The sequence below is a fragment of the Lepidochelys olivacea genome (assembly GCF_965140295.1).
Source record: "Lepidochelys olivacea isolate rLepOli2 genome assembly, chromosome: 13".
In the NCBI taxonomy this organism is placed as follows: Eukaryota; Metazoa; Chordata; order Testudines; family Cheloniidae; genus Lepidochelys; species Lepidochelys olivacea.
Genome location: NC_140423.1, coordinates 17248379 through 17536736, shown reverse-complemented (window position 1 = coordinate 17536736; position 288358 = coordinate 17248379). Strand labels below are relative to the sequence as shown.

Sequence of the window (288358 nt, the reverse complement as noted above, 5' to 3'; positions counted from 1 at the left end):
ATAATTTTGAAGGAGAGAGAGAAATTCAGGTTTTCCCCCCAGCATGAAAAACAACAACTAAAATAATTAAGCTATTTCTTTTGCCTAAACTGCAAAGTATAGAAAATTGCATATACTGATGGCATACATGGCAGCTTTGCTTATTCTAAGAAAATACAAAACTGCAAAATCTAAAAAAACACCTGACTGACTAACAATCTCTTGAGTCCATGGTTGCTTCTGCTTTCATTTTAGAAAATAAGCATGGCTATTTCTGCCACTGTGGTGAGTTGTATCAGCTGAGAAAAATATTATATAGTAGACTAGTTTGTACAGGTGGTTATTCATTCCTCCCATCTGCATTATTATTACATATTATTTGTATTGCAATAGCACCTGAAGGCCCTGGTCAAGATGAGGGCCTCATGAGGAAGAAATATACCATCTCTTATTTCATTACAGATCCTTAATGCAGTCATGGTTAGAGAAAACAGGGCCCTTTGCTGGCATATTCCCTAGATGAGGTCCTGTTAGTTGTTTCCCACCCTCCCCTCTTCCCACCACCACCACATATGGGCCTGCTCCAAAGCCCCATGGAGTCAATGAGAGTCTTTCTGTTGATTTCAGTGGGTTTTGGAGCAGGGCCTATTTTTTTTTTTTTAAACTCCACAATCTGGTGTAATTTTATGCTGCTACTCAAGGTTGTGCAGATTGCCTAGACTGCATCTGCGGATACTGAATGTACCATAAGCAGCTGCACTTGAACTTCTCTCAGCTACTAGGATTTGAAGACAGGGCGTTCTGTATGTAAGTGGAAAGGTAAATTTCACCTAGATGAGCTCACAGGTTTAATCAACTCCGTGTCACAGCCATCCTTGATCTTCAAGCGGGCAGTGTCCTGGCTGACAAATAAGCATTCAGCTCTTGTGTAGCTCAGCTACGCTTTTATTGATTTACAAAGGTCTGTTGCAGTTCAGGGCAATTGCCTCTGTATTCCCTCTCTGTGGTCCACCCAAGAGCACCCATGTTAGGTTCCCAGCCTTCACCTCTCCTGGGTGAAGACCCATATCTCACACCCTCCTGACTGGGGGTTCCTAAAGGCTGCACAATCCCTGCCTACACTGTGATTTCCCCAGTAACCCAGACTGCCTAAAGGGTCAATGTCTGCCCTTTGCTTTCTCTCCAGAGACTATTTCCAGGGTATGGCCTGCAGTTATATGTTACCACACAGCTTTTTCTAAGCAAGCACACTTATTCCTCCGTATTACAGAGGAAACCCATAAAACCCCATCAAAGTTCCTATTAGCATGCTAATAAGCTTACCAGAGTCACCGGACCGTCTTCTCTGGCCTTGATAGGTCAAGTCCTTCTAACTCTTCTGAAAGGATTAGGGACCTCTGTCTGGACAGAAGGTCCTGTGCATCTTCTGGATCAGAAAGCAGCCCCTGAGTCAGTTTAACCTCAGGCTAATTATCCCAAAGTCTTTTTTTTTGTCTGTTGGTGTCTGGAGAATCCAGCTGGAACTAGTCTAGGCGAGACATGCCAGAATGTGGTGCCTCTCTGTGGGGGCTGCTGCGTCCTGGCTGATTTGCCATCACCACCACCACCAACAACCCCTATGGTTTTTAGTTCCTGGATTTGCTGTGGTAGCCCTTTCCCATGGAGTAGAACACAGTTCTACAGAAACCATTCATTTAAAAGAATGGATCCCAAAGATATTGTCACAGGATCAGCTCCACTAACCAAATGGCCAAAAGAGTCCATTTATAGGATCCAAAGGCTAAAACAAGGGAAGGGAAATGAGCTAGGCCCACCTCAGACGTTCACTGTGAAATTGAGAGTCTGTAACCAGTGTCTAGATATTGTCTTGCTGGTTGCATTACAAATACAGAGAGAGATTACATCAGGGCAGCAGCTGAGAAATGCTGTCAGATGATGGGGGTGAGTCTACAGTCATTCTGGTGGCTACTGTTACAGTGTCCTCTTCAATGAGAGGGTAGCTACAGGAGGCAGAGTGGTTCAGAAGCTAGAGCATGGGCATGGGAATCAGGACTCCTGACCAAGTTTAATCCTAACCCTGCTACAACCATGGGAAGGTCACTTCTCTGCTTTGTGTCCAGACCTGCAAAGGCTTAGACAAGTAGAGACCCAGTAAAGTCCATGGAACTACATGTGTGAATAAGGGCTGCTAGCCAGGGCTGGCCTTACCATGAGGCGAACTAAGGCAGTTGCCTCAGGTGCCAGACTGTGGGGGGCACCACTAGGACCCAGAGTGTAGAAAATTGTATCTGCTGCTGATGCATATGTATTCTCTCTACTCTAGATGCACAGAGATGGTGGAGTGCTGTGCTGGAGGAAGGAGGGCACAAGAGACCTTTCAAAGTTTTGGCCCAAGCGAGGGGGTGTGGGGGCGTCATTTGAGCTCCCTGCCTCAGGTGCCAAAACGTTGTGGGCCAGCCCTGCTGCTAGCATAGTAAAGACTTTGCAGGATTAGGCCCTATTAACACTGTGATGAAACATTTGAAAAGGGTAATTGACATTTAGGAAGCAGGTGTCACCAGAACTGTCTGACTCCTTGAAGCCATGTGCTGCTCCTTTGAGTTAGGTAAACAAACACAGGCAGAGCAAGCTCCTCCCCCTTTGTGGGCTCCACAGGAACTCTGCCTATTAAAGATTAAACCAGGTGCTCTCCTCTGACCTCCTAATTTTACCGAGGAGTTGCACTCTCAGAAGGCCAAAGTAAATATGACTAGACAACCTGGGTGTAACAATAATCCAGCACCACTTGTGCAGCAGGGCCCCAAACAGCATCTAAATGGGCCTGTCCAGGAGAATCAAATCTTTTTGCTACCTTTCCTATTCTATCTGTTTACAAGTTATAACTAAAACCATTGTCAGTTTTTTGGGAGTTCCAGATTTCTCATTCTGTACCTGATTATGAGCTGTTTCCTGAGGGTTTATCATTGCTGGACTGGTGCTTGCTAAGATTCTGTTACACTTCATTTTGCCATTTGACCTGGTTATGTCCTCTACAATTACTGTATTCTTGCTACCCTAGCAAAACTCTGCAGTGAGCACCATTATGTGGGGCCGGGGCTGTGCAAACCACTCTCTAAGAATATGAAACCCTTGACCTTGGAGGATTTTGCTTTTCATTTTGAATTGTCAAAAACTGCGAGAGTTCACTGAAAATCTGACTTCAGCTAGAGTTCTGCATGAATGGCAATTTAGGCCTGATTTAGGATTTAGCCCAGTAAGTGTTCTACAAAAGGTCGTGAATCTTATATACAGGCCTTGTATTAGAAAGAAGAAGATTGGCAAACCCAGAGGAGAGTGAGTCTGTGAAAATCAGGGCTTCCTGGGATTTATTGCAGAAAATTACTTATTTTTAATATATTTTGGGAGGTGAAGAGGAATTAACATTAGATCCATTATTATAATTAATTAATGTTAATGCAGATCCAACTCTCACTGAAGCCCACGTGAGACATCTCATGATGCTAAAAGACCTTTTATCTGATCCTAATTTTGCTATTTTATAAAGGGAAGCTTTTCAGTTCCACAGATGCTAAGAAACTGACATTATTCATTCTGTTTTAAAGTGCGTATTCTACAGTTCGTTGTAATCTACATACATTTGACCAAGTATTTTCAAAACCTTGCCTGGATCAATCAGATATTAATGGCGTGTATCTTTAGTTACCGAATAGCTTTGTTTAAAACCAAGGTTTCTTGCTGGATGTAATTATTTCCCCTGGCAACTTAAAATCAAGGTTGTTTTATTTTAAATGTAATTGCTTTCCTCGGTAGCTCGCATGGCAACCTAATGAGGTTACGGATGATGGCCCTGATGTATCAAAGCATTTAAGCATGTTTTTAAAGTTAAATATGCAATTAAGTGCTATGCTGACCCAGGGCCTGTATGATGATAGGATTGCCTTTGTGTTGATTTTCTTTCCTTGATAATCCGGGGGTGAATATTTGATAAGTTTTATAACTGGGTGAACATAAGGGTTTGAATATATAATGATACCCTCAAATAGTTGTTTCCTGCACTCAGAAACTGGATAAGAAGCTCGGAAGTCTAGAGATCTGTCAAAGCCTGAAGTTGGCAGCTGGAATTTGTGTATGACAGTCCTTTGCACTTGCTACCTTCCGATAAGCCAATTCAGCTGGCCCTGAAAAATCAGTAAATAAACAAATAACTGAATGGCTTCATTAGTTTTGTCTGGACTAATTTATCCTGAAACACACACAGAGGTACAGCTCTAAATCCCAAATAAAGCCCATGCTTCATTCAAGAACCATTTTTCATTGTCTTTTCAGGATAATTCATTGTAAGAAAATCCTGAAGTTTTGCTTAGATTCATAAGTCGTCCTAAAGGAGGGAGATGTTGACTTTTGCATTTTAACCTTATGAATTGTCATATGTCAAAAACATAAAAGGGGCTTGGACATGAGCCAGTGCCAAATTGCAAATATTTCCTTAAAGAGGCCTAGGGTGGCAGATTTGGCTGAGCCATATCTCCTGTCCTAGGTAACTGCCTAGTTTGCCTAGAGCTAGAGTGGCTCCTGGCTGTATATGCACCATAAAAACTGGAATGAGGTGCTGAGGATTATGTGGATGTTAGAGAGGCAAAGCAGAGCAAGTCCATGGAGAGTTCTGAAAACCAGCAGAGTGTTTTTGAATTAGTCTGGGAGATGAATAGGGAGCCTGTGACAGTGACACAGGGGATACTGACTGATCTATTCCCTCTTCCCAAAGGAGTGTGACAGTCAGTGTTCTAGAAAAAAGAAAAGGAGTACATGTGGCACCTTAGAGACTAACCAATTTATTTGAGCATAAGCTTTTGTGAGCTACAGCTCACTTCATCGGTTACTCTGAAAAGTGTTCTAGGGTTATTCTGGGCTCGGAAAAACTCCTTGCTAACGCCTCACAGTGTTGGGTATGACCCAGGAACAGGTAGTGACCCAGTGCTATCCCAGTGTGAGTGTGCAGAAACTCCAGCTTTCACTGGAAAAGTGGCTCTGCCCTTGGCTTTTCCTCCAGTTAGGAGAAAGTAGTTTCTGACCTGGAATGCTCAAGGGGGCAGCACTTTTTAAAGGCAGTTTCCCAGGCTTTTTAATATACAGTAGAACCTCAGAGTTACGAACTGACCAGTCAACCACACACCTCATTTGGAACTGGAAGTACACAATCAGACAGCACAGATGGGGAAAAAAAAGCAAATACAGCACACTGCTGTGTTAAATGTAAATGACTAAAAAAATAAAGGGAAAGCAGCTTTTTTCTTCAGCATAGTACAGTTTCAAAGCTGTAGGAAGTCAATCTTCAGTTGTAAACTTTTGAAAGAACCACCATAAGGTTTTGTTCAGAGTTATGCACATTTCAGAGTTATGAACAACCTCCATTCCCGAGGTGTTTGGAACTCTGAGGTTCTACTGGATTCTTTAGGAGAAACAAAGCAGAAAGCAAAAGCTTTAGTCTGGGTGTGAAATGTGCCAGTTCCAAATAAACAGGTTGCTTCTGGTTTTGTTCTAGTGGGGAGCAAAAGGGGCATCAGAGAAACCACTAAAAGCTTTAAAAATGTGTTTTATTTACTTAAAAATAAACAGTCTGACCACTTTGGACCTGCTCCTGCTTTCATTATAGACCATGGGAGTTTGGCCACTGATTCCGATGGAAGCAGGTTTGACTCTTTTATGTCCAGTGTCACCAATGAATTCCTCCTTCTCTTCCAATTCAGGAACAGAAGACAGAGGAAACTGAACTGAATCAGTGATTTGCTATACAGAGTTCTGCTTCACCAAGCTCTAGCCCTCACCTGTACCATCACTAGTCTAGTGGAGTGTTGTAATTAAGAGAAGAAGAGGCAGAGAGACTGGATAAAACTTGGTATGCTATGGGTGTTCAAGTCTTCATTGCTGGAGTCCAGGGAGAGACAGTCGCTCTGGATTAATGAGCTGGCCATGTGCTTCTCTGGCCAACGTTGATGTTCTCACAGCTGAGAGCAGAGCTGAAATCAGTGAGGGCTGTTTGCTTTCCCTATAAAATTACTTGTGTAACTTGCCTCCACCTGGATGAAGATTCTCTTTGCGGCACCTTGCAGCTCTAAATCCTGAGAATCATAGAATCATAGAATATCAAAGTTGGAAGGGACCTCAGGAGGTCATCTAGTCCAACCCCCTGCTCAAAGCAGGACCAGTCCCCAATGTTTGCCCCAGCTCCCTAAATGGCCCCCTCAAGGATTGAACTCACAACCCTTGGTTTAGCAGGCCAATGCTCAAACCAAGAATAAAACTGTTGACATGCATCCAACTGAACAAATGCACAGATATCGGACCTACCTGATCTTAAAATAGGGCTGCAGAGGTGGCAGCAGGAGTCAACTGTTCTCTTCTCATGACTTGCCCATACCCAGCTATCTTGCAAGCTGATGTGATCTCCTCTCCCTGTTTGCAATAAGGCAGGGGCCACATTCTACAGACATGGTAACGGCACTGGTTCTTCCTTGTCAATACATAGCAGGGCCTGGAGTTCTGTACTGGAGCACAATGCAGCAAGGCCAACAAAAAAAATATTTGTTTCCGGGTGAGAGGCTCTTAGGCCTATGGGGCAATACCCTGCTTAGATATGCTAACCAGATTCCCCTTTAGTGTGAAAAGAGCCACGTTTATTTTTGTTAATTTATACAATTATTTGTGAAGGGTGTTTGTTGCTGATGGTGTTTAGGATTAGATTGTTCAATGATCTTAGCTGGTATAGCAGGAGACAGAGTACCAGAGCTTATGGAACAATAATAAATATGGCAAATCTTATGTGAAACATCTCTGACTTTTGCTCAGTATCAAACCTGACCTGCTTGGTGAAAGCTTTTGCTCCATCTCTTCTCAGAATAAAGGCTCACAGGCAGGTACAGAAAAGGAAATATAATAATTCCATCCAGAGATCCCTTCCATTCCTAGATCTCAACATTACTTAGCAAGGAGTAATGAATCAAGGTTCAGAGTTAGACTCCCCTTTAAGTCAGGCAGAGTTAAACACCCTTAGAGCTTAGAATCCTCTCACATACATTCTGGGTGAACCAGACTGAATAAAATAAGAACTCTCTTGAGCCTTGCCCAAATCACAAGCCTCTTCTGAGACTCAAAAATGTTTTTTCCTCCCTCTCCCACCCCTCCCATCATCACTTTTTTTAATTACAACTTTCCACGCAGGGTGCCTGGGCTAAGAAGGTAGATGGGGATTTTGAGAGAGCAGGAGCAGGTGTGAAAGGAAATTGGCCAACCTCCACTAGTTTTAGGAGAATTATTTTCAGTTTGTCAAAAGAAAAAATAATCTCTTAATTCCTGCTCTTGGATATTTTCTCACACTACATCCTTTTTCTTCTTGGCACTAAGACCTTGTTATCGGCTTGTTCTGAATTTGTTTTCGGCTTGGCCTTGAGGGCATGCATTCATATTGCGAGTGGGTTGCCTGGGAAAGCAAGCCCATCTATTTCTATTGCCGTCAAGGCCAGCAGACAATCTATGGAATGGCTTGAGAGAGAGAGGACAGGGGGAGTTTTAACATGAATATGGTAATTCTATAAAGCTCTTAATAACAGGTCTCTTTGGAATAAAACCTAGGAGCCTTGATACTTAGCCCCAGCTCATACCACAGGACCAAACTGTCTCCTAGGCTCTAGCTCAGGATTAATCAACAGCTCACTTTGGTCAAATCAGTATTGTAACAGCAGTGCAACGTGCAGTGTGCTCTCTCCTTTGTTCTGGGAATGTTAGAGCAGCCCCTGGAAGGGAGGGGAGGGAGAACCCTGTGTGTATCTGGCTCATGCAAGGAATGGCATTGCGCACAGCTCCTTCCAGCAGCTGCCAGAGGGAGGGTTATCACAATGCTGGGTGGCGGAGGGACTGTAAGGAGTATAGGATGCTGAGGGTGGGGTGCGGGCTGGGATTGGGACCCTTCAAAGATTTCCGGCCACTGACCAAAAAAAGCCGTGATCTGCTTTACTCTTTAAACCCAGAACAGTAGAGCAGAGTAACCCTTCTGAAAATGATCAAAAGCTCTTAGACTCATGGCTCTAAAGGAGCCCAGCCCTGACATATGGAGTAGAGCTAACAGAGCATGATCACAGTACTTGCTTTCTCATTCCCCGGAGCTGGATGCTTTTCCCCATCTGACTAGCAGAGGAAAGGAGCTGGGAGGAGAAACCATTCAGTAAATTACAGAGACGGACAAGTGCCACATACACAAAGACCCAGCGGTCCCTTTGGCCTTGGCAAGGAGCCAGCTCTTCCCTATTCTGCCAGGTCAGTGAAGCACACACAGAATTGACTGTGTGAAAGGGAATGTTAGCGAAGTATGGTGTGGAGCTATGTAGTCTCTTTTTTGATTGCTGTTATCCTCCCACCCCCGCTGCACTTTCCCTTTGGCTAGGGCAGACGGGGAGCAGGAGCAAACATCATTACATAGCCACAGTCTTACATTGGTGCCCATGAGCTAAGCAGCAGCACAATCCAAGCCTTGCGTCTGAAAAATTAATCAAGCATTATTTCCAGCATCACAGGAGACCACTGGAGCCTCACTTAGTGCCAGGGGACATCAGCACATGTGGCATCAGCAGAAACAGAGGAATGTGTCTCCATGGACAATGAGATGAAAAGGAAAGAGTTCAAAGATCTTTACTAAGCTCAAACTCAGGAACCAAACTTTGGGGGGTTCAGAATCTATAACAGAATGTTGCAAAGCCCCCCATGTTTATAACAGGCAGAACCAAAGCCCCAGACTCCTCCTTCTTCACCTCTTCTGCCCCAAGAGTCTTCAAAATCCTCACCTGGATCCAAATGTGAATTGAGCTTTACTGCTCTTGTTTGCATTTTCTGATAGACATTTTTAAAGGCACACTGTGAACTTGAATATTTCTAGCACAGCACCCTTTAATAGTAACCCCCTCCCCCGCAATGTTTGCTCTCCTAGGCTCTTAGTTGAAATGAAGTCAGAAATGGTGAAATATTACTAGACCTCTTTGGCATCATGATTATTATTATTTGTAATGCAGTAGCTCCTACAAGCTCCAGTCATGGTCCAGGATTCCATTGTGCTAGGTGCTGTACAAATGTAGAACAAAAAGATGGTCCCTGCCCTAAAGATCTCATGATCTAAATGTAAGACAGAAGAAAGAGATGGGTACAGGCAGAACAGATTGGGGGAACCAAGGAAACAATATTGACCAGCATCATGGGCAGCACTCTCTGCACACCAGTTGCCTAACCATTGTCAAGTTTTTTTGTAGGCATCGTTGCAAAGGAGAGTTTTACGAAGGGATTTGATGACCCTCCTTGCTTGTAGCACAGTGGCTCCAGTTCCACAAGCGGATGCATCCACCTGTAAAGCCACTGATGCTGGGCCAGGGAGAGCAATTAACAGTCCCAAGCGTATCCAGAAGTGAAAGTGAGAAGAAGGGTTCCTTTGTGTCCACCACTTCTAAGGAATGTTTCGTCTGCCAGCATCCTTCTGCCCACGAGTTTAACAAAGGCGGACTGAGAGTGAAAGCATCTGGGAACTGGGTCACTGGCAGCTCCACTGCAGTGCAACTTGCTTAATTAAGGCAGAAAAAATGAACCAGAGGGGAAGGAAATCCCAAGAGGCTGGCAGGAAAGGCAGCTGTGTGCTGAAGGAGCAGATAAAGCCGTTTGCTTGGTCCCAGCGAACAGCCCATTGGTGTTCCCCTTAGCTTGGCAAGCACAGCAGCCAGAGCCAAGAACACCCTGTAGATTCTTCCTGCCTCTGAACTGCTCCCACTTGGCAAAGTGAGCTAGTCATGCTGCCTTGTGATAAAGTGGAAAGGGCAGAGAGCTGGCATGTTCTTGGAATGGGCCTGCTAGGCTTTGCCATGAAATAAAGTGAAGCATTAGGGACAGCTGACTCCAAATAGAGGAATTGTTTCTTTTATGGAGGGAGAATGGATCACATCAACTTCCACATGCCCCTGTCTCTGACCCCCTTCTGCCTCTCACACACCCTCGTTCCCCCCCGCCAACCCTCACACACACATTCTCTCTCATTTTCTGTTCTCTGCTGTTGTCTATTGGCTCCAGCCCTTTCAGAGTGCAATCAACACTAAAACCAACTGGACTCTCTCCATGGACCTAAAGGGACTTGGATCAGGCCTGCTATTCCATTTTCCTGTAGAAAAACATCTGTAACTTTATCTTGTTGGCATCAGAGGAGAAGACAAGCAAAAGGGAGAAGTCAAGCTGTGGGTCAAGTTCTCAGTGTCACAGGTGGTAGGAGCTAGCTCTAGAGGTCACACTGTTTGACTTGACCCTCAGCCACACTCAAGATCAGCTTTGGGTCCCATCTCATGGCCCTGCAGTGAGCTGTATACATTTTGCCCAAGTTGGACAAGGAGCTTTTCCACTCAGGAGACCCAGGCGCGCTGAGGTGCTGCACACCTATGCATTCTGCTGTACAATAAGTTTGCCTGGGCTAAGTCACATGATGTTCTCAAATATGGCCAGTAGGCCCACTTCTAGTGCCTGCAAATTAGGGAGCCTGTTGCCTTGCTGATGGGGTTTCAGCAAGGTTTAGCCAAGGGAAAACATGGCCTGTCTCAATGTGGCCCTTTTCCAACTTCAGAGCAAAACTATTTCAAATGAGAGGTTCACACAAGGCTACTCTCCACCTCGTTCAGAATAAGGGAGAATTAACTCTTGTCCTTTAAAGCTAGTGCTGGGCCCAATCAGCAAAGTTCAGTTTGGGAGCTGGAGGTTAACTATCCCAAAGTTTTTTGGGGGGCTATATTGGGCGAGAAGTCTACCGCAAAGTCTGGATCCTGATCTGAATTTCCTCAAAGTCTGAGGTTTTGGTTTGGGTCCCATAGCTGTATAAAACTAAATTTTTGCTCTGTTGTCTGTGGAACAAGCTTCTGCTAATCCAGCGGGCTGAGCTTTGCTTTTGGTGCTGCTTGTCGAAACAGTCAGTGGAGCCTGTCTTACTTATGGCTTTTGTTAGCTGAACAATGACAATGCCAGGACAGAGTGTTCTTGAGACCAATGGTTGAACAGGAGGAGAGCTGTAGTAGCAGTGCAATGTGAATGTATCCCCTGTGCCCCAGTGTGATGGGGACTAGGAGCACTGAAGAGATAGCAGCATTAGTGCCTGAGACAGAGGAAATCCCTTAGAATTATTCTCCATTGATGCCACTCTGCATAATATGCACAAGACCACTGAGGACCTCTGGCTTTATGTTGATTTATTAGGTAAGGCTTACAGATGAGTAAATGGAGGTATGGAGTGATTAAATGACTTACCCATGGTCACATAGTGAGTCAGTGACAAAGGGAGGAATTAGAGCTTGAGTCCTAAATTCCTGGTCTCTTTCTGTGAGCATTAGACCATGCTGCCTCTTATTTTCCCAGCTCCTTGGCTTCCCCGCATTCCTTTGTCACAGCCACACATGGTCATACATGGAAGATAGTGTTTCTTTTATTTTTTATTCTTTCAGAAGGCCTGCTCCTGGGAGGGGCTAGGCCCCCTGAACTGCCAAGCACTCAGAACCTCACAGTCTGCTCTGTAATAATATTTTCCATGTCTCCAGTGCAGCCTCTCTTAAGTAGCAACTTTATTCCTCTGACCACCATTAGAACTCTAGTCTAATCCCTTGTAACTAGTCAGTGGGTGGGTTTTGCAAACCCCTGCTCAGCACACAGTAAGTAATAACATCTGTTGTGATCAGTATTTAAAGCCAGTTCCTTTGCTAAAAAGCTACAGTAAAACCACCTGATCCCCAGTGAATAGTGCACAGGGATTGCTCTAATGTCTTTAAGCCTCCAGCACTTGAAAGCTAGCAAAACATTCATAGTAAAGTTGTTGCAGTGAGGCAGGGTAGACAGTTGGGTCATGTTTATTACAGGCTGCTGTAGTGAGAATGGTGCAGCCTCAGGTTATAGTGGCATCCTGGAGTTATATCTGGAGTTATATCTGAAAAAATTAGTGTCTTCTAAATGTTTTTTTGGTAGTATTCTTTGTGTCCCTTTTTTGGGGCTTGAGCTGACTAACAGCTGGCAGCCAATGTATACATGTCATACCCTTTAAGTTTCAAAAAGCCACTGTGAGGTTAAAGTCCATACAAAGTGTATTAACATCAAGGACAAATATAAGTATGTTATAGCAAAGAATTAGCCTAATAAAAATACTGTTGTGGTCTATAGCAATGGACTGTGGCAGGGACTGTCTTTTGGTTCTGTGTTTGGCCAGCTCCCTGGTCCATGACTAGGGCTCCCAGGTGCTATGCCATACAGATAACAAATAATAATATGATGTAACATCACCATTGCTAGCTGAAGATCTCTGGAGTGTTACAATAGATTAGAATACTGGCAGGGTTTATTATCTGGCTGAATCGCCATAGCGTGTAGGGTCCCCCGCAACCAAAACCTGGGCCTCACTGCACTAGACATTGCCCACACAAAGGCAGTCTCTGTCCTAGTGCAGTGACTCCCATTGGCCTAAGGCAGGGATCGACAAACTACAGCCCCGGGAACATCCGGTCCTCCAGACATTTTAATCTAGCCCTTGAGCTCCCGCCAGGGAGCAGAGTCTGGGGCTTGCCCTGCACTGGTGCTCCAGCCAGGGAGTGGTATTGGAACTGCAGCCAATGGGAACTTCAGGGGCAGCACCTGCGGACAGGGCAACGTACAGACACGCCTGTCCGTGCCTCTGTGTAGGAGCTGGAGGAGGGACATGCCGCTGCTTCTGGGAGCTGCTTGAGGTAAGCACTTCCCAGAGTCTGCACCTGACACCCTCCCCTGCCCCAACCCCCTGCCCCAGCCTGATCCCCCTCCCACCCTTGGTCCCAGCCCAGAGCAACCTCCTGCACCCCAACCCCTCATCCCCAGCCCTAGCCCTGAGCCCACACCCTCAACCAGAGCCCTCACCCTAGCCCCCAATTTTGTGAACATTCATGTTCCACCATACAATTTCCATATCTAGATGTGGATCTCTGGCCAAAAAGTTTGCTCACCCCTGGCCAAAGGAAACCCGGGGCTACCTGACCCTCATTAGGGGTGTGGGGCTCTTCAGAGGCAGTTTCAGCGCTACTCTTTGGTGTCAAGGGCTGAGGAGAGCAGGACAGCCGGGACCGGGGGAGGGAAGGTGAATGAAATGAGCCCCAGGGCCCCGCCCTGCCGAGCGTTGAGGGGGACTCTGTGGATGAAACTCAGCCACAAGTGTGAGCCGGAGCCTGGGCACGTGTGTCCAAGGGGCGCCAGCGCCGAGCACCGGGGGCTCGCTGGGGGCGGAGCAGGAGGTTCCCGGCCGGTGTGCCAGAACTACCGGCAGCAGGGCAGGCGCCTTGTTCCTTTACATCGCGGGAGCTGGGCTGGGGGTAAGGGAGCCCCGGGATTCGCCCCCTCCCTAAAGCGCAGCCCGTTGCGGGGACGAAGAGTTGAGCAGCCGCTGGCATCACCTGCTCCGCAGCACCTGGGCGCCGCGCCCCTGCGGCGGCGGCCGCCGGGCTCCCCAGGCGGTGCCGGCCCGGCCCGGCCCGCCCCGTCCCGCCTGGGGCTGGGCGCGGCTGCGGCCGGCTTTGCCTTTGCTGCCCTCGCCCCGAGCCGGGCGCGGCGATGGCTCGGGGCCCCGGCTGGCTGGCGGCGGCGGCGCTGCTGTTGCTCCTTCTGGCGCCCAGCTCGGAGGCCGGCTGCGCCGAGCTGGGGCGCTGCTGCCGGGGCAGGGACCTGGCTTGTGTCAGCAGCGGCTGGAGACCGGACCGATCCCACGGCGCCTGCTACTGCGACCAGGCGTGTCCCCGCACCATGGACTGCTGCCACGACTACCCGCAGGCCTGCCCAGGTGGGTGAGCGCCCGCTGCGGCGTGCGGCCAGAGGGGCTGGCCCGGGAAGGAGCCGAGCACCCCCAGGTGCCGCGGGGAGGGGCTGAGCACTCAGCACCCATAAGTCACTTCGAAGGTGCCGCCCTGGCACCCATAGGTGCCATGGGCAGGTGCCATCTGCTCGTCGGTCCCAAGGTGAGGCAGTGAGCACGCACGTGTCTCCTGGAAGCCTCCCCCCAGTGCCTGTGGGGGGCCAGGAAGAGGTGCCAGGCCGCCTCAGGCTCAATATCAGGGTTTGGCTCAATATTTGGTGTTTTGCCCTAGATTTTACTGACTAGGGTTTGTGCTGCTGGGCAGCTCCTGGTCTGATCTGAGAAATCAGTAACAGCCTGGGCAATGCCTCTTCTGGGATAAACTCCTTGTCGTCTCCCTTAGCACCCCCCACCCCCTTTTCTGGTGTTTAGAAATAACCAAGGGAGTTTAAGGGGCACCATCAACTGGAAAGAAATCTAGTCCATTTTAAAAAAAATGGCCCAAGAGCAGTTTCAGATCCCACACCTGCCCCGAGTTCCCTTTCCATTTCACTATCGTGTGTGACCCTACTGTGCGTCTGTTTTCAAAAGCACCCCCTCCCCCCCGTTACTGTGTGTAACCTCCCACCCCAACAACAGAGGGAACTGGCTGTGCAGGAGAAACCCGGAAACAGGCCATCACAAATGCACACGGTACACAGACTGGTTTTCTTGTCATCTCCAGTTATAGGAACCCAGGGCATTACTTGTAAGAAGAGTAGGTAAACCGTTTTGAGGCAGCAGTTCGATGAGAAGTTTATGGTTTGCATGTAAGATTAGGGTTTACTAACCTTCAGGATGTCATGGGGCTACTTAGGTGAGGTTTATTATTTTAATGATGGGTGTATCACCATAGTATTTGAGCACCTCTACAAGTATTAATTACGCTTCAGAAACCTCTGTGGAATAAGGAAGTAACAGCTCCATTTTGCAGAGAGGGAAACTGAGGCCCAAGCTTAAATGACTTGCCCAAGGTCACATAGGAAGTCTGTAACAGAAATGGGGAAAGAACCCAGATCTCTCGAGTCCCAGTCCTGTGCTTAAATCACAAGACCAGCTTTCCTCTCATTAATGAATTGCTAATTCTAGGACAAGAGCCTCTGCTGTTGTCAATCGCTACAGCTCCCGAGAAGTCAGAATGCTCTCAAACTCTGTAAGTGTCTGGTCTGGGTTCGGGCTGGGATTTGAGCTGGCTGGACCCTGAGCCCCAGTCCATGAGCAGCTGTGTTTACATATTGATGTGCAGTTCAGAACAGCAGGGGGGTGGAACAAGCAGTAAAATGCTTTAGAGCAAAGTGCAAATCTTTAATCAGGGAGGTAACTTTTTCCAGAGACGGGTGTAATCACCTGCCTGTTTCCCACAAGCATTTTCCTCAGAGTCAGATGCACACACAGATGGTATTCTGAAGAGGCCTAGTCATGAGCTCCATATTCTTCCTCCATTTGGCTCTGCCCTAACAAAGTTTTTGCCTCACGCAAACATTTCCGTGATCTTTTGGGAGCTCTACTTTATGAGGGAAAGTTCCCTGTGGGAAATGACTTCATTTAATCGCTTTAAATTGAATTTAGTGTTGGTGAAAGGGGCTGGGTTGGCAGTTCTGGAGACTGAAAACTCCTATATACCCAACATGCACAGCATAGATTACAGCAGTGCAAACGACACCTTCATTGTCTCAGCCCTGACCTGGAGTGGTTAACTCCAGGGATGAGAGAAGAGCTCAGTCACTTTTCCGACTTGGTTCCTCTGGGCTGAGGCTGCCAATGAGGGGGTCCGTCCTGTTGGTGCTAGACATCAGGGTGGCTTTTAGTGATGTGGACACTGGCCCACTGGAATCAAACTGTTTCACATGTGGGGAGTGTTTGAAGTACAGACACATCATGATTCCCAGTGACCATGCCCTAGAGCAGGGGTTCTCACAATTTCTCACAAAGTTCTCACCAACTCTTGCTGGTGGCCGCACTGACACTTCTCCCTAAAATTATTTATTTTTCCTAAAGTGAATAAAGTAAGATGCACACATATACATCCAAATCATTGTAATTTATTTATGTAAGATTTTTTTTTTGCAGACTCAATAATAAAAATAATGCACAGTTATCTCTATTCTTTACTGGACCTAACAGAATAGAAATACAAATAAGGTGCCTTGCACGTTCTTGTCTTTTTTATTATTGTTTCTTTTGGTTTTTTTGGTAAAAGTGATTGAACAACAATTTTGAAGTAAATTTAAAAATGCTTTGACATAATAGAAGTCCAAATAATAATGAAAAAACATATCTGCAAATAGGTCAAAATTTTTTATTTCAGAAAGACAAACATATCAATCCAATCTAGTAATACTGATAATAATAACAACAAACATAATACTATTATATTGTGTGTGACAGTAATAGTTCTGGGTTTTACCACATCATTGTGTGGATCAAATTACTTTCAAAAACGCAGAAGCTCTTTGAGAGGAAAGTCTGCAGGATGTTGGGTCTCCTGTGAAATTAGAAGAGGAGCTTCGAGGTTAGCATCAGTGAGGCAGTTTTGGTACTTGTTTTTCAGGAAATGAAGTGCACGGAATACCCTTTCACACAACACAGTAGTAGAAAACAGGGACAAGCAAAGCAACTTTAGCTTGGGGCTTGTAGGTGTCCTACAAAGTACACCTTATTCCAGAACTCCTGTATTGTAACACCAGGCTTACTGAAGTATATTTTCATTCTTGAATCATTGCACATTTTCAGCATGAGGAACTTGAGATTCCTTAAATCCAAAGAGTCAAAGGAAGCTAATCTGTCTTGAAAGGCAGTTTGTTTGTAGCCTAAAAAGATGAACCAGAGTTGTTAAATGGGTCAGTCACAAAGGTGTACTGATGGAAAAAGTTTCCCTCCCTGAAATGATTTTCAAGATCCTCTGAGAGGATACTCAGGTATTCGGTTACAGCTAAGCCGACTTTTTGCTCCACATTCTCATCCTGACAGCTGAGAAATTGACTAAGCTTGTTTTTTAAAAAACAAACAAAACCCCTGAAAAGTCCCATTCCTCTTGTAGGTGCTGGACGATGTCAATGATTGTCATTCTAAATGTATTAATTACCTCAGTGCTATCAAATATTGTTAGCTGTGGTTTCCGAGGCTCCCGGTTCAAGGAAGCAAGCTTTGGTAAAAACTCTTTCAAAAAGAGCAGGCAACCATGTTGTTGTTTTCTGGGACAGTTCTGGTAAAACTTTATTCAAAACCTCAACGAGCTCTTCCCAGAGCTCAAACAGCCTCTGTACATGGTCATTAAAACTAAGCCAGTGAACTGGGTTGTAATTCAGCAGCACCTGTAGGGTCTCTCAGCCCATTTCACACAGAGTTGTGAATCTCCCTTTATTGACGCTGCTGGTGTTGACAGCATTGATATGTTTTTTTCACTATGGATTCAACCTCCTCCATACTTTTCCTTGAAGCCTTGTGAGCAAGTACTACTTGATGGGCAAAATGGTGAACCAAAAAAGTTTGAGTGCACCTTTCTTGGAAGCCGTTCAGTACCCCTACTCGTGCACTTTGCATAGCTGCTGCCCCATCAGCTGTCAAATCGCAGAGATTGTCAAAGCTAACATGGCACTCCTGCATTCTCGCCTGAACACATTTAAAAATGTGTTTGCCAGTAGGCCTATCTCTGAGGCTCACCTGAGCTAAAACACCTTCAGAAAGACCATGGTAATCACAGTCCAGATAGCAAACGCATACGATTACCTTGGGATTCCTCATGACATCAGGGCTCTCATCCAAGCACAGACTGTAGAAAGGGCTTGCTGCGACTTTTCCAGCTATTTCTTTTTGTAGAAAATTCGTCAGATCTCTTGTGCTGCTCTGTAACGTGGCATTGCTCAGTGAGTGGTATCTCTCTGAAAAGCTTATTTTCTGGTTCTACGACCGGAACAATTTTCTTCAGGAGTTCTCCATCGCTGAATGGTTTCCTTGCTTTCCCCCAAAGCACAACTTTAAAAGTAGCTTTATTCAAAAAATCTTTGAGCCGCCACTGTTGTCTTTTGAACTCTGTTTTTGCATCATGTAACAGCTTGCGCCTCTGAAACTCGTTGTGGTAATTCTGTTCAAGTACTCCTGCATGAGTGGTATAGTGATGTTGCAGCGCATAAATTTTTACTTGATGAATCTCTCTTACAAACGTGCTTGGAAATGTGTTTCTGAAGCAATCTGATTCCAAGAAACTGCGATTTCCCGCTGGTCTTGAAACGTTTGTTTTTCTTCCTTCCATGTTCTGCTTTTCTTAGCAGGAGGTGACTGCTGTGGGACCATCTCTGTATCGCATTCAGGGGCACTATCTGGCACTGATTTCTTTTTTGAAAAACTTTCTGATATCCATTTGTTGTCTCTAACTCTTTTGCCTTCTGCCACAAACAAATTTCAGCCTACTCAACACCACACCTTGATCTTGTCCATGATGAGGTTGAATAATGGCTGCTTATGGTGCTACAGTAGTGGGAGTTGTAAACACCGTGTGAATATGTTTTCTGTGATTTGAAAGGAAACCTAATCTATGTAATACAACTCTGCCTGCACTGTAGTAATATTTAGAAGGGAATGAGTCTGCATTATGATTTATGGCATTTACAAGGCAACTTTAAAACTTTACATCTCAGTGATTGTTTGGGTGCTCTGGTGCATAGGAATATTTTGACTTCTGTATTTGGGGGAGCAGGGCGGTGTGGATTTAACCAGGACCAAACAGGGCCTTGTGGGTGGGCAATGTGGACAACTGCCCATGGTCCTGCTGTGGTGCGGGGAACACCATGGACAAGAGGCAAGGAATGGGGCAGGTCTGGGGTGTGAGGCTGCGGAAGGGAGCTTGGGACAATGTGGGGGGAGGCAGTAGGGCCCATAGGTGATGGGGTGGTGGGTGGGGAGCCCGGGAGGCAGTGGGAAATAGTAGTAATCGGGGGCAGTCCTTAATTTGTAATGAAAGGTGTTGGGGTCAAGCTGGGTGGCTGCTGGCGGGTGCCCAGCTCTGAAGGCAGGTGGCATTGGGCTGCTAACTGAGCTGTGAACAGTGATATTTGTATCTTTTTTTTTTTTTTTTAAGATCTCACTTCAGAGCAAGTCCTGGCAAATTGAAACCTGGATGGAGGGGTGGGGCATGAGGCTCTAGATGAGGGGTGCCACCACCACGTGGTCAGGACTGATGGTGCCCTGGGCCACCTGCAGCATTCCAGCACCTGCAGCAGGCGCAGACCCCAACCATGCCCGCTGCTGCATGGCCAGGGCTTGGCCCCCAGGGCCGGCGCTTGGGGTCTGCGCCTGCTGCCGCATGACTGGGGCCAGAGGTTGGTGTCTGGGGCTGGCACCTACCGGAGCCTGCTGCCCTGCAACTGGGGCCAAGGGTTGGTTTCCAGGGCCAGCACCCTCTGGAGTTCACAGCCGGCACCGGAGATCTGCACCTGGAGCTGGCATCCAGGATCGGCGTCCATGGCCAGCCGCCAGGGTGGGCGGTCAGAGCACACAACCCAGGGTCGGCAGCTACTGCTGGGGTGGGGATTTGCGCTTGGGGTCGGCACCTGCTGCCGCTCGGCTGGGGGCAGGGGTCAGCATTGGTGCCCAGGGCCGGCACTCACCAGAGTTCAGGGTGGGCATTCAGGCAGTGGGGAGCTGGAGCCAGTTCGCTAGAACTGGTTGTTAAATTTAGAAGCCCTTTTAGAACCGGTTGTTCCGCAAGGGACAACCGGTTCTAAAAGGGCTTCTAAATTTAACTGGCCAAAAGTGGCACCTTAGGCGCCGACTCCATGGGTGCTCCAGCCCTGGAGCACCCAAGGGAAAAATTTGGTGGGTGCAGAGCACCCACCAGCAGCTCCTCACCCCCAGCTCACCTCTGCCTCTGCCTCCTCCGCTGAACGCTCTACCCCGCTCTGCTTCTCCGCCTCCACTCCGCCCGGCTTCCTGCGAATCAGCTGTTTGCGCGGGAAGCTGGGGCGGGCTCAGAAGCAGGTGGCGGCTTCCCACTCAGGCCCAGGGAGGCGGAGGTGAGCTGGGGCAGGGGGGTGCGAGGAGGGCCGCCCGTGCTGCAGCAGGTAACCCTTGCAGGGGGGGTGCGCAGGGGAACTTCTCTCTGCCCCAGCTCACCTCCGCCACCCTCGGCCTGAGCAGGAAGCCGAGGCCTGCTTCTCAGCCCTCCCCGGCTTCCTGCCGAACAGCTGATTTGCAGGAAGCGGGGGGCGCGGAGAAGAAGAGCGGGGCGGTGCGTTCAGGGGAGGAGGTGGAGGCGGAGCGGAGGTGAGCTGGGGCTGGGCGCGGGAGCTGCCGGTGGGTGCTCCAGCCCCGGAGCACCCAGAGAGTCGGCGCTTAAGGCGCCACTTTTGATGTGATCAGTGAGGGGAGTGGCTGCTCCCCCCGAGCTACGCTCCCCCGCCCTTAGGAGCCAGATGGACCTGCCGGATGCTTCCTGGGAGCTGCCCCAGGTAAGCACCACCGGGACTCCCCACCTTGCCCCCCGGCAGGTGCCTCTGGCTCTTAAGGGTGGGGTGGGCACCCACTACGGTGGCCCATGAGACCCTCCTTCCCAGTTCTGGGGGCAGTCAGGGGACAGGGGAGGGGGATGGGTGGGGCAAGGGCCTGGGGGGGGGCAAGGAACACGGGGGGGTTGGATGGGGCAGGAGTCCCAGGGGGCGGGGGTGGGCAACGACCCCCTCGTGGGGTGAGGAGGGAAGCTGTTAAGATTTTGGCAGCTTATCACTGCATCCAGGGCCGGCGCCCTGGGTCAGCTGCAAGGGTTAGTGGGTCAGAGCGCGTGGCCAGGGGTTGGTGCGCTGTGCGGTCAGAGCTAGGGATTGGAGCCTGCCACCACGCAGCCAGGGGTTGGAGCCTGAAGCCCCATGGCCGAAGGCTGGGGCCGCATGGCCAGAGTTGGGGGTCAGCACTGGAAATCCCTTGGCCTGAACCCTGTGTTGGCACCTAAAGCTCCAGGGCTGGAGCCCTGGTCCGCAGCCAAGCTCCCGAAGTCCCTGCTGCCCAACGACCGCAGGGCTGAACCCCAACCCCCCCGTTAGAGAGCGCCCCTTGCTCCTTCAGCATTGTGTCTCCAGAGAGGTGGTGCAGGGCAGCGCATCCAGGAGCAACAGGGAGGAAGGCGAGGGACTGATGCTTCCCCCCCCCTCGCTGCCCAGGAGGGTGCCACGGCCACAGGGAAACCTCCTGGTGGCTGCATTTGAGAAACGGTGCCCTAGGGTATCACTGGCACTGTTAACTGCTGTAGTTGTGTCATGGACATGCAGGGTCGGAAGGGACCTCAGGAGGTCATCTAGTCCAACCCCCTGCTCAAAGCAGGACCAATCCCCAATTTTTGCCCCAGATCCCTAAATGGCCCCCTCAAGGATTGAACTCTCAACCCTTGGTTTAGCAGGCCAATGCTCAAACCACTGAGCTATCCCTCCCCTGGGTCTTGGAAAAGTTCTGCTATCACTTACCCGGCAAATGCAGACGGGGTGGGTATTTTTCTTTTCTTGCCTGCTAGAAGAAGCTGCTCTAGTCTAGAGAGTCACAAAGTGTGCTTGGAAGATCACCTCTTCTGTACCATTCGATGTGTGAGGGGAGGGGAGAGGAGGCTCCACCACCCACATGAGCAATGTTGGTTTGGACTCAACACAGGGCTGCTAGGTTTTAGGAACTGCCCCTCAGAGGTATCTTTCTCCAGCACCTGCGCTGACCACAGCAGTCAAATATTATTTTCGAGTAGTGCTGAGAGGCCCCAGTGCCATTGTACTAGCCATTTCAGACATGTAACACAGTGCCAGTCCCTGTCCTTAGGAGCTTGCACTCTAGGTAAAGGAGCAATTTCTGAGAGTGAGGGGAAGACCACAAAATATACAGCTCATCTGTCAGTGCTGCTGCAGGATGGAAATCATCTGACAAGCTGGCTGGCTGGAACAGTGAATAAACCTCTAAGAACACATCTAGAGATAACCGCCTAAAGGGATCAAGCTCTTGTTCACTGCTATAGTGCTATAGGTGTGCATGGCAAATAAGGCTATCCATGTCCGACAGTTTATGTTGTAGATTAAATCAAAAACACAATAAATACAATGGGGGTGGGATGCTGTTCAAAGAGACCATTGTTTTTTTTGTGTGTGTGTGTGTGTTAGCATAGGTTTTCTGAGCCTGGGTCTACACTACAGAATTACTTTGGTAGAACTATGTCACTCAGGCTGTGGATAATCCACCCTCCTAAGCAACGTAGTTATACCGACCTAAGCACTGGTGTGGACAGCACTGTGTCAGCAGGAGAGCTGCTTCCACCAGCATAGCGACCGCCTCTCGTGGAGGTAGATTAACTAAGCTGATGGGAGAAGCTCTCTCCATGGGTTTAGAGCATCTTCATTAAAGTGCCATAGCAGTGCAGCTGCACCATTGCAGGATTTTAAGGGTAGACCTGCTGCTGATTTCCTTGGTTAAAGGGACTGCGGGGGGGGGGGGAGAGAAAAACAAAACAAAAAAACCCCTCACTCCCCCTCCCTTTTAAGAAAAAAAAATAACTCTTGCTTTTCTTAGCTTAGATATATCAAGTCATGTCTTCCCTGAAGGCCTCCTTGGAAGACTAGTAACTGAAGTGGAAGATTTCTCAGCCCTCAGTTGAAGAGGCTGGGGGTAGAATTATTAACCAGGAGAAAGAAAAGTAGTACTTGTGGCACCTTAGAGACTAACCAATTTATTAGAGCATAAGCTTTCGTGAGCTACAGCTCACTTCCTCAGATGCATCTGAGGAAGTGAGCTGTAGCTCACGAAAGCTTATGCTCTAATAAATTGGTTAGTCTCTAAGGTGCCACAAGTACTACTTTTCTTTTTGCGAATACAGACTAACACGGCTGCTACTCTGTAACCAGGAGAACTTTCTTCCCAATTGTATGCCAGGTATTGGAGTTACCAAAAACATAATTAGAGAAGGTGGATGACTTATTATTATTTTTTTTAATTGGACCTATTTCTGTTGGTGAAAGAGGCCAGCTTTCAAGCTGCTCAGAGCTCTTCTTCAGGTCTGGGAAAGTTGACATGTTGAGTCACCCTAAATGGAAGGTGGAATGGCTTGTTTAGCATAAGAAGTTAGCATATAAGAGACCATTCAAACTGAAGGGGGCAGTTAACACCTCTGCAGTCATAGGATAACACAGAGGGTTAGTGGGTTAGAGATTGCTATAATGAGTGATAAATCTGACTGCTGAGCTTGAATTAATATACAAACTAGATAAGGTGCCACAAGTACTCCTTTTCTTTTTGCGAATACAGACTAACACGGCTGTTACTCTGAAACTAGATACCATTAACTTGGGTTTGAATAGAGACTGTGCGGATTTGTTCTTGTGCTTTTTCAGGGAGTTTCTTGAGCAAATACTGTATTTATTTTGCTAACCCTCAGTGGGATCAGAGGGGTAATGGCTTGTAGAAAGTGGTGTCCTCATACCTTCTTGTCAACTGTTTAAATGGGCCATCTTGATTATCACTACAAAAGTTTTTTTTTCTCCTGCTGATAATAGCTCATCTTATTTAATTAGCCTCTTACTCCACCTTTTCGTGTTCTCTCTCTCTCTCTCTCTGTGTGTGTGAGTGGGTTGGTGTGTATATATATGTGTATATAAAATCTTCTTACTATATGTTCCATTCTATGCATCCGATGAAGTGAGCTGTAGCTCACAAAAGCTTATGCTCAAATAAATTTGTTAGTCTCTAAGGTGCCACAAGTCGTCCTGTTCTTTTTGCGGATACAGACTAACACGGCTGCTACTCTGAAACCTGTCATAAATCCAGTGTCTTTATTAAGACCATGATTTTTAGTGTCTAACAAAGTCATGAATTTATGCTCCCAGGCTTGTCTTTTGAAGGTGCTGCACAGATTTCCTTTGAGGACAAGGACTGAGAGGTCACATATGGAGTGATCATTTTGTGAAAAGTGCTCACCAACAGATGTCATGGTATTTCTGTGTCTCATCGTTTTTCTCTGTGAGTTCATTTGAGAGCGTAGTGATTCTGACTTCGCCCACACAGGTGGTGTTAGGGCATTTAGTGTACTGGGTAAGGTGTTGTGACAGGCATGTGTAGGACTGACGGATCTTGAAAGGCATGTTGTGGGTGGTGTTGATCATCGTCTCAGTGGAGATATGACTGTAGGTTGTGCATCTGTTGTTCTGGCAAGGGCTGGTGAACTTTGAGAAGCTTGCTTATGATGATCTTGCAAGGTTGGGGGGTTGTTTGAAGGTCACAAGAAGGAGTTTGGGAAGGATTTCTTTCAGGATGTGGTTCCCATCCAAAAAACCCATAATTGACTGTCAATCCTGTTTCTTCTCAGTAAGGTTTCACTCCCAGTGATGGTTAGATTGAGCAGCAATCAGGAATAGCTGATTTTATGTATTTATGAAAAAAAAATCCTGATAATTTGTCTGTGCAATACTTGATGTATGTAACCATGTGATTGCTTTACTATTACCCCTGTACAACCTTCCTCCTTGTCTCCTAATGTTTGTCAAAGTCACTGTTGTGTCTTGTTTTGGATTAGGTTGTGAACTCTTTTTGGGGTTGGGGCACTATGCTTTCTGAAGTGATTATATAGCACCTAACATAATGAGCCCTTGAACATGATTGGAGCCTTCAGATATTACTGAAATCCAAATAATAACAACACTATACTTGTTATATAATGCTCCTTCTAGTTTCCCAGTTGTCTGTGGAGTCTTCCAAGAAAACAAGGAATGATAAATGGCCAAATTTCTCATGTATAAAACTAGCAGGAAAAAAAAATCTTTTCATGCATTGTAAATAAACCAAAAAGGCAAGTACAATTTTCCCCCTTTGTAGGTCACTTTTGCAAAAGCTGCCAAAATTTTCAGCAAACCATCTGTTATGGATACTGCCTATTGTTTATTTATACATCACAATAGTATTTTGAAACAGTACCATCTAGTGGCATATTGTAGATATAACCATGTACTAGCCACTGAATTATGTCAAAAAATACATGGTCACTTTCTGTATACTAATATCTTCTTTGCTCAAAGTTATTTCTTATGGTTCATTTTTACTGGATGCAAGGAACTCAAATATATTTGATATTGAATCATATCTGTAGACTGTTTCTAATAGATTATTTTTCATCACTACAGATTTACTTTATCCAAGTAATATTAAAATGAAATATTTCAAGTGTGGTACTAATATCTGAAGCCAAACTTGGCTGAAAGAACAGGTGATTTCAAAGAGGATTCATTAGAGGATTAATGTTGGCCATTGTCTAAGCCAATAAACATTTAGGGTTTATTGCTGCATCTTCGGAACAGCGTCTCATTTATTTAGCTCATTAATGCTAATTACTGATGTATGGTTACAAAAATGAAAGGTTCAGATTTGTTTATATTATGGATGGTGCCACAGTGGTGTGTGTGTGTGTGTGGTTTTTTAAATACTGAAGACAATACTAGCCGCAGTTTCAAACAAAGTTAATTCAGTAACTAGAGATTATCTGTGTTTTACTGGAGAAGAAGCGGAGGCATTGTGACTACTTTGCGGCTATGTGGCAAATGCCCAGTGTTGCAAGGTGTTGAACACCCTGAACTCTTCATTGATTTGAATAGGAGATGAGATAGTTGGCACCTCTCAAGATTGGGCTCCAACGTCAAGGCGGAGCTGGGATTAGAACTCAGGAGTTCTTCACATTTGAGCCTAGCGTGAAGGGTCTGAGTCTGCCATCCTTATTCATTTGAAGTCGTACTTTATGCCCCAAGTGGTCATGGTGATTTCAGTGGGGGCTACTCCTGGACTGGTGAGCATGCATGCTACAGACTCTGGCCCTAAACTAGTAGACTGCATAGATGCACAGTGAGTGGGACCAAAGCTGAATGGGAACATCGGGACACAGGAATGATTATCACCAGCAGAGAGAAGCAAGTGGTCTGACGAGTCCAGTGGAAAGCCGGGATCTGTCAATAGAACACATGCTGTTGTAGCATGCTATGGCTTTCTATGCAGTTTCTATATAGATGTTTGTAGAAAGCTGTCTCGGAACCTGAGGAAGGTGGATGGAGAGTGAAGAGGTTGATTTTAGGATTATAACGTATGAACCTGAACTTTCTAAAATAGGAAAACAAGATGAAACTGAAATAGAGCAAACTCTCAGATAATATGCGCAATGAATGTCCCAGTTACTATTCTCAGTCCAGCAAGGAAGACTTGAAGTTGGAGGGAGTGTTAATTATAGACAGGATGTGAGGTAGCATGCCTGCACATCCCAGACAGAGAGGAATTACTGCACAGAAGGGCTGGCAGCAGAAAGCTGCTAGGGAAGCCGTCCAGAGGCCTGCCTGGAGAAGCAGAGATGCCGGAATGACCAAGGCTGAAATACTGGATTCCTTTCCTGCTGATTCAGCTGCAGAATAGTCTGGTGTCTGTCAGTCAAATACACTGGGATGAAATAGGAGGACTGCAAGGATATTTTGGGGGGCTGTTCATGAAACATTGTATAATACACTGATTTGCGACTGCAGGGTCTGAGTTTACATCAGGATCATCTTGGAGGGTATTAGTGCAACAAACCGATGCTCAATCTAGCACTGATGTTGCTACTTTCCTATGTAATGGCTCAGTCCTGCAAGATGCGGCATGCCCATTGTCTTCAATGGGACATGAAGGCTCTTAGTCCCTTGCAGAACCTCCAGAAGCAGATACTGATCATGTCTCTTTGAGATTGGGAGTTTAAACCTCGAAACATAATTTTGACAGGTTAGAGTCCTGTCCAGAAAGATGGGGGCCAGGGTGGAGCTGATGAGGGATTCCTGTAATGATGTTCTGTCTGCTCTGGTCTAATGATCTACAGTGGTTCCTTCTGTGAGGAATAAAATCATCATAACCCATTGCAAAGGAGCCCCAAGAACAAGTGGCACTAAGTTGCAACCTCAGCAAAGAGGTCAAGCTTGAAAGGGAAGTGGTGACTGAAAATGGGGTGGGGATGAGGAATCTGTTGATTTCAAACTACGGAGGTGCTGAAAAAATTAGCATCAGGCAAGCAAAAAAAAAAGGTGTGGGGGAGTGGTCTAGTGAGCAAAGCAGGGGAACTGGACTTGAGACGTATTCTTGACTTGTAAACTTGGCGGGGTGGGAAGAGGCAGAGGGGGTGGGGCATTGGGAGAAGGGGTGGAGTGGGACAGGGCCTGGGGCAGAGCGGGGGTCGAGCACCGGGAAAATGAGAAATTCAGTTCCTGTGGTCAGTGTCATTAGCCCCATTTTTACAGATAGGGAAACTGAGGCACAGACCAGGGAGATGGCTCAGGGTCACACGACTGGCTCGGGGCAGAGCCGGGAATAGAACTCGGGACTCCTGAGTCCCAATACAGAGCTGTGTCCCATAGTGTCCTGCCTCTGAGGATCTCAAATTACTCTACAAATGTTGATGAATTTTCACCTCCCAGGAGCTCTTACCTTGTACTCCCTCATGTGTCTGACTGTATCTGCCTGTTGTCTCTTATCTTAGATGGTAAGCTCTTTGGGACAGGCACCATCTTTCTACAGCAAGCTCTCATCCCTGATTGGGGTCTGTAGGTGCTATTACAGTACAAGTAAATTATTAGGATAATACTTATTATCCTATCTCAGTGAGGAAACTGAAGCACAGATATATGCAATGACTTGCCCAAGGTCACATGGGAAACTTGTGGCAGAGCCAGCCAGGGATAGGAAACCAGTTCTCCCAAACCCGATCCTATGCTCTAATCACGCAACAAAATAATCTCTGATACACTGATGGACCTTTTTTTTTTTTTTTTAAAATGTTCCCCCTGCTGCTTAGTCCCGTAACTATTTCAGCTTGTGGTTCCCAAGTAGCCTATGGCAGTGGTTCTCAACCAGGAGTCCGGGGCCCCCTGGGGGGCCGCAAGCATGTTTCAGGGGGTCCGTCAAGCAGGGCCAGCATTAGACTCGCTGCAGCCCAGGACAGAAAGTCGAAGCCCCACTGCATGGAGCTGAAGGCTGGGGCCCTGAGTCCTGCCACCCAGGGTGGAAGCCAAAGCCTGAGCAAAGTAGCTTTGTGTGGGCCCCTGTGGCATGGGGCCACAGGCAGTTGCCCTGCTTCGTTCCCCCTAATGCCAGCCCTGGCTTTTATATGCAGAAAAAAATGGTTTTCTGTGGCACAGGTGGGCCATGAACTTCTTATAGCATTTTCAGGGGGGCCTCGGAAAGAAAAAGGTTGAGACCCCCTGGCTTATGGGCCAGTTTAAGAACCACGCACTTTCAGTCCTGATGGGACCAATGCCCCAGGGTTCTGTTCCAGTCCAAAGGTTGCTTGGTTCCTGAATGAAACTGGATGAGAGGCTCTAGGGAAGATGGAAGCCTTGGTGGTTCTGCCTCAATATTTCCCAAATTAGCAGTAACAGAGGCGGCGAAAGCGTAAACATGCACTGAATAAACCCAGAAATGTTGCTATTTCTAAATATTATTGTAATGGTTGTGTTACTAGAACAAGGCCCAATGACCCCATTCCAGGGACAGACTTCACAGCCTTCTCTACCATGTTTGCTTTGGTGACTGAAAAGGGTAAGGAGGGGTCCTTACCCAGAATAGTATTTTAGATTTCAAATAAATTTAGCTTGTGTGTTGTGTGTGTGGTCTTTTGTTTTGTGTGTGTGTGTGTGTGCGCTCACGCAGGCCCCCGGCCATAAAAAAATAGACCTAACCAAAAACACATCTCTGGGGAGAAGTGAGTGGATAATTCTGCTGGTGACGTATTTTTAAGCAGGGTGTGATTTACTCAAATTTAACTAATCATTGAATCAAAAGGATTTGGCACATTTTTTTCTGCATGCTTTTGGACTCTGGACTGATTGCAAATAGTTTTCTGTGAATGTTTTATACTTACTATTTGAGCCATGTGGGTTAATTGTCACTGGCTAGGTAAGTCATGTGGTATTGTTCCACACTCCTTGTTGATCCTGCAAGTGAATATTCTTGTGTGCTGCTTTTAAGTTCATTTCCTGTGATGCAGTGAAATCTGCTCTTTGCTAAAATTCATGCCAGTGAGACTCGACTCCAGGAATTTTCATGGGAAGAGAACATGAAAAGGGGCCTGAGCTTTGCATAAGTGGTGGTACGGATGTAGTTCAAATGTGGATTCAGTGTGTTGCGAACCTATTGAACCAAGGTGGCAAAGAATGTGAAGAGAAGAAACGTTTCAATGGCACCTTGTACCAATGCTAGGTGTCTGGGTAACAAGCAAGCAAAACTGGTAATTCTCATTGATGGGACAAATGTGAGCAGCTGGCTTTACTGAAACCTGATTGGATAGTTCACCTGATTGGAATGTTAAAATTGTTGGTTATAATCTGTTCAGGAACGATGGAGTGGGTAAAAAAAGGGTGTGTGGGTGTGATGGCACACTATATTAAAGACACCGTTGCCTGTTTTAGAGTTATTGATGACTCAGAAATGCAGGATCTTGAATCCATATAGATCGAAGCGCTAATTCATAAAGCCCAGGATGGGGTTTGAGGGTGGGGAGGAGGAAATCTGTTACAGACCATTGAATCAAACCAGAGGACAGGGTAAGTTACTGCTTAAATCCCGTGTGTAATGTATTGAAAGAACTGTGTTGTAATGGGGGCCTTCAGGACATGTCTTGCAAACTGGAGGTCTCATGCAGCCAGTAGTAAAACATCATTAGAGTTTCCAAAAATTATAGATGATGATTTTCTAACACAAAAGATATTGCAGTCAACATGTGGTAACTGCATTTTGGACCTCATTGTGATGGATAAAGATGAATTAATCACTGGAGTGTAAGTTGGTGGTTGCCTCGGGATCATGTGACTTGATGACATTAAAAATGGGTAGAGGAAAGTCCCAACCAGTAATATATAAACTTGATGCTTCTCAAAAAGGCTAATTTTCCAAAGCCAAGAAACATTGAGTGAAATTGATTGGGAGGAAGAATGTAGACGGTAAAATATGAATGAAAATTGGAGTTATTTAAAAAGTTTACTAGACGGTCAAAGCTGCCGTTTCACAATCAGTTGGGTGGGGGGAAGAAATATATAGCATATGGGGGGAAAAGGGAGAAATAAATAGCAATCAATAAAAGAAGTTACGAAGTGCAGAAAATTGATAAGGGAAGCTAAATACATCAGGGAAAACTCCATGGCTGACAGGCCTAAAGACAAGAAGGAATTTTTAAAGTATATGGGAACAAAAGAAATCCTAGCAATGGTATATAGGCTCATTATTAGATGGAGATGGTCAAATTGTTAATAGTGATGCAGAAAAGGCAGGTATTTGGAAAGAAGCAGGTTCTTATATCCTATGACAATGATGAAGTAGTTTCTGGTGCATTAGTAACTGGGGATGATGTTAGACAACATCTGCTTGGGATAAACACTTAAAATCAGCAGGCCCAGATAAATTGTACCCAATAGTTCTAAAACAAAGGAGTTGGCTGAGGAGATCTCTGGCCCATTGGAGTTAATTTTTAATAAATCTTGCACTACTGGGGAAATTCCAGGAGACTAGAAGAGCGCTAATTTTGTGCCAATATTTAAAAAGGGCAAGTGAGTAACTACAGGCTGGTTAGCCTGACGTCAGTCCTGGGCAACACAATGAAAAAGCAGATGTGGGCTTCACTGGATAAAGAATTAAAGGTTAGGGATATAATTAATGCCAGTCAATATGGTATTATGGAAAATAGATCTTGTCAAACAAATCTGATTTCATTTGTTGATGAAATTACAAGTTTGGCTGATAAAGGTAACCATGTAGATGTAATATAGTTGGACTTATGTCAGGGATTTGACTTAGAGCTGGTCTAGGTGGAGAGCAATGCACATTTATGGTGGCATGATTTCTATGTTCTACAAGGACCAATTAATGTGCAATATGTTGGAGCACTTAAGAAATTTAAAAAAAGAAAAGGAGGACTTGCGGCACCTTAGAGACTAACACATTTATTTGAGCATTAGTCTCTAAGGTGCCACAAGTCCTCCTTTTCTTTTTGTGGATACAGACTAATACGGCTGCTACTCTGAAACCTTTAGAAATTTAGTGTACGTTGCTGTGCTGTGTGGACCAGCCCTTAATACTAAGTAACATTCTGATTTAAAACTAGAATATCAATAAAGCACCTGTTAAATGGATTAAGTGGTTGCTAACTGACATCTCAAAAAGTTATTGCCAGCGAGGAATCATCATCTAATGGGGAGTGTTTCTAGTGCGTTCTGCAGGGATCTGTACTAGGCTTGGCACCATGCAACATTTTCATCAATCATCTGGAACGAAATATAAAATCACTGCTGCTAAAATTTGTGGATGACCGATTGTTGGAGTGGTCAATAATGAGGAAGACAGGGCGGCCATTCAGACAGAATACCATTTAGTACCGCCAAATGCAAAGTTAAGGAGTACTTGTGGCACCTTAGAGACTAACCAATTTATTTGAGGATTAGCTTTCGTGAGCTACAGCTCACTTCATCCGATGAAGTGAGCTGTAGCTCACGAAAGCTCATGCTCAAATAAATTGGTTAGTCTCTAAGGTGGCACAAGTACTCCTTTTCTTTTTGTGAATACAGACTAACACGGCTGTTACTCTGAAATGCAAAGTTGTATATCTAGGAACAAAGATTGTAGGTCATACCTACAGAATGGGGATTGGATGTGGGAAAGCAGAGACTCTGAAAAGGATTTAGAGGTCGTAGTGGAAAAGCAACTTAACATGAGCTTCCAGTCTGATGCTGTGGCAAAAAGCACCAATGCGATCCTTGTATGTATAACCTGGAGAGTAGTGAGTGGAGGTACAGAGGTGATTTTACCTCTGTATATGGTCTTGGTCAGACTGGTGCTGGAATACAGCATGCAGTTCTGGTGTCCACATTTTAAAAAGGTTGTTGAAAAATTTGGAGTGGGCACAGAGAAGAGCCACAAGAATTATTCAGGGACTGGAGGAAAATACCTTGTGGCGAGAGTCCCGGAGATCAATCTGTTTTAGATCACCAAAAAGAAGGTTGAGAGGTGACTTGATTACAAAGTACCTTCCTGGGGAGAAAATACTAGATACTGAAGGGCTCTTTAATCTAGCAGAGAAAGGCATAACAGGAACCAATGGCTGGAAGTCGAAGCCAGATAAAGCCAAATTAGATGTTAGGCACAATTTTTTTTAACAATGAGGGTGGTTAACAATTGGAACGAATTACCCAGGGAAGTGTTGGATTCTTATCTCTTGATGTTTTCAAATGAAGCCTGGATGACTTTTCTGGAAGAGATGCTTTATTCAAACACAAATAAGTGGGCTCAGTGCAAGGGCTAATGGATTACATTTAATGGTCTGTTTTCAGAGTAGCAGCCGTGTTAGTCTGTATTCGCAAAAAGAAAAGGAGTACTTGTGCCACCTTAGAGACTAACAAATTTATTTGAGCATAAGCTTTCGTGATCTACAGCTCACTTCATCGGATGCATTCAGTCTTTAATGGTCTGTGATCTAGAGAAGGTTGGACTAGCTATCTAGTGGTCCCTTCTGGCTTTAAACTCTCAAAATCTATTTAGAAAATCAAAAATTAGTGGAAAATGTATTTGCTATTTACCCCATGGTACTCCACATCGCAAATACACATGGTTCATGCCTTCACACATCCAGAGAGAGTGTATCTTGGGGTTGAGCACACACCCTGCGGGCATGGTATTTGGATAAGAAAGTGGTTTGTTGGTGGGAGAAGGGAAATAAGCAGTTTAAAACATTGCTACGTAGTGGGAGAGATTCTCCTGCTGTTTATGGAGAGACCTATGATGTCTGAATAAAGGATCTGTGGGCTTGTCTACATTAGGGATGTTTGCATGGCTGTAGTTACACCATTGCAACTCTCTCCTCCCACCCTCCCCAGCCAGCGTAGATGTGCTGCACCAGAGTATAAAAAGGGTCTTACACTGGTGTGACTTACTCTGGTTTCAAACTGGACTAAGTGCAGGCACTGTTTTACAGCAGTGCTTCTTTGCTGCAGTGTGGCCACATGGGTGCAAAACCCCCAACACAGATCAGCCTGAGGTTGTTGAAACTTCCTCCAGGGTCAAGCTATCAGTGTATGGGGCCTTCCACTGAAACCATTGGGAAGTGCTCTGTGTGACCAAATACGGCAGGCAGTCTGGGTTGGCTGCAAACTCCGCATCCCGCAGCTTTAGTCAGGGGAAGGTTGCTTTACTGAGCTGAGCCAGAGATCCCAATCCATCTCTGAAGGTGTCACGCACACGATTTCTGCAGTCTACATTGTTGTTTCTCACCCTACTCCCAGAGGTCTCCTGTGCTGTGTCTGAGTGGAGCGACTGGAGTGGCTGTGCAGAGCCTTGCCAAGCAACATACCGAGTTCGGAGGAGACACGTCGTGCAGGAGCCTAGAAATGGAGGTGAGGCGTGTCCTCCTCTGGAGGAGAAGGCTGGCTGTGTGGAGTACTGGAACCAGGAAGGAGCTGAGTGCAAACAGTCCCTTAGTAAGTACATTGAAAACGCAACCTCTTGGGAACATGGCTGAGTCCTGGGCTGAAGAGAGCTTGGTTGAATCCAGGGGCCTGGCCACTAAACCTTCTTTACAGGGTTTGTTGGGCTGGAATTATTTGCAGATAAAGCCTTTGGGCCCAATTCTGCTCTGTTACACCAATGTAAATTTGGAGTTGCCCCAGTGAAGTCAGCGGAGTTACGCTGGATTTACACCAGCGTTACTGAGAACCGAATTTAACCTTTTATATGGGGATCATGGGCATCCTTTCTGGGAAATTTATTTTAAATAGTACATGTTGTTTAGTGGAATCTGGTATGTTTCAAAAGTAACACACCAGGGATCTGATTCTGAGCTCATGTAGGATTGTAAAACTGGAGTAATTCCTGTGAAGTTGATGAGGAAAATTCTTGTAAGTAGGAGGGAAAATTTGGCCTGAGGAGGTGCTGAGCAGTATTTTTATAAATCAGCTGCAACAGTCATGAAGGAATGGCACCCAGTAGAGATAAGGTATCACCTTTCCCCATCCAGTTTCTCTTGCGTGCCAGTATCTGATGTAAATCTGGAGTAAAGGCTGATTTGATCTCGAATACATTGACTTTCCACAGGTGTAATTCCACTGACTACTTCTGTTTTTTTGTTTTTTTTTGTTTTTGCTGATGTCTCTGAGACCGGAATCTGGCTTTGACTTCTTTACTAGTGTGGATTTAAGAGTTCAGGTTTATTTTAAATCGGCTTTCTCAAACATGCCGAGAGTTGGTATTAAATGAACTGTGATTTTGTTCTCCTTTGGTTGGCACGGCTCTGATAAGCAGCCTCCATCTCAGGCAGTAAAAGGGGATGAATATAAATGTATCTCCAATCAAATGCTGGATATTCACTAATAATATGGAATTGTCTTCAGTTTCCTGCCAGAGTAAAAAATATGTGCCGTTAAAGACCATCAAAGCCCCAGTTTTTATTGTTTGACAGGCACAAGTGGCCTCGGTGCAGTAGTGTCACTTACCATGTGTGCAATTTCTCTTTGTGCTCAGTTCCAGCATTAATAACCACAGGAGGTTATGGGAAAGCAAGGAAAAAGAGAGCTGCGTCCAGCGAAAATGAAGGAGCAGGGTAAGTTGGGGGCTGAGTGCTGCAGTGTAATCACACTTCACGCACCTTTTCTTATTGGCTTCAGTGTGTGCAGGATTGCACCCAGGGTCTGCTCTTATCAGAGCAGATGTTCAGCAGGATGGAGACTTCTAGACGATGTCTACACAGCATGCTAAGCCTGGGCTCTGACTCAGATTTGAGCCCAAACCTCCCTTCTGTCCACATATAAATGAGGACCCAGGTCCTATGACCTGGCTTGGGGGGTGGGTCTAAACCTGAGTTCCTCCGTGAAATTTTGCAGTGTGGTCACAGATCAAACTGAAGACCCAAGTCAGAAGGTCTGCGTAGTTCAGTATGGATGCATTAGCACGGTTGTGAGACCCAGGTTCAGTAAGTGTGAACCCAGGTTTACAATTTAGTGTGGATGCTAAAGTGCAGCTTGGAAACACTGAATCTACAAGTCCAGGTCCCACAAACCCTTAAAGCCTGATTCCAGTGCAGCACCAACTTCACAAAATAGAGGGCTTGACTCTGCTTGATGGGGAGAGTTGAGTTGTAGCTGTTTAATAATGTTGCTATTTAGAATCCCGTAAGCAAAGAGCGGTCATTTCAGCCGGTTCCCTTGACCTACTTCTCTCTGGGTCCAGTGCCCTTTTCTCCCATCATCATGTGATGGGCTTGCTGGCAGGGTAGCTTTCAGTCTCACTGTGCTCTTTGCTGTTTATATTGCACCATGAATAGATTTCCAGCATAGACCGTGGCCTAAATAGTCAGAAGAATGTGCGTGTATGCAGTGTTACTGTCATGGTACTTAGAATAAATCAATCACTGATGTTGGAACTTCTTATCTCAACTGTATAGGCCCTTGATGCCTATTAATTGCTGTCAAAGAGGAGAGCATTTGTGGACCCCCTGTTTTTTTTCCTGTGTGTGTGTTATGTTTTTGTTACTTGTTTGCAGTTTAGCATTGATCTTCAGCTTTATAATAGGGATAGCCATTTACACTCCCCTCTTGGGTTACAGTGTGAACCATAGTTATCCTCTGCATTAAAGGGAAAGCATGGACTATAGAGACTCCAGCTCCAGCATGCTGGGAGCTGTAGTCTCTGTGGGCAGCACCTCTGTATTAAAGGTGAAGCCAGGTGCAGCTGGTTCTGTTTTATGCAAATTAGCTTTGCCCTTTGGGTTCCTGGTAAATTGCCCTATTGGGTACCAGCAGAGCAGAGTTTGGGCATCCTTGCTGTGTAGGAGGCAGGTTATTGTACTGGTTGGCTTGATTGCATCAAGAGCTGGAGGGGGTACCTGATATGCTTGGCTCCCTTAAGCTGCTGCTGCGCATTTTCCTCCCAATGTCACTATTACACGGTGCAGGTACTGGTAGACGTCCAGGTTCTGCATATGGCTTTCATGTGCACTTTAAATCCTGCGAGAGACAGATGTGCAAGTGCTGATCAGTTGCCAGGGTGGAGTTCTCAACACAGCCATGAATTTGGCAAACGTTCCTCCTTTATGCTCTGCTTAAAGAACTAAGGTCTGTGAGGGTGCTGACTTTGGCCTTGCCTCCTGCTTCTCGTTCTGGTAGGGGCTGCCGTTGCTGATGCAGGCCCATGTAGCAGATCGCTAAGGGGGATTCCTGCGTGTTTTCCTGTCTCCTGCCTTACTCCGTTTTGCAGGCTGGTGATTCTCTGTGGCATCTTATTTCAAGCTCCTGTGGAGGGGTTTTCTTTGTTGTCACCTGCCATTCTGTAAGTGTCACAGGGAGGATATTGGTGCCTCTCTGGCACCATATGGCAGTTGTGTACTTGCTGGTTCCGCACCCGTGCGCGCACACACGTTTCCGTAATGTACATGCATCCTTCACCCTCATTTAAGCTTCTGCAGGGAAAGAGCTTCTGCTTGTGCAAAACCCCGTTCTGTGATATGTTTGCAGGCAGTTACTACCACCTCAAACTTCCATTCTCCTTCCTGAACAAGGCCAGTTCTTAGCCTTTCCTCTAAGGTTTGGTTAAAAACACCCGTACAGCATGATCTGAGCATGGCACAAATAGAGGACGAAGTCTCACTGCTAGCCCGATAATCCTGATCAGAAAGCTGGCAGCTTCACCCCACTTCCAAGCAAGTACACTGCCATAGAAAGACCTCCAATTACTTGAGACGTGGGTGCTATTATGAATTATTCTATCAGACAGGTCTTAGTCTCCTATGAAGAATTACCATAAATAATCAAAACTAAGCACTGGGAGCAGCACGGTCCAGTGAACTGGGGAACCAGACTAGGAGTCAGCAGACCTGGGCTTTATTCCTGGAGCTATCATTTACTTGCTGTGTGTGCTTCGGTTTCCCTATTTGTAAAAGGGGCGTCAGTGATATCTTCCTTTGAGAAGCACTTTGGTATCTGTAGGTTGAAAGCACCTATATTTTATTGAATAGCAACACTCAGCTCTAACTCATCAGAATAAATGTGCACGGTGTATTTTGTGATGCACTTTCCCTTTTCTTAAAATGATCTTTGTTCACCCAGTCTGCTCTGGGTTGCTCGGTCACTGGTAGGTCTGTAATGCTGCTGTTAAGTTAGCTGAGACTGTCATTTCTGCTGCAGATATTGTGTCGAATTCCAGATCACTGCCATCATGGAAGGCTGTTTGCAGGGGAACAGTTCCTATACTCAGTGGATGCGATATCTCAGCGAGGGGCACACAGTCTGCGTGGAGTGCCAGCACCCGGCCTTGGATTCCAGGAGTCTGCATTGCTACGGGGATGGCAGTGGAAGCAAAAAGTAAGAGCCCTGAATGCTGCTTTGTTAGTGTCTTTTCATATTGGATTTTTCTATTCCTCCCCCTTGAGCTGCTTGGAGAGATTTGTCCCTGTGCTCACCTCTCACTTTATATCTTCAGAGCCCTGTACGTATATTAAGTAATCCTCAGTGCACACTAGGAGTTAGGTAGGCGATATTATAATTGTTTGACAGAGAGAGGGAGACTGAGATGAAAGGTCTTGGCCAAGGTTGCATGGTAAGCCAGTGGCGCAGCCAGAATGGGAACTCGGGACCTCCTGTGCTTAGTCCGTTAAATCTCATTGCCTCCTAATTTAAGTAGCACAGTCATGATTTTTTTTTTAAAGGCTCCCCTGTTGTCTGACCATCCTCCCACCAGCAGGAAAATAAAACCAAATTTGTTCTGCAGGCTGTCACTGGTTGTAAGAACCATTTACTTCACTTGAGTGGACCTATGGCTCATCTAGATCTGTACTGTGTTTCCAAAAGTGAGCTTAACTGGTTGGTTGGTTCAGAATAGTGTGTTTCTCCCTGACCCCAGGCACTGTAAGCTCTGGTGCTGAGGACTGGTAGCCAGTGTAACTGGAGATCAAAACAAATCTTTGCATTATAGCATCTTTCCCCCAGGAATCTCAGATTGCTTCTGCAAGCATTAATCACACTACAGATGGGCCAAAGGAGAGGAGGAAGGACTTGCCCATGGCCACACAGCAAGTTAGTGGAGGAATAGAGTCCTGATTCTCCAGTGCCCTGCTGTAGCTGCTACATAACACTGCCCCTCCACTTTTTTTATCACACAGTTCCCTTCCTAGTTACATCTGTGTAAGAGGTGAAATGTAATTTTGTTTTTAACATTTAAGAACCCACTGTGGAACTGCAGGGCAATCCAGCACTGGAAATGACTGTGTGGCAGGGCTGTGGGTGTTTTGCTGGTAGCTCACTTTAATATTGAAATGAATAGCTCTGTTTTTAGATACTAGCCATAAACAAGGATTATAAAACATGTTATATATTACATACCGACTACCGCACCAGTAATAGCCTTTTTAGGTAGAGGCTGCCCATGGCTTTTAATGAGAACAAGTCAGGTTAGATTCTCTTTCCTCCCCCTCGTCCCCCTGCTTGTTAAGTATGAAGGTTGCAAAGATCTTTAGATAAAGAGCAGTGAACCCAACTGATGCGGTCAGCGGAGGCTAAGAAGTGTAATAAAAATGTAAAAGCTTGAAATAACGTTATTTTGTTGGAAATCCTGGAGCCAGAGAAGAGCATCGCACTAAGTGAAATGAAAAATATCTGCAGCCCACAGTTTCCTTCCCAGGGATGTGGAAAGAGACCCTCCCTCATTTACTAGGCTGTCTGGTGAATAACATCATCTACATTCATAGCTTTATAGAACTGAGTGAAATTTTTTGAACAGTTTAATCATGGAAAAATTCATGGGTTGACCGGAACTATTTGCACATTCAGGACAAACTCAGTGAATAGTTTTGCCGGGGGGGGGATGCCAAAAAGCTAAAATGTTTAATTTCAGTACTTTTGAAGTGACACATTTTGCCTTTTTTTTTTTTCAAACTATGTTTTGCTTAGAAACTTAGCTCGTGGTTTTTTGTTTGTTTTTTTTAAATAAAAAGCCACCTGAAAACAAAAGAAGCAAAACAAAAAAACCCAAAAGTCATTTTGGGTTGAACTAAATGTTTTGTGAATATGGAGTGAAATTCTGCCCCCATTGAAGCCAGTGGGAGTGTGGCTGTTGACTTGAATGGAGTCAAGATTTCACCCATGGTACCTTTCATCTCTAAGGAGCTGGTCTGAATCCTTTCTACTTCAGCAGAGATGGAAATTGTTCCCATCTGTTTGCTGTATAGTGGTGTATGTGAGATGAGTTGCTGAGTTAATCCATTTCCAGGTGCATGAGAAACTGGGAAGTGAAACAGATTATAAAACATAGTGAATTTGACCAGTCTAGCTACCAAGCTGAGTCAAATAAGTCTCATGGGAATTGGCACCAGTTGGCTGCCTTGTCAGGGAGACCAAGGGTTGAATGGGGTACAGACAGTGAATGCCCCTTGCAGCACCAGAGATGGTCCTTCCAGATAGGTCTGGGGCCAGGTGGGGGAAGCTTACACTGCTGCTGCCTATGTGACATCTGTTTTGGGGATAGCCTTCAGGGCTGTCAATCCGGCACCTTCCACCAGCCCTAACATCATTAGGTTATGTCTTCACTGCAGAGGGATCCCGGAGCTCTCACTTATCACAGCGGTAAGGGACCCCGGAGCCCCAGCAGCAGTGGGTGCCAAGCCCACCTTCCCGTTTTGTCAGGGATATTTTTAGTGAATGTCTGGGACAGGTCACAGGCTTCTGTGAATTTTTGTTTATTGCCCACGACCTGATCTCTGACTTTTACTAAAAATATCTGTGACAAAATCTTAGCCTTTATCATGGGCTTTGAGCAAATGGGCTTTCTGAGGTGTGCTGGGGTCACTGATGGCACACATGCCCATTGTCTGCCTCCACGCAGTGCACATGAATATGTAAATCAGAAAGGACACTACTCAATCATTATGCAGACCTTGGTTGACCATGGATAGAGAATCATGGTCACCAACGTGGGACATGCCAGTAGGGTGAATGATGCCGGGTTATTCCGGCGATCTGTCATTTTCAAATTTGGACAAGCTGGGACTTTATTCTGACCCAATATAGCTCTCGGTGAGGTGTCTGTGCCTAATTTTATCTTGGGAGCCTATCTTCTATTGCCTTGGCTCATGAAGCCCTACTCTGATGTGCGAGCACCTGGCAGAAGAAGGCTTAATTACACCCTGATCAGTTTCAGGCTGGTGGTGGAATGTGCAGTTGGCCAACTGAAGGTAAGATGGTGCAGCCTAAAAATCCATTTGGATGCCAGTGTGTATAATGCCATTCCTGTTATGGGGGGTGCAGAGGCTGTGCACTGCAGAGTTGTGATGAAGAGACTAGTGAATAGGAAGCCCTGTAGAGATAGAAAATTTTAAAATTAATTCACCTTTAATCATCTAAAGGGCAAGGCACCACTCTAGCCCTTAATATGGAAAACCATCTGTGATGAAATCCTTAATGGGGGGGAATCTTAATGGGTTGATTACACCAATAAATTTAAAATCCCTGAATGATTAGAATAATCCTAGCCTTGACAGTCATCTTGTTTCCATTCATTTCGTTCCTCTGCTCTCCACCACCTCAATCCTTACATCTCCCACCACAAGTCCCCCTGCTGTTTGAAAGCAAAGAGAATTCCCATCAAGTTTCTGAGCCATTTTAGCTTTTACTTCAGGGTAAGAGATTTTGTTGGTTCTTTTGTTCCTTTCAACTGGATCTGTGGCCTTACATTCTTGAGGGAGTAATGGGAGTTGGATCTCCTTTGGAGTGGTGGGAAGTATTTTTATGATTCACACATTAGATAACAACTCTCCCTAAAGCTACCATGAAATGTTGTGCAAGTTATGGGGGCCGGTTTTATTGATTTCTCTAATTGCTGTCTTGTGTGCAGTTCAAAGTATTTGTAGATGGACCTGAACCATGTTTGGAATGTCTTATATGGGCATGTTTTATGTACTGCGCTGGTGCATGATAGTCCCTTTTCACTTCCTTCCAGAAATAGGCTTTAAGGACTGGCCAAGTAGGATGGAGGCAGGGATAGCATCTGAGGGACATTATGGAGCTGGTAGGCCATGATCTCTGAGAAGGAAGGGGAGCAGGTGGGATGGGAGAAACACGTGTTGGAGAGCATTGCCTCTCCAGTAGAGCAGAGTAGACCTATCAGAGTACTGATTGAGTTTTGAAACATTTTAGGGGAGCTCTTGTCCTGCTAAACTCCTCAGGCCAGAATCTGTGAGCCCTGGTAAAGAGGATGAAGCAGGCAGCGGCAGCTGGCAGGGGGTGGGATACAGCTTTGCAGTATTAGTGAGCACTTGGTCAGATTTACGTAGGCCTCTCCTGCTATACATCCAACCCCCCTTCCCCACAAAGTACACTGGTTTCAAGCTTTAGCCTGTTCCACTTATGCTAATAGGATAAATATGATCAATTTGCCGGTGATCATACAGGCTGAACTATCTGCCACTCCTAGAGGGGGTCACTGCAGCTCCTGGCTGAGGCACATTGCTTGGGCACTGCGAGGGAAACGTGCATAGCTAGTACCTGGGTCACACCCATTCCATTTTGACACTTCAGTCCTCTCATGCTGTTGGTTTGGCAGCTGGCACCAGCATTTAATTCACTTATTGTTCCCAGAATGATTGTCGGGCAGTGAAACATTGGGGAGAGTTTAAAATAAACTCAGCAGCAGTGTTGTACTTTTGAATATTTCCTGCTTGTCTGTCTGTCTCTCTCTCAGCCTAGTCTGGTGCAATTCAAGCATTTGAGTAGCCAGTGCAGACTAACGGGAGATTCTGAAGGCTGCCTATGTAACCTGTTAGCGAGTGGTTCCTTCTCCTTGCCTGACCTGCAGAGAATGTGAATCTGTCATAGTCGCAGCTAGGGAGCCTTGGGTCTTTGACCCAAGATGTAGCATCTCCTGCTTGTAGCTCTGGAGGTCCCCAGTGTGATGGCCAAGTAGCAGCCATCACATAAGTGGGGACACCTGGGATGCTCCAAGGAGTTTGATTGGCCTCCTTGTTCATGGAAGGGTAAGTGGTAAGAAGCGCAACGTGACAGGGCCGCAAAGTTATTCAGCGATCTTAGGACAGGTGGTGGTGGGTAGTTTTGAAATGGTACCAGACCTCGGAACACTGAGTAACAAGCACTGATGTCTGTGATGAGCATGCTCTACAAACTGCTCTGGGGGCCGGTGCCTGGGAGGATTAGCTGTTCTTGATAGTCTTAAGCAAGATGTGGTGATTGCAGCTCACAAACAGCTTAACTCGGGACATCCAGATAGGGAAGTCGGGGAATGTTCCTCTAAACATAACACAGGCTGCGTTTCCTATCGGCAGGGCCAAAGCTGGCAAGTGTGCGTTATGTTGAAAGAATCAAGCCTTTTAAAGATAAAGCTGTGGCCCGGGGAGGAGGAGAACCATACAACATGTGGGACCTGTCCATCTATGTAGCCTGCTCTGTAAGATCTAGGATCTTGATTCTTCCTGTGCAAACCCTGGTGCATTGAAATGACCCAAAGCCAGAAGAGCGAACATTTCGTTTCCCCCCAACCACGTGTGATGTATAAAACTGCACCCTGGAGCATGGCACCTCATTAAACCAGCAGCACTGCTGTCTCTGTACAATTGGCAGTGATAATTCAGGCTTCTAGAGAATTATAAAGTTAACAGGAGCAACAGATCATTCTGGCTACTTTGCTGACAGCTCTTGGCGCCGGAGCAAGGACTGAACGAGCCATTGTGCTTCTCCGAAAGGGCAGGGCTCAGCCCCGTTGGCACGAGGTCATGAATGTGTAATGGGAGAAGAAGTTTGCAATGCTGCTGCCCGTGCCGTACCTTTTTCTATGGCTAAATTTCAAGCTCCCTGCCTGTCTGGCCAGCACCTTTTGTGTAGGCGTTAAGGGTACGCCTACACAAGAGCTAGGGCGTAATTCCCAGCTCATGTTAGACATATTCTTGCTAGCTCTCCTCAAGCTAGCATGCTAAAAATAGCAGCATAGCTTGGGCAGCAGCAAGTGTTGGCACAGGGTAGCTGTGCGGCATACAAGTCTGCCTGAACCCTGTGGGTATGTGCTTGACCTGGCTAGCTTGTGCCGCTGCTTGCCGCTGCCTTGGCTTCGGCGCTATTTTTAGCAAGCTAGTGTGAGTATGTCTAATGTGAGCGGGGACTCACAAAGTCTACATCTACACATCGGGGCAAGTGCTTAAAAGCATTTGTTTAAAATGGAACATTTCTCTAGTCCGTTCAGGATAAACACATTCTGTAACTTGCTGGGAACATTCAGAACCTGGCAGAAAATAGTTTAGAAGGTGACGGTGATGTTTCTGCTCTTTTCCTGCCTTACAAATAGAGCTGTACTCCATGGCTCTGTGTTGTGTAACACGTACTCGTTCAGTGTCTGCAGCGTTCATGGACGACAGTGGGAGCTCTGCCCAAGGAAAGAGGGCAGGATACAGAAGAGACTAGAACTGGGTGAATTTTTTTTTTTTTTTTGCACAAAACTTTTTTTGATGACACCAAAATATTTCGTGAATTCCTGTAGATTTCACCAAATTGTTTTGATTTGGAAAAAAACTTAAACAAAAAAATCAAAACATTTCATGTTGACGTTTTTGAAACAAAAATATTTTTGTTTTTTTTGTTTGAAACAACATTTTGTTTCAGAATTTCCTTCAATTTATTTTAAAAAAAAATCAAAAACATTAAAAAAATGCTAAAAATTGAAACAAAACTTTTTGGTTTGAGGTGTCACAATTATTTTATTCTGTCGGCCGCTCAATTACCAGTGAACCAAAAAATCCCTTATTCGCCCTCTAGTAGAGACTGGTGATGTGCATTGAAGAGGTGAATTTTGCCTGTGGTTTGCAACTATCAATTGCTTCAGTACAAGAGGACTGATTGTGAGCTCACTTTACACTACTTTTGCACTGATGTAACCCCATTGGTATCAATAGAGTTGATACTGATTCTCACCAGTGTTTCATCAGAATCAGGCCCGGTGAATGCAGACTATGTCAAAGACAGAAGCTTCAGGATTTATTGGCTGATCTCAAACCGTGGCTGTGTGACTGGCTGCTTCTAGAAAGCAGCCAGCTTCCTGCTTAGCAGCCTTGCTGGAGTCCCCATTAGTGATGGTGCATTATGCACTCAGGTACTGTCCTTGAAGGAGTTAATACGCTAATTCCCTTCCCCCCACTTTTGCTTTGTTCCTTCCAGGAATCAGATGCTGCACTGGCAGGCCATGGGGAATCCCCAGTGCAGAGGAACCTGGAGGAGAGTTCGCCAGCTGGACACTTGCTCCTGTCCTTCCGTTCACAGCTTCTTGTTCATCTAACCCTTCTGAACTGGCCCAGCGCCTCCAAGCCTGAGCCACATGATCGTGGCTTTGGCACAAAGATTGAAGTAACAACCCCACCCCACCCCACCTGCTGATCAGTCAGTAAGCCCCTCTTGGACTGCTTCAAGGAGGTTGCAACCTGCCAAGGCTGCGGCTGAAAACCCCTTCATATCCACCCATGCTCCTGGCTGTCTGAAGAAGACAAGCTGACAAAGCAATTTCAGTCTTTTTCCCCACACTTCCTTCCATGAATGTCCCCTGTGCCTGAGAGCAGCCACCCTGACTTGGGCCATCAGTCAGTCCCCTTCTCTACTTCCAAGTTCCTCCTTCCCTGAGACTTGCCAGCGAGAAGCCACCAAATAAGAGAATTCAAAAAAGAATTACAATACATGTATTGTTCAAAAACCTAGCTAAGTAGCCAACAAGAGACATGCAAAATGAGTTCACTCAAACTGCCTCCTCTCTGTACAGATAACCCCCCTGCCTGGAGGGCAGTCCATCGCCACCCCTCCCCCCCCATGCTTTTGCTATTTTATGTTGGGGTCCTGGTAGGTACAGCACTGGCCCCTATTGAAATTTGGGGCAAAGCTCTCATTTACTTCAATGAGAGGCGTTTTGAGCCCTTAGGGACTGATCCTGAAGGGTGCTGAGTGCCGCCTGGGTGTTTCTGGGCACCCTCGGCTCCCATTGGGCTGGATCCTGCTTCCATTGAGGTATATATTTATGAGAGGGTTGCTTGCGATAGCAGGGGGCTGGACTCGATGACTCAGGCCATCCCTTCCAGTTCTGTTCATTTGTGCAAAATTTCCATTTCAGGATCAGGCCTGTTGAACCCAATGGGAGTTGAGGGTGCCATGGAGAATGGAGTCCTTTGATTTCAGGCTTCAAGGATCATGGACCATGTTATCTCCACTATCTGTGAAGTCCCTAGAACACCTTTGGGGTGTATAGAAAACGTAGCCATTTCGTGTGCAGCTGGGAGATAACTGTTCCTTTTTGTTTGCACATGGAACTGTTTAAAGTATTTTCTTTATAATGGTTGGGTTTTGTTGTAGAACTTTCTTGTAGTAAATAAAGAGATGCTGGAGACATTCTAATGGTGTTTGTTGATCTGTTTCTATAGAGCCATCATTGAGCAGTTGGCCATTGAGAGCTCAGTCCAGCTAATCTTACTGTCCACTTCTCTACCACAGGATATAGGACAAAGATGGATCTCTCAGATATCCAATCCCTAGTCCATTTAGAACTTCCAAAAAATCCCAAGCACCTTGCATGAATGGCCCCGAGAAGCGGACATGACATTTTTACATACACTTTGTTTTTAAATTTAATTAATCAAAAAAACTAAATATAATAAAATAAAAAGCCCATCTTTCTAGCTTTGCCTTGATAGGATCCCTCATTTGGACAGTCAGAGTGGCACTGATATGCGCTAATGTTCATTTGATGGACCTAAATAACACAGTATACAGTAGAGTTGTATAGGATAAAGGGAAATTCTGTATTTTGCCTGCAGATGGAATGCTCTAGTCTAGTGCAGTGGCTCTCAACCTTTCCAGACTACTGTACCCCTTTCAGGAGTCTGATTTGTCCTGCGTACCCCAAGTTTTACCTTGCTTAAAAACGACTTCTTACAAAATCAGACAAAAATACAAGTGTCACAGCACACTGTTACTGACAAATTGCTGACTTTCTCCTTTTTTACCAGATAATTATAAAATAAATCAATTGGAATATAAATATTGTATTTATATTTCAGTTGATAGTATGTAAACAAGCCATTGTCTGTATGAAATTTTAGTTTGTATTGACTTTGCTAGTGCTTTTTATGTAGCCTGTTGTAAAAGTAAGCAAATATCTAGATGAGTTGATGTACCCCATGGAAGACCTCTGTGTACTTCCAGGGGTACATGTATCACTGCGCTAGTGGTCTACTTCCAGTCTCACAGTAAATGATAACCGAGAAAACTATCCACTGCTTTGGGGCTGTTGAGTTCAGGGGTAGTTATACTCAGTCCTGTGATCTCTGTGGCTATGTCTTCGCTGCTAAAAGAGGTATGTATTTACATCAAGAGAGCTGACTCCAGTTAGCTATATCACTATAAAATCCTAGTGGAGACAAGGCACAGGTACGTCTTTCCTCAGTCGAGCTAGTTGAGGCCAACCCTAAACCTCCTTCCCATCAAGGTAAAAACCACAGTGCCTTTTCTCCACTAGGGTTTCATCGTGAAAGCTATCTCCATGAAAATACACACCTGTTTCTTGCAGTGAAAACAAAGCCTTTGATCTTTACCTTTGGGTCTATTTGAAGCCTCTAGCAGCCCTTCTCTTCCTCTTTTGTTTATGATCTGCCTCCCAAGTCCTGTTTAGAGTCACTCAAACTGGCATGAGGTATTGTTCGGACTTCCCCGCAGTAGTGGGTTTCCCCTTGCCTGCCTTAGGAATTTGCTCTGTTTAACTTCTTTGCGCAGCTGGTGACACAGGAAACTCAGACAGTACAGCAGGCCTCTGCTTTTTAATTGTACATTACAGACTCTCTTAGTGGACTAACGACTCTCAGTGAAATGACCTCATCTCAGTGTAGCAAGGTGGAAAAAAAAATGGCTTATGCGTTGCTGTCTCTGATATCATCCGTGAGTAACTGGCCTTTATGGCCTCCTCAAAGATCCTTTCTGTTTTGTGGACAAAGACGTACTCCTTTTGAGGAATGGCGTATGAATAAATAACCAGAGTGCAGCATTTGTGCTTTTGCAGTGAGGAATTTCTCTGGATATAGAAGTATGTCTCTCTCTTTGGAGATATGTGATAATAGTAACTCTAATTGGAAGGTTTTAAAGAGGCCTAATTCTGCACCATATGGGTCCAAAGGGAGTTTTGCTATTAGCTTCAGTGGCAGCAGGCTCAAGTGCATGTCAGAAGCATTTTTCACTTGCAAATTAGTGTGTCCAGTCCTTTGAGAGACTAAACCTCCACCTCTGCCGGCTGCTGGGAGCCCTCAACTCGCATTGGCTTCAGTGGGTGCAGTAGTGGACTCAGCATTCATTCAATATAAAACTTGTGGCCTAATTAACTTTCTCTACAAAAATTCTATTCAGTCCCAACTTCTAATCTTCCAAAGCACCCCTCCCCTACAAATTCACCCCCCTGCCAACCAAGTGTAAGTAGTCTGTTGCACACAGTTTAGATTATGGTTAGAAAAACGTTAATGAAATGATGTCACTCTATAGTGGCTCCATTTACCAAATGCCCATACGTTAACTGTACTATGTCTGTGTATTAGAATACACATTAAAGAGGTTGTTATAAAACACTCTGTTAAGCATTTATTACTAGAAATCTCGTGTGGGCCAGTGGGCTTTGTTGTGAGACTTTTTCAGGATCTGGTGGTTGCCACATGCCACAGTGACAAGTGACAAGCAAACCTTGATGGACAGAGGCATATAATACCTCCTTGTGTCAGCTATGTGAGAGTAACCATGAGCACAGCTGTCTTGTGGTACCGTGTATTCTGGCAGAGGTGAGGTTGCAAAGAGGTGCTGAGAAATTAAGAACCTGATCCTGCAAGTCCTTCCTCTACGGGACTCCCCCTGGCCTCAATGTGATTCCCTGCATGGAGGGAGGGTTTGCAGGATCAGCCAGTTAAGCAAGTGGGAGGAGCGTGCTGATGGGCTATGGGCCCTTTCAGTTCTATGTTGCTGGTTCAAGTGAAACTCTGGAAGTTGTCACCAGCTGAAAGTCGTTCAGTGGCCTATGTGAAATGAAGTGGGTAGGTGAAGTGTTAGGTGTCTACAGTATGAAACACTACCTGAATGGGCCCAAAGGGGCAGCTTTCTAGGCAGTCTGTGAAGACAGCAATGACTCACGATCCATTGAAGTCTGAATAAATCCTTACCTTCGAGATGGTACCTTCAGCTCATGACTGAGGCACTTTGGTGAGATGATGACTTCAGATCTACAGGGCTGTCAATCTAGCACCACAACACTAACACACACACACAAGGGTTAACCAAGAAGGGACTGTTTCCCATCCTCTGCCCCTGGCTTTCCTCCGTTTTTGAATCTCAAGCAAAGCTACATCGAGGCTACATTCCATAGTGATGGTACCACCGCAAATGCATCAACATGTCCCAGAAGAGGGCAGCACCAGGCACTAGTTTAAATGCTGCCTCTGAGACACTCACTCAAATAAACCCATCGGTGGGGGGAAAGCACAAATATTGAGAGCGAGAGAGAGAGAGAGACAGACATCCCATTAGCAAGAGAGGTTAATGGAGGTGATGGGCCAATTTCCCCAGCAATGACAAATGAATCCCTGGTCCTGCCTGCTGTCCCTGGGGTCTTTATCACCATCCATCATCATAATTTCTGTAACATTTTAGAGCCTGGATCTAAGGGAAGAGAAAGCTACTGGAAAGCCCAGGCTAAATATTGCTGAAAAATGGCTTCAGATGGTAAAAACAGACAGACAGCTTCGTATTGAGCAAAAGGCTGTTTACTAGAGATGACAATTGTTCCCCTGACAACACTGTGAGCCTTTCACCATTGGGTATCAACAGGAAAACAGCTCCTGCAGTGAATGGATGAAACCAAGAACCTTAGCCCAATAGCTCAAATTGTTCTTGAGCAACAAGACAATCAGGAACTGTTTCTTGTGTACGAGTGCAGGGTTCGTGTTTTAGCTACGGGCCTTTGGAGCAACGAATGAAGGGAAAAACCACAAGAATTCAGATAATTTATCAAAGTTAAAAATAAAAGCCTCAGTGACACCTTAAGATGTTTGATTAAAAACCACGTTCTTTTGCCTGTTCCCCAGCTTTTTCCCCTCTGAATTTTCTATGTGCTTGGGCTGAGGGGAATGGGTAGGGGGACATCCTCAGTGGAAGGTTGAGGATGCTTTTCCTTATTGAAAATTTCAGTTTTTCATCAAAATCTTTCCAGCTTTTGGCAACTGGAAACCAAAAATTTAAGGCCAAAAACTGAAAGCTTGTGGCTAAACTGATTCCCCTTCCCTCCGCGCCCCCCTGTCCTTTTGGCCAGAAAAGATTAGCTTTAGTGAAAAGCTAAAAATGTATAAGGGAAGCAGACACTTTGCATGAATACTTTCATGTAATTGAAACTCCCTCACAGTGACAATCCAGGCAAAACCACAGGCCATTTACCAGAGTGGCGTAGAGGCCAGCAGGTTATTTCTATGACAGGGGGGTCTGCAGATAGCAGGTGAGAAAGAGAGGCCCTGGGAATTTGTCATGTGCATTGTGTTCTGGTCTTGTAGCATAGTCTGTGATTTAGCCAGTCTTCTCCAGTATTGAAACACAAAGCAGAGCAGGATCACACCTTACTATGGGGCCTTCATCAGTGTTGCCAACTCTTGTGTGAGTCTCACAATACTTTGTTTTTCTTAATGCCCCAGCGTCTGGATTCATGTGAATGTGAGAAGATCAGCTTTCTTTTAAAGGAAAAAGGTAGGCTTCTAGCCCTGATGGTTGTGGAGAAAAGTTTGAAAATGTGACCCAACTGCAGGCGAAAGGCTCAGAACCTGGAAGGTAAATAAAAAGAACTCCAAATGTATTTTTTTAAAGTAATCTCAAGATTTTTTTTTTTTGAGGGGTGGGGCAGACGGTTGGTAAAGGATAATACTGCTTCATGTGTGGAAAGGTTTCATAATCACTCTGCTAATGCTAGCTTTGAGAATTTGACCCTTTTTTTGTCCTTTAAAACTTTTTGGAAACTTTGTTTTGGATTAAATTTTCCCTCCTAGATTGGGCTTTGTGTTTTGCTAATGAGCCTTGTGGCAGCTGCTCAGGCGATTAATCTCCTGGGTTACTGAAACCTTTAGTTAATGTTATAAAGCACTTTCAAAATGTTAAGCATTACACAAAGTTCTAACTGTTACTGTTAAGGCCTTAGACTCATGTTGTACAATTAGTTGCTGTGGAGATGACTGTCATGTTGCAAACAGAGGATTATAATTTATGAGGATAAGTGTCGGGAGTAGAGGAGATTCCTAACCAACAAAGATTATTTTGTTCTGTAAATATACATCTCTTACAATTAACAACCTCCACCCCCCCCCCACAAAAAAAACCTGACAAAGGAGAAACTAACTCTTTCACTCCCCATTTCCAGACTGAGAGAAATAGACTGATTTCTAAACTGAGTTCAGTGTTTTCTATTAGTCACTGGCTTTTTAAATCTAGGGGAGACCAGGATATTCAGGGATTCGAAGTAGTTAGTCTGTGCTGTCAAGGATAACTTTTGTCCTGTGACATAACCACATAACTCTCAGTGGGACCAGCACATGCATACCAAGGGCAGGATTTGCTTAGCTGCTTGTTAAAAGTGTTCTCCATGCTATAAGAATAGAGGGAAGGCAGGAAGTTGAAAATGTGGTACCATCAATCCACATGCATGTAGTGAATGATCATAACATTATCCAGTTTTTTTTCTTAAATCTAGCTGTGGTATTTGATCTGATGACTTCATGCAGCAGTGAGTTCCAGAGGTCACTCATGCATTGGATAAAGAAGTATGGTGTTTTCCATTACAGGTTGTAAATTTACCACCTCTTTAATTCCACTAAGTGCCCACTTCTGAGTCATCAGGGTAGAAAGGCTGTTTCCACAATGAGGTCTTGCCTCTCAGGTCAGTGATACTATCTTTCAGTGAATTTGGTTTTGCTGTTACTTTCTATGCTTCGTGCGTGTTTACTTGAGTTTTTTTGTGTCTTTTCATACCAATGACTATGTGTGATTGAATTAGGGTGTGGGAGAATGTCTGCGCTAATGGGCTCTAGCTTTCTCTGCTTTTAAACCAATCCTCAGCCCATTTTTCATTTATTCCTTGACTCTGCACTTTAGACCCTGACCCCTGAGGTGGAGCTAATGCTGTCTGCAAAATGCAGGAACAGTACATGGTGCCAAGTGCTCGGCACAGTTGTATTCCCCATAAGTGCTGTTGTTCTGCCACACTGTTTTCTTGTGAAAATCTGTTGAGGGAACTAGACCTACTTAACTGGCACCTCTATGATCTGGACAGAATTTATTGTGTCTTACTAGAGCTGCAAACTCAATCATATGAGGAACCAGAGCTCATGTTTCAGAACATAAGACTCAGTAGGGCTCTTATTTTTCCTCCCTGGAAGTACAGCGTTGAACAACTAGCCATGCACATTCTGGATTTTTTTTTTTAAAACCTTCCTCTGAAGCACAATCTATTATCCACTTCTGGGGGCAGGATATTGGACTGGAGGGTCTGATCTGGTTGGGCAATTCCCATGCTTCTGTAAATAATCTGCCATTCCACTAGAACAAAGCTAGTTCCAAGAGTTCAGTGTATTTTGGATTTTCAAGGATGCTCCTATTTTTCATGTTTGTTTCAACTCAAATCCAATGTGAATCCACCAGGCTTGTACAATACAGAAAGGAACCTGGGTGAAATGCACTAACTGGAATAAGAACAGGAGTACTTGTGGCACCTTAGAGACTAACCAATTTATTTGAGCATAAGAAAGCTTATGCTCAAATAAATTGGTTAGTCTCTAAGGTGCCACAAGTACTCCTGTTCTTTTTGCGAATACAGACTAACATGGCTGCTACTCTGAAACTAATTGGAATGTGATTTGAGGTAGGAATTTAATGCAGAGAGGACAGGTAAATGTGTCGTTTCACTGATGACACTAAAGGCACAGTTGACAACAATAAAATACCTAACCCCTACTCAGCTGCCTAAGTGAGTACAGAAGACTATGTCCATGAGAGAAGAGCTATGATACCCCATCGAAACGTAACGCCGGGAGCACTAAAGGGAAATAACTCCTTGCAATGTGCTTGCTACCTCTGGCAGCACTAGAGTTGCATTCTGCTGAGTTTCTTTGCCACATGTATCCAGCTAAAGATGGGTTCCAAATTGTGAAAGTGCATGGCTTTTGTGTACTAAATTCCTGAGCACTCTGTGTACTAATCTCATCTCCCAATTCTAGGAACAAAGTCAAAAGCTGTTCATTTTCCTAAGGCAGAAGAGCTGAAATATTTCCAAGAAAAGTGCCACTATTTATCACACTGGGCAAACTGGAAAGTCCCAACTGTACAGTGTGCTGCAGGTCTGACAGTGAACCAGACAAAGTGCGTGCATGTGAGCGCACACATGTGGAGACGCACACAGTGAATGAAGAGGAGGGTGAAAATGGTGCTAATCTTTTTTCTGCCTTTAATTGTTAAATCAAATGTCAGGGAGCTGTACTGGAAACTATTCACAAAGGGAACTGGGGGGTGGGGGGAGCATCAGGACTTTAGTCAGACAGGGAGGGTACCCCTAGGAATTAAGTTGTCACCAAGTTGCAGTCTTTGCACTTGGCTCCCTTCAGGATGCTGGTGTCAGGAATGTCCTTGCACAACAAGGGGCCGTCAGCAAAGGGCTCTGAAATGCATGTTAAAACACAAACGTTTCAGGTACATGACATAGTTTATTCCTGGTGGGCTATGATTCTCTCCTTCAGAAACTTCTGACTGCTGGGAAAAATGGACAAAATGAGCCTTTCTGGACTAAAAGGGGCAGTGACTGGCAGGTAACAGAGGAATCCGAAGGAAAGGCTTCCTGGTGTTACACCATTCTTTGAGACAGAAAATGAGCATGCAGAAAAACCAAACCTAATGGAAGAAAATTCACAAAACTTTAATGTTTTCTAACTTTTTGTTGTTGGTGGTGCTAGCGTAGATCTGTTTGGTAAATCCCATAATGAACTGCAGATTCTTTTGTGGTAGCAGATTAAAGTTGCACAATTCCACTCCTAGAGGTCAGGAAGAGACACACGTATGGTCACAACACCTACCAGCAGAGCTGGAGGGATACCCTTCTCCTGAGACCTGGGCAGGAGGTGTGGGGAGGTGCTAGCTAGGGACTGTGGGTGGGGAGCTGCAGAGTAGGGGCTCTCCTGAGCTGCTGAGGTCCAGAGACTGTGAAAGGGGAGGGGGGACTGGGGAAGCAGGGTTAAGCCCCTTCTCTCCCCTAGCCACAGAGGACAGGAGAGGGATAGCCCAGACAGCTAAACTGGCCATGCTGGGGAGAATGAGGCAAGGGCCTGTCTGGGAGGATGCCTGTGGTTTGGGGGTGGTGGGTGCCTGCAGGAGGTGGACAGGCAGGAACATCCCAGTTCATTCTCACCCTCCTCCCCCATGCACACATCTGTCAGGAGTGGGTACCAAGTGCCCAGCCACTCCCTGTTACCTGCCAAACCCAGTGAGATGGGTGGCGCCACCTCTTCCATCAAATCTGGTACTCCTGCAGTGCATGTGCGCAGGGACCACTCCAAGCCAGGCAGCCATGCAGTTTGCCTGATCCGAACAGACTACACCAAAGTGGTTCACACCAGGGTCTACATGGGCAGGTAGAGAATTATACATTAGAGTGCTCTCCCCTTCATGTACCTGTAGACCGCTCTGCAGTGCCACCCAGACAGCTGGCTAGTTTGCCTATAACTAGAGTGGCCTCTGCTTATGGTAGCATGCCCAGCCTTCGCTCTGCCCCTTTGTGTACACATCGTTGCACTTTTCATTACACTATCCCATTATTCATTGCATAATTATTTCTTGAAAGACGGTATCATAGCAGACAATTAGATAGCACTATGTAGCATTCACTAAAACCTATTTATTCTTGTATTCTCCGTCTATATTCATTCTCATAACAGCTCAATAGATCTTTAGTGGCTTAGACATTTTATATGCACTCTTCTCTTTCTAAGGGATGTATTTCAATAATTAAGGCCCCTTATCCTACAGACACTTGTACACATGCTAACTTTACTCATACAAGTAATCCTGTTGGCATCAATGGAACAACTCTCATTAGTAAAGTTATTTGTAGTGTTGTAGCTGTGTTGGTCCCAGAATATTAGAGAGATAAGGTGGGTGAAGTAATTTATTTTATTGGACCAATTTCTATGGGTGAAAAAGGAGCTTTTGAGCTATACAAATTCAGACGACTGCTCAGCACTGGTGCTGAAGTTAAGCATGTATGTCAGTGTTTGCAGGATAGGGGTTTTACTCAGCAACCATGTGCAATTTATTTTATTTTCCAGTCAGCAGCGTAACGTTCTTTAGATGCAGTTCAGGGAATGAGGCAGGTAACCACCAAGTTCATTAGTCTCTACACACATGCACAGCATGGCTCCCTCAGATGCAGCAGTTAACTACCTAAGAATGGTTAGGGGTGATGAGGCAAATTCACTCATGTTGTAACACCTCTCTGTAACACCAGAGAGGTACCACAACCTGGAGAGGCTTGCATGTCCTGCTTCACACTGGATTCTCTAGAGACCAGCAGACAAAGAAAGGACTTTTGGATAAATAGCCTGAGTTTAAACTGACTCAGGGCCTGCTTTCTTTCTAGCAAATGGACAGGACCTTCTGTCAGAGGGAGGCCTCATTCCTTCCTGGGAAGGGTTGGAAGGACTTGAACTAATCATGGAGGGTTCTTGTTCTGAACAAAGGGTGTTCTGAACTTGTAGCCACAGAAAAACCCCTGTTCAGGTTTCAAAGACTGACTCCGACCAGATCCCCTGCTGTAACTAGGTGGGGTTGGGTGAAGGAAAAGTCTCTGGTAAGATTCTCAGCATGTGTGTAGGTTCTTTTATTATTTTAATGTTTTTTCTGTAATGCTTTCACTTTAAGAATAAATGTGCTTGCTTGAAAAGGGCTGTGTGATAACTTAACTGTGGACAATTACAGCTGTTCATAGCCTCTGAGGAGAAGGCAAAGCAGGCCTGCTTAGGCCATCTGGCTTGTTGGAGATATACCAGTATAGACAGGGAACTGTGCAGCTTGGAAAAAAACCTGGTCAGGAGGGAGAGAGAGGTGACTCTCTATCCAAGAGACGTGACAGCTGAGGAGACTGAAGCCAAGAATGGGTGCCCTCAAGGGATCACGATGGGGAAATCCAGGTGCAGTTGTCCTAAACAAACTGACAGTCTGTATATGCCAGTAATTTTTCATTATTTATATTACACTTAATCTGTAGTGTGCTGTGCATAGTTTACTGTGTATTTTTCATACTTACTGTTTTAAATATGCCTACACGAGAGTATTAGATGATTCTACAGTTAAAAACAAAACGTCTTTCTGTACTATTTGAGAAATAGTGTGAGGTCATCTAATTAAAAATTGTCTGGTAGAGCTGGTTGCAAATTTTTGATAAAAATCAGAAAATAAAATTAATTCCCATCCCCCACCTGCTCTATCTCACATGCAGACAGTGGCAGGGCTAAGACGTGTATGAGCTTAACTAGGTCATTTTCTGAATTTTAAATGTGTATTGATGACACCATACTATTCTTTTAACTTCATTTTTTAAACAAATTAAATTTCCTTGTTTGTTTTTAATAAAGACAAAAGATATAAAAAGAAATTCAATAATCTGGAAATACTGAGCTAGACCCTCCCACGCTGCCATGTCCCATGCACTCTGTGTCTGACATACATCTCTTGTGCTCTGAAGGAGCTATGCAGCTTTTTATCTGACAAGATGCTAAATGACCAATTTGCTGCTGCTTCCACTTCGATTATCCAGGGCTTTTTCCATTTATCATAGGCTCTAGAGAGGGAAAAGACCTATTAGATCATCCTGCCCAATGAAGCCGTGTTCCCTGAAGCTCATTTTATTGTGCTTTGTCCAGTTTGGTATTAAATGTTTCAAGTGAGAGGGCTTCCTGGGAAGTCTCTTCCGCTGCCTGCTGTATTTCATTGTCAGGAAATTTCTCCTGTAATTCAGCCTATATTTTCCCCGTCTGAATGTCTTCCTTGTCCTCCTAGTTTATAGCCTCCTCTACCACATGAAATTATTCCTCTCCAACACTGGTGTTTGCAAACTTCAGCCCTTAATCAAACCATACATGATTCTCTCCTTTAATCTCTCCTCACAAAGCAATCCTCCAGTGGCCTGGCTCTTCTCTGAACTCCCTCCAGCTTGTTCAGATCTTTGCAGGCACTTATCCAGGTGTGGTCACCCCAGAGCCATGTAGAGAGGAACTGTTACCTGTCTTTCTAAATGACATGCTCTAATTCCTGGGTTATCAAATTGGTGTGGGACCACCCACCCTTTTCTTATGGCTAGTTGGGATGGTGGGGGAGCAGGGAGGATCCTAAAACTTCTTTATTGTAACATGGGATCACTGTAGAAAAGATTGAGAGCCATCATGCTAGTTCAATCCCGTTATTCGATGGGATGTGGTAATCGCTGGGTTAAGTTTTATGGCCTGCGTTATGCAGGAGATCAGACTCGACGTTCACACTGGCATTTCCTGGCCTTAAAATATACTGGTGAAAAACTCGCAGCCTCTGTGAAGGGAAGGCAAAAGTACCAGCTTTGTACCCTCCTGATTCTGGGCTGCTCTAAAGCCTGAAATGGCCCAGCAGCCCGTCCCCTCCTGCTCATGGATGGCAGCTCATCCAGAATTTCCATAGGGAGGAGGAGGGATAGCTCAGTGGTTTGAGCATTGGCCTGCTAAACCCAGGGTTGTGAGTTCAATCCTTGAGGGGGCCATTTAGGGATCTGGGTCAAAAAAAAATTGGGGATTGTGCCTGCTTTGAGCAGGGAGTTGGACTAGATGATCTCCTGAGGTCCCTTCCAACTCTGATAGTCTATGAGACTAAGTTCATCCCTTTCTACTTCCCACATGCTCGCTCTTGCCTACGGCACACCCCCATGCTGAGGCTTGTGAGGCGGATGTGTAGGACAGCTGTGGCTAACAGGAATTCTCCACTGTTACAGGGTGGGAGTCTCCTTCTAGTACAGTCAAAGGCCAGACAAACACAAACGATGCTCTAGGCTGAAACTGTTTTATTATGTGGATTATAGTTCTACTGGCATAATGTGTCACAGAAAACTATACCTCAAACCTTGGAAGTAGGGAAGTTCCTCTGATCACAGGGCAAGTGTAAATATTCCCTTAGCACACCAGCTGCGTGGCTTGATTTTGTGTCATACAACAAACAGACGGATGGCAGATGGGAGCTTTGGGTTTGAGAATTCATTCAGTTCCATTAGGCTGCTTTTCGACACTCGGAATTGCAATATTAATGGTGGTTAATACAGGTTTCCTGGAAACAAAGATGACAACTTGAAAACAAATACGTGACCTAAATGGATATGTTGGTGGGTGTGAAGAATAATGGAATGAGTACAATAATTGCGAGGAGGATGGAGACAAATATTACTACAAGTATAAAGACAACCGCGCACCCTATGTGTCTTAGGTGGAATCGCAGCCTCGTCCAGTGGCCGTCTTTTGGGAGCAAAGGCTAGGATGGGATTTGAAGCAAATGATTTGATCAAATATTAAATGTTGGGTTAGGACAGCAAAGACCTAGATGTGGCACTTGCTTAGTGTAGGGGAAGGGGCTGATGGTAGGAACAGTAAGATTATTGATAAGAACTGGTGAGAGGCAGAAGCTGGTGAGCAAGCCCTCTTTAAACACAAAACACTTCCATGCCGATGGCCCTTAGGGAAACTTTCTCTGCAGCGAATGCAGAAATAACACAGCTCTCTCCTGGTCTCCCCTTCCCCCCACTCAGAAACTGTCCTTCCATTCACTGAACTCAGTGGGATGGTAAATTGAAATAGGAATATTCAGCAGCACAAGCAGGTAATCACAGCCTGGAAAGCATGCTCTACCTGGACATGGGAAGAATCAGGGACGAGCTGTTACAACAAGGGAGCAGGAATGGTGGACATACACTGAATAGCCAGCCAGATGATCTTAAACACCTAGCTAGTGATGGGTCTGCTAGGAGGCTCCATCCCTGTGGGACTGATCTTGTTGATGAGGAGGAATAGAGGAAGGAAACTGATGACACATTTGTTTATCGACATAACTGTGTTTTAAATCAATAAGTCCAAATGCACTTACATTCAAGATTGCACGTCTCCCCCTAAATGCCTTACTACATAGGGATGTAACAGTTGTACCTACATTTATTTTATTAGGAATGGTTCTTAAACAGTTATCATTCAGCACCCAGCACTACACAGCCATTTGCTTTATATTAATGGTTGCCCATTTCATTGCAAATGGCGTAATGAATGTATTCAAGTCATTTATTGTGAAATGTGGAAGCCCTAGAATTAAGTAAATGCATTTTCCAGAGTTATAATTGTACTGTGCTCTGTACACTCTGTAGACTATTTGTGAGCTGTGTATTCAAACCTGTACACTATTGATAAGAAGCATATTGGTAGAGTATAAATATGGAGCACCCCGATAGATCATGAATATGAAAAATAAAGTTCCTGATAGTTTTCTTCAATCTGGAAAGTAATCTCAGTACACACAAGAAAAATGGCAGATTTGGGCCCTAGAGTTGTAGATAATTTGGTTACACTTTAACACACATGCATAAAGAAAAAAACCCACCTCACACAAACCTAACAACTTCAGCTGCTCTGGAGGGCAAAACAAGGTTAGGGTTCACATGAAAGATCTGGATATTGTTCAGCAGCAAGTCTGACTTCTGTTTACTTGTCTATCTACTCAGTTAATCTATTCAACGTTTTATAGCAGGCCCATGACTGTAGTGTCTTGCAGGTTCCCAGGGTGACCTTGTGGTGGAGGCAGTGGTAAACTGGAAGAGTCTCAGCTGGAGTAGTTGAGACACTTCTTACAGAAGTACCTTTCACAGCAGAACTGTGCTTTAAAGTAATTTTCCATTTTCTGCCAGAAGAGTCCACTGTAGATTCATTTAAAAAGCACTTAAATGAGTTAGGCGCTTAAGTCCAATTTTTGAAAGTGACTCAGACTGGTATTTTCAAAGATGCCAAAGGAATTAGGTGCCAATTCTCATTGGAATTCAATCAAAGCTGAGCATCTAACTTCCTTGGGTGCCTTTGAAAATCCCAGCTTTGGGATTTAGGAGCCTTAGGATATGTCTACACTGCAATAATACCCGTGGCTGACCCATGTCACCTGGCTTGGGTTCATGGGGCTCAGGCTTCAGGGCTATAAAATTGCAGCATAGATGCCCAGGCTTGGACTGAAGCCCAAGCTCTGGGACCCTGTGACTGTGACAGCCTGAGCCCAAACATCTAGTCTGCAATTTTATAGCCCTACAGCCCGAGCCCTGCAAGCCTGAGTCAGTTGACATGGGCCAGCTGCAGGTGTTACTGCAGTGTAGACTTACCCTCAGTCACACAGATATTTTTTTCAATGAGACTTAGGTATCAAAGGGCCAGATTTTTAAAGGTATTTAGGAGCCTAAAGGTACCTAGTGGAATTTTCAAAAACACCTAGGCTCATAACTTCATTGATTTCAATGGACGCCTAGGCACTTTCAAAAATCCAACTAGAGACCTATTTGCATATTTATGTGCCTAAATACCTTTAAATATCGGGCCCTAAGTGCTGAAGTCACTGTTGAAAATGAGATTGACACCTAAATCACTTGGGCACACTTTAAAATCTTATCCCAAATATCTATTAAGAATATAAGAAGACAAGAACGGCCGTAATGGGTCAGACCAAAGATCCATCTAGCCCAGTATCCTGTTTTCCAACAGTGGCCAATGCCAGGTGCCCCAGAGGGGATGAACAGAACAGGTCATCATCAAGTGATCCATCCAGTGGTGAGCTGGAGCTGGTTCGCACCAGTTCACTAGAACCAGTTGTTAAATTTAGAAGCCCTTTTAGAACCGGTTGTTTCGCGAGGGACAACCGGTTCTAAAAGGGCTTCTAAATTTAACCGGCCCAAAGTGGTGCCTTAGGTGCCAACTTCATGGGTGCTCCAGCCGTGGAGCACCCAAGGGGAAAATTTGGTGGGTGCAGAGCACCCACTGGCAGCTCCCTGCCCCACCCCCAGCCCCAGCTCACCTCTGCTCCGCCTCCTCCCCTGAACGCGCCGCCCCGCTCTGCTTCTCCGCCCCCCACAGGCTTCCCGCGAATCAGCTGGGGCAGGCTGAGAAGCAGGGGGCGGCTTTGCACTCAGGCCCAGGGAAGCAGAGGTGAGCTGGGGGGGGGCCACAAGAAGGGCCACCTGCGCCGCAGCAGGTAACCTGGGAAGGGGGCGTGCAGGGGAACCGCTCCCCGCCCCAGCTCACCTCCGCCACCCTCAGCCTGAGTGGGAAGCCACCGCCTGCTTCTCAGCCCTCCCAGGCTTCCTGCCGAACAGCTGATTCATGGGAAGCAGGGGGGTGGGGTGCATTCAGGAGCGGAAGCAGAGTGGAGGTGAGCTGGGTCCGGGCGTGGGGCTGGGAGCTGGGTGCTCCAGACCCAGAGCACCCATGGAGTCAGTGCCTACGGCGCCACTTTTGATGTGATCAGTGGGGGAAGCGGACGCTCCCCCTCAGCTACGCTTCCCAACCCCTAGGATCCAGAGGGACCTGCTGGATGCTTCCTGCGAGCTGCCCCAGGTAAGTACCGCTGGGACTCCCCACCTCGCCCCCCAGCAGGTCCCTTTGGCTCTTAGGGGTGGGGTGGGCACCCACTACGGTTGCCCACGAGATCCTCCTGCCCGGTTCTAGGGGCAGTCAGGGGACAGGAGAGGGAGGTGGATGGGGCAGAGGTCCGGGGGCGGGATCAAGGAACGTGGGGGGTTGGATGGGGCAGGAGTCCCAGAGGATGGGGGTGGGCAACGACCACCTCGTTGGGTGAGGAGGGAACCAGTTGTTAAGATTTTGGCAGTGCATCACTGGATCCATCCCCTGTTGCTCATTCCCACTAACGACTAGGATTTTTTTCCCCTGATAAATGATGAGTCAGCAACAATAGACCTGATGACCCTTGGATGGGGCAGTAACAAACTTGGTAAGGGATTACTAGGGGAGGAGAAAATGGTCTATGAAAATTTGTCTGACTCGTATCTTTTCTAATCGCTGTGGGGCTTTCTGATCTACTCTGTGGGGACCTAGTCACCTAAATAAAGTTAGCATATAAGCGTTTGCAGGTCTAGGCCCTGATTCTCCATACTAAAGTACTATGATTTATTTGCACTGTGTAAGTGCACACAGCACTTCACAAAACGTCCCTACCCCAAAAAACTAACAATGTAACTTGAGGAAACAACAATATACAGACAACTGTTCCAGCACCAGTCAGTGGGGAGACTTTGGTGATGAAGTGAATTAAAATTATTAATATTTTATTTATATTGGGATAGAGCCTACAGGCCTCCGACAGAAGAATTTATGGGAGAAGTTTATTTTGAGGAGGGATTTGGAGGAGAGGATAAGTGCACTGGATCTGATTCACTGAAGCAATGGAGAGACCCTGACGCTGGACTTTCAATGGAGATTAAAGGAATTAAGTGCTCAAATCCCATTGAAATTCAATGGGGGTTGGGTACCTAACTCCCTTAGGCTCCTTTAAAAATCCCAGACCCTCTTGACTAGAATTGTTTTAGGATTTGACTCAGTGCATGGGAAGTGTGAAGCTGATCGGTGCATAGTGGACGCTGTCAAAGAAAAGGTGGAGTCAAGAGTGAGAGAGAAGCACCAACACACACAGTCAGTATCACATAGTCAAATATTTGTTAAAGGTGAGGTAGAAGGCTTTCCAAAATCTAATATGTTTAATATCCCGAACTACTATCTAGCATGTCATCTCTCAAGTCACAGATAAATTCATTTAAAAACAAATAGTTGGAGATTTGGAGATCAGGACTAGTCCTCTATTCACTTGGCCTTTACATCCATTCTTCTGCATGACCTTTGTAATAGAACCAGGTTGAGATGGTCAAGGTTAATATGAGAATTAATTTTAGACAAGATCCCAGGCATGTAGATAGCCATTTACAAGGAAACTATGGTAATAAAGACTCGTCTGATATGCTCCTTGCCTTGATCTTCACATCTATTAATTATTCTGGAACAGTTCTAACTGATAACTCATTGGCGGTTTCTGCTGCTGTTCTGAAATGATAGAATGAGACGGTTGGCAGGATGGGCCCAGACATGCACAGTTAATTGGGTTTTCTCAGAAGGAAATTACACAGTATAATAATGTGCCCAGGGTACCATAGGAAGTGTAATTTCTCATTGCCTTGGTAAATAGGGTTGAGAGGATACCAGTTTAGGATTGCAAATTGCCTTGGAATTTATTCCAAAATTGCAGATGTTTTTAAAAAAAATAACCCCACAGAGGCCGATTCACACCCTCCTCCTTGCACCCCCTCCCAGCCAAAACCATTGTTTTCTCCCTGGCTTTGATGGAATCACAGTTTGTTTTTTCTAATTAACTCAACTGCTTTATCCGTCTGGTCATGCACTTAGAATGTAGCCTTCTTGCTGGGTGGTTCTTCATAGGTTTGACAGAGTTGGATCAGTGGATCATGTTGACTATCTTCATCCTTCCCTCTTTCCATGTGCATGCACTGGGACTAATCCGTTGCTCTTATAACTCAATTGAAATCAGTGAATTACAACAGGGATAACGTTTTGTCTCACTCTTGTTTCCAGCAGAGCTGCTCAAAATTTTATAAATTTAAATTTTTGATGAAAAAATGTCATAGATATTTTAAATAAGAAAAAAGGGATTTTTTTCCCACAATTTCCTGCCCTGTTTATTGACCAGCTCCAATGGGATAGTCATTATGATAGACAGACAGGCAGTATTAGTATTATTGTGGTAGCACTTACAGGCTATCTGCCATCTCTCTTGCTTACATCTTGGACAACCAGAACGTCAAAGAAGAGTTGGATTCCCATGTGGTGCATTTTGGTTCTTATAGTGATAAATCAACTTATCCTGCTTGCCCTTTCCTCAGAAGTGATATACTCTTCCTCTCTTCACTCAGCATCCTTTGCCAGGCTTTCCCACTATCTACAACTCCAGTCTTCTTCACTAAAATCTCCAGGTGGCAACCACTGTGACAGTTCTTGGGGTACCCAGGATACTAAATCAGCCCCCTGCCTCCAGGTGTTAAGGAGCTACCACCATCAGCCTGTTAGCTACTCAAGCACTCTCCTATGGGCGATGCCAGCCCTGACTTAGCCTTGCAGGTTAACAGTAGGTGCACCCCAGTCCCTGAGTCCCATGGAAATGTTCCTCTGTCATATCCAGCCCCTGACATTGGCTACCCACAGAAATCCAGCTCCTCTGCCCCAAAAAGGAACAGGGTACTCCAATTTAACCTTAAATCACCACTCTGTATAATGAATAGCACTTATAATAAAACAAAAAAAGGTTTGTTTAAGAAAGAATAGAGATTCCATTAGAAACAAGACAGAGACTGATGGATACAATACAAAATCCTAAAATGCAAACTAGTGCTTATGCTTATTAATAGTTACCTTTCCTATCTAATAAAGTACACCCCTCCTGCCCCCCTTCAGTCTTTTGCAGAGCTAGCTGGTTGGCTTCACTGGAGCCAGTCTTTCATAAAACACTCTGCTCAACAAGATATATCCTCAGTGAATGGATACAGAGTGCCTCTCCCCACTCTGGGTTATAATAAAACAGTATGTTCATAGACAGGAACTTCCCACTGTCTGTTATAATGTTCCTTTTTAACCCTCCAAGTGGTTTCAATCGTTTGCAGTTGTCTCTGATGGTTTTCTATGACTGCTCTGTGATGGGGCAATGGTAGTCAATAGAACCTGGCATTACATCACCAGCTGAGCAGGGAGGGATGTCAACTCCTGCATGAATAGGCCATCACTGAGTAGTTTACTCCCAACTTTACTGCTATGAAGGCATAAGCTTCAATATAGTTACTTTAGGTCTTAAATATTATTCATACACATATCATGCCATGATTATGAACATCGATAAGTTGCAAGCTTTCAGTAAGTTTTATTACTGAATTATAGTAATGTTAAGAAAGTGCCTTTGTAACTGATCCCACTTGGGTCCTCAGCAGGGTTTGAACCTGGGACTAGAACAGGTCAAAAAATGCTGGGCGAGCAGCCGCAGCTTTAAGTGGCCATTTGTCAACTGGTAGCTTCTGTCTGCAGCCCTCTCTCTCTCTCTCTTCCAGCTAGAGAGTGTCTGTTATGTTAATTCTTTGTTATAGCTGAGGAGGTGGCATGTGCTCACAGGCAGCCTGCCCCACGAATGCCCTGTGACCCCTTTATGCAAGCATCTGCATGCCCTCCCTTGGGCAATACCCTCAGGCAGGAGGCCTCCTACCAGACACACAGACAGCTCTTGGTATCCTCCACCAGAGCCCCTGACATGGGGCATTCTCAGGCATAATGGGAGTGGGCAGGGATCTTTCTGGGAGCGAGAAGAGGTGTGACTGTGTGACAGGTGTCGGTCGGTCCTCCGAGCCCCTAGGGGCGATGGAGAGCTGTGGTCTCCATGGCAGGCCTCAGCCACACCTTCCAGGCGTTGAGGAATTAGCGGGGAAGGTGTGCCGGCACGAGTCAGTAGTGCGCCCCTCAGGCAGGGGAGCGCCGGGGTAGGGGAACGCAGGCCCACCCAACTCCACTGCGTTCCAGCCCAGGGCCCTGACAGTGGTGGGAGGCGAAAGTCCCACTGCTGGGTCAGCGGGGCCGTCCGTGCGCACTGACCAAACACACCCACCCCACGGTGTAGTTCGGCCCCTGGGCTACTTCCTACCCGGTATCTCAGGCGGGCAGCTCCGGTCCCTCCATCTCGTCCGGGTATTCTGCTGCGGGCAGCTCCGGTCCCTCCATCTCGTCCGGGTATTCCGCTGCGGGCAGCTCCGGTCCCTCCATCTCGTCCGGGTATTCCGCTGCGGGCAGCTCCGGTCCCTCCATCTCGTCCGGGTATTCCGCTGCGGGCAGCTCCGGTCCCTCCATCTCGTCCGGGTATTCCGCTGCGGGCAGCTCCGGTCCCTCCATCTCCTCAGGGTATTCCGCTGCGGGCCACTCCCGCTCCCCCTCGGTATCAGACTCATGCTGGCCCGGGCTGCAGTCAGGCCCCTCCAGATCCTCTGGGTATTCAGTGGCTGGCAGCCCTGGTTGCCACAGGCTTTCCTCCCAGTCAGGCTCCTCCTTGGTCAGCAGCAGCATCGCAAGGGAGCAGTCAGCCACCTGTATCTGTCTCCCTCCCTGGTGCTCTCCTCACTGGGCAGAGGACCCTGCCCTTTGTACTTCCTGTCCCACCCTTCCCCTTCCGGGGATTGGCGGAAGCTTTGCCTGGCCCCGCCCAATCAGGCTGAAAGGGTGGCTCTTTACCCTCTGGTTCGGAGGGGAGCCACCCTGGCTCCCTACACTATGGCAGTCTGGCCCCCAGCTATTCCATGACGGTTGCAAGGTCCACAGGGGCCTTGTAGTGCAAGACAAAGATTGCCCAACAAAGACCAGGGGCTGGTTTGGCCCTTGGCAGGACTGTGCTGAGGGAACCCCAGTTGTCTCAGCATCAGCCTCTGCCAGCACAGAGATGAACTCAGCACAGAGATCTAACCCTCCAGCCATCTTGGATTATCCAGTATCTTGGATCTTCCAGTAGCTCTCCAGCTTAGCAGCTCTCCACTCCGTTACACATCAGACCTGAAACCCTTTTGAATGTCTTCCCCTTTCAGTTTCTGTATCTCTTTGTAACTGTGCTGTGCCTTTTAACTCTGTAAGGGCTTTGTCAACATGTTGCACAAAAACCTCCGTACAAACCAAATCTATTTTATATTGTGTTGTATATTCTACCTGAGATCATTCTGTAAACCTGTTGTTGTCAATGGCTGTTCTGCACAAAGACTGTGCACAGAATTACCATGTGTGCCTAGTTCTGGCATAGAAAATGGCTTCATTTTATTCATATTTACTGGCTGACACATTAGAGCTTAAATACATTTAAAAAAAAAAACTTGGCTCAGAGCAGCACTGGCCTGAGCAAACTTGACTTCAGAGCAACTCCTACTGCTTTTTGGTTGTGTTTCAGTACATAAATTTCTTTGCTGCTGCGGTTTTGCTGGAGGCTTATCAGAACAAAGATTGCGTATTGCGCTGTCAGGTGGTGCTGACCATTTGTTCCAAGTGCTTTCTGCAATGGATATTTTATTTAGAAGATCTATGGCTCTGTGGAAGGAATTAGGAATAGGTTAGAGGAACTCCATTACTTTTTTTATTATTTAAGTTAACCGAGATGGCTGATTCTTCCCAAGCAGACGTTGTCTTCATGCCTTCCAGAGCTATGAACCATACAGCCCACACTTGCTTGTGCTCTGAGAGGTCAACTGAGCCACTTGAGAATATCCTACGGGGAACAATTCTGCATGGAATGAGGAGATAGACTAAATGACCTAATAGATCTTTGCTATTTCTCTATGTTTAATTGAATCAGGGTTGGGGAAAGTTACTGTATTGACAGCCCTAAACCTCAGTCGTCTATTTATCCAGATAATAGGAACAGCATTTACTTCTATTTATGCAGACAATAGCTCCTCTCCTGCTGAAATATCCCAAGCATGACCTGCAGGGTGACAGGAGAATTCAGCTTCCACTGACCATTCAATCATTGGATTCTTTTCTGAGGCTGCAATTGAGGGTGCCAGATAGTACCAGGTTTTGTGATATGCACATCTAAGCAGTCTGCCCTCTTAGTATGCCCCTGTTCATTGGGCACTAGAGCGATCCCACCAAACTCATGTCATTTAACCTCCTGAACGCTTAGATGTTAACAGTTTTAATCACCCCGATCTGGGATGGCGTTGAGCTGTCGTCTCAGCGCTGGAAGGATGTTTGTCCCTAATCTCCATAATACACACACTTCGTTGTTGTGGCAAAGAGGGATCCGATGAAGTGGGTATTCACCCACAAAAGCTTATGCTCCAATCCGTCTGTTAGTCTATAAGGTGCCACAGGACTCTTTGCCGTTTTTACAGATCCAGACTAACACGGCGACCCCTCTGATACTTGACACTTTGTTGTTGTTGTGAAGCAGTTAGGGCTGCTACACACACAACATACCTGACACCAACAGTGAAGCAAGGAAAGGTACTGTTAAGCCACATAACAGTGCATACCTTCTACTTGCCTTACTGATACCACAGCCCGCACCCTTAATGGGGCCAGTCTTCAACTGCCTCTGAACCAAACTGTCCCTTCCAAACACATGGCACTGCCCTTCACTGTGCTGTGTCCTCCCTGGTGATGTGAGTTATATGTTGCTGGATGGAGGGGCATGCAACACCCACATCCATGTGCACCGGTGGGAGGGAAGAAGTACCATTATCCCCATTTACCAGGCAGGTTCATGAGGCACAGGCGGATTAAGGGATGTGCTCAAGATCACACAGGAAGCGAACAGCTTGGCCAGCAATTGAACCCAGCTCTCCTGAGTCCCAGGCTGGTGCCTCATCCACAAGGCCATCCTTCTAATCCAGTCGGGGATAGCTGCAATGCAATAAAACAAAGCTTTAGATAGGAGCTAATATTGATTGAAATAATAAAGCAAACACAGGACGCTATTACAACGCCATTTGCCATTTAGTGGAACATCTTGTTAACCCCCTGACCTCACGCGGATTGTAAATTGCCAACACTTAGATATGCTGAGAGGCATTTCTCCACTGCCCTCCGTGCTGCAAGCTGACGCTGTCTTGTTGGCAGCCAGAGAGGAGTGTGAATGCCAGGTCTTCGTCCCATCTGCTAGTCACACACTTGAGCTGGCAAGCAAGTGTCCGCGGTTGTGATCAGATGTGAGGCTGCCGTGAAAACTAAGGAGATGAAAACAGGGTTCTGGTCAAATAAGAACGAGGCTGAATCTTAATCTTTGCTTTGAAGCAACCTACACTGGCACAAGCAGACACCTCCCTACCTTCTCCATGTAACCTCAGCAGGCTCCCAGCCCTTCTGTGAACCAATCCCTGAACAACCCCCGCCCCCCATGTCTAAAATCAAGTGCTTAAATATTTTTGGATGGAAAATAGCTATAAAAATGCAAAGCATACATTTCGTGTATTGATTATTAAAAAGACTCCAGCCTGGCTCCCTCTAACCCTTGTGAGGCCCCAGTAGACCTCTCCCTCCTTCCTGTACCCCTCAACAAGCTCCCGGGATCCTTCCATTTCTATGCCCCACCCTTTCAAACTTCTTTATAATTGAGCACTTGGCATGGCAGCCTGCCGTCTGGTCCCTGCTCCAGGCCTTCTCCATCTTCTCTCCAGAGGAGAGAGCGTTCCCAGGAAGTCCAGGCCAGCAGCCTGCTTCACCCAGCTCTCTGAGCGAGAGTGTGGTGTGCGGTGTGTGTGCGCTGGGACAAGAAGAGCAGAGGGCTGCTAAGCATGCGTGTGCTATGTGCAGGGTGGTCCGAGAGGAAGGGCTGCAGGAAAGGGGCATTTGAGCCAGGCAGCTGTTGACAGGAAATGAGTCTACTCCTTATTCACTTTCCTGACACTCAGCACATTCTTTCAGCAGCCAGGTCCTCCTCTGCTCAGTTACTGTCATGGAGTAGTGAGCTGGAGAGAGCTGTTGAGATGCTTTCTAGGTTTCCAGAATGAGCTTGTTATTGTGGGTTTGGACTCCAGGTAATTCTACCCGCCAGCTTGCCTTCCTTCTGCCATGGAGTTATCCTCCTTCCCCTCCCCCCCGCCCTCCTTTATCGCTCACCTCCTTCACACACCCTCACTCCATTTTCTCAGAGCTCCCCTTTATACAGACACCCCCCTTCCTCCCCCACACACACTCCCTTGCACTCCATGTTTTCTCTCGCGCTATCAGACTTATTGTCAAGGATGCCTGGCTGGGCATGCAGCTCTGACCCATTTCTAACAGACTTTATTGAGGATTAAAATCCACAATTTGAAATGCAGTGTTTAACAAGCACAGGGCTGCTCAAGGCAGGCACACTGGCCCGCGGGGGGGGGGGGGGGATAACTCCACCTGGGATTTGTGCTGGAAATGGCCCAACTTGATGATCACTTTAGATAAGCTATTACCAGCAGGACAGTGGGGTGGGAGGAAGTATTGTTTCATGGTCTCTGTGTGTATATAATGTCTTCTGCAGTTTCCACGGTATGCATCCGATGAAGTGAGCTGTAGCTCACGAAAGCTCATGCTCAAATAAATTGGTTAGTCTCTAAGGTGCCACAAGTACTCCTTTTCTTTCTACTTACAAAAATGCATAAGAAAAGGGGTGCCTGAAGCATGTGAAAACCTGGCCCCAAGTATATACAATTCTTATGTTGTGGCAATAAAACTTAGTCCACAGTCTTTGACCGGAGCTTTGTGTTTGGCTGCCTGGTTATGTTAAATATTTATTTGCAAACCCCATGAAATGTTACAAAAGCATTTTACACTCACTAGATTAAACGGATCAAGTTTCAGAATGTAAAACAATTTCTAGCTGGGAATGGGAAGGAATCTACAAGTGCAGCCTCAGACACAGTACTTCTCACTTCACCAAGGACATTAGAGCTAATTTGCCTGCCTCTGAAGTATCAGATACTGTCCTCTGCCAGAGGAAAGATATCCAAAGAGGTGGACGTGCTCTGATCTGGTCTGGCAGCTCCTATGTTCCAAGGATATTTTACATTTCAAACATTTAGTATAAAAAGCCCATTTTGAAATCCCACTAATGCACTAGTGGATGTTAAGTGGGTCTGTTCTAAATGCACAGGGGCTCAGTACTGCTCTTCCTTACACATATGTAGCTCTACTGAGGTTGCAAGTAGGTGACTGAGATCAGACGGTGGCCTTATCTCTGTAACAGCTGGAATAATAAAATGGATACATGAGGAAGATTGAAGGGATTCCAGTGATGCTAGGATCTCTGCCAAACTGAGAACAAATATACATGACACACTTGTGGATTTCACTAAGAACATGGCTGATGAGGGTTTTTTTTTTCAGTGTTATAATACAATAAAGACTGATGTCTGGGAGCTATTGAAATCCTTATAATTGTCTTATGGAGGAAAGCAAATGTAATTAAAAGAGACAGCAGCAGTTTTTTATATTCAAAGCATAATGCTTTGCATTTGAAGGTTATTTTGGTGGTTAGCACAGATGGTCCAATCCTAGAAATTTAACCTGATCTAATTTTGGTGTCAACTTGCTAAGGGGGAAAAAATTTAGTTCCCCATCTGATGCCATCTGACACATGTGGAGAGCTTAATGGGGGAAATTAGGCAATGGAAGCAAGAAATAGCATTTAGGGATTGAATGGGTGTGCCAGGGAAAACAGAAAGGAACTCAGCAATACACAGTAAAAACCAGGGCCCACTTCAGTATGGCAATCAGCACTCTGGAGAAAGAAAAGGGGATGTTATTATCTTAGGCAAGTCTGTGCATCCATCCTGCTACCTCCCCTTGAGATGGAATGAGATGGGAAAACACAGCATTGAATGACGCAGCCTGCAGATGGCATTTTTGCTGGGCACGAGCTATTCAGCCACATGTTCTCTAGGACAATAAAATCAATCGTGTCCTTTTCTTTCTTTGCTTAAGTGTTGGATCCTCTCTGTGTGCTGTAAGAAGAGGCGTTCCTTTGGTTGGCCAACAGGTGCCAGGATCGAGCTGTGCATTAGGGAGTCTGTTGAGCACAAAGAAGGCAGCTTTGCAGTGGAAATAGGTGGGGGAAGGTCTAACCCTCTGGAGCACCCAGCGTGGCGGTTTCACCTGGTGGTGTCGTGGGATGCAGGCATGATGAGCAAACTGTAGGGCTCTGTTTACATGGCGAGGGAGAGACGGGGCCAGGGCTTGGTGAATGGTGTTAGCAAAAGTCCACAAACTGGACCCTGGGCTGGAGATCTTTTTTTTCTTTTTCTTTTTGATTGGACTAGAACTGGAACCCACCTGATTTGGGGTGGTTTCAGGATCCATTTTACAAAGGCTCAGTCCTTTGGTGTTCTGCAGGGATACCATTCTGAGGGGCTTTCAGAAAAACCCTTTTAGCGTCGTGTACACAGAGCATAATTAGCTTCACGTTCCCCACAGTGCTCAGGAAGGTAAGTATTTGGGGGTAAATAGTTATCTTGGTGGCTAACGAAAGTTGCCATCTTAGGGCATCACAATAAAAATATATCCCTAAACCTCTGACATGTCCCTGGTTTTACTTTAGCCATATCTCCAGACTTTATAGATCAAAAAAGCAGGATGTGATGGGAGGGAAAGCGTTAACAGCAGCAGTAAAACTGCCAATTTTTATTTCATCTCCCGAGATATCAAGGAGGATTTTTGCTGTCACTGACTAATTTCTGAACACACCAGCAGTAGCTACAGGCAACGTTATCTTCATGATTCCCAATGAGCAGGTTTCACTTATTCATTGATTTAAAAATGATGATATAGTGTGGTTTGCAGCAGTTTAAGCCTGATGTGACTTAGGGTTTGAAGGAGGCAAAAAAGAACTATGTTACTGGCAGCTATGGAAGAGTCTCACTTTGATCAAGAAACAGAAGCATATGCAATAATTACTGATGGGTGAACCTCAAATTCTGGGCATGGGGACAGATCCTGCACAAGGCGGTGGTGGCAAATTGTTGTAGCAGAATGATTCTCTAGCAATGAGGAGGTTTAGGATGCTTGATCCACTCAGCAGGAGACACCTCACCAGGGTTTATTTATTTTTCCTTTCATAATAATAATGCACCTGAAATAACTTTTAAAAAGTTTAATTCTATCTTAGATCAAGTGCACTCTGGAAACCGTCTGATCTAAACATCATGGGTGAAATCCTGGCCCCATTGAAATCAATGAGAGTTTTGCTATTGATTTCCGTGGGGCCAGGATTTCATCCTATCTCGCCAACAAATTATATCACTCAACTGAACTTAGATCCAGACTAGAAGCATGAATCTGAGTCCACTGGACCATTGGCTAACCTGGAATCTTGAATTTGAACACCCCCATAAGCGGGAGAGAGAAGGGCTGGAATCCAGACCCACACCTGGATTCTGAGGCTTGTGAATAATTGGGGAGATTAGAATGAAAGAGGCAGTTGTTCTGATTAATTCTCTGACTCTTGGTTGGCAATCCAGGGGTATTGCTAAGAGACTGAGGTATGTGTCATAGGAGAGAAAAAGAGAAGCAGATGGTGGATGGGAGTTATAGTGGGAGGAAAACCCAATTAGAAGTCCCAGCCTGGCTTGTGGCATGGATCTCTATCTTGCACCCTGGCTAACTGTCAGGAAAAGAGAAGGACCCGATTTAGTGCCTGTGGTTGGGTTACGAACATTCTCTTTTCAGTTAGAGACTGATACTGAGGCATCTTCTCAAAACTTCCAAGAGATTCTGTTTGTTGGGAGAAAGGGAGAGAAAGGGAGAGAGACTGAGCAAGAAAAAAGGTAGATTAGAGAGAGAGAGAGAGGTAGATTAGCTGCTTCCATAATAAGGTTTGTTATTTCTATGCAGTTTTTTTCCTGGAAGGATGGTTTTGTAGTTAAGGCACTGGACTGGGATCCTGGAGATCTGTGTTCTACACCCTCTTTCTACCACAGGCTTCTTGGGCAAGTCACTTAAGCCAAAAATTTCCAAAGGGGCCACTCATTTTGGGTGCCTCAGATTTTGGCTGCTCAAACTGAGACACCAGGGACCTGATTTTAAGAGGCTATGAGCACTAACAACTCTAATTGACGTCAGTGAGATGAAGACTCCACACCTCACTTTCCCCATCCACAAAAATGGGGATAGTGACTTTCCTACCTTGCCTGGGTCATGAGACTAAATTCATTGATGTTTTTGAGATGGGCGGATACTCTAGTGCTGAGTACCATAGAAAAGCCAATTAAATAAATAAACTACAATTTGTTTTCAGCATAACTGAAGAGACCTGGCAGGCTAGATCCCATTTGGCATTCAAAAGTGTGACATGAAAGCTGCAAGAGATCCCTCTAGTACAAGGATCTGCAGCATGTGCTGGGAGGAACTATACAGCCAGAATAAATGAAGGACTGGGAGTGTCTGCCATTGTGAGTTCTTTCCTTTTCATACTCATGCTCAAAAGCAAGGAACCTGATTCAAAGGATGAGCTGAGATGGGTTCATCTTGTTGCTGGAAGGATAAATACATTGTTAAGCCCCATCAATAAGTCGTGCCAGGCAGAGTCCCCGGCAGTCCATTTGTCCTCTAGTTATTTAGGGTCAAGTCCTGCCATTCTAACTCAGGGCCAGCCCCTGAGGGGATTTCAGTATCTGCTGAGCATGCAGCTCCAGCTGAAGTAGATGGGAATTACAGGAGTCCAGAACCTTTCAGGAGTGGGCTGTGGTCCTTATTCAGGCATGAAGCCCATGGGAGTTCAGCCTGTGCAAAGATCATAAGCTTTGGCCCCTAATATTTGTCTTTCAGAAGTTGTTGACAGTCTGGTGGGATAATACCTCCTGGATGTGGGTTGGGCAGGGTTTCCCTGGGATTTGGCCCAATTCTGTGAAGTACTGTGCTGAGCATCTTCATTTCCACTGGGAATTGAGGGTGCTCAGTTCCTTGCAAGACTGGGCCTGTTATTGGCACTGACTCCAACTGAGGCAGGGTGAAATATTTGCAACTTGAGTTGGCCTGAAACTGAGTCAACAAAGAGGCGTCTTCTTCACTGCCAGGGATGAATGCTCTAGAACTTGCTGTCTCCTAAGGGTCAGATTAATTCTTTTGCTCAGATACAGACATGTGCCCTTCATTTAAGAGAGTGAGGAGCGGTGTTTGTTCCCTGAAGGTCACAAGCCATGCTGTCTAAGGAATGAACTTTAGCAGCCATCCAAGCTTAAATCAATCTCACCTGTCCAAGAGCTATCACTGCAGCTCAGAGCAACCACCTGTTGGATCGTTGGGCTGTTGTGCACTGCAGGACTGGGGAAGGAGAAAGAGGAGGAGGGGTTCAAGGGAAAATACCTTTGCAGTTTCCTGCAGCAATTTCCTTAGCTGTAATACTGATAGTTTGGTCCCAGAGCGTTCTCTCTCTCTTGGAATCTCATCATTTCTTCATGCTGAAGAATTATTACCGTGGCAGATTCAGCACAAGACCCAAATGTACAACCATGTTTCCCCAATTCTGAGCTGTCCATTTCTCAGTCCTTTGGCTTACTTACTGACCTTTGATTTCCACCCCTGTTCCATAGCACATTAGATTTACATCATATGGTGCCTCTCATTCACTCTGATCCTTAAATATTTTATTCGCTGCGTGTTTAAGGGTCTCTCATCTACTCGTGGAAAGGGGCAGATCTTCTCACCAGCAACATTTTGCACAACAGATTTCAGAAGGGGAAATGAATTGCTCTCCAACTGAAACACTAGCATGAATTTGAGGGAGGCAAAATGCAATAGCGCACATTAGCACGCGACTAGGACCTTATATCTCTCATGTAGTGTTTTGGAAACTTGTGGGATTTTTCATGACCGGGGTGAAGTCCTGGCCCCATTGAAGTCAATGGCAAAATTCTCCTTGACTTCAATAGGCCCAGGGTTTCAACCCATGTCTTTGTAACTGCTTTTAATGTGATTTACTTGCTGCATACAGGGAGGAGGGTCAGCACCAGGTGGAACCAGCTCTCTGTGGAGTGCAAGTGCTTTGCAGGCCACTTGTAGTCTCTGGACCACAGGATAGGAAGTGGTGTAAAAGTCCTTCAAATGGATATTGAACTGCAGCCATGTGGCACAACCTCTTTGCTTCCAGTAGCTGTGACATGGTTGAAGAAAGAAGACTGCCCACTGCATGGAATGCTACACATGCAGTGTTAGGGGATAAACTGGATTTAGAAACAATGGATATTGTCTCTGTAAGAACAGAGGCTCATGATGGGTAGATTTACGTGCCTGGCAAAAGCCTGACCCATGTGCTGGCTGACACTGCCCTTGTTATGTGGGCATCCTGTATCTGACTGGATTGGTTTTCCAGTCGATGGCACACCACAGGTACAGAGAGCTGTCTACTTATTTTAACTGGTTCTACATTTTTTTTTGTTCAGTAGGTTAATCTGGCATTGAGTAACTTTTTCAGCAGTTTTTTTTCCCCCTTATGAGTTCTTCATCTGTGTCCTTGCAAGCCAAGACCGAGAGAACAATGGAAAGGAACAAGCTCCTGCCACAGGAAGGCTTAGGGTCAAAGCAGCAGGTCTATCATACCATGGGAATCCAAGGTCTCCTAAACCACAGCTCTCTGCAAAAACTCATCATTCCCTTTCAGATGGGTCCTGGACGAGCTGCATGCCTTTTCAGTCCAAGATCTGCTTCCAGGGCCTCGTGCTAACCCACAAAACCCTCCTTGACAATATCAGGGAATAAAATTTCCCTCCACAACCCACCATGATAGTTGTGTTTCGGAAGCATTTGGCAGCTGCCAGCCATTTGGGAGGCTTTCACCAGCACCAAAGTATAAGTGTCTGCTCCTACACAGACTTGGAGGGGCTCTGTCCTTTTTCAACAATAATGGCTACTCGGTAAAATCACCCCCATGGATTTCTGATTCTGAAGTTATCAACATTAAGGTCAAGGATAACCTGCTTCCTCCCTATTTCAGAACCACCACAGCATTCACCCATAGTGAGATGACTTGTCACACCATCCCAATGATGCCTTTTTGTCTCATTTTTATAGGGGCACTTGGTAGTGCCCCCTATATTTAGACTGCCCCCTATATTTAGACTGCCTAAACTTTCAATTTCCAAGGATTCTTGGCATCTTTTCTTTCAGAAGTGCTCACTGCTCCATTGTTTGCAGCAGCCCTTTAATATTTGGCAGGGGGAATGTCTTCAAGTTACAGAGGTATTTTTTTTTCTTTTCCCCGTGAAATTCTGTTCACCTTTCGCTGAGATAGGAGCTGTTAAAATCACCATTTCCCTTCTCTCGCTTGTGTCTGTCAAGCAAATTTTGGTTATAGTCCAAATTAATAAGTGAACACTAACATTCTGAAGTGCTGGAGTCACACTGCTGCCAAGGCAAGAGGCTCGCATGTCCAACTCGAGGCTTGAACTCACAACCCTGACATTAAGAGTCTCATACTTTACAACTGAGCTAGCTAGGCTGTCAGCATAAGCTGATGCAATTATTCTGGGAAGACCTGCTGGAGCAGTTGGGTGGGTAAGAAGGCTGAGCTGGGCTCCCCACACCTGGACCGGCCCATAGCCCAAGTGCTGGAGCCCCCCGCCCAACTCCTCAGGGAAAGAGGAAGAGCGAGAGAGAACTGGGCTCAGCTCCCCCAGGACCCAGCACCTGGCCCATGGGATAATATCCTTCTCCTGCTGCTACCTAATGTTTTGAGGCCTACAGCTCAAGCAGTAGCAGTCTGTGCTGAAGGTTCAGGGTTCACATGTTCCTGTTTTTGCATCATGGGGATAGGGAAACTGTTACAGATATGCGCAATGGACTTTTACCTTTTTCCCTTAAAAAAAGCCTAGGAAATTATATACCAAAAAAAAATCCACATAAAATAATATTATTTAAATTGTAAAGTCAAGAACTGAAAAGTTAGCACTGAAATGTCAGATTTTATGGATGTCTGTGCAACCTTAATTTGGTCTCCTTGTGCATGTACATTCTAATACAGTTTTAAATTACAAAATCACATGATATTTTTTCCCACAGGACTTCTGCATCATTCAGGGCACATGATGGATGCACAAGGGGACAGAATCAAGGTTGCATGGACAACCATTAATCTGGCATGTCCTCATTTTCTGTTGTTTGACTTTACAACCTAGATAACAGTCTTTTAACACAGATTTTTTTTGTTTTTAATATAAGACTAGCTTTGCTGGGTGACCTACATACTCAGAGTGTGCAGAACTTCAGCCCACCCACCACAGGCAAAAATTAACAATCTGTAAGGAAATGGCTGGGTGTTCTGGGATCTCTTACAGATTCCACTAAAAAGCTTTGGGAATAAATTAGTGAAAACAATTTCAGAGCAGCATATTGAACCGCAGCAAAAAACTGTAGCAAAAAAGGAGGCTATTTGCATATTTCATTTATTCTTTTATTACTGTAGCCAGTTTTCGATTCTGAAACCAAGAATCTATCTGACACTGCAGTCTTAATAATGCTGAGCACTTTACAGTCTCAAGGACTTACTACATATTAACCAGTTATTCCACACAACACTCCTCTGAAGTAGGTGTGTAGTATTATCCATATTTTACAGCTGGGGAAACTTAGGCAGAAGGGGTAACTAATTTAGCCAAGAAATAATCAAGCAATCACAGAAAATGTTACTGTTAGACATAGGAAGAGAACTCAGGAGTTCTTGGGTTCCAGTGCTTTGCTAAGACTACCAAAGCATTTTTGATCTCTCCTTAGCTGTTGTAACAGTGGATGAATTATGTGACTACCCTTAAAACCCTTTTGCTGTATCCGAAAAGAGAAAATCCTAAAAACTGCTGCTGCTGTACATTCTGTTCATTCTGGAGTTCTGCTGCTGCTGTTCATTCTGGAGTTCCCCTAAAAGCCGCAGTCTCAGCTCCTGGCACAGATGGCAGGGGTTGGAGGACAGAAATGGTGGTTATTTAGGGAACTTGCAAAGCATTGTGGGGCACAGGGCATCCCATGTAAGTGATAGCTAGTCTGTAACCAGTCTCTCTTTTGGGCATGGTCCAGTCAGTACTGTCTCAGATTCCATCCTACAGTTATCACCCATCGAAACAGAATACCAAAATCACTTAGTTAAGAAACAGGTGCCTACAATATATTGCTTTCATTTGCCTTTTAATTTTTGTCACATACATTTTATATTTCTTGGAATGGAGACGTCGAACTTCTGAACACAGTCTGAAATTCCCCCAGATAATGAGCTCATTTATATTAATAAGAATTCAATTCTTCCTCTTATCAGGGCTCCCAGCAGAACAGATAGAGGGGCTACCCCTTTAAAGTGTTGACCTTCACATGCCTTATCGAAGCTCTTTACTCTGTTGAAATGTTGTTTGCTAGGGTATGTTTCACATCAGTGTAAATCAATATTTCCCGATGAGAAATTTTTTAGAGAAAGCCACAGGTGTGCTGGACAGTAGGACCTTCAAGAAATGGGCTTATTTTCTGTGTATCATTGGACAGCCCACTTAGTATCTGTCTTCCAGTGGCCAGCATCATGTATATTTACAGTGCTGTTAGTAAATATTTATCTTTTGGTGTGCTTTTAAAAGTAAATGCTCGTGATTTCTTGATCAGACATTGTAGAATCCTTTCTGTTAACCAAAAATGCGTCTAAACTCTAAGGTTAAAGAGGGTTTTGTTTTGAATAAATGAATGGCTTTGTCATAGTAGGCCTGTACTTTATTATCCACTCTGCTTTACTCTGAACTTTAGCTGATCTGGTGTGCTATCAGTGAGCTGAATTTTACCTGGACGGTCGCATGTTAGTAAATAACGGATTGCGTGGCCTTTTTACTCTATACTCTTGACCCTTAGGGAAATGTCCAGAAAGGAACCACTTGTAACCTACATGGGGCGGGCATGTTCTGTAATTAATAAGATAATAATAATTGAAGGATGCATTTAGCTTATCAGGAATTACTCTAACATTATTTCTGTCAGAATGGCTTGGTTATAAGATATCTTTTGTAATTGATAAAATAGATGGTTGCTCACATGTCTTTAGCTTATCAGTTATATAAATCAGATACCATGAAAGAAGGTTATGAGCAATAGTCCATTTTCTTTGTCTCTTTTCTGTGAACACGTATAGTAGTATATAAAGAGATGCCTTTATTATATATGTATGTTGTATTGGAGAAAATGGTAAACTTGATAAGGGATGCTCTGTAATTGATGAACTTAGTAAATGACAAAATGGACAAGGAACCTGGGGTATAGCAGGTGTGTTCTATAATTAATATATCAGCATGATATTAATGTATGGAGTAATGTCTAAGTATTAAGAGCTAATTGTGATATAGATGGTCCTAGCAGTGATAAATTAGTTGCAAATATCATTGGCTTAGTGATTCAAAATAAGATCAAGATAGAAAGGATTTTTCTTTGTTTTGAACAATATATAAGAGGTGAGTTTTAGGGAGTTAGAAGTGAACTCAGGTAGGCTGCCTCATCTCTCCATTTTCAGATTTGGTAGGTCGGTGTCTTTTTCTGTATTCTGCATAGTTCAGTATTAAGAATTGCTTGATTGTCTTATTTAAGTAAAACTTCAGTTGAGTTAGTTGTTTGACATCGTGAATTATTACATCTGAACATGCAAGAGTGCTATATTAATGATTCATAATGAATAAACAAGGTTAGACTAAACATGCAAATGCTAAATCAGCTTGCTATGAGCAGGGGCATAGGAACTCAGGAATTGCTATATTGGATCGGACCAGTGCTTCTTCTGGTCTTGTGTCTGACAATAGCCAGCACCAGATGTTTCAGGGGAACGGGCAAGAAAACCCACACTGGCCAATTATGGAATTACCTGCCACTAAGGGAAGCTTCTCCCTAAACACTGTCCGTTGATGTTTACCTTGAAGCAATGTACCTTCTAGTTTTTTTCTATTGCATATAACTGTGGATGCTCTTATTATCCACATATATGTCTACTATTTTTTTGAAGCACTTGGGAATGTCCAATCTTTGCCCAGCAGAGGGGCATATTAGCAGCTTCCCAGAAGCCTGATGGCCCACAGAGAACTGGAATAGCCACTTGGAGCTATCTTCACCTTTAAGATGGCACTGAGGCCTGTGAAATTAACAGCCCCCCCCCACGTGGAATATTCCAACACAATCCTGCCAGCGATACTGTAGTTAATTGTAATTGGATCGTATTTTTCATTGCCTAAATGAATGCTCTGAAGAGGGCAGGAATGGATTTTCCTCCCCAACTCACAACCACACAATTACAGCACTGCACAACTGGTGAGATAGGTTATGGGAGAGACTATCACCTTCCTGCTAACTTTGCATCAAGGGGCAGATGCTCAGCTGGGTAAATGGTCATTGGACAAAGTCAATGGCCCTATGACAATCTGCACCACCAGAGGAGCTGCCTCCCAGGTGCTGGGCATTGTCTGAGGCACGATGCCAGACACAATGGATCAATGGGCTGCTATGTAATGTAGCAAATGCTACGTATCTAATACAATAACTCCTCACTTAAAGTCATCCCGGTTAACGTTGTTTCATTGTTACATTGCTGATCAATTAGGGAACATGCTCGTTTAAAATTGTGCAATGCTCCCTTATAACTTCATTTGTCAGCCACCTGCTTTGTCCACTGCTTGCAGGAAGGGCAGCCTGTTGGAATGAGCTGGTGGGGCTTGGAACCTGGGTGGACCGGCAGCCCCCCCTATCAGCTCCCCGTTCCCTTAAGTTCCCTGTGTGGCAGCCACCCAGCAGGCTATCAATTGCCAGGCAGTTCCGCTGTTCCTCCCCCCCCCGCCACTGCCATGTGCTGCTCCTGCCCTCTGCCTTGGAGCTGCTCCCCGGAGCCTCCTGCTTGCTGTGCGGGGTGGGGGAAGAGGAGGGATAATATTAGGGTGTCCCCCTCCCCCCTGCTCCTGTACCCCGCTTACCCCATATCTCCATAGAGTGGGGCGAGGGGACATGACAGGGCTCAGAATGGAGGGAGCTTCCTGGCAGCAACTTCTGTCTCAACTTGCTGATCTACTTAAAAAGGCAGTGAGGTCAGTGTACTTAAAGGGGCAATGCATGTCTCTCTCACACACACAGGGTGTTTATCTCTGTCTCTCTCTGCCATGCTGCCTCCCCTCCCTCTATTCGTGCTGCCTTGTAGAGTGTGAGGCTACATTAACAACAATGAGTTAACCCTTGAGGGCTCAACTGATTGCTAATTCATCATTTAGCAGCCAGGCATTCCCTGGGAAATATCCCCCCTTCTGACTCCACCACCTCAACCAAGCTTCACAATCATCATCGCTGGGTACAGTATTAAATTGTTTGTTTAAAACTTATACCGTGTGTGTGTGTGTGTGTGTGTGTGTGTGTGTGTGTGTATATAATATAGTCTTTTGGTTGGTGAAAAAAATTTCCCTGGATCCTAACCCCCCCCCCATTTACATTAATTCTTATGGGGAAATTGGATTTGTTTAACATCGTTTTGCTTAAAGTCGCATTTTTCAGGAACATAACTACAATGTTAAGCGAGGAGTTACTGTATCTACGAAGGCTGATGTATTAATTACATTTATTAAATCAATCAGTCATGGGTTCAGATACATGCCTGGTGCAATACCATTGAATTGGGCCCACTCTAGCTATGGCTACACTTGGTACATACATTGCATACCCACTAGGAACGGGTATAAATAGCAGTGTAAACCAGTGAGGCACTGGTTTGGTGAATTGAGTACAGCTGGGCCAGTATCTTTGGATGGGTTCCCTACATGGGTCTCTACACACCCAAGCAGTGCCTGCCCCATCTACCCGGCTATTTTTAGCAATGTAGTGTCCTGCTGCCTCCCTGCTGCTAGAACCTTTTCCTGCCTTGGGGAAAGGCTCTGGCAGTGGGGGAAAAGCTCCGATAGGGGGAGGCAGCAGAGAAAGACTCCAACAGCTCCTGTCTGCCTCACCCTGCCAGAGCCTTCACTGCCGCATGTAGCTACACAGTACAGTGTGGACACAGACTGCTTTTGAATGCAGATCTGCAGCTACATGTCCCCTACATGTTGCTACCAGTGTAGACAAGGACTGTGTGTGTCACGGAGAATAAAGCACTGTGTCTAGGCAAGGACAACAGAAGTAGGGTGACCAGATGTCCCGATTTTATAGGGACAGTCCCGATTTTTGGATCTTTTTCTCACATAGGCACCTATTACCCCCCACCTCCTGTCCCGATTTTTGACCTTGCTATCTGGTCAGCCTAAGCAGACGTTTCAGGGATTACTAGTTAGAAATACACACACTGAATAAAGAAAAGGAGTACCTGTGGCACCTTAGAGACTAACAAATTTATTTGAGCATAAGCTTTCGTGAGCTACAGCTCACTTTATCGGATGCATAGTTTTGAGAAGTTAAGCACAGCTCTGCGGATCACAACAAGTGCTTGGCAAGCCCTGCCCTAGGCTCCCACGCTTGAGGGACTTAATTTTTAAGAGCCTTCTGTAGCCTTCTCAACCCCTGGTGGCTCAGATCCCAGTCTTGCCAATTTATTGCATTTATTTGGCTATCAAATGTGTCTGTAAAGAGGAGTAAAACGAGATAGTGAACACAGCCGATGGGAATTCATTTTTATTAAATAATATAAATTTACACTTTATTGTGTCTGGATGAACTTCATCTTAATGCTCCCTCTTCTTCTCTTTACTCTTTTCCTTTAAATGCCGTGCTACAAGTATTTGTAGAGTAATTATTATCAAGGCTTTCAAAAATTATTTTCTATCTATCTTAATACATGTAACATGCTGTTTCATATTTGATTTAAGTATTATTAACAGCATAACTACCTATAAAGTCAAATATAATTAAAAGACAGTAGAAAGCAGCAACACAATGTAGATTGTCTGTGGTAAAGAATGTGGATACATTGTTGAATTAAGTAAGGGGCAAAATTTGCAGCCACATGGTTGACTCACTTTCTGCTTTGATGTTACATTTAGTTCATTGGAACAAATTCTTTGCCTGCTAAACAATTTGCTTCTTGCTTCTCATTTTTATTGCTCTCCTTTGGGATAAGGAAGGAAAAGAAAGAAAGAAGAGTTTCCCATATTAAAAATGCATGCCTCCCACGCCAGCGAGTTCCCCCTCAGGAAAAAATTTGACAATTCTTTTTCGTTGTTGAATAATTTCAGGTTTTCATTAAAAAACAACCACCAAAAAACCCTGGGTTAAAAAAAAAATCAGTTCTTGGCAACCAAACTTTTTTCTGCACAACCAGAAAATTATGTGCGTTTCAGTTGCTAAAAGTTTTCAGGTTGTTGTTTGTCAACAAACCACTCTGCGCCAAAAAAAAAAAAAAAAAAAAAAGTAAAAAAACCCAGACATTGTCTGTGAAAATTTCAGTTCAATGAAAGAAAATTTTTTTTCCCATTGAGAAACCAGTTTGATGGAATTGCCTGCTGATCCAAAGGCCTTTGGTTGGTTTCCATGGCCGTAAGGCGAACCCAAGGATGCTGGACGTTCTGCCACTGCAGACCTCTCTTACTGCAAATGAGAAAGCTCAGTCAGAGTAAAGCCTTCCTGCTCTTCATTCCAGTTCTATGCGCCACCTCAGTCAGGGAGCAAAGGTGCATTCCAAAGAGCCTTTAATCAATGAGTCCCTGTGATGCTAAGGAGTGCGTGGTAGGGTAGAGGCGATTGAGCCAATAACAATGGCCACATGGGCTGGACTGGCTGCTTGGTTCCTCCTGCTAAATAGCTAGTTATTCCTCAAAATGGGGTCCATAGTGCTTCACTTGCATTGTACTGCAACCCCAGGCTCAGGCGCTACAGGCCAAATTCATTCCTGGTGGAAATCACATTGACTGCAGTAGTGGTTTTACACTAAGAGGGTATTTGGCCCTCGTTTAAAAGAAAAAGTAGTACACACCACTTAGGTTATTAAATGCCCCCCTGGCCTCTAGAACTCAGTATTTACCTGCTAGATGGTCTTCCTGCTGTTGCGACCCTTCCGTTGGAAAGCGTGTGCCAGGCCCTGAACCCAGATTAAATTTTTAATGCGTGATTATAATTGCATTATGCAAGACTTTACATAATACAGTCAGACCACAGACCACAGGGATTGCTGGTGGCACCATTACAAGGAGCTTTTATACACTTTAGGCTCTTTCCCCATAGACAGGCTGCCAAAACACTGTACAGCTTTTATTACCATATGTGCTGATTTCTCCCTCCCTCCCTCTGCAATAAATTATGATTAGGAGTAGCTGGCACTGAGCCACGAGTGCTTTGAAGTGGTTCAGTTCACTTGTTTCGTTATGGGTAGGGTTATGTGCTTTGCCTAGCAATAAGCTTCCAGTTTAACGATCCATTTGACAAACGTTGGTGAGTATTGGCAAGATTATCTGTTGCTTGGCTCAGGGGGCGTAACGTGTTCTCTCACGCCTTTGCACTGGTACCACCATGCCAGCACGCTGCGAGGAGCAGACTCGCCAGAGCTGCCATATGCTCACTTAACTGAAGTGTGCTGGAGAGCTGGGAAAGCTCCCGCCCCCCCCCTCCACAATCCCACGCCTCTGGTAGCCTAGTTACATTGGTCTGCCAGGCACAAACCGGGTGTCAGATATAGCCCCAGTGCAATTTAATCTCTCCATGGCGCAATGGGCGGGACAGTGACTCCTCAGGCTAACTTGCTAGTTAACATGTTTAAAAAATGGGCCTTGTATCCTCAGAGGCACCACCCTGGAGCTCAGATGTTATATCAGGAACCCTTCGTACTGCCCCAGTCTTCTAGAGCAAAGGCCCACCCTTCACAAATGAAAGGGGATCCCTCTGCGCCTCACCTTTGAAATATACAGATTCTCTGAAATGCAAGGTTCAGATCCTGGTGGGCTTGACGCAGTCCTTTGATGCAGATGATTATTGGGTGTGTAGCGGGGGAGGCAGTGTTAAGACGTCTTTACCAAGAACCCGTGCTCTTAAAGTGCCAGCAATATCTATGCAGCACAGCAGCGTAGGCTTCAGTTTACACTCTTGCAATGGCCTCAACCAACCATCCCCCCACACTGGTGTGAAGTGCGCCACGCTCTATTTGGTCACCATTCTTTACTTTACAACATCATTTAGCTAGCTCTGTTAGCTCACATGCATAGAAAGCGACCCGTTCCCTTCCCAAAAGAGCTTATAGCTAAGCACAAGACACAGGACAATGGGTCAGGAGTGGGAGGACAGTGAGACTAGTCGTGACGAGAACACGGGAGGCTGGCTTGCCTGGAGAAGTGGGTTTGAGAGAGGCGAGAGCGGGTGCTTGGCAGAGAAAGACAGGGAGAAGAAGAGGGTGCATTCTGTTTGTGCTCTATGTATGAAATATGTAAAGTGCTTTGGGTTCCCTGTAGAGCTGTGAAATCTCTTTCAATCCTGGCCAACATTCCTTTTCTCAGTGCCATTGTCTGAAGCTAGGACTGAGCTATTGCTGAGTGTGTAATGGCTGCTGGTTTTCTGCTGGGATCTAACTCCTTACTTTGTCCATTGCCTTGACATACTGTGGCAAAATTGCCACTGTACCATGCCCTCCTAGTGGCAGTACCTCAGTTTCCCCCATCTAGTTGTTGGCCTATTGGTATCACCTGAGCCTCCAGCCAAGCCAGGTAACAGATGCAACCTTTCACAGGACCTCAAAGTCCTTAATTTACAGAAAATAGCAAAACCCTCTACCCAGGGTTTCATGAAGGTTGCAGTTCTCTGATCGGCTCCTGTCTTCAGTTGGGGGTTCCAACTCAGGGATCAGTGTCCCAGGCTTCAATCATCCCACAGCCCAAGAGCAAAAGCGTCCATCTACCTCTCAGGTGGCTCGCTTCCCTGGCCTTTCTTCCAGCATCCCTTTGCTCCTTCCTTTATGAAGACTCAGTCCCTCCCTAGCAGGTCTGATCACCAACTAGGCCAAACACTCCTCTAGGTGCAGTTTGGTGGGTTAATTGGCCTCTTAGGCCACTTTAACCCTTTTTTCACGTGTGTGTGTGTGTGGGGGGAATATACTACCCATCACACATACGACATACCTAAAATATTGAGAGTGCTTTGAAAGCACCTAAGTCCTTTTGTATGTTAGCCATACGTTTGTGGCCAGCTGAGTGCATGTTGATAAACATAAGACAAGCCTGGGTAAAACTGGCCCTAACAGGACACACACAAGCAGATTGTAATGATCAATGAGCCACAAATTAAATCCGAAGTTCCACAGCCTGCTTACCACCAACAGCTCCTTTGCCTTATGCGCTTTTCAAAGTTGTTCTGGTCTTTTGTGTCAATAGACTGTAATAGGTCTGGCAGCGTTGTGGTCTAGCCTCTGGATTTTGCCAAGCAAAACAAACGATTTCGGTAAATTGGCTTTAACTAGGGTAAAAGAATACTTAGTGCTTCTTATCTTCAAGGACTTGACAAACAATCTGCCCAAACCCCACGAGATAGGCATGCTCCCAATTTGACTGATGTGGAAATTGAGGCAGAGTGAAGACTAGCATAGGATCACAAAACAAGTCAGTTCCAGAGCCCATCTCAGAGCTCAGGCATTCCTGTGCTCAGATTATTAGACAAGAAAGAAAAAAAATCAATGGGAAATGTAGCCAAATTCTGTCAGAATTTTTTTCTTGGAATCAGGGGTTTTATCTGAAATCTGTAAAATTTCTCTTGAGTCCTTAGATCTAATAATGCTAGATATTATCAGCTACTGTGATACTCAAAAGATCATTTAAAAAACTTAAGAGACTTTAAAAACAGAGGGAAGCTATTCAAAAATGCCTATGCACATAATTTGACCAGATTTGACCATTTGTGCATATATGTATCTGATTTACAAATGTGGTAGCTGCATGGATAAATTAGGTGCACAATTGTGTATGTATAGTGTACCTTTTTGCACAAAAATTGTGTATGTGGTTACTGTGAGTGCTTGTGCAGAATGGGGAAATGTATGGCCAATTCTAGTTAAAGTGTGTGCTTTCTTTTCTTTTTTCTTTTTTTTTTTTGAATTTGGTCATCAGTTAAAGTGTTTGAATTAAATAAAGCTAATTGTCTTTAGAAATCAGGAGGTCTGAAGACTCATCTTATATTGGAGTTGCATGCCAATTTAAAAAATATTAGTTTCACCAACTGAATGAAAGAAAAGTACAACTGAGTAGTGCAAAAGGCCCTTTGTTCTGATGTCTTGCACAATTTAACTAACACCCCATTATTTCATTTTCTGGGGAAGAAAAATGCAATTGCTCAATCAGAAAATCCAGGTTCTTGACCCAGTAACTATACATGCAACCTGTTTAGCCAATTTCCATATCCAGAGCTCTTCATCTGACAAACTCTGCTGTCATCCCATCTGCATGTGATCAATCCTAACATCAAGGTCAAGGCTCTCATCATTATGGTCTCCAGTCTGATATCTGTAAATACATCACTGTAGATACATTCAGAACGGAATATTGTTGGGAAGTGTTCTGTTTCACTGAGATGAGTTGTGGCTAAATTTGGTCAATGTATATTTCAATGTACAGTTCTAAAACACTTAAGCCCAGGAAGTTAGGTGCCTAAATACTTTTAAGGATCTGGGCGTTAGGGTTTGATTCAGAAAAAGCATCCTTATTCAGGTAAGCACTTATGCACACATTTAACTTCATGCATATGCTTAAGTCCCTTTGGAGTCAATGGGACATAAATACATGCACTTAAGTGCTTTCCTGAATCAGTGCCCTAGATATGGGAAAATAGGGTACTCTGTAACATCTGCTGTCAGTTACAATGGTTTCAAGTAGCCTGAATCGCTGTGCCAATTGACCATAGTTATTGTAGTGTTGGCCAGTAAATATGACCATAAAACAAACCAACCAAAGGCTCAGTTTTATCCGTACCTTTTTATTTATTTCTGCAGTAGGGGACCATTGCTTTAAAATCTGTAGACATTTGGACATATTTTACAAGACAGTACAGTTTCTGAATGTCACACATTGATCACAGTTTCATAGCACTACATGCATATAAAGACATTGATTTTTTAATTTTTTTTTAAATTATTTTTTACAGAAACAACTGGAGTGATCAATAAACTTCAACGAAGGAGGACTATTTACCAAAAAAACAAAATAAAAACAAGAACGCACCAAACCCTCCCTCTCACCTCCCAAAACGTAAGACTCTAAGTGCACTAGTGTATGGCTAATGGAACATAGTTACCCCAAAACACAAGGGTGTCGAGTAGATATTGCTCAAACGGTGAAAAAACATCTTCTGACATGCTGTCCCTTAGTGTGACCCAATCTAATAGAACAAAGAACACGTGCTGGCCGTGCTGAATCTGCTGGGGCAGCAGGACATGCATGGCAACAACTACCCTTCACTATACATTTTGGGCCTGATTTCCTAGTGCCTCCACTTTCCACAGGTATAAAATGACAAAACACGGTGTAAAGCAGTGGAGCACCAGACTTTATATTTTCTGCCCTTTCTCACTATAATTCCATCCAAATCCGCCAGGAGAGTCCCAGGAATTTTTTCCAGTTTATATTTGGTGTTAAAATACCGGCTTTACTGTTTAAATGCTTTTTAAAACCGGTACCATTTTTATTGCACTAATGTACTGGCTAGTGTATATTCCCCCCCCCCCCCAACCCTCTAATAAATATCATCAGAACTGTTCATCTGTGGCTCATAGGCCCTATATCTCTTACGGAGAGTGTGTTTGCTGACACGATGGAGGCCTGTGCTTCTGGAACAGGAAGGTATTTGTTCTATCCCTGCAGGCACTGTGAAATTCTGAATGGGTCTGATGTATAGCATAGTGAAAGACAGCTGTGACTTCCTGAAATAGTCATAAGTTTGTTACAACACGGTATGTCTTTAAGAGCATAAAGAGAAGCACACCTTTAGATGTTTTCTCTCCATTCCAGAACCACTTCACTGGACTGATTAAAAAGCAGGACTCTTCCATGTTAAAGTTGGGTACAGCAGATCAAAATCTTCTAATTCCAATAATATATAAAAAGGTTGAGATTTGGTGCAATTTAGGACCTGTGGCTGGCCTTTTAGCCTTAGGTATTAAGAATCACTCCTTATCATGGCTTCAAAGTTCAACATAATATGGAGGATCTGCCACAATGACAAACCTGCAGGGAATGTTTTATTGTGAAAGCAGCTCTGTACACCAACCGTAAAAAAGCTGGCAAGGACTGAAAAGTGTCCTATCCCTCAGGGCTCAAACCAACAGAATATAAAACAAAGCTGGTGGTCATAGGAGGCAACATGAACTCAGCAGTACTTCAGAAACAAGATAGAGGAGGATAAAAGACAAGAGACATGTCAGGGGGACAGATCAAAATTGAAATACTGTACAATAACCATGAAGTACCGCGCATAGATCAGAATTGGTGTGTCCTCACATGGTCTTAATTGCAGATTAGCAAGGAGACTGAAAGGTGTGACCCAGTAACTGACACAATATCTGTTGGTAACTACTTGTACAAATCAACAAGTCCTTGTCTAAGGCCCTGATAAATTATAAAAATATGGGGTGAAATCTAGTCCCACTGAAGTCAATGTGAGTTTTATAATTGACTTCAATGGGGCCAGGAGTTCACCCAAGACGATCTTGCACATTTAAAGAGCAATAACATAGAGTGATCATAAACCAACAAATCTGAATGAAATGATTGTCATTCTCTTTCACACACTTCCATCTAATTATTACTGCTTTTCACTTCCCCCTGCCCAGACGGTTTTCAAACAGGTGCAATGGACAGCTGTATTCCATCCCTGAGATCACACAAAGCCTTTAGTCTTCCCTAAAATATATTTGCTGGCATGTCCAAAAGATCTGAATACAGTGGGTCTTTGCTCTGAGTGCAAATTTACTTATTTTGTTTAATGCAGCATAGCTGCAGTGTTATAAGCATTCCTTTAAAATTTCAAATGTTTAGCCTTGCTCAGACCTCCAGAACATCAATATAATAGTATTACTCTCTATTTAAAAATGAAAAGTATTCTTTTCTAAGCTTATAACATGATTTATTGTGCGATGAAGCCAGAATTAAGAAAAGCAAAACTGAGCCATATTTACAGATATGAACAGTTGTGGCACCTGACCATTGGTGTCAAAGGACACTTGGTGGTGGTTTAGGTAACATCAGCAATAAAGGGGAATATGAACTTTTAGCTTTCAGAAGATTTCTTTTGTCTTGCAGAAAAAAAAACCCTTTTCTTTAAGCCCCAAAGCCTAATTATCTTGGTACATGGCTGCAAAACACATGCTGGAAATCAATCACCTTTTAATTGGTGAGATGACTGACATTTGGATGTGTTTTTTCCTAATGCAAGCGAGCTAGCAGCGGGTCAAATGTAACATTGGAATAAGCAAATACAACTTATTGCAGTGGTAAATTTGGTCCATAACATGTTGAGTAAACCAAGTATTTTATTGGTATGCCCTTTTGAAGGGCATTTTATATGACTGGAGATGTCAGATGTGCAGGGTTATTGCGTTGGCTAGTTGGAGGTGTGGCTCCCTTTCAGAAACAGAAACACATTTTCCATTCATTTATTTCCTCACGTGGTAGCTGAGCCTTGCTAATGTATAAATCATTGGCAAAGCAAACTTTGCTGGTCATTACAAGCTTGTTCCTACTGTGATTGCTGATTATTTATACATTTTCAAATGTACAGACTTCTAATTAAATCTTGTTTCAGGTTTGCTCTCTGGGGTTGCAGGCATATAGGAAAATTCCACAAAGAGACCATAGCTGTGTAAATATAGAGCTGGCCTAACAGAAGTTACTGCGCGAGAATTTCAACTCTGGAAAGAAACTGCCCATGTGCAACCAGTCGCCTCTTCTTAATTTTATGTTTAAACATTTGGACCAATTCAAAAAAGAAATATTTATGCATAGATTTAGGGTCAAAGCTATCCAGGCAAACTCCTCATTGACTTCATAGGGCCATGACATGGTATATATCAAGGCATTTGTTTTTCTCTTGTATTTTTTTTTTCATTGTAGGTGACGTAATTGGAGAGCAGCAAAATGATTAAGAAGAACTAAGTACATGGACAAATCTTTGCCTTCACCAAACCCAAATCCAGTCCCTTTCTGAAACTTGTATATTTAGGAATTTGGATAAATAAATGTTCTCCACAATTCCTGGTTTTGCCCAGGACTGAAGGTGGCAATATCAAAATACAACGATTGCTTGACCCTGCAGTCTTTACTTAGGCAAAACTCCCACTGGGCTTGGAATTTCAGTGGGAGCTTTATCTAAATAAAGAATACACCACCAGGTATTCAGGTTGGATAAGAGCCTGAACTTTCAGTTCTGGTGCTGATCTCAACTCCATCCCTAAAACTTTTGTAGTTGACTCCATCACTAATTATTATGGTGATGGTGATTTCCAAATCTAGTCCCTTCTACACACTGGGCAAGATTCTGATCTCAGCTAAATCAACGTAAATCTGGAAAAACTCCACTGAAGTCAAAGGCTGCAGTTAAGGGTTGAAATCAGTGGAGTTCCTCCAAATCTACACCATTGAACCTGAGATCACTGTCTGGCTCATTCTCTCTTTTTTTAAGAAAACACATCTTAGTTTCCGTGTACTGTCCTTGTATTTTGTTTATTTTTAAGGACAACAAGCAGGAAAATACAAATACATAATGACATCAAAGAGATCCTGTGACCTTTCACAGACCTATTTCAGGAGGGGTGTTTCTGGTGTTCTCAGAACAGAGACATAACAAAAAACACTCAGGAAATCAGCTATGTAAATGAACAACAATAGCTGCTAATATATTATTCTGTAATACAAAAAGAAGAAATTTGACTTGTTTGCCCTATTATAAATTTGCTAAAAATACAGATATATATTTATATTTTATATATATAATATTTAAAATCTGAACAGAAAAATAGACTTTTCCATACATCAGATACTTATAGAGCCAACACAATGGCAAACAGACGGTACAGAGAACATCTGTACTTTAATCAAGAATTATTTAAAGCCATATTCTGCCCAACTGGGTGATTCTAAAGCAATCTAAGCTAATGCTTGGTTCATTTTGGTTACCATAAGTGTAATAATTGATAAAATATGAGAGCTTTGCTAAAGAAATAGATATATGGGATTCTCCACCTCCACATTTTGTGGACTGAGCTATATTGTACAATGTAAATGCCATACAGTTTCCATTGTTTCATCACCTTACCCAGGAATTCTACTATTTGCTTAAAATGAGGTGTTTGAGAAGTCTGGTAAAAATGACTGGAGATAATATTATGCGGAACTTATCAACAGAGAGAACCTGGCATTAGCAACCTTGTTTTCGTAATGAGTTTTAAATATCCCAGTTATTTATTATAAACTGTACCAGCCATAATTCTGTCAAAACATAAATATACAATAGATACAAATATTAACAATACATTACAATTTTACAGAAGAGAATACTGTTTTTCATTAAAAATGTTTATCATATTAGCTGCAAGGGAAGAAAAGGCTACAGTTTATCACAGCCATAGTTGCCAAAGAGACCAACCGCGTAGGGTTTGTTTCTACGTGACGTGCACAGATTAATATTCCCCAGGCTTTTGACACAGTATGATCAGAAGGAGAATATGTGTTCCATTGGCATTCTTTCTTCTTCTTCTTTTCTCATATTGATTCTTGAATCTTTCATAAAATGTGGGTTTCACAGGAGAGTCTGTTTTTGTTTTCCCTTAAATGTACTCAGGTGAAGTTTCTAAGAAAAGGCACTGAGAAATCCACTACAATAAATTACTGTTGTTTTCCTTTGTATAAAGCTAAAAGTCAAAAAATCTTTTCCCTCCTGGTTAAGAAAACTGCACCCATTCCTTCCACATATTTTAAAGTTGTAGATTGCGTAAGAGACAAGCAAGAACCCAGACATCATGTGCACACGGTCCTTTCGATTGTGATGCTCTTTGCTGCAGTAGATAAAACTCTATCAGCTTGCTTGACGCATGGTACACAGTAAAGGACCTGAATGCCAGATATTAGCGACTGATCTGCAAACTTTAGTTTGATGCAAGAGATATTACATATTTCCCCTCCAATTTTAGAAGATTAGGGAAACATTTATCAAATGAACTGTAAAATGAAGTTGCCCTTTAAATACCTACGGGATTTGGTGAGCATTACGTTATCAAAGCACTGCCTTTTCTTCTGTAATGAGTACAGACTCTCAGTCTAGCGTAGCTTTTCATTTGACAGTAGATTTCCCAGTGCTTACATATATATATATGTCTTATGTACACACACACACACATATATATAGATATATATTTCTTATTCAGACTTTATTTCGTTAAAATAAGTTACTCATATTTCATTTTTTAACTGGGCACAAAATAAGAGCTACATCTTCACGCACAAATAAGAAAGAAATGCTCTTCAAGCATATTATATGCTTAATTGTACATTATTCTCTTTCTATAAGAAATCTATAGGACTTTGGCCATTAAGACTTAAAAGGTAGAAATTTAATGATACTTTTGACAGCCAGTTCAAAAGCGATTCAATAAAATGCTACTTTAATGGTAAGACTAAATAGATGAGATAAAGTGTGTGTCAGATTCGATCACACAAGGCAGAGAGAGGGCCTTTGGTTACAAGGAGAGTTGCACCAGTTGTTTTTATTAAAAAAATGACAATTATTGATCTATACATTTTTGTCAGTGCCATCTATAAACCAAATACATCACTTTAAATGAATGTGTGGTCAACACTACAGTGTATGGCTATATTTAAATATGATCACTTTCTTGATATGTAAAATATGACTTTTTTTTTACATGAAAGCATCAGCTTTAAAAATATTTAAATTGGAAATCACTATTATTTACTTTATAAAAAAGTTATCTTCCCTGAATTAATTTTTTTATTTAATTTTTTACATTTGTGCTGATGGCAGACATGGCTGATGACTGAAACATCGAGATTATGCCGAGACTGCTCTCTTTAAAATTTCTCGTTTCCACTCTATGGCCTAGCAAACCATAGACTCAATCAATACTTAACGCTTTATCTGCTGGAAAGTCACTTTACTTTCTAATAATTACTCAGTCTTAACAAGTATCTCAGCAACACACTACATTAGTTCCCATAAGTACACTTGTATGTACAATGGGCCAAAGCCTGAAGTCCTTAATCAGGCAAAATGCCCATTCAAATGAATGAGTTTTGTTTGAGTCAAGACTGAGTAAAAACTGACTAATGACCCTCAGGAATTGGCCCTATATAAGTGCTCTGAAGATGCTTCTGTATGGACAGGTACTTTTATTTATTTTGAGTACCTGCTGTGTAACACTTTGCATGGAATGAGGTCTGTTCTCCTGTCACTAGACTAATTCTTGAGGTCCTTACTCAGTTTGTTCTTTCTGTCTTCTCTTTCAGGAAATTTCCCAGGATTCAGCCTTATTAAGAAGTGAGTAAAAACTTTGAGGAAGGACCTCAAGCTTTAACCCAACATGAGGGGAGTAATCTGGATAATTGCTCTGCATACTGAGGGCAGAATAGATCCAAATATGTGTACAGTACTGTTCCAAGTACAGACCTAACAAAGCTATAGTTACAACCCATAACAATTCCTAAAACATACACGTGCTTATTGCTTTCATCTGTACGTGCTGCATTCATTGTTACTGATAGACAGAAGTATAATATAGAGTGGACAGACAGTTACATTCAGGACCAACCAACAGCTATTTTGTAATAGAAAGGAACAAAATGCACCAGACCCAGATAGTTTATCTTCCTAGAGACGTATTCTTTATAAAGTGACACTATGTACCAAGACCTGTTGCATGCAAATAGTTACACATCACAGCAGGTACTCATAAATATGCATCAAACTCTTATTGATATAAGTTATTTACAGTTTAGCTTTACAATAGAAACAGACAACATAAAGTGTTACTATCACAGTTATCACAGGACGGATTGTGTTTTGTTACATGTGTGTAACAAATCACAGCCATAACAGGAGGCACAAATGAAGACAGTGCTTGTTTAAAGTGCTAGATTCTTACACTCTGGTTTGTTATTCCACCTTCACACATAAAAACACCCAAAAATAAAAACAACCCCCCCCAACAGAAAGTGCTTTTTTTTTTTGAATATTACAAATGAAAGAAAAATATTTTCTACACAAGTCAAAATAACTTTATAGAAGGACAATGTTTAAAACCTAAGCTGGTTGCTGTTAGTTGCATTTGTTTAAAATGGTCATTTTTAAGAAAAAGATTGAATATTATTAAGCTGTATGACCTGATTTGCCTCTCACTTATATCTGTTTTATGCTAGTGTAACTTCATTGGTTTCAATGGAGTCACCCCTGATTTCACCATTGGAAGTGACAGCACAATCAGGCCTGTTGTGTATAATTAAATAAGTCCTGTTTTTGCATATTTAGTTAACACTTGCATATCTAGCCATTCAACATCGACTGAGTGCAAAATGCTTCAGACTGACTCGTTCCTCTCCTCCTACTTTATGAGCTAGATTGAAGCTGACCCCTAAGTGACTATGGAAGTCAGAGTGGGAGGGGTACAAGGAGCCATCACTGCCACTCTTTACACTCTGGTGTAGGGGCCAGCTGCAACACAAGGAGTCACAAGCCTAGAATGCCTGGACTCTCCAAACAGGGCAGCTCCTGGGCCCCTGCCTTCTGCACAGAACAGGCAGTATGGGGTACCGGACTCCTAGTAAGAGGGAGCATGTTACACCCTGTAAATGTGTTGAGCTCTCACTCAGGTGCATTCTCCTGCAGAGCCCTGGAAAAATTCTGGCTGAGTCAGCCAAAGCGCCCCTGGAGAGTCTTACTTCTGCACGGTCGCTTCACACTCCCCCAGTGTGGGCTGTGGCTTAGAAGCCCCTCTCTAGCCCCAGATTAGGTATTGGTTTTAGCAGTGGGCAAGTGCAAGTTTCACTACTTTCTAGGGGGCGTTTTAAATTAGATACAAGTGGTGCAACTCACCCTGATTAGATTTCAAAATAAAACATCAGGTCCTACAGTATCTGGAAGAATTAAACACACACAGGGCATATTAATAATTTATTTCTCTCGACCACTGTTATTTTAAATAGACATAAGCTTAGATTTACCCAAGTGTTCCCTGTTACCTTTAGACACTGTATCCATCAGAAAGAAAGATGCAGATGGGGGCTATCTGGAACAGCTGCCCTGAAGCAGCAAGTATTGTGTTTCTAATAACTTTATACCAACCCCAGTAATTTGTTCCGGAGTTCAAATCTGGCTGCCTTTGGTCTCTTCTATGGAAGTAACACAAATCAGATGTTAACACTTCCAAAAGGAGATCCATCGTACAAGGGGAGTGGACATATATATTTGGTCATGCTGACTTCAATGAAGGACATGAAAGGAGATCAAAGCGTGAGCAAGACTTACAATCTTTATTTTCATTGATGTTTGTAGGATGAATTGGGCAACATCCCTATAGTTGTTCCAGAGAAGGATGTTTTCATAAACCCACACCAGGCCTCCCCTCAGACTTTTAGAAACAAGTGGCTTGCTTCAGTCAAAGTTCATGCCATGCAGAAGCTCTCTTTCGTTGTGTTGACTGTAAAGACATTCCTTTTAACGTTCAACAACTTTTTGGAGCACATGTCAGATGCTTTGATCGTGGGTGTTAGCATGTCCTCCACCACCTGGCAATATATGGACCTCAGGTGAAATGTGATTTTCTAGTCTGACAGTCTCCTGATTGCCCTGGGTTTTTCCAGTGATACCTTCCATGGAGTAAATGCAGTTTTGCCCTATAAACTTCGATGAGGTGGGTAAAGCAGCACTCTCTAGATGGTTCTTCTCCATTCTATAAATGTTATCTTTTTGCTTTAGATAAGCACTGTTTGTAATATTGTACTTGGGACTTACATTTCCTGGAGGGGTTGAGTCGTAAAGCAACTGACCTTCATCATCAGTGTCAGCATCTATATATTTATGTATGCTGGCATCATGAAAGTTGAAGGCTATTGCTATCTGCTTCTCTGGCGATGTTGGGGGTGTTCTAGCACTCGCTGTTGTGTAGACAGAGGTTTCTGGACTGACTAAAGATCGATCAGAGAGTAAGGAACTGTCTGCAGCGGCAGCAGCTCCCCTGTCCTTGAGAGCATCTGGATATATTCTGAGTACATTTGATGCTGGTACTAATGTGCTGTTGCCATCTTCCATAAAGTTGACTTTCAGAGATCTTAATTTTAAAGGGTTACTGCCTTTTACGGAACTGTTGGGACTCTCTATGAAAAATGTAGAGCGATGGCTGCCTTCCGGCTTTGGGTTTATCTCCATGAACCTGGTTCCACTTCTCTCTGCCCTGATTTGCTCCTGAATTGGATTAACACCTCCTTTGCAGGGAAGTGTAGCAAGTGGACTGTGGGAGAATTTCCCAGAGTCAGGGAAATCTGTAGCACAACTTATAAAACTGTCAATGCTTGACATGCTCCTCATGTCAATGATCCCGTCAGCACGGGTGGTCAATAAAGGGACCGTAGGGCCAGGAATGGGCTCCATTTCTAGCTCTTCCTTTTGCTTTCCAGGGTGACCTGTGTTTTTAGTGTTGAGGTTTGGCTGTGACTGAGTCTTTGCCATTTTGTTGTACATGTCCTCCAACTGTTGGACATTCAGGTGCTGAGGACTGGAAGAGGACCGGGCCTTTTCTGGAGATCCTTGTTCCCTAGTTTCAAAAGATTTACTGGAGCTAGTTTCAGAGAGTGTTCTCTTGGTCCATTTCCACTTGCTGGGGGACAAATGATTGTCCTGAACTTTATCCTTTTTGCCCGTGCTTTCTCCATTTTTTTCAACCACAATATCCATCAGTTCTACACTACGGGCAAAAGCATCCTTCATATTCATGGAGACAATGCTGCCATTTCTTTTTGCTCTTTCAAGTGCTTCTCTGCGCTTGATGGCTTTCTCCTGCCTCTTCTGCTCTTTGTAGAACTCAGAGAAGTTATTTACTATGATTGGGATGGGAAGAGCAATCACCAGCACTCCAGCAATGCAGCACAACCCTCCAACTATTTTACCTAAGAGAGTTTTGGGGTAGATGTCTCCATAGCCTACTGTTGTCATAGTGATAGTTGCCCACCAGAAGGAAGCTGGGATGCTCTTGAATTTTGTATCATCCTCATCTTTTTCTGCAAAAAAAACTAAGCTGGAAAAGATCATAATGCCCATGGCCAAAAACAAGATGAGTAATCCAAGCTCATTATAGCTCCTCCTTAGTGTAAAACCCAAGGACTGTAAACCAGTTGAGTGCCTGGCAAGCTTTAGAATTCGGAGTATCCTCATGATACGAAATATCTGAACCACCCTGCGTACATTTTGGAACTGAAGTACACTTTTGTTTGATTCTGTGAGGAAGATAGTGACATAATAGGGCAAGATAGCTAGCAAATCAATAGCGTTCAGGGGGCCTTTGAAAAACTTCCATTTCTTAGGCGAGGATAGGAACCGCAAGAGGTATTCCATTGTAAACCATGCAATGCACACTGCCTCCACGTGGGCAAGCTGAGGGTTATCTGTGGTTTGTCCAAATTCATCCGTGCCTTGTAGTTCAGGAAGCGTATTAAGTGACAAGGCTATTGTAGATAATACAATGAACATGATGGAAATGATGGCCAAAATCTGCAAATAAAAGAAAAACTAGTTAGTTCATCTCAAAAGATATGCTCCAATATTTATCATCATTGTTAATAATATACAGGATATTTTCACTGACATATCTCAGGCTAATTCTGCCCTTAGTTATACAAGTACGGCTCCCATAAATGCAACATAAGAAAATATGATCTTAAAAGTGTTCACTCTGCAAACTGTTTTTAAATGTGTCTTGTATACAAAGAAGGTTGAACACAGATACTCCAAACCAGTTTGCTCATCTCTACCTATTCAAGGCACTTGTATCAGATAGCTAAACTATCTGGAGGATTGTGAGATAATTCAGAGGAGTAGCTTTGTGTTAGCCATCCACAAGGTACCCATTAAAGTCCACCTGTAGATGAGAGCCAGATTTCCATCCAGTTTGGGGATGCAATTGTGTACGCAAACTGCGTGTGTAGTAGTGCACCCCATTTAATGTACAGATAACATAATTGTGTTCATTTGGTAACTGCATGTGCATATGGCTAATAATACTCACTTGCACGTGTATGCCACACACCTCCTGGGTGTAGTGCTCTGTCCCCTCTAGTGGCACTGAAACCACTTAGAGATGAATGAATCTGCTACAGCCTTAGCTAAGGGCCATGTGGCTTTTAACTCATGCAGTAGAGGCTCATGCATTTAGCTCCAGAGGTCTCAGGTTTGATCCCACCCGCCGACAGCCGAGGTCTGTTGGCATTACACTGGCACAATTATACCATATATGCCACATTTTGAAGGACTAAAACCTATGGAAAACTGGCCTGACTGATTTGAAAGCTGATAAAACTTTCTCAAGATTTTTAAAAGAGATCTTAGAATTCCAAAATATTCCATATTTTGCTTGATCAGCTATTCGAACTCATCATCATAGCCTGGGGAGACAGCTAACTTGCCTGTGAAAATCAAATTGCACAACTTTGAGGTCATCAGGTCAGGTCCGCACCCACTTCCAGAGAGCACACCAGCCTTTAGAAACCCATTCTTGGGACAGAGTGCAATGAGAAGAAGAAAATGGCATGGGGAAAAAAAAGTCTGTTCCTGAATCACTGATTGTGAAGAGACTAGGAAGTGGTAGAGTGCTGGATTACTCTATGCTCATTACAATCTTAAGATTGTGTATCTGAGCTGTCCACCCATAGCAGTTGTATACAGGCATTAAAATAGATTACATTCACTTTTTTTTGGTTTCCCTGCTTTCAAGATCTGATGACATTTTCTTTTAACTTATTTGTGGGATGCTCTAGAGTTGACAGACTATCTGAGATCCACTTTCTCTTGGTGATGAATTAATTCTGCTGCTTGCTAACTGGGTGAGAGGATATCTTGTTTCTTGGGCTACTGGCAAAATATGGATGTGCATTTAAAACATACATATTGATGACTATTTTTTATTCATTGTGCAGCAAGGTGATCCTTTATGCTTACTTTTCTGCTGCCCTGCTTTAAAAACAACATAAAGTCAAAAGCTGCATTGGCTTAATATACCACAGTATACAATGAATTATAAAATCCCATGGCAGGACTTCAACACAATGAGTTGAAAACATGACAAAGAACTCCCTCCTTCCCTCACCCACCTCCCCCGCCAATTTGACTTGTTAGAAATGTTAGCCTTGCTGACAATGACACTGTTAAACCAGTGTCAATATGAAAGCATCAAGAACTACCATCAGGAGCATTAGAGAAAGAAACAATCACATTTTCAACTGTAAGCAGTGCAAATACCAGAGCAATCAGGATGCCCCAAGCTTTTGAACACATCCACCTGCATGGACAAGAGCTAAAATGGAACACGGTGCAACCCAAACTCTTGCTGCTGTCGCAGAAGCACCCATTTTCAATCGCACACACTGCACCTGGCTGTTATTCAAGGAGTGAAAAGTGGATCTGTTCTGCAATGCTTGGAGGCATTGCATGAGTTGGGCTGATGCAGTACACTTCAGCTGTGGTTTTGGAACAGACGTAGATTACATATGCCTTGAAAATAAACAGGTAAAAGAGACACTGCCAGGTAATTTTGGCTCAAAAATGTAAATTTCTTTGGGATTTTTTTTTTAAGTGTTAAAACATCCTTTTGTAATTTTTAAAAGTTTTCATGACTTTTTGCAAAACAATGTAATGCAAAACATTTTTTTTAAATTGGCTAAAAAAAAAATCTCCCCTGTAAATTTTGTAACCCAGGCAACTACGTGAAATGGAACAAATCAACAGAACAAATGGTGAAAAGTATATTGGATTTTTACAATTCCACCACTATCAGTAACTAAGGTATTACTGGCAACATAGGTAGGAAACGTCCCCTTTCTAAGTATTTCTTTCTACTGTTGTTAAATATCACTTTATTGTTAGAGAAATGGAAATGCATGAGTCACTAGAGACAAACTACCAATAGGAAACAGCTTAGAAGTGAATGTAAATAGGTGTGTGAACTGAGTGCCAGTCAGAGGTAATCAGGAATACAATCAAACCATGAACAACAGAAAAGAAACAAGGAATAGAAAAGAAACAAACTACCCCAACCCATACACAACTAATTTTTTGTTTTGGTGAACAAGGCAGTGACAAGTGGAGGAAAATTTCACAGAAACATTTTGATCAAAAATATTGGCACACTGAATTATCAAAAAATGAACCCTCAGTTGGCGAGAAGATAATGTCTTCAGTGTCAGCTCTGACTTGGCACTACTTGACAGATTTTAAGGCCAGAAGGGACCACTACTAAGGCCATGGCTGAACTACAGATTTTAGCTGATGCAAGTTACTTCAGTGTGCAGAAAGTGCGGTGTGCACCACGGATAGGTAGCCCCACGTGGCATGTGCTGCCATCCAGTGTGATGCCTTTTGGGAACTTTTCTCAATGTGTTGTGAGGTAGAGATGACTCTTATGGGGATCACTGAGCGCTAGGGGTCAAATTCCCAGCCTGCAACTTTCTCCATCCCATCATGCCATCTATGTCCCATAATTTCGGTGCCTTTTTTTAAAATCCCACAAAACCACACAGCACTTCTCAGTGTTCGCCATCTCTGACAGAAGCATGGAGCCCACAGAGCTCTGCACTGTTCTCATTAATGCTGCAAATACAGAATGCATAATTCTCCTGTATTTGTAGCCCTGCACGAAATACCACACCGATGGGGGAGGTGGCAACGTCTTCAAGGACAATTTGCTAAGGGACACAAAAAAATCAAGTCAAGGTGGTTTGTGGCATTCACAGAGTAGCTGCAGATGGTGAGCGCTGCTTCTAGGCCTGAGGAATGAGCACTGACTGGTGGGATTGCATCGTAATGCAGGTTTGCAATGACTAGCAGCGGCCACAGAACTTTCGCCACATTCCCGGATCTGTGCGCCAAGCTTGTCCCAGCCCTCCAGCATAGGGACACCAAAATAAGAGCTGCACTGACAGAGGAGAAGCGAGCGGCGATTACTGTGGACGCCCGAAACTCTGGATTGCTTCCGATCAGCGAGAACTCACTTTGGAGTCAGAAAATCCACTGTAGAGGCCATTGTCATGCAAGAGTTTTGGGCCAATAACGATCTCCTGCTACCCAGGACTGTGACTCTCAGCAATGTGCAGGACAGAGTGGATTGATTTACTGCAGTGGGGTTCCTGAATGGCAGCAGGTGATAGATGGCTCACATGTTCCTATTTTGGCACGGATAACCTTGCCACTGAGTACATGAACAGAGAAGGCTCCTGTTCAGTGGCTATGCAAGCATTGGTGGATCACTGGAGACACTTCACCAATATCATTGTGGACTGGGCTGGTCAAGGAAGATGCACGGTGCTTGCATCTTTAAGAATACAGAACTGTTCAGAAAGCTGCAAGCAGGGAGATCCTTTCCCAACCAGTGGATTACCATTGGCAATATTGAAATGCCAATAGTAATTCTGGGGGACCTCGCCCCTCTGGCTCATGAAGCTGCATATCAGCCACCTCACAGCACCAAGGCAAGATTTAATCTCTGACTAAGCAATTGCAGAACAACTGTTGAATGTACTTGTGGTAGATTGAAGGGACAGTGGCAGTGTTTATTCACTAGATTGGATCTGTGAGAAAAGTATCCCAATAGTTAGCTGCCTGTTGTGCCCTGGATAATATTTGTGAAGCAAAGGGTGCAAAGCTTCTGCAGAGGTGGAGCAGCTGTCTGCTGGCTTTAAACAGCCAGACACAATGGCCACTACAAGAGCCCAGCGTGGAGCTACGCAGTTGAGGGAGCACTTAACAGTCAGTCACGGTAGTGCTCTGTGCTGGAATGTTCGCTGGGCCTGGTGCGTTGGGTGCTGCTAAGAATTGTGTAGTGCTTGCTGTACATTTATAAATATGACATGACTGGGTGTTTTCTTGGAGTTATGAGTTATGTGGTACTTGTTGTACATGTCCACGTACTCTTTGCTTTGAGTACCACTGTGCATTCTGCAATACATGTGGTGAACTAGTAAAGACAATTTTATTCTCTCAAAATAGAACTTTATTGTGTGAAAAAAAAAGCAATGTGCAAAAAACCACAGGTGATGTAATGCAAACTTTTGACATAAATTAATGGAGTGGAACTTTAGAAGTGGAAAGGCAACAAGCATTTCTGTCCATTTCAGTGCACAAATGCAGCAGCTACACAGACACCAGCTGACACTTGAGAAGCAAGTGGTGATCTCACTGTGGAAGCTGTGGTTTTCCTTGCTGTTCCCCAGCACAAAGTACCAGGGATAAAGATGTGGGCCGTGATGCCATGTGGTATTTTGGGGGGCCGGGGGGGTGAGGGCAAAGGGACCAGTGACCATGAAGCTGTCTGAGGCCTGAAAAGGGAAAGGAATTCTGGGATTTTTGGATCTGTAGGTCACCAGGGTCTGCAGCATTTGGGTTTGCTGCCTGAGAAGACCCATTTCCCTCTCCTTGTCCTGCTGGGACTCCTGGACCTTTCTGCTGGCTGCCCTTTCTTTCTCCATGTTGTTGGTCATACTGGCCCCCCGACCCCTTTGTTCATGGTCTGATGCACTAGGTTGCAGGATCTCACTGAACGTGTCCTCCCTAGTACTCCTTTTTCTCCGCCTCATCAGGGTTAAGCATTCTGCAGAGGTGGTGGGGGCACTCCTCAGGGCCACCATGCCAGAAGCTGCTGATAAAAACACAGAGATGTACCACTGGATTTACAGTCACAATGTAAAGGGGAAAATAAGTTTCACACCTCCCTTCTCTTATTCCCATAAACATATTTAATAAGAAATGATTACTGAAACTTTAGCTTTGGAGGGCCTCTCCACAGCACCGGTCTCCAGCTCCCAGCCAGGTGAGTATGGCCTGCTAGAGTTAAGTGCACGGGAAGGATTTTCTGTTTCATGAAGCAATAAAATTTCAGTCCCTATTCCATGGGTGTGAGCACAGGGCAATGGCACTGAATACTGGCACTGTTTTCCACAGCCAGTGGTGATTTGAGCTAATATCTAACTCCTGAGGGCAACAAAGGCACAGAGACCACAGCTACTACTGGCATCCTGAAGCCTCCAAGCCTCAGCTGCCACTAGCCTGTTTATTGCAATGGTGTCTGGCAAACTCATTGCAGAGTGGTATGGGACAGTGTCTTTAAAGGCAGCCATCCCTATGGGAGAGGATTGCAGAGAACCTCCATGGAAGTTTCAATCAACATCTCTCAAGAGGATAAAAGGGACTTCCTTATGTACATAAAAGAAGTGCTCTGCATGCCTCCTTCCCCCAACCACCCTGCCTAATCCAACAGGGAAATGAAAAGCAGATGCCAACTCTGTTTCTGTTTCATGTTTCTGTTTGTTGTACTGCTACTTCTCCTTGTGTGAGTAAAACAATGAACAGTCAATACCCGTGTTTTGTTAACTTGGCGATGGGCTGGGTGCCCTCTTTAAATTTACACATGGTAAGGAAAAATGCGTGCACACAGTTACCCAAGTTCCTTTCTTCTTCATCAGGCTCATACGTGCTCATCTGGTAGGACTGACTAGACTGAGGCAGAGTCTTGAACAGGTCCTAGCTCATGATATGGCTGGAGCCTGCTGCTGCGTCTCCCTGCTCCCCGGCCCCTTGCTGTTCATGGCAGGGATCTCTGTCTTGGGCTTCTCCAGGGTATTCAGGGTGGTCTGTGGGGTGTTAGTGGGATCTTTGTCAAAAACGGCATGCAGTTTGTGATTAAAGCAGCAGGTCCACTGGGCACCAGCACATCCAGTGTTGACCTGCCTGTCCTTGTGGTATGCCTGGTGAAGTTCCTCTGCTTTTACACGCCACTGGTACAGATCCCTGTTGTACCCCTTTGCCAGCATCCCCTGAGCAATCTGTTTGTAGATGTCCACATTTCTACAGCTGCACTGCCTCTTCTTCCCACAGGCCCAGGAAATCCAATATCTCCTGTTTACTCCAGGCAGAAGTGTGTCTAGTGAATGGAGCTGGCATGGTTGGTTGGGCAGTTGAGCACAACAAGGTTGAGTTGGTAAGAATGCTTGCCACGCTGAGCAATCAGGAAAAGGCATTTCTAAAACATGCTGGGGGAGGGGAGGAGCTTAAAAAGGGATGAGCCCCCGAGGCAGTGGAGTTTACAACTGTGATCAGAGTAGTCGCAGTTCCATTGTGGGACAATGTCTGGAGGACTGTTAGGGTCAACCCAGGTCATGCAGTGTTTACAGTCACACCATGTTGACTTCAGTTGGTTGACCATGGTGCCACTTCATTCGGGGTGGTGGTGGTATTACTGTGTCACTGTACCTGGGTGCCTATGTCAGCCAGAGACAGATCTTGCTTTCTGTTGTGATATGCACAAATAGGTTGATGCAAGGTGATTTATGTCGACCTAACTTTGTAGTGTGGACCAGACCTTAGTTTGACCTCCTCTACGATACAGACCTCTAGACTTTCACCTAGTAATACCTGTAGTGGATGAACTATTCTTCTCTTCTCTTCTATATAAATGAAATGTAAGCCCAATAGCTTGTGGGATGAACTAGGACATAACTTTTAGAAAGACTGTGAGCTTCCCAAGTAAGTCAGCTGTAGAGAGCAGAATGGAACCTAGGCATTCTGGATCCTAGTCCCCTACTGCATAAAGAACTGCAGTAAATCATAGCTGGGGAATCTAAGCAAAAGAGCAGTACATGATAGCAATGGGAATGTCCACAAAGGATGGAAGAGGTGCAAAAAAGAGTCAGAGGAAGACCAAAGGGCTGAAGGGGCACAGAGAAGGCTGTGAGAGCACTGAATGAGACCAGGGAAGATTAGGAGAAAGGCATCCATGCAGAGGACTGGTGTACAACAAAAAGTTTGGAAGAATGCTGGGATGAGGAGACACATTCAGAGAGGCATAGTGGAAGCACAGGAAAAAAGCTCAAAGAATTACGGGAGCAGTAGGTTCCAAATTCAGGCTCAAAAGTTGAAGTCAGATATTCCAAGAGGAAATGGAATGAAATCCAGAATTTTACTATTTCAGTATTGTTATTTATTTAGTAAAAGTGCTTTCTCAAAGAGCAAATAAATGGCATTGTAAATCAGTGAATAATTTCAGGTAAGACTGTTTTAATGTTTCTTGTTGTGATTTCTTTGGTTAGACCCAACATTTCTGAATGTGTTTGGGATGTTTTAAATGGTAATTCCTCATTGCTTGATGGGTTTAGTCTCTACCCATTATATACTGAAGGATTTTTTCATAGACCTTGATATGTCTGGTTTGTTTATGTCCTTTACCTTCAATTCAAATATCAATCACTCCACCTTTACTCATTGGATTGCATCCAGCAATAATTAGTGTCACATTTTTATTTCTTTTGATATACTTTCCTGCTTTGAAGATCAAGGCAATGCCAGGTGAATGTTAATTTGAGAAGTAGCGCATTAGGGGGTAGAATTAGTTTTTGGTTTATCGGCTCTGGTCACTGAGCTAAGCAGTAAACAAAAGAAGCCAGTTATCATTTCTCCTGCAAGTCACAGCAAGATGCCACCTGAACTACTAAGCTATATGATTTCCACTTTTTTGATCTACAACCATTCTTTGTCTTTAGGAAGCTCATTAAGCTATGAGCAGCTTTTAAAATTAAAATTGTGTAAGCTCTCCTGAAGTGGGTAAAAGAATGTACATCATGAAATGTACATAGAGCTGTCAGGGATAACATTCTCTCTTCTCTCTCTGATCTGTCACCATGGTATCTGGTTAAGATGGACAACAATTATCAACCAGCGAATGCACCAGGTGAGTGCTAGTTGAGTAATCTCAGATCTAGATTACTATCTACTATTAGATTACTATTGTTTCTACGTATTGTTTCTACGTATTGTTACTACGATTACTATTGTTATTGTTATCAGTTACTGAGGAATGATTGTGTTTGGTGCCATACAGATCTGGTCTCTATTCTGAGGTGATTGCAATCTGAACTTCTGCTATACTACAAAAGTCAACCTGGGAACAGTGATGTATCCCATCACAACTGGAATGGGCTGTTTCAGGGCAGTTTTGAACATGGTCAGGTCCCATCTGTAATGCACGATAGAAGTGTGTCTTGGGTGTGTTGGAGAACAGCTGTGCTGCCATTTGGTTCCTCAGCAGGGCTGAAGAGGGAGGATGGGTTGTGATATGGGAACCATCAGCACTGGGAACAGAGCACAGAACGTGAGCAAAGATGTCAGTGAAGGAACAGGGAGTACATGAGATGGTGTCACAAAGGAAGGGAGAAGCTGCAAAGGAAGCAGTGAGGGTCAAGGACACATCAGAGAGAAGACAGAGGCTGTCGTGGAAGTGGGGAGAAGGTATGAGAAATGGGAGGAGTGGGAAGGGGACCATTAAGAAGGCTCCACTGCTTCCCCCTAACCCTGTGACCATGGATCACATTTTAAACAGCCTGCTGAATCAGTTGTGATAAAGCCCTTCTGGGAGAGGTAGGCATATCTTCAGGAGCTCTTTCTCTAATGGGAAAACCAGGCCTCTGCAACACTGTGTACCTAGGGGCGCTCTGGACTCAAGGCAGCAGTAATTGCCTTTCCATTCCATTCCCAACCCTACCCACCTCCCCTTCCTTCTGCCTTACTCCTCCTTTCAGTGTTCACGGCTGCCTGGCGGCCTTACTACAGGCTGGGAAAAGCCATTAGGTCCAATTGTGACATAAGCAAGAATAATTCCACTGAGGTGAATACAGTTCTAGCTGCGTCAGCCTTTGACGACTGGAGCCCAGTGTCCTTCAGACCTGCTCCTGAGCATTAACCCTCTTACCAACTAGTGAATTGGCTGCATATCTGCATTTCTACAGCCAAAGGGTGTCTCTGTTTCTGTGTGCTACTGACCTGCAGCTTCACTGCTATGGTATTTGAAATCCTTCAAAAAGACTGTGAGTGATTTAGCTCTGGGGAAAGGTCGTGGACTGACAGCCCTGAAACTGAAGTCCTTTGCAGCAGAAATGCAAGCTCTGCCTTCGTTGCACCGACAGCTGGAGAGGTGAGAGGGGATTCTATATCCATGGCCTAGTCAGTTCTCTAGCTCTCGCGGGAACCTGTTTAGTATTATTATTGGTATTACCATAGCACCTAGGAGTGGTGCGTATGGTAGTGCCCAGGGCCGGCTCTACAGTTTTTGCCGCCCCAAGCAGTGAAAAACACTGCCGCCGCGGATGGCAAAGGGGAGAAGCTGCCACTGAACTGCTGCCACGGCCGGCGCCACTGAGGGGCTGCTGCCGAATTGCTGCGGCGGCGGAATCACTGCCGTACTTGGAATGCTGGTGCCTGGAACCAGCCCTGGTAGTGCCAACAGGCTCCAACTAGGATGAGGGCCCCATTGTGCTCGGTGTGGTACAAAACACATCGTCTGAGCTAGTCCCTACTCTGCAGAGCTTACAGTCTAAATACAAGATGGACAAAGGCTGGGAGTGTGAATCAGAGGCATAGGGAGGGGAAGTGACTTGCCCAAGGTTGCACAGCACGTCAGTGGGAGGGCCAAGAATAGAACCCACATGCTCCTGATTCTCTAGCCACTCCCCTAACAGCTAGACCAAGCCATCAGCCCAAACCAGGTGCCCATTAGGGCCAGTTATGGTAGCCCTAACAGTCCAGGTCTGAGTGGATCTGTATCCCCAATACATCCCAACAAGCTCACAAACCCAATTCACATGTGGTTGATATAATGGCAAACACACAATTCCTGCCAGGCAGGGTTTCAAGCCCCTTCAGCTAATTGCACTGGCTCTTAATGATATTGCTGTATTGGAATGTAAGTCACAATAGTTACAGGCAGAATTCCAGGGACACAAGGAGGCAGTAGAATCCAGAAAGCTTTGCCTACACTAAATTGTTCCCACCGCTGCAAAGATTTAAGTGAGCAAGCCTCGGATTGAATGTCTGTGACGGTTAGTGATTAATTAGGGTTCAGTAACCTTGGGGAAAGCAGAGCAAGATTTGTTAACAGATATAAGCACGCAAAATGCATGCCTGTTGTGTATGTGTAATTATCACGTGTGCACATATGGGCTGGTTATGTGCAAATGAGCCTAACAAGCCAACTGTGCACCCAGTCTGTGCATGCAACTGCTGTACCCAGGCCCAAAGATGCACTGGATTCACATCAATGCATGAAACTACTGTAACCATGGGCAAAGATGTTTCACATTCCCATTTGTGCACCATGTTTGTTCTTGAAAATTTGGCATGAGACCCCTCATAAGCCTGTCGTGGTGATCATTCTTGAAACATTCCTTTAGTGCCAATTCCTGCTCACTTCCTGTGAGTAACCGCATGGGATCAGGATCAAGCCCATTGACCTTGTGGAGGGTAGTGATACAGGCAAGATGAGCAGGGCTTGGCCCTTCGACGTGTCCCACCTAGAAGGAAATCTGCTCAAGAATTTCTTGCTTCTCTCTTCCCCTTCCTGGCAGCAAAAGTTTACAGACAGCAAAAATTAGGAGCAAACTCTTTCTTTCAGTATGGAATGGGGGGAGTCTTATGGAGGGAGGGATCTGGTGAGCATTCAGGCCTTGGGATGCTTATCACAGTATTATTGTTTGTTATTTGTATTGCAGGAGCACCTAGAGGCCCCAGCTGAGATCAAAGACCTGAACATTTCAAAGCAACCAACCGAATCTGGATACCCAATTCTCACTAGAAGGAATGGGAGGTGGATGTCCAAATTCCATAGGTGGCTTGAAAAAAATCTCAGCTGAACCTTTTGAGCTTTTTCTGCTAATGCCCCTCACCCCTTTTTTGGGTGTGCGTATATTTAGTAGCAGAGAAGATCCAGCATGGGAGGCGGGGAGAGGGAGAGAACAAGTTAGCATTTGAATATAGATCCAGTATTCTTGGAAATTCTGTGAGAGAATTGTAATGTAATTGACAAACCCAAGAGCGCTTTGGTCTAATGCCTTTTTTTTTTTTAAACTTTTTAAAGCTCCAGAGAGGCCCGCAGAAAAATAAACTTGGCACCAAAAACAAGTTTCATTCTTGAAACCTGACATTCCATTTGCTAAGGGATTTCCCCCCTCAGTCTTCTTAGTTCTTTAAAGAAACAATATACTTTTACTCAGTATAGTCCATAGCTCTATTTCCCCTTTACCGCCATCCCCGACTACAAATAGTTCTCTGTCCACTCTAGAGCTAACCAATCTTTGGAAAATACAGAGCAGTGTGTGGCAGGAGTGACACCATGTGCCATATACATGCCAGGGCTATGTTGTAGATGCAGATGTGCAATCAAAAAGTCCCTGCTGCTAGTTGGTCAGCCAGGGTCCATACAGATTTTGGCTGTGAAAACACACAGGCACTAGCCTGAGACCCCTGCAGTCCCATAGACAGGAGTTAGTGGTTTAAGGACAAGAGCAACTGCTTCAGGGGTCAAATGGGGACAGCTGGTGGCAGTCTGGAGAGCTGATACTTTTCTCCCCGCAGGGGGCCAGCTTGTGCTCAATGGGACTTAAGCACATGGTGAAATGCTTTCCTGAATCAGGATCAAAACAGACTCCCTTTCATAAAGTCGGACAGTTCATCCAAACACTCAAAAGGACTTCACAGCCATTAATGAATGACGTGTCCCAACACCCCTGGGAGGTGTGTAGTACTGTTTTTACCCTTTACGCAGACAGAGGGTAACATGACTTGAACCAGAAGCCAGGAATCCTGACACCCAGTCCCTTGTTCTTAACCACTGCACACACTGCCTCGCAGCTATTTATGGGGCTGGTGACAGGCTTCCACAGCCTTCGAAAATCAAATAAGAACCTCCTACTTGTCTAAATGCAGATATGCAGTCAGTACTTCTCATTCTTACACATCTTTATCCAGATCCTCAACTGGTGTGAATCTGTGTAGCCCCATTAATTTATCCCAATTTACCATCTGGCTCTTTAGTTCTTCAATCGCCCAAATACATAGACTAATTTCTACAAGCCATTAAGTTTGCCCGTGTTGTTCTATGCAGACTAGCACACCCTGATACTGAATGTTACTACATGACATTTCATTGCCTCTTGTGTGATTACAATATTTTCAAAATATTAATGCACAGCTGAGGAAAATGACTGAATTGGGGGCCTAATGCTTGCTAGCCTGATAGCTATGCATATGTAATCTGTATATGTTGCTCTCAGCTAGATTGAATGTCAAACCTGCCTGTACTATCTGTTGCCCGCCGGTGGTTAAATACTTCTACACAAGCTACACTACGGGTATTTCTAAAGTGCGAGTGAGTACATAGGTGCATCTTGTGTAAGGCTGAACCCTTCTACTCATTCACAAGCATGAATGAATCATGGCTTGAATAGCTATAACACCACAAGGCAACTGTTTTTATGATGTTCAATTTTCTGTTCCTCGACACAAGAAGAGGCAAAGCTATGGACCCGCTGTAGAAATGTGGCCATCTATGAGCAGATTGCATGGGGGATGCAGGAGAAGGGGTACTACAGGGATCAGCAGCAATGCCAGGTGAAAGCAAAGGAACTACGGCAGGCACACCAGGAGGCCAGGGAGGACAAAGGTTGCTCTGCTGCTGAGCCACTGACCTGCCGCTTTTACAAAGAGATGCATACCATGCTTGGCAGAGACCCCACACCCCTGCACACCCCTGCACACCCCCCCTGTGGATACCTCCAAGGAGCCTGACTCACAGGCCTCTGGCATGAGCAGCAAGGACGAAGAGGCGGTGAAGGAGGAATAGAAGGACAATGGAGACATGCGACTGGGGGGCTCCAGCTATGCCACAAGCCAGGACCTGTTTGAGACTTGACCGCAGTCCAGCCAGTCCCAGCAGTCGAGAATGGGCAAGCCTGATATAAGGGAAGGAACCTCAGGTAAGTGTGTAAATGATATGCCATTACAATGACGTACTGAGGGCACCGCCAACTTAGCAGGACATAGCTGCTGACTGTTCATTCATTTACTCATACTAGAAGAAGTAGCAGTACCACAAAGAGAGGGGGAGAGCTTGTATCTGCCTTTCATTCCCCTGTAGAGTTGGGGTGGGGGGAAAGTGATGCAGAACAATTGGTTTATGTACACAGGGTGTCTCTTGAATCCTCCTGAGAGATATCGATGAAAATTTCATGGAGGTACTCTGCAATCCTCTCCTCATCCCGGTTTCTGGGGATGGCTGCCTTATTTCTTCCTCCACAGTAGGACATTTTCCCATGCCACTCGGCGATAATGTCAGCAGTAAACAGGCTAGCAGCTTAAGGGCCAGGTGGCTTCAGGACTCCACCAGCAGCTGTGCTCTCTGTGTGTCTGTCACCCTCAGGAGTGAGATATCAGCTAAAATCACCACCGCCTGTGGTAAACGGTGCCATTGGCATATACTCATAGTTTCATGCAACTGAGAAATTCCCCCTCAGTTTCCTCACCCCTGGGCAGGCCATACTCTGCATGAACAAGCACTCTGCAGCAGAAGTGTCAATAAGCAAGTCTTGTGTAAAACTTTAGGGGAGTAAAGGAAGGGACTTTCACTTTCCATTGGGACTATACAGACTGCGGTACCTCTGTGTTTTATTTGTAGCTGCTGACGGTGCGGCCTGGAAGGGTTTCCTCTCCACACCCGTGGAACACTTGAGCCAGATATGGAGGAGAAAGAAGAGGACTTGTTCAAGTGGGCCTGCAAGCCAGTGCTGCATCAGACCATGAGCAGAGGGCCTGGAGGATAAATACTGCAGTCAATAGGGAGAAGGAAAGAGCAGACAGGCAAAAGGCCCAGGAGGCCCAGCAGGAAAAGGAGAGGGAGATGCATCAGGATGTAATGGGCCTTCTCCGGCAGCAGACACAGATGCTGCAGACACTTGTGGTCCATAGAGAGCTCCAGGACAGCACCTCCCTACACCCCCCCACCCCCAACATTCCACATGGCATCAAGGGCTGCAGCCCTACCCCTACCACTCCACACCGGGGGATATTAAGGACAACCACAGCTTCACATACCCTGATCTGTGAGAGCTACGACTGCTGTATGTGTAGCTAAAATGGATGTGAATGTTCCTTCTGCTTCTTTAAACTCTGTTCCATACATTTATTCAGACTGTAGTGTATTTTGCTTTTAACTTGCACAGAACTTCTTTAAGTGTTTCCGTTTCTCAATAAAACAGCAACTTTTCCCCCTTTGCTTCACAGATATTATCCAGGGCACAGCAGGCAGCTATCACCACTGAGATAACCACTGCTCTTGCTGAGCTGGTAGCTGAATCTTTCCTTGGTGCTATCGAGATGGCTGGTGTATGGCTTCATGAGCCAGGGGAGTAATGGGTAGGCGGGGTCCCCTAGGATTACTATTGGCATTTCAATATCGCAAATGGTAAGCTGCTGGTCAGCAAAGGAAGTCCCTGCTTGTTGCTTTCTGAACAGTTCTGTGTTCTTAAAGATGTGAAGAGTCATGCACCTTCCCTGACCAGCCTACGTTGATGTCGGTGAAGCATCCCTGGTGCTGCACCAGGGCTTGCAAAACCACAGAAAAACAGCCCTGACTGTTGATGTACTCTGTGGCAAAATAGGACTATACGTGCTGTCTTTCAGTCCACCACAGGTCAGGAACACCCACTGCAGCAAATCTATCCACTACGTTCTGCACATTGCTGAGAGTCACAGTCCTGCGTAGCAGGAGATGATTAATGGCCCTGCACACTTGCATGACAATTGCCCCCAGCAGTTGATTTTCCAACTCCAAAATGACTTCCCCCGACCTGTAACAATCTGGCATTGCAAGTTTCCACAGGGTGATCACCACGCAACTCTCCACTGTTAGTGTGACTCTCATTCTTGTGTCCCTGCACTGGCGGGCAGGGGCAAGCTTGGCACACAGACCCAGGAACGTGGCCTTGCACATCGGAACATTCTGCAGCCACGGCTCATCAACCCAAGCCTCCATTACGATGCAATCCTATCAGTCACTGCTTGTTTCTCAGGCCCAGAAGCAGTGCTCCACTGTTTGCAGCTGCTTTGTGAACGCCACCAAGAATCTTGAATTTGTTCTTGCTGTGTCTGAAAGCAATCTGCCCACTTTATGCAAAAAGTCTCATTACAAAGCTTGTAATCTACTGAGTGTATTCATCCTATTTGTATGCATGTATCATTCTTGTATCTGAAGCTAGAAATATGAAGGTCCTATTGTAATTGTGCAAAGTGCAGGCCATTAATGGTGGTTTAGAATCTTGATGGCTCCCATTGACTAGAACAATTGGTTGTAAATGGTTTATTTACCTGAAAGTCTTCCTGTATACCTGTAAGCCAGCCCAGGGAGAATGGAGGCTGGGGTCTCACAGGACATGTGGTCATGTCACCTGATACTGGAATCCATCTTAATCTGGTACTTTTCCATTTAGAAGGAGGGGTGGGGACCCAGAGAGACAAAAGATTTCCTGCCTTGTGCCAAAGCTATTAAAGGGGGTGGAAAAGAACAAAGGAGGCTGCAGTCATGAGAACACCCCTGCTTTCCACCAAAGATGTCTGCTGGAACTAACAAGGACTGTACCGGGGAAAGGACTGGGATCAGACTAGGAAGGAGTCTAGTCTGTGAAAGAAGCTTATTGGAACATCTCTGAGGGTGAGATTTTACCTGTAAACAGTTTCTTGATGTAGTAGGCTTAGACTTGCGTGTTTTTGCTTTATTTTGCTTGGTGACTTACTTTGTTCTGTCTGTTATTACTTGAAACTACTTAAATCCTACTTTTTATACTTAATAAAATCACTTTTGTTTATTATTGAACCCAGAGTAAGTGATTAATACCTGGGGGAGCAAACAGCTGTGCATCTCTCTCTATCAGTGATATAGAGGGTGAACAATTTATGAGTTTACCCTGTATAAGTGTTACACAGAGTAAAATGGATTTATTTGGGGTTTGGATCCCATTGGGAGCTAAGTGTCTGGGTGCTGGAGGCAAATAATCTGTTGAGCAGTTTTTGGTTAAAGTCTGCAGCTTTGGGGACATGGACCAGACCTGGGTTTGTGTTGCAGCAGGCTAGCGTATCTGGCTCAACAAGGCAGGCTTCTGGAGTCCCAAGCTGGCAGGTAATCTCAGCACATCAGGTGACAGTCCCAAGGGGGTCTCTGTGACCGAACCTGTCACAATGTGTACCTATAGAGAGACCCTAAAACAAGTTGTCCTGAGGCAGATAATTCAGCCATGAAATGCACAGGGGTTAATATGACAAGGAAGATTAACTCCTTCTGGCTTTACATCCAGCAAAGAGGACCATGCATGCTGTGGGTTCCACTGCCATTGGGACAGCATGTGCAGGGAACTGTGCCGCCTGACTGCTGTGTAGACACACCCTGAATGGAGCATATTTAGACCAGCCCAGTTCTTTAGGCAGTGCACCACACCACACACAAGTGGTAAGGGGATGGTGGTTTAAAGGACTGCTGATAACTTCTAGAGACTTTGCAAAGCATTCTGGGCCAGATTTCTAGAATCTCTCCAATCATGTATTGAATTTGTGGGAGCAGTTCTTGGGCCTTACTGTGCAAATGGTCACTTCTGCCCATCCTTGCACCCATTTCCTTGATTTGGTCCCTGTGGTTTTAGGGTATTTGCCGAAAGACCCCTATCCAATAGGTTTATTTACCTAAATAGTAGAGATGGGCCAGGAGCCAAACCTATGCCAGACATCTATGCCACCAGCTTGGGGGTTTCAAAATCCAGATAAAAAATTTATGTTTGGTGTTCACCTCTGCTGCACAAATTTCAGGATTCAGTCAGTAATGGAAAGAAATAAAGCTGAGACACCAGCCCAGCTCCAGGTTGTGAGGTAGGGAGCAGAAGTAACTTAGACCCCAATACTCAAAGATATTTAGGCCCTAACTCCCATACCTTTGAGGATCTGAGCCTTAGAGTCTAACCAGGGACAGAATTTAGGCAAGGCTGCCAGTATCACTGCATCATGATTTTCGGGGGGAAGGTACTCATTCCATTTTGGATCAAATTCTCAATGGGCCTTCTTAAATGCAGCTGCAGTATTTACAGATGCAGCCGCACTTGTACTTATTCAAACACCAATTTGTTGGTGCAATTCAGAATTTGCACATACAGTCACCAGACCTGCATGAAGTGTGGAGCCAAATATTGCACATGTATACATTTAAGGAAGCCTGATGAAAAATTGGCTATATTTGCACAGGATTAATCAATGTTAAGAATACTTAGCACTTACCTAAGTGTTACAAACATTAGTTAATTATTCACTGCGATCACCTTGTGAATTAGGCGAATATTCTTGCTCATATTACAGATGGGGAAAATGAGACACAGAGGTGAAGTGACTTAGATGAGATCCCACAATGAGTCAATATCAGAGCCTCGTTTTTAGATCTCAGGAGGTTCCTAGCTCCTAGTCTTTTGTTCTGACCCCACCTCGGGTTCTCTCTATCTGCTTCTTTTCTCTCTGTAATTCCTGTATTTATTTTGTGTCTGGCACACAGAGCCTGTATCAGACGTAAAGCCTTTGATTTTTAATCCTGGACACATATTTTCGTGCAATCGTTCCAAGCTGAGGTCCCCAAAGCTTTCATCTCACTCTGCTAGATCATAAAGCCCTTTGTTAGGGTATTGATACCAATGCAAATGAAAGTGTTTTAATCTCAAGCGCAGATGGTTCTTCTCTTTGAAAATACTAACTGCTGGGTGAGATGTCACATATTTAATAAATACCAACAACTGCATACAAACCAAAGCAGCTTAGAGCTAATCCTTGGCAATTAATCATTCATTTTAGCATGAGGCCCTAGTGAGTAATAAATAGAGATAGTAGATATGGAGTCTGTTAAAAGGGGGAAAAATCAAAACAAAACAATTACTTACATCAGCATTTGAACAACAAAGTTTGATAGCACCTCAAATAAACTATTTTGGTGCATTCTACATAGGCATCTAGAAGACGAAAAATAAAGCACTGGCGCTGAATATGTACTGGCTTATTTGTAAGACTCTTAATTGAGCTAAAATACCCTTTTAAGTGTCAGCTGGCAATCTTGAAATCTCTTCACTTGTGTGCTAGCTGACTTCCTATCTTAGTGATGGGAGCAATATTAACGGAATAAATAAGCTCTTCAAAACCACAGGAAATAAACACCTGTTACCTCTGTACAGCCCCTGGCTTCTTGATCTTTTCCAAAACTTTCACAATAGTACTTATCATGTACATCCCAAACAGGGAACTCTCAGACAAAGACCAGCAAAGAAATTAACCTGCTCACACAACAAAAGACAGACACAAGGGCCACTGTGTCAGCCATGAGCAGCCAGTGCTCTGGCCACATCCTCATCCCCAGCATGCTCCATCCAAGAGGGCCTGCAAAATGAGCCAGCAAAGATTCATCTATGCTGGATCTACGTCGGGGGGAGGGGGGGGGGGCGGCCTTATGAGAAGGACATTCCTTTTAGGGCCCCTTTGCCTTACTGGAGACCTGGAGCACAGATTTTATTTCTCTATAGTTGATCTACTGAATTTTATCAGTTAAGACAAAGTCCACTGAAACCTTTTGGTAAACAGGGATGTACCACCTTCTGGTGTGTGGCAGGGGGTGGAGGGAAGATTTTGCTCTGAATGGCAGACTAACATTGCTGCATTGTATATTGTATTATAATTCACACACAGAACAGCAAAGATGAGTGTCTAAGATTAAGGGAGATGATTCACTTCACCAGCTTTCAGAGTATTTTGTATTATTCTTTGTTTGTTACAAGGTAATGTAAGAGGATACCATCCTATGCAGAAATTAATCACAAATGTACCCCTTTGCAAGGTTGATCCTTCTCTCTTTCTTAAAATTGAGCTGGTTTCCAGAGCAGCAGATTTTGGAATAGCAAAGATGAACCTTTCTTGAACTTTGCTGCATTAGAAATGTTTTGTCCCTGCCCCCAAGTCCACAGAGGATAATGCTCAGTATAATTTCTTTAACTAGTGGGGCCTCCTAGTAGCTGTTTGCCAAACTAACATCAACATCATTCCTTGGCTAACAAAGTAACTGGGGGAAGGGTATGTAAAGGAGCCAAAGTTTCTTTTTTCCAAAAATAGAACTTGTCATCTCAGTGATCCACACAATTCTGATGCCTTGGGAAACTTGGAACTGCAGTTCCCTTTCAAATACACTGCTCCTGCATCTGAATGACTAACCAACATGCTAGTCCTGTGCCTGCTGCATAAATGGTTTTGTTATATTTTAAAGAAAAAACAATATTGACTGAAATTCAAGCCCCTTAACCTTTGCATCCAAGGGCTAAAACCAAGGGTCAGGTTTGCAGACTTTGTGTATGCAAAACTGTGGGTGGCTAGAATGCTGCACTGGGACTTAGGAGACCTGAGTTCTAGGCCCAATTCTCCTGCTGGCCTGTTGGGAGATCATGGACACAAGTCATTTTACTCTTGGTGCCTCAGTTTCTCCCTCTGTAAAGTGGGGTATGTGATAATAACCTCCTTTGTTATTGCTTTGAGATTTACTGAGGAGAGCTAGGTATTATTTTGTGCATTTAACTTGTGAATGCAATTACTGTAATTAAAAACAGAAAAATTGTGAAGGTCTTGATCTTTCAGATGACTGGTAGTAGGTTATGAGAGCTTTTCACTTATGGTCGCTGTTTCCAGTACAACTCAGATAGGTGGTGACCAAAAGGTGCCACCATGCTTAGTGGCCTAGGTGGAATGAGTTTTTCTGTCTCAGGGCAAAAAGAAAAGGAGTACTTGTGGCACCTTAGAGACTAACTAATTTATTTGAGCATAAGCTTTTGTGAGCTACAGCTCAGCATCCGATGAAGTGAGCTGTAGCTCACGAAAGCTTATGCTCAAATAAATTGGTTCGTCTCTAAGGTGCCACAAGTACTCCTTTTCTTTTTGCGAATACAGACTAACACGGCTGTTACTCTGAAACTTGTCTCAGGGCAGTTAGCAGTCTATATATGTCTAACTACATATATGGACTTGGTCTGGTTTTGGTTTTGCAAAAGAAAAACCAAGGGAGGATTGGGTTTAGGTTCCATTTTTATTGTTCCCCCAAAGTTTCAGCCAGTTGTTCGGCTAAATGGTTCCATTTTTGACCCACTGCTCTTTCGAATTTCCGAACATGGCTCTTCAATCTGCAGTTACTACTTTTGAATCACAGCAATAAAGCTGCTATAAAGATACTGCAGCTTGGCAAGTCCTTATTATGAGTAACAGCTGTACATCCGAATACACTGGAGAGGGGTGGCGTTTTGTTTAACCCTTGACTGTTAATGGTTCTGTCATCGCAGAAGTCAAATCCCCTCTCCTGAAGCTCTGATGCCCTCAATCAGATAGCTGATCTGGATGGGTCAGAGTCAAAGTATTAATTCCTCTTACAAGGTCAGATAAAAGCCACCCTGTGAGTTTATCTAGCCACTGGATTATGCTCTGTCTACAGTCAGACTGAATTATCCCTAATTAGCACTGTCAGACACTTCAACACTCTGTTCTTCAACCAAGAGAAACTAGTAAAACCCTACCTTCTGGTGGGCAGCATTTAGGTCATTTTTAAGCAAAGTCTATAACTAGTTTGTTTCACTCCTGCTGATTTCTGCTCAGTTGTCGATCCCCAACAGTCAGCTTGTCTGCACAGACATTGTGATAGATCCACAGGGAAGCCCACATTTCAAACAGAGCCTTCTTAACAAGGCACCCACATCCCACATACAGACACTAAATGCCATCTGAGTGCTGATTTGAACAAATTCAGGATTCTCATATGAGCTCACAGACAGATGTTAATACAGAAACCACAGTTAGGAACTTAAAAAATAAAACAGCAGGAGGACTTGACATTAGAACACAGTTCAGATCTAAGGCTTTGGTCAGGGATGTTTCTTGACCTAAATTCAACCGGCTGATGGTCTCAGACTAGTTTGGTGTGGACGAGTGTCCACAGCACATAACTTCTTGAAGGCCGGACATCTCTGCTTGTGAAAGACTACATTTAGAAATAAAAAAGTTGTGGACTCATGCAATTTTATTGTGGGTTTCATGATATTAAGGGTTTTCTTAAAGCTCAAATTCCTGTTGTCATGTGAATATGTGAGACTCTAGTTCATGTGGAGAACTAGAGAAGGTTCAAGGTGGAGAAAGGCTTGAGAACCTTAAAGGCAAACAAAAAAGAGCCCCAATTTTTATATTTTAAAAATCTTTTGATTTCTGAGCCAATCTCATTATTTTTGGAGGGCCTGACTCATGATTTTTGAACATTAGCGGTTGGCAATACTGAAATATGATGAAGGGGAGATGTCCAGCCTGGGATCTTCCTACCGATCAACTCACGCCTCATGATTTGTTGGTAGTTGCTTAAGAACAGGAGATTTTTATATCATGCACAAAGGTACAATTTTAAGTTTGCAAAGACCAAAGGTTGCATATTTGCATGCTTAAATGTAGGCACTCCAAAAGGGCCTGATTTTCAGAGGTGTTGATCACGCTGATGCTAATGGAAGTGCCAGGGACTTGCAGGTGCTCAGGTCCTCTGAAAATGAGGACATTTATAGGAGATGCCTAAATTTGGCTTTGGGACAGATTTTTAAAGCAATTGGAGCTAAGTTTTTAAAAGAGCTCTGCTCCCATTTAGGCACCAAAATGAAGCAGTGAGTGTTTCAGAAGTATCCCACACACAGCAGCTCCCACTGACAACAATGTGGGGTGATGAGCACTTTTGAAAGTCACTTAAGATCCACCCAGATCCTCAAAGGTATTTCGGCTTTGAAGATCTGGGGGTGGGGGCTGCTGGGGGCCGAACTCTTGCTAATCTGGCTGTTAGGCACCTACAGAATTAAAATACTGTAAGTAAGAGGAGCGGCATACCAAGGGGGAAATCATTGTAAGCAGCAAAATAAGAAACAATAGATTCAGTCTAAATTAGGACCCAATGAAAAACCAAGTCTAGCAGAGGACTGGGGTTTAGAGGAATGTCAAAGGGACGCAGCGCCTTCACTGGTTCAAATCTAGCACAGGGGAGAAGTAAGTGAAAGTCACAAACACCTGAGGGCTGTCCTGTATCCTGTGTGAAGTAAATTGGCAGTCACAATCCAGTTCTGAGTGGACAATCCCAGCAGAGAGGCCAATAATAGAATGGGCTTGTTATTCTCCTCTATTTCTTGCAAAAGAAAAGGCTTTATCAGCATAACCCATTTACTCATAGGTGGAGCCGGAGAGCAGTGTGTGCAAATTAGCCTGGCAGCTATAGGAATGCTCCCCCACCTCCCCGCCGCCATTCTCCTGCTTCACCTGTAGAGGAAGCCAAAGAACTACTTGCCCCAACGCTATTTTATGGAGCTGCCTTTACTTCTCCCTCTCTCCATCTCAGGGTTTCTCTTCCTCTCTCTACTGGTTGAGTGCTCACGGCTAGAGGGTATGACTGGCCTCCAAAGCCTAATTTTCTGGTTCCTGAACCCCTGCCTCGTATATCTGACCACTGCCGCTCTTGCAGGGTGGTTTGGAGTCCCACTGTCCCACAGCAGTAAGTGTCTATGAACCAGGACCTGAGAGCTTCCTGTATTCAGTGCACTGGTTCCAGAGCCCCCTTTGGGAAGCACATCTAACTACAAAAGTATTTAAAAATGGAATCACACGAGCTGATATGATAATTTAAGTGTTATGTAGAGATCAGCCTGAGCCACAAAATTCCCATCTGTGTTTTGAACATTCCAGTGGTTGGGAGGTGCTCAAGTCTGGGGTTTAGGGTCAGCCTAGTATAGAGTCAGGGGGTGGCTGTGAAATTGAGGGGTGGGAATGGAATCCCGGGGTTCTCGGGGAAGAGTTCAGATTTATTGGTTCATAGATTTCAAGGTCAGAAGAGACCACTGTGATCACCTAATCTGGCCCCTTGCAAAACACAGGCCATAGAACTTCCCAAAATAATTCCTAGGGCAGATCTTTTAGACAAAGATCTTAAAAATTGCCAGTGATGGACAATCCATGACCCTTGGTAAATTGTTCCTGTATTTAATTCCTGGGGCTTTAGTTCAGCCTCCTCTCTAGTTTTGGAGGAAGGCAGCAATGCTTTGATCCCACCATTTTCTGAGGATTAACCATAATTTGCTGATTGCAAGATGACGCTGTGTAACTTGTAAGAGATAGGGCTGCCAGCACAGATGCTCACGTTACAGTCACATCTGTAAGGCTGAGGGCTGATTTCTATAAGTTTCCATCTGGACTGGAAATCCCTGTAATACTAGGAAGTTTCCACATCACAACTGGTAGATCGGGCAGCAGTTAGGAAAAGTAAAATGAATAAAACTAGACAAGGAGCCCTGAGCACATCTGCCCCATGCTCTTTGCCTTTACACCACTCAGGAGAATATTCTGAGTTCTTAGCATGCGCAAGGCCTGCAGCACAGAGAAGCTGCAATGGAAGCAATATGCTTGGTTGCCTGGAGCGATAATGGAATCACCCACAGTGTACAAGAGGTGAGAACAGCATGCATAGGGATGTGGACTGACAAGGGGCCACTCACACCATATGTGGGTGAGGAGGACCAAGCATGAATTGGGGCCTGAACTGATAATCAAGGGCAGGTGTAGAAGAAGGAACCTGGGACAGAGAACTGGACAACAGCAGCTATACCCGTCCTCTCATCACTGTATCACCAATTAAATCTCCCCAGAGCAAACCTGAGGAGCAAAATTGTGCCTAATTGACAGATTAGAATGGGCTGAGGAGAGTTAAAGCACTAATTAGCCCATTAGCTCAGGGAATAGAAGACAACCACGCAGGAAGGAAGTGGAAGAGGGGAGAGTGACTGTGAGGCAGGCTTTGAGAGCCAGAGTGGTCTCCGAGGGAGAGCTCTCCTCCCTCTCCTGTCCTTGCTCTAAGGGGCTGAGGAATGGAGATAAGGTGCTGCACAATGCTGATGGAGGAACACTGTAAATAAACCCCACACAGTGTTTACAAGCAGAGAGTCTCCAAGCGGTTTGTGTGCACAGAGGAAAACAGGTGTGGAGGGCGTGCCCTGTCATACTCCCCCAAAATATCTCTTCTTTCTAACAATTCCGAATGACAGAAAAAACCCAAATCCCATTTGTTGGACCGAGTTGGAAATGGAGTTAAACAGGGTGGAGCTGCTGCTGCTATAGGAAAAACGATTTATTTTTTTACTTAGCATCTTATTTATTGCTTCCTCGAATATTCCAGAAGGTCATCTTGCTTTTTATAGTGTTTCACTGGCAAAGGCTTGAAGGAGGTAAGACCCTAGCAAGCTACCAGCACCTTTATAACCCTTCTGTGTGGTGATTTAGCTAATGGTTACTACAGTGGAAGTTCTTTGGGGCGGGGAACTATGTTTTTGCTCTGTGTTTGTACAGTGTTAGTACAGTGGGGTCCTGGTCCATGAGCTGTTTGAAATTTCTTGCATGAAACTTCACCTGTTGTTGAAATATTGGCCTTTTTCAGATTTTTTTTTGTGCAATAAACTGTTGACTTTTTCAAACATTTTCATTTTTAACCATTTTTTTCACAACTTTCTTACATTTTTTTAATCAAAACTCTTTTTGAAATGCATCCTTTAGTGTATACCCATTTTTCTGGGGAAAACATTTAATAATTGTTTCAAGAGCAGGTTTGGTAATGTTTATGGGTTCAGAATTTGATTGGAATTTTAAATTAAAAATATTGTGAAACGTTGTGAAACAATGAAAAATGAGTCAGTTTGAACCCCTCTGAAATGGAGACAACTTCAACATTTTCCACAACTTCAGTGTTAAAACTTTCAACCAGCTCTCCTGTTTATCCCAGCACTCAAAAGCAAGCCCCTCCGTACAGAAGACATGGCTTGAAACACTAGCTCTGTTAAACTCAATGGCAAAACTCCCATTGATCTAATAGGAAGAAGATTTCACCCAGGGTCTTTTCTTTCATACTACTTGCCAACGCACAATAAAACTTGCACAATATTGTTTTATTTATGGCAAAATAATGTCTAACACTGACAGCCATAGCTCAAATAGAAAACAAAATGATAGGGTGAAGGTTGATACGTATGGAAAGTATAAAGACTAGAACTAGCAAACTCCAATCTTAAATTTACTGTCCCAGAAATGATTCAGTTTCAGGCCTCAGTGCTCTGACAGTTGGAAGGGCTGTGCATCTGTGCACTGTGAAAACCGAATGCATACACAACTCATCTGCTTTCATTACAAACTCAGCCAAGAATTGCTGAAAGGTCCTACTGGGTCAAATTCCCTGGGAGGGAATAATCCCTAAACTGGTGCCTTCATGTGGTTCACCCAGGCACAATTTGGTAGTTTTGGCTGAGTTTTGTTTCTGTTTGACCCTGAAATGCAAAGGGAAACCATGGAACCATGAATGCATGTGTGGAAGGAATGAATACATCAGAAATCAAAACCAAATCAACCAATGTCCTGTGAGCTGTAACAGCCAAGTTTTACACAGATCTATTTCAGAAGAGAAGGAATTGTTGATATTTAAAGACATTTCAGCCAAAGCCAGTCCCCTTCTCTAATGTTAGATTTTGCTCCACAATCCCTTTGGACAACTCAGGATAACAAGGACCCCAGTTACCGAGGAAGAGGTGAGATAGCGAACAGATGAAGAAATGAAACTGGTAAATAAACACATGGTCCTTGTCTTATTTCACTGCGCAATAGGAGAGCTTTAAAATGCTGTCAGTTTTTTGCATTGAAATTCCAAAGAGACTGCTAGAATATTAACATAAACAGCAACATGCCAGCAGGGGTCTCTTTGCCACTGAGTGGCATCCAACTCTCTATGCTTTACTGCACTGCATCATTTCCTCTGCCACTCTCTCTCGATGGAATACAATCTCTCTCTCTCTCTCTCTCTCTCTCTCTGTAACTATTACAGACTGGCAGAGTAAGGGACAAACCCTTTAGCACCTGTAGGACCATAACGTAAGAGAGGCAAAAATCAAGAACTGTGGTCAAATATGTTGATGTAGTAACTCTGTGCTAGTATCAGCCACAGTGAAAGGATGAGCCTTGGCTAAACGAACAATTTTCAGGGATTTAAACAACACCCCCCCCCCAACCCACAAGGAAATGAAGCTCTTAAATGTACTATTGAAAAAAATATCAGAATACCACACTGTTCACAATAATGGCCCAAGGAACTGTTATATCTCTAATGTAAGTGGTAGCAGATGGGATCATGTGGTAATAATACATTTTATTAAGGGAAGGTTGGCAAGAGGTTTAGTAAGGGCAGGTTGCTCTGGCTTAAGTCAACCTGTAATGTATAGGAACTAGGTAGTATTTCTTTAAATAGTTTGCAAAAAGAAAAGGAGGACTTGTGGCACCCTAGAGACTAACAAATTTATTTGAGCATAATAGTTTGTGAGCCCTCTAATGACTCTCCCTGTCTTCTCTGTCTCAGAAGCCACCACACTCCTGCCAGAGCTGCAGCATATATCTGCAGCTAGGCCATGGACGTTGTATAGAGTTATTAAATAGAGTTATTTGGACCCAACTGTGCCCCTGTGGTGTCTTTGTAAAGAGCACACAGCACCCCCAAAAGACAGCCTTGTTCCAGGTGACCTCCTGCAATGAAGCTCAGATCCTTTGCCGGAGCAACTGCTCCTCATGCTGGATCTTCCCTCATCCCAGGCTCTGTAGCACCATGATGCCATTCCACGAGGAATTCTCTTTTAAGGACCCCCATCCGACTTATTGGATCTCCTGGACTATCTCTCTCGGGTCACCAAGCTCTTGGAATCCTGCTCATCCTTTCATGAGGGACCACACTAATTCTCATGCCAAGGAAGCCACTGCAGCAGCAGAGCCAAAGCAAGATTTACCTTTGAGGTGTTTAGTTAAAGGTGGATGGTCATCTAGAATTGTGGGTCCAATTTTTTTCCATGAGCCCCTTTGACAGGAATTCTAGATCCTACATTTGGATGGGCTTGTAAGACAGAAACTGGACCATGCATGACACAAAATGGCTGTGCACAGAAAACATGTAAAAAATTCAAATTTTCTCCATATAAAAATAACCATTTCTTCACAAGAGGGAGAAAAATGAAATATGACAGTTACACATTTGCACAAAGAGAAAGGGCAAAGGCTTTTGCAAATACCCTCCCCCCCGCCCCCCCAGGAGCCTGCATTGCAAATTGGTGCCATTAGTCTGATGCTCTTTGGGGGGATTTAAGTCAGACTCTTGCTGTCACTGTCTTGGTGTTTTTGGCTTCGTTTCTGTTTTCGTATTTTATTATTTTGGAGAAAATAGTCAATTATGGCTTTCCCCACCAATATAGTAGCCCAGTGGATGGACTCTAGGTGACTGGGTTCTGTGTCATCATGAGGTCAGCTGTATTATCAACAGGATATCCCACACCTTCTGAAAAGATTAAGTGGTGGGCATATTCCCATGTTGGCTATGCTATCTGGGTCTCTAATCACAGGAATGTTAGCCTGCTGGGCCCCAATACTGCAACTGGATCCACACAGGTGACCACACACACTGTGGTTGGGCCCATTTTCTTCACTGGGTTTCCACAGTGAACCTGGGGTCTGGCCATGCTGTTCCATTTGCAGGATCACAGCCTTAGGGATCTGTGAGATTTTTAATGCCCATTCTGTCCCAGGAGGTCTACTTCAAAATCTGGCTTCATACTGTTATTTAGGATGATGCTAGCTCCTTTCCTGACTTTTCCCCTGAAGAGCCTTACTCCGTATTATGTCCACCACATGGGGTTAAAAAGAGTGCCAGACACACAATTAAGAGACCCAAATACCCCACCCGTCCACCCCATAACAATAATGAGGAAGAAGAGCAGATTTAGTTGGGTGAATCCAAAACCCTTGTGTCTTTGCTAGTTTGACACTATTGATAACCTGAGGTTTGACTTCAACGTTTGGATTTAATGCCGCAGAAGCCTTCATACGTGCTCTTGTATGGGTATTAGCCACATGGAGACTGGACAGATTTTTCTTCACTGAATCTAGATATTGACCAGTCTACATTTTTTTCCAATGCCAGAAAAGCCCAGTCCTTATTGTGCACTAATGACCTGTGACATTTCCCTGTAAAAAATGGAGCTTTCTCACAAAAAGAACCTAACACAAATGCTTACCCTGAACAGGTGCTTAGTATTATTGTCCCCTCAGCCCCAGCATTTGCATGCACAGGGGAGCATTAGGTGTGCAAACTGGGCAATTGCACACATTTGTTTGTGCATTGCAAATGCAAGATCTGAATACCCAACAGATGCCCAGGTAACTTTTGCAAGTGCACTTTAGATGCTTGCACTTAAGAGTGTGACACTAGCTGTGCAAGGTGTTTTTTCACGTCTGTAAATTAAAAATGTCCAAACATATTTTTAAGAAACCCTGTAAAATAATGTGCTGCCAGGGCAAGTGCTTCTGGTTAATTATATACCCATGAAAATCACAGTGTGCAAAGGGAAATGCTGAAGGCTGGCAGAGCCCTAATTATGGCAGCATCAGTAGGCGATACTGTAATAGTACTGTAGGGTCTTGTCAAGTTGGCACTTTAAGGTCACCATTTGATGATGAATATTTTGCACACATTCTTTTGAACTGTGTTGCTGGTAAAACAGATCTACAAGTTGATTTCTAGTTTTTAAAAGAAATGTTTTTTTTAAATGACAAAACACACAGTTCTCGTGTCAGGTTTTTTTACATTGTTTTCTGAGTAGGCTATTTAAAAATATACAAAAAAATCTTTCCTGCTCCATGTTCCTAGTCGCTGGCCCTTTGTGAACAATATATTGTAAAATACATAGCTCTTGTGCCACTCATTCTCAAGTCTCCAGTTTGCAGTTTAAAACTAACGAACCTCTCCCCTCTCCCCGACACATCATTTCAGACAAAGCCAGAAGTCTCAGAAATCTTGCTGCCGCCTTGTTTATGATCTGGGCAAATGGTTTAAACATTATGATGTAGGAGGAGTGAGGAGCCTCTGCCACTGACAAATGTTGGACTAACAGGGTGATCTGTAAACCCAAGTAGCTTCTAACAGACAGGATATGGCAGAGTATGTAGGCTTAGACAAAACAGTGTCCCTGCTCTGACTTATAGTTTGATTTATACAAATGGAGATAATTTTGCTGCTGAAAGAAAATTTCAACACAGCTTCTCCCTTAAAGGTTCTGTTGTTTATAGAAGAGTCACAGAGCTGTACACTGAAGATGCTGACCAGCCTTTAACATGTACTATGTCTATCAGGTATTTATAGGGCTCCCCTATTGTACAATCTGATTACCTTTCAACTATTAATGAAATTATCTTCACAGTGGCCCTGGGAGGCAGGGAAATATTGTTACCCACAATCTACACATGGGAAACTGAGGCACAGAGAAATTAAGTGACTTGCTTAAGAGCTCACCAGGATGCTGAGCTGGGAGTTGAACCCAGATCTCCTGAGTCTGGCTCCAATGCTTCAACCACAAGACACTGGAATCCAGCTAGCATGCAACAAAGCATGGGTTTATCAATGTCTGCCAACACCTTGGTACCATGTCCTTCTGCTGGAAGCTATTGACAGAGACCTGCTCCTAACACTATAGATGGAGTCACGTTTACCAATAGGGATGTCTGAAACTGCTCTCAGGATCAGCCAAACTGATCAGAAAAATCACACTGCATTTTCCATTTGCTAAACATTTGGTGAAGGCTGTTTGAGTTTCTATGAAAAGTGCCATTTCACCGGAAAGCTCAGGTGAAAAAAAGGGATGTTTCATGCAATGGAAAATTCATGACTTTGATCACGTGTGTCATGTTTCACCATGGCGGTGGTAACAAAGCTTTGTATGTTCACCAGCAGAGTCAGGGCAATTACTCACAGGATAAAATGCCCAATTCTTGTGAAAGTTTCTGGTGATGCACACAAAAAGTCACAAGGCAAAAATAGATAATCTGTGTGGCTTTGTTTTTCACTGCTCCTTACCGTGAGTCTGCATCATCTTTTGTTACTCGCCTGCCTTTACCTTGTTTTCTGGGAGTTATGCAAAATAAGTCAAATTAACAGAAAAGTGACGATTTATTATAACCTATGGTCAGACGACAGTGGTTTGGCCAAATTCTACCAGGGTTTATATAATCCAAAGGATAACTTCACAAGTGCTACTGGAGAACAGTACTCACAGTGATTGTAATGCCACTGTGCTTTTGATGGATTTGCTATAGTTCTAAATCCTATAGGAGCTCAGCCAGGGATAAAAGAAAAAACCCAGCTCATTAGTGCCATTTTGGATTGAGATAGTGTGTAAAATCAATCTATAGGACTAAATCTAGGAATTCAAAACTGTACGCATTAGGAACATTCAGAGGTTTGTAAAGATTAAGAACAGCATGTGTGTGTGCGTGTGTGTGTCTGGGTGTGTGTGTGTGTGTAGGTATAAGTCCTGATTGTTCTATCAGTGAAGTTCCTACTACTTTACAGAAAACAAAAACAGAGGTAAGAAAACCATTGTGAATCTGCCTGTTGGAAGGAGCATTAGTGGGATTATTCCCTCGCAGCTGAGATCTGTGTCCTTTTAACCTGCCTGATGTGACATTATCTCAGTGCAGTGCAGGCTGAGCCCTCTGGTGTCTATATTCTGAGGAGGGCTCAGGAACAGCACTAAAGCCATGACACCAACTAAACTCAAACTGAAAGCCACATTATTGTTACTAAAGAAATAGTGATAATTAGACTTTATGCTTCTATATCTCCATTCAAGCAAAGACATAGATTAAATGTCAAAGCTCTCTGGTGGGGTACGTATTATCATCCCCATTTTACAGAAAGGAAAACCCAGGCACAGACAGGATAACTGAGCTGTCCATTACCACACAAAGAGTAAGAGTCAGGAACAGAACCCAGGAGACCTGGCATTCTGTTCTTGCCTCTGACCATCCCAGAATACTCCCTCCCATTTTCTACAATGACAAAAGTTCACACATCCCTCCTTCATCTCAAATATGTGCATTATTTTAGAGGAAAGGAAAGGCTACTAACCAGGGACCAATGAACCCAACAAGCACTCACAGCTCCTAAAATGTATTGTGTCTTCTCTATATTCTTAACTATTGTTTTAATCCCAGAGCTCAGTGGTCGAAATGGTGGCAGGACTCCTATGTTGTGGCAGCTAGTTCTCTCCATGCATCCAGCTCTGCTCAGCCAGCTTTGCAGTTCCTGTTCTGGCCTCCTTCCTCTTCCCTGTGTTGGCCAACACAACGGCAGCTGCTAAATGCATATTAGCCATCCAGTCACTCCATAGGGTCCTTCTGCCTCCTGTTCTCCCCTCACTACTGCTTGTTCATGTATCTGCCTGGTGTCCTGTTTAAAAAGGCACCTCCAAAATTTCTGAACCTCTGGCATGAGCCTCTTGTTCTAGTCTAGACTTGTGCAATTAGTCTGCACTTCTACACTGGGATTTTCAAAAGTGCCTAGCTCTAGCTCTGTGCTGCCTTTAGAGTAAGGAGTAGAACTCCCACTGACTTCAGTGGGAGCAGAGTTAGGACAATGCTGAGTGCTTTTGAAAATCCCATCCTTTTGTTTTACTCTAGTTTGGCACAATCTAGACTCACCGCTTTTTTTCCCATTCCTCACCAGTATTTGCCACAATCTACTGTAGTCACTGCTGATTAGTAACAAAGAAAACACTTGAAGCTGAGTGTTGATGTTAGCTGTTTCTTTGAAGGTCCAGGATTTGCAAAGCACTAGCTCCAGTATATTCTAGCACCATGGCTCACCTGTATGCACAGGACACAATTCAATCCTATGCCAACTGACCAAGCTATTCATCAGATAACAGAAACCCACTCTTGCCTTGTAGTTCAGTGAATCCCATGACCCGCTCCAGCTGGTGGGAAGACAGCTGCTCCTAAGCAGTTGGATTTGGCTGGCAATCTACAATATGGCGAGGTTCCACATGGGATAAAATTCAAAAGGGGTCACATGGCTGAAGGGAGCAGCCGGAGTGACTTCTCGTGTACACAGCTAACTGGAAGTTACCAACATTTCAGCACAAAGAAGACAATGAATGTATCCTAGCAAGATAGCGTAGTCATAAATTTCAATTTCAGGACCATGGGAAGCTATTAGAGAGCAAACAATGTGGCTAACCCAGTTTGTGATCTGGAATATATATTATTTATAGGCTCTTGATCTGGAAGGAGGGGTTGTTACTGAAAATCATACATTAAGGAAGTGTATTTCCCCCCTAAAAGTTTATAGCGTGCATAACTGTGCAGTAAATAAAAAGCATCCTTTGAAAAGATTTTCCTGCTGGGTAAAGGCCCATTAGGAGGACTTCCTGGCTTACACAGCTGTATATAGCAACTGTAATCCTATTATGCTGATCCTAAACTGTCCTCCACCAAACAGTGAAATAAACTTTACAGAACTCTGAAAGCTTAATTAAGCCTTCCAGGCTGTTATGAAAAGCACAGTTCTACCTCTTTTTAACTGCACAATCATGTTATCCTGGAAAACATAAATGATATACTTGCACCATATTCATACTGTATATTGTTTTACCCTCTTCCATCAGCTTGTTTTTAATCTATACAAGGAGAGTCCTTTGTAGGAAGGATCATCCTATTATTTCTATATTAAGAAGGGCCGATTCTGCACACACTAACACATGTGAGTAATTTTATTCTCCTAAGTAGTTACATTGAGATTACAGCAGTAAAATTACTCGTATGCATGCATGTTTGCAGTATTGGGCTGTAAACTCTTCAGAGGCAAAGACTGTTTTTACTTATTTCTGCCAGGTGCCTCAGTCTTTTGGCTACTGAAAATGAATCTTAATAATCAGCTAGTGATTCCCTAGACCTGGCCCCTATGTTTGTTTCTGAAGAGCTTTAAAGAAGACCTCGTCCTTATACTTTCCTCTTTCACTATGATGTGATTTTCAGAGCTTTGGCCTGAATCATCTTTTTAACACCAGTGTAGAATGTAGAGGAGAACAGCTGCATCAATCTTTGCTGCTGGTGGTCACAGACATTTATTTGTCCTGGGCGTTTAATTTCAATTGTGTACATTTAAGAACAAAGCCACATTTTTCCTGACTCTCTGATCACTGTGTTTACACTATATACTCTTTTAAAGAAGGAAATATGTCCAGGTAAAGTTCCCAGGCAGAAAACATGGGACCTGGCTATCCAGGCAGCCATTTATATTTTCCCTGGGTGAAGCCTCCATCTACAGGATAGTGTAGCAATGACTGTAGGCCAAATGAATGAAACTTGAATGAGTTTTCACTTGGGTCACAACCCTCCATGCTCACACTTCTCTGTCCCTCCCCTCTGTGTACCTGCCTACCCATTACCGCCACATAAGGCACATATCAGCGGTGACTGACTTCAGCCCACTGCACAACAGCTGTTATATATTTTTGACATGACACAGAAAATTGACGCTATTTCTCCCTGCTAATCCATGGGGCTATTCAAACCTTACGTTGTGTGCACTGTCATCTCTCTCTCTCGGACGCTGCCATCTACTTTGAAATGCTCATGATATGAACGGGGATTACGCACACACATGCAGGTGAGATAGCATGGTTGGGTTTGCCTAGTTCAGAGTTCACCTTAGGCCTGTGACAAGTATGCTTAGGGCTGGGGGGTGGGAGGGGTTGCTTTCCCCTCTCATTGTGCGTTTTCTCCATCTATGATCCTACCACAGCCTTGAAAGATGAACAATAGGGTCCAGCTTCCTCAGTTGCCAAATCCCTCCCTATCAAGCTGATGAAACCCTTCAGGTTCTCCCAGTAACAACATATGCCGGGGTGGCCAACCTGCACCTGAGAAGGAGCCAGAATTTACCCATGTACATTGCCACAGCGCTACAGCGATACGTCAGCAGCCCCCGATCAGCTCCCCCCCGCCTGACAGCAGCCCTGCTGATCAGCGCTGCCCCCTGCTTCCCCATGCCTCCTGTGGCATGGAGGAGGCTCTGGGGGGAGGGAGAGGAGCGAGGGCGTGGCAGGCTCAGGGAACGGCGTAGGAAGGAGCGGGGGCCTTGGGGGAAGGGGTGGAGCAGGGGGCAGGGCCTGCACAGAGCCAGGGGTTGAGCAGTGAGCACCCCCCGGCACATTGGAAAGTTGGCTCCAGCCCCGGAGTCGGTGCCTATACAAGGAGCCGCATATTAACTTCTGAAGAGCCGCGTGTGGCTCCGGAGCCACAGGTTGGCCACCCCTGACATACACTTTCATTTGTCACTCCCGGTTATTAGAACCCTCATGCCTTCCTGTCATGACAAGCATCCCTGACCTGCCAGCTGTCAGAGTCTCCCAGATGTGCTATGTGGGTTATGAATGTCTCTCTGAAGCCCTGTACATATTATTCTCCCTCAAACCTTGGGCAAGCCCTATGCTTTCCCCTGAGCAGGTTCTCATCCACTTCTCAGAGACGGGCAGCACTGCAGTTATCTTCCATATGCATGGCGTTGTAGATATGCCGCAGCCAGACAGAGGAGACACAAACTGTTACATTGAAACCACAGGAAAATGTGAGTGCTGATGCCAAATAGCAGCAGGGGTACATGACTCTTGGGCATTATGGGCCCAATCCTGCAGATGCAAAATCCCCTCGACTCCCATTGCGGAGAGACTTTCCGGTATGCACCCAGCACCCTTGCAGGATTGGACTTTATGTCACTACCCCTGCAATATGTAGGACAGCTGATATTACCAAATGTATGTTCAGCAACAGCTGTATCAGGACCAATAGCACCTAAGCACCAACACATACTGGTTTTGGTAACATTTATACAAGGACTGAAATCAAACTAAGAGGAGACAGTTATGGAAGGAAGAGCAGAAACCTCTAGAGTACAGCAATGTATCTTGCCCAAGGTTGCTGCAGACAGCGGTTCACAGAAGAAACCTTCAGTTGCTTAGTTGTTCTAGTCTGGGGGGTGGCAAGCGGGTCTTGGCATTGCCTTTTATATTAAGTAGCAGGTTATGCAGCTGTATTTCCCTGCCTCACTCACTCTTCCTTGAAGAATGGCTCCATGGTTTCCTGCTAGAAACAAATATATTTAGATGGCTGCCATTTGGTGTCATGGACGATGGAAGACTATATTTATATTTTGTGTTCTTGCCTTGCCCTGCTGCTAACCCAGATATTATTAGTGAAGCACAACTGGGTCATTCAAATTAATATTAGCATCTGCATTAGTTGCCTTATTTACATCACTGTAGCTGTCAAAAGTAGTCGGTGGGTTTATCTGACTGCAGTTATTCATGTTGACACTTCCAGTGATATAGTGAGATTACCCAGGGCTGGCTCCACCATACCACAGAACAGGCACCCCCCTCTGGAGAAATAAAATACTAAGGGATAGCCAAACGTTGAGCAAATTGTCTAGTGTGTTGCTAATTATGGGGCTGTGAGGCACAGGGATTTGCCAGTTTGCACAGGCCAGCAGAAGACCCTACAAACAGGACTTAGACTAATTATTATTATTACTTATACAGTCCTCAAAATGTTCAAAGTGTTTTACAAATAAAGAAGAAGATGAGGAACCCAATTTTCAAGGGATTGCAGCTTCCATTTAGTCACCAAAATACACACCAATAGTTCTTCTGAAAATCTGCCCCCAAATGCCACAATAGAAGATGTCGGGCTCTGGGCACTTCTGAATAACTGGCTCTTCTCAAGGAGCCCAGCTCCAATAGAAAAATTGGGCACCACCTGTGGATGCTGGGCACTTGACAACCTGGCCCTGGCCTCCTTTGTCAATGTGGCCGCAGCTCCCTGCATTGAGGAGTTTACAGCCTCTACAGCCTATGAGAAGATGAGGGATGGGTAATGTGAGGGAAGAAAACAAGTGACAGAATGAGGGGTGAGGCTCAGCATGTGGCTTGTGCTGGTTTTCCTACGCTCTCTGTGCTTTGATCCCTCACAGGGAGCTGCTGATCTCAGAAGTGCAATGCTTGGTGGCCTGTGTGAAAATGAATCAGAAAGCCTTTACTCCAGTTCCCAGTGGGCATGTGTCCATATCACACCACCACCAAAGCTGGCATTAACTCGTCCCCTGGATGACTATCAGGACAGAGAGGCCAAGGAGTGGGCCATGGAAACAGATTAACCATCTCCCTCCTCACAGTGACTCCTCCCAGTCTGGACAGAGGCGTATTTATGGAGCTGTGTGGAGCCGCTTGAATAACCCATTGGTGAGTGTGTTACAGGTCCCGCTCTGTGCTGATTCACAGGAGATATGAGTTTGGTAGAGTCCCCAGCAACAGACTCTCTTTAACTTATGTCTCTTTAACTTATGCTTTTAGCTCCAGAGGCCCCAAGTTCAGCCCCTGTTCTGTTGACCAAGATGGCAGCTGTCACACTTGCCCTGCTGATACCTATGCTGCACCTAGTCTGATTGTAAGCCGAAGACCTCAGTATATTTATAATGACACATCACAGTCCACAAAGTCTTCAGTGTTACAGCAATGACCCGTGCCTAATCACCATCTATGCTGTGTGTGATTGGTGCAAGCAGATTCATTTACCTGAAGAAATGCTATTAGTTAATTATAGGTCCTGCACATTTGAGATTAGTGGTAAAAATAATAATAATTGGTGCCAGTGTAGCTTATCTGGAAGTTTAATGCTGATCAGAAACTGAAAAAGAATTAATACAGAGGCTAGAACTGGAGAATGGGAGTCAGGACTCCAGATTCTACTCCCAACTCTGACACTAAGGGCTTATCTACATAGCAAGTTATTGTGTGGCAAACCAGAGTGTGAATCTACAGTAACGCTCCTTGTGGTCACTACCACAGTGCAGTAAGAGTTCCAGAGTATCACTTGGCTTATGATATCACAAATCGTAGCACAGCAAGCTGCACTGGGACCTTTAGTACACTTTAGCAGTGTCCACATGGGACGTTACTATACAGTAAGCTGGTGCACTGCAGATTCATACTCCAGCTTGCCGCACAGTAACTTGCTGTGTAGACAAGTCCCAAAGCAATGTGTGATACTTGGAAAGTCACATGAACTGCTCTGTACTTCAGTTTCCCTACTTACCTAATTCAAAGAAGTGGTTTCATTAATAAATTTTTCTGTAGCATTCTGAGAGCCTTTGGGATGAAGACAGGGAACAGAGGGGGTTGGATAGGGGGTGGGGTCCCAGGGGGTCGGGGGGGACAGGGAGCAGGGAGGGTTGGATAGGGGTTGGGGTCCTGGGGGAGAAGTTAGGAACGGGGGTTCCGGGGGCAGTTAGGGACAGGTCCTGGGGGGGCAGTCAGAGGACAGGGAGCGGGGGGAGGGGGGATGGATAGGTGTGGGAGTCCTGGGTGGGAGCTGTCAGGGGGCAGGGGTGTGGATAGGAGTCGGGGAAGTCAAGGGACAGGGAGAAGGGGGGTTGGATAGGGGATGGGGTCCCGGGGGGGCAGTTAGGGGCAGGGGGGGTCCCAGGAGGGGCGGTCAGGGGACAAGGAGCGGGGCGGTTGGATTGGTCGGGGTTTCTGAGGGGGGCAGTCAGGGGGCAGGAAGTGGGAAGGGGTGTATAGGGGGAGGGGGCCATGCTGTTTGGAGAGGCACAGCCTTCCCTACCCGGCCCTCCATAAAGTTTCGCAACCCCAATGTGGCCCTCAGGCCAAAATGTTTGCCCACCCCCGTTTTATAGTCTCATGATGGAAGAAAACATTTGTAATGGTTGGGTTTCTCTTGGGAAGTACTGGCAGGTATTTAGATTGTAAAATCCTTTTCTGAGTGTGTAAAGCACCTAGCACAATGGGGCCCCATCCCCAACCCCTAACTTGGGCCTCCCGTCACTATCAGAATACAATAACAAATAGTTACATGGGTCTGAGAAAACAGCAACAAGAGTGTAAAATACTCCAACACTTTGTTTTAAAGTTCTAGTCTATCCTAATGGTAATCAAGAAATGATTTATTCAAAATTAGAAATCCCCACATCACGCAAACTGATCAATAAGCAAACACAGTAAATGAGCAACTAGGCTGCCATGGAAAGGAGGCATTTCTGACTATAGTGTTGCCAACTCTCATGATATTTGGTGTTTTTCCTTAAAGATCCAGCTCCTCGAGTCATGTGATTACATGAAAACATCAGCTTTCCTGTAAAAAAAAAAAAAAGAAGTTTCTAGATCTAATGGTTGTGGAGAAAAATTTGAAAACATGAACCCCACAGGCTCAAAACCCAGAGGCAAATGAACCCAAAATATACGTTTATTTAAAAAAAAACAATCACATGATTGTTAAGCCAATTTTAAAATGTTGTGGCCTGACTCATGAGTTTTGAATGCTTGGGGTTGGCAATGTTGCTATGAAAAGGGAAACATGCAAAAAATATAGTCTCCTTTGACTACAGTTCAGCTCTCAAATGTATCTCAATGATTCATGCATATTTGCATATGAAACAAGCACCTAAAGTTCTAATTGCCTTAAGATATTTAGTCAAGTCAGCACACTTTAAAATATTCATATTTTCCACCTGTTTTCTTATGTGCATCAGTGGGCTTTTTCAATTACTCTTTTATTGTTCTATTTGTACAGGGCGTGTAAACCTACAGGGCCCAGTTTTGTCACCCTTCCTCACACTGAGCAGCCCAGTGCTGTACTACGGGCCAGATTCAGCCAGCCCTACTCATGCTGAGTTGTACCTTACTCCTCGACTAGTTCCATTACAGATCCAGATGCTGATACCCTTCTTTATGGTGAATAGCACTTTATTCTAGGAATTGCCCCAGTCAATAGCAATGGGTCTGCTTGTGGAGAGAGAGGTGCTACTCAAGGACAGTAAAGGTAGTAGAAGCTGGTCCCGTGCCAGTGATCCTGTGAGGAAGGAGGCTGGAAAAAGGCCCTTTGGTATGACATCAGATCACACCATGGATTCTGTATTTTTTCATAATTTTAGGACCTGTGGGCATAATCCTAACAATGGATGTTTTGCCAGGGCCTTAAATGGGTGCAAAGTCAGAACCTATCCTGCACTTCTGCCTCGTCTGTGGTTGCTGACAGTTTGGATGATCTTCAGTTCTGAATCTAAAACTGCAATGATAAAGCAGGGCTCAGAGGGTGCCTTGGGAAAGCCCTGTTCCTCAGAAAGGCAATTCCTCCTGGGGCTCCTCTGTTCTGCTGGGGGGAGGAGGGGAAGTATGTAGAACAACCCTTCTTTGGGGTGTAGCATACACCCAGTCAGCTTTGCTTAGTAGGTACCTGGGATAATGGAGAGGAGCCAGGAGTCAACTGACTCTATGTCCTTCCCTGTCCACTTGCTCTCATGGGGAACACCTTGAGTGCAGCCCTGTGCTCCCATGAGCTCCAGCAGCTATGATCTGGAAAGCCCTTGTGAAGCCTGCAAATTATAGAGAATCCTCACTGCCCTCTATTCCCCCCATGTGGCTGTGTTAGGGCTAGGGACAATCTAGCCATTTAATTGGAGAAAGAAGGTCTGATTTTGTCTTGCAAAATGCTTCTAAATGGGGAATCTACACTGGAAAATGTGGAAATATAGTGTTCTCCCCCCGAAATCAGTGGGTTTTGGGTCTCAAATGTCAATGATATGCATATTAAAGAGCCTGGTACCCAATGAACTGTCCAAGGCAGAGTGATGGAGATTGCTGTGAAGATACAATAATCCTCCTATATGAACCAAGAAAACTTATTTTAGAACCCTCTTATATTTTTGTCTCCCTTCGCTTTATAGGGGCAAATCCTAAAATCTTCCCGAGATCACAAAGGCAACATATATTTTTTAAAATCAAATATGTATATTTAAAAATGTGATGGTCAAAGAGCCCAGAGGTATTTTTCCCAGCGGGGTTGTGATATTAACAACTGATAAGGTTCTTTGTGCTTCAGGAAATGCACAAGAGCCATCTGGAAGCTCTGTCAACACATGAAGATTATGTACTTATTAAATAAAAGCAGAAATCTGTCCAAGAGAAAGCAAGGCTGAACATATGGAAGCCAAACTGGACCAACAAAAATTCTGCCCTACTGGTAATTGGCAGTGTGTGAATGAGAAGAAAGATTATAGATAAAGCCCTAAAATTAGAATCAGAGGGGAAAGACCAACTGTATTTCATCTGTAGTGGGTATTGTCTGTATCATGTGCAGTCTTTGCACTGAAGTTGTTGGTTCTGCTACAAACACATGATTCAAGACTATTGGACAAGAATGGCATAGTCTATCTCAACTATTATGGGCCAGAATCTGTTAACCTTACTCACATTGCATATAGCTAACTCTGTGAATATTCCCAATGAAATCTATGGGGGCTATTGTGAATTTAGTTTTGGCAAGTGGATTTAGTGTTGGCAAGAGGTCCTGACAGTGCTGGAGACTTTCTGTTTACCTCCAGAACAAGGACAGCAGAAGCTGGAGTATGATCTTCCTTCACATTACACCACATAGCAGTGGAAGGAGGGTGCCAGGAGAGTGCAAACAAGTAGGAAGTCCCCTGTAGATTTAAGCCATCCCTGACTCCAAAAGAAATTTCCAGTGTTGAGCTAACTGAATTACTCAAGTGGCCCCTCAGCCTCTTTCAGAAATCTGTCTGGTTTCCCTTGCATTCCAAATTTCTGTAACATGTTTTCCATATACTTGAAGAATTCTTTACTGTATTAAATTCAGGCCATGTCTACTTCCTGGGGATCAATGCTGCTGCTGCCATCGATACAGCGGGGGTCTACCGCAGAGCACTCACCAGTCTACTCCGCTACTCCATCGGAACGAGAAGATTACGGTAAGTCAACGGGAGAGCATCTCCCGTCGACGCAGCACAGTGTAGACACTGCAGTTAGTCAACCTAAGCTACGTCGACTCCAGCTATATGAATAACATAGCTGGAGTCGGCGTAACTTAGGTCAACTTAGCCCCATAATGTAGACAAGGCCTAAGGCATAGATCTTTAATGGGAAGCACATGCAATTGCACATGTACGTTTTCATGCACCTAACTTATGCCAGCAAATACTTGACATATGCATCCAAAAGCAGGTATCTGTGCATGAGTAACTGGTTCTTGTCCTTGAGCACCGACACACCAGTTATTTATATGAAAGTGGAAGATGTGCACACTTATTGGTATGCAATTGCATGTGACTAACTTTGGAAATATGTCCCTAAATGCACACTGCTCTTCACACTGAGCCTTTTCTTAAATGGTTTCAGTTGGAATTATTAATAATGTTTAGAAATTATTTTTATTGATCACCAAACACCAATTTAACCATAAATTCCTTTTTTAAATCCAAAGGCCAAATGGTATTTTTATGCATTTGCTCTAACCATGTCTAATTGTCTAAAAACAAGCAGTCACTACATCCAATACAATAACAAAGTATTCATAAGCATGTGATCAGTATACTTACAAAGAGGCCAGACCTAGAGATGACCATCTCATTCTCACATACTTCAGCATAATTAGATAGGGTCTGAAAAAGAACCCTTCCAATTCATAACTCTTTAAACCATTCAACAAACAAATGATGTTATTGCCAATTACTAACTTCAGCTAAAAAACAATTTGAGACAGGTCACCCTTATTTCCAGTCAGTCAAGGTAAGGTTTGCATTCTCCTTTCTTCACAAGGCCTTTCCTCTCCTCCTTCTTGCCGACCAACAGTTTTTGTACCTGGGTTCACACAGGCCCTAAATTTTGAGATAATACTGGTGTGTGGGTTGGGAAGGCCATGTTGTCTCATTTTAAGACAGATTTATTTTGCCTTATTTAAAGCCATTTGCAGTCACCTCTATTGGTCAGAGGCATTCTTTTTAGACATTTCCCCTTATTGCATTCGTTATTTTTGTGAACTAGACATCCTCCCTGTGTCATTCCTTCTGGCCTTTTAACTCATTTATTTAAAAAGGCCTGACTTCTACTTGCAAGCCAGGGCCTTTCTTTACAATGTATATATTTCCTTAACCAAACTTAACACTAACTCTAATTCTTTAATTTTATTTGTATCCAATAGTTTCCAAGCTACCATGCTTTTAATTCTTCTTCCAGTGCTTGTCTGCCCTTTTCTATTACCACAGCTCCTGACTGCATAAAACCCCACACTCGTTCACATAAAGGGGGAGGGAGATTACCCTTAACTACAGCTGGTTGGGAATTTTTAGACAAAATATTATTTTGCTGGAAAATGCCGATCCGTGGACATTGAAAACTTTCATGGTAAAAGGTCAGATTTGACAAATTTTCTGTTTTGAACAAAACTTCTGAAGTTTTCGAAACAAGGCGTTCCAACATTTTTAAATGAAAAGTTCCGTTTTTCTGTTTGAAATGACTTTTCGTTTTGAAATTAGTTAATTTGTAGGTTTTTTAAAGGTCAAAATCAAAATGAAGCATTTAGAAATGATCAAAACAAAACATTTCAGTGGCCCGATCTGATATTTTTTCTTCACCTTTTTGCTTTTGGGAAAATTCTGGAGATTTTGTCTTTTCATCCCAATTCATGACAGGAAAAGTTTTGAAAATCTTGAAAATTCTCATGGGATGGGAAGCCCATTTCCTGCCAGTCTCTACTTGTATCTTTCTTACACAGGCTCGTTCTGTGTCCACTGCTAGATGTCTGCACCACCGATTGGCTTTGGAGTCTCTTCCTAATTCAGTAACCTCATATTATCCAGAAACGTATCAGTGGCTTTTAATCACCTAGAAACCAACAATTTGGATGACACAAATATACATCAACTTTACAAGCCTTTAGAAACAACTGTTGATAGCCCTGTATCCCTGTTTTTATTACTTACAGCTTGTGAGGAGAGCCAGGAGTCCTCCTAAATCACTGGGATTTAGATTTTCCCCTTTAGCTTCTTAGCACTGGTACCCAGGGCAGTTATGTCATATTCTGAGATGCCTATTGGCTATCCTGCTATATAATTGGAATCACATATACTTTAGGATTCCTATAAGTTTGTTGTCACGGTCAGTTTGAAACCCCTTTTTACCGCACTGATAAGAAAGATGCAGGTTTTCCCCAGTTTCCTACTTGTTCCCCCATCAGCCATTACAACTAGCAATAGAATTTAGCTGCCCTCTCCCTGTCTTGAATTAAATCTAGGCATTTACCTTCCAGCCCTAGGTCGATTTCCATCTCTGATCCCTGAGGAGAGCCGAAGTGAGCTGTAGCTCACGAAAGCTTATGCTCTAATAAATTGGTTAGTCTCTAAGGTGCCACAAGTACTCCTTTTCTTTTTGCGAATACAGACTAACACGGCTGTTACTCTGAAACCTGAAATAATTATAAAACTGTACTTATGTTAGCAGATTTAACTGGCCTCAGCCCAGCTCTTTGGGTTCTGTCTCGCCATCTGTCATTTCTACTTTGCAGAGGCAGAACTATTAAAAGTTACCTCACCTTGTCTGAAGTCCCACAGAGGATTTCCTAACAGCTCACCAGCACAACTCTTGAGATTTGATAGCTGTGCATTTTTCACCAGTAGCCTGAAAGCTCACTTTTGAGTGATCAACTATTCGTCACTTATGGCTGATACCAGTGTCCCCTTTCTGCTGAGCAGTAGCCAAATTCCAGAGTCTTTCAGGCCAACTTCCCACAAGAGGCGAAATCAGTGATGTGGTGGCTGGGTGAATTCTCAGTGAATTCTCAGTGTAACTTTATTTACACATATACACTAGACTGGTAACAGAGCAGTTTGCAGTTTGCAGGATCTTTTTCATCCCAGGTGTGATCTGGGATGAAAAATCCTGCTTTGAACCAGGCAGAGCAGGAAATTGAACCCAGGTCTCCTACATCCTAGGCTACATCCTAACCACCAGACTATAGAGAGTAAGTCAATCTTGGGCTTGTCAAAAGTGCTTGGAGACCCCTGGACCTAACCCCTCAGTCCCAGATTAAAAAGCTCAGGTTCTGATCTGAAAAGAGACACCTCAGCACAATGCTGTTTTCACGAAAATGTTCAGAAGGTTTTGTTCCAAAGCAGGACAAAAACAAATTCCAAAAACTTGAAGGTTGCTGCGAAACGGAACTGTCACCCTCAAGCTAGCTCTAGCGGTGACCTAAAGGCCGTGCTGCGGGGAGGACAGGAGGCCACACTACATATCTACCCAGGCTTTTGGAGAGAAAGGGACATGTGTAACCCACACACCTTCTGGGTGTGGTGTTCTGTCCCATCTAGTAGCACTGAGACCACATAAAGAGAGAGTTAAATGAGTCTGTTCTGCAGCCTTAGCTAAGAGCCAGCTGGCTTTTAGCTCATGTGGTAGAGGCTCATGCATTAAGCTCCAGAAGTCCCAGGTTTGATCCCACCTGCTGACGACCGGGGTCTGTCGGTGTTACACATGCACAATGGAAGCTCTCTGTGTTGGGGAGAGGAGCCAACTGAGATTGGTTATTTTTGACAGAGAGCTGTGGAGTGGACACTGGCCTTACTTCTGTTAATTGGATTTTTAAATTTTGGCAAGGATGCATGGAGCCCAGGAGGGGAGCATCTCTGTATATGTCATTATAAATCAAAATTAATATAATAAGTAAAATAAGCGCAGAAAAAAATATGACATACTGACTGTATCTGCCAGTCATAGATTCTCCATCACCATTTTAAAATCAAGATTGGATGTTTTTCTATAAGATCTGCACTAGGAATTATTTGGGGGAAATTCTATGGCCTGTGCTAACATGATGCCACACTAGATGAACACAATGGCCTTAGAGTCTATAAGTTGTGACAAAGTTCCTCCTCTACCTTGGTGGGTCTTGCGCTTGTTGGTGGATGGAGCTTCACGGTAGCCCTCAGTTTGGCCGTTTTCGTGAACCAACAGTCCACATCAACTCCTCCTGTGTCTGATCAGGAATTGGGAGGTTTGGGGGGAACCCGGGCCCGCCCTCTACTCCGGGTTTCAGCCCAGGGCCCTGTGGAATGCAGCTGTTGAGAGTGCCTCCTGGAACAGCTGTGCAACAGCTACAACTCCCAGGGCTACTTCCCCATGGCCTCCTCCCGATACCTTCTTTATCCTCACCATAGGATCTTCCTCCTGGTGTCTGATAGTGCTTGTACTCCTCAGTCCTCCAACAGTACGCATTCTTACTCTCAGCTCCTAGCGCCTCTTGCTCCCAGCTCCTTACATGCACACCACAAACTGAAGTGAGCTCCTTTTTTAAACCCTGGTGCCCTGATTAGCCTGCCTTAATTGATTCTAGCATCTTCTTGATTGGCTGCAGGTGTTCTAATCAGCCTGTCTGTCTTAATTGTCTCCAGAAGGTTCCTGATTGTTCTGGAACTTTCCCTATTACCTTACCCAGGGAAAAGGGACCTACTTAACCTGGGGCTAATATATCTGCCTTCTATTACTCTCCTGTAGCCATCTGGCCCGACCCTGTCACAAAGTCTATGAATATACCTAAGACCCATAGCCTGTGAATCACCACTTGAATAAAAAGGCATCTCTCTAAATGCTGTAATTCTTGGGAGCAGCAAGAGATGAATACATTAGACATTATTAGTTCAAACCTGTATCCTCTGAATGCAAGATTTAAAGAATTGCAGAGTGGACACAAGGATTCCGGTTTTTTACATCGCTTGTATTCAACTCAGTTAAAATGCCTTGCAGTCTATATCTATTGCACCATAATGTCCAAACTGAAGAAAAGTCATTGAATGAGGACTTGAACTTCTCCTCAGATCCACAGGTACTGGGTACCTGTTGGACTGATGCTTGGAAATTCACAAGAATCATAGAATCATAGAATATCAGGGTTGGAAGGGACCTCAGGAGGTCATCTAGTCCAACCCCCTGCTCAAAGCAGGACCAATCCCCAATTAAATCATCCCAGCCAGGGCTTTGTCAAGCCTGACCTTAAAAACTTCTAAGGAAGGAGATTCTACCACCTCCCTAGGTAACGCATTCCAGTGTTTCACCACCGTCCTAGTGAAAAAGTTTTTCCTAATATCCAACCTAAACCTCTCCCACTGCAACTTGAGACCATTACTCCTTGTCCTGTCATCTTCTACCACTGAGAATAGTCTAGAACCATCCTCTTTGGAACCACCTCTCAGGTAGTTGAAAGCAGCTATCAAATCCCCCCTCATTCTTCTCTTCTGCAGACTAAACAATCCCAGTTTCCTCAGCCTCTCCTCATAAGTCATGTGTTCCAGACCCCTAATCATTTTTGTTGCCCTTCGTTGGACTCTCTCCAATTTTTCCACATCCTTCTTGTAGTGTGGGGCCCAAAACTGGACACAGTACTCCAGATGAGGCCTCACCAATGTCGAACAGAGGGCAACGATCACGTCCCTCGATCTGCTGGCTATGCCCCTACTTATACATCCCAAAATGCCATTGGCCTTCTTGGCAACAAGGGCACACTGTTGATTCGTATCCAGCTTCTCATCCACTGTCACCCCTAGGTCCTTTTCCGCAGAACTGCTGCCTAGCCATTCGGTCCCTAGTCTGTAGCGGTGCATTGGATTCTTCCGTCCAAAGTGCAGGACCCTGCACTTATTTTTGTTGAACCTCATCAGATTTCTTTTGGCCCAATCCTCCAATTTGTCTAGGTCCCTCTGTATCCTATCCCTACCTGCCACCTTATCTACCACCGTATCTGCCACCGTATCACCTGTGCAAGATAATTTCAGGCTGCCTCTCTGTGAGATATCAATGTCTCACAACAACAACTCAGGATGATTCTATAGCACCTTTCAGCTAGACCATTCCCATACTGCTTTCAAGGTCATACATCCTTGACTATGGATCACTTTATCACCTCTGGTTTGGAATGTTAATTTTTAAATGATAATAGCAACAGGAAATTTTCCTGGAGATTAATGATTCGCTGTAGTGGTCCCTGAGCTGTATTTCAGGACAATCAATTACTCCCAGCAAGATGTTAATCCTCAAGGAATGCCCTGAGCTTCTGTTACTATTGTTTAAGTAGAACAAAATATAAGAGGTAGGCACCTCAGTGCACTAATAAAAAAACAAGTCCTGGCTATTTCTGCTCTCTAACAATGCAGTTAGGGCAGGGGCGGGCAAACTTTTTGGCCTGAGGGCTGCATCGGGTTTCCAAAATTGTATGGAGGGCCAGTTAGGGGAGGCTGTGTCTCCCCAAACAGCGAGGCATGGCCTGGCCCCCGCCCCCGCCTCCGACCCGACCCCCCTGCTTCTCGCCCCCTGATGGCCCCCCCTCCGAGACTCCTGCCCCATCCAACCCCCCCTGTTCCTTGATGGGCCCACAGGGACTCCTGCCCCATCCACTCATCCACCCCTACTCTCGGTCCCCTGACCGCCCCCAGACCCTCCGCCCCTAACTGCCCCTCGCCGCCCCATCCAACCACCCCTCTCCTTCGTGACTGCCTTCCCAGGACCCCTGCCCCCCCAGGACCCCTGCCCCATCCACCCCCCCGCTCCCTGTCCCCTGACCGCCCCCTGCTGCCCCATCCAACCCCTCCTCTCCTTCCTGACTGCCCCCCGGGACCTCTGCCCCCATTCAACCCCCGTTCCCCGCCCCGACCCCTATCCACGCCCCTGACCACCCCCTGAACTCCCCTGCCCTCAATCCAACCCCCTCCCCGCTCCCTTACCACACTGCCTGGAGCACCAGTGACTGGCAGTGCAGATGCACCATGACAGGAAGCCGCACCGCACAGCACAGTGCACTGGGTCAGGCTGGGCTCTGCAGCCCCGCTGCCCAGAGCATTGCGTGCGGCAGCAGGGCTGCAGGGGAGGGGGGACAGCATCCCAGGCCTGGAGCTTAGGGGCCGGGCAGGATGGTCCTGCGGGCCGGATGTTACTCGCAGGCCGTAGTTTGCCCACCTCTGAGTTAGGGTGTACTAGAAACTCACTGATTGCACTTCATCTGCAGAGTGGCTTCTCTTGCTGCCCAGATTTCATTAAGTGGATTCACAGAAGAAGCATTTTTGAGATGCACTGTTCTTTTCTTTACTGTTTTCCAAGGAAATTGAACATACTTCTAAGACAGGGGTGGCCCTTCGACGTTTTAATCTGGTCCTTGAGCTCCCGCCGGGGAGCGGGATCCGGAGCTTGCCCCACTCCAGCACTCCAGCCGGGGAGCGGGGTTGGGAACTTACCCTGCTCCGCGTGGCTCCCAGAAGCAGCAACATGTCTCCGCCTCCGGCTGCTATGCATAAGGGCAGCCAGGGGCTCTACACTCTGTCTCTGCCCCAAACACCGCCCCCGCAGCTCCCATTGGCAGGGAACCAGGGCCAATGGGAGCTGCAGGGATGGCGCCTGGGGATGTGACAGCACACCAAGCCTCCTGGCTGCACCTCCACGTAGGAGCCAGAGAGGGGACATATTGCTGCTTCCAGGAGCTGCTTGAGGTAAGCGCCGCCGGGAGCCTGCACCCCTGGCCCCCTTCTGTGCCCCAACCCCCTGCTTCAGCCCTGATACCCCTCCTGCCCTCAAACCCTCAGTACCAGCCCAGAGCACCCTTCTGTACCCTCAGCCCCAACCCCACCCCGGAGCCCATACCCTCAGCTGGAACCCTCATCCCCCCCGCACTCCAACCCCCTGCTGCAGCCCAGAGCCCTGAACTCATTTCTGGCCCCACTCCAGAGCCCACACCCCCAGCCAGAGCCCTCACCCCCTCCCGTACCCCAACCCCATATTTCATGAGCATTCATGGCCCGCCATACAATTTCCACACCCAGATGTGGCCCTCAGGCCAAAAAGTTTGCCCACCCCTCAGGCCAAAAAGTTTCTAAGACTTCATCAAAGCCTGAGGAGTCGGTTGTTTCCCCCCCCCCACATTTTTTCTTAGGTGCTGTATATTCATTTTATTTGGGATTGGGATAATAAAATATGAAATCATGTGAATTTGTCTGTGAGTTCATCTTCCATCCACTTTGCGTATGGTTAAATGAGGCAAACATGTTTAAGGTATGTGAAGGGCACGGGGAGGTTGCAACATTTCACCAGCTGTTCATATGATTTTTTTGTCAGCTTGCAAGATGTCATAATCATTCCTAATGTGTATACAGATGGTTCTCAAAAGCAATGGAGAAACCCTGTCATCCCTGAACATTTCCACTGGGTTTTGTGTGACTTATGCACTTGATCCTACAATTTAAAGGAAATATCCCACCCATTTTGTGCCCAGGAGTCTGTATGTCCATAGGACTGTGGTAATTCAGAGAAGTGGCCTGCATTGTATAGGAGGTCAGACTAGATCAGTGATCTCAAACTCGAATCACCACGAGGGCCACATGAGGACTAGTACATTGGCCCGAGGGCTGCATCACTGACCCCTCCCCCGCGCTGCCCCCGGCACAGCCCCCACTTCACCCCTTCCATGAAGTCCTGCCTCTGCCCTGCCTCTTCCCACCCCTTCCCCACCCCCATTCCATTCCAACCCCTTCCCCAAATCCCCGCCCCTGCCCCACCTCTTCTCCGCCTCCTCCCCTAAGCGCGTGGCTCCCCGCTCCTCCCCCATTCCTCCTGGAAAGTGCTAAGTGCCACCAAACAGCTGTTTGGTGGCAGGAAGCACTTGCAGGTACACAGAGGAGCGGGGATGCGGTGCGCTGTGGGGAAGGGGAGTGGGAGGAGGGGAGCCTGGGGAGGCCACAGGAAATAACTCCGAGGGTGTGGGGAGCTTGGCGGGCCGCAGGAAATAACCCCGGGGGTGCAGGGAGCTTGGCAGGCAGCAGGAAATAACTCTGCTGGCTGCATGCGGGCCAGGTGTTTGACACCCCTGAACTAGATCATGTTGGTCCCTTCTGGCCTTAGACTGTATGAATACCTCTTAGAATCATAGAAGATTAGGGTTGGAAGAGACCTCAGGAGGTCCTCTAGTCCAACCCCCTTCTCAAAGCAGGACCAACCCCAACTAAAGCATCCCAGCCAGGGCTTTCTCAAGCCGAGCCTTAAAAGCCTCTAAGGATGGAGTTTCTACCATCTCCCTAGGTAACCCATTCCAGAGCTTCACCACCCTCCTAGTGAAATAGTTTTTCCTAATATCTAACCCTACTTCAACACATCCTTTCTGCAGTGGGGGGCCCAAAACTGAACACAGTACTCCAGATGTGGCCTCACCAGTGCCGAATAGAGTGGATTAATCACTTCCCTCCATCGGCTGGCTATGCTTCCACTAATGCAGCCCAATATGCCATTAGCCTTCTTGGCAACAAGGGCACACTGCTGACTTATATCCAGCTTATTGTCCACTGTAATCCCCAGGTCCTTTTCTGCAGAACTGCTGCAGTCGGTCCCCAGCCTGTAGCAGTGCATGGGATTCTTCCGTTCTAAGTGCAGGACTCTGCACTTGTCCTTGTTGAACCTCATCAGATTTCTTTTGGCCCAATCCTGCAATTTGTCTAGATCTGTCTGGACCCTATCCCTACCCTCCAGTGTATCTACCTCTTCCCCCAGCTTAGTGTCAACCGCATACTTGCTGAGGGTGCTATCTATCCCATCATCCAGATCATTCCTCTTACTGACTGCAAAATGGGTTTGAAAGTAAAGTTTGTCATTATTGTATATTTGGCATTTTAAACTTCTTGCTGGAGGTAGCTGTCTTGCTGAAAGATATTATTTGTGACCCTGGAAGTGTGGGATATAAGAGTATGATTGCAAATCAATTTGCACCCTGCTTTAATACTGGTAGGAGAGAAGAAACACTGCCAGGTTTAATATTTCATTAAAATTTTTAATTTTTAAACACTGAAGCTCTCGCTCTCTCTCACTCTCTCTCTCCTCTTTAATGAGAATTAAATCAAAATGGGGAAATATTTACAGCATGAAACAGTATTGCATCCAAAAAAGCTAAAAAAAAGTTGTATCTCCCACCCATCACAGGATTAGCTTAAAAATCATAAGTTTAAAAAAAAGCCAGTAAATTCTGGATTCTTTTTATTTGCCTTCTGGTATTTAGGGTTCACATGTTCAAGCTTTTCTCTGGAACCATGGTCCATGAGGACTAGAAACTTGCTTTTTTTTTAAAATGAAAGCTGAGATTCTAATGAAATCATATGACTCCAGAAGCTGGGACTTTAAGAAAACAAAAACAAAACAAAATGCAAGATACCATGAGAGTTGGAAACACTGCTGAACCTCGGGCTTCCTACTTCAACTGGGCCCAAATTCAGAGGTGACCTATGCAACAGTAACCACTAGAGCTAGTGGATAATGAATCCTGTCTTGTGAATGGCTACTGTTATCATGTATATATAGGACCTCTTACTGTATTTTAGTGCTTTTACCTCACTTCCTCTGCCAGGTACATTTCTGCTAACTCCCTCTTGTGCCCTCCAATTGTGTAACTTATACCAACGTTAATATCACCTTGGAATTTCACCCTTAACATCATTTTTCAGAAAGACTCATTAATGGTGATTTTCATTTACCCTACACATGATTTTGTATGCATTGAATATTATTATATTGGTTTGGTAGCACCCTTGCTTAGATTCACATAGGTTACTGAGGGTGGAAAAAAACATTTTGGACATGTATGATCTTGTAATATTTACAATAAAAGTAATTTTAAAAAACAACCCACATTTGGTTCTACTTTATAAATGAGCTGCACAAAGCAGGCAGCATTTGCTTGGAATGGGCATATGCAGCACGTTAAATTTTTAAATGAACAAGCCACCTGGACTGACTCATGAGATTCCAATTAATAGGAAAGCTATTTCTTGATGTCTGATCCAAGAATATCACATTAAACTGGTTTGATGATGCTAGCTGAGAACAAAACTCGATGGCTTTCTCAGTGAAGACCAGTCAGCATGGGGAGCCTAAGGATATTTTGAAAGGAAAAAAAAAAAAAGAGTGTCTCTTGCCTTTTCAGTCACACCAACCACAAGTAGATGCGAAAAGCTCACAGTGATGCCATGTCTGCAGCTGATTGAAAATTTTCAATTTTCATTTTTTGGATGAAAATATTCAAATTTCAGTGAGTCCACCCCATCAAAATTTGCAAAAAAGATTCTTTAAATTTTTTAAATGTATAATGTTTTTGAAAAACTAGGGAAAAAATCAACAAAATATTCATGAAAATTGATAATTTTCCCCTACCATCACTAGTCATGTCTACCTAGGCTCAGATCCTCAAACATAATAGGCACCTAACTCCCACTGAAAACAGTGGAAATCATGTGACTAATTACCTCTGAGGATCGGGGCCTAGCAGTCAGTGTGACTACAATGCAGCAGCTTGTTGATAGCCCCAAGAAGGACAGAGACAGCTACTTTGGCACAGAACATCCAAGCATCCTCCATGAGGATGCCAGGGCATGCACAGGCAGCAAGAGCTTGCCGGACTGCATTCCCGGCATGAGGAATCCATTATGATGCATTGCCCTGCACAGACCATTAGAACCTGCATTGTCCTATAGCAGAGGTTGGGCATCTCCACTACAATGCTGGGCACTAAGGCTGCAGCTGCACTGAATTTTCAGAAATTCTTCCATTGTTCGGGTAGCACCAACGCAGCGCTGGCAATTGCTGGAATGTGCACAAGTGTTTTAACCCTATGTCATCTATTCCTGCTTGCAGTGGGTCTAGATTGTCTCAGCAGTTAGGCCGAGCATTCTACAAGCCAGGCAGACTGAATTTCCCTTTCACTTAGGACGGGAGGAAACTCGTACTGCCATGACCTGTGCTGTGACTGTTCTGTGGAGAAACAGGGGGCTTCTGTCTGTAGAGCTGTAATAATTTGCATACCTCTGGATGTCTCAATGTGTGACATGCTGTTGTCATTGAACCTGAGCACCACCCATGTACTGTGAACTGAGTTCTGCCCTGGACAGCTTTCTGAGCATGTGTGTTCTTCACATGAGTTCCATCTTGCAGGTGCTCCTTCTGGAAGTTTTACATTGTGTACCTATCACCTTCATCCTGTCCCTGTTTCTTCATTTGTTGTTGTCATGGAGTCACCGGGCTGATGCTCTGAAACTACTCCAGATGAAGCCAGTCAGGACTCTGGGGTAGCATGCCTCCTCTCTCTGAGCATACTGTCGCCAGGGCAAGAAGCTTACACAGCTTCGACCTTCCCTGGCTCTGACCTCGGTGCATTCAGCATCCCCTTTCACACCATGCACTTCCTGCAGTGAGTCCGCCCAGGCGGGGATCCTGGGGAAGCCAGAGTGCCCTGCACCCCAACTCCGCAGTCAGCAATGACTCTCAGCCAGCCAGTAAAACAGAAGGTTTATTAGTCGACAGGAACACAGCGTAGGACAGAACTTGTTAGCACAGAAATCAGTGACTTTCAGCCAAGTCCATCTTGGGGAGTTCTGGGCCAGAAGCCCTGGCCTCCTTCTCTTCCAGTCCCCCCAAGCAGACTGCCAGCTTCCAGCGACCTGACCTCAGACACCTTTTTGTTGCTCCCCCTTGTCTTTGTCTCCCTTCTCGGGCAAAGAGTCACCTGGCCATCACTTGGTTTCATCCCCCTCCTGGGTCTCAGGTTACGAAGGACACCAGTCATAGCATATGTGCAGGCAGCTGGAGCAACTTCACCTGCCCCAGAGGGCTCAGCCAAAGTCACACACCCCTATTCCCCCCACCGAGGTACTGGTGCAGCACACAGGGAAACTAGGCACACACAGTATGCGTGCAAAACGGTAAGACTCACATACAACGTAACAAGGGAAAATCCCCACTTTGTCACAGTTGTCCCCAGTGCTTCGCTGACTCCTGAGACCTGTGGTCCCTCCTTTATCCAATCAGGCAGGCCTTTTGTTATTCTGGTACACTCTGCCCCCATTCCAGGAATTAAATAGGCGGCCGCCTTTCTTGTACATTAATTCATGTATATTTTTGCTACAGGGAAAAGGATGCTGAAAAACTTCTGTGGTTCATTAATATGTTTTATTTCCTGCTAAAGAATGCTTCCTGGTAATGTGATGCATTTACCCTCAAACCATGGCAGTATATATCATTTATTCTATCCTGGGACTAGCCTTTTCCAGTTAATACAACAGGGAGTTAAAATTAAATCAGATCCCAGTGATCCCCATTTCGATGCCTTATCTCCCTTTGACACTTTCAAACTTGATTACAGATAAAAGGAATTGGTTGAAGGTCCTGAGAATAATCAAGACTAGCTCCTCTATTGACTAGGCAGCTAGAAGGAATACAGGATCAAAAGATTCCAGTGCATCCATAGAATGAATTCATCTCAGCCAGCATTTAGGGTTGATGAAATAATCAGTCCCACTCCTCTGAGGAACAAACAGTCATAACCCTACAGTTATTAAAGGCTAAGAAACCGTGCTCTCTTCAGTAGTTAGTTTAGCAAAATGAAACTTTGAGTGCAAATTAATATAATTGGATGCAGTAGGCTCATAAAGAATCAAATATAAAAAGTTTTGATTTGCCAGATATGGTGCTAAAGCAAAACAACTAGTTGTATATGTACTGTAGTACTGCTAAGTTGTAAAACAGGAAATAACACCGATACGAGAACAGGGGAGTCAGGGCGAGGGGTGCCATGAGTGACTAACCCAGGAGTTTAGAGGGAAAAGTAAATCCCAATTAGGGGATGAAGCTTGGTCTTGTGGCTAAAGAACAAGGAGTTAGGAAAAGGACCCAGATCTCCTGACTCTGCCATCACGGACTTGCTCTGTGACCACTTACTCTCCTGGTGCCTAACTTTCTCCATCTGTACAATAAGGATAATAGCTAGTGCACACGAATGTTGCAAGCGGTGAGAGTCAGGACAGAATTTGGCTCTTAATATGTTTGTAAAACGCTAGGAGAGCTTCAAGTGGAAGACACTATAGAAGTCAAAAGTATGTATAATTACTATTCCCTTTAGCCAAGGCTTACCTCTGTCGCCAGGTTCAAAGCTAGCCAGAAGAGATTTGCAGACCATAACCACAATATCTTAATAATTTACATATAACACCATGTCTGGTTTCTACTTCAGTCCTGTCTAGTTTACTTTCATCTCAATGTAAAGCAGAGCAATATGAAATCTGACAGATTTAAAGGCACAGGCAGTGAAGAATGCATATTCTTTCCATGATGGATGGCAAACCATAATTTAATCTAATGCTGCCTTAATTTTTTTTCTTGATAAACCAGTGCCATGGTGTTGTTTTGCAAGCCAGGCCGTAGGAATAACAGCAATAGGCTAGACCAGCCCTGCTACACAGAAAATCCTTTCTACGCCGATAGAAAGTACAGCAGGAACATTTAAACATTTCCCAACTGAGAGTCACTTTGGAAGCTTGCCAGGAGCCTGAGGGCCAGGCCAAATTGCATGGAGTGGAGCAGCTTGCATCTGTCCATATTTTTAATCCCTGGCATGTTGAAAGTACAGGTCCCACCACACAATGCTGCTTCTTGATCTGAGCACCATGGGTTCCACCACAAAACCTCAGCTTGTGTATTTGGCACATGGACAACAGTTCGGCCAGAGCTGAAGTAAAGGATTAATGAGCTAGTGTCTCTGCAGCCCTTTTACGATATAACAAGGCAACTAAGCGTGAAGGACCAGAGTGCTCTATCAGTTACTCCAATATAAATCTGGAGTAAAAAATAAACTACTAAAATTTTCTGTTCTGAGAACAGAATTTGGCCCCAGAATTTGGCAGTCAGAAAACTTTCCCTCTGTTTAACTGGCAAACTTCAAATATTCAAATACTAGGCGATTTTACATTGTCTCTCGTTCCTTTTGGTATTGCGAACACACCAGAGTCTCATGCAGTAGATCCCTTGAGATCTTCTACCTTCAGAAGCATAAAGTTATTTGCCTGATGTTTCTAATGAGGCACCTATTTCATTCACATTACATGAGGCTGCACCAAGTCACGTACTGTAAATTCTGCTAGTCACAGAGAATATTTTTGAGATCCAGGGCTCTCTTGTCACTTCTGACGAGAGAGCGGACAGGACCAAATTCCATTTAGTGAAAACATTTACAAGGTTTTGTGTTCGTTCCAATGTGGGATGAAACCCAATTTCAAAATTTCAGAAGAGGATTGTCCTCCTCCAGCCAGTTCTACTTTCCACTACACTGAAATGCAGAAATCACTATAGTGACTGAGATATCTAGGATCTGCAAGCAGCAAGTGATCTGTCCTGGAAGATATTGCATAGTATTTCTCTAAGCACTATTTATTGAGGATGATAAAGTAACCACTCCATTCCATTGCAGACGGTCTGTGTGGGAGCTGGCTTTATGGACTGCTAAGGTGAACAATAAGCCAGCATGGACAGCAGATCAGTTCTGACTGTTATACACAAAGGAACAGGGTTGTTACATTTTTAGTGTCTTGCTTAGATTTCTCTCTGTGTGCAGTGTGTTTTTACCCCCCAAGAGTTGCATGTGCTTTAAAAAAGTATATAACATTTTAAGAGCTTTCCATGACAGATTTTATTAGTGATAATTAATAGCTCACCCTGGCATGACATGAGTAATTCACATCATCAGTACTGCATTTAATTACATTTACAATCAAAAGCAAAGTTTTGGAGCTGCTGCCAGGCGCATTCCCTGAGCTGTAAATATTTTGGTTGTCAACCAGGAAGTGAGCGAGGAGTCAAATCAGCCCATACTCAGACCCAATTGCAGCAGGAAATAAATGGATGTTTTCACAAAGACCTGAGTGGTTCAGGCATCACAACACTGGCAGGAACATCCTAAAGCGGATGATGCCAAGGCAGAATGAGTCATGCTCCTATGACCCTCTGCACTGGCATTTTAACCAGAATTATGGAGATGGTTCTCTTAGTGTAAGTGCAGTCAGAGAGAAAGAGAGAGAGAGAGAGAGAGAGACACTGTTGAGAGGGAGAAATTCTAATGAAGAATTCTGCCTGCTTTGCACCTTTGTTCACTCTGGAATAAATTTTTCAAGCATGGGTGCCTGGGTCATGCCCACACAATGTAGGCACAAAGCAGATAATTGTACACATAGAACATGTTTTTATGTGCTCAGGATCCTGGTGTGCACCTGCTCTTTGAACATCTATGGGTATATTTTATAGGTCCACCTTACACATGTATATTTGGAGCACAGTCCCCTTCATTCCACTCAAGTCCATAGAATGGGCTCAGCAGTATGCTACCTTTCTCGGTGGAGAACCATGTACACTACCAAAGCTACTATAATACGGGATTCATGTGATAACATGGTAGTTCCCTGAGTGTGGAATAGCACACGTGGGTCTCGTCTGTACACATGTATAGAGCTGGGGTGGCTCAGCGTCTATGAAAATGAAATCGGACCACTTTTATTCAGGTGCCTACATTTGGATTTTGGCACCTAACTTTAGGTGCTCCAGTCTAAAAAAATTAATCTACGGCCATTTACTATATGATAATTTGGCTATTAGCATATATTTGGGGCTATTTATCACCGATTCTACGTCATTGCTAAGTGATGGACAGGATGTGGAAATAAAAATCTGCAATCCCTTCAAGTGCATCGTCATGCTGTGTATTGTAACTAAAACTGGGTATTCATGGAGCAATGGTATTACAGGGATCAGAGGAAAAAGTAGACAGAATTTCTTTCCTTTATTTCACCAGGTCTGACTGCCAAAATCAAGAAGTGGCAAGGAGATTGAACCCAGAACCATGGGTATGAGACACATATCACAGCACCTGGGGAAAGGTCTGCTTATTGTAGTGTGGTCAACAGTTGTGACGGGGCAAGGCCAGATGGCTCTAGGAAAGTAGTCTTATTGGGATCCAGGAAGTGGGCGGGTAAAGCCCGCCCACTGCTAAAGGATTCCCCCCCAGCCTAAGGGGGGGGGTCCACAGGACCTGGAAAACCAAATAATTATGGGGGACAACTAATGAACAACAGGGACAGGAGTGCAGTCAAAGGGTCAAAAGAAGGGAACCTGACGGGGACACTGAGCAGAGAACTCCGGACAGCGCCCACTGCTCCTCAAAGGCGTCAAGGGAGTCAGTGGACTATAGGAAAGTAGTGGGAGATAGATATATTAGCTCCAGGCTAAACAAATCCCTGGTACCAGGATAAGTGAAATGGCAGCTGCTCCAGGTCAATGAAGACACCTGGGGCCAATTAAGAACTTTCCAGCAGGCAGGGAGAATGCTAGGTTGATTGGGACACCTGAAGCCAATCAGGGGCTGGCTGAAACTAGTTAAAAGCTTCCCAGTCAGTCAGGTGGGGGTGCATGTCAGGAGCTGTGGGAGGAAGTTGTGCTGTTGGAGAGACTGAGTAGTACACACCATATCAGGCACAAGGAAGGAAGCCCTGAGGTAAGGGTGAAGTGGAGCTTGAGGAAGTGAGGGCTGCTGTGGGGGAAGTAGCCCAGGGAATTGTACATGTCATGTTTCTAAAAGGTCAGCTAACATAGCTGATATTATTAGGGTCCCTGGGCTGGAGTAGAGGGTGGGCCTGGGCTCCCCCCCTTTGCTCCCTGATTAATCACTGAGACTGGGAGACAACAGAGACTATGCAAGGAAGAATAGCTTCTGCTCACCTCCCTTGCTGGCTTATGATGAGAATGACTCAGTAGACTGTGACCCTTGTCTCTAGAGAGAGAAGGGTTACGTGGAGGGTCACAGTGAGCCTCTGAGGCTAGCGAAATCTGCCAGAAAACGTGGGACCCACGGAGGCAAGGACAGAGCTTTGTCACACAGTCTATCCCCTGACTGCTCTGCCTAGGCCAGGTTTCAGACTGTGTGGAAACAGTCATGCCAGACTGTGTGGTAACACAGTCAATATGAGAGTTAAGAAACAGAACGACAGGATCTGTCTATGTCCAGCAGCTTCAGTAAGTCATTTCAGCTATGTCTTATCTCTCCACTGCAAGAGATATTACAATCATGTGGTCAGTAGCAACATTTATTGTCTGATGGAAGTAGAGCCATAAAATATATGCTCTTCTTTTACTGAGCAACAGCGTAAATGCAGGTGGCAAGCTTGCTTAATGTGATGGGACATAAATCACCGGTATATCTACAGGCTAAAGTCACTTGTGCATTCCATCCCCTGTTTTTCCATCAATTTCATTTATTTTAAAGCTTTTTTTAAAGTCAGAGCTAGGGCTGCATCTTTGGTCTGCTAGCTGCACTATCAAAATCGAGCAACCCTTAGGTACAAACAGAGAAGACTCCACTCAGACAGAGGTAAAGGACAAGTAAGGAAGCCCAAAAGCAAATCTTGCAAACAGTTAAAAAGAAAAAAAAAAGGTCCTGTTATTTTAAGACAAGGAATATTTGGAAAAGTACCAAACAATTTCTTAGGAAAAGGACTTTATCAATAGACATGAAGAACAACTATTGAAGGTCTGATTACTGTGGAATTACACTGCATAATACAGATTACAAGTAGCTTCATTATTCCCATTAGAACCTTTTTATCAGGGTTTAATCATATTTATCAGTTTTTAACAAACTTCATATGCCTATTAGTTTGGATTATATACTAGGAAAGGCTTTTATTGATTGAGAAAACAGAGCCAGTATTGTTGAATCATCTAGATACAGAGACATGAAGGAAAGTGTCTTATTTACATTGGTTTGCAATGTGAGCACTACACTTCATTCAGTATCACTTACTGTAATAAGCCTTTGCAAATGGGAGTAATTCTAATGTGCCTTTGAATAATAGACAGTGATAAGGATGGGCAATGCCAGCCTATTCACCCCAGTGGCAATTACTGCATAACATCATTAAAGAAAGATTAAAAAAAAATTCCCCAGTTAATGATGTTTAATTCATTATTAAATGCAGCTCATTATTGTTGGAAAGAAGACCATTTAGCAGCCATCAGTTTTGCTAATGTTTGCAGTTTTTCTGTATTGGACAGAAAGTGGCAGTGAAGAAAGAATTTTTGGATATGTTTTTATTCTCCCCCCGCCCCCCCACTACCCACCCATACACATGCATACACTTTCCTGACAGAGTTTTGAGACAAAATCATGTAACTAACAACCAAAATCTTCATTTCATCATAAAACTAGGGCCCTAAGTTCTTTGCTTCGGGAAGTAACATCTCCTTCTCCTCGTGAGATTTTTAAGTACTAGAGTCCTGATTCAGGAAACTATCCCTATTCAGGACAGGACTGCTTACATCCCATTCAGTTCTGTGGGACTTAACCTTGTGCTTAAGTTAAGTACGTGTGAAAGTGCTTTCCTGAATTGGGGTCTATATTTGCCACTGAATTTGCAGAATCCCCAAAATGTTACCGCTTCAGTTGTTTTAACTTTCTCTACTAGGACTGAAATACAGAGGAGAATATGGAACCTAGCAAGAGAGAAGGGACTTTAAAGCCCCAATATTTAACCTTATGACTACAATGGGGGGTATATTGTACATCTTGGTTGCAGGATGTTGCATCCTTGAGGTATTTAAGGTGATACTATAAAGTGCTCCACTTTAGAAACTCCTCAGTTGAAGGTGTTTGGGGACTCGGTGTATAATACCACATTAATGTTCTTCTGAGCTCTCTGGCTGGAGTTCCAGTTTAGGCCTCGGTTTTGTTTTTATTTAATCCACATTGTTTCCAGCGTGAATTTCCCTCAGGTAATGAAAGGAATTGCTGCCAAAGTTAAGAAAAGGGGGGGAGGGGAAGGGTGCCATTCACTGTTGGTATGTCGCCGGCATGTTAATACTGTTGGACACATTTGCATTCTACTGGCTAGCCTAGAAAAGATGCTGCAGTAGCTTATCCAGAGATCCCAATAATAAGATCTAAAACCAAGACATAAAGGCAACCAAACATGTGAACCGAAAACCTGTCTGCTCTCTGAATTCCCCGTTTTCTGACTGACTCATCAGTTTGCCTGTGTGTGATATTGCCACAAAGTGTCACTGTTCATTAAAAGGGAAGATGAAGTACAGGGACTAGGTGTCAGAAGGCTTGGGTTCTGTTACCTGTTATGCCACTGACCTTTCGTGTGATCTTGGATAAGACACATCGAGCTGTGCCTTAGTTTCCCCATCTGACAATGGAGATAATGGTATGACTTGCCTCCCTTTGTAAAACACATTGAGATGGAGAGACGCAAAGTGCTAAATCAGTGCTGGATATTATTATATGTAGTAACCTTGTTGTTGATGCAGTACATAGCAGGATGCAGTCTATTTATTAACAACACTTTTATTTGGGGATTTCTAATTATTTAAATTAAGTAAGCCTCAGAAAACTCCCAGGAGGGAAATGAGTAACGTTTTTACCATAGACATACACAGATGGGCAGCTGATTAATCACTAGTTCAAACACACACAGCGAGACAATGGCAAAGGGTTTATAAGGTGCCCAACAATGTAATGTGTAGGTACGTGGTGTCTGACTCCTAGCCTACTCCTCTCACTACTGGACCACATTAAGGGTATGTCTAGACTGCAGTCACTGGGCATGACTTCAGCTCGAGCTTTAATCTCACTAGCTCAAGTCCCAAAGTGTGTAGTCTGAATTTCAGTGAGGGCTACACAAGCCCGCCCAGAATCCTGTGTAGTTACTCATGGAGCCAGCCTGAGCTGAAGTATATGCTGCCACGGTTTCACTGCTCTGGGACTCAAGCTAGTGACATTAAAGTTAGCTTGGGTATGTCGTCCTGAGCTGCAATCACACCGTGATTGCAGTCTAGACCCTTTGAATGTATTTGAATATGTTCAGCTCATCTCTATATGATCTTTGGTGCATTTCCCCTCCCACCCCCACTGAACTTACGGAACATAAGATAAGGAACTCTGCCACCACAAGATAGCATTTGAGTTGCCTAGGGAATGCAGATACACCGTTTCTATTAATATTAATGAGAACTGGACATTCACAGCTGTTAGACAGCTCTGAAAAATCTCAGCCTTTAGCTCTTTTCTCCAACTCTCTCTCCTCCTATGACTTGAAAAGAATAGACTGAACTGAAAAAAAAAGTGCATTTCTGGCTCCAGTGTGGAATTCCTCAACATTTATTTGTTCAACCTTTACATTTAAAACAATGCTGTCACATCTAAACCTGCATCATACCACCAGTCTGCTCTCCTTGCTGGTCCATCAGCACAGCCCCTGCTGTGTGCTGGCTCTGGGCCAGCAGGGCCCCATCCCCCATCCTGTTTCTGGCCGGCACTGGCTGCATTGACTGGTGAGTGCGGGTGGGCACCAGGTGGGCAGGTGAGGGTGGGCAGGCACCAGGTGGCGGCTGGTTAAGTGTCACCTCTTCTGCCCACCCATTGGGCTTTTATGTGCTTCCCCTCTTGCTGTCCTCTTCCTGCTTTTCTCCTTCACCTCCTAACCCTGCTGCTCCTCCATATCCCCCCCTACACGTGGCACGTCCTGCTCTCAGCGCTGTGTGGAGAACCGGCCCCGGTCAGCACGCTCAGCTCACCAACAGCCTGGCCAGCAGGCTTCTTCCTTCCCCCCACTGCCTCTGGTTGGGCTGACGCTCTGGAAAAGCCCAAGACCCTGTGGCCTGGGGTGCCAGCCAGGAGGAGCTGAGCCCTGCATTTCTGAAAGCCCTGCACAGTGCTGGCACAGGGGAGCCTCTCCGCCCCTCAGCTACACTCGGGGGAAGTGTATCAGGAAGATGCGGTATCAGGTACTAGGAGAAGCGGGTCTGTGCCAGGGGTCCAGCCAGGCATAGAGGGTGGAGGGAGCCGGGCAAGCCACATCGGTCCATCACCCCCCAACCACAACCACCATGTGAGAAAGGTGTACGGGCGTGTGTGTGTCACCTCTCTCTGTGTGAAACCCTAAAGCCTAAGAAGGTAAATAAAAAGAATCCAACTATGCAGTATTTCTTTTTAACAGGGGCTCAGTCAACTTGATGTTAATCTGAACATTTGTACGGCATCGTTCTGATTGATTGCTGTTGAACTCGCTTGAATATGAGTAATTTTACCAGGTGTCCTATATTCAGCATTGGGAAATCTGGCCATCCTAAACACGCGATATACCTCATCCGGTGCACTGCATGCCTCAATAGCAACTATCACTACGTTCTGGAATGAGCTCACAGAGGAAAATGATAAAAGACAAAAACACTGTATCTGTGGGTGAGCACTTTTCACAAAGCGATCTCTCTATCTCTGACCTCTCAGTCCTCATCCTCAAAGGAAACCAGCACAACACTTTCAAAAGACAAGCCTGGGAGCTTAAATCCATAACTTTGCTAGACACTAAAAATCATGGACTGAATAGAGACACTAGATTTATGGCTTATTACAACCATCTATAACCCACTAACGATCCCCACCTTCACTTCCTTTTCTCACTATGACTGGAGAGGTATTAACGGGTATGCCACTTCACCTTGAATGGTCCCTTGAAATATGTGTTAACTACTTATGCTAAACAATCTGTTCCTCCTTGTGTTCAGCTGTGACACAAGTTTCCCAGACCTGAACAAGAGCTTTGAGTAAGCTTGAAAGCTTGTCTCTTTCCAACAGAAGTTGGTCCAATAAAAGGACCATGCCTCTCTAATATCCTGGAACCAACACAGCTGCAACAACACTGCATACAACAGTGCAGTGATTAGTTGCAATCTATTCCACCTACAGCCCTATCGTGTTCATTGCAGAGAACCTGTCAGCTTTAAAACATAACTTATTCCCAGTCATTATGGCCAACTTGACAATAGAGGCTTGGGAAGTATAAATGCAGTTAAGGCTAATAGAACAATTATTAACAGTTATAATGAGTGAGGAGAGGATTAGAGCCAATATTAGAGCCAAAAGTTTGCAATACAGTGATATAATCACCTGAAATATTCACACAGGGATCCCAGAGAGAGCATGAAGGAACTGTGCTGTTGTGGGAAAGACTGGCTTTATCTGATACAATGAGACAAACCCTGAATTCCTTGCTCCGTTTTTCATTCTGCCCTTATTCAGCCAAAGCTGTCATCAAAGTCACTGGGAGCTGAGGTGCTAAGCAGTTCTCAGGATTTGGCCTAATGTGATTTCACAATTATTGAGCTAAAGAAATTGTGCCGGGTGATGACAGATTATAAAACAGGCCCTTGATTTGCCTTGCTTTAATTAAGATAATGAGACACGGAAGGATGATGCGCTGTGGTTCCAAACAGCAAAAAAGAAAGATGAAAAGTAATTGCATTTGGAACAGAAGAGATTCTACAGAATTAGGGGTTTGGGGAATAAGACCTGGCAAAGGTAACATGTACACTCTATTTATCAGAATCAAAAATAGATAGAAGAGGATTGGATGGCTTCAAATTTTCCATGGCATACAGAGCCTTATGCATCTACATCACAGATTCCAATCTAGCCTGTCATTCCCATCTGATAGCTGTTTGGGAGCTTGTGTGAAATGAGCTAACAGATCTCAGTTCAGTTCCTAGGGGATACTTCTCTCAGATCAAAATCCACCATCATAACCAGCACTTATTGGTAGTGGTAGTGAGGTTGAGGACTGAATAAACCATAGAGATCAAGCTCTCCACTTGGTCTGCACCATAGCACATTGTCCATAGAATTTTTTTTTTCTTTTTCTGAGCCTAGGCTGAGCTGTGCAACCAGTGGGGCTGTTCAGATCTTAAGACAGATGTTATCCGTGACACTGGGTCCTGAGAAAAAATGTATGGAACATCCTTAACAATGGATCAGTTGAAAATATTCATGGATTCTACCAAGTGTCTACATGTGGAATGTGCAAACTCACAGGAATCCAGAGATCTAATTCTAATGCCACAGTACTACAAAGATACTGACTGCTGAAAATATGATGCCCATCATTCTCATGTGATAAGAGTAGTTCTGAGGCATTTAATGAGGGGAAGTATTGTGATTAGTGGTTAAAAACAAGAAACTGATGAGTTGGGAGACCTGGGGTGAAACCTGGCCCCACTGAAGTCAATGGGAATTTTTCCATCAACTTCAATAGGGCCAGGATTTCATCCATGGGTTCTATTTCTGAGTTAGCAATTGATTTACTATGCAAGATCTTGAGTAAATCTCTTAGGCCCCAATTCAAGAAGGCACTGGAGCACATGCCAAACTTTAAGAGTGTGAGTAATCCCATTCTTATTCAACAAAGTGTTTAAGCATCTGTTTTTGTCCGTCTGATTATAATTGAACTTAAACACATGCTTAACTTTAAGCCTATGTGTAAATGCTCTGCTGACTCAGGCCTTAATCTCTCTGTTACTCCCAGGAGAATACTCCTTACCTACCTTTGTACCAATGCAGCTGCGCCGCTGTAAGATCTCTCCTGTAGCCGCTCTATGCTGACAGGAGAGAGCTCTTCCATAATTAAAGCACCCCCAATAATTGGCAGTAGCTACTGTTGGCAGGAGAAGCTCTCCCGCTGACATAGCACTGTGCACACTACCACTTATGCTGTCAAAATGCTTGTTGCTTGGGGGGTGGTGTTTTTTTCACACCCCTGAGCGATGTAAGTTTTGCCGACATAAGTGCTAGTGTAGACATGGCCTTAGTGTAGACACTTACATAGTTAGATCGACGTAAGCTGCCTTGTGTTGACGTAACTCTGTAGCGTAGACCAGGCCTTAGGCTCTTGAAAGCCCAAGTAAAATGCATGCCTAGTTCCAAAAGTGCAGTGATTCTCAAAGTTTTTTACTGGTACCCCTTTCACATAGCAAGCCTCTGAGTGTGACCCCCCCCCACCATCAATTATAAATGCTTTTAAATATATTTAACACCATTATAAATGCCAGAGGCAAAGCGGGGTTTGGGGTGGAGGCTGACAGCTCACGACCCCCCATGTAAGACCCTTGCGACCCCTTGAGGGGTCCTGACCCCCAGTTTGAGAACCCCTGTAATAGTGCCTTTGAACACCTCCTCCCTCCCTTTACACTGTACCTCAATTCCCCATCTGCAAAATAGGGATCATAACTAGGGCCCTTCCAAATTCACAATCCATTTTGGTCAATTTCATGGTCATGGGATTTAAAAAATCATAAATTTCATGATTTCAGATATTTAAATCTGAAATTTCACAGTATTGTAGCTGTAGGGGTCTTAACCTAAAAGGTCGTTGTGGGGGGGTTGCTAGGTTATTGTAGGGGGCCGTTTCCGGTGTTGCCACCCTTACTGCTGGAGGCGGCACGGCCTTCAGAGCTGGGTGGCCGGAGAGCGGCAGTCGTTGGCCGGGAGCCCAGCTCTGAAGGCAGAGCCACTGCCAGCAGCAACGCAGAAGTAAGGATGGCACGGTGTGGTATTGCCACCCTTGGTTCTGCGCTGCTGCCTTCAGAGCTGGGCTGTTGGCCAGCAGCTGCCACTCTCCAGCCACCCAGCTCTGAAGGCAGTGCAGAAGTAAGGATGGCATGGTCATAGGCGCTGACTCCGTGGGTGCTCCGGGGCTGGAGCACCGACGGGGAAAATTGGTGGGTGCTCTGCACCCACTGGCAGCTCCCTGCCCCAGCTCACTTCTGCTCCACCTCCTCCCCTGAGCTCTCTGTGCCCCACTTCTCCCCTAGCTCCCAGTGCTTATTGCTGCGAAACACCTGTTTCGCTGTGGCAAGCGCTGGGAGGGAGGGGGGAGGAGGGGAAACGCGGCGCGCTTCGGGAAGAGGCGGGGCTGGGGCAGGGATTTGGGGAAGGAGTCCAATAGGGGCAGGGAGGGGGCAGAGTTGGGGCAGGGACTTTAGGGAAGGGGTTGGAATGGGGTGGGGCAGGGGCGGGAGGGGGCAGGGCAGGGGTGGAGTCGGTGCGGGCCAAGGGAAAAGCACCCTCTGGCACCGGGAAAAGTTAGCTCCTATAGGCATGGTATGGTATTGCCACCCATTCTTCTGCGCTGCTGCTGGCAGGGCGTTGCCTTCAGTGCTGGACACCTGGCCAGCAGCCACTGCTCTCTGGCCACCCAATTCTGAAGGCAGAGCAGAAGTAAGAGTGGCAATACCACGACCCCCGTACAATAACCTTGCGACCCTCCCACAATCCCCTTTTGGGTCGGGACCCCTGTTTAAGAAACACTGGTCTTCCCCATGCAATCTGTACAGTATGGGGTAAAAGTACAAAAAAGACCATATTTCGGGGGGGGGGGGGGGGGAGATGAGATTTCATGGTCCGTGACGGGTTTTTCATGGCCGTGAATTTGGTAGGGCCCTAATCATACCGGTTCCCTACCTAACACGGTGTTGTGAGGACAAGTACAGTAAAGAATGTGAGGCACTCAGATATTGTGTGATGAGGGCCAAAATAAGTACCTAAGACAGATGCATATTATAACAACCCATCATCCTTGGCTCACTTAAATCCACCCCAAAGACTCTCTTCTTTCCCAAGCTCCCCAAACTACAATAAATTAATAAACAAACGTTTACAATTATTTAAGGTCACACCTCCCTCTGAGTCTCCTAGTGTGTCATGCCTCATCTGGACTTCTTCTAAATGTGAGCTTTTCAGGCCATGGTCTTCAAGACCCTGTCTTGTATAGCTCTAAGAATATTGTTGATGCTTCCCTAAAAATAATATATTGGAAAGGAATTGGTGTTTCTGCATTTACCATATTGCAACAAACACTGGCTACTTTCCCTTTATCTTTTTCAATAACACTTCTTTGGATAAATAGACTCATTAATCACATACTTTCTCTCTCTGCAAAATTGTTTCAATGGTAGCACCACAGAAAAATTTATTCAAGGAAATCCAAATGCTATGCTAGAATATAAATGAAGGTAAATTCCAAATGGGTCTTTACACATATGCTGCATAATTTAGCAGTGCTATAATTAATTCAGATAGCTTAGTTTCACAAGGAGTCCTTTAGCAATGTAATTAAACCTATCAGTGATCAAATCTGGTCTGACTTCAACATTAGAACTAAACTCAGATACAGTCTCAATAACAACAGGTGGAAAAGCAAGAGAGAGTTTAGATGAGAGAGGTGAACCAAAACTCAGCATATGCCTCCTTAATAAATATGCATTTAGCTTCTATTCCAGTGTGACAGTCTTACTTACTTGTCTGATATTGTATTTCTATGCGGTTTTTATAGGCTGAATCCCAAGGCCATAATTTATTGACATCACTTAATAAATCTTTAAAAGGCCAAGGGAGACCAACTTAATAAGAAAGAAGCACTTCCTCTTTATTTGGCTTTGTTTGAAATCAGTTGCTTTATGCTTGATAAAATTTAAATGACTAATTATTACTTGATTTCCCCTTTCCCTTTGATTTGTAATCAGTGCTTTCAGCTAATGAAATTCCCGTTCTCCAAGTACCATTACAGACTCAATCCTATTCACATGAATAGCCCTTATTTATGCAAGTAGCCCTGTTGACTTCAGAGCAGAGCTAAATGTTTATTCATTAAAAAATTTATCTGACAAAGTTGCCTTTTTTCTGTTGCAAACTGCCTATAGACAGATCAGAAAATCCCCAAATATGTTCATTCTTCAGAATTATTTGTGAATTTTGTCAGTGAATAATTCTTGGCTTGCAGATTGAATATATGCAATGAAACAGTTTGTTAACACATTTTGCTGTGCTGGCTAGTTAATTAAATCACAAGGCATTCCTTTTGTTCTCCAGGTGAATGATTTAGGTAACTAACCAACACCACCGTGAAGCGAGAATTTTAATTTCAAATGTGCACTTTGAAATTTGCTTCTGGAGGCTATTTGAACATTCAGGCTTGAAATTCTGTTTCCACAAAAATTCCATGAAGAGTCCTTAAATGCTTGAATGTTTTACTTGAGGGCATTCTGTGCCAAAAAAATAAAAAAATTATGCGCCAAAAATTTAAAATTCTGTGCACAATATTTTAAAATTCTGAAAAATTCTGCAAATTTTACTTGTCAAATAAATGTGGACGTTACAGCGTGGCATTGGGGAGCACAGGCCCCTGGCTGCACAGAGGTGAGAGATCACTGTGCAGCTCCTCTCCCCCGGGACATGGACTCAGCGGTGAGGCTGCACCCAACCCTGATACAGTGCAAGGATGGGGCCTGCCCCAGAAACACCCCAGGGCCCTGCCCCTCCATGCCAGATGCACCAGGTGTGGACAGGCAGGCTCAGCAAGGCGGGATCCAAGTATGGAAGGCTTAGCATGGGGAGATCCAGGTGTGGGTTGAGAGAGTTCTGTGTGGGGCAATCTGGGTGCAGGCAGCTCAGTGGAGGATCTGGGTGGGGAGGGTATCTGGATGCACAGGGGCTTGTTGAGGGGTTCTGAGTGCAATGGTCATTGGACTTTGTACGGGGGGCCAGGTGAAGGTGGTTGGAGCTCAGTGTCAGGGGGTCTGGGTATGGAGGGGGGATACAGCTCAGCAGGGGGTCTAGGTATGGGGGGTCCAAATGCTGGGGGAGAGGGGCTCAGTGTGGGGGGGATCCAGGTGTGTCTAGGTGGGGTGGGGTTCCAGGTGGCTCGTCAGGGTGGTCCAGGTGCAGGGAGAGTGGGAGCTCATCAGGGGGATTTCTGAGAGCAGGGGGGTGAGTCTTGACAGGAGGGTCTGAGTATGAGGGGGTCTGGATGCACGGGGGTTGGACAGATGGGGGAGCAGCTCCCTGTACAGAGATCCCTCCCCCTGCAGCTGAGGAGCAGTGGGCGCAGGCAGCGGGGATGGGGGAGTTTGCAGAGCTTTCTGCAGCCAGGAACAGAAATTTGTGGGTGGGTCTGACCCAGCCCTGGATGCTGTGCAGGGGAAGAGGAAGTCCCATCCTCCTCAGCCCAGATTAGCAGCTGAGCCCGGCACATGACTGCTCTTGTGGCTTCCCTTTAGAGTGTCATTCTGCAGGAAATCAAAGAAATTTGTGGGGGACATAAATTCTGCTCATGCACAGTGGTGCAAAATTCCTCCAGGAGTAATGTTTACAGAAAGCCATCGGATACAGTTGCAGATGTAGCCAAGTTGTGATCTGTAGCGTTATCAACAGTAAATATTTCCTACAATTTGCTCAGCTCCCTCAAATATAGTTTGCCTCTCAATCCCTGCATGCAGCTAACTGTGAAGCTAAGTCCCTTTGTATGTAGTCTGATGCCACTCTAGTCATTTTGCATTGTCTTTAATTACTTATACATGAGCCCAGACACTTTATGATGGATGCATGTAAAAATTAAAATAAATGCACAGATCCATCCTTTATACACCAGGGTCACAAAATGCCCAACCAACCATGGTTTAAGTCAAAGGTGCCACATAAATTCAAAGTATTATTCCTGCATTCACACTCATTTCTCCTGGAGCCCACTCCATCAATTCCTTGGGTTACTTAATGATTGGAATTTTAAGTAGCCAGTGTAACCCTTCATCTTCCTGAAAGGATTTCAGCAGGTAATGTATCCTGATGAACATCTACCATCAAAGAGCTTACACCTCTCTGAAATGTTGAACAAGCAGCCAAAGTGTTGTTTAGTAAGGCAAGTGCATACCTCAAGCTCCAGTGCCATGGTTTTGATGCCAGAATTTTCAATAGTTGTGGAAAAGGCACCTATCTGAGGTATTTCTAAGGTGGTGTTTTCACTGCTAAAAAGGTGTCTTTTTTTTTACCTCAGGGTAACAAACACGTATGAGCTATAGTTTGCCAGAAGCTGGGAATGAGCGACAGGGGATAGATCACTTGATGATTACCTGTTCTGTTCATTCCCTCTGGAGCACCTGGCATTGGCCACTGTCAGAAGAAAGGATACTGGGCTAGATGGACCATTGGTCTGACCCAGTATGACCGTTCTGATGTTCTATCTTGAGGTAAAAACACCGTGGAGACCAGGCACTTTCATTTTACAAGGTAAACTCACTGAGATCAGCCCTTGGGGGACAGTTTATCTCGCAGTAAAACTAAAGTGTCTGGTCTTCACTATGTTTTACCCAGGGAAAACTCATGCATTTTAACTACCCCAAGGCAAAACTAAATAAAATAAAAAGCACCTTTTTCAGCAGTGAAGAGAAGGCCCTAGGCTCCCCGGCATTGGTATCCCCAGAATCTCTCCCTCTCTCCGAACTATGACACTGCAATCAGAAGTAACTTGTTTTCGGAGTGCTGGTTCCCTTTTGGAGAGAGTTGTACACAAAAGGCAACTCATGATCATTTCCACACAAATAAAGTTCTTTATCCCTCTCCGCGTACACAACTGAGTAGACAAAGAAAACCAAATCCCATAAAGAGAGCCCTCTTTGCTGAGATGATTCCAATTTGTCTGGTGAGGTATTTACAACTATTGATGAAAGAGGGCACCATTATGAGCCACGCTAGCAACCAGAAATAGGTCTGAAACCCCAAATCCAAATACCTTCAAACGTGATGAAAATTCTTGGTAGGGACTGGAGCCACCCTTGACCATCTCTGCTTGAAATCTTACTGAACACATCAGGAAGACAGGTGCAGTCAAGGGATTTGAAGACAGGCCTAGGAGACAGGAATTCTGAGCTCTGATCCTGGTCTGGACATTTAATTTCTCTGTGATGCTGGGCAGGTTGCCTAACCTCTCTGCTAAGTTTGCCCGTATGTCAAATGGGAAGAATAGCCCTAACCCTTAATGCCTAGACCCAGACTCTTCTTGCTCAGCACTGCAACACCTAACCTGTTGGCGGCCTGCTGCCCCAGACAAGGTGTCCAGGCTCCCCGTACAATGCATAGGGAGAGTTATGTGCCTAAGGATGGGATTTTTAGAAGCTAGCAAGCTGAGTGTGAGACTGCCTAAGCTAGTCAGGACCGATATGCTGAGGAGAGGGGCTTAGGACTTGGTGTGCCCAGCTGACAGGGCAGAGATAGACACCTGTTCTGCTCAGGATCCTCAGCTATGAATTAGGCACAGGAGCCAGGTCAACTGCTTAGATAACCCATGTTCTAGCACCCGAAACCATCTCTTTCTCTCTCTGCCTCCTGCTCGACACCTTTCTCACACTCAGCTTACATTTCCCTGTGCTTCCAGCTGTCTTTTTTGTGGGTGCTGTGCTACCCCCCTCACCTAGCAGTGGTCTGCCTCTGGCCCTCTTGCAGCAGGGTCTGACAGATATCATGTCTTACATATGCTCAGAGCACACCTATAGGACTGGACTCCGCAGATGAGCTAGGTGTTCCCTTGGCCTAGTTTGAGATTCCTGCCTCTGGGGTCTTTGGCGTGATCTAGGACTCCAAGCTGCTTGTTAGCTGTGGGATGGCAGCAGCACTTAGGCAGCTTTGCAAATGCTGACCAGTGAAAATTTGGCACCCATGGGGCTACAGAAACCAGAAAAATCTGCCACTGGCCCATGCCAACCGACTCGGGCTGGGGCTGTGTAGACTTCTGGGTTCGGGCTGCAGCCTGAACTCTGGGACCCTCTGACCTTGCAGGATCCTAGAGACCAGGCTCCAGCCCAAGCCCAGAAGTCTGCCCAGAAATGAAATAGCCCTGCAGCTCAAGTCCGAGTCGCTGGCATGGACCAGCCACGGGAGTTTAGTTGCTGTGTAGCCACATCCTTAGACACCTAGAGGGGACAGGCTGCAGCTGAACAGCAGCTCTGAAAATGACAATGGATCCTAAATGGAAGACTTAGCATGTCCACACATTGAGCTGCGGTCTATTTCCTAGCTCAAGGAGACATCAGCTAATATCTGTAAAGTGCTATGCAGATGGACAGCACATCAGTGTTAGCAGTCGTCGCCATCATAATAAGAATGTTATGTTAGTATTACTATCATATGAGAGCTAAGATTTCCGAGTCCTGATGAACAACAGATTTTATTCAGGACAGGTCACTGTGAACATTTTTCTATTGAGGATTTCTCCACCCTTTGCACTAAATATTAAATGAAATGGAACCGAGTCATCTCTTGAGAGGCCTCATCCAGTATCGGGGGATAGGGGTAGAGGGAAGGAAGTCTGTGGATCAGTAGAAGGAAGTCTGTGGATCATGCATGAAGAGATGCTATATCTACCCAATAGGGTGAGTCCCACTTCACGTAAAATCCTTGAGAGATTCTCTGCTTCTAAGTGCATTGATGGCAAATATAAATTCATCTTGTATAAGTGAAATCTGGCTCTCTGAACTCTGGTCCTTGCTGGTTGCTATGAGAAATGGACAGATGAAAAACAGAAACCGTTTAAAAACGAATTGAAATTGAAATTTTACATGTAGAACCTGGTTCATCAGCCTGGCTTTGATAAGAAGGATAGTAATGTTTCCTTGCTGGTACAGCTATTAAATAATTGAACAGCATTATTGATCAGCCATGCATTATAATACAAATTGTTTTAAATATGGTTTAGATGAATGCAGGGAGTGTGGTGAATGTAAATTTGATTAGTGCCAGGGTCTGCTCTGCATTGATAGCAGTGGGTTCCAGTTCAGACTGAAAGGGATGCTAGCACCTTTTAATTACATTTTGAGACAGTATGATATTAGCACTTGAGCTTGTCAAATCAAAAGGTCATTCTGAGTCTATTTAGGAAGCATAAAGCAGCTTTGCCAGGCACCAGTTTGCCAGGGATTGTTTTTTAAATAGCTGTTTTATGGTAAATCAACATCCACTGGACAAGGACAACAAAGATGATAACATGACAAAATAGATGCTGCAGCTGCTCTAACCTGGGCAGTGGGCCAAACCAGTGTCCAAGAAGAGGGTGATGGTAGTAGAAAGGGGGCTTAACCCACCTCTGTCCCCTCCAATGCCCCACCCCAGTAGCACCAAGGGCTGCTCCAGTGACGTTGTGAATCTAGGCCATGAAGCAGAACTACAGCAGGGAAGGATGGTCTTTGCTGAACATGGAAGAAGTGTGACCTCGTGATGAAACCAAAAGACTAGGGGTCAGGATTCCTGGGTTCTATTCCTGCCTCTGCCCCTGCATGTGACCTTGTCCTTGGGCAAGTCACTTCTCTGACCCTAAGTTTACCTGCATGAAACTAGGACTAATAATACTTCCCTTCATAGTGGGGAGGAGGCTTGTAAGGCTTCATTAGTGTTTGTAAATGGCTTTGCAACCATCAAATGAAAAGTGCTCTAGAAAGGCTGATGATGTTATCACATCCCTGACCAAAGCTTCACTTAGCAACTATCGCCACATTTTTTTAAAAGTAGATGCCCATTAGGCAAGAAATAACCTTGTTGCCATGACAGCAGATACTTTTAAAGGCACTAAGAGCAGCATGAGCTTTCAGTAAATGACAACTGACACTGTTCACAAATTGAGTCTCCCAGGGAAACCAGGTGAAGAAGTTCAAGTCATTTGCCAAAGGGCAAAGAAGATAGATTCCCCCCCACCCCGAACACAATAGATATTTCATCATCATTTCATCTACAACAGACCAACATCTGAAGAGTAGGTTCCACTATATAGCGTGTAATACAGCCCCTGCCAATGATAGAAAATATACAGTTCACTATAATGCACGGAGCATATGCAGTACGATGTAGTATATGCAGTGGATAGTATATACCTGGGCTGTACAGTGTCTGAACGACATACAGAACTGTACAATGCAATCATTGCCCCATATGTAATACAGAGACAAAACTTGAAGACTGGACACAGGGAAACTTCAAATTGACTTCATGTTGCCTTTCTCAGGACTCCGGGATTTGGTTCTTCGTGCAGTCCAGTATAGTATATGCCAGTGAAGCTGTTGATCACAGGAACATAGGAAATTGCCATACCAGATCAAAACTAGTGGTCCATCTAGTTCATCATCCTGTTTCCAGTGGTCACCAACACCTGGTGGTTCTCAGAAAGATACACGAGACCCCTGAGAAGGAAGATGTAATATATATCCCATGAAGGTCTCATCCTAACAGCTAATAGAGACTGGTTTCAGCCCTAAAGCTTGAGGTTTAATATCCTTTCCAAAACTCTTTTGGAAGCATTAACAATTGTTCCCCATATGAATATTCAGTCCCTCTTTGGGTGTGTCTACACTTTTAGTGGCATGCAGAGTACAGGCATTGCATGCCCAGCTAGCAAGGGTATAATAGCAATGTAGACCGTGAGGCACAACTTAGGTTAGTGCAGTAGAGCAGAGTGGCCTACCAGCCTCAGTCCCCTGTGTCTATACCTTACAGGGGCTTGTTACCTGCTCAGGCAGAGCCTCCCATGCCTGCACTGTTATTTTCAGCTGTGCAGCGTCCTTCTACTTCCCTGCTGCTGAAGCCTTGCACAGTAAAAGGCTCTGGTAGCAGGGAGGCAGCAGGGAAAGGCTCCAGAGTAGCTGCAGTGTCTTTCCCCACTGCCTCCTTAGCACTGGAGCCTTCCACTGCAGCAAGTAGCTACATGTATATAGCGCCTATACTCTACATGCAGCCATAAGTGTAGAGATAACCTTTGAATCTAGCTAAATTCTCAGCCTCTGTGACATTCTGTGGCAATGAGTTCCACAGTCTAACCACCTGTATTTCCTTTTATCTGTTTTAAATTTGCTGCCTTACATTGAATAATCCCTTGTTCTTGTATTATGAGAGAGGGAGAACAGAGTCTCCTGGTCAAAGTGCATGGGGGATGTGGCCAATCAGAATGGAGTGCCTCTTGGCAGAACATGCCCTGATGACTAATCTCAACCTAACAGACAAAGAACGATGGGCCTCTGAGACCGAAATGAGTCCAGCCAGTGACCTGTGAACCTTGGCAGTTTGGGAGTTCCATATTTTTCCATCCTTTTGCTGTCTGACCAGTTATTTTTAGGGAGTCCAGGACTGGACCCTCCCACCACAGAATGCAAGTGTCTCCTATGGAAGTCAGTCAGAGTTACCCGTATCTTGTGGAAAGAGAATTGGGTCCCAGTAGCATATGTGTGTGAGTGGGAGGGGGGGAGAAGGGGTTGTTTTTTTTACTCTGCTACATACATTGGGGGGAAAAGTTTAGAACAAGAGATATTGACTCAATAGGACAGAATATTGCTCGGGCTGGAATTAGATTGTGAGCTGCACAAACCATCTTGGCCCTGATTGTCCCTTATTAAAAAGCCTAATGAAAACATGGCAGTGGTTTTGTGCAAGTCCCTTCCAGTGTTTGGAGATACTCAGCCATCTAAAATAGTAACACAGCACCCAAATATGTGTGCTCCTGACATATCAGATTTCTCTTCTCCCTATTGCACAGGTACCATCTCCAGATGTCCATTTAAAAAGTTTAGAATCCCTGATGATTATTTTAAAAAACTCAGACAGAGAAGAAAACAGGCAGAAATAAACAAAGAAACAAAAAATAAAACTCTCCTCCTCTTTACTGTCCTTTGTATTCTGTTTTAGGGTATGCCAACACTTACAACACTGCGGCAATCGATCCACCAGAGGTCAATTTAGTGGGTCAAGTGAAGACCTGCTAAGTCGACCGCAGAGCACTCTCCTGTCAACTCTGGTCCTCAACTGGAACGAGAAGCATCAGGGAGAGTTTCTCCTGTCGACCCAGCACGGTGTAGACAGCACAGTAAGTTGACTTAAGCTACGTTGACTCCAGCTACATTATTCACGTAGTTGGAGTTGCGTAATTTAGGTCGACTTAATCCCGTTTGACATGACATGCATCTGACGAAGTGGGTATTCACCCACGAAAGCTTATGCTCCAATACGTCTGTTAGTCTATAAGGTGCCACAGGACTCTTTGCCGCTTTTACAGATCCAGACTAACATGGCGACCCCTCTTTGATACTTAATCCCGTACTGTAGACCTGCCCTTTGGGACTGACCCCAAGTGCAAGGTGCAGCACAGCTCATCTACATCCTGATTTTAAGACTCAGTTTACTTAGAGTCTTGGACTCCTAACTTTGTGGGGCACTTTATAAGGACTTATCTCCATGGGGTGTTAGTCTGCACTGCAAGGATATAAGCTCTAGTGCTCACTAATGTGTCGTGCGCTAAAACTGGCCCACATGGTCTCTGCCACTTCTTCCAACCTCCTAATCTCCCAGTGAGTGCTTCTGAAAATGTTTCATTCTGCAGACCAGGAGGAAAGACTCTCCATGGAGCTCCCTTTAACAACTGCTGTGATTACTAGGGTTGGTCAAAAATTTGCCGTAGAAAAATAAGATTTTGGCCTAAACAAAGTTCTTCCACAGGAAGAGTTGGAAAATTTTGACTTTTCATTGAAAAACCAAACACTCAAAGAATGGAACCTTTCTGCTGAAAACCAAAATTTTGATTCAGAAATGTTGTCCCAGTACCTCACGAGAGTTGTAGTCAGCTGCCTCCTGTTCCCATTCTCCTCTACAGGCTGGGCCTCGTGGCTGGACTACATCTTACATGATGCACCACACTACCTCAGCAAGAGAGGAGACCATGGGAAACTAAGAAACGTGGGTCAAAAAGCTTGACCCATAGAGAAGAATGGGGGCAAGACCTACAGCTCCCACGAAGCCCTGTGGGGGCATGTCCAAATCAAAATTTGAGGTTTTCAACCTAAAGTTTTGAAACCCCCCCGCTCCCCTCAAATTTTTGTTTTCCACCAACAAGTCTATATTTTACATGGGGGGAAAAAAAACATTTTCCATTCAGCTCAAGTTATAACCCGTATACCCCATTATTTAATAGGATACCCCATTGATATTATACTGTAAGGCTAGTGCTGCAAAACTTGTTTTAGTGCACGTTATCACCCTGACTGAACAAGGCATTTGAGCATAGGCCTAACTTTAAGCACGTGAGCAGTCAGTGACACTACTCTCGGGGTTAGGGACCTTGATGGAATCAGAGTCTAAAAGAGCATGTTGCCTTCATGTCACCATGTGAAGATGGGGATGGCCCAAGTGGTTGATCCTATTCCACCTCTTTCTAGAAGAGAGATGTTCATGCATATGAAGCTTTAAAGGGACTTTCCATTCTTCACTTATTTAAGAAAAACTGATTAAAACAACTTCAAATATCAGATCTCCAGGATGCTTCATATAAAATTAATTCCCACTTGTATAGTAACCTTGTTACAGCCAAAAATAAGTGGCCCCCTCATAGTGCTGTCTTGTTCATGTTTCTCAGTAAGAATAAGAAGATTAATGTATACGTCTGCATTTCTGTTGGAATAAGCAGCTTAGATATTATTGAAGGTCACTCTGTATAATAACTCTGTGTAATTATATACAGTTCTGCTGTGAGTAATGAAGTGGACGAGTTTTTTCCGGACTATAGCCGAGGTTTTTGATGCATCTCCTGGTTAAGGTTAGACGTGGTCCAAACTTGGAATTTACATTTGACAGGAAATTCTGACATTTCAGAGTCTGTTTTCATTGCACACCAGAACAAAACCAAAGCATTTAGAAATTTCCTGCAAAACAAAATTATAATGTAATATAAGATTTTTTAAAAGTAAAAATCAGAACAAAACATTTCAATTTTATCAAAATGGAATGTTTTGATGGACTCAAAATGATTGGGTCAATCCAAATGTTCTGTTTCAATAAAATGGAAATATTTTGTGCTGATTTTGATATTTTAAAATTTTTATATTACATAACAACATATAACACAAAATAAAATAAATTTAGAAACAAAAAGTCACTTCAAAATGAAAAACTGAAGTGTTCCATTTTCACCGTATCAAAATGATATTTTTCCATTTTTTCTAACCAAAACTTCATCAAAATTGATGCATTCCCATGGAAAGTTTTGATTTCAATGAAACATCATTTTCTGATAGAAAAATGTTTTGTTGGGAAATTTTTGACCAGCTCTAGTTAAGTCTCTGGCATAATCTTTAGTTTTTAATTATCTAGCTAATAGCAGGAACAGTTCCTAAAAAGTGTTGTTCCCTTTTCAAGCTACATGAGCCTGCTTGAAATTCTGTGATGATACACTGTCCCGAACAGTCAGCAGAATTCTACAGGGTATCTCCATTAAAAATGCAGTGTCCTCCCCAGAGAATTTTGCCTGTATTATGTACTGACTACTTATGGCCATTTTCACATACAGCTGTGTACTGTTGTACTTTAAAACTCAGGCCCGAGAAGCTTGGAATCCAACAAAGACTGTAGACTGTAGACTGTAGTCTTTTCAACATGAGACACATTGACCAGAACCATTTTTACACCTCAAAAACTTCCGCTTCTGGCCGTGCAATCTAGTTTATTACAAGCCTGAGTTAGGTAAGATTCAGGTCGGGGGGGACGGGGGGGGAGTGAAAGCAGCTGTCCACACAGCTCAGGTCAGTGAAATCAGTTAAAATGCCTGTCCTTTTTTTCCCGGAGTTCCCCAGTTACCTCGCCAGTAATAAAGGTGGAGTCGCTAAATATTACATTACACCTCAATTTCTGAAGCATGTTATTACACTGTATGTATGAAAGTGTTTCATGTCTATGTTTGTATCACACAGTAACATTGCCAGCACAGGGCTGGGACACAGCAAGATGCATTAGAAAACAGGTCAGCGTATTGCTTACTGAATTTGTCAAGGAAGAGATGTTTCAACATTACTTCACTCAACAGATAACAGCATCCCATTCTGCTAAACTGAAAATTAATGGGACCCAGGGCCTGATCCTTCAAACAGTTAGTAATGTGAAGTAAAGAGTTGCAAAATCAGACCCCAATCTTATTGGTAAATAAGAGATTATCAATAGAAGGTATCCCTCAGCTCCTTGTTGAATGGAGTAGATGAATAGTGTATTTCTTATACATTGTAGTGGTTTTGAATGTATAGGAATTTCAGTGCTGTTTTCTGGTTTTGGGAACTGAGTCTGTGCTCCTAAATACATTACTTACATATGTATTTTTGCACCTGTTGTTAATTGTAGGCAAAAACCGAAAAGATCAGGTGCTCAACTATCTGATTTGCAGGCCAAGTCATGACACTCAATGCATAACTAATATTTGCACCCACAGTTAATTGCAATTGTATGTAACTATGGGCACAAAATTAAGCCTTTGGAAATGAATGGAGATTCTCCTTTCCCACATCCCACCCACTAAATGCCACTCCAGAAGGGGATGTGTAGGAGGCAGGAGGAATATATCCACACTGCATGCTGCTACAAAGATTCAGCGCTGTGGAGGTGGCCCTCAGAGGCTGCCATAAATTACAGAACCCTTGAGGCTGCTCTAACTTATGTTGGGGGTGACATGCTGATGCCAAGCCTCTGTGCTGTGCCTTCTATTCTGTGCTTCCCAGAGGAATAGCACTGACGTGGTCTCAGGGATCAGGGCAAGGGCCATCTGGAAGTCTTGCCCTTAATCAATACTGTGAAATGGAGCTTCTCTTTTGTAGTTCAGGTTAAATACTGCTCAGATTTCTCACTTGCTACCTTCTATGCAATCAAGCAGAAATTGGGGTTTGGCTAGTCTAGCTGAATTGCAGCGGTAAGGACCTTTCAGTGGCTGGAAAAGAAAAGCCACTCAAAGAACTGTATAGAGGCAGGTTAATGGATATATGATGTTGCTCTCCCCGATGCCTCGGTGTAATGACTTCACAGGGAACCTCTAATGAACCATAGGTTTGAGAAACTTCCTCCCCTGACAAAGCAAGCCACCACAGTTGAAATCAGATAGGGTGTCTGAGTGAAGAGTTCCTACATTTCAAGAAAATAGCCTTTAAAGCATCAACATTATTCAAAAGTCAGCAGGAACAGGCTGGGGATCAATTGCCTCGGTGCTATGAATATTGGCCTTGGCCCTGGATCTTTTTATCATTATCATTGCTGGTTGCTCTGGGATGCTTTGCCAGCACCACAGCATACAGTAGTTGTGACTTGACATTGCTTCATTGCTTTGACAAATACAGGGAACAGGAGAGCTAGCATTAAACCGCTAGAAACACGGGATGCTTCAGTTCTGCCTTTCCAAAGACCGTTGATTTTCCTGTTTTACTAAATAGAAAATTAGTCAAACATCTGCTAAGAGACTCATTACATGTGGATCACTGATGTACAGTCCTGAGATAGGATTTCAGGTTAGGCCTTAGGGCCCGTTCCTCCAGGGTGATGAGCACTTTCAATTCCTACTGAGTTTGACTGCAGAAGTCAATGAGAGTTAAGGTTTCTGAGCACCTTGATGGACCCAGAAATGGACAATTGAGGCAAAACCACTTAGGGTTTCATCTGTAAAGATACTAGGAAAGGAAACAGACCTATATATTTGTGTCAACCAGGCTATTTTACTGTCCGGAGATGAGATTGATTGGCTCCGGGGAGTGGTGAATAGTATAGAGAGCCTTTCACCTCCAAGTAAATGGCCTGATGGCAGCTTGGTGACCCATGTGAAATATAGTGGTGATTTCAGCCTGTTTTCTTGTGGACAGGTGTCTATATCACACCAACCTCTACCCCGGTTGGCACTAATTGCTCCCCACCTGCTGCTAGCGTCAGCAGAGAGGACAAGGATTGAGTGGACCATATGAACTTCCCTCTCGCCATAAGCAGGTCAGGGTGTGTCTACACTGCAGCTTGGAGCGAGCCTCTGAGCCGGGGTAGACAGACTGGTGTTTGCAGTGCTTGTCTTAGCATGCTAAAAATAGCGGTGTCGACATTGCCGCATTGCCAGCGGCTTGGGCCAACCACCCAAACTTGGACCCACCCTACCTCCTGGGTCAAGCTCAGGTGGCTGGCCCAAGCCTCTGCCAGTACAGCAACACCCACACCGCTAGTTTTAGCATGTCAACGTGAGCCTCTCTAACACCAGTCTGACTACTAGGGCTGGGGGGCTCATTCCGAGCCGCAGCCTAGACGTACCCTCAAGGTCTGAGGCATTTTAGCTGGGGAAGATGTGGGCAGAAGCTTGCAGTACTACTGCCTAGGCTGAATGTGTTCCAGGGCACTTAGTCTTTGGGGCTGTAAATCTAGCACTTAAAAACAAATAACTTCCCCTGTGCTTTTCAAGATGAACTGCTCTGAAGCTCAGACAATCTTCAGTACAAATACACTCATTTATGTATCGTACCAAGATGCTGCCTTTTGAAACTGAGAACTTAATTGTGACCTCCTTTTTGTTACCAGCTGATGGAAGTTTTAGAAAGCTCTTTGATGATAATAATTCTCAGCACAACAGAAGGAAACCACATTTTTCTTCCTTTCCCCCCTCAATGATGACTTATTCTTCTAAGCACTGTCTGTCAACTCTCTCCTCTGTAAATCAGTTATTAATGCCAGGACCGATTAGGCACAACACACTTCAGCACGTCATATTCTTGCTGGGTAGAGATGGGAATTAGATCAAAGTCTGAGCATTAAAAATATGGATCAATGTCAAATGGCGATTCAAACTGAAAAACGTGTATCTTATGTTCTTAATCTCACGAGACGGAAGAACAAAAGGTGACTACAATTCTCATTTACTGAGAGTTCCTAGTCCTGCTCATTCCTCCCACCTATGCATTGCTCTCTTTGCTATATTTTGGAGCAAATAGGTTGCATCCAAATTTTCCATCTCAATATCCTTTTCCATTGATCTCCCAGGCAGGAGTTCCATCAAGATGTCTGACTGAAACAAACAGGGCCAGGCTTACCTCTGCGCGACTGAGCTCTGGTGGCTCTTGAAGACCCCCAGAGACTGCAATAGGGATATTCAGCCACCTCCTGCTCTCCTGAGCCTTGCATCTGCTTGGTCCAACCCTGCTCACTTTCAGGCTGCTACCGGTAGCCTGGCTTTCTGTTGCTGCTGCAAGGTCTGTGCTAATGTCCACCGCAATGAAAGTTAGTAGAGACCCTGGGGTGAATCTGGCTCTATCACAAGAACGGCATTTTTATAGGCCATTTAGGGATCTAGGGCAAAAATTGGGGATTGGTCCTGCTTTGAGCAAGGGTTGGACTAGATGACCTCCTGAGGTCCCTTGCAACCCTGTTTCTCTATGATTCTATGAACAGCCTCCATACCCATACTGTCCTGATAAGAGTCACTGTGATATTTCTATACTGTAAGTTCATCTCTTCATGGGATACCCAGAATGCAGTGCTTTACCATTTGACCTTGAGTTCACCAGGCTGGTTCAAGGCAATGAGATTAGAGCAGGGCAGCTGGATTTTTATCACAGCTAGAGGCTCTGAGGAAGATCTAAGTATGAGAGGAGAGGAGGTCAGCTCAGGGTGGCAGCTGGCTTTGGGGGAGGGACAGCTGAGTGTAGAGAATGCACCCAGACCTGCTGTGGGGCAGTGTGCATTGAGAAGGAGAATGTGTCATTTAGGGGGAGAAAGAAAGGGGAAAGGAAATTGTTTTTTCTCAGTATTTTTATCTGAGGCAAACCTTTCATAAGGATTGAGATCAGCCTAGATAGAAGGAAGGACTAGCACTGATGCAGTGAAATGCCAGTTTGCACTGGGGCGGGGACAGTCTGGACATAGCAGAAGACTAACATAGGCTAAGGGAGGGCTGATGCAAAATTAATCACAACCTTGATTAGAGAGGCGTTCACACATGGGCATTGTTATTCTAGCCTTACAAAATTGTGAGGAAAATGTACCAGCCCAGACATAAGACTCTACTCTCCATCTCTCAGCATCATGAGATTAATATAAGAAAAGAGAGGGTATTTTACACACCTGTCAAAAACATCTAAAAAGAAATCATTCCTACTCGCAGGTCAGCAGGTGACTACGCTGAGTGAATCTGAACACCAAGGCAAGGGCATGAAAAGGTTCGAATGGGTTTGGTATGCACCTTCCCCCATCAGGAGAGCTCTGGGTTCTCATTCTAACCTTTCCAATGTGTTTTCCTTGAGACTTGAGGCCCGTTGTCTTTACCAGGACTTTCTTTCCTGTATGACTCACTTGTGGCTGGGTTTGTTTTGGCTGAAGTTCAATATTTTGGCGACACATATATAGCACACACTCCCCCTTTTGGCTGCCTGTCTCCTGCCTTTTTGAAAGACCAAGACCTCTGCACCTCACAGACGACTGTCCCTTCCCTTCAGGGACAGGAAGCTCAGGAACATTTCAGTCCACCCCAGCCCATAAAGTAGCTGCTGAATTGAAAACTGCCGAGAAAAAATCCCAGTGGGTAACTGTATGGTGGGAAACTATTGGGCTAACTGCAGGCCAGATCATATTGGATCTAGGGGACTTCACAAGATAACGCTAAGGTAGAAAGAATTTGCACAGAGCCTAGCATAATGGGGTCCTGGCCCATGACTGGGGCTCCTAGGCACTACGTAATGGCAGACAAGCATCACTGAAGTCTTCCAGTGAGAGCCTCCAATAGAGGGAAAAGAGCTACGCCCATGGTGTTAGTGAGGCATTCATGCAAAGTGTGTTATCCTTCTCCTCATCCATCCATGGCTGCTCTCGCAGAAGCAGACAAACAAGGATTACAGATTGAAAACTCACTGGGTATTAGAGCTGAAGAAAATATTCCTTCTGAGTGTGACTTTGTTGGAATAAGGTGATGTGTGAGCAGGAGAATGACAGCAAAGTGCAAAGCACTTTCAGCAGCCCAGGGGACATCACAGGGGGATTCCATCCCCACTGCTTAGTCAGGTGGAGGCCGGGAGGGGACTTGTAAGTGCTGTGAAATGCAACAAAAAAAGAGGAAGATAAGCAAGCCCAGAAGATCAGGCAGGCACATGCGTCCTCTCCCATATAAAACTGTGTTTAAGGGGAGCGCTGTGCTCCAGAAATGCTCTTCCTTTGGAAAACCAGGGGGCTGCTGCACTGCCCCCTAGCATCTGGCAGGCTCTCTGCAGTATGGGAGTTGGGCCTATAAATCCAGTATAGGATGGCGGGAATGGAAGTGAAAAGAAGACCCCAGGGATCTCAGGCCACAGAGGGGTCCTCACAGGATTGATGCGGCTGCTGGCCCCTTTCCACATGACAATGCAGGCATGGCTCACAAAGGTGCCCTGCGGCAACTGGTGAGCTCATTGCTGATCCCATGCTTATGCTCTCTGCTTGGTGGAGTGGCATCAGGATGGATATTACTGCTCCTCAGAGCAGCAATGCAAACAAATCTGCATCACGGAGGGAGGCCCTGCCCTGAGAAAAGAACATGCCATGTAAAACTTTTGTTCTCCCAGCTCTTCCCCATCCTGCTGGTCATGCACATCAAGCAGTGGCTCTGTAGGTGGATGGGTTTGTTCATTACTTATTTAGCCACCTCCCCACTGTGTTCTATCCCCAAGTGCATATTTACAGCCTGCCTTGCACAAATACACACACGTTCTGGAGTCTAGAAAAACTTGGTTCAAATAGCAGAAAAGCTCCATCTCCTATTACTTGCAACACTACAGGTAACTGAGGCTGTGCCAGGGGAATGTGGTTTGTGTGATGGTATCCTACAGATGGCCAGTAATTCTCCAAGTTGCAAAGACAGAGCTCAAGAGAGAATAAAGCAATTCCAAACAGACCGTCTGATGGCAAATTCTTAGCTTTTATGGCCCTGCCATTCCTGTCTTCTCCCGTATTCGTTCCTCGAGCTCTTCAGACACATCTCTGGCTATAATTTTTGCAGGAACTGGATTTTAAAAAATTAGCATTAATTGTATTGCACAATCTTAGGGCCCAGTCCTGTGTTCCCAAGCAGGGACATCCCCCTGAAGTCAATGGGACCACTGCATGCATGCGGGGCATGGGATCAGCCCAACTAAATCAAACAACAGTGGCTGCCCCTGGGAACGACTAAAAAGTTAGTTCTAATTCCCTGCAGAGAAACGCCTTCCTTCTGCAGGAGGTCAGTGGTTTGCAGCTTGAGAAGCGCTACAGCAGACAGCAGTGCTGTGGCTGCCTGTGCCAAAAACGGGTACTTTTCATGTCACTCCACCGGCGGCTATGCACCAGCTGTGCCCCTTTGTTCTTTCTTCCGCCATGGTTACAGCACGTGAACTGAACATAAGTCATGCCAAAATGCACCTTACTCTTCTCAGCAGCATGGTCCAATGGATAGAGTCATCTTACCAGGAGCCAAGAGACTAGGGTTCTGTTCTGGATTGCCTACTGACTCGCTTTGTGACTCTGGGCAAATCACTTGATTTATCTGTGCCTCAGTTTCCCCATCTGTAACATGGGGATAATGATGCCCATCTTTGTAAAGTGCTTTGAGATGCAGGGATGAAAAGTGCTATGTAAGTTTTCGGTATTATTAATACAGTAGCTACTTTTTCTCTATATGCCAACACCTCTAGAAGCTGCACCAGGAATGGATGGGACAGCAAGACACTCCATATAGAGATCAAGCATTATCACCTTCATTTTGTGGATCATATGGCACAGAAGACTCTGAAGTGAATGCCATTGAGTCATTTGTAATATCTCTTCCTTTTGAGGCCATATTTCCCAAGGCCTTCTTACTTAGCATCCTAAAACCTCCACTGCTTTTCATGCAACCCTACTCCTATCTGCAAGCCCACAATCACTAAACGATAGCAAATAGTGATGGAAAAGCCCCATCATGTCATCTAACCCATTCTTCGGCTAGTGCTGTCATGTTCCCTACAGCACAATTTCTATTCTGATTTTTAAACATTCATACTAGGAGCACTCATCCCATGCTCTGAGTGTCCATGCCAACCTATAAAAGAATTGCAGTGAATCACTAAATTCTATTGTGGACCACCTATACAATCATAATTCATTCCCACACACCACTCCATTATCTTGCAATTAACAACTGCTAGCCCCTCATCCACCTTCCATCCCATCTTCTTCCCCATTTCAGATTCAAGGGTCCATCACCTTGCATTTCCTTCCCTCTGTACCAAGGGAGAGCTAGATTGGATGCCTCTACTGTACATTTGCAGATCCCCCTTGAAAACTGGGCCCCAAATGTTACAATACACCTGAAAGATACTGCTGAACTGAACTGAAGAATAATGCAGCCCAAGCAATCAGTCACTCCAGAAATTCCTCACTGATGGCTCGGAGGTCTCCAAAGTTCTATTATTTCCTTCACTTGAAATGGCTTTGGTAATCAAAAGTCTTGTTTGGAAATTTCCATTTGTACCTTGTACAATTGTAGATTCTAATGTATGCTAAAATCTCACTTTAATTATGCATTAAATGTATGTCTTGGGCTTTTAGGGGCAGTGGAGACAGGCTCATCTTAGGAGTCACTGAGATTTATTTTGGCCTGGAGTCAAGAATCTGCAGTCCTATTTTTGTTTCAGGTTACTTTTTGAATGCAAGAAATTGTTTGATGTGGGCCCATTAAAAAAAAAGGAAAAATAGAAAAAAAAAAAAAAAGAATGTTGTTGTTTTTCTGCCAAATTCTCCCTCCATGCTGTTCCAAAAAGAGAAAATCTATTTCATTTTCTGTGTAGAGGTGTTTCCCCATCTCCAGAAATGGCAACATATGGGAAACAGGTGCATTGGGAGTTAGGCACCAAGGCACTTTAGGAAATCCCACTAGGCATGTAGCTATGTCTTAGGGTACCTAAATACCTTTAACAATCTGGCCCTAAATGTGTAGGTCACTTTTGAAAATTGGGCTTAGGCTCCTAAAACACTTAAGAGCTTTTGAAAATTTTAGCCCTGGTTTTCAGTCAGAAATTATGCACCTTCTGTGCACATGCAAACTACCATATGTGTTTGGGGGAATGTCCAACCTGCAAAGGCATGCTCAGAGTAGGCACACAACTCCAGATATACCATTGCATGCACAATTTCTGCTTGAAAAACAGGCCCAGCCATTTTGGAACCTTCTTCATGCTGAGGTTTTCTGAACCCTACTTTCCTATGGTTTGGCCCTGGGTCTGCTTGGATACTCATGGCTAGGGTTTGATGGATTCACAAATATTTGTATGTGTTCACTGCTAAATTGGAAATGGAAGTGTGGGGTTACTGACCATACATTGCGACTTGTTACTTTATACCAGTGAACATAGGTTAAATGTGCCTATGATCAGCTACCTCAAAGAGTTTGCAGATATCCAAAAAAGAGCAGAAAAAAAAATCCAGTTGGTTCTTGGTTCTCAGACACACAAAAAAGTTATAAGGAACCATATCTGGTTTTCAAACCTAGATCACCCTAACCAAGGATGATCCTGGATGATCTCCACGAGTCCTGATCCCAATCTTCTGTTCTTACCATGCCAGACATCTACTCTGCCAGTTCCTTTTCTCTGCCCCCATTTTACTTCTATTGTTTTCTTCTTAAACTGATAGATAAGAAACCTCGGTGGCCTCCTGCCTTGCTTTCTACACACACAGCAAGTTCTCCTAATAGCATGTTGACCAAACCCTGGCAGTATAGGGGTAACCCTCAAAAATATTTTCCCTGAGTCCTGAATTTTTTAATTCTTGATATGGAATGGAGATCATGAACTGGGGGATTTGGCCCCATTATATTTCCCAGCTCACGAAACTCTCATCCCAAAGGGCTGTTAATCCATAATGCATTATAACAGTACTGCAACGGGATGTGGAAGTGGTTTATATAGCTGAGAGTCCACAGCTGGGAAGTTCCCCTGTGGCATATATAACAGTGGAATTGTTATGAGTGAATTTGGTTTTGGTGAATTGCATTTTAAAAATACATCGCTAGGGGCCTGCTCTCAGCAGACAGCAGCTGCCAGTTTCTGAGGTAGGCAGACTGGATGGAGCATGTTACAAAGGAGAGATGCTGTCCTCTCCCACAGAGACCTCACTTTTATTTTTGGTTTGTTATTTCCTCTTAATCTAAAATAAGAATCATTCAGACGGAAAGCATGTGGTGGCTCTCTGTGTGTGGAGAATCATAACAGCTAATACAACCTCTAGGTCCTTCAGCCATACGGCCAGATTCTGATCCCCATATTTGTGTGGAGTCGCACCTGATGACTTCCACTGGCTACAGTGGGAGCATTTGTGGAGGAAGGTACTAACTATCCAATGTGAGCGAGTTTTCAGAACGTGGCCCTGGAGGAGTTATAACAGGCTGACATGGCAGTTTCCCACATCTGGTCCCTTTCTCACCAGCTTCTGGAAAGAAGACTAACAAATACTGGCAGTGTGGTCAGTGGATAGGGTACTACCTGGGGAGTTAGGAGACCAAGGTTCTATTCCTGACTCTGCCAGTGGCCTGCTGTGCGACCGTGGGCAAATTACCGTTCCTCTGTTTCCCCTCCAACTCTCTGGCTATCTTGTCAATTTAGATGGTTAATTATTTGGGGCAAGGGCTGTTTCTCACTACATGTTTGTACAGCACCTAGCACAATGAGGCCCTGACCTTGGTTGGGACCTCTATGTACGACCACAATGGAAATAATAATGATGTAGTTATACAGAAATGGGCTGAGCCAAATACACAGCTTGCTTCACTAAAGGAGGAAAAAAAAGACAATAAATCAAGTACCACCTTTCACTACTGAAAATGTCTTGATAAAAGTCTTGCTACCTGACTTCTGGGCCCTACAAATGCTGTCTATTTGCAGATTGTGCGTTTGAGGAAGAGAAAACAATATGAAGCTGCCATGATATATTTAACAATGAGTCATCCTCTTAAAAATTATCAGCTGTGAAAGGCTTTCACCACTCTGGGGATACAGCAGTGATGTATTTCATGTGAATCACAGCAGAGTGTATCCATGGTAACTCAAACCCAGCAGTTTGCCAGCAGTTGGGGTAACTGGACCGAAAGAGTTGCAGAAAACAACACTACATGTTATGGGCTTTTAAAGAAAGAATCAGTGCCATTTGGAATTACAAATGGCTCTTCTGTATATTCAGTTCAAGCTTGTTTGACTGGCACATTGTGAGAATCTAATTGGATGTAGTTATCTGGAGATGCCTTCATTGTGTCATATCAACACCAATTCCCCCTTCAGAGGGAACCGAACATCTGAGGGCTGCTTCCTTTGCAGTGTTCAAAAATGTCACACAAGTCATGCAGCGATAATGATCACAGTTTCAAATGAGATCGTGATACATTCACAAAGAAGTGCAGGAGCCTGGAGCTTTCTGTATAAGCCAAACTAACCTAGATACCAAGTTCTGGGAGCTACTTAACTGAAAACACTGAGACTCTGCAGGTACCTAATGAGAATACCCAATTCTTAGAGTGTTCTTTTATCCATAGATCTCAAAGTGCTTTATAAAGCAGGTCAGTATCATTATCCCCAGATGGGGAAACTGAGGCACAGAGCAGTTAAAAATAGAACTGAGGTCTCCTGGATCCTAGTCACTGCTCTACCCATTAGACCACACATAAACAGGAGATTTATTGATCCTGGGTATACTTCACTTAAGTCCCATACTCAAAATTGATGTAGGCACTAAAGAGCCTAAGTTTCAATGACTTTTAAATTGCATGTAGGCTTCTAAGTCATTCAGGCATTTTTGAATATGTTACCCCTTGTCTATGTTACCCCTTGTCTATAATGCATGGGACATCTACACAGCACTGACTATACTCCCAGCCTGCAATGTGCTAACTGTAAAGTCTGGGATGAATTCTCTGGGGGTGGTTCCAAAATTCTGGTTAGGAATCTAGAAGGCGTGGGGCTACTTCCTGGACATTACAATCTTATTTGGAACAATATTCCAGACCTAATTGCTATTTTGTCTTGTATATAGTTAAACTTCCCTCATGGCTTTGCAGGCACCCCATAGAACTACATACTCCAGAACAGCATCCTTCTACACAAGATAGAATTATGAGAACTTTGAAGCTAAGAGATCAGTTATCTTAATTATGAAACTAATACACAACATTTGTTCCAACATTAAGAAGTTCTCTATCGGACTTAAGAACACACCTAATTAATCAGAAAATTGTTATTTTTTAAGCTGGAATCCAATTCAATTGGATACAGTTGGAACAACTTCTATGAGAAACACCGTAGCCATGATCTGAGACTGCATCTATCCTTTGGGCACATTGTTATTCTTAGTGTGGGACTTTGCTATATTTAGGAACCTCAGAGCTGACAGAAATGTGCGAAACTCTACAAATTAACAGTTCTGTCCATATTTTTGTACATGTATTAAAAGCAGCACATGGGCAAAACTGAGCCTTTCAAAATCTGGGCCTTACATGCAAAAACTAACTGCAATAGCCAGAAGTTCCTGTAAAACAACATCTCTAGGATTGCTTGAGAATTGGATTTAGACAGTTGAAAAGCTGTTTTTGTCCTGCACTGCACACTGGTTTTGCCTTACTGAAGCTGTCAAAGCAAAATATGCTCCATTCTGCTCTTTATGGGGCTGTTACAACCATATCGGACCCTCTGCTAGGTTTGATTATGCTAATATAACCAAAAGAAAAACTGGAATTGTTCTTAATAATAACAGGATTCATGTGGAGCTGCCTCAAACTAGCATCCTGCAAAGGTGTGAGGTGACATTTTTAATAGCGATCAGCCTATGTTCTGTTTTAAAAAGGTATTTCCTTTAGCCCAAACCGTTTTTAATCCCTTCATAAACTCCTCCCCACAGTGAAGCACCCCCCTCCCCAAAGGCCATACACAGCAGCACTGCAGATACAGATACAGTTTATCTTTAGGGAATGAAGGGGCCTTATTGCCACTAAGCGATTGGGAGGAGCAGACTGCTCTGGATATGCCACAGAGCATGTGAATAAACGTGGTCAATTTTAGAGGTCAGTAGCAAGGGATAGGCCTGAGCTGCAAATTACAGATGTAGCTCTGACCTGGAATTGTCCCAAAGTGGGGGTAGAAGGCAATGGCATATCCAGGCTTGGGGCTCAGGCCCATCTCTAGTGTTAAGACAAAGGTTGCATCTGCAGGTTGATCTGGAGGTGTAATTTCCTGCTGGAGAAGGCAGATCCATGCTAGCTCTGATGGAGATAGTGGGCTAGAAAATAGAGGTGTAGTTAGGATGACCATATTTCCCAAAGGGCAAAAGGGACACTGCATGGGGCTAGCCCAAACCCCCTCCTCGCCCCACACTTGGGGCTGGCCCGAACTCCCCCCGGCTGGCCCGAGTCACTTGCCCAAGCCCCACTCCCTGCATGAGGCTGGGACTGGTGTCACTGTTCACCTGGGCCCTGCCTCCCTTCCACCCAAGTCCTGCCTCCCCCACACATGGGGTTTGCATTGCTGATTGCCTCTCTCCCTCCCGGCATGTTCCTCCACACCCCACCTTTTGGGCATTAATCCTGTTTCTTCTTGGCAAAAAAGTGGGACAGCCAGGACAGAGCTTAAAAAAAGGGACGGTCCTGGCCAAAATGGGATGTATGGTCACCGCAAATGTAATCATGGTGGTGAGAGTGGTGGGAGGGACTAGTTGCCTGAATAAGTACCTAGTATCTTGGTGAGGCTTGGACTCGGGGTGGCTGGCCCCTCCTGCCGCTCATGCTGCGGGGGCCATACTCTGATTTTTCATGTGCTAGTTTAGTCAGAGCTAGTGCGGGTTTGTTTCCTCGAGCTGGAATTTACATCTCCAGCTCAAAGTGTAGACCTACCCTAAGAGTACCGTAGATAGTACATGCGTATGTTATACAAGGGCTCTTGCTTGTTAGAGGGCTCCTAACTGTGACATGTACAGGGCAGCAGGAGTTATCAGCTCTCCGCTTTCCTCCACCTACAACACCCTACCATTCTCCCACACATGTTGAGCTCATTCTGGCAAGTCCCCCAATTCAGCCAAGCATTTAAGTACACACTTAATTTTAAGTGCATGTTTAAGTCTCATTGAAATCAACGGGAGTTGTGTCTGCAGAGGGCTTGCAGAATTCATTTCCTAGGAGAGCTGGGGCTAGAACCCAGATCTGGTAGTATGGCATCATCCACAAAACCATGCTGGTCCATCCAGGCTGTATGCTGCCTGCTTCACAGGACTTCAGGGTCCACTTACCAGAAGGGGGTGCTCCAATACCCTGAAAAGGAGCCAAAGTCTATTGGTCTTCCAAGGTAAGACCTCCCCATCCACATGCTTTATCATGGGAAGATGAGTAGATGGGCCCTATAAAACCACACAGTTTAGCTGTTGAGGGACTTGCTGACAGTGCATAAATACCGGCATCACCTCTCTGTAACATATTGTATGTCTAGTTCATCTATCTTTTGTGCAAAATGCCTAGAAAACCGCATCCATGCACAGCATACCAAGGGCCAACAAGCAGTGCCAATAAAAATTCTAATCACAAGAAGATAGATCTCTCTCTCTGACTACTGTTATAAAAGATGCTGAAGTGGCAGACTCATTTTTCATCTCTCCAGCTCCCTGTTCCAGTTACGGTGTCTTATGTTAATACATATAAAGTGCATACATTTATCTGTGTATTTCTCACTCAGCCTGTGCACGAAAAGAGACACTGCCTCTATGTAATGGATTACGTGAGTCCAGTCCTTGAGGTCTGAAGAGGATAATACTAAAATGTGCGTGGGTCCAACCTGTAAATTCAGAATCCAGATCCAGATCTGAACCACCCTCAAGCAATCGGCATTGGGTCCAGAGTCTTGGCTGGGGTCTCCATATGCATTGCAGAGGGTGCTTTTATTACCTCCCTCTCACAGACTGGCAGGAAGCACATCAGTAGGAGGCTTCTGTATTAGGACAGTCCTTCATGGTACTTTGCGCCCTCCACTGCTTGTGCTTCTGCTCTGCTCTGGCAGCTCCCATCTGTTTCTCTCTCAGTGTCTCTCTGCTGTTACTCATGTTTTATTGATAAAAACTCTTGGTGACTTCCTGCTGTGCATCACTCAACAAGGCTTGCTTGGAAAGGAAGTTTTTTCCCCATGACTATATTTGACTTCTGCCAGCAGCCTGCTCTTCTCCAGCAGGTTCCCTTTATGCAAGTCGATTTCAGTTTCAGCTGGTTAGACCACTCAGCTGTGTTTGGTTATGTTAATAACCAGCAGATAATACGAATCACTCTAGTTAATAGGATTTGCAAAATGTTGACTATAATTAGCATTGTACAAACACCTGAAGGCAGCTGTTTCAGCAGAAATGCCTAACAGGATGAGTTCACCCAAAATGGACACGTGTTCACTACCCGCATCTGCTCAAACAATCTTGCAATCTTCTTGGAAACAACAATATATATGCAATGTATGAAACAGTGCAATGAATTTCTGCAGGATTAGAGGAACTCACTGTGGTTTTCCCAGTCCCATTGCCTCTCTGGAGATATGGAGGTACTATCAGAACAATATTATATAAAAAAAAAAGCACAGCAACATGAATAATAATTTTACAATTAGTGACTCTTCATCACATATGATATAATAGATACTTATTTTTAGATAAAAGGTATATTCTAAGGCTCTGATTCTGCATGGGGTTCTGCTAGCACAGACCCTGGCAATATTGCAGAGTCCCATTGAGTTTAATAGGACTCTGCACAAGTGGATCCCAATGCAGGATCAAGGCCTATATTGCTATTTGCAATGCTTTGTTGCTATAGAGTTCATGCTGGATTTCCAGAAGTGCATTTCTGTGTATGTCCAATTTGCATGCTTGTAGCCCCCTATGTGCATGCTAAAGTTATTTTCTGAAAATATGGCCCTAAATTTTCTCCCGAGAGCTAGAGAATTGCAATTTTCCTTGAAGAACAAACTATGAAATGAATACTTTTGATTGGTTGTCACAATAATATTGTCCTATTTTGTAGCATCTTATGTTCTAAAGTGATACAAGCTGAGCTGGAAAATGAAGTAACCCAAAAAAGACATCAGGAGTGTAAATATACATGGTTGCTAGGACAACTGGGATGCTTTGTTTAGATAAGAGTAAGTGGCCTAGAGGTGAGAATAAAAGATTGTGCACAAAAAATGTAACTCTGCATTTTATTTTATTTTTTGGCTCATTTATTTATCATTTCCACTGGCCATAAAATAAAATGCACACAGCAAGATTAAGCTGAGAGTCCCCAGCTTGCCACCAGCTGAAAACCAGCAGTAAACACAAATTATGATTACAGCACAGATGCTATTGGGAAGGATATTTAATTGCTTTGTTAGCCTTGTAATCAAGTAAATGCAGGTCTGCTTCATGAATAACGCCTTGAACATTCTAGAGGCTGGGATCCTTCTTCAATGATTTAGTTGGGGTTGGTCCTGTTTGAGCAGGAGGTTGGACTAGAGGACCACCTGATGTCTCTTCTAACCCTAATCTTCTTTGGGTCTATGATTCAATCCTCTTTGCACTGCTTAAAATTGCTAAGATACCACGTGAAGACTGGGACCCCTGGTATAGGGGGCATTCTGGGTGGGCTTCAATATGTAGGGTACATGTCAGGGGGCAGGAGGGGTTGGTCCAGGGACCCTGGCTGGGAGGATAGCTGTTACCCAGCACTGCATAAGTTCAGGGCTGCTGTTACTTGGCTGGGACTTGGTTTGGACCCAAGCAACCCTAGAATCACGGGGTGGAAAAGTGGTAGAGCGCACCTGTGCCTTGCCTTAAGCCACCAACTGGGCCAAATGCTGCTTGGGTGAATTTGGGCTACTAATCCAAGGTATTATTGCTAATAAAATTACTAACTATTATATACAGATAACAGCAGCACATCAGGAGAAATGTGAAGTAAGTACGTGAATGCTAGCCAAAGCCATGCCTAACACATTGGGACAAATCATTGCATGTTGTAAGTAAAGATATGGAGCTCTCTGATCTCACTTACAGGAGGCAAATCTGTGGCTACCCCATTAGTCTCAAATTTAAACCCACGTCCCTGAGATCAGCACGTCCAACCTTTTTATTAATTTGTTTGTTTTCATTTTGAAGCCCCAACAGTAACCTCCGTTTCTCACAGAGAGCAGCAGATCTACATGAGGGCTCTTGATATTTCCAGATACTGGGATTCGCATGAGAAAGACAAGCCCTTTCCCTGACTGAAATGTGGGCGATTGTAACTCTGAACACACTGCTGCATGCAGAGGACTCAGCATGAGCAAACAACAATTGCTCAGCTGCTGTCATGCCACCCTGATGCCACACAAAACCACACAAGCAGAATCTAATAGGCCTGGCTCCTGGTCCATGATTCTAGTGTGACTGTTCTTGCTTCATTTTCCACTGAACAAGCAGGGTTACAAAGTCACGGCAGCTTCAGTGGTTCATGCCTCCCCACATCATACAAGCCTTAAAGTGGTGCTGGGTTTTTATGAGATCGTGTGACAGGGTGCTAAGCAGAAAACTGCTTTGCCAACCCTCTGTCACTCCAGCTCCAATTAATGGAGGTGAATTGGAGCTGGGTGGACCACCTGGCCCTGATTGGGGAAGCTGGAACAGCTGCTGCCTCATCAGGCTGCGGCTGGATAAAAGCCCCAGCGGAAGAGCTAGAAGGAAGGCTGTGAGCTGCACTAGAGGAGAAGCAGAGAGAGATAGCTTGCCCCCTCTCTCCTGCTGGTAGACTGTAAGAAGGAGACTGTGTATGGTGGAAAGGTGGTGGGAACACAACCTGTAAATAAAAGCACCAGGTGAGCACTGCACCAAGGTCTCTGTGTGACTTTCTCAGCTCAGCGGGGGCAGGAGCCAGGAGGGCCCTGCAGGGACCCCGTTAGAGATCCATATTCTCCACAAACAGAGAGGCAATCATCATCTCTGATTTCAGTAAATAGAACAAGGAGAGAATAATAGAAAAGCCAGTCAGCATCTTTCTTGGACAACGCTGATATGAGCTGTGAAATTAAGCCATGGCAGTGGAGTTTATGAAGAGGAAGGTGATGCAGCTTTGGAAAGCCATGGGGAAAGATACAGCTTTTACTAAGTGGAAATGATGACATAATTTAGTTAGTTTGGAACCAAGTACCATTCCCTGACAGAATGCAAAGTATAGCCCCCAAAGCATCAAACTGGGCCATGCATTTGTTACTTCATACTTGTAATCGCGCCCTCCAATGATGAGCAATGTTATGCACAGCAGAAGAATCTCAATAGTCTCAACTCAGTTGTTGTACCTACCACATCTATGTGGAATTTAGTAGAACTGGCCAGAAAATGGAATCACCATTTTGCGAGGAACTGAATTGCCTTTAGAAAACCTGTTTACATTCTGAATCTAAACAAAAAGCTGAAATTTTGTAATTACTTAAGAAATGGAAATTCCTAAAATGTTTTATTTGGAACCATCAAAATATTGTTTCAAGAATGTTGACTCATTTTGGAAATGTCAAAACAAGATAATCTTAAATATATAAAATATAACTTTAAAATTAGTATTTTACTATAATAGAAAAGACCACATTTAATCAAACAAATGATAAAGTAAAAACAAAACATTTTACTTTATAAAAACAAATGTTTCAATATTATCAAAACAAAAACAAGAAAGTCTAAATGATTTGACTTTTTACCTGTTGAAATTTTTGCTGAAACCAACACACTTAAGCAGAAAGTGTGATTTTGACAAAACTGTAATTTCAGAAGGAGACTATGTCAATAATTTTTCAACCAGCTCTGGTATTCAGGTTTTCAGAATCCAAACTATTCTCTGTGTAACTACATGGAAATTACAATATGGTTCTATATTATATAATATAACCAATGGTCTAACACACAAAATGAGCTCCGCTTTTCCTTCTCAGGAAGATTTGCACACAGTGGAATGATAGAACTAGAACTTAACTGGGCTGCAGAAAGAAACCTAGCTGATTTCAGAGGTTAGGTAATTTCCTGTCCCATGTTTCTGTGGCAACAGAACCAATCAAGAGAGTGCAGGGAGGCAATGAAGTATTACAGAAATAGAGTTCATCATGTCCCCATCTGCTGCATATGAAAAGTTTTGGTTCTATGTAGCCATCAGATGGCTTGTTGGACAATGGTACCTTGATTGGCCCTCTTTGTAAAATGAATCTGGTTTCCAGCTTTTGCAAGCAGGGAGAAAATCCTGTATTGCTTTGGTGACCCCTGTGTTCCTCCCCCGCCACACACACACTTGCTTCGATTCTGAAAACCCTTAAATATTTCCCCAGAGGTCCATGTCAATCACACCAGAGCGGTGCATGGGCATAGTACATGCACACGGACCTATGCTGGTGTGACATACATGGCATTTGCCTCCATAAAATGATTACCCATGAGGTGGTGCCTTGTGTGACAGCTCCAGGTGGCATTCCAGAGGTTGCTGGGATTGGTGGCTCAAAACCTGACATGTTCTGTTTACAAGGTATTTTGAAGCACAAGTTGTCTGTGTATTCTTAGGTTCTGCCCTGCATGGTACCGAGCATTAATTCAAGGGCAGCTGAGAGTACTCAGCACCTTCTAAGTCTGGACCCTGAGGATACTAACATCAGAATCAACAGTTTTCACACTATATTCCATATACCCCTTGTGGAGAACTCCCTCACAAGTGAATAGGGATGAAACTTGTAGAAATGAATTGGGGTTCTATAGGAATTAGTCTACAAACCTGTAGATTTTAATAGTTATACAGAATTTTTAAACCATCTTCATGATTCAATAGAGAATCATATCTCGGCTATATAACTCTACAGGGTGGTTTTAGGGAGTATATTATTTTTTAATAAATTCTATAGGACCTTTCCAAAGGAGACTGTTGAGGTGAAAAGTACACTATATTTTTCAAGTGCTTAATTTGGAACAGGAAATACATTTTAACTAGAGCAAATTAGCAAACATACAAATGGAATTCCAAATGGAATCTCCTAAATACCTGAATATTTTTACATATAGTTTTCCCACTGTGAATGGAATAACATCAGGCATGCATTGTAAAAGTCATTATAAAGACAAAGGATGTTATTGCAAAATATAAAAAAAAATTGATATTTCCAGCTTTGTCCTTTAATATTCTAGGGAAGAAAGATGGTAATTCCTAATTTTTGTGTTTTGATTTCAGGGACCGTGTTTATTACCTGTTTATAAAGCAGTGTCTGCACCAAGCAATTATTTAAACATTAAAACAAAGACAGCATCTGTGATTCAGTTTGGATACTTCCCTACCTTTGCTACTGGAGACAATTTCCCTTCTTGCCCTGGGGCTTTTTTGTTGACTTATCCAGACACTGAAAAACAGCTGAACCAAAAGTGATTTGCTAAACCTCTTCTAGCCAATTCAGCCACAGGTGAGGTTAGGAAAACCCTCTTGAAAACAATTCTGTCACACAAGCCAAGGCATCATAGAATCATAGAATATCAGGGTTGGAAGGGACCTCAGGAGGTCATCTAGTCCAACCCCCTGCTCAAAGCAGGACCAATCCCCAATTAAATCATCCCAGCCAGGGCTTTGTCAAGCCTGACCTTAAAAACTTCTAAGGAAGGAGATTCTACCACCTCTCTAGGTAACGCATTCCAGTGTTTCACCACCCTCCTAGTGAAAAAGTTTTTCCTAATATCCAACCTAAACCTCCCCCACTGCAATTTGAGACCATTACTCCTTGTCCTGTCCTCTTCTACCACTGAGAATAGTCTAGAACCATCCTCTCTGGAACCACCTCTCAGGTAGTTGAAAGCAGCTATCAAATCCCCCCTCATTCTTCTCTTCTGCAGAACTGGGAACAATCCCAGTTCCCTCAGCCTCTCCTCATAAGTCATGTGTTCCAGACCCCTAATCATTTTTGTTGCCCTTCGCTGGAATCTTTCCAATTTATCCACATCCTTCTTGTAGTGTGGGGCCCAAAACTGGACACAGTACTCCAGATGAGGCCTCACCAATGTCAAATAGAGGGGAACGATCACGTCCCTCGATCTGCTTGCTATGCCCCTACTTATACATCCCAAAATGCCATTGGCCTTCTTGGCAACAAGGGCACACTGCTGACTCATATCCAGCTTCTCGTCCACTGTCATCCCTAGGTCCTTTTCCGCAGAACTGCTGCCTAGCCATTCGGTCCCTAGTCTGTAGCTGTGCATTGGGTTCTTCCGTCCTAAGTGCAGGACCCTGCACTTATCCTTATTGAACCTCATCAGATTTCTTTTGGCCCAATCCTCCAATTTGTCTAGGTCCCTCTGTATCCTATCCCTGCCCTCCAGCATATCTACCACTCCTCCCAGTTTAGTATCATCCGCAAATTTGCTGAGAGTGCAATCCACACCATCCTCCAGATCATTTATGAAGATATTGAACAAAACCAGCCCAAGGACCGACCCCTGGGGCACTCCACTTGACACTGGCTGCCAACAAGACATGGAGCCATTGATCACCACCCGTTGAGCCTGACAATCTAGCCAACTTTCTACCCACCTTATAGTGCATTCATCCAGCCCATACTTCTTTAACTTGCTGACAAGAACACTGTGGGAGACCGTGTCAAAAACTTTGCTAAAGTCAAGAAACAATACATCCACTGCTTTCCCTTCATCCACAGAACCAGTAATCTCATCATAGAAGGCGATTAGATTAGTCAGGCATGACCTTCCCTTGGTGAATCCATGCTGACTGTTCCTGATCACTTTCCTCTCATGTAAGTGCTTCAGGATTGATTCTTTGAGGACCTGCTCCATGATTTTTCCGGGGACTGAGGTGAGGCTGACTGGCCTGTAGTTCCCAGGATCCTCCTTCTTCCCTTTTTTAAAGATTGGCACTACATCAGATCAGGTGATCAGTCAACAGATCCACCGGCACAGTAGATGGATATTAGTAAATACCTGCGCAGAGCATAGTCCAACTAAAGCATCACCGTTCATATCAATACCTTGGGTAAGTACTGCAACAGAAAACAGGGGGTACATGTTACTATAATCATGGCTCACCTTAGGTGAAGTTAAGGCACATGGCCAAAGTGTTCTGAACAAACAAAAGGTGGGATCTGTGTAATAATAATATTTAGCTATTACGTAGCACTTTTCATCTGTAGTTTTCACAGCACTTTACACAGGAAGGTAAGTTTCCTTATGTCCATTTTACAGAAGGGAAACTGAGACACAGAAAGGTGAGATGACTTGCTAAAAGTCACATAGCAGACCAGTAGTATAGTCAAGAACTGAACACAGATTGTGTAACTCCCAGTTGAGTGCCTATGCACTATGCTAAAGCCTTGGAGAATGCTCCTGTTTTAGTTTAGTTTAGTTTATTTCAGCTTGTTCGCCTCATTTGCTAATCCATTGCATCTACCATTTTGGATTTCTTTTCTGCAATTGTGTTTAAGGCTTTGGTTTCTTTACAGAATACAGATACCTAGTGTACATGGGTCGTGTTGGTTTCACCATGATACTACTAAAAAGATATTACATAAATATGGCACTGTTGGATTTGAAACCTGAAAAAAATGTCTAGAGAAATCCATCTCTTCTTGGATGGCTGGATGGATGAGCCTGGAGTCCATCAGATAAACATACTGTGCAACATAACTACAGAACTCTGATCTCTTGTCCCGCATCTAGATAGACCTGATCAGCTTTGTCTACATAGCAGTGGGGCAGTGTAATTCCCAGTTTTAGGCAGACATACATGCATTAGCTCTGCTTGAGCCTAAAAGGCCTAGTGTTGCTGCAGCAGCATAAGCAGCAGCCCGGGCTAGCTGTGCAAATATGTAGCCAGGGTGTGAGGCAGGACTGAGCTGCCTCCCGAGCTGTGGCGGCTACACCGTTTACTTTCAGATTCTAGCTCAAGCACAACTTGTGTGCACATCTCTCTGAGTGGGGAATTGCACTTCCCAGCAGCTGTGCAGACATACCCAGAGTGAATGTTCAGTGGTTTTCCTAATGAGTGTAAACATATTTTTACCACTTCTACAGGTGCAGGGTTATACAGAAAAAATTTAAAACTAGACTAAACTCTAAAACTTTAAAGTAATTAGGAAAGATTAGAAGCAAAACAAAACAAAGAAACAAAAAAGCCCAAATGGACTTGAACCAAAGTGCTGAACTGGAACCAACCCTGAATTTTGGGGTTTCAAAATCTGAACCCTGATCCAGACCAAATATTTTTGCTGGACCCATCTCTCCAATAAAAGCTGAACCAGGCCTCCAAATTCAAACAAACCTGAACTTTGAGGGTTTAAAAATCCAGATACAAATTTTGCAATTAAGGCCAAGATTTAAAATAAAGGTTTATTGTTCATGGATCTCAAATTTTTATTAAAAATGTACATACCCACCCACTCCCTACTCTAACTGCAAGAGGTTTTAATGTAAAATTTTATCTAGGCCAGAATGAGACCAGATTGTGAGAGAATCACTAGCTTGAACCATTTGTTGCTACTGTAGTTAGTTGGTTAGTACCCCCAATATACTGTGAGTTTTTGCTACTTTTTTGGAAGCGAATAAATGGCCTTTGTCAGAGATTCTCAAACATTTTCACACCTTCATAGAGAAATTATCTCATGAACACGTCTCTTCCTCGGTTATGTCTTCACTGCAAAAAGAGGTGTGATTTTATGTTGAGATTACGAACTCAAGATGTCTCCAAGAGGATTGTACATTAAGATAGCTAAGGCACAGGTAGTTTTTACCTCAGTGTTGCTAGTCAAGGTCAACCCCAGGTGGAGAGTAAAGGCTTGACCTTAACTAGCTACACTGAGGTAAAAAAACGACATGTTCCTTGTTTCCACTAAGATTTTAATTCAGAGAGCTATTCTGAGTAGCTCACTGAGAAGTGAGATAATAGCTGGTTTGGTTATTAAGATGGAAAAAAAGAACAACAAAAACCCAGTTAGTTTGGAACCAAAACTGAATTTGTCTTTTGCTGCCAAAATGAAAAACCATAACAGTTCAGGTTGACTCAAAATGATATTTTCAAAACAAAATGTCAAATCGATTCATCTTGAACATTTTGTAAATTTTGAAAGTGTCATTTTGAAGTGACATTTTCAAAACCATGCATTGCAACATTTCCCAAATTTTTGTTTTCCTTTTTTTGGGGCCAAAACTATTCACCAAATTTGACCCAAGTTCACAAATAGTGTCTGTGTCCTGAAAAATACATTTTTGACAAATTTACTGTTCACCGAAAAATTTCACCCAGCTCTAATCCTGAGTTTATATCAATGTAAAAACACACCTTTTTACAGTGTTAGCCAAAGTCCCAATCATGATAGCATGGGCAACTTAATCCTCCTACTGGCATTCAAATAAAAGCCCCTTGGTGGCTACAGCAATAGCTTACATAGGAAGGTAATACTCGGAAAAAACTGAATGTGTTTTTTGATTCTTTTAATGCAATTTAACAGCTGAAAAAATAGTACGAGAAAGCACCATGTGACCAGCCAACATTCTGAGAATTCCAACCAAATCTCCATGATGTACTGGGCAATGTCAGATCAATTAGGGAACAGTTTTATAGAGAAAAATAAAGTGGCTCATTTTCCCAAATCTCCCCATAGTTATTGCAAGTTAAATTTGAAAGCTGTTGCTTTTTAAAAATTTCATTCTGAGTTTCTGCCAGCAATGCCCCTCTGCCATGTACACTGGCCAAACCAGACAGTCTCTACGCAGAAGAATAAATGGACACAAATCTGACATCAGGAATTATAACATTCAAAAACCAGTTGGAGAACACTTCAATCTCCCTGGTCACTCAATAACAGACCTAAAAGTGGCAATTCTTCAACCAAACAACTTCAAAAACAGACTCCAACGTGAAACTGCAGAACTAGAATTAATTTGCAAACTGGACACCATCAGATTAGGCCTGAATAAAGACTGGGAGTGGTTGGGTCATTACAAAACCTAAACCTAATTTCCCCCATACTAATTTCCCCCTACTGTTACTCACACCTTCTTGTCAACTGTTTGCAATGGGCCACTCTCATTATTACTACAGAAGTGATTTTTCCTTCCAGTGGTAGCCTACTGTTAATTGAATTGTCTCATTAGACTGACCTCCCACTTGATAAGGCAACTCCCATCCTTTCATGTGCTGTGTATTTAGACCTGCTCCTGTATTTTCCACTCCATGCATCTGATGAAGTGGATTCTAGCCCACGAAAGCTTATGCCCAAATAAATTTGTTAGTCTTTAAGGTGCCACAAGGACTCCTCATTGTTTTTGCCGATACAAACTAACATGGCTACCACTCTGAAACCTGTCACCATGCAAGATATAGACAAGACTTTCAGGTAAATTATAACAATGGGCAAGATCCTTGTTAGATTCTACTCTCAGTTATAGTGCCGCAACCCCATGACTCAATAGGACTGCGCTGGCATAATTGACAGTAGAATTTATGCAAGTGTCTGATCTCTCACAGTAGTTAGTCACAGGTTAAAGCAATTCCACACATTTTGCATATTAGACACAGAATTGCCTGGTCACAAGCACTCAGATACTGTGGTGATGAATGCTGGTATAGAAGATAAATAAATAGAAAGAGAGACAGATGGTGCTTAACCATGCATCAAAAATTCAGGAGTAGGCATGGATTCTGGGTAATCGACTATCTTCCCTGATGATAACTTACAGTTATATAATACCTTCCATTACAAAGTATCTCAGAGCAATTGAATAGACTATAACCAGACTATGTTCATTGTTATATACATCATATATATATAGGAATCACTTTATCCAGCAATTTAAATTCAACCACCTCTGAGGTGAAGGGCATAACTTCAAAATAAAGTCAAGCATCTCTACATAGCAGATTAGGACAGGAACTGAAGAAGAACTTAAGGAGCAGGAGAACATAAGAACCAAAGAGCTGGTCCATCTAGCCCAGTATCCTGTCTGAGTTTCAGGGAATTATACAGAACAGGGCAGTTGGAGAAATCCACCCCTGTCTTCCCCATCTGGCAGTCAGAGGTTTAGGGTCTCCCCAAGCATGGGGTTGCATCTCTGATCATCTTGGCTAATAGCCACTGATCAACCTATCTTCCATGAACTTGTCTAATTCTTTTTCGAACCTAGTTACACCATTATAACATCCCATGGAAATGAGTTCCACAGATTGACTGTGGTGTGTGAAGAAGTACTTCCTCGTGTTTATTTTAAACCTGCTGCCTGTTAATTTCATTGGGTGACCCCCAGTTCTTGTGTTATGTGAAGGGGTAAGTAACACTTCCCTAGTCACTTTCTTCCCACCCTTCATCATTGCACAGATTTCTATCATGTCACCCCCTAGTTATTTATTTTCTACACCGAACAGCCCTTATATTTTTTTCTCTCCCCTCATATGGAAACTGTTCCAAACCCTTGATCATCTTTGCTACTCTTCTCTGAACCTTTCCCAGTTCCACTATATGCTTTTTGTGATGGGGCCACCAGAACTGGACACAGTGTTGAAGGTGTGGGAGTACTATGGATTCATATAGTACAGTGTTTCTCAAACTGGATGTTGGGGATCCCGTGGGTCCATGAGGGTACTCTAGGGGGTCCGCATGCCCCACTGATCAACTCCTCCCCCTCCCTCCCAGTGTATCCTGCACACCAGGGAACAGTTGTTCAGCGGTGTGCAGCAGGTCCTGGGAGGGAGAGGGAGAAGTGGGGATGGAGCATGATCAGGGGAGGGGCACATTGATCAACTCCTCCCTCTCCCTCCCAGTGTCTTCTGCATGCTGGGGAATAGCGGTTCAGTGGCATGCAGGAGGTGCTGGGAGGGAGGAGGAGGAGCAGGGACCAGGTGCGCTTGGGGGAGGGGGTGGGAAGAGGAGGGGCAGGGGTGGAGCAGGGGCAGGAAGAGGTGGGGTGGGGTATGGCCTTAGGGGAAAGCATGGAGTGGGGGCGAGGCCTGGGGCTGAGCAGGAGGCTTGGGGGTCTGTGAAAAAAATTAAATCAAAATGTGGGTCCTTGGGTTGCTAAAGTTTGAGAACCGCTGGTATAGTGACATTATGATATTTTCTGTTTTACTATCTATTCCTTTCCTAATAGTTAGCCCTTTTGCCCACTGCTGTACATTGACATTAAGTTTTCAGAGAACTATCCACAGTGACTCCAAAATCTCTTCCTTGGGTGGTAACTGTTTATTTAGAACCCATCATTATATGTATGTAGTTGTATTATTTTCTTCAAATGTGCATTACTTTGCACTTATTGGTGGTGTTTTTCATCTACCTGTCACCCATTTTTGTGAGATCCCCCTGTAACTCTTCACAGTTGGCTTTGGACTTAACTATTTTGTATCATCTGCAAACGTTGCCACTTCACCATTCATGCCCCTTTCCAGATCATTAATGAATATATTGAATAGCACAGCATCCCGCTACAGATCCTTGAAGGACCCCTCTGTTTACCTCTCTCCACTGTGAAAACTGACATTTATTTCTACCCTTTGTTTCCTATCTTACTGATCCCTAAGAGGACCATCCTTCTTATCTCATGACTACTTAGTTTCCTAAAGAGCCTTTTGTGAGAGACAATGTCAAAAGCTTTCTGAAAGTAAGTACACTATATCGACATAGTCACCCTCAGAGAATTCTAATAGATTGGTGAGGCATGACTTCCCTTTACACAAATCATGTTGACTTTTCTCCAACAAATTATATTTATATATGTATCTGTAATTCTGTTCTTTGCTATAATTTCCATCAATTTGCCCAGCACACAGGCTAGGCTCACCAGCATTTAATTGCCAGGATCACATCTGGAGCCCCTTGAGAGATTGGATGATCTAAGAGGGTAGAATATCCAATGTACTTTTTAAATGTGTGATCGGGAAATATAATGCAAAGATGAAAGAGAAAACACTTAATGTCTCATTCACAGATGGTAGATGGATCCTACACAAATATGAAATAAAACTACATGTTTGCATTATAGAGTTCTTTTAAGTCCTGACAGGAATATGGGACTAATTTTCAAAGAGGCATGTACAAAAATGCATGCCTGACTGAAGCATGCAAATAGTTCCATGCCTGAACCCAAATGCTGATTTGTAAACACATTCCATATCAGGGTATTTGCTGGACAGGTAGGATGGTCTCCTGGTTAAGGAACAGGACTAGGACTCAGGAGGAGATCTAGGTTTGATTCTAGGCTGTAGTCTAGAATCCCTGGGCAAAGTCACAAGGAATCAGGCTGTCAACAGAGTCAAGCATATTGGGTCCTTGAGAATCTGGCCCCAGCTGTAAGTGCTGACCACTTAAAAATCTGGCCCTTAGTACTTCATCTAAGGCCCACTGTAGTCAATGGACGGGCTTCTTTTGCTTCGGTGGTTTTGGACTGGGCCCCTAGTAGCTGTAGCTCAGTTCCTCATCTGTATAATGGGGATAAAGATAAAGATACTTCCTTTCTCCGACCCACTGTCCTTCTTGTCTATTTAAATTGTTTTAAGTTGTTTGGGGTAAGCAGTATCTCACTATATGTAGATGTAGATGCAACGCCTAGCACAGTGGAGCCCTCATCTTGAATGGGACCTATAAGTGCTACTATAATAACAATAAAATAAAATAAAATAAAATAAAATAACTGGCATGCCTAACCTAGGCATGTGCAGAAGTGAGTGGTCCATACTATCTAAACTATCCATGTTATTAGTTCACACGAAGTCAGCTACCACCAAATGACCCAGTTGGGAATCTTCCGAACTAAAAGCATGAGCTGCTATAGCTTGAGCTGAAGAGCAGTGGGATAACTGGCCCGGTAACAGACTCACATCCTTTGCAGATTGGGCACGGAGGGGTCCTGCAACACATGCTCACCAGTGGGTTACACCAACTCCCCCAGTAATACAGAAGGGACATATGAGATCTACATTAATGTTAACAGTATTAATGCACAGACTCCCATTCGTCAAGAGGAGAGAAAAGCCAGGTGTATACGACATGTATACATGTACACGATTAGATCTTCAGCTGGTGTAAATTAGCCTAACTCAATTCATTTCAATGGAGTTATGCTGAGTTACATTAACAAAGTAGCTGGCCTATTATTTGTTAAAAATAGAGTTATTTGAGTCATACATTAACTTTGTAGCGATGCATCAATCTTACCTCACTGTTTGTTTGATGTGACATATGAGACAATAAGATATAAGTAACAGACCATGGCTATTAATAACTGTTAATCTGCAGCTACAAAAACATCTGACAAAACAATACCTACATGGATTCTTTAAAAATAGATTTGGCACCTTCACCAAAACAAATCTAGCTGTAAAAGATGAAGACCAGCTCTCACATAGAAATGCAGTTCAAACATGGAAATTCTCACCACATGGGAAGAATGCAGCACAAATCCCATAGGGTGCACTCAGAAACAAAACATCCTGATCCAGACCCTGAAACTTGGCTCATGCATTTCACTGGCCCCTTTTCCTCCCAGTGGGACAGCTGAGGAGAAGAGCTGATCCATCCACTCAATAAAGTTCATACCCTCTGCAGTGCTTAATTTGTGCCAGGGCTTGCCAGGGCTGAGCCCGGCACCTCTAGGCTTGGCAGTTCATAGCTCCAGCACCTCTGGGCTTGCTGCATCAGTTTTGAATGTAAAAAAATTGCTCAAGTCCCAGCAACTAATTGCTTGAGCCCCGGCACCTCTTTCCTTACAAATTAAGCCCGGATCCTTTGAGAAATCAGTAGTTTCTCTAGCATAATTTAGCGGACATGTCAACAGTAAAAATGTATCAGGACTGACGCTAGCAATGCTCTGAAAACATTTCTGTTCTAGATAGGTGGACAGATCACTGAAAGGAAGGGTCATTCAACTATGTCCACGTAGTAAAACACAACTCTCCAAATAACCATTGATAGGAACGCAGCCAACGCTATCTGAATCTTCCACCTATTCAGCATCAGGCCCAAATAACCAGTCTCTAGCTCTGTGTCTCCTGTGAATTCCTACCTAAACAAAGCTTAGTTCTGATTTAGCACCTTTCATCTATACATCTCAAAGAACTTTGAAGACAAGTGAGTGTCATTAGCCCCGTTCTACAGGTGAGGTGACTTTAATAATGGAGGGCGACTTGCCCAGGGTCACATGGCAGGTCAGTGGCAGTGCTGGGAAGAGACCCCAGTCCACTGTCCTTTCCACTGGACCCTGTCCCCTTTCTAGGGGCAGTGGAAATTTGGCAGCAATGCAATTTGTTCACTTAACACTCCAACCAAACCCAAAACTTTGTTGCAGTTTGGAAATGTTTGGTTCATTTTTGTTTTTAATTTCCATGCAGTTTCAAACTTCCTGGTCTGAGCTGAATCACCGTCATTAATACATGCTGTTCTCATAGCTTTTCTGACCTGGCTTTAAAAAAATAGGAACGTTGGAAATCACATGGGAAAAAATCTTATTTTATAAGAATCCCAGTTCCAAGAGATGAGTTCGGACAAGCTTCTGGGAAACATCTTTTGGGTGATTTTCAGAATGGAGCTTCTGAGCAGAATGGAGTTGTTGGAGCCAATGGAGGGCCTGATCCAAAGCCCATTAAAGGCAATGGAAAGAATTCCATTGACCACAACAGGCTTTGGATCAAGCCCTAACTGACCCTGGTATAACTTGCACTGGCCTAAAACAGGAGTGATTCCACTGAAGTCACCAGAATGACACTGGTGTAAAATGGGTGTGAAGTGAGGTCAGAATCATTGCTACATAACAGACTCCACTAGTGTCCTGATTTCATTTTATGAAACATGAACCATGACGGGGTGGAGGGGAATTTAATATCTGGAAAAGCCAAGATTAAAACAAACAGCAAACATTCTCACAAGGATAAAGACATTTATTCTTCCTTTGAGTCAACTCAAAAGAGGAGGGAAACATCCAGAATAATTAGCCCAAATAATGTCGTTAATCCTAAACAGAAAGAATGCATTTGTTATGATTAGATCCCTAGAGGAGGCTGAGAACATTTATTTTTTCTACGTAGTATAATGATTTTCCTTGCTTACTTGTTGCACTTTGTCTGTTTCTGCCTTCACGAGCAGCACTCATTACCAGTAGCATTTCAGCAGAGTCTAGTTATTGCCTAAGTATTTCACATTATATTCACTGCTACTTCAGAGCCAAAATGCTGTAAATAATACACCTCTAGAACTCATTACTGTCTCTATTGCCAAGGCTAGCTGCTCTTGCTGTTTAGCACTAGTTTTAAATGAAAAGCTGGAAGTGATAATGGGCTTGGTTCTTCTCTCATGTACACGGGGCGGGTGGGGGGGGGGAATCAGGAGTAACTCTGTTGAAGCCGAGTTGTACGGATGTAAACCTTGTATAAGTGAGAGGGGAATTACTGTTATTTGATTGCTTGTATTAAAGCACCAATCAAGTTTGCAGTCCCGCTGTGCTGGGTGCAGTACAGACATGATCCTTGCTAATAATCTAATTAGAATCAGGCACATCTTATATTTTTCTCTCTACCGATTTGCTCCATGATCTTGGCTTCTCGTCTTGGACAGGCAGGTGGGTCCGCTGACACGCTGTGCAATGCTGCTCAAATCTTAGACAAGGTGCTGACCCAACACTCACAGCGAGGGCTTTATACACTTGCACATGTGTTCATCACCCAGACTGCTGTTTAGGTGGTTAGAAGTCAAACTGTTTTGCTTCTTTACCTATTAATTCCAATTGTAAAAACACTGCCTGCAGGCAAGGCCCTGGGCACATGTACAATAAAAGCCATCAGTCATTCAGAATTAAGGGGATTCACCTCCCACTCCCTCTTGAGAAGCCCGGGAGAACAGACAGTGTGCTAGAAGGTGGGCAGACGACAGCTCTGTCAGACGAGGAAGGGAAATGTGTTCCAAAACCACAGGCTCCCTCACTGGGAAAGCCCTGCCAGCTGCCCCCTCTCTTTGAAACCCTGGGACTGTTAGCTTGAGCAACTCGGCTGACCTCCACTGCCAAGATCTTAAACAAGAGGAAACATGGCTAGGTCACAAACTACTCAAGGCTCTCGGGTGAAAACTCAGTGCCTTGAATTGCTCCTGGAAAATGAACTGGAAGCCAGTGGATAACATGTGGTCAGGTAGGGAGAGGGTTTATATTTCTGTTTTCAAATACTACAAAGTCAGCACACAGAGGGATTAGGACTCAGAGTGATGAGAATCTTTGGCTCTCTGAGCATTTGCAGCCATGGCTGAAACTGTGCTCGACGACACCCATCCTTTCACATCTTCCTTAAAAGAAATTCTCATTAGTCTGACGGCCTTTCGCCCTCAGCAGAGCTCTTGATCTCACCATACAATTTCAGGCACTAAGTTGGACGTAAAGACTTAGCAAAACTTTTAATGGAGATCTCTCAAATATCTTCAACCTCCCATTTCCCTAATTTCTGTGTAAATGAGACAGACAGCCAGTTCAGGTCGGAAACAGGGGCGCTAGCTTCTCACCTGTGAATCATCAGGAGAGCTAAGAAATAGCCTTGAATCTCTGCCATTTGGAAGAGTTGTGCAAGGACTGCACACGCTGCATTTTCAGCTGCAAACTTTCACAACCCAATGACTTTATGTAGTTGCTGCCTCTTCTCTGTGTTCCTTCATTACTGCTAAGCGATGACCCTTCCACCATGTTCCCGTTTCTCACTGCATTTGGTCTTCGCTGTTGGTTTGGAAGCAGCAAGGCAGGACTTGCTGCATGCAGGGAAAAGGCTAGCAGACTAACAGCCTTGTTCTAACATTACTTAAGGCCCAGGGTATCTTCTCCTCATGCACTTTTCCCCTGAAGAGGCTTAGAGGTGCATATTAAGCTCCTTCAACATCTCGTGCAGCAGGGATATAATGTATATTTCGCATAGGCTGTAGGAGGGGTTTAGGTCGAGGTGCCTTATGGCTAAGCCTGCGATTCTGTCACAGAGGTCACGGATTCTGTGACTTTCCGTGACCTCTGCAACTTCCCTAGCTGCAGTGGCCAGTGTGGCTGACCCCAGCGCTGCCCAAGCTGGAGCAGCCCTGACCCTGGGGCCAGCTGCACTGGCCGCTGCTCAGGCAGTCCCTGGGGCCAGCTTCCCGGGGCTGCCTGAGCAGCGACCAGTGCGGCAGGCTCTGTGACTGCTCCAGCAACAGGCAATGTGGCTTGCCCCAGGGAGCGCCTGAGCAGTGGTGGCCCTAGAGGCCATCGGGAGAGCAGTCCCCGGAGGCCTTGTTGCAGGGGGGCTGCCAGGGTCAGTCAGCCCTCACTGCTGGAGCAGGGCCCCCCCAGAGCAGCGTGGCCCCAGGAGCAGAGTTTTAGTCGTGATGGGTATTTGTAGTAAAAGTCAGGGACAGGTCACGGGCTGTGAATTTTTGTCTATTGCCCATGACCTGTCCATGACTTTTACTAAAAATACCAATGACTAAATCTTAGCCTTCATTATGGCACACTTTTCACAGGCATTTAGTACCACCTCCTTTTCAACAAAGGAAGGAAATGGCAAATATACTTGCAAAGGTTTGAACAAGCCCTTATCCTGCTCCCTGGAAATGTGTCACCAACAGATCATTTAGAAATGTTAAGTCATGCATCATCCAAGCGGATGTTAGTGTTCGCAGGCCCGCAGTGGCATTTCTAGGACCTAGCATTTGGGATGACAAAGAGTTTGTGAATGGGGTGAGTCACTGCCCTGACGATACCTCCGTGCTTACAGCAGGGATTGTTCATGCAGTGCACTTCAGATGAGGCAATGAGATACATTTAGTCCTAATATTATTTTAATATCTCTGAAATACACATATAATATACACAGTACACTGCGGCCTGTGCTGTCCCACGTGTGTGACGGGACCGCTCAGGGCTATCAATCCAGAAACTTTCACCAGCAGTTAATTCACTAAAAATACAGTTTGGGGTTTTCTTTAAAACCACATGCATTTTGGCACCCATTCAGTCCATGCCTTTCCTGCTGTGCAGGCCTGATCCAAAGCCCACTGAAGTTAGTGACAGTCTTTCCAGTCACCTAAATGGGCTTTGGATCAGACCCTATGTTACCCAGGAAGTGGGAACTGAAAATAGCAGCGTGTGTTACATCATCCTCTAGAACTCAACCAGCCAAGAGAGAGGGGATACCTGAAGTCCTGAGGTCAAGGCTGTCGCCAAACAACCAAATATGGTACCACCAAGTTGCCATGCTGGCCCATGCATCAGACCTTACACCAAGGGGGTTTTGCTAGTTTCCTTGTGGGCAGTTCCAGAGAGGATCTGCTGGAAGTGAGTGCTAGGTTCCAGGAGTAAGTGCTGGCCCTGCTGTGCATTTTCACCTTTGCTAACAGGCATAACATTCGCATATACTGCCACCTAGACATTTGTGAGAAGCTCGGTGCTGCTTAGCTAACCCCTCTTGCTACTTCCTGGCTGCCTCAGACACGAGTAGGAGGCAGGGTAAAGCTGAAATTTGAAGCTGGTCACGATTTCTATCCATTTTAAAATTAGACATTCACATCACCACAGAGCAGAGATTCTTGTCTTGACATTTCAGTGTCTGTGCCTGAAGTCCTGCCAGAAGAATTCTTTGAGGTGAGCTCTTAGGATTTGTTCCGAGTTTCTGAGACAGGGAACTATATGATCTTTCTTCTTCTTAAAACGAAAGCAGCATATTTCCCCCGCCCTTGTCCCTCCCAAAATATTTTCTGTCTTGGCACAAAGAGGGCCCTGAGACGTACGAAGGTAAATTCCACTTCCATGCTACCACTCTCATAAATAGTTAAACTCATTTGTGCTTGTGAGATGCTACAAACTGTATATATAAGCTGCCACAGAACTATGCAATTGGAGTAGGCCAATACCATACATGGCTGGGAGTCCTGGGAGTTTTAGGAAAGCTTTTACACAGACAACGGACACCAGACGAGTAGGAAGAGTGCAATTTAGACACTGCAGTAAAACCCTGAATTGTTGTTCCTAAAGATCAGCCTGTGGCAGGACTAGCGTCCCCACAGCCAGAATAAACTCAGCAGGAGTCTCAGGTTAAACAGTTTTTTTAAACAGTGGTTTTTGGAGGGGGGTGAGGGAGTGAGAGAACCTGGATTTATGCAGGAAATGGCCCACCTTGATTATCATACACATTGTGAAGAGAGTGGTCACTTTGGATGGGCTATTACCAGCCGGAGAGTGAGTTTGTGTGTTGGGGGGGGGGGGGCGGAGGGTGAGTAAACCTGGATTTGTGCTGGAAATGGCCCAACTTAATGATCACTTTAGATAAGCTATTACCAGCAGGACAGTGGGGTGGGAGGAGGTATTGTTTCATGGTCTCTGTGTGTATATAATGTCTTCTGCAGTTTCCACGGTATGCATCCGGTGAAGTGAGCTATAGCTCACGAAAGCTCACGCTCAAATAAATTGGTTAGTCTCTAAGGTGCCACAAGTACTCCTTTTCTTTTTGCGAATACAGACTAACACGGCTGTTACTCTGAAACAGGTTAAACAGTAAATCTCCTCTCTGGGGTCTCAGGTTTATTTACAGATTTCCCCCCAGTGCAGCCAAAATACCACAAAAGTTAGCAAAGTCCCTGGACACATTCCCCTCAGGTAGTTTAACAGTCTTTAAATGCCTGAAACAAACTATATAAACAGAGCAGCAATTATGGATCCAGAGCCCCTTGTCTTGGCTCCTAGTTAGGAAATCCTTTTCTTTATCCCAATTCTGAAAGGAACTGAGACTCTAAGCCCAGCTAGACTCAGCAGCATCCATCCATTTATCAGCATAGGTATGGTACCTAGTGACCTGATTACCTCTGGTATGGGTAAGAAGGGCGTTTTCTAGTTACTGAGGTTCAGAAAGGCACTCCAAGGTGGTACGAAAAAAAACAGAGCTGGGATTTAACCCACAGACCGCCACACCAGTGCGTGACTTGACAGGACTACAGTGTATCTTCCTTGCACCCACATGGATATGTGCACCTCATTATACAGTCCACAAGAGATAATCCTGAAAAACAGAGCCATGAACCATAGCCTCAAAGCAGAAATATTCTTTCATTTTAAGGAGATGTAGGCCCTCTCACTCGAGCACACAAATGTCTACTCTATAATCAAATCAGGTGCAAACAGTCAGTTCTTGATGTCAGAATAGCAAATATGATATGCAGACTCTTTAGACAAACCTTGGAGTCAGAATCAGTTTTACAAAATAATTCTACTGACTTTCTGGCCTAGAAATAGAAAGCTAAATCTGTTTTTGGGTGTACTAAATCAAGGTCAGAACAAGTCTAAATTTTCTATTTCTCTTCATAGAACCTACAAAATAACTATATGCCAGCAACTCCCATAACTTTCCTTGCGTAGTAAGGAAATGGGTTCACCTCACCCTGCTGCACTGTTTAAAAATGAAAACATTCAGGATCGCTCTGACCTAATTTCTTCCTAGCACAAGAAAGAGAGATTGGGGAAGAGGGGAATCACAGCCATGGACTTTCCGATTTCTTTGTTCTAGTTTCACTAACCCCTTTGTAATTGATTTACTACTTCAACAGTGCTATAGGCACCAGCCTCCCACAAGACACTATGTACCACTACCTAATAATGGGGAGAGAGTCCAACAAAGTACATTGGTGCTCTTAACTCCTGTCAACAATAAATATAGCAGCTGACAGACAACGTGAGACACATAGGCTGGTCCTCAGGGTCAGATGATGTCATAAATTGAGGACAGATACTAAAATCCTGTTTATTTTTTAGTCTGTTTGAGGCTTGTAAGGTTTTCCATAGGAAAAATGTCCCATATGTCACTGAACCAACATACCTGCCTGTGCAGCTATGGGTTTTGCCTACTTCCAGCAATCAGGGGTGGCCTTACTATGAGGCGAACTGAGGCAGCCGCCTCAGGTGCTAGACTGTGGGGGGCGCCACTAGGACACAGAGTTTCAAAGTTTTGGCCCAAACGAGAGGGCATGGGGGCGTCATTTGAGCTCTCTGCCCCAGGTGCCAAAATGTTGTGGGCTGGCCCTGCCAGCAATGGAGAAGAAAATAACTAGTGGAACTTTACCAGAAGAAAGATGGCCTTGTGGTTAGTTTATCAGACAGAGGCTCAAGAGTTCTGGATTCCAGTCATTTAACCTCTCTCTGTCTCAGTCCCTCCTCATGTGTAAAATGGGGATAATGTTTCCTTATCTCACAGGGCTGCTGTGAGGCTTTGATTCATTGATATGTGAGAGGGGGATACTATAGGGGTCCTATAGGGCCACACATAGAGCTTATCATAGCAACTGAATATATTTTCAGGGCAATGGTCAGTCCTGAGCTGGGCTTACTCCTCTCATTCCCCTCTCTCTGCTCTGTTGTGTAAGGAGGCACAATCTAGCACTTAATGGATGCTGTTTCAGCCATAATAATTGGAAACCTCTAGTGGAGCCTCTGCTGGGTTGACACTTTATCATCTCTGCAGCTGACAGCTCGTACTTCAGCAGCTTTCTTTGATGCTTAATGAAAACACACACACACCTTTTCTAGACTATGGGCAGAAAACTGCCTTTAAAAATACAGCAGTGAACGATGATCTCCACATGGAATTAATGGCCTAAGAACGTTTCTGAATTTTCTTGCCACAGTGATGTATTTGCAGTGGCAAGAACCAATAAATATAGTGGATAAATGGTTAACGTTCCCCTGCAGATGTTCACAGCTTATTACTATTGTTATATTATTATTATTATCATCATAATTCAGAGACTGGCAGAAAAAAACTTGATTAGCAGCCAAAAATCTCTTGGATCTGAGACTTGCCTTTCCACCTCACCGGAATCTTATCCCCCCCGCATGATAACTAGTGACTGGGTCAAAGAACCTCCTAAACTGCACCTGTACCACCTGCACGTGTACCCATTTGCACACGCATGGGCACTTTTGTGGGCAATTACCCCTTCTGAGCTCTCGAGGGCCTGTGCCCAGGCAAAAATGGCTATCATACAATGTTTTCATGTGCAATGTTATAAGCTCCTTTGGAAGTCTGACCTGGGGTGGGGTGGGAGGTGGGGTCTTTGGAAGACTTGGGAGTGCACTATGATCCTGTCCAATTTAAGTCAAGGAGCTGAAGGCACTTGGCCCCTTTGGACAAGCATCCAAACATTACATCTACACAAAGAAAAGATTCCTGGTTGTTTTTAAGCTCATAAGTAGGTCTGAAGTCAGTTCAGTTGTTGTTCTTGCCCACAAGCATCATGTTTCCCAGCATGATTTCAAACACAGGAACTGCTGGGCACAAGTAGCTTGACTGCTACATTTTTCATTTTAAAAAACACATGTATTTTAAGATGGCCTTTAAAAAACAACACATTGCTTCGTTGTGGAGAGAATGAAATACCAACATTGGGGATTGTCCCAGTTCTTTGTTCTTCTTCAACCTGACATTACTGTGGGCCTGACGCAAAGTCAATGCAGGTCTTTCAGTTCAGGCGATTAGAGGCCAGATGAAATACAGTGCTATTATCTCTGTCACACAGATGGGGAAACTGAGGTACAGGGCAATGACACGACTTACACAAAGTCACTTAGGAAGTCTGTGGAATAAAACCTGAATTTCTCATTTACCAGGCCAATGTCTTAGCCACAAGTCCATCTTTTGTAAAGGGAAATCATGCCTCATCAATCAATTAGAATTCTTCGAGGACATCAATGAACATGTGGATAAGGGTGCCCTACTGGATATAGTGTACTTGGACTTTCAAAAAGCCTTGACAAGGCCCCACACCAAAAGGCTCTTATGCAAAGTAGGCAATCATGGGATAAGAAGGAAGGTCCTCTCATGGGTCAGTAACAGGTTAAATGATAGGAAACAAAGGGTAATCATAAATGGTCAGTGTTCACAGTGAAGAGAGTTAAATAACAGGGCCCCACCAAGGATCTGTACTGGGACCAGTCCTATTCAACATATTCAAAAGGGGTGAACACTGAGGTGGCAAAATTTGCAGATGATACAGAATTACTCAAGATAGGTAAGTCTACAGCTAACTGTGAAGAGTCACAAAGGGATCTCACTAAACTGGGTGTTTGGGCAACAAAATGGCAGATGAAATTCAATGTTGATAAATGCAAAGTTAGTGCACATTGAAAAACATAATCCCAATTATACATGAATGATGGTGTCTAAATTACGACGCAAGAAAGATCTTGGAGTCACCGTGGACAATTCTCTGAAAACATCTGCTCAGCATACAGCAGCAGTCAAAAAGATAACAGAATGTTAGGAAAAGTTAGGAAAGGGATAGATAAGAAGACAGTAAATATCATAATGCCACTAGATAAACCCAAGGTACACCCACACCTTGAATATTGCGTGCAGTTCTTGTTGCCCCTTCTTAAAAAAAGATATTATAATTGGGAAAAGTACTGAGAAGGGCAACAAAACTGATTAGGGGTAGAGAGCAGCTTTCATATAAGGAGAAAATAAAAAGACAGAGATTGTTTAGTTTGGAAGAAAGTCAACTAATGGGAGATACGACAGGGGTTTATAAAGTCATGAATGGTGTGGAGAAAATGAATAGGGAAGTGTTATTTACCTCTTCACATAACACAAGAACCAGGGGTCACCCAATGAAATTAATAGGCAGCACATTTAAAACAAAGGGAAGAACTTCTTCACACAATGCACAGTCAACCCATGGAACTTGTTGCCAGGGAATGTTCTGAAGGCCAGAAGCATAACTGGGTGCAAAGAAGAATTAAATAAATTCATGGAGAACAGGTCCATTAATGGCTATTAGCCAAAATGGTCAGAGATGCAACCCCATGCTCTGGGTGTCCCTAAACCACTGACTGCCAGAGGCCGAGACTGGATGACAGGGGATGGATTACTTGATAAATTGTCCTGTTCTGTTCATTCCCTCTGAAGCAGCTGGCACTTGCTATTGTCAGAAGCCTGGATACTGGACAAGATGGACCAATGGTCTGACCCAGAATGGCCATTCCTATGTTCCTATGAGATATATGAAAAATATTCACAATCAAATTATTTGAGGATATATAATAACTGGAGTAGAACCATCATTTGCTTAAATCTAGAATTTGCTACAACTCCTAGCTTTTTATGACTGGTAAAACATTGTAAAGTTATCACATAATAAATTACTTACAACTGACCTATTTTTATTTAGAGCAAGTAAAGAAAAGCTCTTTTCAAGAGTGCAGATGGACTGTAGGAGACAAGAAGATCAGAGAATGTTTATTAAATCTAGAGGAAGTCAAGTCTTTTGAACAAAAGACCCAGAGAAGAGGATGATCAGTTTCTTTCTCCACAATGAATTTTATAAGAGTAAGGACAGGGATGAGAAAACAGGATTTCAGAAGCACAGATTGAAAAGAAACTTAAATTAGGAAAACCAACATGGAAGAAAGCACTCTGAATCTGGCTGCCTTCCTAACCACGGTCCTGACTCAGCAAGACTCTACTCGTCTATGTAACTTTAAGCATGAGATTAGTCCCATAAACGTCAAGGGGAGTACTTATGTGAGGGAAGGCAGTGTAACAAAGTGACATGAGTACCGGACTGAGACTCGGGAGATATGGGTTCAAGTCCCAGCTCTGAAACTACTTTGCCAGTGACCTTGGACAAGTCACTTCTCCACTGTGTGCCTCAGTTTCCCTATATGTGAAATAGGGGTAATGATACTGACCTCCTTTGTAAACCACTTTGAGATCTATGGATGAAAAACAACATACAAGAAGTTGGTAATATTATAAAAAATTACACATGCTTAAGTACCATGATGATTCTGGGTCTTTGGGAGGATGCCAAAGATTGATGGCAGTATTGCCAACCCTAAACATTCAAAATTCATGAGAGTGGCATAAAAATGATACTTTAGAGGATTCTTTTTATTTGCCTTCTCTTTTTTCAACCTTTAGGTTTCACATTTTCAAGCTTTCCTCTGTAACCATGAGGGCTAGAGACTGAGGGCGCATCTACATGGCCCTGCTGTTCGGACTACAAGGGTGTGAATTGCAGGATGCACTGTGCTGTAATACCTCTGTGTATATGCTGCAGATGTGGACTCGGAGGTACCTAGTTCATGTTTTCGCTAAACAGGGCTAAGTTAAGGTGAACGAGTTACCCCTTAGCTTGCAGAGGAGTTATAGCACAGCACGTTAGTGTGTGCTGCTGCAATTCACAGACCCCTAATTGGAACTGTGGTGCGTGTAGACATAGCCTTAGTTTTTTCCCAGAAAGTGAAATCTGAGATTCTCATGTAATCACTTGACTCCAGGAGCTGAGGCTTTAAGAAAAAGCATTAGATATCATGAGACTTATGATAAAAATCATGAGTGCATCTTGTGCAGGTTTCAGTATAGTTCAAAGAGTTATTTTTGTCATAATTTGGTAGGCTACTCTACAGCTGTAAAAGCCAAACTTGTCTGTAGTAAGTAATATACATAGACCAGAGTCTTAAAACTTGTTCTGGTATTCTCTCCCAGATATATACATGTATTTTTCTGGATCCCATGATATTAAGCAACCATACACTAAACAGTTACCACAGGAAGCCCCAGTAATAAATTATTCCTCATTTACGCAAACAAACAGTGGAGTTGTTTTCCTTTCTTTTATTATTCAGACCAAAGCAGAATTTCACTGAAGATTTTCCAAATATCCTAAAATTAATATTGCTGCAGTATTCACACATACAACACTTTAATCATTTGTTGCTGCTTCTGTAAACTGGCTTTGCTCAAGATCAGGAGTGCAATCCTGACTCCATGGAAGTCAAAGACAAAATTCCCATTGACTTAAATGAGGCCAGGACTTCACCCCAGGTGTCTGTTCTGCTAAATCAACAAGAGCTGCTTCAATATTAGAGCTGGTCAGGAATATTCCATTGGAATAATTTTCCAACATAGAGTGCTCTTTTCACAAAACTGAAATTATCTGCAAGGAAATTTCAGATTTTCCTGAAAAATTTCAATTTTCTGTTAGGAAAAATTAATATGACAGCTCCCCAGCAAAAGGTGAAATTGACAAGAGCCTTCCAGGCAGGCAGTCAAGCAAACCACAAAATTCTATGTCTGTTCTCCCAAAACAGAATTTTTCTGCAAACCCCTTCCTGCAAAAATCTTTGCATTTTTGACTTTTCATCCTGATTTGGGATGGAAAAATTCTCCAAACCATAAACTTTTTCAGAGGAATGGATTTCCATTTGCTATCCAGTTCTATTCAACACAAACAAATAAATGGGTTGTCCGGATAATTTTCGCAATGCAATGCATCACACCACATTATATCATCAAGCAATAGCCTAAAATGATGGGATGCACTAACACAACTTGTTTCATTGGTAAGTGACATAACATGACATAGCTTGCCGTGAAAGTACTACATCAGAAAGCTGATGCTTGAATAATAAAAAAAAATAGATACCATCTTCTTTCAAAAAAAATACAAAAACAAAAAAAAACCCCAACAATCCTGACACTTAGCAGACAGCAAGGGACACCTTGCCAATGCCTGGCCTCCAGTTCTGCAAGCACTGTCATTTACGCATTAGCAAAATCTCTTTATCAATTGTTGCACACAGTGCATAACCCTGTTATTAATGATGATAATGCACTAGAATTAGATGTGCCCTTCTTTGCAGCTTTTTTTTTTTTTTTACTATCGTGTATTTATAGCCTCCTTCAATCCAGATAAGGTGGCTGACAAAGCAGGATTGACTTGATTAGCTTGTAAGTAAATGTAAGGGGACTGTTGCCCCCTTACTAACATTCAGAGGGGGTGTTTTAGTTGCTAGTTCCCAGTACTAAAAAGGGGGAAGGGTCAATGGGGAATCAGGACCCTGAGACTGACAGCCCCCAGGTACAATGGGGAGAGGCCAATGCTCCAGGTCAGCCTGAATGACAGGGTGAGCAGGCTAATCAGAGAGTCAGGAGGCCAGGGAGGTCCCGTCCTCCCTGTAAGCTGGAATTGCCTGGGTCAGACAGAGTGGGGCCGAGCTAAGGAGAGAGTGGGGCCCAAGCTAAGCTGGGGAGCAGAGCTGGGCCAGATCCAGAGGGACCAGACCCTGTCCTGGGAGCAGAGCTGCAGCCCCAAAGCCAGAGGCACAGCCCAGAGAGAGCAGACTTGCCCTGGGAGCAGAGCTGCAGCAACCAGAGCCAGAGGGGCCAAAGAAGCAGCCCAGGGAGCTGGAGGCAGAGCAGCAGCAGTAGTGCAGAGACCGAGTGGTTGAGCTGGGGCTGGAGCAGTCTGGAGCTGGGTGCGGTGAGCCGCTGGGGAGACCGAGGGGGACCCTGGGCAGCAGACCAGCACAGGGAGACGCCTCAGCCAAGAGGCTCTGCAGGCCAGGCTTGGATCGTAACCCCGACAGGGCGAGGGCGACAATGGGAAGAAGGGTCCTACCACTTAGAGCCTGAGAGTGTGTGGCCACCACTAAAGCAAGTGTCCAACCCACAGCACCCCTGCAGCACAGCCAGGGCCTGAGAAGAAGGCCTGGGACTTACAAGAACAGACTGTGAACTGCCCTGACGTTCCAGAGACACTGTTTGTGATGTTCCCTGCCACAGAGCGGGGTGATGTGTTTCCTTTCACCTTTCCCATTTTCCTTATTCTTTTTAAATTTAATGGTTGATTAAATAACTTGCATTTGCTTTAACTTGTACATAATGGTCAGTGGGTCAGAGAAGTACCCAGTGCAGAGAGAGTACCCCGGAGTGGGGACACCCTAGCCCCTGTCCTAGGTGACCACAGCAGGGTTGGGGGTCGAGCCCCCCAGGAATCCTGGGCCCAGCCTTGTTGGGGTTACGAGGACTCTGCCGGACAGGAGAGTGGAAGGGGAGTCCTCAAGGGCAGGGAGGCCACTGGGTAAAGGAAGTGGGAGCGAGGACTCAGATCCTTTCGCTAGCCCACTTCACCAGGGTAGTGCAGAAGCCAGGAAAGTTCCCCACAAGAACGGGACTATTCCCCCGCTTACATAATGTCCAATTGCTGCTACTTGCTTGTCTGTTATGGTTAGTTTGGATGGGATTCCTGCCTACCTTTTCTATTGACATCTTGTTTGTTGCATTTACAGAAGAGCTAGATGAGTAATGCAAACAAACTATTGCACCGGAATTTGAAAGAGAATATCAAGTTGCTTGTTTTTGCAACTCTTCCAGGTTCACTTTCCACGAAACTGTAACTGCTGAGCATCATGGTCTAATCTGAAGCCAAATCCATCGAAGTCGATCGAACTGAACCCATTTACATTGACAGAGAATTTGGCCCACGTATTACTACTATTGCTACTTTTTCTTTGGATAAATACTATCATTAGTTCCAAGTATCAGAGGGGCAGCTGTGTTAGTCTGTATCCACAAAAATAACGAGGAGTCCGGTGGCACCTTCGAGACTGACAAATTTAGTTGGGCATAAACTTTTGTGGTTAGAAGAAGTGGGGTTTTTTACCCACTAAAGCTTATGCCCAAATAAATCTGTTAGTCTTTAAGGTGCCACCGGACTCCTCGTTGTTTTTGTCAATATCATTAGTTGGATATATTAGGATGTGTGGAGGTTCAGAATGAATCAGTACCCCAGAAATTCAGGTAACTGTACTATCCATTTTCTTTGGTCAACAAAACTAAGCAAGAAATCTCATGAGAACAGGTTCTTGTCTCAGGATTTCCAGAACTGATTTGCTGCTTCTAGCTGGGCCACAGACAGCAGCAAGAACATCCTCCCACAGTATTTCAGCAGTTACAACAAAGACCTTCTCTACCCTGGAATTTTCAGTTTCTTTGTGGAATGGAAATGGCAGAGGCCAGTAAACAAACATTCACAAAAGTAAACGGAGCTTTCCTGACACTCTGCATAGCTCAAAAACTTGTCTCTTTCGCTCACAGAAGTTGGGTCAATACAAGATATTATCTTACCCAGCTTGTTACTCAAAAGTATACTCATTTTGGGTTTCACTTCAAGTGATGGCTGAAAGCATGGTCTGGTTTTGCATGTAGAGTTATGAAAATCTAGAGCACAATGTGTAGGAAGAAGATATACATGGAGGAAACACTATTCCACACCCTGTTGTACTCTGGAAACAGCGGATTGGCAAAGGAAGTATCTAACTGAGACTAACATGCCTTGGTTCTACTAAAAGTCGAGATAGAGTAGCTTTCAAGACTCCTGGCTCTCAAACCACAAGATCATGCTGTCTCTCAAGTAAATTAAATTATTTCTTGCCTGCTTAGGCATGATGCTTATTTGATCTAATCTGGGTGTACGGATTGATGAGAGACAGTCTGAAAAGGAAAACTAGCCCCTGCCTCAGCTGCTCCTTTGTAAGTGCTACCAAACATCAGAGAAAAAGGTTGACTTGCTGGAGCAAATGAGCAATCTTTTCAAGCCAGTTGTGCCTAATTCAGGGTTGGAGAGAGAGGGTAGGACACCAGTTCTGACTGTACTCTCCCCTCACTGCAGTGTGGAATGCAACTGCTTCTCAGTGGAACCTGCCAACTTGATTCTGACCTACAAAACCCTCCCTCTCCCAGTGGAAGGGAGGGGACGTTGAACTTTGCAGCCAACACCCTTGCTCATGAAGAAATGCTGCCTCAGCTGCTGGAACTGGCTCACTTTGCAGGGGTTCTGCTTGTTCCTTCTGGTTAGGTACCAGCAAGGGGTGACATTTGACACGCAAGGCAAGTCACAGCAAGTAAAGGGAGAGAGAAGGAGCGCAAGCTCCTGCAACTATATGTTTGCAATGTAACTGTGCAGTGCCCAGATACTACAGCCACAGGCATTACAGATAAAGAGGTTCTAGATGGGTTATAGAAGTAATTGATCCTTTATGTTTGCAGAGGTTAAAATTGGGGTCTCCAGAATAAAATAAACAAACCCTCATCCAAACATGCTCTCCCAGTCTCCTGTCAATTAAAGTTATAGGGCTATTTTTAGCTCCCTCTGGCAGGGAAGCATACATCTTCTGGGTTTTGTTCTAAACAGTAGAAAAGGAGTACTTGTGGCACCTTAGAGACTAACCAATTTATTTGAGCATGAGCTTTCGTGAGCTACAGCTCACGAAAGCTCATGCTCAAATAAATTGGTTAGTCTCTAAGGTGCCACAAGTACTCCTTTTCTTTTTGCGAATACAGACTAACACGGCTGTTACTCTGAAACCTGTTCTAAACAGTAACAGTCAGAAGTCTGAACTATGACAGCGAAAGGTACTCAGCAATAAGCATGTAACTGATGACATAATGTGAGAAATCCATGATACAGACTGCAAGGTAAAACTGAACATCAAATAAATCACCATCATCATCCCTGTAAGACTTTTTAAAAAATGAGCAACAGCTCCATTCAAACCAAGCTAGAGTTAGCTGCTAAATGGCAGGACTGATTCTGGATATATCTATATCTCTGTGTGTGTGTGAGTGTGTGTGTGAGAGAGAGAGAGACATTTTTGCTTTCCCCACAGTTACAAAGTTTGGTTCTGGTGGTAAGATGCTACTATGGTAGCTACTTTGCCATTTATATATTGTACTCCTGTGGGGATTCTGCAGCAGTGTACAAGTGTTGAATTAATGTCCTCCACAGATTCCCCTTCCCCCTCGAATAATTGAGTCTGACACAGAAGCTGCAATTATACCTTTCGCTCACCAGGGGCTCTCACAGGCTGGAGCAGCCAGCCCTCGAGAGGGAGGGGGCAAAGGGGGCCTTCCTCACAGTGCCCTGCCTGCAGGGCCAGGTGAGGAGGCACAGGATATGGTGGGGACGGAGAGAGTGGGACACATGGGACTGCTGGGTGGTGTCACAGACTGGGGCTCAAAAGGGCTAGTGGGAGGACAACATTGAGCCAGTGGCTGAATGTGAATGGGGGTGCAGAGCCACATGGAGATGGGGGAGGGAGGTGTAGGTACACATGGGGACATGGTCAGCTATGCTGGCTGTATGGTGAGTGGGGGAGCAGGGACACATGGAGATAGGGGCAGATGTGCCTGACTGAATGGGAGAGACTAGGGGTGAGCCAGGGTCTGCATGGGAGAGGCTCCCCAACTTCCTAACATAACAATGCCTCCCCGCCATAAAAACTGTTCCACATTTCTCTTACCCAAAACCAGCAACCCTCCAGGTTCACTTCCAGGCTCCTTTCCAGCAATCACTTCCCTCTCCCTCAGCTTCTCCATTACCTCTAACTCCCCCAAGCCTTTGCAGTGCTTCTGAGGGGTGCAGGAAATATATTTCTGTATTGTAGTTAAATGAATTATTACTCAAAGTTCTGTATTAATATGCCTAGTAAGGAATCTGTTTGTCAAAAAACATTTTTTTGGATTTTTGTTGTTGTCTCTATTGTTAGACATACTTGCTCACAAGTATTTTGAAATAAATTACCAAAATAATTGAAATTGGGATGATTATATTGTGTTATTTTGACAAATAAAATATGCAAAATTATAAATTATCGTGCACGGAATTTTTAACTTTTTGGCACAGAATTCCCCCAGGAGTAATATAGGTGGCAATAAGCAAAAAGGGCTTGATTCTTGTTTACACTAAGGCCCCTTTAGACTGCCAGAGAGGTGCAAAGGGACTTTAAGGCCCAAGCTCTGAAGATCAACTGTCATGGTGACTTGTTACTCCTCTATCATCCTTGGAAAGGAGGAAACTGCTTGCTAGTTGCATGACACTCTGCATCCTAGCCTGACTAATTGGAGATTTGTTCTGTCATCCTGTATAGGCAACAAAGGGTTTTCCCCATACAGTTCGCAAATTAGCTGAGGCACTTGGTACAAAATAACTCTTAATAAGCTAGACCCTTGGTCTTCCTGGAATAGAAGGGGAATCAATGAGAATTGATTTTCTTTTTCTGTTTGAGCACCAGGCTTTTGTCATGGCATTGGGACTGCCCAATGTGATGCTTGTTTTGTCTATCAAGACAACAGTCAGGCTGTTTCTCAAATAAAAAAGTACAAAGAATAAGCATAGCTCATTTCAGACCAAAAATCCCCTTTCAGATCAAAATCTCACACATGGAAAGTGTAGGTCTTACAAAGCAGCTATTCTGCTCTGATCTTCCCTGGCCAGTTTCAGAGAAGGATGGCTTTACTGATAGTCAGACCATGATCTCGTAATGGTTTTGAACCACTGTGACTATTTTCATTCATTCATCTCAACAAAGCATACTAATTAACTGTGCACCGCTGCCTAAGAAACACACACGACTTCGCCAGTTGATTTCATCCTGGCCACCAGTTCCTTTTAAAAATTCTTCCCACCCTCAACCCCAGCCTTAAGAGGTTGGATCACTTTGGAAAACTCATTTTCCAAAATTAGGGCAAAAGTGGGGGTGACTCCTCTGAGTTCTTCATTCCCAGAAGCCATGGGATGAGCCCATGAAAAATTAGACAGCCAGGCAGCCAGGAGGGGAACAAAGGGTTAAGGTCAGTCTTTTCCTTTTTCCAGATATACAAAACTATATTAACAGTGCAGCTGGTCAGGAAATGGAATCTCCATTCCTTGGGAAATTCTGATATTTCAAAATTTGTTTTGGTTCCAAGTAGGAAAAAAAAAACCTGAAATTTTGAAATTTATCATGGAACAGAAATTCCAAAAAGTTTTGATTTGGAAACATCAAAATGTTTTGTTTTGATAAGGTAAAAATATTTCTTTTTGATAATGGTAATACAAAATATTACAATATCATAATTCTAGTATACAAATATAGTAAAATTAATATTTCAATATAATTTAAAAGTCTAAACAAAATTAATCAAAATCATAAGTCAAATTAAAAAACATTTTAACCTTATTGAAACATTTCAACATTATTGAAATAAGACAAGAAAGCTTAAACAATTTGCTTTGGGTATTTTCCTGCCAAAAATTTCAATGAAATAGACCTTTTCCCATGAAATGTGTCAATTTTGATTAAATTTGTGTTTTCCAACAGAAAACTGTTTCATCAAAAAATTTTCAACCAGCTCTGATAACTTGTTTCCTTACTGTCTCAGGTGGAAGAGATGAAGCAAAGTCTGATCCAATGATTAGAGCTCTAGGATTTGGCTGGGAGACCTGAGAGCCATTGCCTACTCTGCCACAGACTTCTTATGTGACCTTGGCCAAGTCACTTAGTCTCACTGTGCCTCAATTCCCATCCATAAAACGGAGATGATAGTACTTATGAAGATAAAAGCAATTAATGATTGTAAGATCCTCAGCTAATATGTTGGTTAGGTTCAGATGACGAACCTAAAATCTCACCTTCCATATCTATCTAAGAAACAGGGCTTCCACAAGGACAACAGGTATTTACAAACTAACACCCCAGAGGACTACACCAGGGATTGTGCAGCAGGATCTCCGTCAATCCAGATTTCTCTCTTGATGAAGGTCAGTTTGCATCAAGCACACAAGAAATGTCGAGGTTCTTCTTTTTTCATGGAAATGTCATGAATTATGAAGATTCTGGGGGGAAAGTGGCCTGGAATGAGTGAGGTCATGAGCAACTCCACAGTGGTCTTCAGTACGTTCCTCACCCATTGTTTGCAATGGGAGTTGCTGGTGCTGAGCACTTCTGAGTACATGGCCTGAAGTGGAGATTTTTTTCATGAAACTTGGCAAATTATTTGTGGTCCCTATGGCAAAGCTCTAGGGAGGAACTGTCCAAAGCACTTAGCATTGGACAAACTCTGTTCCCATTGATGTTAATGGGGATTTTTATCACTGACTTCAATGGAAGGTTTTGAAAATCCCACAATAGCTTGTGCAGAACCACCCAGGTGCATAAACTGTGCCAGGCTGTGGACTCCAGCCTATATTTTAAATGTTCCATAACACCATTGTTTGGGATAGGCACTGGAGTTGTACCTTTCATGTTACATTTCAGCACTGAAGCCCTGCAGTGTAATACATCAGAAATTATGGATGCTGACACATCAGTATTTATCTCATAATGAAATTTATCAGATGAATCTCACTTTAAGTTAGAATGCAGACTCGCAGGCTTCACAGCAGGATTATATTATACAAAGGAAAGCACCAGCCAAAGAAGGTGTAATGTCACTTTCCCTCAATTAGAATTTTGTTAGCATCTCCATCTACAGATGGGCAATATTGTACTGTCAGCTGCATTCTGACACTCTGCAGTATTTTGAGAGGAACTATTTCCAACATTAATTTACATTGGAGGGAAAGACTAAGACCCATATTTGCAAAAGCAGCTTCTGCATTTGTGATGTCATTTCCCCCCATGCATTTATTTCTGAGCTCATGTAAATTTGATTTTGTGCATGCACAATCTGCATCTGCACATGCAAAGTAAACAGTTGGTAGTCTGACTTTATTAACTCAGATAAAACTCAGGGTGTGCAGATGTCTGCCTAGTTTGCACATATACATCTGGATACAAGGGTGCAAATCGCTTGTCTGCACATACATGGCAATACTTGTCTGCTTTATGCACATAATGCCGTGATTTGCACATGTATGTGGTTGTGTGCACACTGAACCATGTGCAGACATATATCCAATTGTGCACGTACAAAATAAATGCATCTTTGTATGTGCAGAAGTGCATGCCAGCCTAAACACTGAAAACAAAACCCAAACTCAAGACAGTTTTTTCAGATAAACATTATTCTCTTTTCTCCTCCAGAATCTTTTCTCTTCCCCTTTCAGCAGTACTTGTGCCACTAACTCCCTTAGATGCTTTTGAAAACCTCCCCCAAAAGGTTTAATATGATTGCACTGTATGACAGGGAGACGTTGCAGTAGTATACACAGGCTTAGAATGACTAGATTTTTGTTGGTAAATGTTTATTTGACATTTGACATTATTTGGCACACAAAGTGATGAAAAAATATTTCTGTCAATAATAATCAAAATTTACAGATAGGCAAAGAAAGAAAAATCCTGCTACAGAACTTCTTAGAGTCTGATTTAAAGATATTTACTTCATATACTATTTTGACAAATTGTGTTTTAATGGTTATAAAACCTGTAACTTTTTGAATCTTAACATCTACTGTCATTAATTGTCTTATCCCCTAAAAAATTCCCCAAACTGTAAAAATGTAAATTGATAAAAAGTGAAAAAAATGATTAAAAAATAAATATTGGTAATATCCGTTGAAATTGTTTTAAAAAGATCAAATTCTGCCAAGCCTAAGTATATATCAGGATGCAAGCACAGACACAGAATGTTTGGGCAATGCACAGTTCCGTCTCTCTTACTACATGCTATTTTTATCCATTATGCTGGAGATCGAAAAAAAAAGATGATTTTTAAGGGACTTGCGGGAAAAGGATAAACTGGATGAATCTTTTTGTAAGTTTTGGGTAATTTCCAGAAGCCAAGCCCCTCTCTCCACAACCTTGGACACCCCACATCGCTTGTTCCCCCGCGCCCTCACCCGATAAAAGGCTTCACATTGTAGCTATCTTTTGTGTTAGTTGTTTGTTTGCCTGTCACAAGCCACGAATCCCTTCTTCCATGGTTGGTGCTATCAGCGTGTCCCTGTGCTGCTTGCCATTTTTGGCAGTCAAGCCCAGAAATATGCATGAGACATAAATAATTCCTTTTTAGAATTTGGTCAAAAGGACACAGCACTGCCTCTTGCCAGAGGAACACTATAACTCAGGCCGAAAACTGCCGGCTCTGGGATGGGAGGGGGAAGACAATGAGTGAAGTTAACTGATCAACTTTAGGCTTTGGGAAACACAAAAGATAGCTGCTTTAGAAGAAAATGGGTATGTGCTGATGTCTCCATATGTGGGTGTGGGTGAGAGACAAACACACACACACAACGCAAAGGGAAGCGCAATGATACCGTGAGGAATTATGCAAGGAATCTTGTATAATTCAGCATTAAAGTTAGGAGAGACATGGTTTACTGAATCACCGATTCTGCTCCCTTTCAGGTATGAATGGAGAGGAGAGAAAAATTGATCTGATTAACTCCCTGATTTTGCGAAACAAAACACTTTACAAATTATTATTATTATTCATTGTTATTGTGGAAGCACCTGCAAGCCCCTGTCATGGGCCAGACCCTATTGTGCTAAGAGCTGTACAAACACAGAACAAAAATATGGTCCCTACCCAAAAAGCTTACAGTCATCCATGTCAGATTTTTAGGATTCTCTGTCCTTCCCTACCACCTCATTGGAGTGTCTCTCAGAGTAGAGAAGAAATAGGAGTTGGCTGTAATGACGATCTAGAAGATCCTTTATTGAGGCTGCTGGACCCAGAAATAGCCTGTGGTTTTCTTGGGTTCGCTAAGTAATCATAAGCCATGGCTGCCCAGTTTCACCAGACAGGCTGTCCCCTAAGCCCTGGTCCAAACAAGACAATTGTGGAAGAGAGTGCCAATTCCACTCTGTCTGCCAGAGCAGTGGGAAAGGGCTATGTGTTGGCCCTCCCTGCCCAAAGTCCAAGTAAGATTGGCCAATAAGATGACATACTGGTTCAATTCACATAGCTGCTTCATGCAGCAGGCAGATGCTCGTGGAATCAAGCTGGGTCAGGAGGTACAAAGACTCAGAGAAGTGTTATGCCATCCCTCCTAATAGCACCACAGCATGCTGCTCTGATCCCCCTCTGGTAGTGGCTGGGCCACAGATAGAGGTTGATGAGCCTGCTGCAGCCTGGGCTAAAAGAGATGAGTAATTTGGTCTAGGAAGAATGCATTTAGCTCCAGAGATCCAAGGTTCAGTTCCTCCCGTTGACAGCCGACCCAAGGGCATGGCATTACAGACATGTCCCCACCTGTCACTTGCCTCTTTCTCAGAGGCCAGTCTGTGTCAGATGCAAGATCTGATGTGTTATAAAGCCGTTAAAAAATAAATGAGTGTGATTAGAAATCTGTACAGGATGTAGCATCTCTACAGCGTGGGCCAAGCAAGCGAAAGGACAGCCAGATTGCAGCACTGCCGCCCTCTACAGGTGAGATGCTGCCCTGATCAGTGCCAGGGTCACCTGTTCTTGAAATCTGTGATAGTGAAAGGTGCCTTTATGGCATCAGAGCTAAAAGTTCCCTTTATATGCACGAGATGTGTATAGCTTGACCATATTGCCCATGTTGAAGGACCACTATTGGGCATGCAAGGCAAATTCAGTTTCCATGGTCCATTCAATCCTTACTCTCTCTGTTGCTACTGCCAACAAGGGGACAACTCAGCGTTGGCTCTGATGGGTATATTTTGATGTGGACACATGTCTATTAGGAAAATGAACTGAAGCCAGCTCATTTTTGATCCACATGATGATCTTGCTAAGGACTCTCAGGGTGGGATTTAAGATTGCTGTCCATCTCTGAATATGCAAGATAGTCCCAATTTCCATGGCTATACTCTAGGTCTAGCATACAGAACAACCAAAGAGTTCTGAATTCAATTCTGTAGACACTTTGAACTTGCTTGCACATGTCATAAGGGCTTGTCAATTCATGATAACAACACACCCCCACAAAACATCACAACATTGTGCACTGATGCAATGTCATGATTTGAATGCACAACATTACAACACTCTGATTTCATCTTTGTGGACAAATAAGTAGCTAAGAATTCAATCTATATGAAGAGCTTGCTTGTCCAATGCCCAATGATGGAATTTCATGCATTTGCAACAGAGTTTTAGGGCTGGGGCAGTGTGGTTAAATACATTTGTAGAAAGCATTTGCGGTGGGATAACTCTGCTCCCACTGAAGTCAATTGATGTTTCATCATCCACTCCCATGGGAGCAGAAGTAGGTCAATGTTGAGTGCTTTGGAAAATCCCACCTTTCAAGTTATACTAAATGGAATCAGAGTGGATGCTGTGACCCTCAGAGCACCTCATTGCTCACTCACAAAGGGTTCACTATCATGTAACAGCAACTCTCAGGGTTTAAACTCAGCCAGAGCTGTCTGGAGCAGAGCTCCAATACATATTTTAACCCCCCTAAGGTTGAGGGTGGGGGGGTCTCCGGGAAATACTCTGAGAATTTAACCCCTGGCAACTCCTATCAGGCTTGACAAACTCACTATACCTAACACATTGCTGTCATGGTATTTATCTATCAAAAATGTTGTGGATCAAATGCAAACGTATCATAATGGGGTTGTCATCATCAGTGTGTGACGTCTGTATGGGTAACAATTAAGAACTTGTATGTGTACCCTGAAAAGATGTTTAAACCAAGCAAACTAGGCAGGGTTGATGAACAATCCAAGGGATGTTGATTTACCTGCCTGCCTAGGTCTCCAATGTACATTGACAATGGGAAAAGTCAACACAAAGCAAACTTTGCGTGCGTGTCAAGTCAACAGAATTTACAGAAGGTTGAGGAAAAACCAGCCTAGGCAACAGCATGGTCTGTGCACACCAGCAGGGGAGAAGACCTTTGTTTGGGGGCATATGTCACAAGAATACATTTCAGAGCTTTGCTTGACGATAAGAAGAAGGAGAAGGAACCCTCTGGGAAGACGCCTGGTGGAGGGGAATGATTCATGGAAAATCTGGATCCTGATTTGACTGAAAAAAAATCATCAAACTTTTCCAAAGGACTCTGAGGGTGAGAAAACTGCTGTAATCAAAAGATTGTCACTTGCTAGAGTCATGTTTTGCCTCTTAGAAGCGAGTTTTACTTTTGTTTCATTTGTAACCATATCTGTTTCTACTAACCTGGCTCAGTATCACTTGAATTTCTATCTTTGTTAACAACATTTTGTTTGTGTGATCATAAGTACATCTCACTGCTTTAGTATTAAGTAAAGTGGGCATCCTCAGCTGAGCTAACGGGCTGCTGTGTATACTATATCTCTTTGAAGAGGGCAGACTTCGTCATTTCTGTGAGTGTATGGACAGAGGGGCTGGTACTGCAGGGGAACGCTCCTCAATGCACCAGGATTTACGCTGGTAGGCAAAGTAAGGGCTGGTATAGTTCTGAAGTTTGTCTGGGGTGGCTAACAGATGGAGGTGACAGGGAGCTGTCATTCACTTTAGCACCAGCAAATCTCCCTTTTGCTTAGGCAGAGGGGTATCAAGGTCACCCAAAGTTCTGGGTGCCCTGAGAAAGTCTCATAGATGCCCTGGTGAAAGTGTGGATTTGCCAGCTGAGATGCTGTTGCAGCCCACTCAGAAGGTAGAGAGCAATAGACCCTGAGCAACAACACAGCAGAGTCTGACAGTGTGCTGATTCCCAGCTGGTCAGGGGCCAAATCCAAGAGCTAAGAACAGCACAAGATGGAGAGAAATGAACCCAGGATATCTATTTCCAACCTGAAATGCACACAACTCCCATTCCCAGAACTGGTAGCCCCATTCAGTGCTTAAGGACACTAGGACTAGAAAGATCATGTTTGGGGCAGTCAGAGACATATGAGAAAATTGCCTTGTGGTGGGCCCCCTGTTGGATTAGGGACACTGCTTCAGACTCAGTCAGCCCCTGCCTCCTGGCCCACTAGACAACTCTGCTGCTGGGTCTGTCTTGCCAAACACCAAACCACCCAGTCCCTCCCCTACCCCCGCTTTCAGATCCTTCATATACGACAATGCTGGTGTGACAAACTCATCCCCCCCAAACAACCTCCTCTTGTGTAAGAGGACACACTCCCAGGCAGTTTCCAAAAAAAAAGGAAGAAAAGGAAAAAAAGAATCCCAGGCTCCCTGTGTTATTGGGTTACAGCTGCTTAATTCACCAGTTCTGCCTTTCTTCCTTCCTAAAACACACAGACACACGAACGGAGCCAGCGAGGCAGTAGGCTGGCGGCGATAAATGATTCATGAGCAGGGTTCAGAGAGGCATTTGCGACACACAAGATTTCCTGCCCTCACCCACAAACAAGCAAGAGGGTTTGACCATCATGGTAATAGGGAAGATTTCTGTCACATCCCCCTCCCCCTCCCCCTTCCCTTCCCTTTCCCTCTGCTGTTTCAGATACTCCAGGAATACTCCTCCTTGCTGGCAAGCGTCCGGAAAACCACCCCAAAACCTCATCCATGCTTCTGGTTACAGACCCTGGAAACTTCACGTTGTTCCAAAGCGGCTTGGCGTAATGTCAGGCTGTGGAATAATCAACCCTACGATATGGCACAAGTGACTCTGCCTCAAAGGGTATGGCGGCACTGCAATCACAGGGTGTGACTGCAGCACACGTAGACATGCCTGAGCTAGCTTTAATCTCGCTAGCGCGTGGCGGCTTCAATGGCACTGACGCTGCAGCCTGGCTGGCTCCTCCCTTGGGTGCCTCGCCCACGCTCAAGTCTGTGCTGTCGCAGCTTTGCTATTACTGGTACCCAAACTAGCTGGGTTAACACTAGCTCAGGTATGCCGACCCATGCTGCATTCACACCTCCAGCTGCAAGGTAGACACACCCTGAGAAATGAATGCCCAGTGCAGTCCTCAGCACTGCGAATGCTTCCTTTATGCAAGTATTTATTTCAATTCCTGAGGTCATGTCTCAGAAAAAGCTTAAATGTCCTACTGGTGCCCTGAAAAAGCAGAGACTTGGGTTTTCAGTGCCATGGGACAGATCCTCAGCTAATGTAAATACGCACTGACTTCAATGGAGCACCGATGATTTACACCAACTGAGGAACAGGCCCATGTGTGCAAATACCATGATTATGCAATAGCATTAAATACATTCGCTCCCTGCTACTAGCAAATGGCATGTCAGAACAACCCAGTACCGCTGCCTTTTCTTAAGGTTTCAAGGACACACATCCTATCCAATACCAGACACACCACTAACACATAAAAGCAAAAACATCTCTGTGTGTCTGATGTAACCACCGGGGTGAGACAGATGGCGTGGAAGTAACAGGGTTACTCTCATTGCGTCAAACTCACTGCGTGTGTTAGCACGTGCAAGCCACTGAAATCAAAGGAGTTGCACCAGCAACTTGTTTGGCCCGTTCCCTGTCAAGGCCTCAAGGGGACTCTTTTACTTCCCGCCCGCCAGGCAGCTGTGTGTGGCGAATTTCAGATTCCCTGTGCCCGGAGGGGCTCTGAGCTGGTTGTTTGCTTGCTTTATGCGAACCAGCAATCAAGGTTTCTTTATGTTGCAGAAACACTATGAAGAAGAAGAAATCTGAAGTTAACTCACTGTAAAGAATGTATTTGCTATAGGGGCTGTTTTACCAAATAATGAGTGACTAAGGATGCCCCCGTGACCCCAGTAATTCATTGCCCCTTCACATTCACATTCAGTGCTTCCTTTTTTCACAGTAAGCTCCGTTAATCACTAGATATCAACTGAACTGACAACTTGCCTTAAATCATCCAATACAAATTACGCATGGAATGTACGCCACCCATTTAATAAACAATTAGTTAATAATTTAGCACCTCTTAGAATGGCAGAGCTCTCTCTAGATATGACTCTGCAGGGATGCTCAATGCGATCCTTTCAAAGCACCTTTTCACCTAATAGACCCTTAAGAGTTTCCCCTGGCTGTAGATTCCGAGCATGTGACATGTTTCTTTAAAGCAGGGGTTCTCATTGTACCGCGACCCCTTTCTGACCACAGAATTACTACACTCCTCAAGGAGGGAGGACTGAAGCCTGAGACCACCCAAGTCCCGCCTCCCAGATGGGGATCCAAAGCCTGAGGCCCACTGCCCTGGGCCGGGGTGTCAAGCCAAAGCCCAACGGCCTCAGCCCCAGGCAAGGGGCCTGTAATCTGAGCCCTGTTACCCAGGGCTGAAGCCCTCAAGCTTCAACTTTGGCCCCGGGCGGTAGGGCTTGGGCCCTAGCAAGTCTAAGGCCAGCCCTGGTGACCCCATTAAAACAGGGTTGTGACCCACTTTGGGATCCCGACCCACAGCTTGAGAACTGCTGGTTTAGCGGAACAGTGCCCCCTGCCTTAGTGCAGAGTGATGGCAGAGAGAAATTCTCAGTCTGCACTAGGGGGAGGGATAGCTCAGTGGTTTGAGCATTGGCCTGCTGAACCCTGGGTTGTGAGTTCAATCCTTGAAGGGGCCATTTGAGATCTTGGGCAAAAAAAATTGGGGATTGTGCCTGCTTTGAGCAGGGGGTTGGACTTAGATGATCTCCTGAGGTCCCTTCCAACCCTGATATTCTATGATTCTATGACCTTTCCCTGTTTGAACTGGATACAAATTCAGGCAGAGACTGGCTGGTCATTGGCAGCTCTATAATCAGAAGTAGGCAGGGAGCTGAGAACCAACTGGGGTCTGTGTCCTGCAAATCCCACAAGATAGCAAACATGAAAGATATTTGTATTTTTCTTTTCGTTATTTTAATTATCCCTAGTCACAGCTCTCAACTCCCAGACTGGGAATCAGCTGCCATGGAAACCTTGCAAGTGCCCTTTTCTCATAGTTACTTCCTAAAACACAGTTGAAGATCATCTCCTAGCAGCTCAGCAAGAAATAATGATTCTGAAATTACCCCTCCCGGTCACTGTGGAATTCTTTTTCTGGCTGCAATATTAACACAAATGGTTTAGAAACCTACTGTGAAGTGAATCAGCCACAAATGGTGATGGATACAAAAGGATAAGCATCCAAAAATGCAGATTTATACCATTATATTTTAATCCTGTACTGGGTTAACAGGATTCCATTAAGCAAATACAACCAAAGTGCAGGGTATTTCCTGGAACGGTGCTATTACTATTATAAAGCTCATAAGAAAAAAAGAATATCGAGCAGGTATATGGATTTTTAAAACAACAGTAATATCACACCTGGGTAGCCTCTTTCATTAAAGCATCACAAAGCACTTTACAACCTTCATTAAGCCTCAGGACACTCAGGTGAGGAAGGCAAATATTATACCTACGGGTAAACCAAGGCACCGAGAGATTATAGGCTAAATCATGCCTCCTAAGAGGCTGAGTTCCAATGGGGGGCAGAGAGGGGGAGTATTAAGCCTTTAAAAGCCTGAGGCCTCCTGGGTGCTTGTGGTCGCATGGATCGGTCAGAACATGTAGCAAACACACCGCCCATTCCCCACCTTGAAGTGGTTGGCGCTGCAGGCAGCCTCACTCCCTCCCCATTCTAAGGCATAATTTATCCCTAAGGGCCAGGGTTTCCAACGTGTTCAGGTGATTAAAGATGCAGGCAGGCATCCAGTGGGATTTTCAAAAGTGCCTAAGCAGGTTAGGTGCCTGAATCCTCTTAAAATCAATGGGATTCACCACCTGGGAGAGAGAGAAGAGGGTTCCTGTCCTTGCTCCAGAATACAGATTCAAAGCTGGGTCTCTCACATCCCAGGTGAGTGCTCTAACCACTGGGCTACTGGGATGGCTGCCTTACACCCTTTTATGCGACTCAAAATGTTTCATTTAGATAATGTCAAAACAGCTCATTTGGACACATCTGGGTTTTCCCTTTTTTAAATTTTTGCTAAAACCATTTGCCAAAAATGGAGATGAATTCACGGAATGTTTCGGTCAACCCAAATCTGCATTTTTTGGCAAAAAAGCTTCACCTGAAAAATTTCACTCGGCTCTCTTTTTGGGTATTTCACAGTCAAGAACAAAGCCAAGGTGCACATCCAAAGAGCTGTCTAACTACACTGCACAGAGATGGGTGATGGGACACTAAAATAAAGCAAGAGTCTCAGTGTTGCCAATTCTCATGAGTCTCAAGATAATTATTCGCAAAAAGAAAAGGAGTACTTGTGGCACCTTAGAGACTAACCAATTTATTTGAGCATAATTGCTCAAATAAATTGGTTAGTCTCTAAGGTGCCACAAGTACTCCTTTTCTTTTTGCGAATACAGACTAACACGGCTGTTACTCTAAAAGATAATTATTGTTTTCCTTAAAGTCCCATCTCCTGGAGTCAAAGTGGATATGTGATGATTCCAGCCTTCACTCTTAAAGAAAAGTAAGTTTCTAGTTCTCGTCGTTGTGGTGAGAGCTTCAAAATGTGACCCCACTGCACCCTAAAGGCTCAAAAAGCAGAAGGCAAATAAAAATCTATTATTTTTACATAATCTCATGATTTTTGAACACTTGGGGTTGGCAATACCGCAAGACACAGAGCGATGATGTTTACCACCTGGCATAGTGTTATCTCCAGGTTTCTTTAATTTAGTTTTGCTTGGGAGGCTCCAAGACTTTTTTGCCATCTGTTTAGTTCACACTGGTTTGAAGAGAGGAGTAGAGTTTTACAAACTACCCAAGAAAAGTTTGTTTTAATGGGTGGATGGAAATAAAGGAGCAGTGAGAGGTGGAGGAGGGGGAAGCTAGTCAGTGAGGACACATGAATGAAGGTGCAGGAATGGAAAGAGGACATTAAAGGGGTGATGAGATGGGCACATCGGCAGAGAAGAGAGTTTGGAAGGGATCTGGAGACAGATTTTCTAAAAAGCTCATGATTCATTTAATTTTTCTTATTATCCCAGGTGTGTGGTGCAAGTATTTAAACAATTCTTCCCTGACCATTATGAGGAACTGTTGTATGGCAACAGTTAATCAGTTCTAGATATCTCCTTGTCATCTGCTGTTTTGTTCACTTGTTGTGCTTGGCTGATCTGTCTTTAATCATTTCCAATTATCTACCATTCAACCAACATGCCAGTTATAGACTTAAATTGCATAGCTCCTACCATTTTTTGTTGTTGCAAAGCCCTTTTGCTGTCAATCAGAAATGGTCCCTTGTTGTAAGATAACAACACTTAATTTGTCTATACAGAAGAAGAGACCTTGAATGCAGTTAGCATCTAATTACTGGGGAAATACAAGAAATGGGTAATATCTTCATCAAAATACTGTACAATGTGTTCAACATATAAAATAACCAAAGCTGAAAGCATGGCTTTGTCATACACTTTCCAAACGCTCAGCTCAATTCTATTATGTTCACATAACTCACCCTATGGGTGGAAAATCTGTGCATTCTCATTAATTTACTCAAGTACCAGGGTGATAGATGCATATAATAGATATATGTAAGGGAGGGACAGCATGTTCTATGGGTTAGAACAAAACACCAGGAGTCAGGAGACCTGGTTTTTGTTCCTGATTCTATCACGAGGTCTATTGTGTAAGTCAAAAGCCTTTGGCAAGTCACATGCACTCTCTGCACCTTAATTTCCCCATCTATGAAATAGGCATAATAAAAAGGCCTACAACAAAACTTTGCCCAAGTCTGGGTGCATAATTACAGTGATTGCAAGTACAAATTACCTAATCAATTAGCCATTTCTGCATGCAGTTATCCAATTTGCATGTACAATCAAGGTACGTAGTGTGTGCAAATTAGCAACGCAATTGGGTACCTAATTTTTCCGAAAATCTGGCTCTGAGTTTGTCTTGGAGATTATTGTCTGTAAACAGGGAGTGTCAAACTGGTTATATTTAAAAGCTCTCTGACTTTGCATTTCCCCCCTCTCATCTTTGTTGTGCTATACATGACCAGACTCATGTTGAACTCAGTAATGCTGCAAACTGCTTAAACTTAAAGGCTATATTTCTCTACTTGCCAACTTCCAAAAATGAAAGTACCGGCAATAAAGTGTCATTGGCAGCGGGATAGACAAGATTTCACTGCTGAGAAGACCTTAAAAGATGGTTTATTTTAACTAATTTGAGGTTTCCAGCTCAAAGAGAAGCAAAGATATTTTCCCCCTAAGTTCCCCCATCTGATGTTGCTTAAAAGAGGAGTCAGGGCTGTGTGAGGGAGCGTCTCCTGCTGAAACAGGAGAGCAGAGGAGGAGTATATAAAATGCTAGAATCTGAAGAAAAGCAGAACCCTTTTGTGAAAGAGTACAGAGTCAGGCAGATCAGGGAGGTCAGACCTCCCTCCCAGTGGAAATCAAGCCTTTGGAGATATTTAAGAGGATTCCATTGGCCTCTTCTCTATTCAATAAATTTAAAAAAAAAAATCAACTTCCACCTTTTAAGCGGTGATGTCATTTCTTTTCTTTTCAGGACTAAAGTATCTTTTGCAGGTATCAGTTCTTAACTGATCATTTCCATAACTGAATATGTATGCACCAACACAAGGTGTGAACCAACCAATATGCATGAGTGGTATTTCCAAACAACCACCTGTCAATGTACTGCGACGGCTACATTACATTGAAGACCCTGTCTTTTAAATATGTTTCAGGTGTGCAAATGTGTGCCAAATCTGGGCACAGACTTACAACTGCAAATTTGGTGTAACAGCACATTCAAGTAGCTGATTATTGTCGTTTGTACACTCCATTACCCAATTTGCATGCACAATTGATACTCAGATTCCATGGTGATGGGCAGCATAGGAACGCTTATAAATTAATAACATTGGGGTAAATGTGTGTACAAATGCAATGTACAACTGCATGCTCATTTTGCATGCACAATTGCTCGGGTAGACTCTTTACAAATCTGGCTCTGACGATTTAAAATAAACCAGCTATTACTATGTCAGAATTTGACTACGTTGCAGAATATGCAGAGTTGGTAGCACCAGACTATACCAACCCTCTTCAAGCAACCACACTTCTGCCCATCCTCGTTATCTTGATGGCTTGCAGCTCAGCTCCATCTAATAATTTATGTTGACAAGTCCTAATTGGGTTTCAGATACGGTTTGATGTGGGTGGCAGCAGGAGGCTTTTGAAGACCGGAAAGGTGCCATAGCTACAAAGCTGGCACTTCTCTCAGCAGGGGAGAGGCATGTCTAAGAAATCGTGCAGTGGCGAAAAGTTGCTTATTTGAAGAGACTCTGCTGTAAGTGGGAGAAAGAGATGGAACCATTAGAAGGCTTTGAAATTCAAACGTTTGTTGAAAGTGGAACCAAAGTTAAAGCTTCTAATCTAATTGAAAAACAAAACTGCTAAAGCTTTTCTCAGATTTATGGTTATTTGAAACCAACGCCAAATATTTTCTAAATTGCTGCTTTAATAAAGCCAAACAAAAGCCCTGCGTACAGATTTTACTGGAGAGAAGAAGTGATGTATTTGTAGTTTAACTTTCCCATTGTCTTTTATGGAGTGTGAGATATTCCCCTTTGGTCCAGTTCAGCTGGAATTTATTCAAAGCAGCAGTGCACCAGGTGGGAAAAAAAAAAAGCCTTTTTGGATGTCAACACATTCAGCCTTCAGAATTCTTTGCCCACAGATTTACATACTTCTTTGATAACAACAAGACTGTCCAGTTATTCAATCTCTTCGCAAGTGTTTCTTGCTTAGAGTTTCTGTAGATAAAATGTCTTTTGGAAATGCACACAGAGTATGTCTATACAGAAGATGAAGGTATGACTAGCATGGATAGACATGCCATAGGATAGCTGTGATCTAGTTAGCACGAGTAACAATAGCAGTGTAGACGTCGTGGCATGGACTTCAGCGCTGTCTAGCTACCAGACTACGCGTCCAGGGTTCCTGCCGGGCTTCTACTGGGGCAGCTAGCCTGCGCTGAAGCCCCTACCACTTCCTCTTCGCTACTGTTAAAAGAAAAGGAGGACCTGTGGCACTTTAGAGACTAACTAATAAATTGGTTAGTCTCTAAGGTGCCACAAGTCCTCCTTTTCTTTTTGCGGATACAGACTGACACGGCTGCTACTCTGAAACCGTTCACTACTGTTGTTATTCATGTTAGCTAGATTGAAGGTAGAGCAGGTATGCCTACTCACACTGCAATCACACCTTTGTTTGCTGCCTAGACAAATCCACAGTCAGGATCTAAAATTTGGAAAGAAAAAAAACTTTTTAAAAAAATGTATTTCAAACATTAGGGTTTTAGGGCCAAATGAGATCTCGGCTCCCATTTAGTCATCTAAATGATTTTCAAAGGCACTCAGCATGAAGTAGTTCCCATTGCTGTCAACAAAAGCCATGGAGCATGGAACAATTTTGTCTCTTAATCTCTTTGGGATATTTCTCAAGTGTCTTCAGTTTATGGTGCCTTCCCCCGTCCAATTTTTTGGACATTTTGGGTGGAAAGGAAACAAACCACCATCACCATGTGGACCTGTTACTTCAGAAGTTTTACTCTCCAGTCAAGGGCAGAGAAGTCCTATCTAGAAGCAGATCTTTTCCCCTCCCAGCTATTATGGGGCAAATGAGAAGGACAGTCAAAAGGTATGGAGCAATGAAATGCTCTGAAAATTGTTACATGTGGTTTCAGGAGTAAGTGGGTTGATTTCAACTTGGAAATAGTGGTGGCCTCTTGCCAATGCTACATGAAAATTTGAAGTACATTTTAAAACCCTACCTTCCACTCATACATGGTCAAATTTGCACATTCATATAAATGTGCATATGACAGGCTGCATTTGCCTTTGGTACTGCATAGTGGGTAGGCCTAGGGTCATGACATCCTCTATGCTACTAGAAGATTCCCCTACCTCAGGGTAATCCTCTCATGGCTGGCCCCACCAGCTTTAATGTAACTTTGCAATAGTGGAATGGTATCAAGCAACCTAAATTCAGGAGAGTGTCTGGGCCATTACATGTATGTATCTCATTTCATGTCATTCAGAATTCACAGCAGAATGGCAAAACGTTATATGGAATGATGTTTAGGAATCAATAGTAATGGGATGAACATGGAATATCCTACAGGCTAACACTGTGAAGCTTTGCATTACATCTGGCCTATACGAGGACAACAGAAGTCTACCTTTCTTGTTACCAATTGGTGAGTGAGCATTACAGGTCTTCTTCCTCTGTGCTCGATCTGCAAAAGATACTGGTTAGGAGTTTCATAATGCGGAACCATAAGCCAAAAAGGTCCTGCCTTTGCCCCCTGATTGACACTTCTCTGCTGGTGGCAGTGTCATGGAGCTTTACAGATACAGAATTAAGATGAGGTCCTCATCCCGGGGCTCTTACAACCTAATTTATACACAAATCACACAGGGCCAGATTCTGATTGCCTTACTAATGTCCAGTACCACTTTACTTCATTGACATCAGTAAGATCACTCATGGAGTAAGGTGCTATTCAACTTCAGAATCTGGCCCATAATTATTCTAAACACCAAATCATAAGGGTTTGGATTAGGAAGAAAAGTGGGAACAACTGGATGGCTCTTGATAGACCCTTTATAAAAGAAAATTGGCCTACTTAAGCTCACAGTCATTTGAGTTTTCATGTTATATTAATTTCTCTTTTAATTGTTTTCTTTCATAACACAGTAAGGTGCAGCAACACCAAGATGGGGACCCCCCCACAAGTGGGGAATAATGGTGTAAAAGTAGCCAAAATAAGGGAACGTGGAAGAAGGATTTGAAGGCAAGTGAGGTGCATGAGAGGACATCAGTTGTAGTTATTAGCTAATGATTGTTGGCCAATCCTAAAACGCTGCAAATATGGAATAAAAATGGAAACACTAATAAGTTTTGAGCACATAAGCACTGCTCTGATATTTGCTAACAAATGTAGTATTGCTAGGCTGTGACAATAGATGGTCAAAAAATAGCTTTTTCTCCCGTCCTCAAGAAAAGTTTGACTTTTAGGTGAAAACTCATTCATGATTTTATAGACCTCTCTCATATCTCCCCTGAGTCGTCTCTTTTCCAAGCTGAAAGTCCCAGTCTTTTTAATCTCTCCTCATACAGAAGCTGTTCCATCCCCCAATCACTTTTGTTGCCCTTCTCTGGACTTTTTCCAATTCTAATATGTCTTTTTTTTGAGATGGGGTAACCAGAACTGCATGCAGTATTCAAGATGTGGGTGTATCATGGGTTTATAGAGTAGAATTACGATATTTTTTGTCTGATGTATCCTATTCCTAATGGTTCCTAACATTCTGTTTGCTTTTTTCATTGCCACTGCACATTGGGCAGATGTTTTCAGAGAACTAACCACAACGACTCCAAGATCTCCTTCTTGATTTAGATCCCATTATTTCGTATGTATAGTTGGGATGATGTTTTCCAATGGGCATTACTTTGCATTTATCAACTTTGAATTTCATCTGCCATTTTGTTGCCCAGTCACAAAAGGAATTCTAGGAAGAGATGCTATAAATATTACCAATTTATACAGCACTTCATTTTATCCACAAGATTCTCTCTTAGCAGAACTCATGACCACAACTAGCCTCTGCCTAACTATCCATTAACAAGTAACAATTATGTACTCTCAGTTTTAGAGAGTCAAGTAATGAATATTTTATCTCCCTTTCCCTCTCATTAGATTGTAGCAGTTCTCAGGGCACATGTGAGAGGCAGCCTGTCTGCTGTATGGGGTAGCCAGGAGCCATGCCTCCTACCTGTGTAGGATCCCTCCCTATTTCCAGTGATGAGCTGCCAAAATCTTAACAACTGGTTCCCTCCCCACCCCACAACGGGGTCGTTGCCCACCCCTGCCCCCTGGGACTCCTACCCCATCCAACCCCCCACGTTCCTTGATGCCCCACCCAGGACCTCTGCCCCATCCACTCCCCTCCCCTGTCTGCCCCCAGAACTGGGCAGGAGGGTCTCGTGGGCCACCGTAGTAGGTGCCCACCCCACTCCTAAGAGCCAGAGGGACCTGCCAGGGGGCGAGGTGGGGAGTCCCGGTGGTGCTTACCTGGAGCAGCTCCCAGGAAGCATCTGGCAGCATCCCTCTGGCTCCTAAGGGTGGAATAGCATAGCTAGGGGGGAGCAGGGGGAGTGGCCGCTCCCCCCACTGATCACATCAAAAGTGGTGCCTTAAGCGCCGACTCCACGGGTGCTCCAGGGCTGGAACAACCACGGGGAAAATTTGGTGGGTGCAGAGCACCCACCGGCAGCTCCCCAGCCCGCACCCGGCCCCAGCTCACATCACCTCCACTCCACCTCCTCCCCTGAACGCACCGCCCCACTTGCTTCTCCGCCCCCCTCCCCGGTTGATAACTGGGCCTTCAATGTTTGTTTGTTAGTTAGTTATTTGGGACACAGCTTTGACTGTGTACTTTCTTCATATTATTTTTGTTGTGTAAAGAGCAAAAGACACAACAGATTTCATTGGGACAAGTAAGGCCATCAGGATATAGCTCCTGGTGATAAATCATGCAACCAAAGCAAACAGATTGCACCAGGCACGGGAGAGTGGACAGCTAGCCAGAGACCTGTTTTGATGGGGAGACACCAAACTGTTCTCTATAGTAAAACACACTTAGAATCAGCCAGAGAACTGAAGTGTCAAAAGAAAAAAGTTACATACAAAATTCATGGAAAATCTGCTCTTTTAGGCCCAAATCATGAAGAACCCCAGTCTGAGAAGCTGAGCTATGCACAGGGGAGTTCCTTGGAGGTTGGGAGGAAGGAATCCTTCCCTGTAGGCCTCGGAGCAGCCATAGAACCACTCCATAGATATTATTGCAGCCTCAAGGTATGTGCATTTACTTGCCGAGTGTAGTCCTGGATCCACTGGCCCTAGCTCCAGGCCTGCCCTGCTGCCAAGTTCATGCTACACTGGAGGAGGTGGGTTCCACTAAACACAAGAAGTATGGATGCCCTGAATATATTCTGCAACACTGCGCCCTCTCCCCCACCCACTTTGCTGAGGGCAGGACCTTCCTCAGACATGGAGAATGGTGTGTGATTTGTCCTGTATACAGCTAGACAGACTACTATAACTAGAAGTCTGACAAAGCCCTGGCTGGGATGATTTAACTGGGAATTGGTCCTGCTTTGAGCAGGGGGTTGGACTAGATGACCTTCTGGGGTCCCTTCCAACCCTGATATTCTATGATTCTATGATTCTATGAAGTAACAAGCTCCTAGCCAGCATACTGAAGAACATTCAACAGTGAACAATCCTGAATTGGCTGGGCTTGGACAAACGAACCCAATAGGTTGTTTCAATTGCTAATTTCTCTGATACTTCAGGAAAGTATTAAGAAAGAGCCCTTCCTTTGTGGTGGCAGCCCGCTAAAGTCAAGTGAGACTGGATTAGTTAGCAGGGTGTTGGTTTTTTTTCTTCCTGGTAACTTTAGACTCCTGATATAACATTCCCTTTCAATACAACCCAGATTCTGTAGCTCACTAAATTACTGTTACTGTTTACTTGTCCTAGAGTGGTGTCTAAAAGGCCCAACTGAGGTGCTGTAGAAACACACGATAAAAGACAGTCTGTCCTGGAGAGCTTACAGTCTAACTAGACAAAGATAAAATAAATAAATAAAGAGGGAAGTACAGAGGCACAGAGTGGGGGGAGGTGATTTGCCCAAGGTCATCCAGCAAATCAGTGGCACAGCCAGGAATTGATGCCAAGTCACCTATGTCTAGTGACCCATCCACTGAACTACACCATCATCAGCCCCTTTCCAAGTTACAGCAAGCAAGGCAATTGCTGTATAATAAAATACCTGCCTAACACACACAGCCTCAGTACATGAATAACTGGACCTCCTCCTATGATTGGAATCAATCGCTCCACGTGCACAGTTAGGGTGACCAGACAGCAAGTGTGAAAAATCAGGACGGGGGTGGGGGGTAATAGGTGCCTATGTAAGAAACAGCTCCAAAAATCGTGACTGTCCCTTTAAAATCGGGACATCTGGTCACCCTATGCACAGTTGACACATAATATAACGTTAGCTTTCAACTTTTTAACATGCATTATTTCAACCCATTTCCTCCCTTATCCCCACTCAAATATGGCAGCTAGAGACATTTCTTGCTTCCATAAGCAGAGCCTCATAATTTTATAGCGAAGCTCAAAAGTGCATCAAAAATACATCAAAATAGCTCGCTCACACTGACGGGCAGCATAAAGTTTGTAATTAACATTTCAAAGCTCTGATCGGGCATGCAGGGAAAAAGCAAAAGAGGAGACAGGCATAAACTGTCAATTACACTTTATTATTTCAAAGGGGTTGGTGAGAGCCCCTTTGAAATCATCATGTTGGGCCAAGCTCATTCCTGGTGTAACATCATTGAAGTCTTGCTTGTTTTTTTTCCCTGCATTCTCTTTTCCTTACCTATTTATGTAAAAAGCTTTAGTAACCCAGTATCCTGCCATTGGCCAGCATTTTCATGCATTAGCTTAACATGACTGCCTGGCTAAGAACACATCTGTCCAGTTAACCATTTCCAAATTAAATAAATTCCACTGCAAGGAACAAGAAGTTGTCTGCAGACCCAAAGAATGGAAGTAGACAGCTAAAGAGACATGCAAAATACATAAACAAACAAACATCACTCATCAAAGTAGACAATATTACAGGACATTAAACAGGAAAGGTATGTGAATGAGGATATCACACATGAATAAGGCTGGGAGCTATGCATTTGTCCTGCATTTGACCCTTTCTTTTGAAGGGCAATCTTTTCAGTTCCATTTTCTGTGGATTTTTTTCCTAACGTCAAGTCAATTGTGGTTATCATGTGCTTTTTCTAACTGATTCATTATTTTATTTGTATCAAGTTAGGCCACTGTCTTCATTAGGCCAGAGATTCCCAGTGATTTTTTGCATAAATAATGAGTACCAGATCCCACTTTGTAGTAATTAATCTTGGAGATACTGCATATATCCTCCAATGCTGGGGGCATTTGTCTTTTTCCTAATAAAGAATCTACGTTACTAGAGAAAAGTTTTATTCTACATCAGTAGAAAAGGAGAATGAGATGTACTCATATCATGCTAACCTGCTCTATCTTTAACATACTTCTGGAGAACTATGGTACACATTGTTTGTAGCACGCTGTGCGCGCAATATAAATCCATCTCTATAAAAAGGCAGACTATGAAGTGGGTGCTCATTTGATTTGGAGGTAAATTGATTTAAATAGCTATGATCTGAATAAATAGCTATTTAGCCTTATTTTTTGAGGATTTTTTCCTCCCCAAATCAGAATTTTTTCCCCTAAGTGAATTTTGTTTAGAGCGAATGATTCTGGATTGACAGCCACACTAAATCCTCTCTTTGTCCCTGAAGAAACCTGGCAGGAACAGAGGTGGTGCAAGTTTCCCCAAGATTGCCCTGTTGGTGTGTGCTTTGCCTCTGACCTGGAAGGACCAACTTTAGGGTAAAGCAGGTAATTCAGCCTCTATTGTTGTGACAGAATATACCTGTGTTCACACCCCACACACTCTTGTAATAATTTGTGTAGAAGGTATATCTTGTACGATATCATTTGAAAACTCATACTTTGCTGGTCAGTATCAACCTGATGAAATGTATGTGGCAACACTGCATGATAAGATTTCCCTGTATGATGTGAACACCACATGCTTCACACCTCACAGCCATGCCCAAACAGAAGTCAGCAAACAGGTCTGTCCTAGACAAAGGAATATGTGCTTGCCTTAATTTGCATTTAAGCAATAAACAGAGTCATCAAGAAGGGAGGGAAACAAACAAAGCTCAAACAGATGAGAAAAAGACAGCAGAGAACATCCTTCCACATAGGCTCTCTGTTTCCTAGTGCCCAACTGGAAATGATTTTCAAGAGGAGGACTGAAACTATAAAAAAGGACAAACATTTCAAACATTTCAAGGCACCCCTCTTTCTCTCCCTGTCTGTTGCATTCACTGCACCTGAAGAGAAAAGGAATTGGACTCTGGGCGAGGGGTCCGGATCCACAGAGTTTGGTCAGTAAAACTGAAGGAAGCATGTGGTGAGAAACTTTTCTTCAATTCGATATAGTTTGTTAAGTTAGGCATTAGTAAATATCTTATCTTTTTTTCTTATAACCATTTCTGACTTTTATGCCTCATTCCTTGTACTCACTTAACATATCTTTGTAGTTAATAAAATTGTTTTACTATTTTATCTAATCCAGTGTGTTGACATTGAATTGATAATAAAAGGGCATATTATTCCCTTTAAGGAATAATAGACAAAGTATTTGTATTGTCTAGGAGAGGGTGGGCAGTACAGGACATACATTTCTGGGGGGAAATCTGAGACTGGAGGTGTATTGGGGTCACAATGCATAAACAAGGCTGGTGAGAACCAGAGTGTAACCCAAGTGTGGCTGGCAGGATGCAGTTAGACACAGATACTCAGGTTGTGGCTTGCATGCTGAATGGCTGTTTGTGAGTGGCCCAGGTGGGAGCTACTACAACAAGGCATTGTAAGGCACCCAAGGTTGCAGGGCAGGGGTGACACAGCCCCCTGCTGTTCTGGACTGTACCCTGGTATGTCACAATTGTCCATTTTCATCCATTAGCCTCTCTGCTGAGAATGCCAGTTCCAGGAGCTAATTAGTGCCAGCTGAAGTGACAAGTTTTGTGTTGAACATCTGTACTCTAGTAACTAGCTTAAAACCCATCAACTCTTGTTATGTCTGTTACCAAACAACCACCAGATGACAATGACTTTCAGGCACATAGATCCTTGATGGTCCCTGGAGACTTCCAGTCATCTACCAGGGTATGTTATAATTTCTAACTCTTCTTTGCAGTGATGCCTATAAAATCTTGGCAACAGTTAGGCAGCTGGTGTCCTGACATCACTCCCTATCAATAGTATTGTCTCATTGTTTTGTTGTATTTTCCCTGTCTGCCTGTATCCACCTGTTATCTCTTTCCTTACACTTACAGTGTAAACTCTTTGGGTTAGGGACCATCTTTTTGTTTTATGTTTGTACAGTACCTACTGCTACGGGATCCTGGTCAATCACTGGGGCTCCTAGGCACCACCACAATACAAATAATAAATAATATCTTTGAGTTTGGCAATTGATGCCACAAACATTTGTGTGTGTGATTTATACATCTGAGTCATCCCCTGAAACTATTCAGTGAGTACAGCACCGCATAAGCGTAAGGAACTGAATTATACATAATTAAATTAACTGCCGCGGGAAGAATAATTTCAGTTGCTACAAAGAGCAAATTTAGTAACTGTTGATTGAGTTTAAGTGCTGGCAGAAAATTATTTTTATCCATAACCTTGAACCATTTGCCTTTGTCATGGAAAATAATACCAAACAAGTTATTTCCAGATCCTCAGCTGGTATAAACCGGCATAGTGCCATTGAACACAATAGAGCTAGGCCCATTTAGACTAGCTAATCTCTGGATGCTACATAACTAAAATAATCTTTGAGTCCACAACATTTCCCAGGCCAGCACTATTATTAATATTAAAGTCACTTTTGCCACATTTGCTTTTTTTCCCATTAAAATAGCCTAATTTTTTACAATCAAAATGACTGATACTGTAGTAGTAGATAGTCTATACAAAAAACAAAGACAGTGGACCAGATTCTTATCTGGTGTAAATCAGCATAGCTCCATTGACTCCAATGCAGTTAGACCAATTTATACCAGCTGAGGCTCTGAGCCAATAAGGAGATGACTCAGTGAGCTAGTTTCTTGTAGGGGCCCCAAAAGTTCTTCAGAGGGTAATAGCCTTCTGACCAGTTCAGGAAGGGCATCCCATGCAAAGGGGACGAAAGCATGTAGGCAGCTGTGAGAAAAGTGAACAACTCATCACTAAAGCCCTACCACACAAAGGCTTAAAGAGAAAATCAGAAGGGAACTATGGGCCAACACTAAGATAATTATGGTTTAAAGGCGTGAGCTTTGCCATCAGTGGAATCCAAGTTGATACGTGTATCAAAGGGGGGACTCTGCTCCTCTTTTCCTTGCCCCTTGTCTGTGCTGTAGTAATGTGGTTACACTGGACACAGAGTATACGGTAGCTCAGCACAGCCTTTTTGATTACACAGCTGCTTGCTTAATGATCCGTTGCAGCACTGTCTACAATTTTTCTAAGGGTGTCCCTTAGGCAATGGAAACATTAATTGTAATGGTATCACACCAGTGGTTGTGCATTCGTAAGCAAGGTCTATTAAAGGGACTATTAAAAACTATTAAAAAAAAGAGAGAGGGCGAGGTGTGTTGTGTGAACAAGTCTGTAGCAAGCTACAAGGCAATGGGCAAAACTTCCCTTGTTTCAAGGGAGCAGACACATAACTGAGTGAGACAAACAAACCACATGCAAACAAATCTATGTTGTTTGTAAGAGATGGGAACCCACTGGAGGGACTCGAAGAGGAAAATGACATGGTAGGAGCACTGGGAGAGGAACACAACTTTAACAGCAGTGTTTTGAAAAGACCGAAGAGGGGGGCATCGGGAGGTAGTGCGGCCAGACAGGAGAAGGCTAGTAAAATCAAGGTGAGAAATGACCAGTGGATGGACAAGGATTTTTGCAGTAGTGACAGTAGGAAAGACCAAATCTTGGTGCTAGTAAGGAGAACAAAGCAACTGGAGTTAGCTAGCTCAGGCAGGATGTGGGGCTGGTGGATGGGGAGTATAGAAAGAGGAGTCAAAGATAACATTAAGAAAAATACATACTGTCATGTATGCATCCGATGAAGTGAGCTGTAGCTCACGAAAGCTTATGCTCAAATAAATTGGTTAGTCTCTAAGGTGCCACAAGTACTCCTTTTCTTTTTGCGAATACAGACTAACACGGCTGTTACTCTGAAAAAAGATAACATTGCGATTACATGCCTGTGAGACAAGAAAGATAGTGGAGTTGTCAATGGAGATTGTGAGCTAATCTCCCTGCACCATCATTACACACTATAAAGTAATTTAATACAACAAAGCCACATGGATTCCAGGTAACCAGCACCCAAATACTTCTAATCAGATCAGGCCAAATGATTCAATGCAGAAAGCAGGTCCTATAAGGGCCTATTATCTCTCTGCAGTATCATCAACAGCTCCGAAGTCAATGAGACCAAAAAAGAAAAGAAAAGAAAAAAGCATTAGACTGGAATTGATTTCATTGAATTGTTGTAGGCTTTGGATGGCATTGTAACAATTCAGAATGCATCACCCTTCATTTAGAATATTTCCAAGCCAATTGCTGACTGCACACATGCAGACACCACTTGCTCTCATTATGCTGGATATTTCAGCTGTCACTTCAGAACTTTTTGCTGGGAAAACCTAAATATATTTGTTCTCCGAGAGACAAAAATCAAACACAGGAAGACAAGCTGTTGTGTTTTTCTCTCTAATAAGGTTCTTATGGTGAACCATAAGGGGAATTAATGAAACAAATAAAGTGGTGTAAATTTAACAGAAAAATTATATGCTTCTGGGTATGTGTTATATTTTAGGGATTAATTTAGGAATGATGTATTCCCCAATTTCATCCAGCTCCAATATTCCTCTGGAAAAATCTGTCCTTGTCACTCGTGTGTTAACCACTTCCGTGAAAGTTCAGAGTAAGATCTAGTCAGCCATAGACATGTCTCCTTTGGAAGTTTTTGTAAGTGCAATTTGCTTGTGGAATTTTTTTAATTTATTTTTTCTGTACAAAGATCCACAATGGGATGGATGAAATGTCAACAGCGCCTCAGGAAACCGATAGTTGAAGCAAGCTCTTGCTCTCCAGAGAGTCACTCAAGGATTGAGTGACCAAACCTCGTCAACTTCATTTGTAAAGTCCCTGTATTTACTAACTGGCCTTTCTTCATGAGATACTCGATTGTTCTGAACCCTAATGCAGCCAACAAGGGCGTAAGGAGTTCCCTTGGGCCTTCCCAGGTGGCCATGTCAGGGCTGCCCTGATTGTTGCAGTGGGCATGGGGACATGAGGGAGGAGAGAATGGACTTTGTGCCCAAAACCGTCCCCCCATGAGAAGCAAGCTGGCAAGAAGTAGGTGGAGCCATGGCATGTGTGAGGGGAGCAGTATGCTGCACCATATATATAATGATCAAAAGATTAGAAAACATGCCTTATAGAGACAGACTCAAGGAGCTCAATCTATTTAGCTTAACAAAGAGAAGGTTAAGGGTGACTTAGTTATAGTCTATAAGTACCTACATGGGGAACAAATATTTAATAATGGGCTCTCAATCCAGCAGAGAAAGGTAAAACCAATGGCTGAATGTTGAAGCTAGACAAATTCAGACTGGAGATAAAGGTTAATTTTTTAACAGTGAGAGTAATTAACCATTGGATCAACTTACCAAGGGTTGTGGTGGATTTTTCATCACTAAATTTTAAAATCAAGATTGGATTGGCTTTTTAAAAAGATCTGCTCTAAGAATTATTTGGGGGTTATTTTCCCAACTCTTTAGTGCAAGAGGGGAGCATTGAGAAGACAAGGGTGTCTCCGAAGCACAATGGCTTCTGTGGGGACTTTTGAGGTGGCACCATTTATGCTTGCTCAGGCCACAGTCTAGTCCTTAAAGAGAAAATCTGATGAATACCAAAGTACAGAACACAGGTGCCCAGGGAGAGGGGTGCTGCACCACCTTGGGAAAAATACAGTGCTTGAAAGCACACTATCGAATAAGGATACTGTCCTGTACACAACTCTATGTGAGCCTAGGAAATACATTCAGGGAAGGGAAAGCTACTAAAAAAAGGCATTTTCACAATTCAAAAATGAACCTGTTTTACCAAAACATACACCTCAGCCATCTGTTTCTGTTATTTACGAAGTTCCCCCTCCCCAGTTCCCAATGCAAATTAACAGTGGGTCCAAGCTGTGAACTTCAGATGTGTATCCAGAACAAAAACATCCTCCTGGTTCACAAGGTGGGGATTGGGGCTGGGTTTACACCCAGGCCCAGCTCTGGTGAACACAAGCCCATTTCCAGGGGAAACTGTCACTTTTTGAGCAAAAGGCAGCTTTTGAAATTCCAAATACTCTATGACTGAACCAGACATATTTGGGTTAGTTTGCTGAAACGGGCTGAAAAACAAAATCAGGAGAGCAAAAATGTAGAGCACAATTTCATAGAGAAATTTCCCCCCAATTTTACAGAGTTCTAACCACTCTGGACAGCGAGTATGTATGATAGGGTTACCATACGTCCGTATTTTCCCGGACATGTCTGGCTTTTTGGTTCTTAAATCACCGTCCGGGAGAAACTTTTAAATATCTAAAAACATCCAGGATTTTGCCATTATTATTTTTCCCCAAAGAAGAGTTGATCACTCGAGAAAGAGAGTGAATGCTGATCACTCGAGAGAATGCCCGCTTTCCCCCCCTAGCTTCCAGCGCTTGCGCCACGAAACAGCAGTTTGGGGAAGGGGTTGGAATGGGGGCGGGGAAGGGGTGGAGCCGGGGGGGCGTGAGCAAATACCACTCCCCCCCCCCCCCGTGGAGTGTCCTCTTTTTTGAGTGTTCAAATATGGTAACCCTAATGTATGAGTGTATAGATGGGTGCACAAATGCATGTGGTTTAAATGACAGGCTTCCCTTCCATTGAGGGGAAAATATAAGCACAGTCAGATTTGTTTCAGCACGTTGAGAGCTTTACAGGAAACTGACTTTGAGCCCTGACGGCACATTTTGTTTCTTAGTTAATATTTATACGGCTCTGTATTTGAACAGTGTTTTACAACAGGAAGAATACTGAGCACATAAAATAGTAGTAACCCCATATCCCTTACCCATGCAAGCCGTTCTTACACCTGTACGTTTGAAGTCAATAAGATTATTCACATACAGCCTATTTGTATGGATAAGGGATTTGTAGGATGGGTCCATAAAGACGGTAACCAGTACAAACAAAGAATGTGATGAGGGCCACATTTTTTAGAACTCTGCCTGATCAACTGAGTCCACAATTTGCAAGCCCAGCTGCACACTTAAAGGATCAAATCTTCATCTGAAGTAAATCTGTATGGCTCTATTGACTTCAGTGGAGCTATGCAGATTTACACCAGCTGAAAACCTGCTTCAAACACTTTTAAAAATCTGTCTCGAGATTAATTTTTTTGGAACCAAGCAAAGAAAAAGAACTTTGTGCAGAGACTTTTAAAAGATTTTCCCCTCAATGGAAGGGAAGCCTGTCATTTAAACCACAGTACATAATACACAGACTTTTAGAAAACTCTGACTAGCTTTGCAAGTGTCAAAATGGTCTGTTTTAAATAAAATAAGAGAACACGCTTTTCCTCTAGAAGACTTTTCCAAGATGTGCCTGGAGCAGTATTAGATAAATCTAAATGAAGTAGCCATCTCATGACTCACACTTTCCAATCTCCATAATCTCTGTCCGTAAGTTCCAGACTCGAGAGTTTTTCGCTCTCTACAGTTTTGCCATAATTTATGCACCTACCTTTGAAAGAGTCAATGAAAGTTTGACAGCAAAGAAACAAGCCGTTTTTAGATATATGACAGAGGGTGTAAATAATTCCCTGCTGAATTCTAGATTACCAGGAAAATTGCTTGTCTTCTGTGTGACTAACTTTCTATCAGGCTCATAGTAAGCTTAGTAATCAAAAATAAACTACTAGTAATCCTGTCAGAACAAGTGCAGAGTTTAAATTAAAGAATAAGCAGTTCAATTCAGTCAGAGGTGTGTGTCTGACATACTAAACAGAGGAAATTGCTTGTTTTCAATATACATTTATGAATTACTTGCTAGCTTGCACATAAGGGCCTGATTCAGCACACCCTGAAATCATCCAGTCGGTGTTGGCTAGGGCCCTACAAGACTCCCAAATATAATATGCATATCATTTTAGAAAATGTGTATTTACTTATCCCAATTGTACTGTGTCTTATAACAGTTAATCCATTTTCTTTAAAACCATTATAGAATCGCAAGTTAATACTTTGAGTTTGCAGATCATGACCCTTTTCTTCTGAAACACTAGGGTGAAATTTTGGTCCCATTAAAAGGTTATTCAGTGTTTTGCCATTGACTTGGGGCCAGGATTTCACTCCAGTCTGTGTTGGCGTTCTCGACTTAATCACTGTATTTGTTCTTCATACATTCCTCTCCAGTCTGTCCCCAACACAACAACTGAAGTCACCTTCTTCTACCTCTCCAAACATGGTAGTTCCCCTTGAAGCCATTATCTGGCTTCTCCAAATGCCAGAACTTAAGCGTCAAAGATGTCTCAAGAATGTCTAAACAGACTCAAGGATGTCTAAACTGCTCAACCTCCACTTTTGTATCAGCTCTTGTCTCCTGCTGTACCTCTGTGTGTTATCGCATCAGAGAAAATGTAGGTTAGATAGTCTCATTGACTTCAGTGGGGGCGACTGGCATCTGAGGGAAGATTTTATCCCTTGTAAGCTGTGGCTCCCATCCTTCAAAAAGAATGACATGGGCAGACCCATACATTGGTCTGGGCTCTCACTGAAGTGAGTGGAGGTGTGGGCAGGAGCAGGGGTCTGCCTGTATGTCTTTCTTTGCAAGACCGGGACCTAGAACATTGCTCAATAAAACAAGCTGACAAGGAAGTTTGTGTAACTGCAATGACTGGGAGATACTCAAGCCTAGACTTTATTTGTTATAACTCAATGACTGGACACCAATCCGTGAGTTAGGGATAATGCAATAAATACTGGAGGGTAATATCTGATGAACCACTAACGGTCCCTCTCACCTATATGATTCCATATCTATAACATCAGGGAAAAATGTATCAGCAATATTAATGATATTCTCTAGTTCACTAGTCACAACAACATGACACAAATAAATGAACAAACACATCACATTTTTATCCACAATGCATGAAGAAGGAGCTTCCTGATCATATAGCTAGGTCTTTTTCTGTAGAACTGCTGCCTACCCGTTCGGTCCCTAGTCTGTAGCAGTGCATGGGATTCTTCCATCCTAAGTGCAGGACTCTGCACTTGTCCTCATTGAACCTCATCAGATTTCTTTTGGTCCAATCCTCTAATTTGTCTAGGTCCCTCTGTATCCTATCCCTACCCTCCAGTGCATCTACCTCTCCTCCCAATTTAGTGTCATCTGCAAACTTGCTGAGGGTGCAATCCACGCCATCCTCCAGATCATTAATGAAGATATTGAACAAAACTGGCCCCAGGACTGACCCTTGGGGCACTCCACTTGATACCGGCTGCCAACTAGCATTGGAGCCATTGATCCCTACCTGTTGAGCCTGACAATCTAGCCAGCTTTCTATCCACCTTATAGTCCATTCATCCAGCCCATACTTCTTTAACTTGCAGGCAAGAATATTGTGGGAGACCGTGTCAAAAGCTTTGCTAAAGTCAAGGAATAACATGTCCACTGCTTTCCCCTCATCCACAGAGCCAGTCATCTTGTCATAGAAGGCAATTAGGTTAGTCAGGCATGACTTGCCCTTGGTGAATCCATGTTGACTGTTCCTGATCACTTTCCTCTCCTCTAAGTGCTTCAGAATTGATTCCTTGAGGACCTGCTCCATGATTTTTCCAGGGACTGAGGTGAGGCTGACTGGCCTGTAGTTCCCCGGATCCACCTCCTTCCCTTTTTTAAAGATGGGCACTAAAGATGTTCTAGAGCCTGATCCAAAGCCTATCAAAATAAATGGAAATACTCCAACAACATGTGCTGCTGTTGTTTTGGATAAACTTCCAGGCCTATCTGTTTATTCAGCTTTTTTTTCCCCTAAGTGTTGAGTTGAGTGGAGAACGCAGTATGATGAATGGAACTGGAGAAAGAGGGTTGGGTTTTTAGAAGGGAACCAGTTTGGTATGACACCACGTGTTAGGCGTGCAAGCTGGCAGTCAGTCTGTCATCAGACACACACAGGCCTCTTATCATGTAAACATTGGCCTCTCTGCCTTCTCCGAAAAATCTTTCCTAAAACTCTGCCTGGTTCCCCCATGATTTATTGCTAACGAAACAAGGAGACTTCCCCTTGGTTGGTGAAGTTCATTTAGTGTGAGTTTTGATATTCTGTTGTCCTAGATCATTGTTGTGTATTTTTAACATTTCTTTCATTGTTCCATTCACTAAGAGAGGGGCTGGTAGGTGCATTGTATAAATTGGAAAAATAAATACTTCTAGCTCTACCACCAAATTGCTGAAGGCTTTTGGTAAATAATTGTACCTGTTTCTAAGTTCACCCAATTCTAAAATGTCTAGAATACCTACCTACCCCATGGGGCATGAGACTTTAATTAGAAAAGTGTTTAGAGTTTTAGTGTTGTTTGTAAAGTATTTTTTTTGTGCATCAGATGTAAGGTGCTATATGTGGAAATGATTATTTCTGCTGTTTGGTAGAACTAAAGGATATGTGAACAACAGATGCAGGCCTCCTGAAAGTAGATCAGTTTATCAGCTCTATTTCTAAAAAGTCACATTACCCAGTATACAGCATATAAATTATGTCAAATAGCCAGGGTGCCGAGCTATGTCAGGATATTAGAAACCTCAGTGACGATATCATAGAACTCCCGGGATTGATTCATTTGTTGGTAATCCCCTATATTATTCTATAGCAAATGAATGACTGTCCTTGAAATGCTTAATATTCTTTATTGTCCATGAACTCAATGACTGCAAATATTTCTTTAGGAGTGAGAGCTTTGGGAATTATTTGGCCACTGGAAAAGTGCAAGAGAATTTAAAAACACATCCTTCTATGGAACTCCCTTCCCTGGCATTTGACTTTCAGACCTTCGATGCTTTAAGACTAAAAATATGAATAATGTAAAGGGCACGTTGGTGCCAGCAGGGACAGGCTCACAAGAGGGTGACTGCTCTACATTAGCAGGACATTTGTAAATAGGAGCCCAGCCTCAGACGTTGCCATGTTGTGTGTGACCTTGACAATTATTGCTGGTTTGAATAAATTGCTTTGTATAAAGCTTGTTGTCTCATAAAGAAATAAAAAAGGAGCAAAACTGGTCAATTTGCCACTTCTTCCCCCTTCCCCCCCCCCCCCCGCAGTGGTTCAGTATTAGCTTGGAAACCTCACTTATAGCACAGCTGTCAGTTCTATAATTAGATCAGTTAGGTCATTTTTAATGCAATGTGTGTTATTCACTTCAAACAAATAATACCCTGCAGTAACCTGTATGCTTTGTGCACCTTCCCAAAGGCTTGGAAACACACACATTCAGTTCTTGACGTGCTGCTCAGTATTATAGTGTGCAGCTCTGATGCCTGCTAAATCATCATGTAGCTTGTAGCATACCTGGCCTCCAGCTCAGCCCAGATTTAATTAGCTATCCCACAGGTGAAAGAAAAAGATTGATTTTGTCACTTCTTTCTCAGCATGGAGCCCTGTATTAAAGGATTTAATCAAATCTTGTTGACATTCAAGACAGGCAGCCTGGGTACTGGGTAGCAGCAGCCCTGTGGGTGACTGCACAAAAAACCTGTGATGAGTGCAGTGTTTTCATCTTCTGTCATCGAGTGCTTTTGCAATCACACAAAATGACAGTCAGCATCAAATCACTGTGTTCCCTCCTGTTGGATTCGCTCCTTTAATCATCTAACATCAAATCTTGCAGATCACCTCAGATCACTGTAAAGTTACAGGGGAAACAAACACCAAAACATATAGTTTTAATCCTTAACTCTTGGTATGTCAATTTATAATAAGAGCTGAGGAAATCTGTTCATGGAAATAGTCGATTTGTCAAAAAATGCAGTTTTGGTGAGCTCAAAACTATTTGTGAATTTGCCAGAAGTTCGCTAAATAGTTTCGGACAGGATTTCCCCTCCACTCCACCCCACCCCACCCCATTCACAAAATCGCTGAAGGGAGAGGTTTGGGCAGCCCACTGATATGTGGGAGACCCAGGTTCGAATTAGCATTCTGGAGCAGCAATTTGAATCCAGACCTTCTCAATTCACTGAAATATTCTGAAATGTTTGGATTCACGTCAAACTGAATTTTTTAATTTTCTTTTTTTCCAGAACTGATAGCAATCAGGAAAATCAGCTATTTGCCTGGTTCTATTTGCCTGATTCTACTTATGACCCTATCCGAGGAATACTTTGGCGGGTGATATAGGCTATTCAATGGCAACCATCTTTCAGATTCTGACATCCATTTGTTCAATTCACCTTCTGTACCTTACTCTGAAAACCAGAAGAAATGACATGCTATTGTACCTGAATTTCACTGTTTGGCCTAACAGAGTCCAAAATGTATAACTAGTGATAGGGAAATCTAAAAGAGGATTAGAGTTGAGATTTGGTTTGGATAAAATGTGGATATTTTCCTAAACCTTAACTGAATCAACCAAATCTGCAAAAATTTGCTAAAAAAATCATAGAGCAACAGGCTTTTGCTCAAGATTTATGGCACTTCCTACTTTCTGTCAAAGTAGAAGCACCAGGAAAAACATTTCTCTTGCAGTATTTCTGCATTTCTGGTTCTGACCCTAGACAGAAAAATAAAGGGAAAAGGTACCTCAGTATCTGAGAGCCTTCAGAACATTTGAGAACCTTCAAAAACTAAAGATGGGCATTGAGCCGAAACCAACAACTGACATCAGAACACCTTCAAACTCTGAGGAGAGGTGGTGTTTGAAGTCTAAATTCAGAGACAAATTGTGCTTACGGCACGTATTTTTATAAGGTGTGGAACCAGAATCTCTAGATCCAAACACCCTCCAAACTTTGACAGGTTTTTTTTTTTTTAAAACAAGATCTGAATTTTGGGTTCATATCCATTCCCCTCAAATCTCTATCGCAGGCTATCCACTCTAAGTAAAAATAACCCTACCCAGGAAAAGGTGCACAGACACACAACTATAGGACAGCAATTGCACTGATATTAGGAATGTGTAGTCATATTCAACAGGAGCGGACTTTTTTTTTTTTTTTAAACTCTACTTTCCTTTTACCCAGTTCCTATGTAATTTTTGTCTTTTATGTTACCCTGTGAGTAAATTAAGTGCTTGTGAAAGGCACTGGGTTGGCAGCTGTGGGGGAAGGAGGAGTTGTATGTCATTTTCAACATAGCTACACTGCCAAGTTAACAGCTAACCAGTCCTTTGCTAACATGCTGCTTGCCTGATCGAATATGAACACTTGCTGTTTAGAAAAAGACATAATTGAACCAAAGCACTTAAATCTAATCAAACAGTATTGTGGATTTCGTTAAGTCCTATGATCACTGGACTCCTGAAATATGTTTTCCAAACTGTACAGGAATAGAGGTATCGGGTTACCAGCATAGCTAATAATTCATCAGAACATCAGCATTCATTTCACTTTGAAAAAATATGGAAGCTGACATACTGGATTTTTATATACACTGTACATTTCCTCCCACTGGACAATCATTCATTGCAAAATGTTCCCTGTCATCATATAATCAGATACATTTTAATACTCCAGGAGGGTGCATATTTTTCCTTAAGGGGGAATGCAAAGTGCCAAGTTCACCTGTAGAAATGTGGAGGAACACTGCAGCTGAATATATTGGGAGGAATGAGGAGGATGGTCTTGGAAAGAGATGATATTATTACCCATGGGACAGAGAAGAGAAAGACTTTGTTTTTGGAAGTAGTTTCCGGGAGAAGGGTTGTTGGGTGAGAAGTGAATGCGCAATGAGGGCATGGCTAGGGCCGGATAAAGGCATAGGCACTACAGAGCAGTGGTTAAGGCCCCCAACTAATGGGATCACATAATGCGGGCATAATCTCAGCTTTCTGTAAAAAACAAAAAAAGGTTTCTAGCCCAAGCAGTTGCACAGAAAAGCTTGAAAACATGACCTGAGTGTAACTGATGCAGCAAGGTCTACCTATGTCTTCAGACAGCTTGAAACAGTAGCTGTAAGAGGTGTGACCTGCCCCATTCATCTTGATTGGGTGTGAACTTCAAAACCTACTGCTCTGGGGGGTTGCCAATACCATTCCAACAAAGGACATGGTGTGTAGCAGGGGGAAAGGGGTAAAATGGGCTAGGCCCAACTACTCAAGCCCATACACCACATTTGCTGAGGTAAATTCTGAGGCACCCATTATTATCATGGCTGCCTCTCTGGGATGCTACCAATTCAAGGGGAGCCTGTTACATGGGGATAAGGAGATCCTACGTCATCCCTGCATCTCTGGGAGAGGAAGAGAGCCCCTGCCACTGCCACTCCAGCTGGCGGGTGGCGGGGGAATATAGGACAATGGTATTGGGGTGGGGCCATGGAAACGGAGCTATGGTGACATGTGTCATGGTGTTCCTATGGCCCCAGATTGCCTTAATCCAACCCTGCTTAGTGATAACTTGGGTTTGATTCAGGAAAGTACTTAAGCACATGCCTATGTACTGTTTATTTCAATGAAGGTTAAGCAGGTACTTAAAGTGAAGCACGTGCTTAAGTGCTCTCCTGAACTGGGGTTTGGAAGAGGTTAGTGGAGGAGGAATTGCTTCACTTTGTTTTTAAATAGAAATAATAATTATATATTTAGACCTAGACACTGTAGCTGTGACTCTTTAAAAATTCCACAGCTCAGAGAGAGAGAGAGAGAGAGAGGTCACCATTAAATGTCAACAGATCTTACACAGTCATGGTGGTAGTCCCCTATTCAAAGACTTTGTCCACACTAGCAAGCGTTTGCTGGTATAGCTCCACTCCTAGAGTTTTGATGGCAAAACTTCTGCCGGGAGATGCAATTTACACCTGAAAGAGAGTTCTTTTGCCAGTGGAGTTTATACCTGAATGGAATAAGCTATACTGACTAAAGGACCTTTTTTTTGCCGGTATAACTGTGACTACTCTAGAGCTTTCATTGGTGTTTGTTGGCCAGGGATGTGGATTTTTCACACTCCTAGCCAACAGAACTAAGCCCGAGGGGAAAGTACACCAGAGTGCAGTAATGTCTGGCAAATATTGAATTTTTTTAAATAACCACTGTGTGTAGATTAATTGGAGATTTTGGCCATTTTGTATCTGTTGAGCAACAGCTTGCTGGTAATCCTCAGTACAGTATCTGGGAGTCTATAACACAAGAGTCTATTTCTGTGAAGCCAGCAGACCTTCACCTTACAGTATAATAGGAAAGCACATGAGTGTACATTATCCAGAGAGAAAGCAGAGCATGAGTTGCACATTAATCTCTTGTGGCATACAGGCCAGACAAGGTTGCTACTCCATAATCAAGTGATAAATCTGTCCAAATAGGATTCTGAGTAGGTCTCCCTTGTTTATACTGCAGAACTTTGTGACCATGTGATTCTTCACCTACAGAGGAATAGTGTCAGTGTAGCCAGTTAATGATTGAGATGGATCATTTGATATAAAATGACCTCAGAGGCTGCCTGCGTCCATGTCCCAGAGACTTACTCCCTGTTGGCTAGCTGTTGCTCAGAATATTCTGATGGTCTGACACAGATGTTACAAAACTTCCCCAAAAGTATAAGGTGAAAATAAAGGGAATGGTTGACTCATCTGTTACCAACGTGGAGGGCCCGTTACTAGGGATGGTTTAAAAATGGGAACAGAAGTGTTATCCTTTTTTCATTGAAAAGTTTCAAAATTAAAATTTTTTGACCAGCTCTATTTGTTATAAAAACATATATTGTCCAGGATCATTGCTCTAACTGTCCCTCTTGCCCATGTGAAAAATCTGCACTGCATATTTATGCACTTGGGATATTATTCTGTCTTTGACAGCTCTGTTAGCACACAGAATTCTGACAGTTTCCAGACCATCTATCCTAAAATGGGACAATACTAATTTCCTTTGTAAAGTTTATTATCATCCTATAACTGCTTAGGAAGGTATGGATATATATATCCACAAGAACCAAAAGGTAAAAGTTGTGGTGAGATCTTCAGTTTGTAATCTCAGAAAACAGAGTTGAACATGAGCACTGCTAAAGCAGGGTGTGTGTCTCCCAGTTCTAGGCTGCACACTGTAGGCTTTATTTTGTGATTTTCCCAAGAAAACTGAGAAGGCTCCAAAAGGTATAAAACACTTCTGTAGATCCACTCCTAGGCACTATGGTAATACAAATAGTAATAATAAAATAAAATAATAATAATGAGGATCCACAATGGCTTCTTGATAATTATATAACAAATTGATTTTTAAACACCTTTAGTGATGGATACAATGGCAGCAGAGGGCCATCCCCTGAGGGCCTCAGCTAATGTAAATTGGCATGGCTTCACTGAAATCAATATACATACACTGATTTACACTACCTGAGGCTCTGGTTTCCTGCGTCTAAATGCTTCACCAAGCTATTCAAAACTTAATTAAGTTGCACTCTTTTACACCAGTGGGGAAATTGGCCCCTAAAAAGCAGCTATGTGGTTTTCAGTTTTTCTGCAGTCCAGATAAGCGCACTTCTGAATGAGATCCAAAAGGCATTTGGATCTTTTCACCTCAGATTGAAAGACCCTCTGTCTAGTTTGCAGCACTCTACCATAGCTGAACTGGTTCTTCAGTATTAACGTAACCAAAATACTTTTTACCACGAAAGTGAAAGGATACGACTTGAATGCTAATTAGAAAACAGATCGGCTGAGTAAACAGGTGACTTTTATTTTTATCCTAACCACACTTCAAAGTTCTAGGATTCAGTCCTGTCCCCAGTGAGTTAGTGGAGGCTTTCCCATTGACTTCAGTGGGAGCTGTAAGGAAGAATAGAAAACTTTCTTTGGAAGACAAGTATCTTATAGGAGGTGATTGGGCAAGACTGTTGTTCCTTTTCTTTTACTTCATCACCTCTAGCTTAATTACAGGTATTAGTATGAGCTATTTTTCATGCGCTGTGCTCATACAGCACTGAGGACCAAGTTGAAACCACTTTACCCATATGAATAGTCCCATTGCTTTCCTTGCGGTTACTTGTGACCAAGGCTAGCATATTGTGACCCTAAAAGAGCAGTCAGATCCCCACATGCCATGTAAGGTCTCCTGTATGGCAGCTATTTGATATGAGGCTTTTATGGAAGGGAGTGGTTAGAGCTGTGACTTAGGAGGCATGGGTTCGGTTCCCCACTCTGCCATTGCCCTGCTAGGTGACCTTGGGCCAGTCACTGCCCCTCTTCGTGCCTCAGTTTTCCCATTTGTAAAACGAGGATGGTGTGTAAAGTGCTTTGAGATCTACTGATGAAAATCTACCTCATAAGTGTTACCACTGTTATGAAGAGTCAATATATGACAGTGCTCCACAAGTACAGGGTGCTTATGTATTTTTCAATTCTGCAATTGGCCACAAGTGTCCAAATCAAAAAGGAATATGGATGCCTGAACATCTGCTCCAGACAAGAGATCTCTCCAGGCTCTTTGGATGTTACAGATGACAAATTACCCTCAAACATTTTTCAAGAATTTTAATTTAAGGAGGGAGAATTTCTTATCTTCCATAGTAATTTAGAGCCTGGATGTTCTCACCACTCTTGATTAAATGAGCAGTCTATTAAATGTCCTAATTCACAAAACACTTGCTTAACTTTACAATCTTATTGACTTCAACTGGACTACTCACATGCTTATAGTTAAACACATGTCCAAGTGCTTTGCTGAATTAGGATATTAGAGGGCTGTTAATTTCAGCAACAGTGGTAGAACCATCCAGAGGGTCAGACAAGATTTGAGCAACATGTATACTTTGGTAAAATTGATCATATCCTTATGCCCAATCTGCTTTGATATTAGCAATTTTTGGGGAAAATAATGATCCAACCATTTTTGTTCTCAGGTGAAAATATTTCACATCTCTAAAGTCTCCGTTTTCTCCAGTGAATATGGATTATTTTAAATATCTTCTAGAGTTTTTAATCCATTACATACCAGAATTTCGCAGGTCTCTAATGAACAAAACAAATGTACAGCACTTAAAAAAAAATTAAATAAAAATCAGAACGGGTATCACGGCTGGAACTTTGCCACATTTGTTCTGTATACTTTGGAATATTTTATTATTTTACTCTGAAAGTATTGAGACATCAGAACAGTTTAAGTAGCCAGTCAGACAGGAAAGTAGGTGGAACTTGAAACTAATTCCTAGTGATGAGTCATTAAGGACCCTTTGTCCCTAAGTTACCAATAGGATACTTGACCCAGCTAAGGTTTATATGTATTATTTTAACAGCGCAGATGCATATTGTATGTATGCACAGAGAAGTAAAAGGGCAACATCATTATTTGTTTTTACAGTAGCACCAAGAGGCCTGAACTGAGATCAGGGCTCCGGTGCGCTAGGTGCTGTACATATGCCTGGCAAGAGGCCGTCCCTGCCTGAAAGAGCTTACACTTTAAGTAGACAAGACATACAAAGGGTGGGAGAAAGGAAGTATTATCCTCACTTTACAGATGGGTAACAGAGGCAGAAAGAGATTAAATGACTTGACCAAGGTCACACAGGAAGCCAGTGGCAGAGTTGGGACCTGAATCCTTATCTGTTGAATACGTTAACCACAAGGCCATCCTTCCTCTCAATAATTCCTTGACCCAAATGGGATTGTATAGGACACACCATCAATCAGGGCAGAATTTTGTCAAATGGCTTTGACCCTGAGAATTTACAGTTTAATTCAGATGTAAATGATACACAGTTGAAGTGATTCTGGTGAAGGGAAGCAGCAAGGAAATCAGCACTGAAAGGCTCTTATTGAAAGGGAGGTCACTTTACGCATAGGAGGAAGTGGGCAGTACCAAGTTTAGGGCATGGTGTGGGGAAGGGGAAACCTGTGCAGCCAATGGAAAGAAAGAAACAAGAAGGTAGCAGCGGGGCTCAGTAGGAGACAGTAGAGAGACCACAGGAAATGAGCACAGAGATGTAGGCAGAGTGGAGTTAGGTAACACCTTGATGGGAAAGAAAACAAGATTGAATAAAACTAAGAAAGGAGATTTATTTAATTTTTTCTTAGGATATAACAGGATCGGGACCATTCAGATACACAACTTCACAATTAAACATCTAATTTGCACACAGAGTCATCCTGTTTTTTCACATGCAGATTTTGTAACACAGTACTTATGTAAACTGTCAAGTATATTTGCATATTTCAATTACCTGATTTGCATGCTAAATCCCAGTAATTGATTGTACAAATTAGGCAACTCATTTCTTTTTGCACAAAAATGCATAAGTAACTCATCCTAAATGAGGGACCTAGGTTTTGTCTACACAAAAAGTAGCAGTTACAAACCAAATTAGTAAAACCTATGCAAAAACCTTGTGGTGGATGCTCTTAAATTGGTTTAAACCTGGATTACGTCAATTTAGTTTAAACCGATTCCTTACTGAATGAAGCTAAATCAATATGCAATAAATGAGTATCCACACAGGGGTTTGCACCAGTATAACTAAATGGTTTTAAAACACACACCTTTACCTGTAGGCCAGGCCTTCCAGATCTCTAGTCTTTTCACAATTATCATGTTAGAGAACCTGCTGATACAAGTTCTCCACTCAAAACAATAAAAATATGGTGGTGGATGAAAGAACAGATAGGATTTTAGGTATCTACTAGATAACAAACTTCAGTGAAAGAGACCAACTTTAAGTTGGGTTATGCTTAAAGGAATCTAATTATCTTTTCAATAGAAGATTTTTTTAAACGTCTATTATTTATTATTTGTATTGCCCTAGTGCCCAGTAGCCCTGAATCAGGACTCAGTTGTGTTATGTGCTGTACAAACACAGAACAAAAAAGACGACCCCTGCCACAAAGATCTTGCAATCCAAGTAAACTTTTACATGACTTCTGCAAGAGGTACTGTCCATGCCCAAGTTATCTATAACTGTGTAACAAGTTTTCCACTCCAAAGAACGGTGTTGACTAATAGGCATTTGAAGCCAATGTAGAACTCGACAAGCAGCATTTTTAAAGACAATAATTCAATAAATCAAGGGGGATGCATTTGTGCACTACCCAGAAGTCAAAAATCCCTAATTCATTCTGCAGTTTAATGGGCACACAGAAATATGGAATTATATATGCCCCAGTGATTAGCTAAGACTGAATTGGAGTCAGTTGTCACTCAAGTGAGAGACCAGATGTGTTTAACTGGCATGATAAAAAAGTCTTATATTTCACTAGGTGAATTGAACATCCTAAAGTGGCTATTGGCCAGTGTTAGAAACGTTTAACGAGATCACATTTCACTTGCCTTCACTGACATTGGTGTGAGTCTTAAATTACTCCTATAAAACAACCTTCTATGTGTAAACATAGATAAGGAATACACTGTACATGTCAATCAACAAAATGAGATCCATTACTTCAGTTGATTTAAAATGCAGCACACTTATCATAGTGGAGAAATATCTTTGTACCTTGACAGCAAGGTGAGGATACAGGCACCCTTAACCATACAGAAAGGCTTGGAAGCACTGGCTATTCAAAAGCAGTATAGCAATTACTGGCATTGTCAACGCCTAGGGAGAGACCCTGCAGCCCTTGCTTTTGCCAGTCTTCCACTGAAATTAAAAGGAGCTCTGCTTTGACAAGGTCCACAGTGTTAGACCCCAAATCAGTGGGAGTTTTACCACCGGATTGACTAAAAATTAAATAAGGACTTCAAGATCGGGCCCTATAGGAGTAACCCACCTGATTCAAATTTAGCTTTGAAAACCAAAGTAAAAAATATAAAATCCAATTTAATGTTAGTCAGTTATCGATCTTAAGAGTTCATTGTCAAAATAATAAGTTAATTGCCAGACATGCCATTCAGCACCAAAGACCTGATCTCAGAATTTCAGTCCTCTCCTGTAGCATCAATATAATCTGCCTTGATACATTGCAAAAGCAGACAGACATGCTCTTGGTATAGTCTACAAAAGCAGCAATTGTCTCAGCATTCCTTCCCAATGGTAACAGGTACAATAGTCTACAGTCAGGGCTCTTGGTAGTTGAATGCTGCAGCACCTGCAGAGATCAATCAGAAGTTTATGTGAGAAAGATTAGAGATTAAAAATAGCCATATGCTGAATGACCTAAATTTAATTAGTCTTGCTGGCAACATGTGTGAGGGGGGAGGTATTTGAGGACACTTGCTGACAGAATCATATTTGATATTTTTTGTTTCTTTAATTCTGTTGTTTTCTGATTAAAAAAACAGCATAAAAATCTAAACTATACAAGAGGAAATGCCTATTCAAGAACCAGCCCACCCCAAAAAGAGACTTGGTGAAGATAACAACAACCCATACACCCACCCATCCAACCCACATACACAGACAAGCTTTGAAGTGCGCCCTAAGGAATAACAAATCTATTGGAGCAAGGATGGTAAATTCCAGAGTTGAACGTCCTTTTAAAAAAAACAAAAAACAAAAAACCAAAACCCTGCTGACAGCCTCCTTCCTTTTAAATCAAGGAGCTGCTAGATTCAGTTCTGCTGCCAATTGCAATGGTCCTCATGCCGGCAATGATAATATTCCCTAGGTCTAGAAAAATATAGAATACCGAGTCCATCTTGGGCCTGGGTCTGAATTTAGTCATACCCCAGCATGTCGGCGCCTAGAGAGTACAGGGATAGGCAGATTAGACAAGACAAACTTTAAATGAAATACAACTTCAAAATTATAGGAGAAAATATTCTCTTTTTTTAGATTTTTAGGCCAGGTTTGCTATTGTTTGTCTGAATCCTGAAGAGGATTTTTCTAGTTACTATTTCCTCTAAATTGCCATTTTTAAAAGTAGACTGATAACAACAGATACCGATATCAGCAGGGAGTTGTGAGGCTTGGTTAATTAATATATTCAAAGCACTTTAAGATCCTTCGATGAAAGAAGCTAAGAAGTACATAGTATAATTAGTATGTATTATTAATAAACCTCTGGCACACTGATGGGAGAAGAGAGACTTTTGTCCCCCAAAAGTTCTTACGTTTGATATGAAAGACAGAATTAAGACAAAATTTAAAAAGCAAGCAAACAAAAATGTGGAACTCTTTATTCCACAGTAGGTTGCAAGTTCTTCTGATAAGAGAATCTAGAACCATCACACTACTTTTCTCTCAGCTTTTTGAGGAATACACAGAATGGAATATGATAAGATACAAGGGGTGTTATTTTGCTCTCTGTCATTGGGGCGAGTGAATAGAACTACTCTGAGAAGTTGTAAACAGATCTTATTAAATGCATGATCCTCAGTAAGGTTAAAAACCACATGGTGTCAGAGAAAAAGTGCTCAAAGCAATGGCTGGATGCTTTGATACAAACAGGAACATTAAAAAGAAAGTATGAGTCACTAGGTTTAAACCCTGTGCATGCCCAGTAGGATCTAGATATTTTGAGAGGTCTGAAGATACTCAGTCTGTGGTGGATTCTCACACAATTTTATAGAAATGCTAAGCTCTCTTTTCTGACAAACCTACCTCCTGAGTGCTCATGGGTAGGATCCTGCATCACTGGAGAGGAAGGATGTTCCAGTGACTAGCGTGCTACCCAGGGATTTAGGAGATTATATGGTGATGGGGGCCATATAATAGATGGCCATTGAAGTCAACGGCCATTGGATCAGGACATATACCGCCATATTTAAATGGATGTTTTAAACCCAAATACACCCACTTCTCTATGTTTCCATTACTGATTTAAAAAAATGTGAGTGAATCAGTTACTTCAATGGAGCTATGCTGATTTACTCCAACTGAGGATCTGGCCTACTGTATTTACAAGAAACAAATAATTCCCCAGGAACGTGGAAGATTTGCAAGTTCTTACTTAGATTTTTGCTTTATTGTTATTGCTCTCTTGATCTTAAGATGAGAAGTCTTGAAAAAACAATGTCAGAGAAATGTGAAAACATGTCTGGAATCCAGCTTGGCAATCACAGAAACCTAGATTCTACCGTGCTCAGGGCAGAGCCATGATAAAGTTTGGAAGTTTTGTAATCAGTTGCCGATAAAGTCAAGCATGTATACGAGACTTCACATGTCATGAAATTTCCAGTGGAAGTTCTAAAGCTAGTCCTATAATCTAATGCCTGTATTTCAAAAGCCTTTGTAGAAAGGCTTAGACAGGGAAATCTTTGATAAATTATTCAACTTACTCTTTTAGCAGAATGATTATTTTAAAAAAATGTAGCCACAAGGTATCTTAATTATAGACACCAATATTTATTTTAGTGTTGTACTTTGAAACGGTTTCACTAATCATTGCCAATCAAAAAATATATTTGGCATTTATTCTATTTACATAACACAAATGACACTTAGAAATCCAATTTGTTAGAAGATGAGGGATGACAGAAATTAGTGACAGTTTGTGAATGGGAAAAAAAGTTAATTTACAACAAATATTATTCACAATAAATCAACCAACCAGCTCTTACATCTCCAGTGGTAATATTAATTTTTCTACACTCTCTGTATCAGTTCTGGCTGGGATAAAGAATCAAAGTCAACCTTTGTGTGGCTGGATGCAACTTCAGAGACTGCTGAATGAAATAATCTGGTCACCCTGTATTCAGCCTATCAAGCCACATACACTGCAACTGTTGAGCATCCTTCTAATTCATATGAAGGATATTTTATCAAAATAAATGCTCTCGGTGGTATAGGGAGACGTTATTCCCGCTTAACAGACCAACTCACTGGAAAGGCCTTTTGATAACAGTATCATAGGTAGGCTTTATCTGTAGAGTCTGAATGTCAAATAATATGAAAATATATTGACTGTATTATAAAACAAAGCTGTGGCCTTTGAGTTTTTTTTACTGTATTTGGAGAAAGGGATGGGAGGAAAGCAGCTTGCTACTATTATAAAAAAATGTTCTTAGTTAAGTGTAATTACCTTAACTGTGTAACACCTTCCTTGAACAGGTTAATGGATTTCAGTGTTTGATAAGAGCTTCCATATGGAAAAAAAAATCCTGTAGAAATTAATGGTACATAAGAATATTTCCACCAAATTTTTGAATTATTCTACAGGATTTAATCAAGAATTATATCCCTATAATAGAATTCCATAGGATGGTTGTGAAAATCTATCAGTATAGAAAGGATTTGGTTCTAAATTAAATGCAATAGGCTTTTAGAGTAACTTCTGTACAACCCTATTAAATTTCTATACAACCTTTCATTCCCTATTAAGTTCTACAAGATTTCTCCATAAGGGCTGGAATCCTTAAACTAGGTACAGCTACATGAAGACAAAGATGGGCTTAAACTGCCTCCCCAGAGTAAGGACATTCAGAGGGCAGCAAACTATAATGTCATCTTTGGTACATCATCTAATGTCTTAGTATTGCAGAATACAGATTAGGTAAAATTTGGTACCTGGAAAACTTGTCTATACTAACAACAAAATCATGCCATGGGCAATGTGGTGTAGTAGTTACAACAAGGCACTGCGTGGCAGAATTCCTGGCTTCTCGTCCTGGCTCTGCCACTGATTTGCCATATACCTTTGGAAAGCCACCTAATCTTTTGGTTCACTTTATAAATGTATAAAATGAGATAATTGCATGCCACAGCTATGTTTCAAGGCATAAGCATCCAATCTTTTCAAAGCACTTTCAGAGCTTTGGTTGATAAGTGCAGACATTATTATAGTAAAAATGAACTGTTCCAGTTAAACTCAATGGGTGTTTTACCTTCAAAGAGTCGGGTTTGGACCCTTGGCTGATACCATAAGAGATAAGGAACTACCATGCTTTGACTATCTCTATATTAGCATTTACTATGGCTATGTCTACACTACTGTGGTAAATTAACCTAAATTACGCTATTCCAGCTACGTGAAGAGAGAGAGAGAGTGAGTGTGTGTGTGTAAGTAATGAAGAAAACTCAAAGGCCCTGCATAGGAATGTCTGGCTCTTTTGTGGAGTTTCTCTAGACTCGGGAGCTAAATCCCTGCATTCAGATTCAGGATGAGTACTGCTGAGTCATTCTGGTAGATATATCCAGTAAGCTCCAGCAGGTTTCAGAGGAAACAGAGAAAACTAGGACACAGGAGGACCTGGGGGGAAAACCACAGGAACAGCCAAGCTTCGGGAAGATTAGGCTGAGGTTTGTGTTGTGTTATTGTACTGAGTTACCAATAAAGGGAAACCCCAGGGAAGGAGGGAGTTTGGACACTACCTGAGCTCAGAGTAGCAGCCATGTTAGTCTGTATCCGCAAAAAGAAAAGGAGTACTTGTGGCACCTTAGAGACTAGCTGGGTGCAGGGTACAAAAGTTAAGAGATACCAGAAACCTAGACATCTGAAATAGAAGTGACCTATTCGACCATGTAGCCTGCCTGTGCTGAAAGAGGTATGTTTCCTGTCTCCCTTGGTCAGAATACAATTTTTATCCATTGAATTTAGTGGGAGCAAGAGATACCAGCTTCTTTAGACAGGACTAATATTAACGTGTTAACCATACTGACTGGCCACATTTGCTTCTACTGCCAGGTACCTCCATAGAGTAAATCATATTGACTGTGTTTATTATAAGAACTAAATGATCAGCTGTGAACTTTCACAGACATAAATATTTTGCCATTAGTAATAACAAATAGCATACTCTTGTAATTGTGAAAGTAGCACTGAATTATTCTGCTTCACAAGTTAGGAGAAACGTAAAGGCCACCCTGAATCAAACGAATGGACAATAGAAGCATCTGATAATTAGGTGCCAAGTTTATTCCTAACAACCAATGGTGGGGACATTTATCCCAGCAAATAAAATGAATTAAATTAAAGTAGTTGTTTTGAATGGACAGAAACTGATTTCTACACAGTTTAGGGGTGCAATTGCATACTCCATTTGGCATACAGCTACAAATACGAGCATGCACAAATCAAATAATCACATAGTCTGCTGACCAGAACTGACAATCACTGCATGCAATTGTCTGGTTTGCATTTGTAATTGCTCTAATTGCATGCACAGATTATGTGCATCCGATGATGTAGCTCACAAAAGTTTATGCTCAAATAATTTTGTTAGTCTCTAAATTGCCACACGTACTCCTTTTCTTTTTGCGGATACAGACTAACATGTCTGCTACTCTGAAACCAGATTATGTGCATAACTGCATGCCTAAATTCTTTGAAAATCTAGCCCAAAATTCTTCTCATGAACAACAATCAGTGATAAACATCTGCAGTTAGAGCTGGGCAAAATTTGGAATTTCTATGCCCCAGGGAATTTTGACATTAACAGATTTTTATCCCAAATTGGGATTAAAAATTGAAATTTTTCATGGAATAGAAATTCTGAGTTGGAAATGTCAAAAGTTTTCATGTTGCCATTTTTGATCAAAATATTTTGACATTCCCAAAATCAAAATGTTTTCATTTGTTGAACTAACCCCAAATGCTTCATTTTGCGTCAGTTCAACATTAAACCGCATTTTCCTATGGCTGAGCATTGCCTTGTGGGAGCTGTAGCTCGGGAACTGGAGACCTCCATTCTCCCCTATGGCCATACTCCTTTGCTGGAGCGTCATATGACTTCGTGATGCACCACACGGAACTTGGTCAGCAGGAAATCTGCATTACATCATGGGAATACAGGGAGGTCAGCCCATAGGATGGAACGCAACTCCCAGAAGGCAATGCACTGATAGGGAAATGCAGTTTAATGTTTTACTGAACTCATTCTATATGGAACATTTCAAATCTGTTCAACAAAACAAAATGTTCTAATTCAAATAAAATTGACCCAAAACATTTAACTTTCATTTTCCTCATGGAAAATATATTTTAAAAAAGATCTGCAAAATTGAGGTTTTCCCCACAGAAAATGTTTATTTAACAGAAACTGCATTTTCCACCGGAAAATAATTCTAATGGAAAATTCCTGATTGACTGCAGATAGAGCCATTTTCACTTATGCCAAAATGCAAATTATTCATTCAAATACAACTCTGATGGAAGGGGCATAACCCCCTTGAACTCACCAGGGTTGAATTTGGCTCACTGAGTGTAAGATAGGCTTCCCACAGGAGACTAAACTCCTCACAGCAGGAAACAGACCTTTGGTGCATGTATGTTTTGCCCAGCACGGAGCACGTTCCTGGCATATAACAATAAGTACATTTAAATAAAGACCCCATTTTTATAAACATGGCTACTTGGCTCTGGCACTAAAGGTCAGGTTCCCCGCTGCTGAAGGAATGAAACCAGAGTCTGGGAACCAGCTGAGTGAGTTTCTAAATGGGGCTGTTGAAAGCACAGGAGACAGTAAAATATAGCAAACAGTGACTGGGCAAATGATAAGGATAAGGAAGGGAGAAAGCTTAGTGCAGTGAAGAATGAAACAACATTTATGGGAGAGGAGGAGTACTTGTGGCACCTTAGAGACTAACAAATTTATTTGAGCATAAGCTTTCGTGAGCTACAGCTCACTTCATCGGATGCATTCAGTAGAAAATACAGTGGGGAGATTTATATACACAGAGAACATGAAACAATGGGTGTTACCATACACACTGTAAGGAGAATGATCAGGTAAGGTGAGCTATTACCAGCAGGACAGTGGGGTGGGAGGAGGTATTTTTTCATATTCTCTGTGTATAAATAAAGTCTGCTGCAGTTTCCACGGCATGCATCCGATGAAGTGAGCTGTAGCTCACGAAAGCTCATGCTCAAATAAATTGGTTAGTCTCTAAGGTGCCACAAGTACTCCTTTTCTTTTTGCGAATACAGACTAACACGGCTGCTACTCTGAAATCAATCTCTTTGGTCACTCGATTATAGACCTAAAAGTGGCAATTCTTCAACAAAAAAACCTTCAAAAACAGACTCCAATGAGAGACTGCTGAATTGGAATTAATTTGCAAACTGAATACAATTAATTTAGGCTTGAATAAAGACTGGGAGTGGATGGGTCATTACACAAAGTAAAACTATTTCCCCATGTTTATTTCCCCCCCCCCACTGTTCCTCAGACATTCTTGTCAGCTGAGATTGAAAAAGAGATTGAAAAGAGATTGAAGTATTCTCTGACTGGTTTTTGAATGTTATAATTCTTGATGTCTGATTTGTGTCCATTTATTCTTTTACGTAAAGACTGTCAATTTGGCCAATGTACATGGCAGAGGGGCATTGCTGGCACATGATGGCATATATCACATTGGTAGATGTGCAGGTGAACGAGACCTTACCTGATCATTCTCGTTACAGTGTGTATGGTAACACCCATTGTTTCATGTACTCTGTGTATATAAATCTCCCCACTGTATTTTCCACTAAGTGCATCCGGTGAAGTGAGCTGTAGCTCACGAAAGCTTATGCTCAAATAAATTGGTTAGTCTCTAAGGTGCCACAAGAACTCCTTTTCTTTTTGCGGACACAGACTAACACAGCTGCTACTCTGAAACCTGTCATTTATGGGAGAGATTTTCAAAGGCACAAATGGGAGTTGGTGCCTAAAAGCCCCTCATGATTTGAAATTTTCAGCCCTGAATATTTTGCACTTCTATACCACCTGTTATCTAAGAAACTCAGCATTAGCAAATGAGCTTCACAATCCCCTCCTGAGACAGACGCTCTCATACAGATGTGAACCCAGAGAAGTTAAGTGACTTGCTCAGCAAGGAGTAGAACCAAGGAGTCCTGCTGTCCATTCCCCTGCTCTGACAGCTAACCACACTCCCTGTAAACAAGGTGAGTGTTGGCTGCAAACATGTAGGATTCAGATTGCACTGACGAACGCTAGTGAGGAAGCTATGAAGCAAAAGCAGAAGAGAAACGTAGCTAGCAGCGCATCTCATTTGCTGGTTCAGTTACATATGCACATCAGGTAGTTTCACAAACAAATAACTAATTAGATGTATTTGCATGTGCAATTGCAGTCATTTCACAACCAAATTAGACACGCAATTGCACAATTATCCTGACATAAAAATGTGGCTTATAATGTGAAAAGAGACTGAGTTAATAGCATGCATGACCAGACAGAGGGCTCTAGTGAGGCAAGAGAAAAAATTTTTGGTGCCCATCAACTGAAACATTTCATTTTGATTTCAACATCTTTTTTTTTTCTTCAAGTCTAATTAGCTTAGATTTCAAAACAAAAACATGTTTCAAATGGAAAACCCAGAACGTTTTGTTACAAAAAATGTCAAAACAAAACTTTTTGGCAACTCCAAACCTCTTTTCTAACTTTTTTGAGTTGGGAGATTCACTGACCTTGTTTCATAAACACTTTTGTTTTTCAAAAATCAGCAGTTTTCAACCCAAAAAGTTTAATGGAAAAATACCAGACCAGCTCAATTCTGGGGATTGCAATTCGAGGAACTCTGGGAACTGTAGGCACAGTAAGGCATTCTGCGAAGGTTCCCGGGGCTGGGGGGAAAATATAAGCTGCAGAGAACAGGGCATATTGTTGGCTCTCCCCAGGATAAGGGTCTAAGTGGGGTTTAGGAAGAGCCTGGGAACAGACCTAGAGATACAACTGAAGGACTGGGAAATGTACCCGAGGAAGGAGTGATGTTTGGGGCTAGAATAACCAGCAACTGGGAGGAGACATGGAGAGGGCAGCAGCTGCTTATGTGTCTCCACCAAATTGCTGTGGAAGAAGCCCAGTGACAAGACTGTCAATGGCCCAAAAAGGAGGTGAATCCACGCACCAAGAGGTAAAGGCTTTGGACTGATGTTAGATTTCTGTTTACCTTGGAAGGGGAGGAGTTTACTTTGGTTTGATGAAGAGCTAAATTAACCTCAGAGAAGGGGAAACAAGGCAGTAGCCATGTTGGACAAGCGAAGAAGGTAAACCACAGCTACAAGCCTTCAGCTGAGCAAAACTTAGCCAGGCTTGCTTTAATGGAATGAGCAGGCATATCACCTGGCAACCTGGCTAAGAGATAGGAGATAAATTATGGGAGTGGGAAGGGGAGAATCTGATATACTGCTCGCTGCTGGTAGAGGTGGTGAATTCATACATAAAATGTTGAAGATGAATGAGAAATGGATCTTGTATCGTAATTTGAAGACATTTATAACTAGTTGTGTGTAAAAGCAGAATGTTAAAAAATCCATCTGAGATGCTACTTCCGTAACTATTATTTTTGTTACTATTATAACAAGGAAAAAAGAGAATTTATGGAGGAACCTCATTAATACCAATGTAAGGCATTTTGAGATTAACAGCATAGAGCAATGGGTAGCTGAAAGAAAAAAGCTGCTGTATAAATTCTAGAGGCATGCATAATAGGATTACTGAATTGGAGCTGCAGGTTTTCAAGGATAAATCTGATATTACTGCAACAGCAGAAACATGGTTGAAACAGGGAAATACATGGAAATTTAGCACACCAGAATGGAGAGATTTATACTCCTAATAAAGCAAAAGGGAAGGAGAGCATAAGAGAAGGATAAATATTACAATATGCAGAGAAGCTTTTTACAGGCAGGGGGATGTGGGTACTCTAGGCCTGCAGGGCAGTAAAAAAAAAGATAAAATCAAGTCATGCTCCAGGAAAGTCTATGAGAAGATCAGAGGTTTATATTTTTTCCCATGGGACACTAATTGTTCTGATATTGATCACGGTATGAATTTATGAAAACTAAATAAAAAAGTCCTTTCTTTTTTAAGAGGCAGGAAGACTCATAGATACATATATATTAAGGTCAGAAGGGACCATTATGATCATCTAGTCTGACCTCCTGCACAATGCAGGGCACAGAATCTCACCCACCCACTCCTGCAATAAACCATTCACCTATGTCTGAGCTATGGAAGTCCTCAAATCACGGTTTAAAGACTTCAAGGTGCAGAGAATCCTCCAGCAAGTGACCCGTGCCCCATGCTACAGAGGAAGGCGAAAAACCCTCAGGGCCTCTTCCAATCTGCCCTGGAGGAAAATTCCTTCCCGACCCCAAATATGGCAAATCAACTGAACCCTGAGCATGAGGGCAAGATTCACCAGCCAGATATCCAGGAAAGAATTCTCTGTAGTAACTCAGATCCCACCCCAGCTAACATCCCATAACAGGCCATTGGGTCTATTTACCATGAATAATTAAAGATCAATTAATTGCCAAAATCATGTTATCCCATCATACCATCTCCTCCATAAACTTATAGAGTTTAATCTTGAAGCCAGATAGGTCTTTTGCCCCCACTGCTTCCCTTGGAAGGCTATTCCAGAACTTCACTCCTCTGATGGTTAGAAACCTTCGTTTAATTTCAAGTCTGAACTTCCCAATGACCAGTTTATATCCATTTGTTCTTGTGTCCACATTGGTACTGAGCTTAAATAATTCCTCTCCCTCTCTAGTATTTATCCCTCTAATATATTTATAGAGAGCAATCGTATCTCCCCTCAACCTTCTTTCGGTTAGGCTAAACAAGCCAAGCTCCTTGAGTCTCCTTTCATAAGACAGGTTTTCCTTCTCTGTTCCAGTTTGAATAATTCCTTCTTAAACATGGGAGATCAGAACTGCACACAGTATTCCAGATGAGGTCTCACCAGTGCCTTGTATAATGGTACTAACACCTCCTTATCTCTACTGGCAATACCTTGCCTGATGCATCCCAAGACCCGCATTAGCCTTTTTCCCAGCCATATCATATTGGTGGCTCATAGTCAACCTGTGGTCAACCTCCTCCGTTACTTCTAATTGATGTGTCCCCAGCTTATAACTAAAATTCTTGTTATTAATCCCTAAATGCATGACCTTACACTTCTCACTATTATATTTCATCCTATTACTATTACTCCAGTTTACAAGATCATCCGATCCTCCTGTATGATATCCCGGTCCTTCTCTAAATTGGCAATACATCTCAGCTTTGTGTCAACCGCAAACTTTATTAGCACACTCCCACTTTTTGTGCCGAGGTCAGTAATAAAAAGATTAAATAAGATTGGTCCCAAAACCAATCCCTGAGGAACTCCACTGGTAACCTCCCTCCAGTCTGACAGTTTACCTTTCAGTATGACCCACTGTAGTCTCCCTTTTAACCAATTCCTTATACACCTTTCAATTTTCATATTGATCCCCATCTTTTCTAATTTAACTAATAATTCCCCATATAGGACTGTTTCTTATAGAGTTGTTTGAAAGGTCTAGATAGTCAGAGAATTTTCAGGTCGTAATCTCTAGTAAAACAAACCATGTATGCTACTTAAACTTTAGCTGGTTTGTTTTGTAAATTTATTTATTTATTTATTTAGTCAAGCTCAGACCAAATGCAGCCTCTGGTTTCCAGGGAAGTCCTAGTATCTAGACGGTTTTATGGGTTGGCAGACTGAGACCCCAAGAGAATGAATATTGGGCAGAGGTCACGGAGTGAGAGAATGGATCAGCTGAGATTTAATCCCCAGGACCTCAACACCAGGGAACTGCCAGACTCGAAGGATGCCAATATCTGATACACTCATGAGGTTCAAGTCCTGGAAAAGCAACATTCCCATCTGATTATTGGAAGGCTGCTTTTAGAGAACTGCAAGTGAAACCAACCTTTAGTCCCTTTAGAAAAAGAAAGGGCTATTTAAGAAAGACCACAACTCGGTTGCATCCAGGTTAAATTCAAACAGAAGCAAGGGCAACAGAGGACAACGTGGTTAAGTAGGGATGTAGTGGGCGGTCCTCTGTATAAGTAGAAGGCTTTTAAAAAATATAGACAAACTGGTAAGGAAGATTGGGAGATCCATAAAAATAAGCTGATGTAAGCTACAAGGATAATCAGAGGAGCAGAAGGAAACATTGACTAAAATTACAGTGAATATTTCAGCTAACAGTAAAAGATTCTGCAAGTATAGTCACAACAGTCAGAAGAAATTGATCCAGTAAAGGAACCAGTAGGAATTAGAGGCAAGAGATCAAGGAAAAATAGAAGACTTTGTTATACAGGTTTGTTTGTGGGATGGAGAGTAGTCTAAGGCTCTGACTCTGCAAATACTTATGAACAGGCTTAACTTTATGCACGTGAATAGTCCCTTTGAACACAACTGGACTAAACTGAGCTCAGTGGAACTACTCATACATATAAAGTTAAATACCTGCGTAGTTCTTTGTAGGACCGGGGCCCAATGCTGCAATTGTATTACAGTATCGTGGGGAGGAGTGTAATGTGCATGGAAGAGTGGAAATGGAGAGTATTTATAATATACATCTCTATAGCTCCCATTATTAGAGGACGTGGTTGCTGGGAGGAGGGGCAGACAGCCCTTCTTGAGGCAAACAAAGTGTTAAGAAAAGGTAGTACACATTTCTCAAGTCTTAAAGAAAATGCCATCAATAATTAGTGAGACAAAAACTGCTGTTTTGAAAAGTTCTCTGATATCAGCTCCGATATTTGAAGGCTCTGAGGGGACAGGATATTAGCAAATCTAATAATATTATTCCTATTTTATTTAGGTACTAATATTGCTCAGCATTGTAAAAGACAAAGTAGACATTCCTTGCCCTGAGGAGGTTACAGCATAAAAGCCAATCAAAGATTCAACATGATGTATGGAGAAACCCAGAGGAGATGTTAATTTAATATGTTTATTTTTAGTTCATTCATGCAGTCTCTCTCTCTCTCTTTTTTAAATTTAGTAAAGATCCCACTTCTTCCCTCATATACCTACCTCTTCCTTTAATGGTGTTGGGAGCAGGGCAAAACTGGGCCCAACATGTCTATCAGATATATTGCAGAAAGTTATTCTAGATTTGTTAGGTTAGGTGTTGTGGAGAAAATATTAAAATAGAAACAATGAGGAGAGATTTAGTTAGGGAACCTGCCTTGAAAAACTTAATCCGATTAGAACTTGTTCCTTATCATCTAACTGAGAGATGGGGCAAAGCTGACAAAGGCAAAGCATGCAGAGGCTAGAAGGAGGGTTAATGGCTTGTTGACAAAGTCCGGCATTGGCTTATACAAAGGCTCATGGTGCAGAAAGTACAATAGTTTGTTGAATTATTTTAAAAATTGCTTGAGCAGGAAACTGCAACCCGTTTATGTATATGACATTTAATTGGAAAGAATCTTCTACTGAGGAGCCACAAATCCAGAGACTGGAAAGAGTAACTAGCACAGATGAGAATTCTACTGACTAAGACGGAGATTTTGGGTAGAGAGGAGAGAACTAGAAAGAGGTTGTCTAAGTATTTCAGTCTAGCCCAACTGTAAAATGGGAAGGGAAGAGGGATGAGACAGGAAATGCTGGTTTGTACCAGTTGAAGGACACTTTGTTGATAACTACTGGAATAGATTACTATGGTCCCCTTTCCATGGGAAAGGTTTGAATGTCCTGGAGAGGGCACGATGCTGACAAAAGCAGAAATAGTCTCATTTTAAGAGGAAATGTGAAAGAGGGTGATGCTGGCAGAAGAATTACTTGAAGGTCACCTACTCTATTAGAAGGACTTACATGTATGCAATAGCTGGATGAGGTGAGGCAGTGAGTCCAGATTCAGAGAATGCAGTCTTAAAGTGATGATAACTGGGCACAACTGTTTGATTCTGATAATGGGTCAGACCCCCAAATCCTTACTCAGTCCTTTCCATGGTCAGCTGCCCAGTGACTTCAGTCAGACCTTGGCCTGTGTCAGGATTGGGCCCAATAAATACAATAGATGGATGAGCTCTCAAGGAAGGTTATCAAAGCAAAGAGTACACTGTCTACAAACCCAAGAGCAGCGAGTGGAGAAGTATCCACAAGCAAAGAGGCAAAGGTTTCACTAGACCTAGTGGCCTTTTTCTGCCTAATCTAATCATCTCTCTTTTCCTTGCTACAGTTAAAGTGACTAGAATCTGTATTTGTCTTCAAATATTCCAGCAGTTCCCAGGCAAATTACATCATCACATCAATTGTAATAGTGAAACATCAGGGGGGTAGTTTAACATGGGAAAGGCAATAATGCATTTGCAATTCACTCTAGATTAGTCCAAAGTCTGCCATGCTGAATGCACTTACTCTGAGAAAATTCTCAGAAGATAAACCTAGAGCGTATTTCACTTATAAATCCCAACAGACACTTATTTGGCAAGAGTGACTCCCTGCTCATATACAATAAATCGTGAGCTTCAACAGTCCCTAGTGGATTTTGACTCAGTGCCATAGATAGCTAAGCACGAGGCCTCTGGTTCAGGATTCCATAGCTGTGCCAAAGGATGCCTATGCATTATTAACATCTTCAGCACAGTGTTATCTGTGCCATTTGAAATAAAAAAGACCTTCTGGGTCCCCGCCTGTCATTAAAAAAGCGATAACCAATTCATCAAAGCAACCCCACACTTTTCCTTTTCCCTGCCAGAATAAATCACTTATCCCACACACACTCTCTTCAAACTATCTTCTCAGAACTTTAAAGACACTTTTGTTTATACCTGCAATGCTGCAATAGAAACAAACCCATTTTTCAAAATCAGAAAACAAAACAAAACATAATACACTTGCTACAGGGACAAAGTTCCAGTTTGCATGTAGAAATGTACATCAAGCAGAAAAATATACATTTCCAGAAAAATAGCTCTGCTTTCATTTTGCTATGCAGCAGTATTGCAGGAGTACTGGTCCCAGAAATGTCAAGCGTTCAATCCTTTAACGTTCAGTCTCCAATCCTTAATACTGCATTTCCACCTCTTTTAACCTTTATTTTTATCTCCCCAGTTACAAAATAGCCATGTTTGTTTGCAGATGTTTCATCGTTAATGAAAATGTGCAGTTGCAAGGATATTCTCTAATGCGGAGCAGCTAATTAGCCATCAACTATGACACTAATTTCTCAAAACTATGATGTTCTTTTCAAAGTGTACTAAAATAGAACTGCTGGATCCAAGTGTAACAACTTCAAACCAAGCAGCATGTCAATCATTTATTAACAGCCAAGGAATTTCAATCGCATTGTATAGAGGGGAAAATTAAAATCTGCCAGAAGCAGGTAAGAAACAGATCTAAAACACTGTCCTCAGTAAAGCTGAAGACTAAAAGTGCATGGTACTTCCTTGGGGTGTTTGCATTTTACCCTGAAAAGTTAAGATAAGCCTTGAAAGGCAGCATTTATTAGTACAGCCATCCTTGCTTACCACTAGCTAGTTAGAAATTATTCTGAGTAGCCCTATACTGAGTGATACACACCATTATATTTTTACTAGTTAAATTCAAGCTAGTAAAACTCATAGAAAACTTTATACAGATCATTACAGTTTTGGACCAAGATTGGACATCTACTATGACAGTGCATCAAAACAAGACCTAGGACAAGCAGTAAATAAACCTTAACTGCTTCTCAGAGAACTTGAAAAACCTAGGTAAAACAGCCCATGCTTTAGATAAACTAATGAGGTTACACTTCTCACTGTAATTGTGCATCTGTTCCAACTGGCCTCTGAGGGCTGGATGGCTTCTGATGTTTATTTCCCTTTCCTCAACTCTTTCATCTACCCATAGATAATAATAACAAATAGAAAATCTTTCCCTGTTTTGCATGAGGCCCTCCCAGGCTCCCAGCCCTCCTCCCCCAATAAAAACCTTATCCAGGAAAGTAGAAGAGCCATAGATTCCATGAAGTCCACTAGGGACTTGGCTATTGTTAATCAGTGTTACATTGAAGGCGCTCAAACCCTGGGCACCAGTACAAATCTTTAAAGGCACATACATCAAACAAACGTCCCCGTTGGGGGGGGATATGACAGCTTATGACAGTTGGCTGCCAGGGACCCATTTCAGCCCCCACAGGCAATACTTATGGATGGCAAACATTGAGCAGTAATTTGAGAACTTACCTTGGCAGCTACTGAAGAGTTGGGCTTCTCTAGAAGATCCCAGAGTTTTTTCCTCTTGTCCGCGCAGCAGGTGTTATCAAATTCCTCCCCTTCCCTTTCCCTCAGCGTCTCGGCTTCCCTCTTCAGCTCCTCGTTCATCTGCTCTTTTTTCTGGTGGTACCTGGCCTGGCAGCAGGACTCCAGGTAGATCTCGTCGATCCCCCAGTAGTCTAGTTCTTGGCTGAAGGACAAGGCGCACATCTCCTCCATCATGTGCAGCTTGCCCGTGCGGTAGAAGTTCAAGATGGAAGTGAATGCCCCCGGGTGCCGGTCAAAGAAATACTCGTTCTCCTCCAGGTTATAGTCGTCACAGATCTCCATGAGGGACTCGTGCGTGTTGCAGTCCCTCAGCTTGCCCAGCCTGGTCCGGGGCAGCCTGTCCAGGGTTCGCCAGAGAACTTCGTGCGCCAGGCCCCCCACGTTGAGTTTGACCCTCCGGGAGCAGGTCTTGCTCCTAACGATCTCCATGGGGTCTGGAGGCAAAGAGGTAGAAGACCGAGATCCATGCTTGTTCATGCCCGCGGGCATCGCTGCCTCTGGAAGGCTCCGCGGGGCCGGGCACTCACGCTTCAGAGCCGGCGGGCTTCACCTGTTCTCCTTCCCCTCCATGCCGAAGAGCTGCAAGAGAGAAGCCAAAGCCGCACGGGTCATTCCCCCTGCCCGCCGGCTGCGGGCGTCAATCAGAGCGGCCGACAGCTCGGTTCATCGGCTCCAGCGCGGCGCCCGGCTGTGGGAACGCGCTGGCCGCTGTTCGGCCCCGTGGTGCTGAAACCGGCCCGCGCCGGAGAGGGGGAAGAGCCGCTGTGCCCCCGGGGGAGCCGGCCGCAGGGGCAGGGGGCGCCAGGCGCTGGGCACGCCCCGGGGCGGGGAGGGGGCCGAGACTCGCGGGGTAACACGCGCCTTTTCCAGGGCTACAGCCAGCCTGGGAGAGGGGCCGCAGGCGAAGGGAAGGCGCTGGACGCGGCTCTGCCTTGGTTTGTGGCGGGCTGCGAGGAGTAAGAAACACAGAGCGGGGCAATCCCCCCTCCCCCCCCCCCCAGCGGCTTTAGCCGGACTTGCGGAAGCCAGGAGCATTATTCGAGGCTCCAGGGGGCCATGGCAGAGTGCTGGCCACACAGACACTAAGCCCTGGGGGGACACGCACAGTTCCCCCGCACCGTGCGCACAGCACACGCTCCTGTGGGGACAGGCCCCCAGGCTAGCCACGCAAGAAGCGAGGGATGTTTACTCAGCTCTAAAGTCATTACAGGAGCTAGGCTTTCGCTTGGCTTTCGATTGCCTCTCCCCCTTCCCCCGAGCCTCCAGTTTTCTTTGGTTAAACCCAGGTTAAGGAACCGTGAACTTCCAAAAAAAGAAAGTGGAGCGGGTGCTGAGAGCGCGTCCAAACCAGGAGACAGGGCTTCTTGCCACGAAGGGTGGGCGCCCTCCTCCCACGCCCCCCAAGATGCAGGGACGGGATTATGCACGTAGGGTCAGGGGGAACACTGTTCCCAGCTACGGGCTGCCTGCCTGCCTGCCTCCTTCTCTCGCTCAGCCCCAGATGCTTTTTATAACTCTCCCCTTGTGAATCTCCCGGAGGAGATTGGATTGGGGGGGGGGGCGGGAAGAGATGGATTGATTGCCAGTCACTTTAAACAACGCATTTCACCTTTGGGAGACTCTCCCCCCATTTCCCTCCCTTCCATCCCACATAAATCAACGGAGGGTCAGTAAATAATAATAAACCCAGCACATGCTTATTACGAAAGCAGGCTGCCTTGCAACATCCCCTGGCACTGTTGCTTACACAAGACGGCATTAAAATAAACCCAGTGAAGATGGGAAGCAGCTCACACGGTCCTCCATGCCCAGCCTTCCAGCCCTATACGGATTTCAAGGGCGCGCTCTTTCGCCTCTCGTAGCCAGTGCAGGGATCCTGGCAATCAGTGGCCATGTCTTTAAACAACAGCCGGATCTGCTCCTTGACCGTGACCCTGGCTAGAACCATAAACTCCGGCAAACGCTCCTAAACCGGCTTTCCCCTTTTTCCCAGGCGAGCTGGGCTACCTACCTTCTTCGCCAAGCATCAAAGCCGGGCAGTCGGCAGAGAACAGGGAACCCAACGTGTGGCTACATCCTGCATCAGCCAGAAAGCGAGCAACGAGCTGAGGCCGTTTGCATTGGCTCCCTGGAAGCCTTAGGCAGACAGGTCACAGTAATATTCCAGTATGTCCAAGAACCCCGGCTTGGGAGGAGGGAAGCAAGGCAAATGGGTTCACACAGCCGCCTGAAAGCTGCTGATTATTCCCAGGATCCTTTTGCAAGCAGCTTCCCAAGGCCTGCACTTGGATGAGGCTCGCTCCCTCCGCCCCCGTCTACATTCCAAAATGGAGCCACCTTTTCTCGTTCTAAAGACACACAGGAAAGCGCCTCTCTTTCCTTGTGCTGTCTCTTAATGGAGATCAACAAGTCTGGTCTGAACCTCTAGCTTTTCCCTGCAATTCTGACCCAGCGTTGTTTAGAGTGAATGGGAAGTTGGAGGTTGAGGAGAGGAGGGCAGCGCCACCATGAGCTGGGATGCAGCATTGCAGGAGAAGTTAACACTTGCCGGGCCTGGCTGCTGCCAGCCTGGGGATGATTTAGAAGGGAGGAGCCTGGAAGAACTTTTATTATTAGAGTTTATGAAGAGTGTGGGTGAGAGAGGTTCCTGAGCATTTCTCCTTAAGAGAAGCTGCACCTCAGGTCTTTTATTCACATACACCCCCCCATAACACACACACAAAATCCCTCTGTTCCCAGACAAAATGACACCGCAAAAAGCCAACCAGGATTTGTCTCAGACTAGTAACTGTTAGGAGCCGAAAGCAAAGTTATATTGATAAACGTAGCATGGCCTTTTCCTGTGGCTGTGCCTTGTTGAGCTAGGATCTACTGGGAGTTGAGCTGTTAGGTATGCACCAGGTGGGGTTTTCTCCCTGTCTATCATCTAGCCCTTAGCACATTACACTGTTGCAGTTACTCTGACTTCAGCAGGAGTTTGGTCTGAGTGAAGACTGCCCGATTTCCTCCCTGATCCCTATAGCCTAGCCTTTATTCTACTAGATCTTAATGATGCATGCATAAATTGATACTGAAACATGGAATGGGGGGTGCAGGGGAGGAAGCAGATCTCTGATGTTGGTCCGGTTTATGCACTGCACTAAATAAAGTAAGAAGGAAAATTTCTTGACCCTGGGGACAATACTGAAGAAATAACTCTGATGCATGTGGCACTACCCAGCAGGCCCACAACCTATTCTCTGTATCCCCCCCCCTTCACCTGCTATTTGCTTCCTTCCTCACTCCCAGCCTGTAGAATGTCAATTTAGACTGTGAACTATTCAGTCTGTAAAGCACTTGCGTTGGGTGCTACATGAATAATAATTAAGAGATTAATCCTCCTGCTAATAGTGTTCTCCACTTATTACTATGCTTCTCTCACCATCCAGTCTCTCACCCTGGTACTATCATCTAATTAATACCTATATGTTAACCTATTATCCTTATCAAGACAGTGCTATACACACTCGGGGCTTGTAGGGTCAGGACTTTTTATCTCTAAAGGAACTCTTACACAGAACTTTTCATTAGTACAGCTCAAAGCACGTTACAAAGGAAGAAAACATCATTATCTAAATTTTATAGATGGGGAAACTGTGGAAAAGAGCAGTGAAGTGACTTGCCCAAGATCACCCTGCAGCCACTGGCAGAGCTGGGGATAAAACCCCTCCTGAGTCCCAGTCCAGTGCTCTATTCACTAGGCCACACTGCCTCAAAAAAAGGCTATTACTGTCATTAAAGCACATGATCTTCAGTCAGAAGATTTGGGTTCTATTCTTGCTTCTACCACAGGCTGTGGGAGAGTCCTGGGGCAAGTCATTTCAACTCTAGGGCTCAGTTTACCCATCTGTAAAATGGGGATAATAATAATAAGCTGCCGTGCACGGGTCAGGCTAAATTATTAAAGTTTGTAAAGTGCTTTGAAATCTTCAGTTAGAAGATACTATGAGAACAGGTTATTTGCTTGTGGTACCATCTGTGATGTCCGAGGCACATTATCTTACATTATAATAAAGTCAGGCCTCTGTCTGTATAAGATGAAGCATCTCTGAAGGATTGTAAACATTAAATGGTACAAATTCAAATCGAATGAAGAGCTCCTTTTTCTAACTAAACAGGCCCCACTCTCTCAAATGGTAGCCCAATGCTAAAGTGGTGTGGTCATCTGCTCCAAATGCCTATCAATTTCCCTGTGAGATTCATTTTAAACTTTGACCCAATGAAAGTAGGATGTAAAAGCCCTCCCTTGGAAGACCTAAAATCATGATGGCTGGACAGCATCAACAGATACTGGTCTCTCATGGGCATCCTATCCTGAAATGTACCAAATTTGGCTTAGAACAGAATATCATGGAGGTGCATAACACATTCGGTGACCTCTATCCTGTCCAAGCAACAGCGTGAGAACTAACCTCTGCCTGTTTACAGGGGAACAGGAAAACGACAAGTAATACAGAAGACAATAAATCAGATTCAATCCAGATAAATCTTGAGAAGAGAGGCAACCCTTACTTTTATCACCAGTGCATTTATAACCTTCTACACCACTCTTATGACACTGGTAATATCATTCACATGTTACTGTAGAAACTATGGAGTACTAGCTGAACAGATCATTGTAAGGAGGGGAAAAAGGATTTACAACAAAATAGCCTATAACCAAGTTGGCAACATCACTGTTGATTGTTCACATTAGACTCCTTCCTGCCTGTTAATGCTCAAACGAACAGGCTCACACTGGAGTCAGAATGACTTCTCATAGAAAAGCTGTAGGATCAGGCCCTAAATAAGGAAGGAGGATTGCCAAGCTGATTACACCTGAAAAGAGTCTATTCAGAGCAGGGCGGGCTCTAGGATTTTTGCTGCCCCAAGCAAAAAAACTTTTCGCCGCCCCCAGCTCCGCTCTTTCCCAACCCCTTCCCCAAATCCCCGGCCCTGCCTCCTCCCCCTGGCGTGCCGCATTCCCCACCCCCCATTGCTTCCTGCGGCTCCCCCCCGCCCTAGCTCACCTCCGCTCCGCCTGCTCCCCTGAATGCTCCACTTCTCCCCTCTCCCTCTCAGGCGAGGGAGAGGCAGTGTGCTCAGGGGAGCAGGCAGAGGTGAGCTGGGGCGGCGGAAGCACATTTCTAGGGGCGGCATGGCCGGCGCCGGAATGCTGCACCTGGAAATGTGCCACCCCAAGCACCTGCTTGTTTTGCTGGTGCCTAGAGCCAGCCCTGATTCAGAGAGTATTTCTATAGCTTTGCGTCCTCCCAGAAACTGCTCACTGGGTCAGCTCAGGCAGTTTGTCAGCAAAGGGCAGCGCAGGGATGCCAGGATATAATACACACCGCATCTTCTGGCAAAGTTCTCTAGCCCAATAGCACACAGTCTCTCTGGCTCACCTCTCTCGGTTGATATTTTGTATACCCGAAACATCTCAAATCTTAATTTGTGG

The 288358-nt window shown here is 43.8% G+C and overlaps 2 protein-coding genes and 1 long non-coding RNA gene across 5 annotated transcripts; 2 read left to right on the top strand and 1 right to left on the bottom strand.

Annotated features, from left to right (window-relative positions):
• Positions 1-13177: 13177 nt before the first annotated feature.
• On the top strand, positions 13178-45291 carry LOC311529322 (somatomedin-B and thrombospondin type-1 domain-containing protein-like). 3 transcript variants are annotated; one of them, XM_084645225.1, is made up of 5 exons: positions 13178-13367; positions 33160-33354; positions 34394-34472; positions 37070-37227; positions 44074-45291. In XM_084645225.1, the coding sequence occupies exons 1-5, from the start codon at positions 13193-13195 to the stop codon at positions 44223-44225; spliced, it is 759 nt and encodes a 252-aa protein (XP_084501351.1). In that variant the 5' UTR covers positions 13178-13192; the 3' UTR covers positions 44226-45291. The 3 variants fall into 3 exon arrangements, with proteins under 3 accessions (XP_084501351.1, XP_084501350.1, XP_084501352.1); XM_084645224.1 differs by lacking the exon at positions 13178-13367 and adding an exon at positions 13403-13831; XM_084645226.1 differs by lacking the exon at positions 13178-13367 and adding an exon at positions 13409-13831 and having other exon boundaries at positions 37051-37227.
• Positions 45292-50739: 5448 nt separating this feature from the next.
• Positions 50740-113029, top strand: LOC311529684. Its single transcript, XR_014713858.1, has 4 exons — positions 50740-50836; positions 87612-87715; positions 93983-94013; positions 112225-113029. It is a non-coding gene; the product is annotated as an uncharacterized lncRNA (long non-coding RNA).
• KCNB1 (potassium voltage-gated channel subfamily B member 1) lies at positions 95697-285285 on the bottom strand. The gene is made up of 3 exons (XM_084645846.1): positions 284894-285285; positions 282805-283461; positions 95697-98234 (listed from the first exon to the last, which is right to left on the bottom strand). Exons 2-3 carry the CDS (start codon positions 283369-283371, stop codon positions 96216-96218), a joined length of 2586 nt encoding a protein of 861 aa, XP_084501972.1. The 5' UTR covers positions 283372-283461; positions 284894-285285; the 3' UTR covers positions 95697-96215.
• Positions 285286-288358: the final 3073 nt, after the last annotated feature.

Excerpts from the sequence above, each read along its gene's own strand:
- LOC311529322 (XM_084645224.1), top strand. The coding sequence starts at position 13,606 with ATGGCTCGGGGCCCCGGCTGGCTGGCGGCGGCGGCGCTGCTGTTGCTC. Across the intron at positions 33,355-34,393 it reads TGAGTGCAAACAGTCCCTTA|TTCCAGCATTAATAACCACA; the intron begins GTAAGTACATTG and ends CTTTGTGCTCAG. Across the intron at positions 37,228-44,073 it reads GATGGCAGTGGAAGCAAAAA|GAATCAGATGCTGCACTGGC; the intron begins GTAAGAGCCCTG and ends TGTTCCTTCCAG.
- KCNB1 (XM_084645846.1), bottom strand. The coding sequence starts at position 283,371 with ATGCCCGCGGGCATGAACAAGCATGGATCTCGGTCTTCTACCTCTTTG. Across the intron at positions 98,235-282,804 it reads ACTCTTCAGTAGCTGCCAAG|ATTTTGGCCATCATTTCCAT; the intron begins GTAAGTTCTCAA and ends TTTTATTTGCAG.